The sequence below is a fragment of the Orbicella faveolata genome, unplaced genomic scaffold, assembly GCF_042242905.1.
Source record: "Orbicella faveolata isolate gen_17 unplaced genomic scaffold, um_ofav_v1 contig_12, whole genome shotgun sequence".
Taxonomy (NCBI): domain Eukaryota; kingdom Metazoa; phylum Cnidaria; class Anthozoa; order Scleractinia; family Merulinidae; genus Orbicella; species Orbicella faveolata.
The window spans coordinates 26,309,674-26,555,000 of NW_028301539.1; the positions used below are offsets into that span (position 1 = coordinate 26,309,674).

General features: G+C 40.1%; 22 protein-coding genes, 2 long non-coding RNA genes, 2 other non-coding genes and 1 pseudogene across 31 annotated transcripts in view; 15 read left to right on the top strand and 12 right to left on the bottom strand.

Moving 5' to 3' along the window:
- Window positions 1-1,130, top strand: part of LOC110061597 (alanine--glyoxylate aminotransferase-like) — a 10,153-nt gene extending 9,023 nt beyond the window's left edge. Inside the window, exons 9-10 of the mRNA XM_020768431.2 lie at window positions 306-351; window positions 840-1,130. Of these exons, the coding sequence (XP_020624090.1) occupies window positions 306-351; window positions 840-956 (163 nt within the window). The 3' untranslated portion in view covers window positions 957-1,130. The remainder of the gene's footprint in view (window positions 1-305; window positions 352-839) is intronic.
- Trnas-uga (transfer RNA serine (anticodon UGA)) lies at window positions 153-225 on the bottom strand. The gene has a single exon. It is a non-coding gene; the product is annotated as a tRNA-Ser (tRNA).
- A 2,107-nt stretch (window positions 1,131-3,237) lies between the features above and the next one.
- Window positions 3,238-4,577, bottom strand: LOC110061580 (uncharacterized). Its single transcript, XM_020768415.2, has one exon. It carries the CDS (start codon window positions 4,242-4,244, stop codon window positions 3,699-3,701), a length of 546 nt encoding a protein of 181 aa, XP_020624074.2. The 5' UTR covers window positions 4,245-4,577; the 3' UTR covers window positions 3,238-3,698.
- A 12,042-nt stretch (window positions 4,578-16,619) lies between these two features.
- Window positions 16,620-18,053, bottom strand: LOC110061592 (scavenger receptor cysteine-rich domain-containing protein DMBT1-like). The gene has a single exon (XM_089283026.1). The coding sequence runs from the start codon at window positions 18,051-18,053 to the stop codon at window positions 17,031-17,033; it is 1,023 nt and encodes a 340-aa protein (XP_089139152.1). The 3' UTR covers window positions 16,620-17,030.
- Window positions 16,620-39,922, bottom strand: LOC110061593 (uncharacterized). The gene is made up of 7 exons (XM_089283027.1): window positions 39,467-39,922; window positions 37,518-38,177; window positions 35,372-35,914; window positions 25,543-26,082; window positions 23,569-24,108; window positions 21,540-22,079; window positions 16,620-20,968 (listed from the first exon to the last, which is right to left on the bottom strand). The coding sequence occupies exons 1-7, from the start codon at window positions 39,678-39,680 to the stop codon at window positions 18,336-18,338; spliced, it is 5,670 nt and encodes a 1,889-aa protein (XP_089139153.1). The 5' UTR covers window positions 39,681-39,922; the 3' UTR covers window positions 16,620-18,335.
- LOC149117374 (uncharacterized) lies at window positions 27,224-28,952 on the bottom strand (annotated as a pseudogene).
- A 2,640-nt stretch (window positions 39,923-42,562) lies between the features above and the next one.
- LOC149117375 (peroxidasin homolog) lies at window positions 42,563-53,254 on the bottom strand. 3 transcript variants are annotated; one of them, XM_089283034.1, is made up of 4 exons: window positions 52,946-53,254; window positions 45,379-46,053; window positions 44,294-44,836; window positions 42,563-43,693 (listed from the first exon to the last, which is right to left on the bottom strand). In XM_089283034.1, exons 1-4 carry the CDS (start codon window positions 53,145-53,147, stop codon window positions 43,395-43,397), a joined length of 1,719 nt encoding a protein of 572 aa, XP_089139160.1. In that variant the 5' UTR covers window positions 53,148-53,254; the 3' UTR covers window positions 42,563-43,394. The 3 variants fall into 3 exon arrangements, with proteins under 3 accessions (XP_089139160.1, XP_089139159.1, XP_089139161.1); XM_089283033.1 differs by having other exon boundaries at window positions 45,379-46,167; window positions 52,946-53,252; XM_089283035.1 differs by lacking the exon at window positions 52,946-53,254 and adding an exon at window positions 49,693-49,849 and having other exon boundaries at window positions 45,379-46,167.
- Window positions 53,255-54,358: 1,104 nt separating this feature from the next.
- Window positions 54,359-65,265, bottom strand: LOC110063998 (centrosomal protein of 85 kDa-like). The gene is made up of 16 exons (XM_089283029.1): window positions 65,094-65,265; window positions 63,905-64,279; window positions 62,970-63,207; window positions 61,874-62,098; window positions 61,097-61,187; window positions 60,821-60,897; window positions 60,122-60,197; window positions 59,723-59,818; window positions 59,383-59,441; window positions 58,873-58,987; window positions 58,285-58,377; window positions 57,748-57,825; window positions 57,316-57,378; window positions 56,858-56,914; window positions 56,509-56,608; window positions 54,359-55,984 (listed from the first exon to the last, which is right to left on the bottom strand). Exons 1-16 carry the CDS (start codon window positions 65,263-65,265, stop codon window positions 55,812-55,814), a joined length of 2,088 nt encoding a protein of 695 aa, XP_089139155.1. The 3' UTR covers window positions 54,359-55,811.
- Window positions 61,257-61,877, top strand: LOC149117376 (uncharacterized). The gene is made up of 2 exons (XR_016205635.1): window positions 61,257-61,337; window positions 61,736-61,877. It is a non-coding gene; the product is annotated as an uncharacterized LOC149117376 (long non-coding RNA).
- Window positions 63,202-66,073, top strand: LOC149117377 (uncharacterized). The gene is made up of 2 exons (XR_016205634.1): window positions 63,202-63,758; window positions 65,090-66,073. It is a non-coding gene; the product is annotated as an uncharacterized LOC149117377 (long non-coding RNA).
- A 6,937-nt stretch (window positions 66,074-73,010) lies between these two features.
- On the top strand, window positions 73,011-81,580 carry LOC149117378 (uncharacterized). Its single transcript, XM_089283038.1, has one exon. It carries the CDS (start codon window positions 75,984-75,986, stop codon window positions 76,635-76,637), a length of 654 nt encoding a protein of 217 aa, XP_089139164.1. The 5' UTR covers window positions 73,011-75,983; the 3' UTR covers window positions 76,638-81,580.
- On the bottom strand, window positions 81,232-87,847 carry LOC110063914 (centrosomal protein of 57 kDa-like). Of its 2 annotated transcripts, none has more exons than XM_089283037.1 (9): window positions 87,721-87,847; window positions 87,048-87,222; window positions 86,217-86,396; window positions 85,324-85,565; window positions 85,147-85,224; window positions 83,815-83,898; window positions 83,608-83,703; window positions 82,705-82,913; window positions 81,232-82,172 (listed from the first exon to the last, which is right to left on the bottom strand). In XM_089283037.1, exons 1-9 carry the CDS (start codon window positions 87,739-87,741, stop codon window positions 81,800-81,802), a joined length of 1,458 nt encoding a protein of 485 aa, XP_089139163.1. In that variant the 5' UTR covers window positions 87,742-87,847; the 3' UTR covers window positions 81,232-81,799. The 2 variants fall into 2 exon arrangements, with proteins under 2 accessions (XP_089139163.1, XP_089139162.1); XM_089283036.1 differs by having other exon boundaries at window positions 85,144-85,224.
- Window positions 87,848-87,961: 114 nt separating this feature from the next.
- LOC110063850 (presequence protease, mitochondrial-like) lies at window positions 87,962-111,229 on the top strand. Its single transcript, XM_089283028.1, has 31 exons — window positions 87,962-88,112; window positions 88,984-89,051; window positions 89,165-89,211; window positions 89,843-89,949; window positions 90,381-90,532; window positions 90,999-91,113; window positions 91,495-91,591; window positions 92,334-92,441; window positions 93,081-93,133; window positions 93,556-93,682; window positions 94,315-94,403; window positions 96,426-96,554; window positions 96,784-96,897; window positions 98,141-98,237; window positions 98,697-98,774; window positions 99,103-99,195; window positions 99,656-99,755; window positions 99,971-100,039; window positions 100,189-100,236; window positions 100,837-100,966; window positions 102,923-103,043; window positions 103,433-103,509; window positions 103,599-103,764; window positions 104,484-104,584; window positions 104,850-104,958; window positions 105,703-105,815; window positions 106,292-106,345; window positions 107,155-107,223; window positions 107,729-107,843; window positions 108,955-109,088; window positions 109,164-111,229. The coding sequence occupies exons 1-31, from the start codon at window positions 88,048-88,050 to the stop codon at window positions 109,270-109,272; spliced, it is 3,054 nt and encodes a 1,017-aa protein (XP_089139154.1). The 5' UTR covers window positions 87,962-88,047; the 3' UTR covers window positions 109,273-111,229.
- Window positions 111,230-112,018: 789 nt separating this feature from the next.
- Window positions 112,019-120,263, bottom strand: LOC110063902 (uncharacterized). Its single transcript, XM_020770902.2, has 3 exons — window positions 119,919-120,263; window positions 115,017-115,373; window positions 112,019-114,391 (listed from the first exon to the last, which is right to left on the bottom strand). The coding sequence occupies exons 1-3, from the start codon at window positions 120,211-120,213 to the stop codon at window positions 112,455-112,457; spliced, it is 2,589 nt and encodes an 862-aa protein (XP_020626561.2). The 5' UTR covers window positions 120,214-120,263; the 3' UTR covers window positions 112,019-112,454.
- A 37-nt stretch (window positions 120,264-120,300) lies between these two features.
- Window positions 120,301-141,398, top strand: LOC110063892 (uncharacterized). The gene is made up of 9 exons (XM_020770891.2): window positions 120,301-120,963; window positions 125,681-125,823; window positions 126,288-126,437; window positions 128,211-128,266; window positions 129,166-129,316; window positions 130,081-130,208; window positions 131,140-131,371; window positions 132,875-133,691; window positions 139,785-141,398. The coding sequence occupies exons 1-9, from the start codon at window positions 120,742-120,744 to the stop codon at window positions 140,727-140,729; spliced, it is 2,844 nt and encodes a 947-aa protein (XP_020626550.2). The 5' UTR covers window positions 120,301-120,741; the 3' UTR covers window positions 140,730-141,398.
- LOC149117379 (kelch-like protein 28) lies at window positions 134,584-137,933 on the top strand. The gene has a single exon (XM_089283031.1). The coding sequence runs from the start codon at window positions 135,721-135,723 to the stop codon at window positions 137,611-137,613; it is 1,893 nt and encodes a 630-aa protein (XP_089139157.1). The 5' UTR covers window positions 134,584-135,720; the 3' UTR covers window positions 137,614-137,933.
- Window positions 141,399-141,461: 63 nt separating the features above from the next.
- LOC149117380 (kelch-like protein 28) lies at window positions 141,462-145,781 on the top strand. Its single transcript, XM_089283030.1, has one exon. It carries the CDS (start codon window positions 143,232-143,234, stop codon window positions 145,170-145,172), a length of 1,941 nt encoding a protein of 646 aa, XP_089139156.1. The 5' UTR covers window positions 141,462-143,231; the 3' UTR covers window positions 145,173-145,781.
- Window positions 145,782-146,521: 740 nt separating this feature from the next.
- LOC149117381 (kelch-like protein 28) lies at window positions 146,522-149,492 on the top strand. Its single transcript, XM_089283039.1, has one exon. It carries the CDS (start codon window positions 147,183-147,185, stop codon window positions 149,052-149,054), a length of 1,872 nt encoding a protein of 623 aa, XP_089139165.1. The 5' UTR covers window positions 146,522-147,182; the 3' UTR covers window positions 149,055-149,492.
- A 740-nt stretch (window positions 149,493-150,232) lies between these two features.
- LOC110063861 (kelch-like protein 32) lies at window positions 150,233-152,863 on the top strand. The gene has a single exon (XM_089283043.1). It carries the CDS (start codon window positions 150,288-150,290, stop codon window positions 151,386-151,388), a length of 1,101 nt encoding a protein of 366 aa, XP_089139169.1. The 5' UTR covers window positions 150,233-150,287; the 3' UTR covers window positions 151,389-152,863.
- A 795-nt stretch (window positions 152,864-153,658) lies between these two features.
- LOC149117382 (kelch-like protein 11) lies at window positions 153,659-156,225 on the top strand. Its single transcript, XM_089283040.1, has one exon. The coding sequence runs from the start codon at window positions 153,929-153,931 to the stop codon at window positions 155,861-155,863; it is 1,935 nt and encodes a 644-aa protein (XP_089139166.1). The 5' UTR covers window positions 153,659-153,928; the 3' UTR covers window positions 155,864-156,225.
- Window positions 156,226-159,772: 3,547 nt separating this feature from the next.
- LOC149117383 (kelch-like protein 40) lies at window positions 159,773-164,266 on the top strand. The gene has a single exon (XM_089283041.1). The coding sequence runs from the start codon at window positions 160,722-160,724 to the stop codon at window positions 162,636-162,638; it is 1,917 nt and encodes a 638-aa protein (XP_089139167.1). The 5' UTR covers window positions 159,773-160,721; the 3' UTR covers window positions 162,639-164,266.
- A 1,625-nt stretch (window positions 164,267-165,891) lies between these two features.
- Window positions 165,892-176,871, top strand: LOC149117384 (WD repeat and coiled-coil-containing protein-like). The gene is made up of 6 exons (XM_089283042.1): window positions 165,892-169,501; window positions 171,017-171,548; window positions 172,532-173,078; window positions 173,685-173,855; window positions 174,489-174,623; window positions 176,056-176,871. Exons 1-6 carry the CDS (start codon window positions 168,831-168,833, stop codon window positions 176,154-176,156), a joined length of 2,157 nt encoding a protein of 718 aa, XP_089139168.1. The 5' UTR covers window positions 165,892-168,830; the 3' UTR covers window positions 176,157-176,871.
- Window positions 176,872-178,428: 1,557 nt separating this feature from the next.
- On the top strand, window positions 178,429-201,874 carry LOC110063969 (inositol polyphosphate 5-phosphatase OCRL-like). Its single transcript, XM_020770970.2, has 25 exons — window positions 178,429-178,600; window positions 180,016-180,095; window positions 180,646-180,752; window positions 181,494-181,526; window positions 181,978-182,088; window positions 182,604-182,699; window positions 183,271-183,330; window positions 183,778-184,030; window positions 184,944-185,045; window positions 186,112-186,226; window positions 186,450-186,566; window positions 187,696-187,803; window positions 189,358-189,428; window positions 189,888-190,109; window positions 190,760-190,895; window positions 191,839-191,949; window positions 192,123-192,191; window positions 192,602-192,698; window positions 192,929-193,053; window positions 193,708-193,818; window positions 197,383-197,493; window positions 197,572-197,656; window positions 198,192-198,319; window positions 199,209-199,320; window positions 199,585-201,874. The coding sequence occupies exons 1-25, from the start codon at window positions 178,544-178,546 to the stop codon at window positions 199,722-199,724; spliced, it is 2,757 nt and encodes a 918-aa protein (XP_020626629.2). The 5' UTR covers window positions 178,429-178,543; the 3' UTR covers window positions 199,725-201,874.
- Window positions 201,875-202,731: 857 nt separating this feature from the next.
- Trnay-gua (transfer RNA tyrosine (anticodon GUA)) lies at window positions 202,732-202,818 on the top strand. The gene is given in 2 exon segments: window positions 202,732-202,768; window positions 202,783-202,818. It is a non-coding gene; the product is annotated as a tRNA-Tyr (tRNA).
- A 2,090-nt stretch (window positions 202,819-204,908) lies between these two features.
- LOC110063839 (melatonin receptor type 1A-like) lies at window positions 204,909-206,043 on the bottom strand. The gene has a single exon (XM_020770839.2). The coding sequence runs from the start codon at window positions 206,041-206,043 to the stop codon at window positions 204,952-204,954; it is 1,092 nt and encodes a 363-aa protein (XP_020626498.2). The 3' UTR covers window positions 204,909-204,951.
- A 4,383-nt stretch (window positions 206,044-210,426) lies between these two features.
- On the bottom strand, window positions 210,427-221,167 carry LOC110064015 (zinc metalloproteinase nas-4-like). The gene is made up of 6 exons (XM_020771021.2): window positions 220,133-221,167; window positions 219,703-219,876; window positions 218,661-218,781; window positions 214,553-214,746; window positions 213,814-214,044; window positions 210,427-213,249 (listed from the first exon to the last, which is right to left on the bottom strand). Exons 1-6 carry the CDS (start codon window positions 220,296-220,298, stop codon window positions 212,954-212,956), a joined length of 1,182 nt encoding a protein of 393 aa, XP_020626680.1. The 5' UTR covers window positions 220,299-221,167; the 3' UTR covers window positions 210,427-212,953.
- Window positions 221,168-235,024: 13,857 nt separating this feature from the next.
- On the bottom strand, window positions 235,025-241,224 carry LOC110063816 (cytosolic Fe-S cluster assembly factor NUBP2 homolog). Of its 3 annotated transcripts, none has more exons than XM_089283046.1 (8): window positions 240,962-241,224; window positions 240,519-240,687; window positions 238,641-238,735; window positions 238,023-238,137; window positions 237,449-237,516; window positions 236,942-237,028; window positions 236,734-236,810; window positions 235,025-236,127 (listed from the first exon to the last, which is right to left on the bottom strand). In XM_089283046.1, exons 6-8 carry the CDS (start codon window positions 236,968-236,970, stop codon window positions 235,982-235,984), a joined length of 252 nt encoding a protein of 83 aa, XP_089139172.1. In that variant the 5' UTR covers window positions 236,971-237,028; window positions 237,449-237,516; window positions 238,023-238,137; window positions 238,641-238,735; window positions 240,519-240,687; window positions 240,962-241,224; the 3' UTR covers window positions 235,025-235,981. The 3 variants fall into 3 exon arrangements, with proteins under 3 accessions (XP_089139172.1, XP_089139170.1, XP_089139171.1); XM_089283044.1 differs by having other exon boundaries at window positions 237,449-237,530; XM_089283045.1 differs by lacking the exon at window positions 240,962-241,224 and having other exon boundaries at window positions 237,449-237,530; window positions 240,519-240,947.
- Window positions 241,225-245,327: the final 4,103 nt, after the last annotated feature.

Here is a 245,327-nt window from a genome sequence, read left to right on the forward strand (position 1 = left end):
ACAGGCATGCCACTTAAACTGAAAGAAACAAATATATCAACTAAACATAATAGGCTTAAAAATCCCAACTGGCGGGAGGCAGACCATTTGGCTATTTACAAGCATGACCGAGAAGCTTAACAAGGGTCTACCGAGAAACAACTCCAGCTTAGTGGTCAGAGCGGGACTTGAACCCGCGACCTCCGGATTTCAAGTCCGGCGCCCTAGCCACTCGGCCACGCTGCCTCCTATATTTCTGGTAATTCCTTTTTTTTTTCTTGAGCAAGTGAACAAAAAGGTAAAGGCGTGGTGTTTTTATTCACTAGGCACAAGGTTGAACTTGTAGGAGGTATTGGTCCTACAGTTGGAAAGGTGATGTACTTAGATATGATTGATATATGGATCGGATGCAGAATATATGAAGTATTCAGTTTACCCAGTGCATACTCTGCATTTCTGCTACACACATGCCGCTTAAGTGAGCACTGAGACCAATTCTTAGCTATGAAAATAACCGATGCGATTTAGCGCCCTCCTTCCAGTAAGTGCTCCTATTCCAAGAAGCGCCCTCCTTCAAATTGACGCCCAGGCTATTCCAATAAGTGCTACTTTGATCAGATTTCTACCCCTTGCAGTTGTATGGGTATCAGAGGAAATTCCACGGTCGCTACTTTACTAGTTGTGAAGTTTGATTGCGAAAATAATCCAAGAGATATCTTCAAGTACCGCTTCAAACCCGTGCTGGCGTATTTTCCGAGTTCTGGGCCAAAGCATTATACCCCGTATGATGTCGGCAAAAGGTAGCTATTCCTAATGGAGGGGGTATTGTAGTTACTAACCTGCTTTCTCTCACTCCTCAGGTATGGCGAGTAGGATTCATGGGACACAACTCGCACCCGGAGAATGTGGACATGTTCTTGCGACTTTTCAAAGAAGCGCTAGAAGTCGTGAAAGGCCTTCCAAAGTCCCAGCTTTGACAATAATGCCAGTTAACTTTTGAATTTCCCTTAATGTAACCCAGACATCAAGAAAGATATTTTAGAGAGGAAGCAAACGAGAGATTTTAAGTTATTTATGAGCCTCGCCAGAGAATGTTCACCTAGTGAAAACATGAAATACATTCGTTAGAAACTGGTCTGTCCCACTTTCAATTCCACTGTTTGTCTTCATTTGACTCATATAATTTATTTCAGATATACATTCAATCAATGGGCCTAATGAGATTAGAAACGGGGTCTAAGCCATGGCCAGGGTGACAGTTAATTTTTTAGGCGCATCACTTCGGTGCATGGCTAGCACGGGCCTTGTGTCCTTGAAAATGAGGTAAGGTAGCTTATCGCCTTGAACGGTCCTAGAATTTTAACAGCAGTCCTTGAATTTTGTTGGCAAGGGAGAAGGGTTGGTGTTAACCCGTGGTGAATTCGTGTGGCGACACTTCTATCCTTCTTTATGAATGGCTCGTTCATACATCCTTTGGAAATAAATGCGTACATAACGAGGTCAAGGCCCGGCCTACGTAACGACAACCCTTTCAGTGCTTCTTTCTAGTCAAATATATAAATAGATGCCGGTAAATTGTTACGCAAATCAGTGTGGTTCGGGGATCCATATAGCCATAGCAAAAGCCTAAGTTTCGGAAGTCAAACATTTCGGAACATGTTAAGTAATTGAAGCTTGTTTAGAACCTTCGCTTGTTTGAGCTCTAGATAATAGCTGGGAACACTGGTACAATACGAAGAACACTTTGTTCAGATTCAGTTTTTTGTTTCAAACTGGTCAATAATTCATCTTACTATATGGCAAACTCCGCGAGCGGGCAAGATGAATCAAATCCTGCGCTGTGATTAGCTACCCGAGCGGGCAAGATTGAGCTATCTTGCCCGCTCGGGACTACCCGCCGTGTCCCGCAAGAAAAATTTTCCCGAAAGCCATATAATAAATCCTTTATTGACCAGGCTTGTTCGGTCAAGATGGCTGGATATTGGTCTCGTTCTTTTTTGCGAGTTTATGGACCTCGACTCCGTCTCGGTCCATAAACTCGCAAAAAAAGAACTTGGCCAATATCCAGCCATCTTGACCGAACAAGCTTAGTCAATAACCCATATTTGTTGAAACAAAGGAAATTGTAACAATGGCAGGGATGTATAATTATTCCTCCTTTTCCTTGCTTAGTTTCGACAGAGGAGGTTTGTCAAAACTGTCGCAGCAGTCTCAAAATAAAATCGAATTTAGTCAACAATAGTCCCCTGCCCGACATATTTTGAACTCTCTTCTCGCTGTTAAGAATACAATGGAACACTCTCACGTGTCTGAGACATTGTTGTGGACGAGAATAATGAACAATTTAAACATGATCTCAGGCCCATTCTCACGCTAAAATGTCCAGAAATTCAGATTCAGCCTAAAACTGTTTGAGGAAAACTCTGTCAGCCGGGGAAATCACGTGATTATCATGACACCATCGCTCTCGAACAGCTCCGTTTTCAAAATGTTTTCCGTCCACGCTAAAACGAAAAAGCCAGCGTTTTCAAATTCCTCGGGTTGGAAGAGCGTTTTCGAAAAGCAACGTTTTCGTGACGGATTATTGTGGACGATAGGCCTAGCCGTAGAATTAAAGCAACGTGTTCAAGTGTGGACGCTGCCTTAATTGCAACAACGTTTTTCCTGATATATCGTGATACGTGAAGCCTTTGAAGTATCAGTTTATTGTCGAGATTCGAGACTCACGCACAATACACTCGATTAGTTTTTCTCTGGGCTTTGTCCTCAATTTATTAATCGTTATTCATGATCATCTTCGCTTACGGTAGTGATTTTCTTCAATTAACATATTATCTTGATGACGGACGAAAGTTTTCATGCATTATTTAACTTTTGTCCCAAATCACAGTGCTCTAAGTCACGAAGAATGCATTTATCAATGAGTTTCTTTTGTTCTGCATCCCCAAGTGATCATCACAAATTCTAATATCTGACGTTCTCATGTAAATTGAACAATTAAATCAGTCTGTGTTCAGAAAATTTACTACAAAAAATCTTTTCGTGTCTTTTTTGACTTCACTGATCAAGATCAAGCTCAAAAAGGGTTCTGATTCTCTCAGTTTCCTTTTTGGGGGAGGAAAATTATACAATTTCTGAAGAGAGTTGAATATTATATGCAACTTGTCTCGTTTGCTTCCCGATGGTTGATACATATAAAGAAACAACTGCGACAGATGTCTTGTGATTGAGAAACGTGTCGCATTAATTTGTGATCAGTTCTTTTTTTTTTTTTTTTTAATTCCTCCGTCATTCCAGATTCGTCCGTAGAACTCTCCCTCTGCTTTTTTTTATCCATAGTGATAAGAAAAAACGTTCAAGTATTCTTGAAAGATTTGTCTTAATCGTCTTCCTTCTGAATATACATGAAGTCAGTTCACCCCCTTTATTCCACATCTTTTATTTAATCAGAATACGTCATATCAGCTGCAGATAACCCAGTGAAAGGTATTGATTGACATGTGGATGCAAGCTGCCATAGATATTTCAAATTTAGAAGTTTCAGATTTTGTGTAAATTTATCAGTGGAAGAAGCAAACAACGTTATCGCAGTTTTTTCCCATCATCTTTGGTCGTCCCTGTGGCAGAAGCCTAAATATGCAGTATTTTCTATTCCTCGTTTTTCAACACTGCGTCGAACACAGACTGTTTTCAGAATAAAGCGTGTTTTCACTCCACGTTCATATCAGAAATCTATCCTTAAGTGTTTCCTGTATCACCATTGCCTTGCGCATCTTGTGCAGGCTGATTCCTCCCTGGAAGATCTCCTTTTCGAGCTCTTCACAAATACTTCCCCTTCGTGGCGTCTCAGAGTACGCCTCGAGACAAATCTCTTCGGGCAAGGTATCCAATTCTGGACTTTCTTGAATCGCAGAAGAGCTTTCGCAATAATGCGAACCACCTCGCTTTTCCTTTAAAAACGCAGCGTCATCCAGGGACTTTTCCGACTTCAAAACTCTGTTTTTCCTAGACGGTTTTTCGTGGCTCATACTTACCCATCTGGTTTTTGACAGCTTAAGGCTCCCGTTAAACAGTTTTCTTCTTTGGTTAGCCGGTATGAAAGAAGATGGTGCCACTCTCTCAGTCAAGTCGTTACTCGATTTTTCGCTGTTAACGACATAAGATGAAGTCTCCGATCTGTCGTCTTGTCTCCCCTTCATTGAAGTGCAGTTTCGAGGTTTAAGGTCAGGGTGTTTTTCTCCTCGAGATTGAATGCCTCTATCCATAGTTTTATGAAAACATTTCAAGTAGTCATGAGTGAGTTTTCTGGGTCCTCCGACTTCGTCTTGACTTCCATTCGTCTAACCAGTGTTCAGAATTTACAAGTTGTTCGCATTCGCCCGGTGACATAGTCATTATTAAAACTAATTACAAGGAAAAAAATGGTCGGTGTAAATTACTTCGAAATCTCCCACTTGTCACGCTGCGACAACAAGACGCTTTTTTTCCTAATTTATTGAACAGTTCGTGGTCGGCTCGTTGAAATATCCGCGGTCGACTTGCAATGAATAAAGTGAGTAAAATGAATGAAAATGCTATTTGAAAAGTTTTGATATCATCTGCTGCATTAATTCAAATGAAAAGCTGATTGCCTAAAAGCATTTTAATCACCACAAGACTGAATAGCTATCAGTCAAGTTTGCCAGTGTGTGCGCGCTATTAGAACTAACCAGTCATTTCAACACAGGGGTTCGTTTGTAGACAGGAATAAGCGTCAACACATTTCACGCACAGATAAGCAAAGCGCGATACATGACAGTCTGCATGGATTTGAAATTCTATCAATTTGTTTCAAACCTTGGAGTCTTTCCATGTGTTTTTATCGCGCTTTTGTGATCTTTTTTTGGCAATTTTCAGTCACGTGGTCCTGTTAAAGGTGGATTTGAAGTCGACTCCAGCCGCCATTTTCTTCTCTTTCGGTGACGTGATACAAATGTCTACTTTTTGGAAGATTTTCCACCAGGTTGACCCAGATTTTTTTCACTGGGCGTCTCCCCCGACGAGCAGTCATTTTGAAACTCGTGGCGGAGAAGACGATGGACCTCCCGGTCGAATCCTAAAGAGGGGCCACCTCGTCCCCAGGGTTTTCTCCTTGACGATTTTCAAAAGCTATGGCGGCTGTATCCATTTGAACACTTTGGGAGGGGAGGGAGGGGGAAGACACCATGAACGCAATTTAGTTGTCTTGATCGAGCACACAATGGCCCTGACCAGAGCTCGAACCTGTATGAGCGCTCAAACCGTTTGTCCACTTCCCCTCTCGTTCAATGCGAATTATCTTTGCATCAAACGTCATTTTTGAACCCTTTTATTTCTTATCTGGTTCTTACAGAGTACAGTTGTAGGAAGTCGCAACACCTTGTAGAGTTTCCTAAGGGGAGGAGACATGGGGAGACAGGGAACAGTCGTCCACGGCGACGCTTAAAATATCCCGTTCTGTAATTTCCTAACCTTTTACTGACCTTGTACTCTAACCAAAGCGTCTGTAGAAGAGACAGACTCGGAAGATTCAGTTAGTTAGCTTATTACATCTTACTATACTATTATATCCAGAAGCTTATCAAGGTGATATGCTTCTGTTATCATATGGCTAGCTCCGCGAGCGGGCAATATGAAGCAAATCCTGCGCTGTGATTGGCTACCCGAGCGGGCAAGATGGAGCTATCTTGCCCGCTCGGGACTACCCGCCGTGTCCCGCAAGAAAAGTTTTCCCGAAAGCCATATAATAAATCCTTTATTGACCAAGCTTGTTCGGTCAAGATGGCTGGATATTGGCCTCGTTCTTTTTTGGCGAGTTTATGGACCTCGACTCCGTCTCGGTCCATAAACTCGCAAAAAAAGAACTTGGCCAATATCCAGCCATCTTGACCTCACACTTGGTCAATAACCCATATTTATATCCTATTTTAGTTTCTACAGCATGATTTACACTACAAACGGGGGCGATAACTTGGCTAGTTCTTTAATCGTTTCCTTTGTTCTTTTATATAGGTAATTAAGGTACAGTAACATTGCGTTGTAGTTCGTCAAACTACACATTAACCCTTTGAGTCCCAATTACGCATATATATATATATGCGTAATTAATGTCGAGTTCTTTGTACCACTTGTGACGTCATCAGTGTTAATTTTATCAGATATTCTTGATAAGCAGATAGTAGTACTAGGCTAGGCCTTTCCCTACAATGGTCAGGTTTAGATATCGACGACATTCCGACGTCGCAAATCGAAAAACAACGTTATCAGTTTTGGTGCAAAAACGGTGGTAAAATCGTCCACTATGCCTATGATTGATCAAGGTCCATTTCTAGGCTTCGCCCATAATTGACATCCAACTTTTCACGGCAGCCAGAAAGAACATGCAACGCAAAAAGAAGCCAGAGTAAAAGGGCCGAGAAAAAAAAAGAAAGGAAAGGGGCAACAAACAAAATTGAGAACGGTTAATGGCAAAAGAAGTCCAAATTTTGGGTTATGTGCATGCCCAGCATTGAAATATTGCTCAATTTTGTACATAATCCTCGAAAAATCTCTCCTTGTGGTAAAAGAAAAAGGCTTTCTTAGCAAAACTTAGGCTTATTTAGCGTCATGGCAGCCAAAACACCTTACTAAACGGTTAAAAACGGTATTTTTTGGCGAAAATTTGGTATTCAAAGGGTTAATACACATGAGCTGCAGACGTCATGGTTGTACAATGTTTTCAACTAGAGCATCAATATGCAAAGGAAAAATTTGTATACTGAGTGTAACTAACCAAATAGAATGAAAGTAATTTCCGTAGGCCGAGTCCAATTTGCCAATCTGAGGAATTTCCACTCGTCGACTTGAACTTGAGATAGCGAAGGGCTACAGTGCTTCAAACATCGGACCAATCTCAATATTCTCAAGTACTATCCGGAACAACGTTTTGGACTGCGCAACAGTTCGCTTTTTTTCGCGCGTGGTATACGGATTGTTTTATACTGTCTTGGCTTGGCGAGCGTTTGGCTAGGCCTCAATCAATCTACTAACGAAGTTATACTTTTCGAAAAAATATTATGGAACAAAAAGATCTCAAAATAGATACAAAGTAGAAACTAAATGTGAAACCTATAATTATATTCATATAAATTTACATTAATATAAACGAATAACTGCTTCCTTACAATTTTCAGTCAATAGACGGATTCGACCTTACAATTGTGCAAATTGCCACACGCAACTGATTGCATTGTAGTATGTACAAACAGGACAATTGTAACCTCCCATATGTATCGTCACATGACCTAAATCGACTGGCAACAACACGTTATCTAAATCCATCTAAGATGTCACTGAACGGAACTCATCTAAGTGCAAAGTCCAACTTTTAGCAACAAAATATATAAAAGCCACTGATGTATCCCATAATGCTGCCGTTTACTTTTGGCGCGAAGTCTTGACATTTTGACCGTTTTGATACTTACTTGATATACCTTTAGGCTCCTCGTGGCGCAAAGGCGCGCTGTCCACAATGCTTCGCCAACGGACTCCGTTTGTTGCCGTTTTGATAAAAGGCGCATATTTTATGTGAGAGCGGCAACCGAGTGTCTTTGAGAGAAAAGAAAGATCTTTTTATCCAATGTTTGTACGCTTAGTTTTGTCCACCCAGAGTATATGCATGCATATGGATCGCCCCTTCATTTACATGTAAAGCTTCAAACCGTATCATCATTTACTCAGTATCCACGCCATAGCGTTTTTGCATCATTGTTGTACGCGCCTGCTCCTTCTAGAGAAGATGCCAGTTCGTTAAATTGACCGCAACTATAAGGTCCCTTCTCAAAGACCTCAACGTCGCACCCTTTTGCAAGATGCACTTTTCGATCTCATCGCAAATTGCTTTTCGTCGCTTGCTTGGCGCGCACGGATTGTAGATGTACTCATCGCCGCTTACAAACACAGCTGCAAGACGTTCTTCTTCGATGATTTCCTCCCTCGCTGTACTGTTTGTGCTGCAGCCAGTCACTACAGTTCTGTGCTTAAAGCTCTCCGAGAAGGAGCGTCGTATCCCCTGTGTTTTGGACGCTATTAATTTTTTCACCGAGTCATTTCTTTGTAGCACTGGTCTCGCGCCTTTGCCAACTTTGCTGAACTCGCTTTTCAAAGAACCGTTGCTTGTTTGTTTTATCGATGTAGCTGTTGCTTGGAAAGGCAACCAAGATATTGACTTATCAAGCCACGCAAATTTTAAATCGTGGTTTTTGAAAGGATTTGTTACCGATGCAGGTAAATGGTATTCTTTGCATTCTGATACCGCTTTTCGTGAAAGCTGTTCTCCCTTCATCTTTGGTGTTCGGTTGCAAATCGCTTTAAATGACCCCAAATGATATTGGTCTGATTGGATCTTTCCACTTCTAAAGATTATTTATATTGAGTACATTTGTCTGTGAAACACTAATGACATCTGTTCTTAAATTAAATTTGAATTTCAATTAACGGCATTTCCTTGATAAAAAATGCAATCAATATTTAGAAAAAAGGAAATAAGGTTTTATTCTTCCAACCACTGTGCACATCTGAACTAAGTTATTGAATTCAGATGGGACAGATACTGTTTTATGAAGCACTAGTCTCAGTAAGTTTCTAAATTCATATCTTGTTATGTTACAGCGGCTCAGGCTTCTATCAATAAGCGGACATACACGTATATTGCTCTCAAAATCCTTCCATGATGTTTAGATTATTGATTTATTGCATGGCTGGAAGCGACGATTAGCTTTGTGAAGTCGGATCGCACAATTTGGCACGTTTTGAAATTTCTATCGACTTCTGTTCAAGGAATATAAAAGGAATTTATTTTGGGATATGATCTGAGTAGTGATTTAGCAGCAGTGGGTGTTGTGGTTGAAGACAATAATCGGAAAAAAGAAACTGCTTTTTATATCTTCTCGGTGATTTCCTTTTTTAATTGCTCACGCATCAGAAGAAAACAATGCTTAATGTACTTCAAACACAAAGTTAAGTATGTTGCAAACAGCAATGAGGCTTAAAACTACTGAAATAAATCGCACTTTCTAGCTATCTACTAAGTAAACACCTCAAGCGATGTTCTTTTTCTCGGCACGTTTTCACAAGAGGCGATATATTTGCTGTGATTGGATAAATTTGGTTTCATATCTCGGTAATTTTACGGCCCTTAAGCGACTTTACAAACGATTGTATTCCGCCAAGATATGAAATTGCCGCTCGACTCACAGCAAAAACACCTGACTTTTTCCCTTACACTGTGGAAATCTTTGACCTTTCTACAGTAATGGTTTGCTTTCTGATATAACCACAATAATGCCAAAAGCATTATTCCGTAGAAGTTTTTTCCTTAAATACCTGATTTAACAATAAACTTGCAGTCGCACTTTTGGAGATTCGCACTTTTGGAAGTTTGCAAGCATGAAAAATACGTGCGAACGCGTCACAATTGGTTTTGGTTGTACTTCTGATTGGATGAAAAAGTGGCGCGAGTTTTTTAAGCCAATAATCGTGTGGCGTAGAAAGTGCAAAACCAATTACTTTTCGACACACCGCTCTAAGAGAAAGTAAGCGTTCTAATTACTGGGTTGCCGTAGGCGAACCCAGTCCTAAAATGCGAACGGGGCTGTCTCCTACGTGGGAAAATGGCTAAATTGCGCAATCACTACCCAGAAGACATTGCGTATGTGCTTTGTTTCCCTCGCGCCTTTCGAACGACAGAAGAATCTATTCTTGGTCGATCAGAAGACTGTTTGTGCTGCCAGTTTTTAGAGTGGAAACTTCTGGTTCACTTAAGGTATCATGGTAGGTGAATTTTTACGAAAAATGCGAAAAATATTTTTTTTTGCTGTTCAAATTGAGAAGACTGAGATAAATATTTTGCAAAAAGAATGGTAAGAAAAGCTTTGTTACTTTTTTGCGATAAAGAGAAAAACTATTTTTGAATCTCATTAACCCCTTACGGCGCGTTGACACTTCTAAATAAAATTCACCGCCAGTTGTCACATGTAAAGCGAACTACGGTGTGATATTTCATTTGTGCCGCACTCGAACTGCTCTCGATCTGGTTCTTGCATCACAAGAATCAGGACGAAAACCCAAGAAAACGTCTTGCCCATTTTCGTCTTTGAAGAGGCCGGAGAGGCGAAAATCTGGTGGAACCCACAGGTTCAGCATCGAACAAGATCCGTTGGCTCTGAGCGACCCACAGTCAAAAAGAATGGTTGAAGGAACTCGAGGACACTAGTCCCACCAATGAAGCTGAAGGACAAACTACAACAAGTGCTAGTCGCACGGAATTGCTGGAGAATTAGAACGGACGCGATTCCGAAACTTCCACAGCAAGAGAGTCAAGCGCACATGTAGACGTCGAGATTTCCTCTTTTGGCTTACGTGTAGACATGTAATCATCAATCCAGGAAAACAGGTCACCTGATATACCAATGGCTTTTTGCTTTTCTAGTAGGATGGTATGATTCACAATGTCAAAAGCTTTCCGAAAGTCAATGAAAAGCACGCCCACTTTCAGGCCCGTGTCCAGTGCATTTTCTATGTTTCTGTTACTTAACGGCCACCCTCCGAGGGGAAAACATGGCTTTGGATGAGACACTTCTCCAAATAACGCGCGAATGAAAAACCGCACAGAGCTGTCACCCCATCAAAAATAAAAATCGTAACCATTCAATAAATTTACTCGAGAATCTGGGATATGATAGAAGATTGATGTATAAACAACCTCGTCAAGATTGAGGTCTACGTGGTTTTTCATTCGCGCGTTATTTGTAGAGGTTCTTACACCCAAATTTGTAGAGCTTTGTATGGAGACGTCATGTTCGTACCCTCCGGCCGTAAAGTAACAGAAACATCTGTCATTGAGTTTTGCTATTTAAATGAAAAGTTATTACTCTAGAGCTCCGACACAATGATATTTATACTTCTTCTAGAGCAAGAACGGTCCAACTGCAGTTAGCAAAAACTTACGCGATGAATCATCTTTTGACCTTTGCAAGAGCCTTCTCGGGCCGCATAAACGCAGCTGGAAATTCGAAAGCACCCTCTGTTATAAAATGAAGAACACTGTCGAGCTTAAACGTTGTAAAACGCCAAGTTATTAGAAAGTCTTACATTTGATGAAACTAAATTTTCAGTAGGATTAGTAATTTTCAATTTTGAAAATAATGACGTCACATGAAAACCGGCAATAAGCAGATGTACAACCCGGGTGAAAATAGTCCGTGACGTGAAAAAAATTGAAAGTTGTCAGGAAACGTAGGTGAAAAAGGCGTTTTATTATGACCTCACTAGTGCCTTTTTAACGCATAATGAGCTCAAATTAACAAACAATTGATTATTCTATTTTTTCGACGTTTAAGCAACATTTATAACATTGCTCACACATACCAAAATATAGAGCAGGGATATACATTTTCAACAATTTGTGGAACCATTTGTCACTGCGGATGAGTAATAACAAATTTTCCCCCTAATAGACGACAGGACCTCAGATCATACCATCGTTATCCAGGAAATGTGTGATTTGACATGAGATGACCTGACGTGGACAACGTTAAAGTCACGCGTCACGCCACTTGCACTTTCGTAACAGAGATGGACACTGCTTTCTTTTGATGTACACCCTTTTCTTTCTTTGAGAGATCGTTGGCTCATGGTTAGCATCTACATTTGTGGAAAAGTAATCCTTATCATGTCATTTTTGGTTTGTGCCATCCTCAATGACGGGGATGCTCGTCAGGGGCTTCCCCGCGCCTTTTTCCCTGATAAGCCGTCCTTCGAGAAATGCAAGTATCTCGGCGGGGTGTGGTTTTGCGACCACCTCACCTCTCTCCTCCTCCATTTTTTGGCTAAACTACAGAATACAGGGCCACTTTTAATCATCCACCAGACGAGCCGGCTTGTTTGGCTCGTTTGCTCCTTTGCCATTCACTGCCGAGTAAAACGAGCCAAACGAGCCAAACGAGCCACTAAATATATATACCTAGGACGTAACGAATATATAGATTATTCCGCGTTCTTTTATGCACTGTCGAGCCAAACCAGCCACTAAATATATAGACTAGACCTAGGACTTGACGCGAAAATAGATTATTCCTCGTTCTTTTAGCTTCTTTTATCCACTACTGAGCCAAACTTATGCACCTTCAAAAGTGGCCCTGTATTGTGTAGCTAATTTCATTTTTTTTTTTTTTTTTGTTAGTTTTATTTGCTATTTTTAATATTTGTATTTTTTATTAGTTCTCTCAAACTTTATCTCGAATTCCAACTCGAACTCGAACTCGAATCTAAACTCGATGGTTCGGGATTCCCATAATTCACGCGCGGATGCGAACCAGTTTAAGTGAAGCAGCGTTTCTGGGTATTTCTTTTAATTTCACTGCGACAGTAACTTTTTGTTGTCATTTTTCCATACATTTGTCTGTAAAACCGACTCGCAGTTCGCGGGAAAATTTAGTGACATTTGTATGAAAAATCAAAAGTGAATTCCTCGCCTCACAGTGTATCTATGTTCTTCAAATTTGACCAAAAACATCAGATCATAAAATAATCAGAAAGTCAATCACTCTCAACTTAATGGGCATTGAACTTTAAACTTTTCCCATTCGCTTATTGCAATCTTTGCTGTGTTTGCCCCCCGAGCAAGATGGCGTCACAAACCGTGAAAAGATCTATTGGCAATGCAAGCGGGTGAGCGCTAGTTTCCAACGCTACATTACTAAACACTCTTTTGAAGACCAGATGGTGCCAATAATAAGCCAAATCTCTCATTCTGATGACAATAGTTTACGGCGTAAGTATTTATATCGAGTACCATTTGTCTGTGAAACAATAATCTTCTGTTGTTAAATTATTGGGTTTTCTTTTTGTTTGTTTTTTTTTCAGTTAACAACATTTCCGTGATGAAAAATGCGCACAGGATGTTAAAAATAAAAAAAGGTTCACATTTGGTGTCCAAGCACTGTTGCCTGAACACCAGCACAATATAGGGTTGTGTTCAGACACTGGGTACTTGAAGTACTCAAGTACCCGCTTAGTGCCCGAGGACAGGGTCGAGATTTTGTAAACAACGGACACTGTGCCCTAATTCTGGTGCGAGAACTTGGAAAAAAGGTGTGTTCACATTACTATCCAGTGACAATCGTACTCGGACACCAAGTGCGAACATAGTCTTAAAGGTCGGCAAACACGAGAGGACCAGTTCCTGCGACTAGTCCCTGCAACAAGTCGCGGGGACAAGTCCCATCGTGTGAACTGGCCATTTTTGCTCCAAAATCTAGCAGAAGGGACCAAAGGTTGGTCCCTGCGACTAGTCCCACGAATTCAAACCACTTTGAATTTTTGGGACAAGTCTCTACGACTTGCTCCTCGAAACGTTTCGTGTGAACTGTTCGTGGAACAAGTCCCAGCGACCAGTCCTCTTCGTGTAAACTCTTCAGGGGACTAGTTGCAGGGACCAGTCGCAGGGACAAGTCCCCCCGTGTGTGCCGACCTTAAGGGTTTCATTCTTTGAATCATTGTGCACGTCTGACGTGTGTTATGGAATACAGAAAGAGGAAAGGAGTACATTATGTTTTATAAAATAACTGAGCTACTACGCGCGCTCTCATTGGTCGATAGGTGTGTTTAGAAGAGAGTATGTAAACACGGTTGTGATGTTTTAGATTCACGCGTATTTTTGAGGATTGTTTTATAACAGTAATACAGCACTTTTTCCGTGTCTACATAGCCTCATCTAAACACTCGGGGTTCTGAGAGGATTCTCGAAAGTTATGCTACCTCTCGGGTTTGCATAACTGTCTCGAATTCTCCCAACCCTCCTCCTGTTTAGATGAGGCTATGTAAATACGGAAAAAGTGCTCTATTGCTTAAATATAAATCGCTAGTGTCAAAAGGATTTTTAAACTCATATATTTATGTTGTAGGACTAATGTTTCTGTGAATAAAGCGGACACTCGCACACAGCTTTCTGGAAGTCACCTTGTCTATATAGTCGAGTGAATCCTTTCTTAATGTTTAGACAATTGATTTATTTCATTGCTGGAGGCGACAATTAGCTTTGTACAGTTGGATCGCACACTGTGGGACGTTTTTAAGATACCATCATCTTCCGTTAATGGAATATAAAACGAATTTATTTTGCGTTGTGATCTGTCTGGTTGTTTAGCAGCAGTGGGTGTTGTGGCTGAAGACAATTATCCGAGAAAAGAAACTGCTTTTTATATCCTCTCGGTAATTTCCCTTTAATTGTTCACGAAGCAGATGTAAACAATGCTTGATGTACTTGAAACACAAAGCTGAGTATTCTGCAAACACCATTAAAGCTAAAAGAGGGGGTCAACTATGGTGTTATACAGCTATGGTTGTATCTCGCCAGAGATGAAATAGCCGCTCCACTCACAGCAAAAACACCTGACCCTTTCCCTTGCACTGTGGATATCTTCGACCTTCCTACAGTGAATGTTTTGCTTTCTGATAAAACTGTTAAGGTGACCGCGTGGAAGTATCGCGCCCTTCGGGGAACTAGCTCATTGAGCGAGGTACTCCGTGTCGACGACAGCCAACAATTTAACAATAAGATTTTATTTAAGTAATCATACTTTTAACTCTTGCATTTTCTTTCTTCTATTGTTTTATCTTTTCTCTGGAAAGTCGTCTCTACTGGTTTCACGTTCAATTTCTCTTCTTCAAAATCCTCTCTCTACGATTACTACCGTAAATCCTCTGTTAAGTTCGGGAGGAGCTTATCTAGTTTAAGTACTTTTGAGAGGGGGGCTTATGAGATAGGGGAGCTTATTTTGTTTCTAGCGAAACGCATTACTGGTATCAAAAAAGAGGAAGAAACAGACTAGGGTTACGCTTACCTGGTTCTTGTTTTGGACCAGGGCAATGACTGTCTAATATGGAGTTTTGAGTGATATTATACGTATACAAGTTATTTTTAACATTTCTGTTTACTTGTGGGAACCTTGAAATTTACGAAGTACAAAAAATACAAAAAAAAAATACAAAAAAAATACATCATAAATACAGGCTATCATTTATGAACTTGATTGTGTGGAATAAGGGTAGAGGGGAGGGGGGGGGGTTAAAAGAGAGCGGGGGCTTAATAATTTTCTTCCTCGGAAAAAGGGGGACTTATTATAAAGTGAGAGGCTTATTAGAGAAGGAGAGGCTTATATTAATCGAGGATTTACGATAGTTATATGTGTTTTCGAATACTTAATTGCTTACACATACACCAATTATCTTAACCTAACAAGTACTTGCTAAAAAGATTGTTATCATAATTGTTTCTCACGCAATTTCTGTTGCTAACCAAAGTTTTACTGTAAGGCTAAACCTATACTTAAAAACATACAATACAGCTTTCACTAGAATGTAATAACGCTAGGTGTTACTAGAAACTATTTACCGGTGAGAAATCTAAGTTTAATCGAAAAAAAACACATAGTTAAATCCTGGACAAATTCTTAGCTGTTCTACGAAACTGTCAACAAGAGGCAGCGCCCAAGTGAAGATAAAAATCCTGAACTAAAAGTGGGTTGATAGATCTAAAGGATATATCGAACTTTGTTTCCTTCAGTTATTTAGGTAATGGATTTCATGGGATTGGGAAAATGATCTATAAGCATATTCGTAGTATAAATGTCAAAGCGGAGTTACTATGCCCCACACATGGATGGGGCAAAATAAGTCCATTCCATTATCAGTAAATACTGGAACCTCGTAACAACTTTTTCCCAAGACCTAAAACTCATCTAAAGTAACTAGAAACACAAATAGGCGCTGTCTATGTCTCAGTCGAGTAGACACAGAAATATTGTTTTTATCTATACTAAGTATTACTTAAGATATATATTTAATTAGTAATGATTCATTTTTATGGAAGCGATTTGATATTTAACAATAATAACAGTTTCTAGAAGTTTTTATAGGCAGTTTTTATGGCTAGTTGCCTTTAAATCTTATAAAATAATTTCATACTTTTCATGTAATTAAGTGGAAGTCATCTTGTGACCATAATAATGGCAAGAAGAATTTTTCGTAGAATTGCTTTTGTATTTTTGATTTACCTATAAACTTACTGTCGAGCCCCTATTCATCGGCCACCCTTGGGGAAATGGGAGGGGGCCGCTTAGTAGCCTAATAACAGGGTCCTCCGTTGAATTTTTGACAAGCGGCCAATAAAGCATCACAGGCGGCGTAAAGCGAGGCCCTAGCCAACCTTCGGGGTACGGGAGCGTTCCCCCCGGGAAAATTTTAAAATTGTAGGTTGCCAAAAATGCGATTTCGTGCATTTTACGGGGTCAAAGTGTTGCATTTAAGCACTTAACGAGCTTACGGAAAATGTGCCTGAGTTTTAAATACGGTTTTCTTCCTCAAACGTCTCAGTCTGTAAGTCTTAATTGACTGTTATATGTGAGCAAATTTTAATAACCAGAACATGCGGCTAAGTTGGTCTTTACAGCCGGAAGAATCCCGCTGGCTGCCGGCTTCCACTGAGAACCCTGGTGAGGGGTTTCCCGCTTGATAGAAGTTCGTCAAAATTAGCACGAGGCTTAGAAGAAACGTCAATTAATTCAAATGCAAACACCAATCAATCAATCAATCAATCAATCAATCATTTATTTACCCGCGTATCGTCTAAGTGAACTAAAGGCAACATGGAATCACCTGAAGACAATAATAAGCGTGTATTTGAATGTTTTTATCAATGGTCACTCTCTATTTCTCAGTTCTTGTACGCATCGCCTTTTCCAAAACATAGCCAAACTACGTCTATTTAATTTTGAATACTTGCTACAGAAAAAAAATAGGACTTTTAGAAAGTCTATATAATTCTTACAAAAATAGAGATCTTTATTTCATTTTTTGTTCGAACAACTTTGAACTTTCTACCATTATTCTATGAATAACAAACGTGTCAGTTTCAAATAAGTAGTGTCGATTGGTATTGCAAAAAAAATCTACATGATAACTCACAATCAAAACTTTACAATTCTGTAATGGTTTTACTCGCACTCCACACTTGCATCCTCGCTATGACTACAGTTCTCATTCCCCATTCCATTATGAGCACAGAGTAGTAGCGATGCCTCTCCTCCGTGACACTTGACGTCATCCATCCAGATAGTACCAGACCCCTGACCATATTTTGCACTTCCCGGAGCCCCGGATGCACGAGAGAAGCCGAGCTCACGACATACCACATTAGCATCATTGATATCCCAGTGATCATCACACACTGTCCCCCATTCCCTACTATAATAAACCTCGACACGGCCATAAGATGCTCCGCCATTGGCTAAACGAACCATTACTTCACACTCAACACTTGCATCGTCGCTATGACTACAGTCAGATGTATCTACGTCATGGGTACACTGTTGAAGAAATGCCTCTCTTCCTTGACAACGGACTTTATCCATCAAGATAGTACCAGACCCCTCACCGTACTTTGCTCCAGTAGAAGCTCCGGATGCACGAGAATAGCCCAGCTCACGACACACCACATTAGCATCATTGATATCCCAGCCATCATCACACACTGTGCCCCATCGCCCACTATGATAAACCTCAACACGTCCATAAAATTCTCCGCCATTGACTAAACGAACTCCCTCACACTCCACACTTGCATCCTTGTTATGACTACAGTCATATGTTCCTAATCTTCCACGAGGACACTGCTGTAGCGATGCCTCTCCTCCTTGACAAGCGACTCTATTCATCCAGATTGTACCAAACCCCTGACCATACTTTGCTCCCCTGGGAGCTCCGGATGCACGACGGAAGCCCAGTTGATGACAGACAACATTAGCATCATTGATATCCCAGGAATTATCACACACTGTGCCCCACTGCCTACTGTAATAAACCTCAACACGGCCATAAGATCCGCCACCATTGACTAAACGAACCATTACTTCACACTCAACACTCGCATCCTCGCTATGACTGCAGTCAGATGTATCCGCGTCATAGGTACACTCTCGTAGCGATGCTTCTTCTCCTTGACAATTGACGCCATCCATCCAGATAGTACCAGACCCCTGACCGTATTTTGCTTGACGAGGAGCCCCGGATGCTCGGGAGAAGCCCAGCTCACGACATACCACATTAGCATCATTGATATCCCAGTGATTATCACACACTGTTCCCCATTGTCCACTGTAATAAACCTCAACGCGGCCATATAATGCTCCGCCATTGACTAAGCGAACTGCTGAACACTCCACACTTGCATCCTTGCTATGACTACAGCCAGATGTTCTCCATCTATTATGAGGACACTCTTGTAGCGATGCCTCATCTCCTTAACAAGCGACTCTATCCATCCAGATAGTACCAGACCCCTGATCGTACTTTACTCCCCTGGGAGCCCCGGATGCACGAAAGAAGCCCAGCTGACGACATACCACATTAGCATCATTGATACCCCAATAATTATCACACACTGTGCCCCACTGCCCACTGTAATAAACCTCAACACGGCCATAAGATGCTCCACCATTGACTAAACGAACCATTGCTTCACACTCAACACTCGCATCCTCGCTATGACTGCAGTCAGATGTATCCGCGCCATAGGTACACTCTCGTAGCGATGCTTCACCTCCTTGACAATTGACGCCATCCATCCAGATAGTACCAGACCCCTGACCGTATTTTGCTTGACGAGGAGCCCCGGATGCTCGGGAGAAGCCCAGCTCACGACATACCACATTAGCATCATTGATATCCCAGTGATTATCACACACTGTTCCCCATTCCCCACTGTAATAAACCTCAACACGGCCATATAATGCTCCGCCATTGACTAAGCGAACTGCTGAACACTCCACACTTGCATCCTTGCTATGACTACAGCCAGATGTTCTCCATCTATTATGAGGACACTCTTGTAGCGATGCCTCATCTCCTCGACAAAGGACTCTATCCATCCAGATAGTACCAGACCCCTGACCGTACGTTGCTCCCCTGGGAGCCCCGGATGCACGAAAGAAGCCCAGCTGACGACATACCACATTAGCATCATTGATATCCCAATAATTATCACACACTGTGCCCCACTGCCCACTGTAATAAACCTCAACACGGCCATAAGATGCTCCACCATTGACCAAACGAACCATTGCTTCACACTCAACATTCGCATCGTCGCTATGACTGCAGTCAGATGTATCCGTGCCATAGGTACACTCTCGTAGCGATGCTTCACCTCCTTGACAATTGACGCCATCCATCCAGATAGTACCAGACCCCTGACCGTATTTTGCTTGACGAGGAGCCCCGGATGCTCGGGAGAAGCTCAGCTCACGACATACCACATTAGCATCATTGATATCCCAGTGATTATCACACACTGTTCCCCATTGTCCACTGTAATAAACCTCAACACGGCCATATAATGCTCCGCCATTGACTAAGCGAACTGCTGAACACTCCACACTTGCATCCTTGCTATGAATACAGTCAGCTGTTCCCAGTCTTCCACGACTACACTGCTGTAGCGATGCCTCTCCTCCTTGACAAGCGACTCTATTCATCCAGACTGTACCAGATCCCTGACCGTACTTTGCTCTCCTGGGAGCCCCGGATGCACGAAAGAAGCCAAGCTGACGACATACCACATTAGCATCATTGATATCCCAGGAATTATCACAAACTGTGCCCCATTGCCCTCTGTAATAAACCTCAACACGGCCATAAGATGCTCCACCATTGACCAAACGAACCATTACTTCACACTCAACACTTGCATCGTCGCTATGACTACAATCAGATGTATCTAATTCATAGGGGCACTCTAGTAGCGATGCCTCATCTCCTTGACAATTGATGCCATCCATCCAGATAGTACCAGACCCCTGACCGTATTTTGCTTCACGAGGTGCACTGGAAGCTCGGGAGAAGCCCAGCTCACGACATACCACATTAGCATCATTGATATCCCAGTCATCATCACACACTGTGCCCCATTGTCCACTGTGATAAACCTCAACACGGCCATAAAAATGTCCACCACTGACTAAGCGAACTGCTGAACACTCCACACTTGCATCCTTGCTATGACTACAGCCAGATGTTCTCCATCTATTATGAGGACACTCTTGTAGCGATGCCTCATCTCCTCGACAAAGGACTCTATCCATCCAGATAGTACCAGACCCCTGACCGTACGTTGCTCCCCTGGGAGCCCCGGATGCACGAAAGAAGCCCAGCTGACGACATACCACATTAGCATCATTGATATCCCAATAATTATCACACACTGTGCCCCACTGCCCACTGTAATAAACCTCAACACGGCCATAAGATGCTCTGCCATTGACTAAACGAACCATTGCTTCACACTCAACATTCGCATCCTCGCTATGACTGCAGTCAGATGTATCCGCGCCATAGGTACACTCTCGTAGCGATGCTTCACCTCCTTGACAATTGACGCCATCCATCCAGATAGTACCAGACCCCTGACCGTATTTTGCTTGACGAGGAGCCCCGGATGCTCGGGAGAAGCCCAGCTCACGACATACCACATTAGCATCATTGATATCCCAGCCATCATCACACACTGTGCCCCATTGTCCACTGAAATAAACCTCAACTCGGCCGTATAACGTTCCGCCATTGACTAAACGAACTACTTCGCACTCCACACTTGCATCCTCGCTATGACCACAGTTCTCAGATCCCCATCCATTGTGAGTGCAGAGTAGTAGGGATGCCTCTCCTCCTTGACATCTGACGTCATCCATCCAGGTTGTGCCAGACCCCTGACCGTACTCTGCTAGGATAGGAGCCCTGGATGCACGAAAGAAGCCAAGCTGACGACATACCACATTAGCATCATTGATATCCCAGCTATCATCGCAGACTGTGCCCCATGATCCATTGTAATAAACCTCAACACGGCCAAAGGATGCTCCGCCATTGACAAGACGAACTAGTACAGATATAAAATCAAATTAAAAATGATAGGTGTTTTAGACGCATTGCGTGATATCAGCTTCACAAATGTAGTTCCCCAGCTAAGAAATGGTCATAGGCTGTTTTTCACTGACGCACAGGCATAACCACATTCAACATACACAGACGCAGTTAAGTGCTGCTAAGTCGCGCCTCTTTGTTAGGAGATTTTATCTAATTATCAATATCTTACTCCCTCTGCGTAGTCTGCGTATGTCGGCTTATGCTTGTGCGCTAGTGAAAACCAGCCTTATAACATAGCGCGCGCGCTGGTCCTACCTGATTCCTAATGTCCCACCATGGTAAAAATCTCTGCATCTTCACTCCGTAACTTAATGAAACCTCAAACACAGAATTTTACAAAGCCTATCTTTATCAGACAACCTTTTATCAGTCATCACATATAAACAACTAAAAAATGCAATAAAAGAAATTTGAAAAAAATGGTAAAATTGATTTCAAGTCCGTGCTTATATTTCTTTGATTTATTCGAATCATGCAGTATGCAGAAATGTCTCCTTCAAATATTCTCGTAAAACGGAACTAACCTGGTTCGACCACTACTCGACTTCTATGCTGAACGCTGGACACTCCTGCACTTGTAGCCACACAGGAGTATTTCCCAGCATCCTCCAGCTTTACACTGTTAATGATCAGCGCTTCTTTTGACACGTGACTTCGCCGAACTGGCAATTTCACTCCTTGTCTTTTCCAGCTGATGACAGGTTGTGGATCACCGGTGGCGCTACATTTCAGCGTCAAATTGTTGCCAAGAGAGGCAACCACCTTCACAGACGGTTTTAAAGTGAAACGAGGAGGAGGAACAACGACCAAAAGAGTTTTTCTTTCATCACTTCCTACCAGGTTGACGGCTGAGCAGAGATACGTATCAGAGTCGCTTTTACGGACATCTGAGATTTGTAAAGCACTGTTGTTATACTGCATCCTCCCCTGGGGTAACTTACCCGATGATTTCCTCCAGGTGACAACTGGGACTGGGTCGCCAGTCACGTGACAGGCTGGAAAACTGAAATTACTTCCTTCAGCGATGTAGTGAGGTCCCGGATGAAGAGCAACACCAGGCTGAACTATAAACAACACAAGTTAATACTTCGTAAACTGGACGTTGTCACTGTATAAATTCACAAGAGCTGTTTTGAACACTTAAATGGGGCATAAACCTTTCGTTGAGCAAAACACGATACCAATTTGGGAATTAATTTTTGTGGGCTGGTATTGACTCACGCACTGAAATGAGTAGGCCTGGACTGAAATAGTTCGTTTATAGAGCTGCTTTCTGGCCCAGATTGTTATTGGCCAAGAATCAGACGTCGCGAGGGCTAAATTGGCATTTTAGGGCCCTAAGAGATCTTTTGAATTTACAGTGTAGATAGACGAGGTTTAATGTTATTGAAATATTGCCGTGCATAAAGCATAATTTAGAGGTTATTACAGACTGGGAACTTCCAGCTTTGCTTCTCTTTCCATTCTTAAATGCGATGTGATTGGCTTGAAAACCCGCGCTACTTTGTCGTTTTATCACAGGGAAACCTCACATCCATTTAGTATATGAATAAAAGATTAACTTACCTTAATCGCGCGTGTTTTGTGTTTTGTGTTTTGTAGCGGCCATTTTGAATTTTTAATATGCGGTCTGCTAGTGCGAAGTCTGGGACCGAAATTACGGAAGTCTGGGATGGGCATGAAAATTCGCAAATTCTCGGAGGATCCGATCGCTCACCGAGGATGATAAAGTCATTATCTTAGACCTCTGACCAGGCTCCAAGGGATTTTCGTAATTTCGGTTCCAGACCTCGCACTAGCAGACCGCGCGTATTAAAAATTTAAAATGGCCGCCACAAAACACAAAACACGCGCGACAAAGGAAGGTTAATCTTTTATTTATATTCTAAACGGGTGTGAGGGCTCCCTGTGGTTCAATCGGAATTTTTAATCGTGTATAAATAAAGGTTGTGTACGTACGTATTTAATTATGACAGTAAAACCAAAATTAATCGTGACTCGCTTGTCTGCGTCCTTTGTGATTGGCTAGAGTAATTATTTTCTTTTTTGAGTTTTACTGAATATCAATTTAAGCCCGCTTTCTGACAGAAACTTACCGTTTACTGTAAATCGAACCACTTTCCGTGAGTCACCCATTATCTTTGTTGCTGCACACTGATGCATGCATGTCTGAGTCAGTTTTGTTCACCTGAATTATCAACGTCTTACTGGCGTGTCTGCGTATGTCGGCTTATGTTTATGCACCAGTAAAAACCAAAGCACGCACGCTGGTCCTACCTAATTTCGATTGAGCCATCATAGCAAATGTCTCTATATACTCATTCAGTACCCAAATGATAACCTCAAACACAGAATTTTATAAAGGCTGCCTTTATCACACAACCTTTGCTCAGACAACACAAAAAACTAAAAACTGCAAACGAAAAATAAATTGAAAACATCAAATTAATTTCAAGTTTGTCGTCGAGTTGTATTAATTTTGATTTATGCGAACTATTTAGTATTAATGTACAGAAGTATTTTCTTCAAATATTCTCGTACAACTAAACTAACCTTTCTTTATCACTACTCGACTTCTGTGCTCAACGCTGGACACTCCTGCACTTGTAGCCACACAGGTGTAGTTCCCAGCATCCTCCAGCTTTACACTGTTAATGATCAGCGCTTCTCTTGACACGTGACTCCGCCCAACTGGCAATTGTGCTCCTTGTCTTTTCCAGTTGATGACAGGTTGTGGATCACCGGTGGCGCTACATTTCAGCGTCAAATTGTTGCCAAGAGAGGCAAAAACCTTCACAGACGGCTTTAAAATGAAACGAGGAAGAGGAACAACGACCAAAAGAGTTTTTCTTTCATCACGTCCTGCCAAGTTGACAGCTGAACAGAGGTACGTATCAGAGTCGCTTTTACGGACATCTGAGATTTGTAAAGCACTGTTGTTATACTGCATCCTCCCCTGGGGTAACTTACCCGATGATTTCCTCCAGGTGACAACTGGGACTGGGTCGCCAGTCACGTGACAGGCTGGAAAACTGAAATTACTTCCTTCAGCGATGTAGTGAGGTCCCGGATGAAGAGCAACACCAGGCTGAACTATAAACAACACAAGTTAATACTTCGTAAACTGGACGATGTCACTGTATAAATTCACAAGAGCTGTTTTGAACACTTAAATGGGGCATAAACCTTTCGGTGAGTAAAACACGGTACCAATTTGGGAATTAATTTTTATGGGCTGATATGCACTCACGCACTGAAATGAGTAGGCCTGGACTGAAATAGTTCGTTTATAGAGCTGCTTTCTGGCCCAGATTGTTATTGGCCAAGAATCAGACGTCGCGAGGGCTAAATTGGCATTTTAGGGCCCTAAGAGATCTTTTGAATTTACAGTGTAGATAGACGAGGTTTAATGTTATTGAAATATTGCCGTGCATAAAGCATAATTTAGAGGTTATTACAGACTGGGAACTTCCAGCTTTGCTTCTCTTTCCATTCTTAAATGCGATGTGATTGGCTTGAAAACCCGCGCTACTTTGTCGTTTTATCACAGGGAAACCTCACATCCATTTAGTATATGAATAAAAGATTAACTTACCTTAATCGCGCGTGCTTTGTGTTTTGTGTTTTGTAGCGACCATTTTGTCTGGGATGGGCAGGAAAATTCGCAAATTCTCGGAGGATCCGATCGCTCACCGAGGATAATAAAGTCATTATCTTATTCCTTCGAGCAGGCTCCGAGCGATTTCCGTAATTTCGGTTCCAGACCTCGCACTAGCAGACCGCGCGTATTAAAAATTCAAAATGGCCGCCATAAAACACAAAACCCGCGCGACAAAGGAAGGTTAATCTTTTATTCATATTCAGTCTAAACGGATGTGAGGGCTCCCTGTGGTTCAATCAGAATTTTTAATCGTGTATAAATAAAGGTTATGTATGTACGTATTTAATTATGACAGTAAAACCAAAACTAATCGTGACTCGCTTGCCTGCATCCTTTGTGATTGGCTGGAGTAATTACTTTCGTTTTGGCTTTACTGAATATCAATTTAAGCCCGCTTTCTGACAGAAACTTACCGTTTACTGTAAATCGAACCACTTTCCGTGAGTCACCAATAATGTTTGTTACTGCACACTGCCTGAGCATGCCTGAGTCAGTTTTGGTCACCTGATTATCAACGTCTTACTGGCGTGTCTGCGTATGTCGGCTTATGCGTGTGCGCCAGTGGAAACCAAAGCACGCACTCTGGTTCTATCTAATTTCGATTGAACCATCATAGCAAATGTCTCTATATACTCATTCAGTTCCTCCTCAAACACAGAATTTTATAAAGCTTATCTTTATCAGACAACCCTTGCTCAGTCGACACATATAAAAAACTAAAAATTGCAAACAAAAAGTAAATTGAAACCATGGTGAAATTAACTTCAAGTTTGTCGTCGAGTCATATTAATTTTGATTTATGCGAACTATTTAGTATTAATGAACAGAAGTATTTCCTTCAAATATTCTCGTACAACTAAACTAACCTTTCTTTATCACTACTCGACTTCTATGCTCAATGCTGGACACTCCTGCACTTGTAGCCACGCAGGTGTAGTTCCCAGCATCCTCCAGCTTTACACTGCTAATGATCAGCGCGTCTTTTGACACCCGACTCCTCCCAACTGGCAATTGCGCTCCTTGTCTTTTCCAGCTGATGACAGGTTGTGGATCACCGGTGGCGCTACATTTCAGCGTCAAACTGCTGCCAAGAGAGGCAAAAACCTTCATAGACGGTTTTAAAGTGAAGCGAGGAGGAGGAACAACGACCAAAAGAGTTTTTCTTTCATCATGTCCTGCCAAATTGACAGCTGAGCAGAAATACGTATCAGAGTCGCTTTTACGGACATCTGCGATCTGTAAAGCACTGTTGTTATACTGCACCCTCCCCTTGGGTAACTGACCCGATGATTTCCTCCAGGTGACAAATGGGGCTGGGTCGCCAGTCACGTGACAAGCTGGAAGACTGAAATTACTTCCTTCAGCGGTGTAGTGAGGTCCCGGATGAAGAGCAACACTAGGATGAACTAAAAACAATACAAGTTAATACTTCGTAACCTGGACGTTGTCACTGTATAAATTTGCAAGAGCTATTTTAAGAGCGTAAATCCGAAAAAATCGCGAATCGGCCGACAGAAGCGAAATAACGAATTTTTTCTTATTTGACCAAAAGAACCCTTTTGGCTAACTAGTTTCGGAAATGACATCAAAAGGTTCGATTTCCTTTTCCTTTCTTCGAAATTTGCAAAACTTGAAAATTCGGCCACAGAGTCTTCAGCGGCGGCCACGAGGCTTGGAATTTGGCGCATGTTCAACATGCTCGAATGGACGTACCAAACGTTGTCTTAACATGTCCTTCACACAGTTTGTGGGGCATCTCTTAAAATTTACTCGGAGCTAAATTTTGTTTAAAAATGTTGTTTTTTACAAAATAGACAACACTCGGAAGCTGAACCATTTACGGACCTAAAGTGACAAGGCTAATATTAGCAAACTTTGAACTTGTCAAATGCTATCTGTTATATTTCAGACAAGTAAATAAATATAACCAAATAAAAGTAGGTTCTCTATTCTACTTGCCTGAAAAAAATTACAGGTGGCCCGTAAAAACTGCTCCGTTGGGAGAATTTTCCGTAAGGTCACTTTGACGCATAACGCATATCTTACTTTTAATTTTTTATTGCGCAATTGCTATTGTCTATTTTATACATTCCCACTAAATCTTTTAAGGTAAAGAATTGAAATAAATCCAAGATAAGAAGTTCAAACAAGTTTTTACAACTCAGCTTATCAATACACCAATCTGTTTGATTTTTTAATAGCACCAGTACTTTGTCAAGAGTCACGCAAACTATTTCACACGGTAGCGAACGTAACCAGCTGGTTAAAAAAACAAAAGAAAAAAAAAAGGCAAAATTATACATGGCTAGATTGATCCTTTTTGTCGCCGATTTTATGCAGTGTGACTAAAGGGTCTGTCTACTTTCCGTCTAGAAAATAACGCTGGTGGCCCGTAAAAGTAGTTCCGTTGAGAGAATTTTTCAGGAAGGCTCCTTTACAGCGCATCGTATCAGAGTTCACCTACTTAAGTGAACAAGTAATGCGATATTGATGATTTGATTTCTATAGTCTCTACAAATTAACATAATAACAAAGGATCACAAATTCTTCAAGTAAATACCTTTGCGCGAATCGAATCTGTTTGCACGTTTAGGGATGGTTTAAGTTTTCTTATAAAAAGCATCTCCTTAATTAGGCAATCAAATTTGTTAGTACATTTGGCAAGCACGTGAAATTGTTCTGAAAGACAAGGTGGTACGTTCGAATTATGTTCGCTAAAGTAATGTTTACAAATTGACGATGATTTTTGTTTGTGTCCATCAACGCGTTCGTGGAGGTGGCCGCGAGTGTAACCAACATATCCTGTATCACACAGGTTACATTGAAATTTATAAACTACTCATTGTTGGTTAACAGTGACTGGCTTGACTTCTCGAACTTTAAGGTCTTGGTTGAGTTTTCCGCTGACGAACACGGGCTGAATGGTGGTCTTGATTTTTGAGCTAAGGTCTGTGAGACGTTTTTTCACTACATTAGCGGAGACCTGATCTTTAAATGGTATGATGATTCGGATGGGGGGTGTAGTCGTGTCGGTTGATGGAATGTGCTGCTGGTCTGCTACCTTGGAATCTACGAATCGCTTGACAGCCAGATTGAATAAGTGGTTCGGGTACTTAAGCTTTAAGAAAACCGTCTCAAGTCGATCGCATTCTTGTGAGAAGTACGACCAGTCGGACGATATGCGGTAAGCACGACCTAACATGGTGGTAATTAGACTGCGCTTGTACCGAATGTCCACGTGGCTCTGGTAGTGGAGTAAAAGGCCCGTGTTGGTTGGTTTTACGTGGACCTTGGTCTTGATTCTGGGGGCTGAGTTTAATAGTTGAACACCGATGAAAGGAAGCGAGGCACTCCGTTCCACCTCCATAGTAAACTTTGCTGATGGGTGGCAATGGTTTAAGGTGTCAAGATAAATTTCGGCTGATGCTATGTCAGGCATGATGGTAAAGGTGTCATCAACATATCGTCGATAATAGGGGGGCAATTTGCAATCTTGATGAAGTTTGTCTTCAATGGAGCACATAAAAACATTGGCGAGCAGAGGACCAAGAGGGGATCCCATTGAGACCCCATCTGTTTGCTCATAGAGATTTCCATTGTAGTGAAATAGTTGATTCTTAGTGGCTGCCGTTGAGTAGTTCAATTAACTGGTCTCTTGATAGGTTCAGTTCATGGGTCTTGTTGAACCAGGCATCACTGAAAGCTTTGTCAGCTAAAATCTGGATAGTTTCATCCAGTGGTACATTGGTAAATAAAGAGGTGACATCGTAGGATACTAGGATGTCACCTCTGTTGATCTCAAGGCTTTGTGCTTCGTTGACAAACTCAAAGGTGTCTGTAACTGTGTACTGATTGCGTGAGAGTGGTTTCAATTTTTCATCCAGCCATTTAGCCAACGCGTAGTTATACGTATGAGTAGCGGAGAGAATTGGGCGTATAGCAAGTTGTGCCTTATGCGTCTTCGGTAGGCCATATAAGTGTGCGAGTCTAGAACCTTTGGGACGGATGGAGTCGGCAATGGGCTTGGGTAGTGCTTTAGATATGGCAGCACAAATTTGCTTTTCCCGTTGTAAAGCGGATGATAATATTTCACTGGCCTTCCTCTTGGTTTGGGTCTCTGTGTATCAACTAGTCTGAATTTGCTGGTGTCATTGATGGAGGCTTCAGATAGCAGACGCAGATATTCGGATTTGTCCATTACAACAACACCGGAACCCTTGTCTGGCTTTGTAACGACTATGTCATCTCGATTCCTCAGCTCATCGATGGCCTCCAAAAGGGTTTCTGGAGGTCTAGGCCCCTTCTGGTTGATGTAGTCCAATGCCACAGATCGTAGAGTCGTAGCAGTTAGCTCTTTCATCTCGTCACTTGCAAGGTGGGGCTCGATATTCCAGTATGCTTTTTTAAAGGTCGCCAAGACACCAGTAGGAGATACTTTCTGGGGAAGTGCAAACTTCAAACCTCGACAAAGGACCAGTTTAGCTTGTTTATGCTTTAAGAAATCTTTATTGATCACAAAAATTAAATGAAATATGGCATTTTTAAATATGAAAAATAACTCTACAAAATATGGGGTCCCCCCCTTGAGAAAAATCCCCAAATTGGAGCCGTAATTTTGTTCCAGCAAATACAGCTATGTTGCATATGTGATGTGCCACATGGCTAAAGCAAAAATAAAGAAAATCGGAATAAAAAATTATCCCTCTAGTGTTATTGCGTTAAAATTAGTTTTGTTACGTCATAACCTGTGACGTCACCCGTTTTTTTACTGTTAATACCATCCTAACAAAGCCGAAAATCAAATTTCTAAAACCATACAATTTTTGACAACATCAAGCTTTCTATTTTTCAGTAGATTAGCCTTCCTAGAAAAAAAAAAACTGAAAAAATAAACCAGAGAGACTGACTTAAGAAGGACAGTATGGTTAAGCAAATTCCGGGGGGGACAGCAAAAAAATATCTAATTTACCATATCTGAAAAAATTATCATCATAGCAAAAAACGGTTTCCGGCATTTTACTTCTCAAGTCAAGGCCTTTCCAATGACATAATCTTTACATCAGATTTTACAAAAAATTATAGCACGTTTTGGTGACGTCATCAATTATGACGTCATAATCTGACATTTTGTCACAACTTTTAAATTAAAATAAACTGGAGAACAAAGAAAGCTCATCTGCCAAACTTGGTTCAGAAATACATAAACCAAGCAAATATAGCCTTCATGAAACGTTAGGGGGGTGGTTTGGCCCCTACGTGCATATTGATCATATAATCGGCTAGTGTGATCTATGTTCACGTAACACAACGTATTTATTACGGCTTCACAGCTTTACACAGCACTTCGTTTTCACGGATTTCGACATGCCTCGTTTTACAACTCTTGCAAAGAAACACGAAGGAACAACGCGAGTCACGTGACGCTATAAATACTATTGCGGGGTACCCACGGGGTACCATTGCAAGTCAAGTCTGTTCGGTTTCTTACTTAGTCTACCCGTGCGAGTGTAACGGGCTGTAACAATCTAATCTACCCACAATTCAGCAGAAATTGCTTATAGGATATACTTATGTCGTTTCCAGTTTTCCCTTATTAAATTGTCGGCGATACGGAATTACTTTAACATCGCATGGACCTGTACTGGAATGTAAGCATTCGTGTAGATGTTTACTTAGGTCTCTTTATTGACAGTCAGTAATGTTTAAGCGACAACCAAACTTTAACTCGATAAATATTTACTACTTTGAGTGGCGTACTCAGTTTTAAACTTGATGCGTTCAACCCTGATTTGCTTTTAGTGTGTGTAACACGTCCTTTGCGTACTGCTACTTTTCTACTGAAATTGATGAGCCTATTGTAGATCTAAAACCTACATAAACGGCGATTCTCATTTGAAGACGGTTTAGCTTGCTAAGTAAAGTTCTGCATTCTACAAAGCTAATGCAAAAAGCTCAACCTGTATTGTGAACCGTCAAACAGTTTTACCATTTCAGGGTTGTTACGTGACAATGGACACGCACGTATACTCATCAACGACAGGAGACTAACAAAAGAAAAATTTGGAATTGAGAGGCACTAAAGCATCACTACCTTTCTTATTTCCTTCGTCCTTTCTCCTAGCAGATTTTTGAGGTCACGCAAAGCAAGAGTGCCCTGTAACGCAGCACACTATTTTCTCAGTACCGACGCCATATCCTCACAAAAAACAAATATAGCGGAAAGCGGCGGACTGCAGGTTAAAGGATGGATTGAAAGAACATAAAAAATTGGCATCTAATAGAACAGGCCTCTTAATATTTTAAGAGAGGCAATGATATCTAAGGCAAATCAATTGCTGATCACATTGTCACGCAACACAATTTAGGGGTGTGATTGAGGAACAAGTATTTTCACTGGCCTGAAAATCGTATCTTCATCAAGGTAAACTTTATGGAAAAAGTAGCAATGCGATGAAGATCCAAAGTGACCAGCCTATTGAGAATTCCAAAGCTAGGAATGAATCTGTTAATTTACGTTTTCAAGGATTTCCGTTTAATTTAATAATGTCTACTCAGTTTATTACGAAGCTCGAGTGAAATATTTAATCATAAAGTAAGAAACATAAATAACGTCTTACTAATTCACACCGATTCTGGAATATCCCATATCTCAAACTTTTTCGTGAATGGAAATTTTGCATATGAAAATACTACAGCAAAGCAGGCAAGTGTTTACTAGTGGTAGTGATACTGTAAAGTTTAACGCGACGTTCCTAGTTTAATTTAATTATAGTTGTTGTCTATGTTTTAAAGATATCCCTTTCACGTTTCACGAATTTTGTATTTCCATTGCTTGAGTGGCTATCTGTACTCGTTATAACAAAAGTATTAGCTACAAGATCCATGTCAAAAAGGATCCATCGAAGCCATAGTCAAGTTCGCTACCGTGTGAAATAGTTTGCGTGACTCTTGTTAAAGTACTTGTCCTATTGAAAAAACAAACAGATTGGTGTATTGATAAGCTGAGTTGTAAAAACTTGTTTGAGCTTCTTTACCTTAGAAGATTTAGTGGAAATGTATAAAATGAAAAAAATAGTCGGAACAATAGCAATTGCGCATTAATTAACAATTGAATAATTAAGTCAGATATGCGTCAAAGTGACTTCACGGAAAATTCTCTCAACGGAACAGTTTTTACGGGCCACCTATAATTTTTTCCAGGCAAGTAGAATAAAGAACCTGCTTTTATTTGGTTATATTTATTTACTTGATTGTAATATAACAGATAGCATTTGACAAGTTCAAAGTTTGCTAATATTAGCCTTGTCACTTTAGGTCTGTAAATGGTTCAGCTTCCGAGGGTTATCTATTTTGTAAAAAACAACATTTTTAAACAAAATTTAGCCCCGAGTAAATTTTAAGAGATGCCCCCCAAACTATTTGAAGGACATGTTAAGACAACGTTTGGTACGCCTATACGAGCAAGTTAAACATGTGCCAAATTTCAAGCCTCATGGCCGCCGCTGAAGGCTCTGTGGCCGAATTTTCAAGTTTTGCAAATTTCGAAGAAAAGAAAAGGAAATCGAACCTTTTGATGTCATTTCCGAAAATAGTTAGCCAAATGGGTTCTTTTGGTCAAATAAGAAAAAATTCGTTATTTCGCTTCTGTCGGCCGATTCTCGATATTTTCGGATTTACGCTCTTAAACACTTAAATGGGGCATAAACCTGTCAATGACTAAAACACGGTACCAATTAGGGAACTAATTTTTATGGACTGATACGGACCTACTCACTGAAATGAGTAGGACTGAGCTGAAATAGTTCTTTTTTTGTAGGTGCTGTCTGGCCCAGATTATTATTGGCCAAGAATCAGACGTCGCGAGGGCTAAATTTGCATTTTAGGGCCGTAAGAGATCTTTTGAATTTACAGTGTAGATAAAGGAGGTTTATTGGTTATTGGAATATTGTAAAGCATATAATTTAGAGGTTATTACAGACTGGGCACTTCCAGCTTTGCTTCTTTTTCCATTCTTAAATGCGATGTGATTGACTTGAAAACCCGCGCTACTTTATCGTTCAATTAGGATTTTTAGTAGTGTACAAATAAAGGTGATGTATGTACGTTTGTATGACAGTAAAACCAAAACGGACGGTTTGCCAGCTGAATTTTACAAAGTATTTTTGCAATGATATAGACACCATCCTTATTAGAGCACTGAACTACGCTTATGAAACTGGACAACTCTCAGTAACTCAGAGAAGAGGAATTATCACACTCATTCCTAAGAAAGACGCAGAACCTTTCTTTATCAAAAACTGGGGACCTCTAACCCTCCTGAACTGCGACTACAAAATAGCGGCAAAGTCAATTGCTAATCGCTTGAAACCTTCTCTTCCTAATCTCATCAATTATATCCACACTGGTTTTATAAAGGAGTTAATTGGAGAAAACATTCGCCTTATCGAAAGTGTCATTTGCTATGCCAAAGAGCAAAACGTTCCAGGATTACTCTTGTTTTTGGGTTTTGAAAACGCTTTTGACACGATAGAATGGTCTTTCATTAGAAAAACCTTTCAATTTTTTCGTTTTGGTACATGTAGTTGCATCTTTTGCCGCCCAGACTGAAAGCTGTGTTTTGAACAACGATGGGGCGAGTGATTTCTATGAAATTCAAAGCTAAAAGGTCTAAGAAAAGGTTGTCCTCTCTTTCCTGATTACTTGCTTGTTTTGTCAGTTGAAGTGCTAGCCAAGGCAATTCGGGAAAACAAAAGTATTAAAGGTATCTTCGTGAACAGTAAGGAAATTAAATTAACTCAGTACGCAGACGATACAACACTCATACTAAACGGTACAAAGAAATCCCTAAGGGCCTCTCTTAGTCTCTTAAAACGCTGGATGATTTTTATGAAGTGTCTACAGTGAAACCTGTATTAAGCGGACACCCTTGGGACCCTCACTACTGTCCGCTTGAGTGGGTGTCCGCTCTAAACAGATTCTAATACATTGTGTAATAATAGTTAATTATTAGCTCTTTTGTAACACAGCGTAACATACACAATGTAAGATCAAAGACTGCTCATAGTACAATTTCCAGTCAGTCAATGCATCAATCTACTTAGCTTTGAAAGGATATCACTGAACAATGTTAAAGGAGTCTGAGCTGAACTTTCAGAAGTAAAAAGCCCTTGAAGTGTCCGCTTATTGCAGGTTTTATGCAACAAAATGGCTTAATATTGGTGACCGCGTCCGCGTAACAGGGGTGTCCGAATGCAGGTTTATTTCACAGTAAATGTAGGAAGAAAATTTTGGGACTAAGGCTGATGTCTACTTAATAGAGGGTGTCCGCATAATATGGGGTTCGCTTAATACAGGTTTCACTGTATTTTAAAACTTAATGATAAAATATGCAGAAGCCCTTTGGATTGGATTAAATAGTGGGAACGATGGAATAAACTCCTGGAAGTAATTTTAAATGGCCTATATACAAAGTTAAAGCTTTCGGCGTCTGGTTCTCAATTGATTCAGACGCAACAGCAACCTTAAATTGTAATGAAAAACTGGATAAGGTTCGAAACGTTTCTGTAATAAACCTCAACACGGCCAAAAGGTGCTCCGCCATTCTGCATAATTAAATTAATGATAGGCGGTTTAGACGTGTTGCATCATATCAGTGTTAAAATCTTGAATAGAAACAATCTTAGACGGAAACAGTTCTAAAAAGCTAAGACAGCTAAAAACGTAAGAACGCTACTAGACAGGGATGAGTATGAACGGAAGTAGTACTCAATTAATGGATCCGAACTCTGAGAAGACTGAGAACGACAACAAATGCAATGCCCAAGTTCGATCTGCAAATAAACCTTGTGCAAATCTAAACTTGTTCATAGGTACGATAACTCTATTTTATCACCTAGCGTCCTCTCGATCAGAGCCACACAACGAAACTAAAAACTGCATGGAATCAATAATTCGAAAAAAATCGTAATAGCTTCAAGTCTACCTTTAATTATTAAAAACTGGATCATTGGTAAATGCAATTCGAGAGTTTTCATTGGCTTAGCCATCATAAGTTATCAGCCCTTGTAACATGTTCTACAAATGTTGCAAGCGTACGCGTGATTTTTTGAGTGTTTTTATTTTTATTTTAGTTTAGTTTTCTATATTTTGGGGGCATTTTTAAGAACACAATTACTCCACTCGCGCTTGTTAGATATGAGATGATTACAGCCAACTCAGCGCTACGCGCTTCGTTGGCTAGCTATCTATTATTATCCAACGCGCGCTCGCGCAATAATTGCTAATGAACAGAAAATGGTCAAGGATAAAACAGATCTCAGCGTGTTTTCGCGCCAAATGGAGGCTATTGTGTTTATTATCCTCCAGATATATTTCTAAACGCGTCACATGACTGAATATATCCCAGCTAAAACTAGATGATATCCGAGATATATACATTCCCCAATTTCCGAAAAAAACCGCGTGTTGCAAAAAATATTTCAAAGATAACAAAGTTAACAGCCTCCATTTGGCTGGATAGTTGCCCTTGAACATTAGCTGTTCTTCAAACCTCACGAACCTGTTAGCTTCTCGGAAAAGATAATGTCCCCGGAGAAATAGCCGAGCATATTTTTTCGCCAAATGGAGGCTATTGTTCATAAATTTGGTTTGTTTTATTCGAAGTAGTAAAGACTATTTTCGTAATACTAAACCAACCTGGCTTCGTGACTTCAATGTAACTTGTATGCTCAACGCTGGACACTCCTGCACTTGTGGCCACGCAGGTGTAGTTCCCAGCATCCTCCAGCTTTACACTGTTAATGATCAACGCTTCTTTTGACACAAGACTCCGCCCAACTGGCAATTGTGCTCCTTGTCTTTTCCAGCTGATGACAGGTTTTGGATCACCAGCAGCAAGACAAGTTAGCGTCAAATTGCCGCCCAGAAAGGCAACAACCTTCACAGATGCTTTTGAGGTGAACCGAGGAGGAGAAACAACGACCAAGTGAGTTTTTCTTTCATCACTCCCTAACAGGTTGACAGCTGAACAGACGTACGTGTCGGAGTCACTTTTACGGACATCTGAGATCTGTAAAGCAGTGTTATTATAGTGTACCCTCCCCTGAGGTAAATGACCCGATGACTTCCTCCAGGTGACCACCGGGGCCGGATGCCCAGTCACGTGACAGACTGGAAAATTGAAATGACTTCCTTCAGGGGTGTAGTGAGGTCCCGGATGAAGAGCAACTCCAGGATGAACTGAAGACAAAACAGAAGTTAACAATTTCATAAAGTGGAAGTAAATTCAAAGGACCCATTTAATTGGTGAGTAAAATAAAGTACATATTTAAGAATTAAGGACTGTGCCTACTAAATACAAAGGTTTTTGCGCCAGGTTAGGACCTTGCGGAAAAATTAGATCTTTGCAAGGGCTATCGGAATCCACAAAGAAAAAAGGGGGTAGCCACGCATTTTTTCGAGATAATTAGCCTTGAATCTCAAGAAAAATGCTGACATCAGCGCTAGCATTTTTCTGAAAAAAGGAGAGGATATTTCTTCACAGCTTTCTTTAGAATTCGCCTTTACATACAGAAAAGCAAACACCCTTGATCTCTCGGTCGCCAAAAATGGCAGCAAGCAAGTTAACAGCACAAACTTTGGTTTTTTGATGGTTAAGCTGACGTATGTGTCGTTGCCATGGCAACATGAATAAAAATAAACAGGCCTTTAAAATCGGTTTTGTTTATTTGTAGAAAATCTAGTCATTAGATTTTCTTTATAATTTGCATGTACCAAGCTTGTAAAGATTATAACAAGTTAAGAACATTTTGCTAATAATTTAACAGAGAGATCTTTAATTATCCCTTATTGAAGGTTTACTGGAATATCTAGAGTTTCCTTTATTAAAGTTCAATTATTTTCAATACTCCAGTTACGTATTTCCTAAAGTATTTTCGTGCCAAATTTCGTGAAATTCTAATGAGTGGTTCTCGAGAAATAGGCGTATTTCCGTGAGTGCAAATTTTCATTCAATCGCAATTTTTTGACCTACTACGCATGCGCTGCATTTAACTGGGTTCTTTCGGTATCAAAGAAAAAGCTGAGAATTGCTGAGTTCTTTACATCTTCACCTTTTCTAACATATATTTATGATAAAAGACTAAAGCCATCAATACACTACGTTCAATTATAGAGAAAGATAGCACAGATAGTGCGGGTGTTGAGTAAATAAAATGATCGCTCTATTGAGGGCATGTTTGTTTTTTGCAATCCTTGTGCGCGCGCTGAATTGCATCAGCAAAAGCGGGCGCGAAAACTGTGTTCGGTCACCTTAAACCATGCCTTACGTGATGTGCAGACCGTGTGGGCACTAACGAAAGTAGGCACCGTTCTTAATTATGCTATCTAAATTATTGCCAAAGTGGTATAATTTTCAAAGGCTGATAACAATTAATGCAAACATTCCCTTTGCAGTGCCTGTTCATAGTATCTGCTTATTCAGAAACTGTACTATCGAGTTAACATAACGAGTTTTTAGCTTAGCTTCGAAGCGTTTTAGCACAACTTGATATGGTGGTACGGACATTTTACTACCTGTAGTAGTCGCACTTACACAGATAAACGAATACTTCACGAAACGTCTATTTCTACTCAGTATTTAAGCACTTCCACTACAGTATTTACAACCATGCTTCATTTAATATATATGTTCTACGCAGTAGCAAACTGGTCCAGTTTGCTCATCAAAGTATAACTCTGTGGCTCTTCTGAAAGACTTTTCTGACCCATTTGTTAGCGTAGCTTGTACGCTTCGGAAAAGAAATTATCGTTGAGAAATTGAGTACCTGTGACAGACACTTACCATTTACTGTTAATCGCACCACTTTCCGTGAATGCCCCAGGATGTTTGTTGCTGAACACTGATACACGCCTGAGTCATTTCCGGTCACCTTCTTTAACTCCAACTTTCCTCCTGAAACCGCTGACTGAATGATTTCTGACCGATTCTCAAGTTTACTCCACCCTACTGCAGGCCCAGGGTTACCGCGGGCTGAACACTGAAACGAGGCTGATCCACCTTCGTTCACTGTCAACATCTCAGGAGAAACGACAACAGTAGGAGATGATATTGATTCGCCAGGTTCACCTTTCGTTCCCGGCATGCCTGCGGGTCCTATTTCTCCTTTCTCACCCTTGGCTCCAGGCTCTCCCTTTAACCCCACAGGCCCCATAATGCCTTGCTTGCCGCTCTTTCCTGGCAATCCCATAATGCCTTGATCTCCCTTGTTTCCAGTCCTTCCTTTCTTTCCCCTTTCTCCCCGAGTTCCTTTTGTCCCAGGTGGGCCGGGAGGGCCTGGGGGACCTGATGAGCACGTGACACCCTTTGATTGACACAGATGTGCTCTCCATTCTGATAAAAGACGCTGACTGATTTTGATGGTGGTTTGCGCGTTGCCTTTCGTTTCCGTTGCGTTCTTAGTTGAGTCAACCTGACGCTTGTTTATAGGGAGTTTTTGACTTTCTATCAACAAAAGAAAAAAGTATTTAAATGAACAGACTTGTATTTACAGAAGCGAAGGAAAAACAACTTAGTGTCGTTTTCAAATTGCCGCCGCTTTCTCGAGTCCGGTCTACGTTCCTCGGGCTCCTTTCCCGAACAGCGGCTGGTAATCGAGTGTACATTGAACTGAGAACTTCACCTGCTAATCAACGTTAGAAATAAGACCGAATATTTGAAACTTCGGGAATTAATGGGCTTTTGTCAGCTCTGGAAAACAGTTCAGCGTTTGTCTTCTCAAGAAGACAACCGATACAGATATCCGCAGAAAATTTCATATTTTATTTAGTTTCATTTAATTCGGGTAATGGCAACATCTGCAAGGGACACAAAGGGTCGATCCCCGGGGTACTTCCTTGTATGGGTTGTATAGGTATGTGCGGCCCCAAAAGGTAGGGTCTTTCAGCCGTTTTGGTCATACCGTATCGATTTTGGTCATTTTGGTCATACATAGAGTATGGTTTTTTAGAAAAAAAAACTACTTTTTCATCATTATCGAGAAGACCATCATCAAAAGCTCTTCATGAATTATTTTTAGGGCAACTTTGCCAGCCGCGACAATCATAAACAGGGTGTCGAATTTTTGGTTAGGTCAGAAATAGGGTGAGGACAATCGCAGATTTTGGTCATAAATAGCGTAAGGGCTTCAATTGGGAAGCGGGCCACACACTCATACCCAATTTTTCTGGTAATAGCCCTCCTCCCCTCCCCCGGGGGGGGGGGGGATCAACACACTAACAACATCTTCTCGTGCAAAGGACATACTGATATAAGGGGTATCGAATGGTCCCATTCAACTTAAAAGTGCTCGCAAAATTTGACCTGTGCTCGCTGCTCGCCATCTGTATTTTCTAAAGTGCTCACTGCTCGCAAGAAAAATTTGATTATTGCTCGCGTTCGCAAAAATAAACGCACTGCTCGCACTGCTCGCACTGCTCGATTTCCGCCGCTTTCACGAGTGCGGTCTGCAAATGCTTCCAAAGACCATTTGACATCCCTGATATAGACGCTGTGACAACTGGGACCAGCTGTTCATCATTGAACTTAGTCCGGAAATATTTGGTTAAAAGCAACTTCATTCGAATTATTCGTTTTTTTTCTTAAATTTGACCTCCTAACCCCCGAGTAGCTAGTTTGTCACGCGGCAAACGTAGAGCGGCGAGAACAAGCAAGCTAAAGACTTCCTTCAAACAAGCCGTGACTGTTAAAAGATTAGTTATTTCTGGCTTGTATCTTCTAAGACTCGGACTCACCTGGAGAATTCTTGGGTAGTTGAATGTTTGGGTTGTCTGGCTCTGGTGGATCTGACGGCGGGATGGCATTCACAACGCTTTCAAGCACATTTATTCTGTTCTTCTGCTCGTTCAGCTCCACCTCCAATCTTATAAACCCAATGCAGTAAAACACAATAGACAGAACAGAAGTTATTAAAGCAAAGGAAGGCGTACTTTGCTTTTGAACGGCCATTTTCTGATGTCAACAATCTGAAGTTCTAGCGGATTTGCTCGATATTCTGGTATCAACTTGTCAGGCGATACCAAGATTACAAGTATGGATGTACTCTGCCAACTTTTCTGCTATTTATACATCAAAAGCTCAAATTTGTTTTGGATTTGAAATCTTATTGGTTTTGAGTTTGACATGTGAGTATGTGTTGAAAGCCCGGTAATTATCTAGACTGACATAAAGTTGTCGGTGTTTCTGGATGCGATTGGGAAAACAAACACCACAAATATCAATAACAAATTGGATTGGTGACACTGGCTAGTCAAAGCAACCAAATGGTGTACTGTGCAATCATTTTTGTCTATTTTGGAACTATTTCTTTAAAATTCTCTTTTCTAGTTTAGACTCTGCCATTCATCATAAATGGGTATGATGAATGGCTGTATCAGTACACTTTTAAACACTTTTAATCAGGAACAGATTTAGCGCCGAATGGTGAATCAGTTAAGTCACTCATCAGGGTTACAAAGGTGAAGTCTGTCTTGGCACTGATACTGCCTCGCGATAGAAAAAGCCACATTTATCTATTCACTGCAGGATTCCGAAAAGTGTCTCTATTGGAGGCAATCACGACCGCGACGCCGACGAATACGTCGATAACGAATTGAATTTATATTTAACCCATAAGCTAACAAAATTGTCGGTATTTCAGGAATTCTGATTATTTCACCATCATATCCTTAATATATATCAGATGTTGCACTTTGCAAGTATCTTTCTCTCTTTTGGAACTACTAACTACAAGGGCGCGTACCTCTCTTTAAAAAGTGCTCCTTTCCAGTTTAAATTTAGGGAAATGGCTGTTCAGAACACAATTTTAAGTGAAACTAACTTTCGCCCAGAAATATATGCATGGTGATAGTTTTAGATCACTCATCGGGCCAAAAAAAAGGTGAAGGATGTCTTAGCAGTTGGCACATTCCTCGCGATAAAACAAGCCGCACCTACCTGGTCGATCTTATTTCAAGCCTCCCGTAAGAGAGCCTCCACCTTCCTCCTACCCCCACCCCCGCTTCCCTCCGAGAGTAACGCCCCCTGGAAATGTCGCCACTCCAAGAAGAAGTTGGTCATCACTGCTTATCACTGTAATTCCTTTCAAAGAAAGCCCAAAAAGGTAAAGATCACCGAAAACCACAACGGACACATAAGGAGTGAATAATTTTTACTAATCTTACGCGTAACTTGTTCATATTTCGGAATATTTAGCGTTGTAAATCGACCATATCATATTTCGTTTCCCATACAATTCCTTATAAAGCGCGTGCAAATTCTCAATGGTTCCCCGCGTAACCTTTCACCGCCGCGTCAGTTTAGACTCACCAGGGCTCTTTCCGCCCTGGACTCCCATAACGCGTGACGCTTTCATGAATGAATACGTACGTGTCCGAGAATTAATTTTTCGCTTTTTCCCAGACGTGAGCTTGGGACGCCTGTGGTCTAGATAATTGAATCATTGCATTGCTGGAGGCGACAATTAGCTTTGAGGAGTCGGATCGATCGCAAAATTTGACACGTTTTAAAATTACATAGTCTTCCGTTAAAGAAATATAAAAAGAATTTATTTTGGGTCATGATCTGAGTAGTGATTAAGCAGCAGTGGGTGTTGTGGCTGAATACAATGATCGGAAAAAAGAAACTGTACTTCTAATGTCCTTACTTTTAATATACTTCTAACACAAAGTTAAGTATTCTGCAAACAGCATTATAACCCGAGTGAGGCTTCAACTTTTGAGATGAAATGCATTTTCTAACCATCTACTAACAAAACACCTTAAGAAATTTTTTTTGTCGGCACGTTTTCTGGACGATTGATGATTCCTTGCTGTGACTCGAGCACTTCAATTTCATATCTCATCCATTTCAAGGATACTCACCAAGTTAACGTTTCAACGGCCTTCTTTCACAAACGACGTCAAATTGTGGATACGTAAGCTTTTCCACACGATTTCATATCACGAAAAGAGAAAACGGGTTGGACTCCCATGTGAAAAGGTCGGCGATCCTTGTCGACAAATGTGAATTAAACTCCTTAAAGCCCGGGGGGATATTCCCAGAAAAGTTGGGTGGGGGTGTGCGGCCCACTTCCCAAAACCCTTACCCTATCATTTTTGCTACCCTATTTATGGCCTGGCCAGAAATTTCATACCCTATTTACAACTGTTGCGGCTGGCACAGTTGCCCTAAACACAAGTTATGAAGGGATTTTGTTTGCGGCCTTTCTGATAATGATGAAAAAGTGGCTTCTTCTAAGAAACATACCCAACTCAAGACCAGAGTGCTAAACTGAAACCATACCCTATTTAAGACCAGTATGGCCAAATCGATACCCTATTTGTCACCAAAACGGCTGAAAACCCGTACCCTTTGGGGCCGCACGTACCTCTATAGCCCATATAAGGGAGTAGCCCCCCACCCACCCCCGGGCCTAAAAGAGAGCAGTCTGGGCGTGACTCGAGCTTTGTTTTGACGCTTAAAAGATACCACATTGAAACCGGACAGACAGCGCTTTTTTTATAACTATTTCTTTGAGTCAGCGTAATCCTAAAAGCTACTTTGAAGGTTAAATATAATGGCGTTTCGTCCTCAACACCCTTGGTCTGGATATACTAAAATTCTTGATTTACACCTTCTACCTTCTAAGCGAAACGAAGCTGAGCATCCCCGACCTTTTTCACACACTGCGTCCCCCCCCCCCCCCCAACCCACCTTGAATGAAATTGCCTCCCGACTTACAACATATACGCCTATCTCTTTCCCTTACACTGTGGATATCTCCAGGCTTTCTACAGTAATATTTGTTTCCCCTAATAACGTTACCACAATTGTAATAAGACGACAAACTGTTTTCGTAGATTGTTTTTCTATTAAACTGATTATATCACAAACCTACTAAATTATAACTGACACTGCTTCATCTCAATTCTCATGATTGTAGATCATTACTATCTTTGCTCGTTTAGCTTTGATTTTCTATGTTTAAATTGATTTGTATAATAAAGGTAAATCATTTATAATTAATGTCATTTTTGCACAGGAACAATAACTGATCTTTCTATCAAGCTTGATAAAAATTCAATCAAGTTTTATTTCATCCGATGGTAACCAAGCTTGATTACTCAGAAATGGAGCTGGATTAAGAGGTCGATATGTCACCTTGCTCGAATTGCTATTCCTATTGGATAACTAATAGTTAGGCTCGGCCCTCCGGATCATAGGCGTACGGGCACCTTCCGACTTGGAAGGGGGGCGGGCGAGCGGAGACCTTCTTGCCCGAAAAAATTAAGCAATGCCCGAATGTGTGAGTGTTGAAATCGGGATGCAAACGCACTCAAATTCATATTCTAGCCTGATGATGGTATAGTTCTTACCAAAATATAACCTTTAGTGTTGCCAATTGTTGCCTGAATTTCGACACAATTATGAACATTTTGATTGTCATTCATTCTCTATTTACTAATTATCAGCTGGGACAGGGTATCAATACTTGCTATAGAAACAAATAGGACTTAACAAAGTCTATATAATTCTCACAAAAATAGAGATCCTCATTTCAATTTTCGTTCGAACAGCTTTGAACTTCCTACCATCATTCCGAGGAGAATAAAGGTGCACAGCGTCCTGCTTTGTGAAATTTACATTATACAAAACCACAAGATCTACGATTCTGTAATGATTTTAAATGCACTCCACACTTGCATCCTCTCTATGATTGCAGTCAGATGCATCTGCTTCATAGGTACACTGTGCCAGCGATGCCTCTCCTCCTTGACACCTGACGTCATCCATCCAGATAATACCAGAACCCTCACCGTACTTTGCTCTACCAGGAGCCCCGGATGCACGAGAAAAGCCGAGCTGACGACATACCACATTAGCATCATTGATATCCCAGAGATCATCACACACTGTGCCCCATCGCCCGAAGTAATAAACCTCAACACGGCCATAAGATGCTCCGCCATTGACTAAACGAACTAGTGCATAAAAAATTAATTAATGATGGGTCCTTTAGGCGAATTTTATTGCTGGTGCAGCAAGCAGTTCTAAGACTCTCAAACGGTTGGAAAAGATAGACAACCGCTTGTAAGGGTTAGATCTGACTCCCAATTCACTTCTCCCTGAAAGAGGGTCGTGCAGTAATGATAAGAACTGGACCTCCGAAAGCGAATACTAGGCCGGGTAAAATGCAGACTGATCATGACGCGGGGAAAAAGCAGATTGCAGACCGCAGAGTGCAGACCTTTTAGGTATATATGTGTTAGCATTCCGTTATCGAGAGCTGACCGTAAACAGAATAACCGACGTCTCCAACGTGGAAATAAATTCAATGCGTACAAATTTTCCACTAAGTATTCAATTCATGAAGAGAGAGAGAGAGAGGGGGGGGGGGAGTCTTTCCTCTGATGAGGGAGGGATAGTCTTATCATTTCTCTGATGGTTTTGTTGGCACTTTTATTGAAAGGACAGCGAAATAATTTAGTTCCATTTTGAGCTTTCCCCAATTTAACTGTCTGAAAGGTATTATACACGAGAAACAAATTACAGAAAGTTTCTGAGTATACGCCCTAACTTACCTTCAAGTGTAACATCGACGTAAGTCACAGTTTCGACATCGAACACTCCAGCACTTGCGGCAACACAACTGTAATTTCCCCTGTCATTCGTTTTAATGTCTCTAATTTCCAACACTCCATTGATTTGCAGGTTTGTTCCAACGGGTAGTTGAGCTCCTTGTCTTTTCCAGCTGATGACAGGTTGTGGATCACCGGTAGCACTGCAGTTTAACCTCAAAGTCTCGCCATGAACTGCAATAACTCTTGCAGGTGGTTTAACACTGAACTGCGGCAGGGTGGCCACGACTAAGACAGTTCTCTTTACGACAGTTCCTAAGAAGTTCCTGGCGGTACAGAGGTAGTTGTCTGAGTCAGCTCTACGGATGTCAAGGAGTCTCACGACACTGTTGTTAATCTGCAACCTCTCATGGGGTAACTGACCAAACGACTTTGTCCACGTGACCACAGGTTGCGGATGACCAGTCACGTGACAATTAGGAAGAGTGACATTTCTTCCTTCAACAGCATATACTGGTCCCGAATCAAGGGAAATACGCGGACTAACTGTAACAAAGTAAATGTACTTTAGTAAAGCATAATCCTTTTTCAATCAGGGCGCTTTTGACGTATCTTGAGACAAGAAGAATTATTGAAAAGGAAAATAGTTCCTAGATCGCATTTTCACTCAGTGAGGCCAGGCAGTGCAATTACTCAGGTGTGTTGTAAGTAGTTTACCTCTGTCTCGTTCCCACGCTTCAGATATAAAAGCTGTGGACATTTACTCAAATTTTGGGTCATTTATAAAAAGTACAACCATTAACTCCCAGTCCCTTTGTCATGAAGCCGCTAGGAGTATTATTTAAGGTTGCTCCAAAAAATCGCAGATACCCATTTGTACGCCTGTCTGGACAGGGCTCGAATCCGAAACGCTTGATGCAGAGTCTAACGCTCTAAATCTCAGGTAACCAATAAGAAAAAAATAGTATTTTTTAAATCTTATTCAGAACGGGCTTTTTTGTGATTTATCCTCCACGTTACGAATTTGGTTTGTTAGTATTCTTGGAGCTCGGAAGAAAGTTTTATTCAAGATGACAAAACATCCTTACCATTAACCACTAACTGAACTGAAGCGTGATTCCTCCCCAGGATGTTTATTCCTAAACACTTATACATGCCCGCGTCATTTCCGGTCACATTCTCTAACTGTAACATTCCTCCTGAAACCGCTGACTGAGCAATTTCTGACTGATTGCCCAGTTTAATCCACTCTACTGTAGGCTCAGGATTACCGCTGGCCGAGCACTGAAACGAGGCTGATTGAGTTTCGTTTACTGTCAGCGTCACAGGAGATACAACAACAGTAGGAACTGATAACGATTCGCCGGGCTCGCCTTTAGTTCCCGGCATGCCTGCAGCACCCATGTCTCCTTTCTCGCCTTTGATTCCATTGGCTCCAGGCTCTCCCTTTAACCCCACAGGTCCCATAATGCCTTGCTTACCGTGCCTTCCTGGCAATCCCATAATGCCATGATCTCCCTTGTCTCCAGTCTTTCCTTTCGCTCCAGGCTCTCCCTTTAACCCCACAGCTCCCATAATGCCTTGCTTACCGTGCCTTCCTGGCAATCCCGTAATGCCATGATCTCCCTTGTCTCCAGTCTTTCCTTTCTGTCCCCTTCGTCCCCGAGCTCCTCTTTTTCCTATCGGTCCAGGTGGACCGGGAGGGCCGGGAGGACCACTCGAGCACCGGTCGTCGTTTGATTGACAGAGTTGTAGTCTCCCCTCTGAAAGTAATTTGTTAATTTTAAACATTGTGTTTTCTGTACTTTGGACTTCCGTTTTGTTTTTGATTGTATGTGTTTGGCGCTTGTCCCTGTGAAGTGTGTAGGCCTGAAAATCTACGAACAACGGAAAAGAAAATTAAGAGAAGGAAAACTGATTTAATTTATCCGCTTAACGCTGATCGTGAAAAGATGAAACAACGGAAAACAAGAATGATGATACACGTACACGTGCAAGCATTAGGTATTAGGATTAGATGTAAAATTTAGGTTTTCACTTTGTTTCATCATCATCATCATCACATCATCATCACCATCATTACCATCATCATCATCATCATCATTATGTTATTTAGTTATGCAGTACAAAATTGGTAGCCAACGAGACTGACGTGGACCTACAATTAACTAATAAAATGTAATATAATAAATATAATAGTTTACCCTGTGGAATTGAAATATACAGTTGATCAAAACGAAAATAAATAACTAAAGTATCATATTAATAAAACAAAGTACATTGACAAAATAAAATGTCATGTTGACCTAGAAACTTTGGTACACGTAATAAGTATCTAATGATAAGCGAAATCACTGTCCTTATAATTTATCATAATAGCTTCCTTTTCGAAGGAAAAATGATGGATATGAAATCAGGCACATTTTCCGGCTCGAGATACCTTTAAAGAATTTGTGCTAACTCCAGACAGCTTAACTTTGGTGTTTATAAAGTTCCATATAGGAGGTCCTCTGTACTGGAGAGAATGTCTACCAGCTTCTGATTGAACCCTCTCAATGACCATCTGGTTTGGTGCGTGTATTGATCTAGTGCCGACTTTCTTTGTTTCGATTGTGATATTGTCAGCGACACTTCAGTGTTACTAATTAACAAAATCACAATTATAACTTATTTTCAGTGCCCTATTAAAGCTTATTAAAAGCCACCTTGTGTGATATAGGGCATCTGTTTAACGATTTGTATTGTTGTTGTTGTTGTTATAAACTTCCTGCCCCCAAAATTTTTTTTCGCTAAAACGAATCTCCTTGTTATTTGAAATAGTTCTGCGAAAAAATTTTTGGATTCCGTTAAATCCTCGATTTTCTGTGCCCCGACGAAATCTCGAAAATAGCTCCAAAACACCGCCATTTTGTTTCACGACCGAGTTTGAGGAGAATGGGTCTAGCGGCTCTTGTGACGTCTTCCCAGGAAGGTTGGATATCTCACGTCCTCTCATTTCCTTCAGGATGGTGCAATACACATTCGAAAAGTGCGCAGAAACGCCTTCCAGAGGTGCTATCGGCTGTTGCAGCAATATTCCAGATTTAAAGAAAGATATACTGTACAATTAACTGACGATGACCGGCTAATGGTGCAACAAAGACGTAAACGATGGTTGATTTTGTCGAACCGAAACAAGCGAACTGAATCTGTGAGAACCATTGAAGAACTCTCACTGGAATTTGTTCCGCAGACTTTCGAACGCTATTTTCATAAATTTTCTGCTTAAAGCTAACCAGCAATTTGTAGAAATACTACCTACAACCTATATCTTCCAATCCCGCAGTATTTATAACATACAAAGTTGTGTGATCCGATCATGATCAAGAAGCGTTATACTGATATGTAAATAGATCGCAACTGTACGCCGCTAATCAACACTTATTTCTCTTTCGATTTAGATGAAAGTCGAAGATTAATCCTTTAGAATTACATGATAACAAAATTGTTAGACTCACAGAGTTTTTCGAAGGTTTGGAAATCAGCAGTGCGACAAAGATTCTGTGATATAGCGTCGAAAATACGACCGCGTAACATGTGCGGACCCCTTAGGGAACACATCCTTTTCGCTTATCCGACGAATTTCGCTGCAAACTTTGAGAACAATTTACATTGGTTATTTGGAGTTACGACTTAACACGTGTGAAAATGTGAAATCGGTAATTGTATGAAATGTTTCCTTCCGCCTTGCTTCCCGCAGCTTCAAAAATACAGGTCCAAACAATACGATTTTCAATCGATCGAAGCCAATGTTTTGGAGGTCATCAAGTCTCGAAAACTGCGACACGTACGTCGCTCTTATAAACATGAAGCATTCAACTGAAAGTAAAACACAAGCTGGATTTAACAGAACAATCACACCTTGATAAAATACATTCTCGCTAAGGACAAATGTAAACGGGCTATAAACATGCGTGGGAATCTTATGTTTAGTTGACGAAATTACCATCCAAAGCAGTCCTTGAGTTTTCTTTCCTGCTTTTCGTTTGCCTGCTCCTCCACTTCGTATCTAGCTTTCCATTCCTAATATACAAGCAACTCGTCCGCAAAGAAGTCTTCCCCTTCGTCGCTTGAAATATTGTAAATTGCTCTCAAAGCTCTAAGCAGTGAGTTCACAGTTGTCGAACGTGCTCGATCGAAGTTTATTTCGGAGTCTTCCGAATCGAAACTTAACTCTGACTCCAGTGACGAAAAAGAAATGATTCTGAGACAAAACTTGGACGTTTTAGTCCCAAAATACATCGGAACGATTAGTTTTGTGTTCCATTTTCTCGAGCAAATACAGAGAGTTGACTGAGGCGCCATTGTGTTTGGTTCCTGGGTAGACGTCATCAGGTACCGCCGCCCCAGACTCCCTAAAACGCGGTCGTGAAACCTTCAAGCGCGACTTTGAAAGGGCATAGAAAATCGAGGATTCAACCAAATTCAAAAATTTCTTCGCCCAAATGCTTCGAATAAAGTCTAGATTCGTTTTAGCGAAAAAAAAAATTGGGGGGTTAGGTGCACTTTAAACTGGCTCACTTCAAACAAAACCGACACATGGTATTCATAGTATACTTGACTTGTTATGGACTTTTAAAAGCCACGAAACTGACCAATAGCCGTTTGTGAGATTTACACTTAATAACAGCCAGCTCGGCAAATATCAAGAACAAAAGACTTGAGGTTAGCGACTGCAGTGAGAAATCCTCTCAAATAAAGAAAGCTTAGTAAAAGTACAGTAGTAACAGACCAAACTCATCTAACACCATCCACTGCCGAACACTGTTCAATTGAACGTTGAAAATGACTTCAACTCAGGTTATCGAAACATCAATCAAAAACAAAAGTTCATTCTTTCACCCAGACAATCACACTAGACGTACGAACTAAAGCTGAAAAACGCGAACGAACCACTAACGATATCTTATTCAAATGATGAAGGTGGAAACAAAGTCTGAAGACATGATCAGGTAAAAATAGGAAACGTTCAATGATACGAATATTTCAATTTTATCGACTAGGAGTACCTACATTTATTGATTTTGGCGCGATGTCCTTGAGTAAATTCTTTGGAGTTAACTGAAACATTTTTTATTGTTTTTATCGGTACAGTGTGTGTTACAGATTAAAAACTATATTACAATTTAAGTTCTCAAACACTGAAAACTGCTTGACAATCATGTACTGATCTTATTCTTTTACTGTGTGGAACTGAAAATTTGACACATTCGACATTATATGTGTAAAACGTGCCTGGAAGTTCCTATAATGTTTTGTAAACTGTCTTAACCGGAAACATTATGTTCCCGCCTGCCCCAGTCAACTGGCAATCAATTCTGCTCCTATGGCAGTTATAACGTGGGGATCAGAACATAATCTACCGTCTGAACACAAGCATTGTCGGGGTTACCGGTCACCTCGCCACCAGGAAGTCTCGCCACCAACAAACTCGCCGCCAAGTGAAGTCCCCTCGCCACCAGTAACGATCTAACAACATGAAACCACAAGCCGAAGAGACTGAAATTCGTTTTACTTTGTTTAAAAAAAATAAAGAAGCCTCGACTGTGCTCTGTTCTGTTGTAAAACACTTAGGAAGCGGTAGAGCACGAAAGAGGTGTAGGTGCACTTCTTGAGTGCCCTACCGCTTCCTAAGTGCTTTACAACAGAACAGTGCACAGTCGAGGCTTCTTTATTTGTTTACGATAAAGAATCCAATAATTTCCCCACGCATTCGGCTGAATTTTCAAACCAAACTTTATTTTCCAAACGAGTAAAAGTGGCATCAGCCGTGCTCTGTTCTCTGATAAAGCACGCTAACATAAGGCAATCACAATCTTTGTTAGAATTGTTCAAATAATTTGATTGGCTAACGAAGCGACAGCTGTCAATCACAAACTGGACTTCAGCTAAGCTTTCAGTTTCGAGTGGGTTCGAGCGGCTTTCGAGAGAAGAACGATGCCTTCAAAGTTCGCTTTTCAGTTAATTTTCAAATAAGAATCTAAAGGCAGGTAAAGGTTTGTAGTCCGAAGGAATCCGGCCGTATTGTGGCTCATGAAAACGTGCACTTTTCCGATGAAAATTACGGAACCAGGAGCTCAAGGCTTGGGGATGAAAATGCGAAATGCTGAGTTGAATTTGAAGGGAGCTAGAGTTATTTAAGCTTACGGCTTGCAGCCGCTTGCAGCCGCTTGCAGCAAGATTGCCCGAACTAGCGTAAAAGTTAAACAGACTAAACTGCTCCCACTGGTTCTACACCGATCACAGAGGAGAATATCTAGAGCAAGCGTTGAGTTGACCACACGTCGGTTCACTTCGCTGAGAGGACCAGAGAACGAGCGAACGTTACTACACTGCATGTAAGTGTTGTTTTGAGCAATTGAGCATTTTTACAAAAATAAAGCTTCTCATTATAAACAGAGACAGCTAAATTGTTGTTTGCTGTAGTTGTTTTACTTCTCAAGTATAATTTCCGCCTTCGTAACAAACAATGTCTTTTATCGAAGCACTGTTTAGGTTGAGAATTTGTTTATTTCTCTACGTGGTTTGTCGGCGGGAATCTAGCAAAACTTGTCATTTTAGTACAGTTTTCACACTACTATTGCTAACAATGGTCTCCGTGAGCCATATTTACTGCAAACATAGAGCTCGTTTCCATTGCGTTTGTCTGAGTCACAGGGGATGTTTAATTTGCGTCAAATTTGTCAAAATTCCGAAGCAAAAATTTGAAAGCCACCTTACTGTCATCAACCCGTGCTCTGTTTTCTGATAAAGCACGCTGTTTCAGCCAATCAGAGCGCGCGTTACATGGAAACTTTATTATAATTAGTTGTATAACTCACACAGCTCGCGTAAGGTTGAAGTTGTTTGATCGTTTAGCTGAAGCCTTCTATGAAACACTGAGCAATAACAACGCAGTCAGTTCTCAAAGAAATATACATGTAGTTGAATTCTAGAAAGCTATGGTTTCTCGTTCGACAACGGAACACATATCGTATCACGTCACCGACAACATGTTGACATCGAACTTTGCAAACAGACAAGCTAACAAACTTACGAGTCGATTGACATTGTAGTCGCTCGAACACCTAATATACCTCGACTACTTTACTCAAGTTTATCTCAGTCTTGGTGTTTGGTGGCGAAGTGGTTTCTTGGTGGCGAGTTCGTTGGTGGCGAAATTCCCTAGTGGTGAGGTGACCGGATACCTACCATTGTCGGTCGAAGCATAGATCTTTCTTGTTTTGAGTGTACAAGGGTCACGAGCCGAGACAGACCGAATGCCATTCACTGCATGTGTTTTATTGTAAATAAATGAACTGTGGAAAGCATCTATTGACAAAACATCTGCAAATAGATTTAGGTTTTCAAGCTTGCTGAATAAAGATGTTTTTCTTCAATACTGGGTCAGCCAAAGTTGCAGCAAAACGTGTTTCTGCTGAATCTGTTTCAACTTCCGAGTTCTCTTCCTTCTGTTTAGCAGACAGAAAGAGGAAAAACAGGTAGAGTCTAGGTACCGTTTGCATCTAGTTAACGCTACCTTGAGCTTTTGCTCTTTCCTTGGGACTTTTTTTGAAGATATTGTTGTGAACTTTGATATGAATTTCTTGACTTTTGTGCAGGATTTAGCTTCGTGCGTGGCTCGTTGATTTTTGATTGTTTGTAATCATAACATTGCGTTGAGTCTTATTGTGATTCAAGGCCCCCCAAGGCCGCGTGAATAGTTCAGTTTGTCCTTGACCGTTTATAGATTTAATTTAAACCCCCGAAAGATGTTGGGTCTGTCTACTGACCTCCACTAAACTTCTTGTTTTGGCGCTGGTTCAACTCACTGAAATACAAGCCCTTCGATAATATTACTGGTCACTGCCCAACTAGAGCGGTTTTCAATTGAGCGTCGAACGTAAATCAGACATAAATATATGATTGATCTTGGCAGTTATACACACAGCTTAAGCAGTTGTGAAATTAAAGCCTGAAGAAAACTTCAGGAATAAACAGGATTCGAGCCCATGACCTCTGCGATACCGTACTCTACCAACTGAGCTATCAAGCCAACTGGGAGCTGTTGTTTGGGTTTCTTTCTCCGCAGTTCAAATATATGGTCTTTCATATATTCACTTGTGTAAATCAGACAATTGCTTTGGTTTTGGTTTTACTACTGTTTGAGATTGACTGAGTGAGTAATTGGTTTTGGTTTTGGTTTTACGACACTCAATTGAAAACCGCTCTTTAGTAACGCCATTGTAATTCGCAGCTTATATTTTCCCAAGTGCCGGACAATTGGCGGATACTTTCCTAAATTTAAACTCTGCAGGAGCATCATTCCTCACTTAGTTAATGCCAAGGCTATTAGTTCGTTTACAGATTCACCAGTGGCTATTAAGGTATCAGTATAACTCAATTGACCGCCTCACGTTTGCGCGCGTTTCCGCGCGGAGGCCAGCTTTGGAAATAAGCCCCCCAAAAAGTATTCATTTCCTTAAAGCTTGACAAAGTTTATAATGGATAATGTCTAGTTTTGTTGCTCCTCTTAGTATTTAACTCATGAGAAAGAAAAAAAAAATGCTCGTATTACACGTAAACATGTTCATTTGCCTGATCCTGTAGCTTGTATCTGCCTCAACATAAACTTACCAGGAGCGTTCTTGATTAATTTCATGTCTGGGTGGTCTGATGGCGGCGTGGTCGGCTCCACAACTCTTTCAAGAACGTTTATTCTGTTTTTCTGCTCGTGTAGCTCCAGTTCCAATCTTATAAACCCAACACAGTAAAACACAATAGACAGAACGGAAGTTATCAAAGCAAAGGATGGCGTGCTTTGCTTCTGAACGGCCATTTTGTGATGTCAACAGTCTGAAGTTCTAGCGGATTTGCTCGATACTCAAGGTTCGGCAACAAGATCACGCGTATGGGATGTACCTTTCCAACCTTTATGCTATTTATGCATCCGTCAAAAGCTCAAATTCATTTTGGATTTGAAATCTTATTGGTTTTGGGTTTGACGTGTGAGTACGTGTTGAAAGCCTGGCAATAATCTAGACTGACATAAAGTTGTCGGTGTTTCTGGATGCCATTGGGAAAACAAACACCACAAATATAGGTAACAAATATCAACCAAACGGTGTACTGTGCAAGTATTTTTCGCTATTTTGCAACTATTTCTTTAAAATTCTCTTTTGTAGTTAAGATAAATAGCTGAATCAGTACTCTTTTACACGCTGTTAATCATGAACAGATTTAGCGCCGAATGGCGAATCAGCTAAGTCACTCATCAGGGTTACAAAGGTGAAGTCTGTCTAGGCACACACTACCTCGTGATACAACAAGCCACATTTATTTATCCAATCTTTTTTTTTTTTTTTTGATAATCCACTTCAACCTTCCACTGCAGGATTCTGAAAACGTACCTCCATCTATAGGAAACAACCACGACCGCAAGGCTGAGGAGTACGTCGATAACGAATCGAATTTATATTTAACCTGAAAATCTCGCGCTAATCTAGATTCATCCAGCTTATCACTGTCAGGGCTGTCTCAAAACTTGATCTGTAGGACAGCGTTAAATGGAAATATACATCTTGAATCAGTTTTTGGTAATTATGTGCTGCTTTTTGAAGAGCAGGGCGCTATTAAGGAATAGCCTACGGTTTATTTCCCGAAATTTGATTCTCTTTGACGCTCTAAAAGGGACATTGACCGACTTTACAACGACTGTCAATCAGGCTCCCACATGGCCATCTTGAGAAACAGCGTAGTTATAGTTAAGCCTATATTTTTATTATGTGTCACTGAAAATTTGAGTATTTAAATAAATAAAGTATGTATCAGTGTATATAAGGGAACACCATTGAAATGTACCGAGATTTACAACGTACGTGCAGAGCCATTGTACTGCTCATTGAATCGTCGTTAAACGATGTTCACTTTACCGTTGCCGTTTACATTGTGAAGGAAGAGGCGGCAAGAAGAGGTGATGACAGGAGATGGGTGGGTGTTGTTCTTGTTTTTTTTTTTTTATGGGTGGGTGTTGTGATAAAACAAACCACATTTCTCCTATTGATTTTATTAAACGTTTTAGTCTCCTTTCCAGAGATACGAATTTACTAGTCATGTAAACGGCTATTTAAAGAACACCCAAAACAATAAATTATTGATTCAATTATAAACAATGCAATTTTTATCATATTTTGTTATACAGCTAACCCAATATTTCAATAAGAGAGGGGAGGGGAAGTACCAGCACATTCGCGCGTCACGCATTAAGTGTACTTCATTTCACACGCCCAGCTTGCCTACATCAGGCGTCACACAATCTCCTTTAGCATTAATACCCTACTTCTCACAAGCATCACTCCTGAATCTTTCAAAGGCTAGATTTCCGTCGCTCTCTCGGGTCCGGTCGCGTTCCTCAGGGCAGGAGCGCGGGCTCCTTTTCCGAACAGCGGCTAGTAATCGAGCTTGGGAAATTACTTCATTTGAGAACTCACATGTAACACTGATGCAACAAAACGAATACAACTAACAACAAAACGTAGATGAATTCTGAGCTTTTAGCGAAAAGCATGGTCAGTTGACAGTGTGGATGATAAAAAATTGATCTCTCAGGCCACGTTGTCGGAAAATTTAATGAATTTTTTTGATATTTTCCTCACCTATCAGTAATCTATTTCTCAAGAGCCACTAGAAATCATACCCTGAGTGCCAGGAAAATCATTTCCAAGGTCCAAGAGAACGCCGCTTCGGCGGCGATTCTTCGCTATTGCGGCGTTCTCGTGGTCTTGGAAAAAAACACAAACGTCACTGGCACCCAGGGTATAGAAAGTAAGGGGCTGATACGAAAATCTCCAAAAGAATCCTATTCTCTCAACCGTCCTAGCACTATAAAAAATGTTAGTACAAAATTTTCCGAGTTTCTTAGCTGCTCAAGAAACAAAATAAATCAGTTACAAATTCCCAGTATTGGGTTATGCTATCTCCTCAAAGCGGACACCTCTCTAACATCTGCTAAGGCGAACAGTTAGCACTGGGCACAAACTGGTGTATGTCCTAATCTTTCCCTTGATTTGCTCCTGCTGAAGGGTTCGAGTTGACCGTGTTGACTTTTTGACGAGAAATTAGTACTAATGTTTGTTCTAGGTCCAGGTTATCGAAGCGGAGCTAAGCACAAAAATGGGCATCCACATTCTTGTCCCCCGAGACCAAAGGATAACCATCTCTTGCCGGTTTTTTTGACCACGCGTAAAGTCGATACATGTCCCACAGTCAGCCAACCAGATCTGAGAGAAAGTCCGTTAATCATACTTACAAACTGGAATTGGCCAGAGATCGCTATCCATTCCATGCAGACACTGAAAATACAAGGAGCGCTATAGCGTGTGTTTCCGAGCATTTGTGTGAAGTCTTGTTCTTGGGTTGCTAAAGAAACTGTGCTTTGGGCTGGACGAGTTTTAACTCAACCTTGGTAACTAATAAATTTGGAGCGCGTTATAACCCCGTGTCATCATTGCATTCTGCAGTTGTTGCCAATGTCCTCAGCATATTGATCGCAGATGAACTTTCTTAGATCTTCCACGTCTAACCGCAGCTGCTGGACTCCATTTATCTTGGATTTTATAACGTCTACATCATCCGATGAATCTTTACTGTCGGCTTCTTCTTCGTCGGTAGTGGTTGCTAGACAACAACGGAAGAAATAGTATTAAAGAAAGTATTGCAAGTGAGAACTATTGCTGCTATTTTATATATCACTGGTCACACAATACCATCGTTTTTAAAACAGACCTAAAGTTTAGCAGCACCTTGTAAAGCAAGAACCGGCTCTACCACATCAGAGAGCTGCTCAATAGCTTTCATCTCATTATGAATGATCATACTGGGGTGTCATCCATAAAACCATCTTGCACAGCATAATAAAAACAGTACAATAGGAACAGAAAGTACAGCTCAATAGCTTTCACTTGAATGGTCACACACTGGGGGTTTCATCCATAAACCTAAAAACCTAAAACCTCGTTCAGTTCTACAGTGTACCGAACAATATCACATAAAAAATAGCTTTCATTCGAATGGTCATGCACACACCAGTAAATCATCCACGAACGTAATCCTCACGACTAGATGACTGATGCGTCTTCTCGGATAAAAAAAAAAATGTAGTAATAACAAACAACTGAACAACAAGATCAATGTGAACTCACATCTGAGACCAAGTAGGATAGACATGTCAGGATCTTTCCCTTGTTTTCTTTCTCGACAAACTTGTACAACTGACTTAAGTTCCGCCGTGCATTCGGACAACTGTAAACAAAACAAAGCCAAGTGCTTAGTTTCATAGCAAACAACATTTACAATAACTGAAATTAAACAACCGTTAGAAAATAAAGCTGAACTTCATCCTCCCACTAAGGAAACTAGGAAATGTTTCGTAGTTGCTTTCTTTCAGAGAAGTTAGTGTTAACGTTCGTCCCGTATTTGTAGATGTCCAACCATCATCAAACTCGGTGCGACCAACTTACAGCTCGCGTTTAGGGGCTTCAATTATCTCACCTCCTTCCAAAGTTTTCTCTGAGATTCTAACTTCTCCTTTGAGCTGAGCTTTTGTAGCTACAACATAAAAATACAACGTATAAACTTGTATACTGAAAAGCCAACATATTTTACTTTCTAAACCATCTTGTTGAAGTCCAAGATTTCTTAACTTGTAGACTGCAAAACAGTCAGACAACTGCAGAGGCATTTTCTTCAGAGAGGCGTAGGAAGAGTCACCGACTATGTCCTACCAAAAGGGAAGAGGCACGAACTTATTCCGACGACAGTCGTGCCTTACTCGAATGACTCGGAAAAATGTAACGTCTATCGCAAAGTTCGAAAAGTAACGACATCAATTCAGTTACTTTCGAATTTGTCGGCTATTAAGCATGAAATTTTATTGCTACGGTCGGAAGAAGGTCGTAACCTTTGGTGAAGGGGGGAGGGTGAACTTGAAGGTAACGTAACTTCCTTACCTGCTCGTAGTGGCATTGAAGATTTAAGTTCTCTTCCAGTAGATCCTGGTTGTGGGAAGCGATCTGAATGAACGATATTAAAAAGCTTACAAATAAAATACATTGATGTATGATCAGGACACTCTTTGGTCACTGACTACCTTACAACAACTCACTACAGTAAGGCAACCCAATAAGTTCATCATAGTCTATTTAACATACGAATTCCTTTTACCGGTGACCGAACATTGGACTTGAAGTACGTATTGCATGAGATAGTTAGCTTGATGATCAATTATTGTCGCTGGGGTTGACAATTTAAGGATAAATTACACAGTAGTTGACAAAGGAGAATTTCGAAAGTGCCTTGATGATTCTCGAAGTTTTACCACAGACCCTAGACCACTGACAAACAGCTTTACATTTTATTGTGGAAATGTACATTGTACTCACATCCTTGACTGCTTTCTTGACTTCATCAAGTGAGTTGCCTTTGGTAACGAGTTCTTCTCGTAAAGCGTTCACCATTTCCTGAAAATTGAAGTAACAGAAGTACAAGACGTTAAGTAAGCGAAGTAGGCAAAAAACAAAGTAAATTATCATAAAACGGAAGCACGCGTTTCTCTTTCGTAAACACCGGGTCTATGCCATTTTAGTAGCCTATAAGAAGGCCCACCTTTTCGTCTCATGCGCGAGCTCTTACAGCCTCGCCGCTCACCCATGAGACCCGGGCCTAAAACTACAGCAGAAATGGCCACGACCATTGTAAAAGGCTTGACTATCATAGATGGCATCGCCCGTTTAAGGTGAGAAATCAAAAGCAGTGTCCTTGTTGCCAGGCTCAATTACCGCCGCTCTCTCGCGTACGGTCTTCATTAAGCTTTTGGTACTGGAGCCTACCTTATGGTAGAAATTAGCACCACTATACAACCTCGTTCCCAAGGGTTTTTCCTGAGAACGAGGTTGGCCATTACATCCTTTTTTGCCCACCTCTTCCTGTGCTAACCGCTCCTCCAAGTTCTTCTGTTCTTTCTGTGTTTGGTAGTGTAGCGCTTTCATTTTCTTGTGCTTGGCCTCTAACGCCTAAACATAGCAATTCCGTTAGAGACAAAAAACCAAAGGAAGCGAAGTTGGCCTTGACATTGACGTCGTCATTGCATTTGCTTTGCTTTCTTGGGCAAAAGCTTTTACTCTTATATTACCTCTAACGTAACAGGAACTAAAAAGACCGCCAGTGTTAGCGAAGAATTAGGTGAACTGTAGACCAGTGAGTATTCCTTTCTAACAACCTACTATAGTTTTAATAATAATTAAAAACACTGAAAAACAGCAAATCCTGTCCTTATTCAACCCGATTTTTGTAGTGCAATGCTGACTAGGGGAACTCAACTTCCTTCGAAAACGTATAAACTCGGGCTTGGCTTACATTTAATCGATTATGTTACCTGTCACGGAATGAGAGGTTATCAAACGGTCCTTTGATAAACGCTAACGCTAAAGAAAGATTACGTGACGAGCAAAGGGAACCTTCAATTCTTCAGTGAGCAATTCTTAATCCGCAAAGTTTATCATTTTTACCTTCTTTGTACGGTCAAGCTCTCCTTGTAACCGTTCATTTTCCATCTTGAGGTCTTCAAAGCTAATTAGCGATACTGGACCATCATTTGTTATTTTATCGAGGGAAACCTGCAGTCTAAAAACAACAAACGTTTACTTCAGTATACTGACATTGACACTTCAGTGACATTGAGCCACATCAGTCAACCTGTCAAAAAATGTTTGGATTGCCTCAAAGTTGTGAGTAGCTCTTAGCTCTCTTTCCAGCCTGCGCCCAGAGAAGGGGTAAACAAAACTCACCTCCTGTTCTTGGGAACCACTTTTGTTGGGATTTGTTCTTTTGCCCTTTTTGTTTTAAGTGGGGGGGGGGGGGGGGGGGAAGGGGGTGGAGAAGGTGGGAGGGGGAGAAGGAGGCTGTAGAAGGAGAGAGGGATGCCCTGGACAACATGACGCATCGTTACAGCTGACCCTGCTTAGCTAATTGAAAAAATTTACAGAAACTTCAAAACAAGCCGCACTTTTCACATTTACCTTTGCACGTTTTCTTTTAAAGTACTATTTTCCTCGGTTAATTTCTTTGCCTCGTCATCCTATATGGAACAGATAAGGACAAGTTAGAAGTTGTTGCCAGAGATGGATTGGCAGAAATAGCAACGAACAGCCTTTTGCGGAGAATCTAAAACACTGAGATCTGAATACGTTTGCGGTTATTAGTTAATGTTAGCTCAATGATTGTGCCGCAGCATAGGAGGAAAATTACTGTTCTATTTGCTTTCCATCATAAATTTCCGCGAATTTTTGTTTAGCTCTTGAAAACCCTCGTACAAAGAGACGATAAGAAAAGTCCAAGTGAATTAATTTAATACTTCACCTTATTTCCAAAAGCTTTGTTCATGCGTGCTAACTTCTTGTCTTTTGAGGAAATTGTGTCTCTGAGCTTTTCACATTCATCACGGACCTCTTTAAGGTGAAAATTGTTAAAGACAATAACCACTGACATATTACCATATTTTACGTTTACAGCTTCCAGTGATCGTGAACTTGTACCACCTTCTGACAGATGCTCTTTGGGTTCGTCACTCGTTTATCCCAAACAAAAGATTGCGTGACGAGTCAAAAAACTGTCTGCTACACGTGGTATAACTGAGTTTGCAGGTACGTTAAAAGACTTTCAGCCTCTTAAAAAAAACCCAATATTTAACAAACATCGTCTAGTTTTTTTAATGATATCAAAGAAATTGAGATGAAATTTTCAAAGTTTCAAGGATATAGTTTTATTTAACTTCTGATGTTCTTCAACAGTTGGTACTTCCTTTAAATACCGCTCCAAACTCTGCTTCTCTCGCCTAGTGAAAAAGGCAAAAAAAAAAGCAATATGCCATCAGTTACCACGAATCACTGGAGATGACTGGGAATTGAGCTTGTAAAGATTGACTTTCTTTTCCAAGGTCTCTCCTTAATTGAATATTCAGCGATACTGCGCATTGTTCACGTTTGTCACAGTCGTCACATGGACCATCACGCAATGCCTCTATCCCACAGTGGGGAGAAATGTTGCGTGACGGCATAAATAACGGCTTCGAAGGAGAATAAGGAAAAGAGTAATGAAATTGCCGGTTACGAATGTCACAGGCTCTATAAATGCGCAGAACTATAAAAAGGAACAGGGTACAGAAACTTGGTAACTCTCTTGCTCGTTTATTTACCCTCTACTGTCGCACGCGGGTCAATTTCAACTCGTTTGGTCACGATCTAAGTATAGGTTGTAATTTCGGGAAACTGATAAAAACCGGACACAAAAACTGAATAGTTTGCTCTATCCTTATACTAGCGATTAACAAACAATTGCAAATACACCCCGGTCTTGAAGAAGTCAAGCGTGCCTTCTGGCGCGTGAAGGATAGACCCTTGACGGTTTTTGGCGCCATCTGGTCACATTAAGGCAGGGTTTGTACGAGTCACGACTTACTTCAGCTTTAGCTTTTCTTCTTCCAACTGCTCCAGCTTACTGGTCAGCTCTGTTTTCGATTTTTCCTGTTTTGTAAACTAGCGAATAAAGGAGAAAAATAACACTTATCATCATATTAAAACTTCAGAAGATCTTCGATGTACACCTCTACAGCAAGTTAACGTTCGAAATTAAAATTTTTAACCTTTACAGTGTTTAAAGTGTTCTGAAACTCTGTGTATTCAGATTTGGTCCTTGCTACAAGCAAGTGCTATGGATTTGAGTTAATTGCCTTACCTTTTGCTGTAGTTGTTCCAATTCTTGTCTACTTGAGGCAGCAGAATCTTTCACACTGGCCTCCATGTTTTGTAACAGATACTCCGTCTCTCTGCAGTGTCAGACGCAATATCATTATGTCAGCAGTCTGCCAACAAAGTCAAGGTTCACTTCGTGTAACGTGATGAGATAATGTACATGTACAAGCTATAGCGTTTTGAGGGTTTCCGAGGTTTTCGAAACAAGCTACAAATCCCAACTGGTAAGCTCTGATCAATGTGCTTTTAAACTTTAAATTAATACGTTTTGCTTTCTAAAATCTATATAATTAAAGTTTTCAAATGCTTCAATCAAAACAAATCATGACTGATATGATCTACAAATGTTAAAGTTCCAGGGGCAGTGTGTAATATCGACAGAAATGAAGAAAGCACCACCAAAACAACAAAAATTTTTTGCCAACTTGGGCTACAACTTTAAATATCGACTTCCCATGTCTACCTGCTGTACCAACATCCTCATTTTAGCATTACAGCCTCATGAACTATGCACCATGGCCCTATAGATGTTCATTGAATGTAATGTCTCAACATTTTATAAAGTGGAGAAAACTAACATGTTAGCCTGAAAACCCAGATTGATTTTCACATGTTATTTCAGATAGTCACCAAAGTTAGGACGAAACAACATGCTGTTGGTAATCCATAAGTGTTTGTAGTTTGTTTGTTTTTTTGTTAGTTTGTTTTTTTAGAGCAAGTTCCTCTATTTAGACAATAAACACTTAAATCATTCTCTCACCCAAGTTTCTTCTGAAGTTTATCAAGTGATGAGTCTTTCTCTGCAAGATGTGCTCTTAGTTGAGCATTCTCGTACTGACATTCCTGTAGCTTCAAAGATAGCGAGTTACTTTCCCCTGTACTCTGTGAACGGCTAATATGGTAATGTGTTGGCACGGCTTGCTGCATAGCTGTGTTTGTTTGAAGCAACAACTGCTGCTGGAGTTGAAATATGCTTTGTTTTTGCCTAAAAAATAAGATGGAATTACCAAAAAAATAACATAAGCAAATCTGTTACTCAAAATAATGTTGGATTGCAATAATGTGCTTCAAGGCAATAGGATAATTGACTATGTACGCTCATTCTTGACCTTGGTGTGTAAACAAACGAAAAATTATTCTTGTCACAAGGTCTGAAAAATCGTAAGCAAAGCTTTCGAAGCAGTCGACAGCTTTGCTTACAATTTTTCAGACCTTGTGACAAGAATAATTTTTTGTTTAATAGGATAATTGCATTCATTTCATATATTAAGAGGCCAAAGTCATGTACGTTACATGGTAAAGAATGGCAGACATTTAAGAACTTGCAATGAGACACTGTGGAATATGCATGTTGTGGTTAAGTGCGTTCTAAATTTCTTAATTAACCAAAGAGTTTGAGCATTCATGTAGTTAACAAATTACTAACTTTTTCATCAGGGCCTCATTGTTCAAAGGATGAATAACACTGATCTAATGGGTAGCTGGGTAACACCAGATTAACACCACAACCCAAGATTAAAAGTTAAATGAGGTATTAATTTTTCATGTAAAAAAAAAATGTTCCTTACTGATAATGTTTTGTGAACAGATTGAGATTATACAAGTTACTCAAAACTGAAAGACAAACAAAATTACCAGCATATATTTAACAGCAGACTTCACCAAAAAGGGACAAAACTGAGTTCAAAGTTCTGGCTTAAATTGGGCTTTGAACAACCCGTTTCTTGAGGACAGCATTATCCACCCTTTAAAAAGCCACGATAATCACTCAAGATAATTCTCTCTCCAGTCTATAGATATGATAGCAATATTTGTTAACGTCCGTTAAAGTATATGGACACTGACTAGGGTTCTACCTATCAATAATCTGATCTTTTTGCCCAATGAGCTCATCCTTTGCTCTCAAATACGAACTCCATTTGTCACTGTCATCACTTGAAGGGCTAATTGATCTAGAAGTTTGTCCTGAGGTGTAACCCTCCACCAGGACATTGAGGGGGCTGTTTCGAAGAGCAGTTGTACCATCTGTGACATGACTGCGAGGTGCAGAATACCCTGCTGAAGTTGTTGGCATTGTTGAGGAAGCTGTCATCCCTGGAATCAAAAAAAAAAAACTAGCCTGATCAGTGTTTTCTAACATTTTCCTCAGGTGAAAATGTTAATTAAGAATATTTCCAATCTGACCAACACTTTCTCTTATCTGAAAGTGCCAGGTATGTCATTCTGACTTGTGACTGGTACGACGTACAGACTTGAGGTCTGTAATTTTTCATAACATGCTTGTAACAAAATGCTGTATAAAACCATGCCATCCCTCATTATTTTTCTAAACACATGATGCTTGTGTCATTGCTGATCCAAGCAGTAGGGAAGATGAATGCCACATACGAACCTAGTAAATGGCCTTGCTCACGATTCTGAGATTCACAAGTCCAAGACTTCACAGCGTAGTGGTTAGAGTGGCCTCCTGGTGTCTGGGAGGTTCATTTTTTCGTTTGTCTCACAGTCCCAACATGTATTGAGGAATGTTTCATCTTTTCCAGTCAAATATACTTCTTGACACATACAACTTTATATATAGTATGTTCTTATCATAGGATGTTTGGAAAACCTGAACAGCACATTATAGCACTGGCTCAACAGCGGTAAGCCCTAAAATAATAAAAGTCACTCCTCACAATTATTGTTTAGTCAGTGCATGCTGTTTTAAACAAACTGGAGTGCTATCTTCTGTTCACTGTTCTGGTTTTCCAGACACCCCTATCATATCACAAACTTTTATTATTATTACCAGTATGCATAGCTTGAGTAGGAATGCCTTGGCTTGAAACACTGTACGCAATGTTGGCTGGGTTTAACATCCCATTATTTAATGCCATTTGCTCCTTGTATCTAGTGCTAAGTCCATTGGTAATTGTATTTGTCTGTACATGGAGTTCATTTAGCCTTGAACTTGATCCCCATTGCCGTTGTGCTCCGACATTGAGGTCTTGCATGCTGCGTAATTGTCGCTCTTGGTGTTCTGCCAGAAGTTCTGCTAGCTCGGTTCCCTCACTATATTGTCTTGTGAGTGAGAAGTGCTTTTGTCTTGTGTTGGATGAACTGTTCTGTACTGCATGATTTTTCTCTGCAAGTCTTTGAGCTTCAATGTGTTCTGTGTTTGAAACTTGGTATAAAATAGAAATAGAAGTGCTATTACAAATATCTACAGTAGTAGAAATTAAAAGTGCATCAATGTTGACTTTGATTAATTGAAATACAGTCACAAGATTGCCCTCTTAAGTAGACAGGATGGTAGGGTAGGTAAAGTCTGCATAACCAGCCAAGTGACCCATCAGGCCAGAGCTCATCCTGGTTTCTGTAGCATGAAGTGACTAGGAATATTTCTACTCTCCCTGAATGGAATGCTATTCCATTGTAGAGTTACCCCCAGCATTAAATTTGCCGGTACCCAATTTTACACCTGGTTGGGGAGAGGCACTGTGAGAGTAAAGTGTCTTGCCCAAGAACACAACACTATGTTCCCAGCCAGGGCTTGAACCTGGACTGCTCGATCTGGAGGCCATCATGCCTCTACACTATATACACAGGATATCCTTGTTTTAATGGGTGGGCTAAACAGAGCGGCTTTCAATTGAGTGTTGTAAAACCAAAACCAAAGTAATCACTCTGGCCAATCACAAAGGACACAGACAACCCAGTGAACCAATCAAAACTCAAAGTAATTACATGAAGCTGACGCAAAGTGTGGCAAAATGCGTACAAGGGAGTTACAATTGGTTTTGGTTTTACTCCTGATTGGATAAAAAGTGGTGCGAGTTTTTTAAACCAATCAGGTGGTGTAGTAAGTGTAAAACCAATTACTTTTCGACACTTAAATCAAACCACTCTATGCCTAATTTATAATTTGAAATTTATTTATTTATGTGAAATTTATGTGAAATTTTTTCCTGACTTTTGTGACATTCAAATGTAGGTACCTTTGTGCCAGAGCTGTGGAGATGAAGGCTCACTCACAGACTTGCCACGTGCGGTTGGTAATGAACCTCCCACATTATGGTTGAGATCAAGGTTTACAGCCTTTATAGGTATTTTCAGTCTTGGTGAAGACCAGTAGTTACTCTCCGTAGGGTTGAACCGGGATGTAGACATTGGCTCTAGTAAACAAAACACAATAATAACTCAATTCTGTTTGGAATCTCAGACTACTTTAAGCTTGAGTGACTTTTGTAGTTAGATTGCTGTATAAACTGGTTGACTGACTAAATGACCTATAGGATAAATGATTTATTGACTGTTAATACACAGACGGACAGACAGACAGACAAACAAACAAATAGAAAGACAGACAAAGAATGGCAACACAAACAAAGAGCTGCACAGACAGTCAGACAGAGAGACACAAAGGTAGACAAACAGGCTAAGAAACAACTACATGTACATAAAAATATACACAGTAATTATATATTTCTCTTTCAATGCTGGCATAAAAACATCCGGTAACAATAAATGTCGTCTGATCAAGAGGTGGATTGATCACATTCTCTATCAAACAAATTCAATATCCAGTGAATAACTTTCAATTAAGCAAACCAAACAGCTCATTTCTATTACTAGAGGGTAATAGACCATACTCGTATTCTCGGTTACTATTAGACTGGAACTACTGTAGCTTACAATGGAGGCTCATATGGGGAATATCATTAAAAAGAAATAAATGTCATTTGCATTATTTGAAAAGACTCCTCACATTAGCCTCAGTTGCAAGCTTGTTCCAATGGAATATCAAGAAGACGAATATGGCCTACTGTCTGGACAGTGCATAGCATTGTCCATCCATTTAAACAACCACAACCTGGAGCTCCTAAAGTAAGGAACTTAAAGTTGGATTCAGCATGTAATATCTGATGCCATTTTATGACTAATGTGATAAGTATTAAATAAATCCTATCAAATTTGATCATTGAAGTGCACAATGGATCATAGTTAGAACCAAGAAATGGTTAGGAAATCCAAAAGTTAGTTCTTTGTTGTATGTTTTTTATCACTGTTTTGGCCCTGACCATGTACAAGACACAACAGTTGATTACATCTGACTGAGGAACTAAGCAATAGAAATGTTTTATTTACACAGTTCAGGCAGAACTGCAGCAGAACTTTAAAATATAAATATTTTACAACAGGTATCATCATTTCCAATTTCTCAGACAGGAACCTGTCCATTTCCCATATGTGGCCAAAAACAACACAACCAAGATTTGTCTAGTAACTCAGCACCTCGCACCAGTAGACAGGCCACTGTGGGTTTAATTTGAAAAGACTTTGCAAACAATAATTTATTATTTCCTACTAAAGAAGGTTTTGTTGAGCAAAATTAATGTATGGTTTGAGACTTATGTTTACAACCTATTAGAGAGTGGTTCTCAACTGAGTGTCATAAAACCAGAACAAAACCAAAAATTAGTTACCAATTCGACTACCCAGCCAATCTTGAACCATAGTAAATCCAAAACCAAAACCAAAGTAATTGCCTGATTACGTTCGACACTAAAATTGAAAACTGCTCTTTATTTTAAAACTACTATTTCATCAATCACTATAAGTAAAAGTTATGGCAAATTTGCAGACATCTTGGGATAGAATGAAACCCTATGAAGTATACACAGCAGGAAACATGTGGTATGTTAATTACCAGCACTTAATTTTCATCTTTTGTGGCAGTCAGAAGTTTCCCAATAAATTAACTTATGTGATTTATGTTGACAGTTAATTTTTTTAAGAAAACATTAACAGATCATTATCATTAGTTGCACAGAACACAACAGACGACGTAACATGTACCATCTAGCCTGTCGTGCTGCATAAATTGTTTTATTGCCAGCACAGATATTTGATTGCATGCTGAGTGTAACGATATTATGTAATACGGCCTGGTCGCCCAGCGCTTTAGTCAGAATCGACCACGAGTTAAATTGTGTTGACCTGTTGAGCCAGGAATTACAGAGCCTTTACAAAGCTGTCGTCCTTGTTATTTAAACCTTAAAGTTCATTACATGGTGTCAGAAGAGTGGTTACCTTGGATTTACACACAAAGATTCGCGTGAACTCGTGAACGCCACGAACTAACAAACCCGAACAAGCTTACCTAGAAAACCAACATGGCCGCCGCTTCATTTGGTTTGCCTCCACCGGAGCCTCTACAACTCCAGCAAGGGAACACAGCCCAGAAGTGGAAGAAATTCAGACAGAAATGGAGCAATTATGAAATAGCAACCGGCGTAGCACAGAAAGATGAACCAACACGTGTCGCGACTCTACTTACCGTAATCGGCGAAGAGGCTGTCGATGTTTACAACACGCTCACGTGGGATGAAGAAGGCGACGAGCTCAAAATTGAAAAAGTCTTGGAGAAGTTCGAGCTGTTTTGCAACCCGAGGAAGAACACTATCTATGAACGCTATGTTTTTTTCTCGAGAAATCAAGACAGTGGTGAGTCCATCGACCACTACGTGACTGTATTGAAGAACCTAGCGGACACTTGTGAATTTGGAGCACTCAAAGAGTCGCTTATCCGCGATCGGATCGTTTTTGGAATACGAGACTCCTCAGTAAGAGAACGACTCCTGAGAGATGCAAAGCTAACCTTGGAAAGTGCAACCGAGAAAGTCAGGTCAGCCGAGCTCACTCAAATCCAACTGAAGCAAATGGCAACAGACAAAACAACCGATGAATCAATTAGTGCCATTAACACTGAGAAACCGCCTGAAAAACAGCCTAGTAAATTACCTGTGATTGATTGCAAATTTTGTGGCAGAAGACATCCAAGAAACAAGAATCTTTGCCCTGCATATGGTTCAAAGTGCCAGAAGTGTGGTCTAGCAAACCATTTTGCAATAAAGTGCAAAACAAGGGAAACAAGACCACCAAAAACAGGCAAACGACTCCACCTGGTTGAAATAGAAGATGATACTGAAGACGAATTCGCTATCGACATGGTCACTCACAAAATCGGAGCACTGCACACCGAGAGTAATGATAAAGTTGCAAGTCAGTTGTTTGTGACGATGATGGTAAACGACAATGCATATGTCAAATTCCAGCTTGACTGTGGAGCAACCTGTAACCTTCTACCACTGAAGGACTATGCAAAAGTTATGGGAGATCCTGATGACCTCTATATGGAGAAAAGCAAGGCCAAGTTAACCATGTACAACGGAGCCGTTATGTACCCAGTGGGGAAGTGCAAGCTCAAGTGCACGAGACATGGCTCGTCCCATGTCCTTGAGTTCCAAGTTGTTGACGGAGATGTGAGACCACTTCTGAGTGCAGAAACATGCCAAAGGTTGAATTTCTTAAAAGTGCTGGTGAAAGACTCCTTCCATCATGTGGATACAGTGACTCAAGACAGCCAGTTCACACCATCAACGTTGAAGACAGTCATTGATGATGACCTCTTGACAGAGTATGCAGACGTTTTTGAAGGCCTTGGATGCCTCGCAGACCCTTACCACATAGAGATCGACCCAACAGCACAACCAGTGATACACCCACCCCGCAAGGTACCTGTTACCCTAAGAGAGCCATTAAGACTGGAATTGGAAAGAATGGTAAATGAGAACATCCTGGCCCCAGTGAGCGAAGCAACAGATTGGGTATCAAGTATGGTTACAGTGGTCAAGCCCAACAAGCTCAGAATATGTATCGATCCTAAAGATTTAAACAGAGCCATCAAGCGGCCTCACTACCCTCTCCCTACTGTTGAAGAAGTTGCCACCAGTCTAAGCAAAGCAAAGGTGTTCTCTGTACTTGATGCCAAAAGTGGGTTCTGGCAGGTGCCGCTAGATGACGCTTCCAGCAGACTTACGACCTTTAATACCCCATTTGGTCGGTACCGCTGGTTGCGCATGCCCTTTGGCATCTCCTCAGCACCCGAGGAATTCCAGAAAAGGATGAATGATACCTTTGGAGATATTAAAGGCACTGCAGTGATTGCTGATGACCTTTTAGTGTACGGAGAAGGTGACGACATGGAGACTGCCACCTCAGATCATGACAAGAACCTAAGGATCGTCCTTGAAAGAGCCAGAGAGAGAAATCTCACCCTCAACAAAGACAAAGTTCGCTTGAGACTTACTGAAGTACCTTACATCGGCCATTTGCTTACAGCCGATGGACTGAAACCAGACCCAAAGAAAGTAGAGGCAATCCTGATGATGCCAAAGCCCACTGATGTAAAGTCAGTAAAGAGGTTCCTGGGAATGGCAAATTACCTCTCAAAGTTCTTGCTGCATTTGTCCACAGTCACGGAACCACTGAGGCGACTAGAAGACAAACATGTTGAATGGCACTGGAATGAAGTCCACGAAAGAGCCTTCACAGACGTAAAGCAACTCATCACTAATCATCCCGTGCTACGCTACTATGATGTGTCAAAAGAGGTCACCCTGCAGTGCGACGCATCTCAATCAGGTCTTGGGGCCGCTCTGTTGCAGGAGGGCCAGCCAGTAGCTTTCGCATCAAGGGCGCTAACAACCTCAGAGAGAAATTATGCTCAGATTGAGAAGGAACTTCTCGCGATTGTACACGCGTGCGAGCGGTTTGATCAGTACCTGTTCGGCCGAGAGGTCACCGTCGAGACTGACCACAAGCCCCTGGAGGCTATACTAAAGAAACCACTACTCACAGCCCCAAAGAGACTCCAGCGAATGATGATGCGCTTGCAGAACTACCAGCTTAAAGTTGTCTACAAAAAAGGCCAAGAGATGTACATCGCAGACACCTTGAGCAGGGCATACCTACCCTTACCAAGCCATATCTCACAAAACGAACTAGAATTCATTCGATCTGTAGAGGAAGTCGACATGACCAAACATCTTGCTGTGACCAGAGAGCGTCTCGCAGAATTTCAACAGAAAACAAAGGATGATGCAGTCCTGCAGCAGCTGAAGCAGACTATTGAGCTGGGGTGGCCAGAGAGAAGAGAAGCAGTCCCTTCAGAAATCCGTGCATATTACTCTTACCGAGATGAACTGACAGTACAAGATGAAATACTCTTCAGAGGGAACAGAGTCGTAGTGCCAGCAGCTATGAGATCTGAGATGCTAAAGAAAATCCATGCAAGCCACATTGGCATTGAGGGCTGCCTTCGGCGAGCAAGGGAAATCCTGTATTGGCCTGGAATGACTTCAGCCATCAAGGACTGTGTCTCTTCCTGCGGGACATGCAATTCACTTCGCATGGAACAACCCAAAGAGCCCCTCATGCCACAGAAAGTACCCGACAGGCCCTGGTCAAAGGTTGCGGTGGATCTGTTTACACTGGATAAGACAGAGTATGTCATTATAGTGGATGACTACTCCAACTTCTTTGAGTTACGAGCCCTGTCCGATACGAGAGCTTCGTCAGTAATTACAAGTCTGAAATCGCAGTTTGCCAGGCACGGCATCCCCAACACAGTCAGAAGTGATAATGGTCCTCAATTCTCCTCATCAGATTTCAAAACATTTTCTCAAGAATGGGACTTCGAGCATATCACTTCCTCTCCATACCATGCTCGATCAAACGGCAAAGTCGAGAATGCAGTTAACACGGCCAAACGAATCCTCAAGAAAGCAAAGCTAGACCACAAAGATCCCTACCTGGCTCTTCTCGACTGGAGGAACACTCCAACCGAAGGGCTCGATTCCTCCCCAGTACAGAGGCTGATGGGAAGGAGAACCAAGACTCTCCTCCCAACTTCAGCAAGATTATTGAAACCCAAACTTCCAAAGCCTGTCAAGAAACTCATAACAAAGAAAAGGCAGAAACAAGCACATTACTACAACAGAGGGGCCAAACTACTAAAAGAGCTCAAACCTGGAGATATAGTAAGAATGAAGCCAGATCCAAAAGATCGCACAAAGCTGTGGAAGAAAGCAACATGTCTCCAGGAAGTTGCGCCAAGATCCTATGAAGTAGTCATCGAAGGGAAGAGATACAGGAGAAACAGAAAGGATTTGATAGCGACACAAGAGAGTCCTGCAATTGATAGCCACGTAGAGGAACCAGATGTGCCACTCCCGTCGGACGACCAGTCCCAGAGAGTCATTGACCCAGTTCAGCCAGGCACGCCTTTACCTGCCCACACAACTCCAGAGCGACCAGGGACCCCTCAAAGGCCGCCAGAGATCCCACAGCCATCTGAAAGAAGATCCACCAGAGGGCGTTTAATTAGGACCCCAATCCGTTTCAAAGACTACTGCCCACCCTGAGGGGTGCAGTCAAGCAGAACTGTAACTTTGTTGTGTTTTCCATTTGAACTATGTTAGGATGGACTTTGTGCAGGGCATTTAAATTTGCCTTTGTGGACATCTTTCATTCTTTATTTTACAGACTTAATCGTGATATTGTTTTATTTGTTGCCACTTGGAGTTTGTGTCATGTTGTATTTAAGAAAGAGGAGGATGTAACGATATTATGTAATACGGCCTGGTCGCCCAGCGCTTTAGTCAGAATCGACCACGAGTTAAATTGTGTTGACCTGTTGAGCCAGGAATTACAGAGCCTTTACAAAGCTGTCGTCCTTGTTATTTAAACCTTAAAGTTCATTACACTGAGCAGCTATACCCTTTTCAAAATTAAGAATTGACTAAAAGCACGTTTTTCATTTTTTAAAAAAATAAAAAACCGATCAGGTACATTTAATTCTGTAAAATCATAAATGCCACAATGATCTTTTAATCCAAAACGTTTTACTTCAAATGTTTTTGGCCATGTCCAGAATTTTGACTAACAGAGGTTTAATGGAGAGTTTAACAATGAAAACACGCAGTGAATTCGTAATTAACCTTACCGTCTGCGCACTCCATGTCAATGCGGAAATAATCAAACATGCTTATAAAAGCTTAGTTCTACTTTCCAACAAAATATCGTTTTCAAGCCAGTTTTAGAAAAATGATGCTTAAACTTAATTCTACAGCTTAACATGTGTTGTGGCGAAGTGATGCTCTTTTAAATTTCGTACAAGCTTCTTTCACGGAACCACACGCTCACCACAGGAAAAACATGACCTTTTATTTTCACAACAGCAGGCAGAGCTTACAAAACACTTCAAACGACAGCAATTGAAGAACAAGGATGAATTTACAGGAAAGGAAGGATGAAACATGGCCTCGGCTAGACAACCACACGCATATTTTTTAGAGGAAGGCCTTAATCATTGAGAAACACTACAGATCACAGTGAAAAATCGACGTTAAGTGCTTACTTCGGCATGGTAACCACAAGAACAAAGCAATATTAGCACACAAACTTTACAGTATTAGTTTTGTACGAACAAGAAGGACCTTGTTGATACTACGGGAAAGAAAATAAAACATCCACACACTGGAACAGTTTCTAAATAAGTTCTTTCTTTAGCTACATCTTTTTGAGAATTCACTAAAATAAATTAAAGCTTACGAGTAATCAAACGGCCGAGAAGAATTTAACACGAGGATCGAAACTGGATATCCCGGCTTCATCAACTGATCGATACAAAGCTGATATTGAAACCACTTACCGACTGACGAAGCTAAATCTCAGACCTTTTTCAATCTTCGGTACAGTTTGAACGAGAAGAATAAGCAATTCCCAGAGAAGGCAAATTCAATGGCGTGTAACTTTCAAATAAACCGCTGCAAACAAAGCGAACAAATAATGACGGTGACGCGATCGATGAACCACAAAAGTCGCAACGAAAACAAGACTTGAATAGACTTGTAAACAAACTTCTCGATATCAATATACCGTTTACAAGCGAGATCTGACATTTAAATAGCTCACAAGCGTACTCACCGCTGTGATACTTCCAGCAACAGAGAAATTTCTTCCGTCTTTTTGTCATTAAAAATTTATGTGAATTGACAACCATTTAGCAGTTTGCCGCTTGAACAGCGGTGCGTGACGTCACGCACGACGGGCACACTGAATTGATGCACGCTGTTGAAAACAGTGGGTAGGGAGGGTGCAGGGTCTTGCAGGGACCACATTTTTGGGCCATGTAGTTGTTTTGAGCTCTTTTTATTAGGAAATCCTTCATAGTTTTATTATCAGTTCAAATCTCAAGGGAAACTTCACTTAAACTTAAGCTATTGAAAACCACTCATTATTTTTTTTCTCGGAAACCAGTGAAAAATAGCCTCCGGCTGGAAGGGTCTGACCGCAGTTACAAGGGCCGTGAAGGAACTGGGTGTGCGGCCCATTTCCCAAAATTTGCGAATTTTGAAACCTTATTTATGACCTGGTCAAAAATTGGATATCCTATTTATGACCGTTGCAGCTGGCAAAGTTGCCCTAAATGTAAGTTATGAAGGGCTTTTGTTGGTGGTTTATTGGTAATGATGAAAAAGTGGCTTCTTCAAAGAAACGCAAGACTAGAGTGCTAACACCATACCCTACATCTTCCTGCTTTCTCTTTGCTCCATCCTCGACTAGAGAGCCTGTTCACGGGCTAACGAAGAACTGAAGCTCCTCTGTAGTGCATCACTGGAAAGTTTATATAAATCATGTCGGACTGACTGTTCTTAAAATCCGGCTAAGGAACAAAACGACAAGCGAAAAGAAAAGAACTTTTGAAAAAAGTCCTTTTGTTTTTGCCTGTTTTCAAAACTTCGTCTCTTTTTGTCTGTTGGGTGAAAAAGCTGCACATGTGTCACCCCCAAACTTTGTCGTGCCAACGGGAGTGGCGAGTGTGAAAATATAGCGGACAATGAAAACAAACTAAGTTATCGAGAAGTTATGATTAGGGCAATCCTGACCGAAGAGGTTTTCTTTCTTCCCTCCTTTTCTTTTGAGATCAACTGAAATTGAGCTCAGTGTACTAAGGCCGAGTGCCGCTGAATTTCTCGGTAGGCAAAACGAAAAACAAATGTGTCCGCAATCAATGTTATAAATTTCGTAATTGAAGGGTTTTGGGGTGCAGGCTTATAGCAATTTAATAGCGATCAAAACAGCCCTTGGAAATGAGCTGTTATATTAATTAAGCCACGATCGCGACTCTGATTAAGGTATCAGTATAACCCATTTGACTATCCGCGCGCGGTCCGCTCTAGCGTTCGTGGCTTCAACAAAAACCCATATAAACCGTATATTTACTGGAAGCTTAATAACTACAGATTATGACCTGACCTGTTTAAAACGGTAAAAATTTACCGTGTTTCGAAAATGTGAATACATTTACAAAGCTTCACGAACCCATAAATCAAGGTATACGCCCGCTAAATTTAGGTCGGAGAAAACGATTAACATGGCATCCGTTTCTTCACACATTGACCTCAAAAACCGTGTCTCAGATTTTTGGCACATGCGTTTGTTATTATTTTACAAGAGGATAAAGTTAGAAAAAGGAAAAAAATAGGACTGCCCGCGAAAAAAAGACAACTTTTTAATGAAAAGAGTAATCAGAATTCGCAGACACGGTTTTGTCGGCGTTCGTTCTGACAACATTCTCTCCGAATTTCAGCCAATTTGGTCCAGGGGCTGCCGACCTGGAACTCGAAATGCACGTACAACTCGCCTATTTTTTACTTTCGAGAAACAGAGAAAAAATAAAATTCGGCGGCATCCAAGTGTTATGAGATTATCACACCAAGGGAGACACCGCAGAGGAATCAACTTTCTGTATAACAATAGGACTGTGAGAGTTAACATGGAACAGGTACAAATTTCCGCGACGGCGCGCGGTAAATTATTCACCAGTGAATAAACCGCTTTTTCATGTGTGAAGTCAGAATTCCAAAGTTAGCAAACGTGAAATTATCTTTTGATTTACTATATTAGCGTTCGAAATTTTACGTATCGGTTGACTAATCTTCAAAATTATGACCATGTCACTGTTAACATGCCGAAGGCCCGTAGAAGGTTCCCCGAGAAAATGCAAGCGCACAAAGGGAAACGCTGGAGAAGACGCCGTAAACGGGACTACATCGACTGATGTTGATGCAAAGGCAAAGATACTGGAAGAAATGACAATAGCTGGGTAAGAAAAAAAAAATGTTGCACTGCTGATTCTAATTTTGTACAATCGATCTGCCTTTCAATTTCGTCCACTTCTCTTCGTCAATCTCCTCTGCTTCGACAGTTTCTTGCAACAGTATTTTAGCGCGGCTTGCGCTCATTTCCGCTTGCTCGCTGGCTTCGTGATCGCGATCGTTGTCGCGTTCATCCAGCAATTTTTCTTGATTGTAAAACGAACCCTTTGCCGCTTTCCGCTAATTTAGCGGCCCACTCTTTGTTGAAAGTGTTTTTCGCCTTCTTTGGCCTTCCTTTAGCCGATGAAAACGGGCAAGATCGCTCTGTCTTCTTCGAAGACATCCGGCACTGATTATGGCGCGTGAATCGCGTGTCAACTCAGCATGATCTTGATAGCATGTGACTTCTTGCCTCGATAATTAATTTATTTGACAGAACTTGTCAACTCTCAATTAAGTAATTAATATGCAAAACAATCTTTCTCGCGCAATAACTAGCGGCAGATATAAGATTTTTTTCGTGGAGTTTTTTTTATCTAAAAGATTACTTTAAGATTTATCCAACCGCTTAAAAAAGTAAAATTATGCAAAATTGCAAATTTTCCCCTTACTGATACCTTAAACGTTTTGTTTTGCAAACATATTTCTTGTTCTTTGTTCATTTCTTTCCATTAGCTTGATCGATATACCGTGTTCGTTGAGGTCAATGGGGGAAGTTCTTACATAAGTAGTAGAGACCTTACGCAACAGGACGGTTCGATGTGGACGGCGACCTCAGATCGCGCGAGGACTGGGCTGAGCACGCGAGCAATGATGTTGCCGTCCTAAACGTAAACAAACCTTACGCAACACAACACGACATGGAGATGACTTGAAGCTAAAATGGCTACATTTAGGGAAGCAAGAGAAGCACTTTTACTCGCTAATGACCTGAATTTGATTGATGACGAAGAACTACTGTTGCTTTACGATGTGAACACTTCGAAGAACCTCGAAATCCCGTACTGGAAATACGACAAATTTGATCTTGACAGTCTTTCCGACGACGAGTGCAAAAGCGAATTTCGCTTTTTGAAACATGACATATACGCTTTAGTCGATGTGTTTAATCTTCCGGACAAAATCACTTGCCCAAATCGTTTTTCCGTGTACAGCGATGAAGCACTGTGTATGCTTTTACGTCGATTTGCGTATCCGTGTAGATACGAAGACCTTGTACCGCGTTTCGGAAGACCTGTTCCCCAGTTGAGCATGGTGGTGGGAGAAGCGATGGATTTGCTTCATGTGCAGTTTGGACGTTTACTCTCACGTCTGAACCAACCGTGGCTGTCTCAAGCACAACTGGCTCAATTCTCTGAAGCAATCTACCGGAAAGGAGCGGCCCTTGACAACTGTTGGGGATTTATAGATGGGACGGTTCGACCAGTCTGTAGGCCTGGCGAAAATCAAAGAGTACTTTACAATGGGCACAAAAGAGTCCACGCAATTAAGTTTCAGAGTGTTGTTGGGGGACGGGGCTTAAAACCGAAATATTAATAACCGAAATAAGACAAACAGCCATATAACTGGGGGGTTGACTAACATGGGTTTTGCAGCATTCCGTAATTCTTGCTGTTTGTACCTTGTTTAGCTCCCCCAAAAGAACTCTACCTTACTTCAAGAGTCTCAATTTATTATAACCGGCTCAATGAAAATTAGTGTGCCGTCGTATAGCCAAAACTTATGTAAATGCTAGTTTTAATATTATAAAACTGGTATGAAGTAATATGACAAGCTGGAAGAATGGAAGAAATAAAGTTGTTGTTTTCTTCCTTTTTAGCCATGCGATAGGCATCCTGACGTGTGCCGTCATGAGGGAATATCCCTACGGTTATTTCCAATAATTACATAATGAAGTGCCGTTAGACAAGTATACAGGTCATTTGTTATCATTGCTGGACAAGAAACTGTGGACTTGTGTTTGAAAACTATTATTCTCAACGTTTATGGGCGGCTCTGATTGAGAGCCAAGGATCAAAATTAATTCTGCTGGGATCTGGGACTTAGGCGACATTCATGCAACCAGTCAACTGTTTTCCATTACAAAGATGTTTACAGCCGTGTGTGAACAGAGAAGGTGAACAGAGAAAAGCCCCACTTCTATTAAACCTAAAAATTATGTAATCAGCTCACCATCCAAAGAAAAAAAACTACAGCACACTCACTGTATAAAAACAAAACACCAAATACCAAGACTGACTACATTGTTGATCGGTACTGAGTGAACGAACAGAAAATGGGCTTAATTTGACCGACAGTTGGTCTTAGAAGCTCGGTTCTACACTGGACGATTACGTACTTAGAGCAAACAACTCTGATTATAATCAATAAAAGACCCTGTAATGCGTCAGATGATATGACACTGGCTATGAAGAAACTCACCCACTGTTGTGATACGGTACCATTTTTCCACTGTGCTTGCTGGACGCTCGAACATGATCAGTCACTCGTTAAAACCTGGCTTCAGACCGGCTTTGAACCATTACTAAGCCAGAAAACCTCCACTATAAACCGATAGATACACTGGTCAGATATAACCCAGTAGCTGTTATGTCTATACACATTGTTTGTTGTCTTTCGCTCTTTCAAATCTTCAAACACGCTTTTTTCTAGTTTGTGATTGCATGTTATCCACAATGACAACGTATTCAATCTGTTCGTCTGTGTGTACGTTGAACATTGCCGCTGTGTCGTGCGTGTTTCGCATTGTGTCCAGGATATCTGGGTTCTTTTGTCAAAGGCTTAAATGGGTTTGAATATGTTTGACCAGCCTTGATAAAGAGCTCAAATATTTAAATAACAATTCACCAAGACAAAGAAGTTCGCGTTTATTTTCTTTGAAAAGTGAAGTGCTCAATTGCACTTCTGGTACTTTTATATATTGCTGGGGATTGCGAAGTTATTCAAGGCACGATATTTATAATGCGTTGTCTTGTCAAGTTTTCTCATCAGTTACTTATCAAGTTCTTGGTTTATCTACGGCCTGACTCCATTTTGAAAAAGTCAGATTTCTCATGATCAACACCACGTCAATTAATTAGGAAATTTAATTAGTTCAGTTTCATTGAGATATACCGGCACACAAGCATTCCTTTCGCGAAGTCGCACCATTTTCATTTAGACCCTACAAACAAGCACGTCGCTACAAGCCACCTTTGGTATTACTCGCGCGAAAGCCCACGCCAAAATCCAATTAAAACCACACTTCTATTTCGTACTCGAGCGAAAGCACAAGTGAAATTCTATTCCGGCTCCCGCAAAAACCCACGCGAAGGCCCAAAAGAAGAGAACAGCACGAAACCCAAACTCCAGAGACTCTTCTGGCTAAAAGAAAGACGGAAAATATCGTTGATTTCTTAATATGTTAATCAATCACAGTCAAGGCCATCACCATTTTTCTCTCTGTTTAGCGTCGTCCGACCGACCCAGATTTTCGCGTTTTCAAAAAAAAAAAAGTTACACAGAAGGCAATGACACATTATTTCAAACAATTATCACTTCAATCTAAAACATAAGCAATTTTTTGCCTTACATATTTTTAGTTTTTCCCTGTTCTCGTTTGATTTTAACAACGACGTCGACTTCTTCCTTCCTCCATTACCGCGATGTTGACTTTGTAACCACACCTTTATTTTTGTTTTTTCTCCTTTTCCGACCCATCGACCCAAAATCAGAAAACGCATTCGACAATAAACGAAAAAAAAAGGGGGGATGGCCCAATCAATCCATCGTTTATTTATCGTCTATGAGTAGGCAAGGGAAGGGCGGCAGTTGTCCGTTTCGTAAACGGTCAATGCCAATTTCGCGACACTTAGAAATTTTTTAACTATCAACGAATAATTCTCTACGAAATTAAAGAAAAAAGAAAATCTTTAAGTAACCACCAAGTATCGAACCCGAAACCTCTGTATCCTAAAATCTCTCTTCTACCACTACACTAAAAAGGTTGATCCGCCAAATTTCCGCAAAATTTAATTATAAAACGTGATTTTCTTAAATATGATAGAGTTGCCCCAACCATCAAATAAAAGCTAACCGCAAGCAAACCGGTGTGAATATGAACAATCAAGCATTTGACGAGTGCATTTTACTCAATCAAAAAATTTAAGCCAGTTTCTACCCTGTCCTGGCCTATGCTCAAGCAGATATGGCATCGTCCATTCTGAAAGGCTTGGTTACCAATGATGGCATCGACCGTTAAAAATGCCATCGACCGTTTACGAAACGGGAATCAGCGGAGGCCGGGTGGCCTTAGGGTCCCTCAGGGTTAGTGCGCTCGCCGGTTCGGGTTCGAGCCCCGTGGCCCGTTTCTCAAAGGTCCCAAAAAGTTTTCCCACCCGGAAAGCCGTAGCAAAATCTCAAACCTTATGATTACAGAGCTTTGTTATTCACATCTTTTTAGTATGAACAGAGGTTCTCTTCATACAAGAATGTTCAGGCGTATACACCTCTCTGTTTTCAGAAAAATAGAAACTAAAAATGGCTTTGCTGGCCCGAAAAGTTTCCGGGCCTCACGAGAAACAGACCCCTGGCCGGGGACATTGCATTGTGTTCTTGTGGAAGACACTTTACTCTCACGGTGCCTGTCTCCACCCAGGTGTATAAATGAGTACCGGTGGATTCAATGCTGGGGGTGTCCCTGCGATGGACCAGTATCCCATACGTACAGGGGGAAGTAGAAATAATCCAAGTCGCTTCATCCTACAGAAACTGAGATAAGCTCCGGCCTGATGGGCCACTTGGTTCGTATGCAGACTTAAGATGGGAGTGAGTAAGGGCTCACATACAGTAAATTCTTTTGTCCCGAGGCCATTGTAGCTCATTGTGATGGGTTATAATTTGGTCGTAAATCCACTTATGGTTAATTACTCCTTTCTTTATTCAGTGGTCACTGATCTACTCCTGAGTGTATGGGTGATATTGCATCAGTGTGACTTTTCCGGACCCAGTGTTTAGAAGCCTTGTCTACTGTCCTGTTATCCTGCGATATCACATTTATTAACCTGCCGCCCATCACCAGATTTTAGCCAATTTGGGTGCAGTAAATACCTGGTGGGCTTGTGGGGCGTCAGATCAAGTTCGTTTGGTAGAGTCATTAGTACTAAATTTGACAGCAAACGCAGTTGAGCCAAAATACCCATGGCGAGACCAATTGAAATGCAATAAATGACTCTGACATGATTTATGTGGCCGAAACGTACCAGAGGTAAGATTTACCGTACCCAAATCTGGCCAAAAATTAAATCTGGCCATATCAGGTCAGTGACTTGATATGGCAAGATGTCAGCACTGTGAACAATGCTTATCATTGGTTAAATGTGAATTTGGGTTCAGTAATGAAAGAAAAAAAAATGTAGTTAATTATTTGTAATTATGGTATCGTCGTTGGAAAAAGGTTTAGAATTAATTTTTCGAAGGTTTATTCCTTGCAAAAGCTTGTGTTATAATAAAAGCAAAAAAAATTTAGATCAAATGTTTAAATGTTTTTTCTTTGCTTGTTGCAACAGATTTATGAGAACTTTTATCCGCTCTACTACTAAGAAAATATCAGACCGGCAATAAGGCATCTTGGTTGACTGTCTTTCAGTCGTGCAGCAAATATTCCTACAGTAATCTTTCGATGGTCTTTCTGTAGCATTTTTAAAATAACTACACAAAAGTTCAAATGAGGCTTGAAACCCCTGTTAGAATAGACCAATTTCGATATATTAGAATTCAGCCTAAAACGATAGACCCCAGTGCGAGGCTCTGGGGAATAACTACAGAGTTTGTGGGGTTTATTCCCCAGAGCCTCGTGCTGAGGTCTATTGTGTTAGGCTGAATTTTGATATATCGAAATTGGTCTATTGAAGATTAAAATTTCAGCTTTCGCCGATCTTCAGCATGATTAGGAATAAGAAAAATACGCGGAATAATATTCACGCGGGAACTTTTTTCCCGAAAGCGTGGATTTTAACCTTCAACTTTAATTAACAGCAGTTTCAGAGCTCATTTGAACTTTTGTATTGTTACTAGCACAGTACTGTAAAAAGCGTAAAGACCAGTGAAAAGAAATAACATACGTGTTGGCATTAAGTTTATAAACCAACAAGAGTGTCTTGTGTACATTTATTAATATGTCCATAACGCTTGTTCATTTACATAATTATATAGAAGGGTTATTTCACAGCTTTAGAGAGGGGAAACACTACATTGTAAGCCGGAATAAATTAATTTCGTGAGTTAGAATTTGATATTAATACTTGTCATTCAGAGAGATGTCGAGAAGCATGTCGCGTGTGTGTTAAATTTTGGTACAAGGAAGTTTTGTGAATAAAGTTCAATCTGGAGATTGTATTACTGTAATAATTCTCTTTGTTGATTGCCACGCATTCTTTAAAACGTCAGTGGTGGATCATCCAGATTACTAGATTATCGTTACCTCCCTGGTTGACAATGTACCGATAAAGTATGGAGAAAAAAAGATTTTATCACTATTAAGACTAAAGGATTTAAACAATTTTCTACGTCAAGTTCTTGCATTGTAATACAAGGTCAATATAATTGTTCCTTGAGTTACAGGACGGCTGTAAAACCTACTCGCCCACCCTTCCCCCATGAGCAACTTGATTTCACAGTCACTCATCCACCCCCTTCTTAACCTAAAAGCAAAACCGATGTCAGTCCCAATGATATTGATTCTTTCCTAACGAATTTTGAAGTGTCTTCATTCCTTTTAAGGCGGTTAATGTAGTCTTCGCTCCCTCTCCCGGGCGGGTAGTTTTTGCTGCTTTTGTTTTAACAGTCGTTATCACTTGAACTTCTCCGCCACTCGCCGGGAGAACAGCGCTTGCGCTATTGGGTCTCGCCGCTGTTCTAGTCTTTTGTTGCTTGCGCTGTCTTTTGACTTTTTGTTGTTGCCGTCGAACCATTGCTATTTGTTCTCCTTTCGCCTCCATGCGAGCTTCTAAGTTTTCTAATTCTCGTCTGAGGTCTTCTTGGATTCTGGGATCATCTGACTCTTGTATTTGACGAGAAAGTTCGCGATGCTCGCTGTAAATAGACATATACGAAAAGGAATAAGAGGAATTTCTATTTGAAAATGCAGACTTTGCGTTTTAGTGTGGACAGAAAACATTTTGAAATCGAAGCTTTTCGAAAACGATGGCATCACGATTATCATCCGATTTCCTTGCCAGTCTTCCTCAAGCATGACCGGTGATTGTTGCGTTTCAAATTTCTCCGGCGTAGTGTGGACGGAAAACATTTGATGGGTTTTCAGAATGAAAACTCGATTTTCACATTTCTCCGGCGGAGTGTGGAGGGAGCCTTAATAGATGTTTCTTTTCCATATCAGATTCATTTTCATCCTTATGTTGCCTAAAATGCAAGCGTATTTCAGCAAGCGAGCGCATTTTGTTTTGGGCGAGCGCCAATTTGGGAAACAGGGGATGGCCGCCACATAAGCAAGAAAAAATTATTCAGCGCTCACTCAGAAAAAAACGCCTGCATTGCAGGATAAAGAGGCATGATTTATCAAAACTTAACAGACGATACCCTAACAACTACAGTACTTAGTACATACAAAGTGATGTGTCCAAACTCATCCTGAAGCCCTAGAAGTAACTCATCAAAAGCATTATCTGAATCGCTGGTGCTTGCTGAGCCCGCGCTTTGCGTGTGTCGCTTCTGAGCCCGACGTGCGGCAGCGTTACACAGCGCAGGGTTGTGAGCCTTCATTAAAGACAGCACGGTCTGTACATTAGCGCCAAGCGAGTGTGACTTCGTGGTTGACTGAAAAGAAAAAAAAAGTAAACGACTTTTGACTCTCATAGTGCCTAAAGGTGTATAAATGGATTCCGCCGACTTTAATGCCACAGGCAGCTTTGCTATGCCGAATCAGCTGGCATTACATCCGGTTTAGTCTACTGGCTATATTAATCAGTTTCAGTCTGTCTTTCTCATTCAGACGCACATCCCGCAAATGGACTGAGCAGTTTTCGTCAAATAGCAACAACTACAAGGCGCATTCTTATCGCGCCAGACACGCGAGTGTTCACACGACTGCATTTGTGTGCTGTGAAGGCTGGTTTCCATATGATCGCTACGACTGCACGCTGCAAAAAAGAGTTGAGCGATCGTTGCGGTCATATAAAAACCACTCTCGAGCGACCGGTAGTCGTATAAAGGATTGTCAACGCTTTTTGTAGTGATCGAAGCCATCGTAGCGATCAAAAAGAAAAAGCTTTAACGAAGAACTAAAACACCCGACACTTGAGAATATCACAGTTGTTCTAGCTACCTCGCTTTCGGTCCAAAACGCAAGAATAACACTGGCAGAACCCCAACAGGTTAGTCTCTGTGACTCCGTTATTTTCTTGTCACGCACCAGACACTCTCCTAGCGCGTTGCGTGACGCCAAAACTGTGGACCGACTTTCAAGGGGGATAGGTAGAAGATATGAAATCAGGAGAGCATTGATACCTACCTGGCCGACAACAAATGGGATATTTCCTAAGTTTAAGCGATAATGATCTGAAGGTTTAGTGGGTTGGATTGATTTTCTAGGCTTGGGTCTTGGAGGCTGAAAAAATTAATTAAAAAGAAGTCACATTATTGTTTTATTCAATAGCCTACATGTAGAGCCTGTATGAACTGCAAGGTGGAAACGGGAACAGTCATCATAGTTAAGTACCTTTCGTTTCTTCTTCTTTGCCTTTACTGGAAGAGGAGAAGCCATATCCATGAGTATTCTGTTAGTCTGTGCAACTGATTCCAACTACGAGAAAGGACAACAAGTTATTAGACATGTTATTGCAGACATTTGGAGGGGCACTTTGATCATTTAGAATGATTTGAAAAGCTAAAAAAATACCTACAGTAGACATAACACAGTATGTAGTTTACATTGCGTTAATTTTGTAAGACCACTGTGCCCAAATGATGCAAACCAAGAATGAATTCATAAAGTACAACAATGTTAACAGTGCCAGATCCAAATGTGCTCAAAGGAGTGGAGCGAAGATGTAAATTTCCTTGCATACAAAAAGTGATAGAGCCCGGGGCAGAAATGTGGCTCTAAGTCTAATCAAGCCTTCTTTTCATGGCCAGGTTCCCTTAGGCTCCTTCTTAGACCTGTCAAGTACTGGTTCAGAGTACTCCTACTAAGCAATTTCAATCACCTATGAACAGGCTCAGGTCTGGGATAGATTCAGGAGAAAAGCCAGTGACTGAAGAGAGAAGAAATGTAGCAGGGAAGAGAAGACTACTCCTTGCCTTCTACCAACACCCACTGGCACTCCCCGATCGGCTTTCTTTCCTTGCTGCCCACTGTTTGAGGCCTGCCCATTTTGCCCTATCCCCCACTAACAAATGCAGTTCACAGGCTACTATTTTTGAGACACTTCCCCAGTTAGCAAAAGAACCTTAAATTATCTTCTACAAAGCATGCAGCTGTGAAAGTCACCTACAAATATTATATTCTGAAATATGACTTTAAATTTCTTAAATAATAATAATAGGCCTCTTGTATAACACTGTCGTGTGAACTTTGCAATGAAATAAAATGGATGTCAGGAATCAAAAGGGTGTTATGATATTTGTAACACTGCCAATTTTGAGACTATTGGAAAAAAAATGTTTAATTGCCAGAGTTTATGGAGGCAGAAAGTTGGAAAAATTTTAAAGAATTTGTGTGCTGGATGGCATAGTTCCAATCCAACCAGTTTTCCTCCACAGATCTTAGACCACGAGTAGTCTCTCTTTAGCTTAGTCCCTTGAGCATGACGTCAAAACAAGTACAAGAAAAAAATGGCTGTGGAAATCTGTGGGTGTGCGAAGTCTCGCCCCCAGATTTTGCACAGCCAACTTTCAAACTGCTGTAAAAATATACCAATCTTTAAGACATCAATGGCCCCTAAGTTGGCAATATTCCTGACCAAAAAAACAGACTTAGTAAATTATGTGGCTTTTTGATAATTGAAAAGATCATGCGACAGGGTTATGCAAAGGGCCTATTACGAACAACCTCGGCAGTCTTGTCCTGCACTAGTTTTCTTTGATGAGCCTCTTCTCTTAGTCTATCTTCCAATTCTCTGATTTTACTCTGCAAAAAAATATCAGGGAGATTACAAATCACCACATGACATTACAGGGATAATTACGATAATGAGATTGGTCAATACACTGAACAATTGAAACTCACTTCAGCAATAGAATGTGATGCTGTTAATTTCATGTGATCTCTTTCAAGTCCGGATAGTTTTTCCAGCTGTCCTCTAATCTCATCTGATGTCTGCTGAGCGGCTTGTTTAGCCACCATTGCCGACCTCTGTATCGCCGTGTCTCGATCTGTTTCAGCTGTTTGAACCATCTTACGCATGTAATCCAACTGTTTTTCTAATAAATTGCATCGAGCCTCAGCACCTTGAAGATCCTCTTCTAAATCTAAAAGCGACATAAGGATACATGTACGCATGTGAACAAAGAGTGATTCCATTTATGTCTGACAAATTCATCTTCCATTTGGAATTAGTCCCAATTTAAAAGCTCCACAATGTGCAAGTCAAGACTTAGTAAGCCAAATCATGTTTTACTTCATTGTGGTTGGGGCTTTTCTCAGGTTTCAAAACTTTCAATAAAACGGTTTCCTTCAAACTAGTGACAATATATCATGATATGTATGCCACTACACTGTCCATACCGTACAAATTAACTTAAGTTGGCTTAATGGTCAAACTCAGGCCAAACTGGCACACACTGTCAAAGATTAACCCAAGTTCCAGAGGATGAAGCAGCCTCTGGTTACTCCCCCCCCCCCCCCCCCTGGATAAGAATTTCACAGGCAATTCCCCCTCTCCTCCCACTCCACCGCTTTTTCATTAACATTGTGTCCAGGTGTCCCATCAGTTCAATGGTACCCTGTTATACACCTGGGTGGAGAGGTACTGTGAGAGTTAATTATAATTTGTATAATTACTGTCTCACCCAAGATCAAAATTCAATGAATCTTCACAGCACTAAAACCAAGACCACTCTGCCACAAAATCTCCACCCAAACAATAAAACAAAACTGTAACTTTTAAATTTATTTAATACCTTTGTTTTGCTTTGCAATAACTCCTTGAGTAGATTCTCGCACAGTTAACTCCTTTTGTAGTGCGTCTTTGTAATGTCTGGACTCAGTAGCCAATTTTTTCAAGTTGTCCTCTGCATCTGCTCTCTCCAACTCAAGTTTGCGAATTTTTTCCTGCAGTCCCTTTAGAGCTGACACCACAGCTAAACAAACAGATAATGAGTAACGACAATTTAAGTGCATATACATAAGGCTAAAAGAATAATGTAAAACCTCATGAGATGGCAATCATCAAAGAAATTAAAGGATTACATTTTCCTTGTCACATTACTACATTTGTAGCAAAGACAAGTAGTTTACTGTTGTCTGCTTACGAAATGTTGCATTATTTATTTATCAATCAAACGATTATTGAGGATGGGAAAAGTAGTTACGTGAAATTTCCCGCACAAAGTCCAACAGAGTTGACATTATTTTATCAAGTTGTGAAAATGTTTTCAACAAGTAACAGAAACCAGGAGGTCCCTACAAAAAGAATATCAGTCTTTGAAGATCCCTCTGCATTTCAAATAAGTGATGACAAATCATTAAACTTTTGATACCCAGTTATAGAACATTTTTTCATGACGTGTTTACACTTAAGTGCAAACAGTGGTAATGCAATAATCTCTGCTGGGTACATTTCCTATGTTCTGGATGTCTGAGTGCAACATTATTCATCATCACTCATGGTCTTTATGACAGTTACATGTATGTTCAAAAATTATGAAGCTGAACTGATATCTAATCAATTTGTCCAAGGTCAGAAGGCTTTTCTGTACCGACTCATATTAGCTTAATGAGACAAAATTCACCTCTACTGTTAGTTTGAGGAACAGTTCCTCTTGGAGATGGTTGAAGATTGTCGTGAAATGAAGACACTGATCCACTTGCACCAGGAAAGGATGACGAAGAACGGATGCTAGCCCTGTGTGGTGAGTCTACGCCATATCGATATCCTCTGTAACCAGACAAGTATGGAGAAGTGGTCTATAAAGAAGAGAGGTACAGTTCTAAACAAATCTGACAAACAGTCAAAAGAAGAAAGGTTACTTTTTGATTACGTGTAGCAAAGTTGATATTGTGTTCAAGCAGGTATTTAGACCTATATTATGTATTTGAAACAGTCTTCCGGTTTCGCCATCATTACACGATGAAGATCGCTAAATTTTCTTCATGATTTCCCAAATTTTTCAAGGAGAGATCGGGCGTGACAAACAGACCCTGGAAACATACAAATGGTCATGGATGTATAAACCCAGACGTACAGTACAGTCCTTGTATCAAATGTTCCATTTTAAGCGTTGTTATAGTAACAGAAACGTTTTCATATCTAAAACCCGTTTAGTAACTACTATATAAGCCCTCTGAACAGAATTTTTTAGCAACGGATGTACTTAAAGTAAACAAACATTCGAAGCCAACAGCCAAGGTCTTGAAGACGCTGATCGGTTACAGAGAGATCTATATACCTACAAAATGTCTTACCGCGCCATCCCTGTGATCCATGCTTCCTCAAGAAGATAACTGCAGAGAGGAAACTTTCTCACCAAGAGGAAAGAAGCCTTTTGAAGACCAAATCTAACTCATTTTCTTTGTCACTCGACTAAACGCCATTGTGCTTTTCTTGTGTCCGTTGTCAAAAGCGAGAAACTGCTGTGCAATTGATTGATCGTGGGCTCAAATGTCAATTTTTCACCAGGCTTGGATACCAAGTCAGTTTCCGCCATGTTGGTTGTACAGCTACAGAAAATGAAGTGAAAAAAAAAAATTTACGAACTTTCCTGTGACTGCTGGGATCTGCAATTTTGAAGAATGTGGAGAGCCAGCCGTTGGTTCCTTTCACCGCAGTGGAGTCCTCTTTCAAGGCATTGCAAACTGTAAGTGAAGAAACACAAATATTCGTCCCATGATCTTGCATCATTCACGCAACTCGTCCATTATTCTTGATTTGACTTGAAGACCTTGAACTAATTTGCTGGCGTCCAACGTGGGTATTGAAAATAACTAGTCATGAAGTGGGTTCGATGAAGTTAACTGTTAAGGGTGCTGTTGTCAAGTCAAGGCTAGTTGCAGGTTTTTAGCGAAATAACGTGTATGCGAAAATATCAATACCTACCCATGGAAGGTCATTGGAACTTTTTAAGATGTGAGAGGTTCAAAACAAAAATCCTTTCTTACGGGTTTGAGTATATGGGTATTTTCTGGAACAGCACATCTGAAAAACGGAATAATTTGTCGAGAAGGAAACATTTTTGTAACTTTACAAATTCAAATTGTACAAGCACAGGTCTCGCAAGCGGTGAACATTTAATATATAACAATCAGTTGCATAGCACAGTGTAGGAGTTTGTATGGGAGTGAAAATTAAGATCAATCATTACAATTCAAAATATGGAAAACATATTTGATCAAAGTAGCATTTTTCAATTCTTCTGTATTCTTGTTATGTTTCTGTGACATTTTGGGGCTGTTTCAAAAGGTCCCAGTGACCCTGATGGAGCTTGGGATTCCTGTGGTATGACCAGTGTGCAAAGAAAGTCTTGTCCAACAGTCGGGGGCTAGGTGATTTCCCAGTTGGGTTAGTGGATTGTGCCTGTGGCCAAGTGAAATTTCCTGGGAAAATTTTGGAGGAAATTCAAATACTTATTTTGAGCAGTGCCTTCATTTGACTTTCTCTTCTCACAAAGATTAGGGAATATTGATTTGGTTCTGTAAATTAATTCACATCTATTTGCGATACAATGGCAGGTCTGTTCTTAAACGTGGCCTTTGTGTGTTGAAGGAAGAAAACAAGTTCAATTCTTTAGAAGCTGCGAGTAAGTTTTGGGAATTCATGGTCATTATTTTGTTACGATATCATTGTTCATGAAACCTTAAACCATTGCAACTCTGTGAATAAACTTTTATCGTTATTTACGTTTTTGAACAGATCATTTAAAACCAGGTGATAGAATCCATGGATATACAGTTGATAAGGTACATATGCACTGTACAGTGTATGTCAAGTCTAACAAGAATACTAGGCTATTTGCCAGCATTTGAAAAGTGGGTGTCCAAAATATGCTATAAGGTCTGTTCAAATGAACAAATTGTTAAGCAACATGCAAAAAATAAAACAATTTTCTATAACAAAAAGGATCTCCACAAGACACCTGGACAACCATCTGGCTAGAAACCTGATAAGGGCCATTGAGCAAGTACGTAGGGTTCAGAGCCACTTTAAAGTTTTATGGTGGCTCTAAACCCTATGTACAGAATTTTTTTAAACTTAGCTAAAAGTTGTGTCTTATCATATTTATCAAAATTTGATAATAATTATGAAAAAGTTTCACCCTGCAGTTTTTGAATTTAAGCCCCTAAAGCTTTAAATTAAGGGTGTTTTTGGCAGGTCATACTATTGCTATGGTGACCTATTGTGTCACAAAAATGATAACTTGTTTATCAATGATTGGACAGTTTTCTGATACCATGATTGTAGCATCAAGTGATAAAGAGTGCTTATAATGACCCATCAAAATCTAAGTGCTTGAAACTGTTTTGAGCCACCTTAAAGAAAGATGTTTAATGCTAACTATGTACTGAGTGTATGTCACCATTTTTGTCACAGGTGGTGTCTGTTCCTGAATTGTTCCTGGTTTCTGTACAGCTGACACATGACAAAACAGGTGCTCAGCATTTGCACATTGCCAGAGATGATTCTAACAATGTTTTCAGGTACAAGTTATATGCCATTTATTTTGTTTCATTCAAGCTGTTTAGGACATGTATTTCAATCTGTAGTTCAAAGTTCTCCCAGCAGGAAACAACCCCATTTCTTTCTGAAATAAGAAATTATTGATAGTACATGTTATGTAAAAGGCCAGGTAATAAGATTGACTATTAAAGAAAAGGTTGGAGCTAAAAAATATGGCAAGTATTAAAATATCATAGTATTTCAAAGGTACACTTCTTATCAGTAGTTTAAACACTTAAGGTCTAATCGATAAGAAACACTGCAGTTTGCAGTCACACTTGTCTATAAAAGTCGGCATTTGGCATCCTGGCCTACCAGGCCAGAGCTGATTTATGGTTTCCATTGTACAAAACAACTAGGATTAGCTCTGAGAGTAAAGTGTACTTGTCTATGTCTTTGTTTTCTACTTCAGTGTAGGATTCAGGACTACTCCAATGGACAGTACAGGAGTTTCCCATATTCTGGAACACACTGCTCTGTGTGGCTCACAGAGGTATCCTGTTAGAGATCCATTCTTTAAGATGCTCAACCGATCTCTTTCTACCTTCATGAATGCTTTTACAGGTATGGGGTGTCAGTGGTTTTGTTGTTAATATATAGTTTATAGTCTGATGCTTTTGAGTGTTGTGTCTCATTCAATCTCAAGTTGCCACTTCAGTCTAAAAGGGATAGTACACATGAACAGCTTTAATTGACTCAGGATTAGATTCATTGTGCATAAGCTATGCAAGATACTTTGCTACAGTGTACTTTGTAACAATGTTTTGTCTTTGGAAACCTCAATTTTCATTATTTGTATTTAATTTATTATTTACGTCTTCCTTTAATTTCTTGGTTACTGTTACTGCTGTCAACTTTCACGGTTCCCAGAACCTCGAATGAAAAGGGTTTCATACTCTGAAGCCAACTTTGAAAGTTGGACTGTCAGTTAAAAAATCAAATGGCTGTGATTTCGGTTTTTATGAGATTGTTGTTTTGTTTGTTTTTTCCTCACCTCTCTGATAGACATTGCTTTGAATCTTTTTTGCAGCCAGTGATTTCACCATGTATCCTTTCTCAACACAAAACTCCAAAGACTTTGAAAACTTGCTGTCTGTTTATCTGGATGCAGCCTTCTTTCCACACCTTCGAGAACAGGACTTTTGGTGAGTTTAATAGCATTTTTGGCAGAGTCAGAGTCATGTACAAATGTATCTCAAACTGCATGCATGTCAACCTGCAGGCTTGTTGTGAACCAGTAATTTTTCATTTCGAACTCCTAATAACTTTATTACTTGTACATGTATTAATGTCCTCCACAGCGTGGCAACCAATAAAACTTTTAATTTAATTTAATAATAATTTGATTTAATTTATTATAAGAAAATTGCACCATAGGATTAAGTTTTGGGTTACATCTTAATTTGCCCTGGCACAGTTTATATACTTTAGCCATATCATGAACTCAAGACACTTCTTATTATTTCTACAAATATGTTTCTATTGTAACCTATCTACATATAAATTACCTGTATTTCTTGTACTAGGCAGGAAGGCTGGCGATTGGAACCTGAAGATTTGTCCGATCCTGATTCACCAATGATTTTTAAGGGAGTGGTGTTCAATGAAATGAAAGGTGCTATGGTAAGTCCATTTTCAAAACTAAAATCATAATTGTGTTGTTTTGGTGAACAATATTGTTTCTTAAATCTCTAACTGAAGCTTGAATTAAAGATCTTTGATCAGGTTCCATCATTCTCAACTTTTGATTAACTGGACTCATAATTTTTGAGACTTCTATGATTTATTCTTAATTCTGCACATAAATTTGATGGCTACTTATAATATACAAAAACAATTTCATCCAACATATATTTTTCTTTAAAATAGTCAGTCTGACATATAGGACAAAATAGGATTACAAGTTTAATATCAAACAACAGTGAGACCTTTTGTTAGGACCATGGTTAAGATTGTGAACGGGATCAACTGTTTGAACCGCAACCAGTTTGGGTTGTCACAGCTGACGTTTCTCAATAGAACAGTTTTTTAACCGTTTTCATTTGAAACTTGGTAACTCCTGGTTATAGTCCTTATGCATGCTACAATCACCCGCCATAATCACGCAAATACGTTTTCAACACTATCAACCTGGTTTGAAGCCGGTTTAAAGGTTGATCAACCAAACCTACTGAAAACGGCTTTTCCCCAATAGACCACAAAAAACTCAACCAACGAGAAACAGTTGATCCTAACAGAACACAACCTAATTGTCTGCTTATGGGGAATGCCCACCTATGGAAGGTATCTACTCACAGGAATTACAGGCTCCAATTACAGTCGTCTAGTAAGTAATTAGATTACATGTTTTATGTTGCTTCCTCAGTCAACACCAGAGTCACTATTTCTGCATCATGCCCAGATGAACTTGTTACCCAGTCACACATACAGCAACAACAGTGGAGGTGACCCTCTCTGTATTCCAGACCTTACAGTAAGTGCATGCATAATGAATTTGTTTTTGGTATTTAATATGCATAATGCATGGTGCAAGCTGTTGCTGATGGCAATATTTCCTGTGGTCAATTTGGTTTTCGCATTTAAATATGCACAATGCATGGTGCAAGCTGTTGCTGATGGTATAATTTACTCTAAGTTAGTTCATGTCAGGCAAAAATTAAAAAGTTCACATAAAGTTTTGTAACTTGTGACTGGCATTTAGAAATTAGGGTACGTTTAAATATTCCCAAATTTCCTCAGATGTTTGCACTGGGTTATGTGGACAAGAAACAGTCACTCTTTTTCTTAAGTTTAACTTGAATGCAATGATCAGTACTTAGATCTAAATCATGACTGCATTTAGAATGTGGCCTCCTGCGAAATTCAGCTGATAAGAGCACTTGTTACATAAAAAATATCTACCTGTATTTTGCCTGCAACACTTTCATGCCCTAAGCCTTTGTAATTGTGTCTACCTAGCTTTTCATTCACCTCTTGCACACTTGGGAAGGAAACAATTGGTTAACAGGCTAATACCTACCCAGTAATTTTGACCTCAAACATTTTAAAATTTCTCTTAATATACTGGCTCATGCAGCAGCTCTAATACTTAACATTTTATTTGTTCTTTTAGTGGCAGCAGTTAAAGGATTTCCATGCTTCACATTATCATCCCAGTAATTCAAGGTATGTCCAATAATTTGGAACTGTTACATTATGCTTCCCTACAGTTCTTGAAAGTGTACATCTTGATGAAATATGATTTTTAAAATGACTCTTATTAAATGAAGCTTGAGATTAACAGTTTTCCTCTGGTAATTCATGGTCACATGCTGCACACATGGGCCAAAAGTGAGAATTCAGTAGCAAAAAAACGGCAAGTCAAGCATGTGGGGAGTGGACTGTACTGTAAAACATGGTCCGTAAAATTGGTCAGTCATAACATGCTTGCTATACAGTATGTAAGTTGTGGAGGTGCGGTGGCCTCATGGTTAGTGCACTTGCCTCTGGATCGAGTGGTCCGGGTTCGAACCCTGGCCAGTGAAATTGTGTTGTGCTCTTGCACAAGACACTTTGCATTTCTTAGTAACCATGAGGATTTCTTCTAGGTTCTATACTTATGGAGATTTACCCCTGGAAAGTCATTTAGAGTACATTGAGAATAAAGTTCTCTGTCACTTTAACAAGATTTCTGTAACAACAGATATTCCTCATGAGCCCCGGTGGACAGAACCAGTAAGTATAAATTAAAATGATCAATTTATAGTATTGTTATTTGGAAAGAAGAACTACATGCACATAATGTATTTGGGCATCAAACTGTGGAACAATGCATATTTTTTGTTAATTTTGTAATTAACTTTCTCAAACTCATTAACAATTCATCAAGTTTAGACAAAGGAAATCAAGAGCGTGAAGGTGTTTGGATAGCTGATCTTAATTAGTATACTAAATATTTACGATTTTATTTGACTGCATTTTCTCCTTACTTTTATTTTCGATTGAGAAAGATATTAAAACACTTAAAACAGTGTTTGATCACATTTCAAAACACCTGGAAGTTTGTCAAAAATACTTTGCTGCATGTTTTATTCTCAACTCTTTTAGAACTCAGTGTTTGGAAATGTGCTCAAACATGGTCTTTCATGTTAAATACATGTATATTGCGTAAATGGTATTGGTACGTGTGAATACAAGAGAATGGTTAAAGGTAAATACATGTACACCTCTCTGTACATCCAAGGGTACAAAGTGATATCTGCAACAGACACATAATAACACTCTACTGATCATCTATTTTTGAGCTGTTTTTTTAACCCCAGAAGCTCTGTTTTATAACAGTTTTGTGAACTTTGTGTTTCTATTAGCGAGAAAAGCATGTGACCTGCCCTGCTGATCCAATGGCGGCAAATCCAGACAAGCAAACTACAGTGGGACTGCATTACTTAACAGGAAGGTTCGTGAATTTCTCTCATTTAAAAAACTTTGTTTCAGTGGACTGCTAAACTCAGTACCAATCCAGATTGGCTTCTTCTGATATTTGAGTGCTGTCAAGAACAACTTGCCAAAAAAAAAAATACAAAATGTAACAAACTAATTTATTGGCTTATTAAATTATTAGGGGAGCAGGGATGGCGTAGTGGTGAGAGTGCTTGTCTCCCACCAATGTGGCCCTGGTTCAATTCTGGCCTGGTGCCGTATGTGGGTTGAATTTGGTTCTCACCTTGCTCAGAGGATTTTCTTCCCTCCACAAAAAAAACAACACCCAAATTGCAATTTGACCATGAAGGAGGACCTGCATGAAAACCAGCTAAGGCTGATGTGTCTTCCTCTCTAACTAAAATAAACATAGGCACGCAAGGCGTGCAAGAGTTATTTTTTTGTATGAAGTGGTGGAGATAGAAGCATTCATGGTACAGTAATGATTTGGTTAATTTGACAAGCCTTATTGCTTGCGATGTTACATCAGTCATGGTAAGATAGCTAAATAGTAAGCCATAAAATGTTTGACTGAACAAACTACAGTAATCTGACCCGTCTCCAGATTAATGTAGATACCATCTTATTTTCTAACAGGCAATTTGATGCGTTCTTTGATACAACCTGCGCTGTGATTGGTGTGACACGTGCACAGGCATAACTCCCTCACTCGCATATCACATAACCCTTCCAACCCCCAAGAGGAATTTCTGTTCAAAAATACTCAAGTTAATTTAGAGACTTTTTTGCATTTTATACGAGTCGTAAGTTTACCTTTTTACACAACACAACAAAACACAACTTCACCGAAAATAGAAAGAAAGAGAAAAAAACCTCTGACACGTTGAAAGTCTGATTTAATTAAATTGCACTTTAACTTGGTGCCATGCAGTCTTCAAAAAACATTTGAACAGTTTTCATACTTTTTACCTTTAAAAATATCGGACTGAAATGAATGTCATCAAATAAAACTATTAAACTGCTACTGCAGAGACGTAAAAATCGTCCAGAAACAAAAGCTTCTTTTTTGTTTAATATCCTGGAAACAATAGCCGATAACTTGTCAGCTCTAATTGAATTTACTCCCATATAAAAAACAAAAGTGTTAAGTTACCATTTGTTACTAAAGATAGCAAACATCTCGTGGGAAAGAGTGGTGACGATTCGTCTGCTTTAATTGAATTTACTCCCTTGTGAAAAACGAGAGTGTCAAATTACACTTTGTAACTAAAAAACAAAAATATCTCGTTATATTTGCATGCAACAAGAACAAAACAATCGTTACCCGCACTTACTATTGTAAACGTTAGAACTGTTTCAAATCTTAAGTCTCGTCCCCTCTAAAACATGTCCTAAGAACTAGACGCGACGATTCGTGACCTAATTGAATTTACTCCTTGTGAAAAACAAAAGTATCAAGTTACCTTTGTAACTAAAAATAAAAATATCTCGTTGCATTTGCATACTGCTAACTCACGAACTGTTTCAAACCTCAAGGCTCATCTCGTTCATTTAACTAAAATCCTCAGCCTAACCCACAGAAAATGTCGAAGTAAACCCAATATATGAAAACTTCCTCCTCTTTTATAGAAGAATAAATATGGCCGTTCTGAACTGTACCGGGATCAAATCTTCTCACATACCATTTACCTTTACAACAAGAAATTTGATTGGCTGTTTATAGTAGATCCAATCTGATTGGTGTGACATACATACCCGACGTGCCGACTAAGAGGTATTTTTTTTACACAAAAATAACTCAATGATAAATATAATTTTTAAACCTGATTAGTTGAAAACGTCACTACAAGCCCAGTTTTATTTGATTACCCCCAAATCGCAGGTTCTGCCATTTCTTTAGCACCTATGTAAATAGACTTATTAATACATGTATATTTATGATGGATTGTAAATGATTTAGCATAGTTTAGGTCTATTTACACTTTTACACTTTTAACTCAGGGCAATTCTGAATGGAAATTATTTATCTTACCTACAGTACCACAGATGCATTTGAGAACTTTGCTATGGTGATTTTGTCATCGCTCTTAGTCAGGGGTCCAAACTCACCATTCTACCAATCTCTTATTGCACCAAATATTGGTTCAGACTACTCTCCAGGAGTGGGGTGAGTATTATTATTAGATCTTGTTTGATTTTAATCTTGGTTAAAGCAAGATTGATTTTTGTTTCTCATAGTCATCTACTAAAATCTTCATCGGGAAAAAAAAAAAGAAAAAAAAAACATTAATAGAAGTTTAAAGGCAATGGTTGTTAACACAATTTCATCCTGTCTTTCACTTAATTAATGTTTTAATTTTATTTTGATTTGTGCACATGTATCATCTTTGTTACAGGTATGATAATGGTACAAGAGATGCTTCATATTCCATTGGTCTTCAAGGAATTAAGAGAGATGACTACCCAATGGTTGTGGAAACCATTCACAAGACATTTGACAAGGTTATTGAGTAAGTGCATCTTCAGCTACAAGAACAGATGGAACTCCCTCTCTGCACCAGTTATAAACAAATAAATTCTCCAATTCAAGAGCTACTTGTCTCAGGCAGTGTGTGACTTGTACGGCAGGAGGTTGGACTCCTATGTAAAAAGGACAGCCCTGGGTGCTCATTGTACCTTTTACGGGTTAAAAAAGTGGATTTGATATCTCTTGGAGTGTTCAGCCCCAAGAGGCCTAGCTCCACAACAGGAGCTTTTGCAGTACCTTTTAGGGTATTGAGTCAAAAAAACATGACAGGAGATAATGAGTTGTTTTTGAAATGGTACCTCTTAGGGGTGAAAAACATTTCAAGCCATGCCACAAAACAGGATCTTGGTACATGTACTTCTTAGGGATTCTTTTCAAAATTTCCGACGATCACCCCTGTCCTTTTTATATGGGCTCAGTCACCGCCCCCACCCTCCCACCCCCGGGCTTGTACGTCGATCACATGCCAGTGATGACAAATTGTTGCCACTGAAAATTGTAACAATTAGCTGTCCTTTGCCGTAAATATGAAGTTAATTATTAATTTCCTTATTTAGTTCTTCATAATACAGATGTAGGGATGGGGAATGGTACCTCAAAAATCTTTATTTTGAAGAACTGTGATTTGATATCTAAGTCATTTAGAGTTTGCAATGGCTGGGTCCTAAAGAGAGAGTGTTGAGTTAAATATGGCCTGCTGACCTGCTATGTACATTGTGTTGTGGATATGAGAAAGATTAGGAACCTTATGCACGTACAACGGCGATGACAAGAACAACGCCCATTAAAGAGTGTCTTCGTATTTTACTTTGGAATTTTGCATTTACTTAGATCTACAATCATGTATTGAGTGTGCTTGTCAGTATTAAAACTTTCCCCTGCTGAATATGCTACGAATGCATTCAGTTCAATATAGAAATATGAAAAGTTAGCAGTAGTGGGTCCCATTGTCAAAAAACTGAAAAAAACAGTGGTCATTTCACATTGTTGATTTGCAGAGGACAGCAAAGAAATGTACCATGAATTATAACGCATGTGCAAAGCCATTGTTCTCCTCATTAAACCTTTTATTGGTGACATTCTTGTTGCCGTTGCCGTCGTGTTTTGCGTAAGGTCCCTATTAACACTGTTTTACTCCTGCCAACATTTTACTGAGTAGTTGTGGTTTAAGGGCAAAATTTGAAGCCTTATCAGTTATCAGAATTTTTTCCTGTGTATTATTGCAGTGAAGGCTTTCCATCTGAGAGGATTGAAGCAGCACTGCACAAAGTGGAGCTGGCTACAAAACATCAGAGTAGCAACTTTGGACTTGGATTAATTACAGTATGTTTTTCTCAAACACTGGCCTTCTTGAGCATTTGTTTAGTTTATTTTGTCTAGCTGACTAATCTCTCAGATCACAATAGTTTTACATAATGTTTTCCACCTTACATCTTAATTTTAAGATGCTATATATTTTTCTGAGTTACACTTGACTTGAAGTTTAGGGAATGATCATTGCCATGACAAATATTTGTCACAACCCCAGTGGAATACATATTGTTTACATAGATTGGGGCTGTTACATGTCTAAAATTTCTTCCCAATGTACTCAATAATTTGCAATAGGTTATTTCATTTCTGTCATCAGGAACTATGCAATGTTGCGGCACAATAGTCCAATATTGATTGACAGTTTGTTCAATGCTGCTTGGCCGACTGTCAATCCAATTTATTTGCTCAGTTCTTCCTTTGAACATCTGGTGTGACTGCATTTAGGTTTTATTTCAATGTTCATTTCAGGGTCTAATGTCAGCTTGGAATCACGGAGCAGATCCTTCAGATTATCTCCTTATTAATGACCGTGTGCAGCTTTTTAAGGTGTGACAACATGACTGAGGCTTTCCTTGATTTAATGAGATTGCAGTTATTTGTGTATTGTGCAAGCAGAGCTGGTCTGAGTTTTTACCTTACAATGACATGAAATAATTACAGCCTTGATGGTGATCGGAAAAGGCAGGAAGAATTAGTTAAGGGCTATAAAATAAGGAAGATAAATTATATGTTAACTGAAATGTACATTTGGTATGCCTATCAGGGCTTCGTGTTAGGATATTGTATGGCTATGACATGAATTTCTACTATATACAAGAACCATTTCAGTGGAAGAGCGCAGCAATGAGGATTTTCTTTTTTCCTTTGTTTTCAGGAAAAACTTGCAAGTGGACCATTTCTTCAGGATAAAGTGAAAGAGTGTTTCAAAGACAACCCTCATTGCCTTACTCTTGTCATGAATCCTGATGTATGTGTGTTGTGTAATATGTCTTATTCATGCAGTTGGAGCCTGGCAGAAAACATTTCCCACTGGATAAATTAATAGGGATCCACTTGCCAGTGAATAAGTCTTAACAAAACTCACTAGGCTAGCCACTGGATATTGACTTAGGCAGTGCTACTTCTGTTACTTCTCGGCAGTTGTCTCTCTTGCAATCTGCACTCGCTTTCCCATGCTTACTGCTCCCTTTCATGACAGTTGAGTAGCGCTGTGAACAGACTACTTTTTTGTCCCCTTCGACAGTATTGAAAAATTTCAAATGGACTTTTCCTATAGATTTCGATGTTAGAAATTCAATCATTTGATGAACTGTATATAAGAAAAACTGACCAGTAAGTGGTGATCAAGCATCGCAAGTGCATGATTAGAAGTCGAATTTGTCTCTGTAGCACCTCCCTTATCTTTATGTTTTTCTCTCTTTCAACAGCCGGAGTACGAGACAGAACTAAACAGGAAAGAACAGGAAAAGTTAAAGAGCAAAGTTAGCTGTCTGTCTGAAGAAGACAAAAACTATATTTATCAAAAAGGTAAGTCACATTTTACAACTCTAGCTGTTTTAGGCAGTTTATAGCAGTGCATATTTAGTAAAGTGTTTCCAGTTTCTATTATCCAGTCAAAACAATACAATATAATAGTTATAAGTTTTATCATGATCTCCGAGAGGATCTTTATACCTAACTAACAAAAACATTGTCTCTCAAAATGTACATGTAAGTCTTTTTTTTTTTTCTCACCTCCTCAGATATCGAACTGGCAGAACAACAGAACGCCATAGAAGATGTGTCTTGTCTTCCAAAGATGGTGATGTCTGGTGAGCGATAACTGAATTCTCAATTCCTTGAACTTCCAAATATATGCTTTGTAGTCTAACGAAGCAAAAACACGTCCGTAAGCCCTGGAGACTTCTTAGTATTCGTTTTAAAGCTGAAAATACCTTTTCTTCCATGTATTTTTTCCTAGATATTGATCCGAGCATCAAGCCTGTTGCCCTGGAACACTACGTTTCTGGTAGGTTGCAAACAATTTGAACATGATTGATTACAAGCTGTAAGGTGAAATGAACGCAAACAATTTTTTGAATTGCCCCACGTATTAAAAGGTACAGTGTAGATGAACTGTGCTTGTTTTACATTACGCCGTTACGATGCTAGATAACCAATGAACGTGTAAGTTCAAAGTTCACAACAAAAGAATACAAAAACATTGTAAGACAAACAGCACCACTTGAAAGTATTGCTCAGTAGCTTTCATTTGAATGGTCGCACATTTGGGTTTTATCCAAAGACGTAAAGTTAGAACCACCTTGTACAGCATAATAAACAGTACAAAGTGAAAGCACTGTTCAATATATTTCGCTTAAACAGTAGCACTCTAGGTTTTTCATATGAACAGTCACACACCAGGGTTTAATCCAGAGATGTGAAAGTTAGAATTGCTCTGTACATATTAAACAGGACCACGAGAAAGAACGATAATAGCTTTTTATGAAATGGTTGCACAGTCGAATTTCTTTCACAGTCGAATTTCTTTCACAGTGTCCAAAAGAGTGAACCACAGTAATTGTTTAAATCAATGTTTGATTGACTGTGAACTATGTTTTACCAACAGCTGGTGTCCCTGTGCAGTATTGTGAACAGCCCACCAATGGGATCACATACTTCCGTGCCATTTCCAGTATTAGTGACATACCTGATGACTTGAGGGAATACCTGCCTCTCTTCTGCTTTATCCTAACCAAGTAGGTTTCTTCTGCATTTTCTGTCACCAGCTTCAGGGAAAAATGATGGTGAAGAAGCTGTTACGCGGTTGTTTTGCCGAAAAATCATGTACGTAACACAATTGAGTTCCTTTAACGTTTCGGTGACAGACTAATTGGATCTTGCTACTGTCCCCACATGTCACGCTAATGCGTCTCATTCGAATAGTTCGCGGAGCTCTTTTATACGCAAATAGGTGGGTCCTCTATGCAAATATGCGGGTCCTCTATATTGGTCGAGTTGGAATTTGGAGATGTTGCTTTTTGTGGAGGAAGAAAACCCGGAGCAACGACTAACTCAACGCACACCTGCACACCGCACACCTGGCCGGAATCGAACCTGGGCCAAATTAATGGGAGGCGAGGGTTCTCACTACTGTCCCATCCCTACTCACCAAGAGTAGTATATCAAACACGAGAGACCGTGTATTACCACACTTCCAAACACCTAGAAGAGAGTTGAAAATACGGTTCATGCATCGATGGGTATCGTGTTTTTTGACGAACTTTGAGGTGTTTGGAATTGTGGTAAACACTGTTCTGAGTAGTTCGTATAGTGTGATCGTCCGGGTGAGAGTAGTTCTGAAAAGAACTGTTGTTGTTGTTGATGACTGACGTTTCGACAACCTGAGCGGAAGTCATCTTGAGTCAAGTGAATAGTTTTTGTCAGTCGATGATGTTATAAGTCTGGTCCGTTGAACATGATTGGTCAGTTTAACCATGGTGGTATTGGCTGAGAGACTCGTGTAAAGTTTGTCATCAGTCATTGGTGGGTTTCGATCCGTCTATTGTTAGTCAAATTAGTCGGTTTTTGGTCCGTCTATTGTTAGTCAAATTAAGTCGGTCTGTTGGAAGTCCGTTTGTCGGTTTCGTTTCCGTATGGATAAGTCGTTTGTAAGGCGCTGGTAGTTGTTGACATCTGTTAAGTGGCGTTTGGTCTAGGTTAGTGTACCAGCTTTCCAGAGTCAGTCGTTGAAAATAGTTTGTACTGTGGGTTATGCACTGAGCAGCGTCCCAGTCCATGCTGTGGTTTGTCAGTTGATGATGTACAGCAATGTGATCGTCGGTATCACCATTTCTCGTGGCTCGTTTGTGTTCAGTCAGTCTCGTGTTAAGGTTTCTGCCAGTCTCACCTTTGTAGGAAGCCTGGCAGTCGGAGCATTTGATCTTGTAAACTGCTCCCTGTCTGTTGTTAGGTTCGTCCCTGTCTTTCACGTTGGTCAGTAAGTGTCGTAGCGTAGTTGTAGGTTTGTGGGCTACACGGATGTTGTAGGGCTGTAGGATCCGTGAGATGGTCTCAGAAGTACCCGTAATGTAAGGAATAGTCACTGTAGTAACAGGCGTTGGGTTCCTGTTTCGTTGAATCAGCTTCAGTGGGTCTGTAAATGTTTCGTCTAGTAAAGTCTGCGTTGTAGTTGTTTTTGTGAAAAACACTTTCAAGGTATCTGTGTTCGTCAAGTAAGCTGTCCGGTGTGTCACAAACTAATTGTGCTCGTCTCGTCAAAGTCTTTATAGTCTTGGCTTTGTGTGAAGTCGGGTTGTAGGATGATTCGTCAAGTAATCTGTCGGTATGCGTCGGTTTTCTGTATACTGTCGTTCGCAGTTCGTTGTTGTCGCGGCTTACCACTTACTGACCAATGTGAAAACGTCAGTCACCAACAACAGTTCTTTTCAGAACTACCCTCACCCGGACGACCACACTATACGAACTACTGATACTCCTGGGTTCAAGCCATTTACTATGTATTCTGAGTGTTCGATATATCTCCCTAACCTTTCTCGCCTGATCGAGATCAGTTAGGTTCTTACTCCTTACCCTAGTGCGACTCAATTTAAAGAAGCAGCCCTGCCACCGGTCAACCTGCGTGTCTATTTGGACCAGCCAACGCAAAGTTATTGCAATGTCGTACTCTAAAGCGTCTATGTGTCGTGTTGTAGGATGGGCGCCGGTAACCTGAATTATCGCGAGTTGTCCCAAATGATGGAGATGCGAACAGGTGGCATGGCACTATCAACACACATCTCTACCCACCACAGTAGCATGAACGCGTTTGAACAGGTGAGGGTGGGGTGATGACAACTCAACATGTGGAGAGGGGTAGAATGCTACTACCAATCCATCCAAGGATAGTAAGGGTAGAGCAGGGTTCGTAGGTTACCCTGCAAGGGGTGAGGGTGGTTTTTTTCTTCTTACGAACCACACTACTGGCTCGCTGAACAATAGAAAACAATAACCGTGATATTTGGGGGACAGATGTGAAGGATAATTAAGGATATGGAGATGACTGCACAATCGCAAGTCGCGCAGTCTTAGTATCTTATATTCGCGATCTTAAGATACTCCTAGATAACGGTTTGCCAGTTTGGAAAACCTAAACGAGTTGAAATTAAACCTTAAACAAAACCAAACCATTGTTGATATCTTAAGATGAGTTTCTGTTTTTTCAGGGTCTTGAATTTTCCTCTCACTGTCTCGACAAGAATCTTCCTCACATGTTCTACTTGTGGGGAGAAATATTTGCCAGGTAGGTGCCTTCAATTAGAGCATTCTTACGTCAGTCTCCCTCGGAGGGTGGAAGCAAACAGTATTAACTTTGTTAAACACGTATTGCAGACCTACACTGAACGACACCGAGCGTCTGCGCACGCTCATCAACATGCTCGCCTCAGACCTAGCAATGTCTGTCTCCCACTCGGGACACTTATTCGCGATGGCACTGGCGGCCAGTTCCCTGTCTCCCGCGGCGCATCTCAGTGAGCAGTTTGGTGGACTCTCTCAGGTATTGCCCACACGAATACTCCCACAGGCAAACATTTTGAAATCCAAATGTTGTCAAGTTGAGTTAGATGTAGCTTTAACACGCTCTTGTTCCGTGAGTTACTGGATCAATCAATCAATCATCTTATTTCTTTAAGAGTTACACTTTACAGTTGGACTGGCCCGCGGATAGCTAGTGCTAGTCTAGGGGGGCCAGTTTAGCAATAGTTACAAATGTTTTTTTGAAATAATAAATAGAAAAATAGAAAGTTACGAAAAAGTGAATAAAATTAAACAAGAAAAGTGGGAAAAGAATGAGAAAAGAAGTGATGGATTATTAGATTAAATAGATAACTATTTTTTTATTTTTTTGGATAAAAAGGTTAAGTCTGCATGCGAGCCAAGGGGCTCATTAGGCCGGCGCTTATCCCACATTTCTGTAGCATGAAGTAACTAGGAGTATTTCTACTACCCCTGGATGGGATGCTAGTCCATCGCAGAATTACCCCTAGAATTAAATTCGCCGTTACCCAGTTTCACTCCTGGATGGAGAGAGGCTTTGTGAGTCAAGTGTCTTGCCCAAGAACACAACACAATGACCCTAACCAGGGCTCGAACCCGGACTGCGCGATCCTGTGTTAAGCGCATTAACCTCGGGAACACCGCGCCTCCAAAGTTCGTTTTTTTTTTCGCTAAGCCACGATCGTGTACACTCAAGTGGCATTTTCCATCTCGTTTTAGGTCCTGTTTATGAAAAATATTGCTGAATTGGAAGACTTGACTCCAGTTATCAAAAAATTTGGCACTATAGCAGTTAATGTGTTGGAGGGGACCCAGTTCAGGTAAAATACCTTTTGGTCGTTTGTTGTTGTTGTTGTTGTTGTTATTGTTTTGGTCTAACTGCCTTGTCTCGCTCTCTTGACTATAGGTAATATTAATTTTGTGATATCTGAAAACTGGTCGTTTAACCCCTTGACAATTCTGCTGGCGAAATGTTCCCAAATTCGGTTTTACATCGGGTCTGGTGAGTTTGTTTGTGCGCCCACGTTGGCGGGCAACACGAATGGTTCTCTTGTGTCCTTTTTGCTGACCGGGATTTCATTGCAGGTGTGCTGTTAACACAACAGCTGAAAGTCGAGAGACCATGCAAAAGGCTTTAGAAGGCTTCTGCGATTCGCTCCCAAGCAGCATATACGAAGAGTCATCCCATGTTAAGGTATTATCGCACATCGTAAACTAGGGCAAGGTGTTGCACTTCAGGCGATTCTTTCATATTCGAGCTGGCTTTAAAATGGACTATAGTATTAAGAAAATAATGTTGTCAAACGATTAAACGATACGAGAAATGTTAGGATGCACTTCAGATGTAGATATGTTTAAAACCGGACAAGACTATTGACTGAAAAAATGGCTCACAATTGTTGGTCTTGTACTGCGAACATCTAGGTTTAAGCCCTCTATCTTGTGGCTTCCACCTTCTTCTCCTCGATCGGTCTAGTTTTGTTAGTCAGTTGAGTCTGTTGTTTATGTTATATTTATGTGAAAGTATTTCTTTTCTTTCTCTAAGTGACTTACCGATAAACTAACTTCAGTTGAAGCTAAGTGCATGTCCCTATCACCATACATTTAGGTTTCGGTTTTCATTTCGTGAGTCCAACGTAAATCAAGGACAGATTCTCTTGTAACTAAACGCATTGACCACTACATATAAAACACAACATTTAAACAGATTATTGGACTTTGACTTGAACAAGGAGAGACTATCGCCTGCCTCTCGCAACGTGGCCTACGGATGTGGTTCGGTTAGTGTAACTCTGGATGTGCTTTTCTCTTAAAAGTAAAAAATACTTCTTCGGAGTGGACTTTTGTGACTTTGGGTGGTCACATAACGCGCCTCTCGGAAGCGTTACGTGACGATTGAAGTGTTGGCTTTGAGCTTATCAAACTTTTCTGTTGTTAGAGCCCAGACTATCAGCCGAGTGGGTTAAAGACCCATTATGAGATGCCTTTCCCAGTCAATTACATCAGCAGGTGCCTCCCTATAGTGCCTTATACTCACGAGGACTTCCCTAAGTAAGTCTTGAACCTAAATAGAATCGGATTTGAAATTGCGCAAGCCCATAGAAGAATGTAATTTGACGAGTTTTAAAAGATCATAACCGACCATTAATTCAGAATTACGCGAGTATTTTCGGCAATTTTTTAAGGTAGTACTAAAATAAGATAAAGTAAAATGCATAAGTTATTTATGAAGCGGAAAATTGTGTTAATCGTGGCTCGTAAAATGCGTTTCGCTGAGCAACCTTGCCTATTATCACTGAAGATGGTTTATTGTATGATATATTGTGTTCGTCATTTGTATTGCGACTCGCTTGTAACAAACAGATAAACAGGAAACATGCGATACAATAGCAATGCTTAACGCAAGATTGACATTCTAACAAGTTCTCTTCACGTCGCCCTTTTACGATCTTTCGTTCACGCTAAACGCCCAAATTATTTCCTTTTGTCATTGTAACTGTTAATTTTGCGTCTTTTTCTGTTTTTAGATTGAGAATTTTAGCCAAACTGCTTTCTGCGAAGTTTCTACACCGCGAAATAAGGTACGATTAGAAAAACATGTCATTGAGGTAAACAAGCCATGTTTAAAGGAGCTCACTCACGGTATTTTGAGTTATTTTGGCCACGTGCAAATTTTAAAGAAACCTACTGAAAAATAGTAGGTTACTTAGATAGAAAAACACAAGAGAGACAATAGTAAACCATAAAGGAACAAGGATGGTTAAGGATGGAAAAGATTGACACGGATTGCAAACGATGAAGTGAAAAATTTAAGCTTAACTTTTCAAGAAGCGCAAACTGTGGCGTAGCTCCTTTAAAGACTCTTTAAAAATGGAGGAGAATTGTTCAAGCCTTCTTGCTTAATACATGTTAATCGTTTTTTTTTGGGGGGGGGGGGGGAATTCTGCAATTCACAAAATTTGTGCAATAGCACTTCAGAAGAGGAGATTTGCTCTACCGCCTTTCGTAAAACTAACAACAATTTGTGGAAATGTGTCAGAAGAGGCTCTTGCTTGTTGACTATTATTGAACCTTAAACTAAACCTATGCTAACCTCACAAGAAACCCGTTGAAGGGTTTTTTGCTAGTTTAATCAGCAGATATGTGGACGATCTACCATGAAAGCATGCTTTCGTTCGTTCGTTCGTTCGCTCGCTCGCTCGTTCGTTCGTTCGTTCGCTCGTTCGTGTGTACGTGCATGTGTGCGTGTTTACATGCGTACGTGCGTGAAAGTTTTTCTTGAGGTCATTCCGTCGTTCCGTCGTTCGTTTTTCGTTTTCGCGTTCCTTGCGCTTTTGCCTTCTCCGTTTCGTTTGTTCCTTTTCGTTGAAAGAAAATATTTTCGTTGCAGGGAAAAGGGCGGAGCATATGGCAGCGGTGCGAAGATTGGAGGTGGCATTTTCTCCTTTTTCTCTTACAGGTAAAAAAAGCTGGTGATAAGAATGAAGAACCTTATCATCTTAGTAAACATTCTCGTCTTAAATTAAAGCTTGATTCTTCCAAGGAGAGGCCGTGTTATGCCACATTTCCATAGACCGAGAAGAGAGGTGATACGACGTACGGCCGAGTATTTTTGAAGAACTTCGAGATGTTTGGAAAGGTAGTAAAAGACGGTATCTCGTTTTTGATATTTCCTCTCAATCAAAACTAAAACTAAGATGAAAACGGAGAAAGAAATGCGTAAAAATCTAAGATATCTAAACAGCGTCACCGTAACGACTTCAATTGTTTAGAACTTAAAGAACTATTAATAAGTCTGAGAAAGTTTTTAAGGAAAACGACCAATTTTTTAAATTTACAAGACATGTTTCGACAGAACTTCTGTCATCTTCAGTTGAATGATAACAAAGCAAGTTGAATAATAAGTTGGTTCTAAATTTCACTTAGGTCATCACTGACGGTTAGATCTTTCATAATTTTTTCAGAGATCCTAATTTCGAGGGTACGCTTTCAGCGTTTGAGAACTCCGTCCAGTGGGCGCTTGACGGGAAGTTTTCAGATCAAGATATCGAGGAAGCTAAACTATCCGTCTTTGCAGAGGTAAGTCTTATGTGCTACATTTAAATAAACTGCAACCTTCCCCTCTGTCTTGTGAAATAAGGAGCAAAATTAATCCATGACAACGAAGCGATATCACCCGTTTCTTCTCATGGTCTCAAGATATATAAATATTATATAACTAACTGCAGACAGTACTGTTTCGGCCTTCTGGGCCTCATCAGTGCAGTGCTGACGCTAGGATGGAGGAGAAGCCATATGGTCTCCCCAAACGATCCCACCCTTGTGGTATCGTCTAAGCCATGCCAGAGTGCTCAAACTAGTATTATATTATATATTATATAATTATATACAAATTTTTATTTCCGGAATCAAAACCTTCCACCTGTGGAAGTGGATAGACAGGACAAGTTTTAAATTTCTCGCCAGAAAATGTTCCTGTGAATATCCCGCACCTCCTAATTCCTAATTATGAAACACTCTGTTGTATGGCTATGGTGTTAGCGCACTGGAATCCGGAGCAAGCAGTGCGGGTCGGGGTCTCGAGTTGTGTTCTTGGGCCAGACACTTGACTGTCAACAGCAAGTGTCCTCTTTCTCTATACGAGAATATAATTAGTGGGTAAAAACTAACTGTTAAGGAACCTGCAGGGGAGGGGTAAACCTACGATGGGCAAGCGTCCCATCCAAGGAGAGCAGCAATACACCAAGTTGCTCCATGCTAGACGATAGTTAGGTTAAGGTAAAGTTCTGCTTAGGCCAGGAGGCCCGTCAGGCTGGCACTTATCTCCGGTTTCTGTAGCATGAAGCGACTAGAAGTGTTTCTACTCCTCCCTGGATGGGATGCTAGTCCATCGCAGGGTTACCACCAGCGTTAAAATCGCCGTTACCCATTTATACACTTGGGTGGAGAGAGGCACTGCGAAAGTCAAGTGTCTTGCCCAAGAACACTACACAATGTCCCCGGCCAGGACTCGAACCCGGACCGCTCGATCCGGAGACGAGAGCACTAATCATGAGGCCACCGTCTCTAAACGGTAACTGAAGTTAGTTGTTGGAGTTAACTGTTGTTGACTGCGCGCTTCAGTTAGACCATGCCTTAAAAATGTTAATGATTGACTGATCTTCTGCATGTTGCTGATGTCTTTTCCTAGGTTGACAAACCAATTTCACCAAGTAACCGTGGTATGAGCTACTTCACTCAAGGCGTGACAGATGACATGCGCCAAACCAACAGAGATGGATTATTCAGCGTGACTAGGGATGACATCATTCACGTCGCTCGCACGTGAGTATCTTCTATTTTGATTCGTTTCCACCTTGAGCCTTTACTTTTCGATGACGATACGTGTTTTTTGTTTAGGTACCTGGCCTCCCAAGACGTTCCCAACTCGATAGCCGTGCTAGGACCTGCGAACGACCTAACGTCCAATGACAGTTCTTGGACTATAAGAAGAGAGAGCCTGGGGTGACTCTGAAAGCTTTGGTTATGTTGAACACCCGCCAGCGTCTTCGCAAGCCAATCACGAAAAGCGCCGTCCCAACTTGAAGCTCATCAGACAGTCACTGTCACTTGTTCAGTTATAGAGCTCAAGCAAAACTTCATCGTTGCCGATGGTTGAATAGGCCCTTTGCACAATCCGGTCACATGGTACGGAATTAATTGTGCTGGGACGCAAGTTACGGCAACGATGAAGTGGGACTTTCAAAACAAAGGAAAGTCGGGCTGGACTGGTACGCGTTCCTTTATTTTGGAAGTCCCATTGTGTAACGTGCGTCCCAGCATAATTAATTCCGTACCATGTGACCGGATCGTGCAAAGGGCCTATTAATAGGCGAATCTTTGCTGATTCCATTGTCTACATTTCTCCTCATTAATATACGACTTTCGGCAGAGAAGGCATTGTGCTAGATACGAAATGACAACAAACATTTAAAGAACTTGTAAAACTTAGTAATTGGTAAAATTTGTGGCTCTCTGGTTGTAATACTCAAGGAGAAAAAAGCTTTCAAAACCTAGGAAATGTCTGGGTGGCGAAAGCGCTAATGAGCTCCCACATTCTTTGTAAAATTTTGAATTTTTAAAACTCGTGGCGAACAACAAGTAGGACATACATGAGGCTCAAATTCCTTGGAACAGTTAATCGTGCTGTGCCCTTTCAACTGTTAGAACTGATACTTTTGTAGCTAGATCAGAAACTGAGAGGCACTTATGCTAATGAGGAAAATATTGTAAACAAAGATTCCCCTACACTTTGAATCAATGAAGCTGCCCAGACATCAATCGCGACAGAGCTGCTAGAGAGTCCATCTTGGAAGTGAATCCTCTTCAAAAGATCGTCGAAATTTAATTAAGAACTACGTGATCAGATCATCCGCTTCTCATGAATTTAACAGACGCGTTGCCAGGTCGATCAAACAAAAGGTTGTGCGCCACTTTTGGTTCTCGAAATTAAATAAATTTGTATTAGGACAGTTTAACTTTTATGCTCAAGGCCAATAAAAATGGTAACGGTTACTACACAGTGCGACCACTTGAACCAACTTGGACGAAAACTGGCCAATCAAAACGTTAACTAAGAACAATGGTTCACCAACTTTTTCGTGAACGGACCCATGACGCTGAAGTATCCAGGCCATAGTTTGACACAATGGGGAATTATCGGTAGTTAGTCTATTTATATTCTTAGAAAAAATTCAGCTTCAAAACACATTTTGTGACAGCCAAACTGAAACCGTCTGAACACTACTCTAAATTTAGGATCGAAATTAACCAGTCAAAATCTGGCCAAATTTCGCAAGGTTGATTAATACAAACAACAATTTGGTCGAGAGAGCAGCAAATAATTAAAAAAAGAAAAAGAAAAACGTCTTGATCTTTTTTGAAAAGCAACACTCATCTTGTAACTTGTCGCAACAACAACAGTGCTGCACTGCAAGTTTAAAAGTGTCATTGCGCGTATTGCCTTGAAGGAGCCCTGCTTTGTGCAACATGTTTCCGCAACTTGCAACACGGATGGTGATAACGCAAAAACACTTTGTAACTTAATTGGAATACAACTTTCCTGCACTGCTGCATAAGTTGCCTGAAAATGTTGCCCTATAAGTTCGCCTTCAGGCCTTCGTAACACGCTGCTACTTTGCTGGGTTTCAATTTTTTTTTGCATAGTAAGAACTATTACTTGTATTTTTCAGCGTTATTGGTTCATTTACGAGAAAGATCACCATCCTTTGTTTTCGATTAACGTTTTCATCTGTTACTTTGTTCCATGTGGCCCGGCCACATGGAAGAAAGTAGCCGCCTTATAAGGTAAGTAGTTGCTCTGTCAGGTACAAACCGAACTTGACCCGTTGCCATATGTTGAGGGACAGTGGTATAGCTAATGAAAGTCTATCAAATGCTGAATTAAAAGCAAGTTTCTCACAGAATGTCTTGAAAACTCGTTCGAGCGGGATGAAGACAGATCCTGGGAAGGAAATTAAGTTTTCACTAGGTTGCATGGGCCGTAAATTGTAAATGGCTTCTGTTCAATATCTGGCAAATAACAAAATCAGTTACTATCACATGAGTTTTCTCAAACAAAGTGAAAGATAAGGTAAGGTTTCGTCAATTTAAGGAAAACTGCAAATTGCCCTCACCCTACGAACTCGTACAAGCTTCTAAGGCTTTGCAAAATTTATCCGTGTTTGTTTCTAATTACTCGAAATCATGTGACTGAGTTTTGAACCTGCTATCATCCTGACAAGTACGTTAACACTGATGCTAACATTCAGGCATGTCATAACAAGTTAACGCTGATTGTTGCACGTTAATATGCACGCGTGTTCACAAGTGAACATCAGAATAAACGTGTCACCATATTAACAGGATGACTAGCTGACATGTCTACACTTGTTAACGAGTTATGACATGTTAACGCTAACGTTAACACGTTTTAAAACATGCACGCGTGTTCACTAGTGAACATCAGAAAAAACATGTCACCATGTTAACATGATAACTTGTTGACACGTCTACACTGATGTTAACTTGAGTTGACATCATTGTTGACAAGTGATGTTGACAGGCCAGTCGTTAACATAACGTGTTCTGATGAAGTGGGAGCGTCATCACGTTAGCTACAATACAGTCGAGCGTCTCCTTTCGGGTACGCCTAACTTTTGCGAACGCTATCTAGTGCGGACAACGGACAATAAATCGCGGCTCCGGAGAGCAAATTGATATCAACTTAGGCTCTTTATTACGGACAAGCCACTGATACTTTCGTGTTCAATACAATTTACTGTGTAGTTTAGATCAAACTTAATCAATTGTTCATTTTGTTGCATTATGAAAGCGGAATATCTGTGATTCGAGACTTCTGAAAAAAAAACTGAAAAAACTTCCGAGCCTTCTTTTGGTTAGGCAACGTTCACTTTATCTAAACTACTCGATATCCAAACGCCAAACGTCGTTACGTTCATACAAAAATAGATAGTTTTGAAGACGTTTATATTCCCATACATATTTAACTTAACATTTCTAACTTTTAAAAAGTTCCGAGAAAGGATTTGTACATAGATACGTTTTGTTGGAAATATATAATATGCTATGTTTGTCTGCCGTATAATATGACATCGGATACCGTTTCCAGAGTCGAAGCAAGACATTTTCTCACTCTTCCAGTACCTTTAAGCCCTCGGCCAATCCTCCCTTGGATGGATGTGCGCAGCCAAGCATTTTCCTGTCACTGTCGAGGGTGACAGCCACCCCAGTTCCCGCTACTTCTTCTGCCGTCTGTGGGTCCACTTCTGTCAATTGCTGTCCAATTTCATTCATATCTTGCAAGACATTTTCGTCGATAGTATATTTTTCCACCTGAATGTCCTGCTGGAAAGAATGAGGGCTTGCAGCGAGGAATGTTGGAGCTTCCAGGGCCGCTTTAGGGTTCATTCCACTGTCTAAGATATTCGTTAAGTACTGTGGGATAACAAGTGGATGGGAAGGACCGTTGCATGCAAGAGCCAATACTGGCACCAAGCCGGCACGGAACATTAACTCGTCTACATCATTCATCATAGTGCCCGACTTCCAAGTGTCAGGAATTCCCAGATGTGGAAATTCTTTGGACTCGTCTTTATCGATGGCTTCCTCTTTTTGTCGTTCTTCTCCTTCCGTTGGTTCTTCTGTTTCTATGGTTTCCTCTTCAAATTCATTTTCATTTTCTTCCTCTTCCTCTCTTTCTTGTTTTTCATTCGAAGGAATGGTGTTGACATCAGGGTGTTCCGCTTCGGGTGGTTGATTGCGGGTTGTCTTCAGGGGAAATGGATCAGTAGGGTGCAGTTCTTCAACTTCTTCAAGCGTCTCCGTAGGTGGCATGGATTGTTCACGGTGAATTGATAACTTCTTTGTGGTTTTAGTCTCCTGGAGCATCTCTGTCCTTTCTCTTCTTTGGGTCCGTCGAGAAAATGTCAATTCTCCTGGAAAATCAGATAGACCGTAATCCGGGTGTTCCTTTTCTGCAAGCTCGGCAAGTTTTTTCAAGTGTTCAAGCTGGCGGTGTTCTTTTTGCTTTTCTTGCTCATATGCCTGTGCGCGCGATTCATCTAACAGTTCCGATCTGACCCTGTTCTGCGTTCGGAGAACCACCAATTTTTGAGGTACTTCCATCCTGGTGTATCCATGATTTGAAAATCCTTTCTTCTTGACCGAAAGCCGGTTTTTGTCCTTTTTTGCAATAGAGACGTCCCGTCTGAATCTGCGACCGAATCCATCAAATTCTCGAGGTTCTTCTTTGAAGATAATTACAGGCTGGAGCCCTGAGGGTACTCGTTTGCCACTTTTGGTCTCTGTTATTAAGGATTTCAAAGCGATTCCAGCACCTGGAAGACTTACTCCCTGCACGAAAAGGCTTGTTCCCCAAATTCCGCTGTTTGTGCCATGCACCAAGGAGCACATGTTTCCAGCACTATCCACTGCGACTACGCCAGACGAGCTGTGCAAATGTTGTTCCATGTCCATCTCAACACTTGCCAACATCTCTCGCATGATTTCGTTTACGTCCCTCATCTTCTCTGGAGAGGCAATTTTGTCCCACAGCTCCTCGGCAGCGTCCTTTGTTTTCCGATACGAGTTGTCAGCATCCACGCCAAGTTGCTCCTTGAGAAGCTGCTTTCCATCTGGGACAGCGTGTGTGAAAAACGAAATGAAAGAACTAAGACGTGTTATGGAAGCGAGCCAGAAAAGCTTTGTGGCATTTGTCAAGTAAGAGTCAGTGGATTCCCCGATTCCCGCCAATTCCATCAAGTTTAACTTCTCCACCAGTTCAGCACCACCCCATTCCCCACCTGACGTCAACACGTGATACCTCTGGTATAAGGTACTGGCGGGTTCGGGTGACGTCACATGATACTCAGTCATGTCTTCCATTGTGACGTATCCTTCATGGCTTTGAATAGTCTCAACCATGTCCTCGGCCCAGTGACCACGGTAGAAATAGTCCTTTCCGTATTTGGACAGACGTTTGAGGAATTTTCCTAATTTAGGTTGCCTGAATCGCTCTCCAGCTTTGTAGAGTTTCCTTGTTTTGGGGTTGGTGAAAATCTGCTTTCCTATGAACAAAGATATCAAAACAGGTACATACTAAAGCTTTGAAGGTCGAACGGATTTATAAACAAAATGAGGGGAAATCCTTGACCAAAGGACTCTTGCCAAGTATTTAATTACAATTTACACTAACTGTATGAAAAAGGGTCCATCCAAATTGGGGAGGATTATAAATGGCAATTGCAAAACCTCGGTGATCCTCAATTGATATGAGTTCCTTGAACTTGTCAGCTGCCAGTTTCTTTGGTGAAATATAGACATAATTTACCCGTTCTCCCTTTTTCTCGCTTAAAATGGGAGCCGCTCTAGCGTTTCACATATAGACACACTGGTTTTCGATCAATTTGGATAAGTGAAGCAGAAATGACACATTTTATAGTGCGCTTTAATGTTTCAGAATTTTGTCAACTGACATGCAGTTCAAACTCTGAGGGCGTACTTGTTAGAAATGAGGTTGAATGGCCAGATGAGGATTCAGTCCGTCACTTCCACTCTTAGTCTTATAAGACCTCCAAATGCTTCGGGAAACTTAATAGTATGTAATCTCGAGGAGTGTTCTATATTCTTATCTGGTATAGCCGATAACCAAAACTGAGCTGTTCCAGTACAAGTAAAAAACGTCAACCATACCTTCCTTAGTGCGAAGAAGGCCTCTCGGGTTATAGTGTTTTCTTATATTTTCCGCTAAATCAGGTGGAAGTTTAAATCCTTTCATGGCAAAGTATTGCGCGGGCTCCAGCAGCTTTGAAAAGGGTAGCAAGCCATACTTCTCTGAAGCCATAGATACTCCTGCTATGAACCCTGGGACTAGCACTGTGGCCCCATTGCCAAGTTCTGAGTGATGTTCAGGGATCTGGGCCGGGTCTATATAGTAGGGCTTGTTCCAGCCAGCGTCCAAGTTGTAGGTGTCCACAGTAGAACTGTCATAGTACAAAATGTTGGCTGCTCCTGCATATGACACGTGAGAACCAGCTGCCAGGACTATCTCTGTAAGACCAAAAAATATATGTTGAAAGAAGTCAGAAGAACCTCTGGGTATCTCGTGGAATCATGAGGTCGTGTTACGTCTGCGTCGTTTGGACATTGTTACAGCACAAGGAAGAGCAAGCACCAGTCATAAGTAAAAAAACGTATGCAATATAAACTTAGACTTAACTTTGAATTGCACCTCGAATTGCGGAAATTTTCCGTTCTTAGCTTTAACTCGAATAAACTTGTCCTCGAAATTAGAGTTCCCTTTAAAACCAAATGACGTCCTGGAGTTGGACTATTTTGAACGCTCGGTTATCAGTTTGCTTTGGTTTGTTTCTTTGCATGTAAAATAATTAAGGTCAACTGAGTGCCCTTTAAATCAAAACAGACGGAGGAGATCATTTTGGTCCTGATTACATAAGCTGGCTGACTTGCTTGGCCGAGTTCCCAGCACATGCACGTCTGTTGAACACGGGGACAATGGTTGTTAGCGATTATATTCAAGGCTAGACTAGGGTGCATTCGTATATTGCTCAAAAATTACATCACCTGGCTACCCTAGGCCTATATCTATTGGTAATACGCGCATGTCAAATAGAAAATCACAACATTTTACGCTTATAAGTTGGAAAGGTTACACCTGCATATTTGTTCAAATTTTAGTCTTAAGAATTCCATTTAATGTATGTGTCAGAGTTTATCTAAAATACGAAATTTATCAATAGCGAGTGATAAAAAACCACCCGTCTTAGTTTCAGATAAAATTCAGCCTTGCATGGATCATGGATCCACCTGTTTTGGTATATCATCTGAACTTGCGTTCCTCGATGCCTTAGAAGATAGCTGCAATACTCAGTCTGGTAAGAGTGCTTCACATGAATCGAAGGCTTTGGCAAAGTTTGCAGCCACTAGCAGCTGTTACTGGTTGAAACGCCGGCAGTCCATGCAGTTTCCCTGTGTCCTATGCATAATCCTTCTCGAAATCTTCACACTCATCCTGGGTGGCAGACAAGGCTCCAGTGCATAGAAATCAAAACCGACAATTTAGTAGGGTTTTGGTAATTTGAAGAATGTAAAGTGGAAAGTAAAACGCTCTCGAAATCTGTTCCTGAACAACTGAACAACCTATTGTTGTTCAAGTAGTAATATCCACGACGGAAATTTTCTCAATATCTCATTGCAGGAAATACTCGCCCGTTTTATGAAGTACAACTCTTAGCTGTTATCTGGCATAGTAAAAAGCATTCATCTGACAAGTGACAAACCTGATTTCGCTTCTGTCTCCAATATTTTTGTTGTGTGTTGTCCTTGTTGGTGTTTTTGGAGGATTTTGATGGCTTTACGAGATCGTGTTTTGTGCCAGTATAATTTGGAACGATAACAGTTGTTTTAACTGTTATAGTTAGCTTAAAAGCTGTCGAGTACATCGACACTTACGTTTTAATTAGAAAATCTGTGCTGTAATCTAGACCTTCTTTAATTACATCCAAGGTTTCCTAGGCGGAGATTTCTTTAGCATTTTTTGAAGGTTTTTGTCTCGGTCTTAGTCCACAAATATCGCACGATTGACGCTTAAAATCATTGTGGAGAACAAAAAGAAAAGCCTTTACATCCCATAACCATTATTTCCAAAATTGAACAACCCATGTTCCTACAATGTACTACAATACTAATACAATGTCCCTGAAACTGTACTCTCTACCCAAATGGGAACATACAGTAGTTTGAACCCTTGCTTATGTAACTATTCAACAGTATTTGCGTGCTACAGCGTAGTAACCAGGCACTTCGATAAGTTTACCGACAAACTGTTTTCCAAAACAGTATTTTCAAACCTGTCATCGACAAATTGTATGTCTCTTTATTTAGTGGAAGAAATTGAACGATCAAAACAAGATCTCATAGAAATCTCTCTTTTTTACACATTTAAGTCTTCTTAATGGACTAAAAAGAAACCTCGATGGCATTCCGCATACAAGAATCAAAGATCGATCAGTGATTTCGCTCTTTTTGATCTGTTTTAAATCTAACTGATAACTATAATTGTTTCGTGATTAGCAAGAATGCGTCATCAAATCGAAGTGGCCGGGGAAGCAATATCACAGATAAGCATGGAACCTGTAATGTCATATCATTAGAAATCACTTTTCGTACGCTTCTTGACAGAGTAACCGGAAATAGAATAAAATCGCATCAAGAAGTTGTCAGAACAAGCTTAAGAATTTGTGTTCCTTGTACAAAACTGATTTTTTTTTTTACTAGCCAATCTGTTATGAAAAACAAACGGCTGAAAACTTCATGGAGATGACTTTTCAGGGTCAGTTGAGTGCTTTTACGCCGTTCAAATTTGTATAGTGTGTTTTAAAGACAAATTTAACGTACCTTTATCATTACCGAATAAGTCGTTGTTCTCAAAGTTTTGCGTGACTGAGAAATGATATAACGAGGGTACTGACCGCCTCACGCTGTGCCACTCCCAAAGAAAAGACACGGGTTCATGAGCCAAAGTTCGACATTATTCTTAAAACAAGATAAATCCATCATCATTGACAAACAATACTATCAAAACATTCAGGTGGCTTCCCGGGGGGCATTAAATGCTTTAAGGTAACTTCCGTTCTCCACTAACGAACTGACGCATTCTCTGGGTCCCACAGAAAACCTCAAAACGATACCGACTATATGCAAGACGATTAAGAGAAATAAGAGAAATAGCTAAGACTAAAGGTATTTCACTGTAAAGACAACAATGCGAAGCCTCTTTCTTGCCGTTAAGAAAACAGTAGTTATCACGCAAGCCCGGGATGATGAAAGATTCTGGAACCATTTTGTACCATGTTGCAGAATGATGGCATGACTAATGAACGAGACATCTGTTAAAAGATTGCCCCACGTTGTTAGGATCAGTGGAAAATCAATGTATCACCGAAACGTTTTCACAAACGATCTGTGAACGAGCATGAACGAATTGTGCTGCAGAAACTGAAGAATTCTTGATCTTCTATCTGGTCGGCTCATTACAAAAAACACGAGAACTCAGATTATTCGATCACTTCGTCTAGCCTGTTTTCCGGATAAGAAGACACGATACCTTAAAGAGGGTGATCCTAGAGAGAATTCAACAACTATTTTCTCCTGATAGAACCATTTCTTGGTCAAGGGGATATTATGTCAGTTATGAGAATGTAGTTAAACATCAACATGACTAGGTAGAACATTGTCTTGACAAACCACAATATTCTCAAAGACTGCATAAAACGAAATGCATGGCTTTCGGTAAGGCGATTTCAAATTTCGATCATGGCACTTTTGGAATGAGTCGGGTTAAGCACGCCCAAGTACAACGGTATTGTATAACTAGCGCAAAGCACAGAAACTGATAACTGATCGCAATTATATAATATGCCAACAAAAACGTGCCTTTGGTTGAAAACCGCCGCAGGGTGGGCCGAAAAGGTTGTAATAAAATCTTGCGATGTCTGCTAAGTTATAATTACCCAATGCCCCGGAAATCACGACAACGCTTATATTGGCATGTCAGACAGTTCCTTCGTCAATGTTTTTTCTAATATCGAAAAAGAAGCAATATTTACTTAAATGATACGCTTGTATATCTTATGGTGCATTCCAATGTGTTCTCAGAAACTTAAGAGAAAAAATACTCAAATGTTTCAAAGTTTGCCAATGAAAAACACGTAAACTTGGCATTGATACTCTTTTTTCTTCATTTTTCTAAGTCGAATATCTCATGCGATTTGCGTCGTGCTGTGTTAAAGTGGTAGACTGTATCTATTTGCGACCGTGAAAAGAACAAAGAACAAAAAGTATCGAAGTCTGTTCAGATTTGAAAGACGCGGCAGTCTGCTTAGAGAAGAGGTGATTTATCACTAAGGTTAGCATGAAATTGTATGTTAGAAAGTTTATAACTGATCTTGATTAAAAAGTAAAATGGGAAACTAAACATGCTTTTGACCCATATCCACTTGTCTGCAATTTTAAGCCGTCGATCAACTCTGTCAAATTCTTATCTAAAATATTTCTCAAATTCAACAACTCTGTTTTGCTAATCGAGAGATCAAAACATGAAACGGCAGACACTGCAGTCTTTAAATGTTCCTGATCACGAACTCTGTCAAACGACGACAATTTGTCTCACTATGTGAGTGAAAAATTGAAGACAGATGGAATAGCAACTAGCCCTATTAAACACAGACAAAAAGTACTGATGATCTAGTCCAGGGGATCGAGCAGCTGAGAACAATCCCTATAAGAGCATGTCTGAAGATGACGAAGAAATGTTTTCTAGTTTAAAACTTTGTTTTAAACTCTATCTTCGAAGAAAACCAGATTACAAATCTCGAAATCTTTTTAGCGTTACCGCTCTGCCAGTTTAATTGAATAGACGGAAACCTCAACTGATTATCTGTAATCGTAGCAGGAAACGAATTTTTCTAAAGGACGTAAAGTACGTGATTGAAGTAAGGAAGTTTAAACTGGAGACAGGTCTTAACAGTTTTACTGTTTAGAAGTGCTTCGTCGATTCGCGAACAGACTTCGTACCTGTAAGAGCCGTTGTTAGGCATGCATCCATTGCATTGCCTCCTTTCTTTAGCGCCTCTGTCCCCGCATGTACAGCCAGCGAACTACTGGCTCCCGCCACCATGCCTTTCCCATCGCTGAACGCTAGTGGTTTGGGACGCCGTTGCGCGCTCTGAAAAGAAAGCGCTTCTAACCTCTGAAGATCTCGTGGGAACCATGTTTTAGGAGAGAATGAGACAGCGTCGGGGTGGAGAAATGCGAACGCTCCACACACCAAGGACAAGAAAACCAAGGCCACAAAAATCAGCCGATTCATGGCGTTGAACCGTGCGCGCCCTTGGGTTCCCAAAAGATAATCAGAACACGCAACAATGATGTTTGGTTTTATATCAAAAAGAGGTAATTTAATAGTTCTTGATTGTTTCTCTGCCTTACGGAAACTTAATAGCACTGGAATGTGACACTTCGCCAAGTTAAAATTACATAACTCTATATTGATGTTTCAGTTCGAGATTGCGCGCGCGCGAACTTCCGAGATCAGAAAGATTGAACGACACGGCATGCCACAAAGCCGCTTGATCAGATTTCAATTAATAATGGCTTGTTTAATAAGAGCAAATTAACCTGGAGAGATCGACGAATCATCTGGAGTATTTGAAATTTTTCGCATGTCAGGTTTTGACAGTGAGCAAACAACAACTTGAGCTCATTTTACATGTTCTGCTTGCGCTCGTGAAATCCATGATACACGAGGCACTGTTTCGTTGAAGAGACACTTCCAAGTATTTATGAAGCATGCTCGTCGTTAGCGTTTGTTTTTAACGGTGGCTGATAACGGAATGTGATGGTTGTACGTGATATGCCGCCGACAGAAAGTAAAGACATGGATGATTCTCGCGAACAAATTAACGGCTTTCTTCCCGCGGGAGTCGCTGAAGTCCCGAAAGAAGAACTGCAAAGATATCTGAAATGCAAGCGTATTGGAAACTACCTTCTCGGCAAAACCATCGGCGAAGGATCGTTTGCCAGAGTAAAGCAAGGATTTCACGTGTTGACTGGAGAAAAGGTAGGAAATTAGGACGTCAGCAACATAATTTATCCACGACCTTAAGTCTAAACTAAGCTTGTGTTGCCGTAAACTTGCGATTACCGGTATACACGTCTCGCTTTGTAATAGCCTGCAATCGCAACAATAGCAGGCTCCAACAAGACCGCAAATTTCATTAGTCGAACATGATGTACCTTTTAAGGTTAATTGCTGTGTTTTCATTCGGCTGCCTGTTGAAAATCAAACGAAGCTCTTCAAATTTGGCAGCGAAACCCTGACGCAAAGCTGGCAAACAAACGAGGATTACTTTGTAAAGTGTCGCCTACATTAATTAGGATAAAGGATTTAAAGGTATTAGTAGTAAGCCATTTTTTTAGTGACCATTTTCATGCGTGCTTTTAAATCGGGCTTTCATGTACGGCACGACACGTTGGTCGGCGAGAATATTTGTACGCAAGACTCGAGAGTGTATTAGAAAACGAAGTGAGTGTTTGACCTTATGCAAATTTATCAAATGATTGGATTGATCTGTGCCTAGTCTCGCATGCCCTCAGTCAGTTGTTTACAGCTTTTGGCAATGTTTTTCTTCACCTAAAAGAAAAGCACAAAAATTGCGTTTTGTTTTGGTTGCAAATTTTGAAATCCATCCTATGAATTTCACAGTCAATGGATTTATAATTCACCGCAAGACCCATATGAGGTCCAATAACACCAGCGTGTTTTTATGCTGATGTCTCACACCAAGTTACCAGTCTTTTTTATTTTGTGTTCTCCGCTTTTTTGGCATATATTAGTACAGTTGAAACCTGTAAAAACACTCTAAGTCTTCGTGGAAATTAATTAATTTAGTCTGATTTAGTGCCTCTGTGGAACAGACACGGCAGAGTCGAGTTCATGACAGGAATATTAGGAATTTCACACTCTGTAATGAAGTAAATTTTTTAGAGGGAAAAGAAAAAAAACTCATCCTTCATCGCCTTTTATGATATTGCACATTGCTGCGACAGCGACATGTTGAAACCAAGTAGCTATATTTACGGTTTAGATTTCTCACGCTCCAATCATGTTTTATCGTTTCCGTTTTATTGTTTCGCTAGCTGTGCGGATCTTTCGCCAAACGAAAGACATAATCTGACTTGTGTACATAGACAAGGAACAAAAACAAACTTGTGTTGCGATTTAGTAAAGCCGTTAGCGCCGACATGTGCGTGTTGTGTTGTTATTTCTAGTGTCACTGGAATACGTGTCTCAAAATATTGCTGTTTTATTGATTTGAGCAGTATAAGGTATCAATTAGACCTCAATAATGGTTTATATTGGTTCATTTATGCCCGGCAAAGAAAGATACATTTGTTAGAGAAAAGAAAATTTAAATTAATGAATGATTATTAAATATTGAATGCCACTGGTGCTCGAAATGTTAATTTCCCATATCAAATTTTCCGTATTGGACCGTATTTTTCTAAATTTCAAGATATCACTCAAGGAATTTTATCTTTTCGGTAGATAATCGCTAAATAATTGATCAGAATTGATGTAGCGAACTGACATGTGGTGAGAAAATGTGTTACATACTTGAAAATGTGTAGAGTGCAAATACACCTTTGGCGTTCTGTGGACTGTATTTTGAATTGTATGCTGCAATTGACCTCTGAACTGATTTGAGTATAGCTCAAGAAAAAGTCCATATGGCTGGAAAGATTAGCAAGATGTCGCGTGGATTATGACGTTTTCTGTGTTTCGAGCTCCATACGGAAAATTAAGCTCTAAGGAATGTGATGCTGTCAAGCTGTGCGTATGCAGAAAATTCCTCCCCCAAGCAAGGGGTGATATAAGTATCTACACTGGAGATAAAGTTTGTATTAAGTACATACAACAATGTATAGAAATCCCGTCATTTCCAGAGTTCTAAGGGACAGTTGGATTGATGAGATGAGCGAAATTAAAAAAATATAAGATTTTGTTAATTTTTTTCAGGTCTCTCAGGGGATTTATATTTACTATTTTAAAAATACTTCAGCTCGCTCAAAATAAAGACTATAACACGAATTTTAAGCAACTGATTTACACACTTTCAGAGCATTTCCTTGAGAGGATTATAAAAAAAAAAAAAGAAAAAGAAAAAAATATGCCACGATGGAAGCATTATGAACAACTAATTTATTGTCCTATCCTAAAATCCTTTAGAACAATATGCCCTCTGAAGATAAGCAAGATGGTGTTGATTTTACAATAATTTGCTATTAATGTATTATAGTATAAATCCAATTCTTCAATTCTTTTTACTTTCGTTTCCCGGCCATAAAACAGCTAAACACGAGCTGCATGGAGGTCGTGGATAGGACCGAAACTGAAAACCTTATTATTTGGCATTAAAAAAAAAAAGAAACTAAAGCGATTTTTTCAATTGAACATTAAGTAATGACAAGACTATCGAAGATGAATGACAACTTGAAAGGGTATTTGTTGCAGTCGGGATTCTTGGCGCACCGGAGTCTACAATTCAAAATTTGTTCTCAAAAGCTGTTGGCAATTCAGGACCAGATGTGTGTCACCGTCACGTTGTTACCATTGTTTGTGAGCCTTGCAGATTGAATTCATTTTGGATTAGTTATAGACTGTGCTTTCTATGCCTTGCCAAATCACAAAGTGGTGATCTATTCCAACCGCGAACACGCCGTCTATGATAGTACTCAAACTCAACATGTATTATTCTGGCGCGCGCGCGGACCTGGTCATTTTCTTTGCTCGCGCGCACGTTCCACGAGACTACTCTTTAGGCTTTTTTCAAATGAAAAAGTTGGCTAAAGTTTTGACACATTGATTCTAAACGTTGTACTAATGTTAAACTGTCCGGAAACTATATTGACACTATTCGATGTAACTCACTTGCAACTGGCACGAAAAATGGTAAGCAAAGCCACTGGGCCGTTGTTGTGTTTTGTCGACTTTAGTATCACTTTGCGTGCTCGATCAACTATTCGTCCTCCCGGGACAGAGGAAAAAAAAATGAGTCCGTTAGTGGCGTTCTTGACAAAACAAAGAAGTTGGTTGAATTTCTGTAACTTAAAGAACATGGACAAACAAAAGCAGCAGAGGGGAGGGGAAGAAAAGAAAAAAATTCATTATTTCTGAGTGCGTTCTTTACGTTATTTGTAGCATTCGGTACGCCAACGTATAATATTCCCAGTTAGTCAATCAGACGTCCAGAATTTGAACATTGAATGTCATCCAGCTACAAGATTTGTTTAAAGTTCCAGTTGGATTACGATTATTAACTGGATTGAGATATATTTCCAAGAGGATAGGTCATCAGAGGTAACTGCTCAATTCAGCTATATGTGTTCGCATCTATCCCGTGTCTATTGTTGACTGCTAAAGCTCTTTTCTTGCTGAAATTCTCGACCCTTGAACTTCAAGTTCTCCCTCGAGTTACTGTGAACATCCATTTACGACCACAAATATTTTATCAAATTTGATTAGTGAATGAAAATAAAAGTCGTGATTGTAGATTAAATATCTGAACTTATATTTCCTTCATTTCTTGCATTTTTCTTCTCCCCAACTGGGCTCTGAGAAATAAACGAAACTCATAAAATATCCGAGCGCATGCTTTGTTAAACCGATACTTTTTGTTCCCAGTTGCCATTTTCCTTGCAAACCTCTCCTCTAAACAATCAACGAGCATGAAGACACGACCGATCATCTCAGTTATACAGAACTTCAGCAGTTGTGAAATTAAGTCTAAGCAAAATTCAGACTTGAACGGGATTCCATGACTTCTGCGACACCTGAGTGCAGTGTTCTACCAGCTGCTCTACCAGCTCTAACAACTGCTTAAGTTGTGTGTATAACTGCGATGATCAGTTCAAATATTTGATATTTCATATATTCACTTTTATAATCCATCAAATATTTTCGCTCGCGCGCGATTGGTCTAAACACGTCACGTGACCGAGACAATTTTCAAAACTGCTCGCGTTGCGAAAAAGATTTGAAGAATAATAAACACAATAGCCTCCATTTTGGGCGAAAATATGCTCGGATATTTGTCCTCGGACATTATTTGTTCCTCGAAGCTCACAGTTTTCCTCGAGCTACGTTCTCGGAAAACTGTTCACTTATCGGAACAAATAATGTCCGCGGACAAATATCCGAGCATATTTTCGCGCCAAATGGAGACTATTGTTTATGTATTCTTCACTATGCATCTACGCCGGTGTATATTACGAACTTGTAAGGTGACCAGTTCCCAGTTAGCTCGATAGCTCAGTTGGTAGAGCACTGCTCTGGTATCGCAGAGGTCATGGGTTCGGATGCCGTTAAGGCCTGAATTTCTTTTTTTCTTTTTCTTTCTTTCTTTCTTTCTTTTTTTTTTTGAGGCTTAATTTCACAACTGCTTAATTTTGAGGCTTAATTTCACAACTGCTTAAGTTGTGTCTAACAGGGATGATCAGCCATGTCTTCATATCTTCCTCAAATATATGATATTTCATATATTCAATAATATAATTATATAATAAACAAGTATGTTATATGAGACAAATTTCTGTCAATTCTATGTAGTAACCGTCACTGATTAAAAAGCTACCATAGCAAATTTTCTCTTGTCCTTACTTAATTTGAAACTCTTTCCCGACGTTGTTTCGGTTCTTTTATTTAACCTGTTAATTACACTGCATGGACATGCTGTTTTGTTGTTATTGTTGTTAATTCTTTTTCACGTTCGCCGCAGGTCGCTGTGAAGATAATAGACAAGAAGCAAGCTCATCAAGATAAATATGTCGCTAAAAATATGCGGCGAGAGGCGAAAATCATGCAGATGATACGACATCCTAATATTGTTCAACTACTGGAGGTGGTGGAAACAGAGCACAGGTAATGTGTGTAACCTGGTAAGCTCCGCTGGTAAATGTGTACCACTCTTTAGAGCGGAAAGTCTGGACTCGAATTTTTGCCATTCAAACCGGCGCATCCTCAAAATTTTGCCCCGTAATCCTTCTTAGTTTTCTCTAATGTTACTGTCATCCTTGATTCTTTTTGGTTTACTGCTCTTTGGTGCTTTTCTCCTAAGTAAATAATTATTTTAAGCCCTGCTGTGTTTGAAATCCATGGAAACATGTCACTAACATGGCAATCCTGGTTGCGGTTTGATTGGGTGCATGCTTTTTTAACCGCTGTGATTAAACCTCCCTGGCTTACCTTTTAATTTCGCCCAGAAGTCTCGATTCTTGGTGCCGACCAAACGTTTTGCGGCCATGGGAAAGAGTTTTTGTCAACGTTAAAGGATATTAAGCACGCGCATTGAGACTTACTTAATGCATTTGTACAATTACACTCAGGTATTACTTGATCACAGAACTTGCAGCAGGAGGGGATCTCATGGATTACATCTGTTACCGAAGAAAACTTGGCGAGGTAGAAGTCAGGAAGTTTATTCGACAAACTGTGTCCGCTGTGCATTACCTTCACCAGGGAGGGATTCTCCACAGGTATGGACGAAATACACAACGGAGGTCTATAGACTTCTAGCAATAAATGACCCTATTAACTTATAGTGACGCAGTTCGATTTACACGCCAAATAAAAAAAGAGTTGGATTTCTAACTGTCGTGAACTGTGGTTAGTATGGCAACATGATCTTATAAAGTGACACTATTTGTCACGCTCGCCACCCCGGTTATACTAGTTCCCAGTCAGTTTTCAGTCGATTGAGGTAGCAGGAAAGAGCCAAACATTGGCTATGAAACATTTGGCTTATCCTATTTATACGATAGTGGAAGCCTTAGTAATACGAATAGTAATAAAAAAAATTTACACAAAACGGATTAGCTTTAATTCTGTGAACTACCTTTAGAAGGAGACTCCCACGGGAAACGCTATTTATTATAATTATGAAAACTGAATAATTGGATAACGCAATTCGAGAGTTTTCTTTGACTTAGTCATCCTAGTATATGAGCCATTATATAATAATCAAATGAATGCGCGCGCTCTGATTGGTCAATCAGCTATGGTTTATTGTGCGAGTAAACTCATAAAAATTTTGCGTGTCCTCTGAATTATTATATAAAAGCAATAGACCACAAGTTTCTATGGTTTAAAAGCATGGTAAACCACTTGGGATGTTGGCAGAACACTCGAAGAATTCTAAATCACTCGCCTGCGGCTCGTGATTTACGAATTCTTCGAGTGTTCTGCCAACATCCCGCGTGGTTTATACCACGCATTATACCATGTAGGCATGATTATTTCGGGCATTTTTACCTTTATTGTAGTTTACAATATAAATAGAACCCTGGGCGCGCTCTGATTGGTCAAAAACCCATGTTTTATCAGAGTATAAAACCAGAAAAAGCCGTTTTATTGTTTTTCGCCATATTTCCTCTAGTCAACATTTTTGTTAGAGATGGCGAAAAACATTTTCTTTGAAGAAATTTGTGATGGAGTTCTCTGCGAAGCAGCAGAAAGTTTTGAAGACGAGGTTAACTTAACAAATAAAGAAGAAGAAGCGAAAACAGTCGAGAAGTCGCGTTTTGTCGAGCAGTCGGAAATCTACCTCACAAAGCAAATGGAGAAGCCTAAGCCGTGTATTACACTGTGATAGAACACTCCAGACATTTGAGAAATGTAGAAAACACTCGCCTGCGGTTCATACTTTCCCTCATGTTCTCAAATGCCCGTCGAGTTTTATGACAGTGTAATACGCGGCTTAGGCTTCTATATTTGTTAATTAGTTTTCCTCATTTGGGGAGCGTTTTTAATAAATCAATTATTCCCCCCGCGCTTGTTGGATTTGAGATGATTATAGCCAACTCAGCGCTACGCGCCCAGTTGGCTATTTACCATCTCGTACATCCAACGCGCGCTTTTGCAATAATTGTTAAATATTCATGAGCGAATTAGCCAGGGCCGAATTATCTGTTTGAATGAGTATTTAATCCCGTAACATCTTAAAGCTGTGTTATACCAGAAGGATAACTAGCATCGAAACGTGTCTAAAATTAAATTTAAACAGCAAAATAGGAAGATGACCTTTATTGTTATTTTGAACTCGAAACAGACGGGATTTGTATCTGCCTGAGATTTATAGGCGTGTTTTATTTATTTTACCGCTCATCTGCTTCATTATCCATCAAAATCCCTCTCCAATCTTCTATCCACTTACCTGTCTAACGGATATGCGTATTGCCGCGGATTACTTATGAAGACCCATCATCACGAAAACAGAAAGCCTTAACACGTAGCCTCGTTTGTTCCTACAGGGACTTGAAAGTTGAAAATCTTCTTTTAGACGATGATTACAACATCAAGATTATAGGTAGGATAGAGTTCTGGCGCGTCTTCGTGCTAATCGAGTTATTCCTGAGCTCAGAATAACTCATATTATGGGCAGCGTCCGCACTAAGCCGGAGTAATTTGAAAACGGAGCTTTATTTCCACGGTTAACGTCACCGTCCCCACTAATCCTTCACAAAAACGGAGCTTTTCGAAAACGTTCTTCAAACAGGATGCATTTGAGAGCGCCGTCTTTGCGTTTAAGTGTGGACGGAAAACATTTTGAAAACGGAGTTTTTTGAAAAAGACGACGTCACGATTTCCCTGCCTGACTTTTTCTCAAATACAAATCTAAAATGACCGGTTATTGTTGCTTTTTCAAATTTCTGCGGCGTAGAGTGGACGGGGCCTTGTCGTCATGTTTGGTTTTGCGGTTACCATATCCACGGAGGTGGTTATAAACAGACGGAGTGAGTACCGGGGCCAGGGGATTCCCTGTGTACTGGGGAATATCTACAGGGAAGCTAAGCTTATTTATGGGGTTGAACGTTTTTCGTCTATTAAACAATTAGATTATGAGCTCGAGATTTCTATTTAAACAATAGAGTGTTTCTGCCAGGGAACTATCGGCTGATAGTTGCCCCGCGGAAATTTGATGTTCTTGAAACAAATATCTGCCCGAGAAGCGAAGGGTGTTAACAAGGACATGTTACTACGCTACTCACTGTCTATCACAGAATAGATAGTGAGTAGCGAAGCCAATCAGAGAACGGCATTCGTGATAGAACGCTAGTAGATTTATACTAATAAGAGATAGCTACGTTCCTTCGTTTGTTTAACGTGTGGGTAAAAGTCGAGGTGTTCTCGCGAGTTATTGCTCGTTTTCGCTTTTACCTGCTTTTAATGATTCTCATTTACATTTTTCGCATTTATCTGCTCTAGATTTTGGACTCAGCAACACTCTTTTTGTCTCTTCGCCGGACGGACAATCTACCAGGGAGCATCTCAAGACCCAATGCGGGTCCCCAGCGTATGCGGCCCCAGAGATCCTGGGACACAAACCGTACGGGCCTGAGGTGGACGTGTGGAGCATGTACGTGGAAGTGAATTTTTTATACTCTCCATCTTTTCACTAGGGGCTATAGCTAGCAGATTATCTCTTCTTGTCTTTGTGCCCTCAGTTTTTTCATCACTCGTGAAATGTCCAAGATACGAACCCATCCGAACCCATCCTAATCTATTCTGATGACGTAGACGTACCGAGATTCCATTGGATGTAAGTAGCAAGCGGAAATTCAACTTGACCAATCATGGACCCTATACATGGGCCTCGGTAGCCTCAGTAGACTTTTATCTATTGTATCTAACACAAAACGATGTGGTCCCTTTAAAACCAGAACTACAGGGAATCAGTTAAGTGAAATTATGTTTTGCGTTTATTGCTATAACTTTCATTCCCACAGAGTTGTCAACAAGTCAGCAGTACTAACGCATCTGCATACGGGCCAAATGGCCATCACGCCAGAGCTTATCTCTGGTTTCTCAGTGTAGCATGAAGCAACTAGGAGTATTTCTACTCCCCCCTAGATGGGATGCTAGTCCTTAGCAGGCTTACTCCGCGGCATTAAATTCGCCGGTACTCATTTATACTCCTGGGTGGAGAGAGACTATGTGAGATTAAAGTCTTACCCACGAACACAACACAACGTCCGACCGCGGCCAGGACTCGAACCCGGGCCGCTCGATCCGGAGTCGAGCGTACTTACCATGACCCTACCGCGCCTCTTACCTTATACAAATCCACTTTACAATATTTGTATTTTCTACATATTGACAATGTCCTTTTTTTCTTTGCAGTGGGGTCAACATGTATGCAATGCTGACCGGAAAACTTCCCTACACCGCCGAACCTTTCCACATCACTACTCTCTACAACAAAATGAAAAGAAATGAAATGAATCCTATTCCGGATCACCTGTCATCCTGTAGGTTGATTTGCGTAACTTGTCTATGTGTTTCTGTCTTTACCCAATTTATATATAATTCAACCGAACCGTTTCTATTGACTTTCTTCCTCTCCCCCCCCCTCCCCCCCCCCCCACCCTTCTCTATCGCTAAACAAACCGCCATTTTGAATACGTGGTGCGCGAGGGAGAAGTGGGAAAGGAGTTGTATCCCCAGATATGCCCTATTAGGGATTTTCGGGATATGGGGTATTTAGGTAGAAAATTAACGGGATGTGGGATAATTGGGGGAAAATTGGTGAGGTATGGGATACTTAGATCAGATAAAACGGGATATAGAGAAGGAAAATCGTTTATTTTTGAAATTAGAATAAAAAGGATATAGGATATCAGGATGGCTCCTGAGGATATTTAGGTCAAAAATTAATCGGGCTTGGGATACTCATTCCCCCCCCCCCCCCCCCCTCCCCGCTAATGGGGTGTCACATATATAAGACGAAAATCAGTTTGACGGCTTGGCGAGGAAATGTGCCAAAATTAAGAGATCGAACAGTCAGTAATAAATGGAGCTAAATGATTCCTGCATTCTGTCATTACAACTTGACAATTACTCTTCGCTATTTTGTGGGATTTCTTGTGTTGAATGACAATGGTCTTTCTTCCCTTTCCTTGGGGCAGTCTACGGCGGCCGTGTTCGATTTGACAATCCCTTTCGAGCAATGATACAATGACCAAGTTCATGGACGCTATTCCCTTCACGATTACGCACGATTTTGTTGTTGGTGGTGGTGGTGATGATGCTGTTGTTGTTACTTGGCTTGTCTGTTTTCCCCGTATATAGAAGTTCTAGGGTCTAAATCTTGACCAACGATTTCCATACCTTGTTATGTGTTTTTTATACTCTCGTGTGTCCTCCAACAAATTTTATCGCATTAATTTTTATTTCTAATAGCATGTAAAGACCTCATCCAGCGTTTTCTCACGTTTGACCGAGAGGAACGAATAACACTCGAAGATGCGCTCGGACACGAGTGGCTGCAAAAGGGATTCGACGGTCCCGTGATCCCGATCATGTTCCCGAATTATCCGCGGGATGAAGAGCTGGACAAAAATATACTGCGGCACATGGTGGACAAGATGGATTTAAAGCACCAGGAAATAGTTGAAGCTGTGACACAAAACCGGTAATTAAAATTCTTATCTGCCTCAAGAAGATGAGAAATTCCGCACGGAGACGAGTGAATCGTTTAACCTTCTTATTACAGTGTGGCTATAGCTGGAACAATTATTCACTTAATGTACAAGACATCTGCTGCTAGAAGGTTCAAAATCCAATATCGAATAAACGCTTCCTTGCCACAAAATAGACCCTTTGCATAAATGGCGCCTCAAATTGAATAACAATACAGTGGAACCTCGTTAATCCGTTCACCAACGGGCCACAAAAAAACACTGGCCGTATTAACGGGGTAGCCGTATTAAATTAAAGGGGTTCTTTAAATAAGAAAATAACTGACTAAGCTTTGTTCGGACCAGAATAAAGTGGCCGTAATAACGCGGTGGCCGTATTAACGGGGTGGCCGTAAGGGGGGGGGGGGGTTCCACTGTACTTTGTACATCCTTAGCTTCGTATTTATGTTTCCATACAAAGGATATTTCACATGATTGTGAGGCTTAGGATGTATAAGTATTGTTATTCAAATTTGGGCGCCATTTAAGCAAAGGGTCTATGCATTATCGTATTGGCCTCAGTATCTGCTGCACGCTGAGGACAGATGCGCCAAGACGAGGCTGAGCCTCGATTTGATGCCTAAGTTACTTTTAGGTCGGTGCCCCCGCAACCAGGCTAGAATTAAAATGTCGAAAGTAACCTTTCAGAGTCGCTGGATTATATATGTGAACCAGTTCCATTATCTAATGAATTGCAATGCAGATTATCACATTAGGGGAGAAATTTGGTCGGATTTGGGAAAGCAGTGAAGATTTCAATTTCCCGGTTCTAATCCTTACCCCTTTTTAATTAATCCCAATAATTGAGTAAGGCCCAGTTCAGACGCCGAACTTTTCTTGAGCCGAATTTAATTCGAATTTGGACCGACTCAAATTATCAAAAGTACACCTATTGATTCTGACGTCGAACTTAATTCGCCGAACTTTACCGGACTTAATTAAACCAAATCACATCGAAATGTCAGCGACTTTCAGGCAAAGTGAAAACTGCTTGTAAAATACGTCATAATAATTTATGCATTAGGTTCGGCTCATAAAAAGTTCTACGTCTGAATCAAAGCCGTTCCAAAGCCGAAATTTCCAGCTGAGCTAGGGGGGAAGAACGGCTGGGCCCTTCCAAATTCAAATAGCCATTCTTAATTGATTCAAACGCCGAACTTTTCATGCATGTACTTAATTCAATGTATTTGGTTCGGCTCATGGAAAGTTCGGCGTCTGAACTGGGCCTAATTCTTAGTTTTTATGGGAAACGAAAAGCTTTAACCCTGGCTCACAGGATAAAGACAGGATTTCTATGATCCTTTTATAATCGCATGTTCTTTGATCAAAATTGTCAATCGTGTCGGCAAATATTACCAAATCAATGCATGTCCTTAAGCTTTAACGTTAAGTTGCACCTAAAACGGAAGTATTCTCTAACACTGTCCTTTCGTATTGCGTCTATTCCCTTATCACAGGTCCACCGCGACATCAACTGTGTACCATCTTCTACAAAGGAAACTAAGACGGTACTACATCAAGCATCCTAGAAAAGCTGAACGCACCATGAACGACGTAACGCGCAATTCCGAGTTCGAGACGAACAATTCCGAGTCCGTTCGGAACTCGCGAGGTGCTTCACAAGATAAGGAAAATAAAAATGCGATTAAAAAGAGAGCTGAATGCAAAGTTGCGACAGTAAAGGCGTGTGATTTTAACGATAAACAGGAAAGTACTTCGAATGAATCAGGTTTGGAGACGAAGAACTTAACGGTTCCCGCTGGTCGGAAAGAGCTTCATTCTCTAAGCCAAGAAAATTTGTCCAAACTTGACGGGGATCTTTTAGAAAATGCCCGCAATATTCAAGGAGATATGATATCCGAGAAGTTAGAAAGCGAAACCGATAGAGATGCTTCTGGCGAGCAAAAAGACCGAACTTGTAGCGTTTTAAGTGACGCGGGCATTGAAATTTCCCGAAAGACGTCTTGCAACTATTCTTCAGTGGAAGTTGCGGGGGTGAATGGTCGGAAGTTATCCATGAACCTGTCGCATATTTTGATCGAAAGCAAAGCTACGGTCGACAAAGAATCCACTGAGCAAAATGAACAGGAAAGGAAGGAAAATACGGTAAACACCCGCGTAGGGTCTCCTCGACGTGTTATTGAGACGAAACACGCCGGGTCCTCGCCCAGACATTCACGAGCCAACACGCCATCGATAGGCAAAGTGTCTCTCATAAATGCAAAGATCATTTCCATCCCGTTACAGCAAATGAAACTGGATTCACCCGACAAGGTAATTACAAAGAATGTATTTGTTGTTCGCTTCAGATGAACCCTGTTGTAGTCTTTTGTCTTCAGAGAAGTTTAATTTCCAGGTAGTGAAGATAGGTGAAAATTAAGCGCGCGAAAATTAATCGCGTAAAATTGTAAACAATTCTTGGATGAGGTTTTTGTGATATCCGGAATGATCAAGGTCGAGGTAAGTGTTATCGGCCGAAGCCGAAGGCTGAGACTGATAACACTGACCGAGACCTTGATTATTTCGGATATCACAAAAACCGAATCTCATAATTGTTTTGTTATACATTGTATCAGAAAATAACGACAAACGCATTATCGCACCGAACGCAGTTTATTTTCGACAAGCCATGTTCTTATGTGAACTTGACATTGCTCTCGGAAATCATGCATTGCGCGCGCAACCTACGGATTACTCACTAATCTGTAGGTTGCGCTGTTTCCCAGCATTAAATATAGGCTTTTAGCCAATGAGAAGACAGATGGTGACTACAATGTATAATGATAAACAATTGTTAGATTTGGTTTTTGTGATATCCAGAATAATCAAGGTCGAGGTAGGGGCTATCAGCCGAAGTCGAAGGCTTCGGCTGATGAGGTTGATAACCCTTACCGAGACCTCGATAATTCTGGATATCACAAAAACCGAGTCTAATAATAGGCCCTTTGCAGCTGGGGTCACGTGACCAAATTTTTCCTAAAATTTTTTTGTATTATGGGCTATAACTAAAAGAATGCCAGAAATGGAAAGAACGCATCGAAAATACCAAAATGGCCCAAGTTTGAGGCCCCAGGAAAAAACGAGTAAGTTTATACCATAGTTTGAATTTTCGGAAAATTTACAGGATTCGTATGGAAAATGTTGCTGGAGAGCAAGGTCTTGCTCTCCAGCAACATTTTTCCATACAAATTTTCTTATTCTTTCAAAAATTCAGACCATCATAAAATCTCATTCTCTGATGATGGGGGCCTCAAACTTGGCCATTTTGATATTTTCGACATGCTTTTTCCATTTCTGGCATTCGTTAAGTTATAGCCCATAATTTTATGAAAAGTAGGTCACGTGACGGCTTAGCTGCAAAGGGCCTATTGTTTTATTACTGATACTTATAACGAAAAAAAAAAATGGAAGTCATGTTTTTGCTTCTTCACTGACGGCAAGCAACACAAAGCGCGCGAACTTGACATGATTACCCTTAGGAATCATGCACCGCAGTCATACATGACCTGATTACCCGTGACCTTGAGTGTCCTTGACATGATTATTGTATAATCTACAGCTAGATGACGTCACAGGCGCTGATTTCGAAAATTCACTGTACGCTTTCGGCCAATCAGAATAGAGATAGTGAGCTCAGTGTATAATAATCCTTATTATTTTCGCATCCCCAAATTATGTCCGTTTCGAAAGCTTTCTCGCGAATTCCTGAAGGCGACTTTTTCCTTGCCACTTGTTACGCAACAATGTTGCATTACAAGTTGCAAAGCCCTGTTGCACGTCTTACCACTCGCGTTGTGACAAGCCGAGCAGAAACGTCATTTAATTTGCATTGTTATATTATTCCGTGACAAATTGCGAAAAAATAGTGTTGGCTTTATAATCTTTTAGCTTATAGGGTCCTTGTGCTCAGGCGTGACAACTCGCGCATCTGTTGGTCACGCGAGCAGGGTTGAAAACGCTTTCGAACCGCTGCCTTCGACTTCCGCTTGTGCCATGAGCCATGTTCAAACATCTGTTCGTGTTTCCCGTTTGCCACGCATTCTACTGATAAGAAAGCGCCAGTTCAGTAAATCTACAAAAAGTTTATGGCCGTAGTCTCGTTTTTAAAGATAAAGCAAACCATCCAAGTGTCCAAACGGAATGAAAAACGAATGAAAGAGTATACGAACCGTCGGTTGTTTCCGAACCGAGAGAGAGCCGAGAGAACTAAAGTGAACGAGGACTGAAACGACAAGCGGAAACGAAATCCTTCGCAATCTAGCGTCCTTAAAACTAAGCTTCTTCCATCTTGCTCCGTTGAACGATGGCAGCCTTAACTTCAAGTCGAAGGAATTATGAAGTGTTTATGCCAAAAGAGACGCCCGATCAGCGATGCGACGTCATTTTGGTGGTCGAAGATGGCAAAGAATTCAAAGCTCATAAGCAAGTTCTTTCAGAGGCAAGTCCCTTCTTTGAAAAACTACTAAACAGCGACATGAAGGAGTCCAGAGAAGGAATTGTTCGTTTGGAGATGTTTTCCGAGTCTGCTATGAGAAATACACTGCAGTTTATTTACACGGGTGATGTTCAGATATTAGCTGAAGACAATGCCCGAGACCTTGTCTTTTCAGCCGATTACTTACTTCTTCCAAACTTGAAAACGCTCGCTGAGGCAGCTTTAGTAAAAATGTTGAATACTTCAAACTGTATTTCCGGTTACTATTTTTCGCAAAGATATCAATGCGAAGAACTTTTGGCCAAGAGCGAAAATTACATCTATGCAAATTTCACCGCGGTGTACGAAACGAACCGTGAGGAGGTTCTTAATATGTCGTGCAAAGAAATGGAAATGTGGCTTTCAAGTGATGAAATAAATGTTGGCGCCGAAGAAGACGTGTTTAAGATTATTCTAGCATGGATTGATCACGACAGAAACAAACGACAGAAATATTTCGCCGAGTTATTTAGTCACGTTCGACTTGTTTTTGCATCGCGTGACTTTCTATCCAGTGATATTCTAAAGAATGATTTGGTGAAAGACAATGAATGCTGTCTGAATCGTGTGGTGGAAGCTATAAATTTAATTGACTCACAAAACTATGGTAATTTGTCCATTTCACCTAGAAAGTCGCTCGAAACCTCTGTTATAGTTGTCACTAGCTTAGTCACCCACAAACTCAATTGTCAACCCATTTTGTGTTATTTTCCTGGTGAGGGTAGGTGGTGTAAGCTAGGTGAAATGCCTCGTGAATATTCAGGGGAGGGAGAATTTGTCTTTTATCGAGGTAAACTATATAGTAAGGTAATGAATTCATACTGGCTATGGTCTGAACTGACATGCTATAATCCATACTCGAACTGTTGGACAAGGTTACCATACATAGATTTCGACAGGTGGCCATTACGGGAAATATTTGTTAGTAATGACAATGGAATGTACGCTCTGATGTCTGAAATGCGAGCTGTGGAATACAGAAGAGACCGCTGGTCCAGGGAGGTCAGCATTGACAGGGAAAAATGCGTCTCCTCTATCAGAAAGTACAAAGTGGAATCAAATTCATGGGAAGATGTAACTTCATTTGATCATTTGGATAGAAGAGAAGATTTCTGCATTGTAGCCAAAGATGATTTTGTGTATTTTATTGGCGGTGAAGAAAGACTTAAAAGGAATGGCAAAGAGTTGTTAAAGTGCTACACTGATGTTTACAGGTACAATCTTAGTAGAAAGCAATGGGACAAGGTGGCTGATATTCAACAACCGAAAAAGTTCCTCAGCGGAGCTACGTGTAACGGAAGAATTTTCATTACTGGAAAGGTTGATCCTGGGTATCACGGAAGATGTCAATGTGAAGTATACTGTGAAACAACGAATGAATGGCAGTCTATTGCAAGCTTGAACATCAGACCGGGGGTACGTCCCAAGCTTTTGTCAGTAGATGAACAACTGTATGCTCTTGGCAGCTGCATGCGGAATGAAGGCGACTCGCCAGCTGGTACACGAGTAGAATGTTATGATCCTGACAAGAATGAATGGATCTTGAAAACGGAAATACCCATCCGAACACGTTCGAATACTACAAGAACTGTGAACGCTTATTCGGCGAGAATATTCAAAGGCTTCCTCAGCAATCATCAATTGAAAAGCCACAATCCCAGGGGATTTGTTCCTGCTGCCTGGTCAGCGGAAGCGGGTGATGGCAAATGTGTCATTATGTAATCGAAGAGCCTGACGGGTAATAATTCAATTACCATCCGCCATATTGCTGAGCTTGAGCTGCCATTGTTAACGAACATTATGTAACAACATGTACACCACGCGGACCTATTTTTCCAGGTTAACACATACGTGGCCACAATCGAGCTACACTGTTAATCATTGAAATCCTGGTAACTAGTGAAACGATGAGTGCTCCAAACTGAGCTACTTTCAGTTGTTGATATTTAAACTAAGATATTGTGGGGAAACTTTGGACTTACAACTTGTCAACCCAAATTTTGTCTTCCCCAAATACATAAAACCCCATCCAGCTTTCAACAGCCACTGTGTCGCGGTTAACTGCCAAACATTTTGTCTGATGATAACCCTTTAAAGATAATGTCTGCTTTTGCATCCAGATGATCTTTTCGTTTCTTTTCTTTTTGCTTCTGGTATTTGACGGAGTAGGCGTCTGCTGTTTTATGCGTCTGGTGTAAAACGCTCTGAGTTCTCAATTCGACGTTCAAGATGTACAAAGGTGGATAGTTCGTGTCAACGAATTAACCGTCCTCTGCCTGACTTTATACTGACACGCATTGCCATTGAGACGCACGCAGACAGATAATCCGTCTTAGCGTTGGAATCCATTTCATCCGGCTTAAATCTATTGATTGTGCGCATGTTTTCATTTTAGTGCTAACCTCGAGAGGTATTTTAGAATTTTGCTAAAAGAGTCTGCTTTGCTAACCACAGAGAAGAGAATTTCTCTCGGGACATTACAGCTAACCCATTTGCGCCTTAAACAATTGTTCCTATTGGGAAACGAAACCAAAACGGCCGCCTCTAAAACTCTAATAGCCGAGCTCCGGCTGCCCGAAGACCCGCTAAGCGGAGCACCATGCCCATACAGGAAAGAAAAGGAAACCCATGAATTGATTTTCTCATGGTAATCATGGCTAGCGGTATTTCTTGAGGGCGAGCACGCACGACCGCGACGACGGCGTTGCGCAACATGATTGACCGAGACACGCGGCCTTAGAGTCTTGGTTTATAGCGTACGTCTCTGATTTTGGACATCCATTTTAAGGTTAATTGACACCTGTCAAAACGAGCTATCCGTTACCATATCGCCGTTCCAAATTACAAGCTTATCAAGGTCACATGTTTTTCTAAATGTGACCGCTGACCAAGTGCGGGTTTTCGATTGGATCGCGGGCTCGAGCCATGTTAACTTGCCGTAATCAGGACCGAGTTGTTCGGAAGGCGGTTAACACCGACTCATCATTGACAGTTAACCGAAGTATAAATTTTTCCTCTATAAAAATGCTTTTCACTGCTTATGTTTTATTTAGTTTCAAAACAATAAGCCAAACAATATAAACATAAAACCTCATCGCAGATTTACAAAACTCCAATCATAATTCTCGCTTGTCCTTGGTTAGCGGGGCTTTGAAGAAACCGCACAGGCGTTAATTCCGCTTTTAGGATTGGCTAAATCTATATACAGTTGAACCTCTATTAAGCGGCCACTCTCGGGGACGAGACAACTGGCCGCTTAATAGAGGTGGCCGTTTAATAGAGGTTCACCCGAAAACAACGTTGGGCGTGGTCCAGCTTTCAGTTTATCAAATAAAAGTACAAACAAAAGCAAGTGGAGAAAAAGTAGAACAATGATGGTTATAATACGGTCCATAACATTAACAAAAGCCAAAGAAACAATGATGTGCATGGACGCGACGTGTCTGTCAACCCAACACTGGCTCGTCTGCTATACAAACAAACTGTTGTGATTGTTTTAATTAAATAGTGCTGAAAATGTGTTTTAACAGTATTCCACATTGTCATTCTTTTACCTTCATCTGGCTGAAAACGGCCAACTTCAAATCTTCCTGGCCGTTTAAAAGAGGTATAAAATAAAACAAAAGCACCCTTGGGAAGGCAAGAAGCTGGCCGCCGCTGCCCGTTGAATAGAAGTTTTAATTACATTGCATAGCTGAAAATTTTTCCGCGACTTTGCCCGCTGGCCGCCAAATAAAGGATGGTCGCTTAATAGGGGGGCAGTTAATAGAGGTTCGACTGTATAAGGGTTGGCAGTTTTGCAAGTAAACATGTTTACTCGCCATACTCAGCCATAACCTTACTCACGGAGGGATATCGTTTATGCCTGCTAACGCGATCATTTTTATTTCCAGGTCAATTTTAACCACAGAAGATTTTCTCTTCCGCATTCCTACTTTCCGTCTAGGAGCCCGGGAGCAAATCAGCCCAGACAACCGGTTCCCAGACCATTCCATTTCAACACGCCCTCTTCCTATACGGAGGCAAAGCGAAAGACCAAAGATCCACCTTCACTGCCCCCCTACGGGCTATGTTGCCAATTAACAGCGATAAAGGCTCAAGACGAGAAAGACGAACTAATGTTACGTGCTAATGAAGACCGATCACGTGATCATGCTCAGTACAATGCACCAGATACTAGGCATGCGCAAACCTGGAGGAATGTTTATTGCTCGCCGTCCGCCGACAAACGGCTTCCTAGTCAACGGCATTCAATTGCTACAACGGGAGGCAAAGAACTACTCAAGAGTATAAACAATACTTTGGGTCGGCTTGTGGAAATACAAGATAAGGCGGAGCTCTCCAAGACCCCTGAAAGTTTGTTGTTGAGATCTCGCTTGCCACCTGCGACACTAAATTCCCCTCTGAAACATGACGCGTCGATGGAAGGCGTCAAATTATCTTTGATACAGGAACACGGAGAACGTGTCAAGGAAAGGCAAAACTCTGCTCTGAAGATAAGTTGTAGCGTGAAGGACACTCAGTCGCCTAAGCCTCCATCTCGATCATCTTCAACTGGAGTTTTAAACCTTGAATCGAGCTCCACAAAAGAGCAAGCTAATAGAGAGAAGCAGACCAAAGGAGGGAAAGTAGAAAAAGGAGCTAGAAGGCGAAGGCGAAGGACATTAGAAATCAAGATCCCGCCAGAAACAAACGACAACATTTCACCGTCAAAGCACGAGGAGAGCACGTGTTCAAAACGTGGACATTTACGTGACAATAGGAATGACCCTGTGCACGATAGGAATGATGCGCACAGTGGGCGTGGATCACGTGATTCCTTAGAAGAGGTCATTTGAAAGTCGACTTGTTCAAGACTTGAAACACGTGACTATCCAATAGTAATATGCGACCATAGATAATGTTTATCTTCATTCATATTCCTTGGCTTCCCGAGATATCCTCTAACTATAAGATAAACACATGGAGTGTCTAAGGCTTGTCTTACTGTTGTTGTCAGGTTAGACACACGCACTTTACCAGTCCGTCAAGACTCCATTATGTATTGCGTAATTAAAACGTAACACATGCTTTTGTGAGTTTCGAAGCTGAGCGCGAGGCGCGCGCGCGAGACGAGTGCAAGTTACACGCAGTGGGGAGATATAACTCACCGCCCGCGTTTTCCATTCCTTTAACATAGCAGGATAAGATGTCAGCAACAATATTTTATTACACAGAGACAAGATTTTCTATATTTATAACGAGAGTAAGAAAAGCCTCTAGTTAGTGTGCCGTTTTGTTAAATATGAATTAATAAATAAGTAAATACGTATAATATTAAGAAATAATTAGAAATTTTATCACCTGAATATCAAGTAATTTCAATATGAGAACTATCAATAATTTAATTAATAATGTATCATAAAAAATGTATTTTTCTCACACATTCTTATCTTAGCCTTTTTGCACATTGCTGTCTTGTCTATTCCCAAGACTAATGCACATAGAATACAGGCAATTAAAAACCAGGAGGTGTTGAGTACATGTACAAACAAATTTTCTAAACGTAAAATCTTCGTGTTTATATCTGTTTTGATGACCGCTCTCCTTCACAAGCTCGTTTCCTTTTATTTATCAAGAAATTGCGGCAAATTCTTTGTGAGACATTTCTCCGACACGTAGTGATACTGAAGAAGTCATTGTAGAATGAACGCGCTTCACTCGATCGCGTGCGCTCAAGACGTATTCTGTGGTACAATCTTATAACTGAAAGGTCACTGTTTTGGAAATCCTCACCGTCTTTCATTGAGGGGTGGATTATTTGCAACCAGCACGAGAGAAAACAATGTTTATGTTTTCTGTTTCTGTCTGTTACTCTTTCTGTTGACCGATACTGTGGTCTGGGTGGAAATGTGAGACTGGTCACACAAACAGCGAAACAAGCGGATGTGGAATATTTCTGAATCTCGTTCGAGCAGTGAAAATTTGAACCAAATCAGTGGCGTTATCATGCAACTTCCTGCGAAGAGTTTCCATGGGACTTTATCTTGCAAGTTGAAAGGAGAACCTCAAAATCCCGCCAAAGAAAAATTAAAGCCGAGAAAAATAGCAGCTGCTAGATTCTACATAGAAATCATGACAACAGCATGCCAACTGCGAGAACATTGTTTGAAACAGAGCAAAACTGGTGGTCGATGAAGTATTCTGGATTTCAACATCTCAATGCAAGTGGAATAAAATACCAGTTTATACTTGTCTTCTTTATTTCCCCAATCCGTGAACAACGATCGTGGTGTTTAATTTTGCAGCATGCTGACTGTGTAGGTTCGCGAACGTTTGATATCAGAAAGGTGAGCTTTGATTCAGTCGCTTGCGATGATTAACTTTTTCAATACACGTCCTGGTAGGTTTGCCTTTCGCCATTATTTATGCACGGTGTAATTTTCAACAAACAACTGAGGGAGCATATTTAGCTAATGGCAGTTTGTTAGTCGTTTTTACTTTTAATATCATTAACAGTCTAAGGCTTGAAATATCAGAACAACATCGGAAGCGTATTTCTTTTATTTCCTTTTTGCCCGGTACGGAATAGGACGACTCCTGTCAATACGATAGGAGACATCCCCCCCACCAGGAGTGGTGCCAGGGTTTCAAGGGTGGCAAATGTAGCGAGGTTGGGGAGGGTGGCCAAGGTGACCAGGATTGGGAGGGTACCCATGGTGAAACTGATCGCGCAATAACGTTGTTAAAAGTTTAAAACTAAATTGCGCGTGTTACCACCAGCTCTGCAACTTGCGAGAACATCATTTTACTTGCTTTGCTACATTACTGTGTACAAAGTCGACAGAAAACTAACCTTGGTTGTATTTCTTCGTTGTTAGGGTATCGTTGGATCCAATTTCGCACATATTCTAGTTGCGCGCGCAAGGTGCATCATTCTCGTCCCCAGAGCCCCGTTTCTTTTAGTCGCGTGGTCGGCGAAACGGGGGGGCTTCTCGTGAACGACATTTAAGACGAGTAGCACAGTGGATGACAATGACGCTGCATTCGAAATTGCGCTGTGCCGTGAACCATGCGCGAACATATCGTGTTTTCCGCTTCCTACCGATCGAGAGGAGGGACCAAGTGGTTTTCTTAACCTTCGTCCCGAATTGGTTGTAACACAAAGAACACTATTAAACGGTCTACGAACACAGATGAGTTTTCCGATCGTCATTTCCGAAAGAACAAATTAATGAAACCGAAATAGAGCCGACAGAACTGAAGTGAAACGGCACTGAAACGACAAGCGGAAAGTCAAGAATCCTTCGCAGTCTAACGTCTTTAAAACCAAAGCGTCTGCTATTTTGGTAAGCTAAGAGATGGCCGCCTTATTTCAGCCTGAATATACTTCTGAGCGCGTTACTTCAAGTCCAAGGAAAGAAAATGAACTCTTTATGCCAAAAGAGACGCCTGATCAGCGATGCGATGTTATTTTGGTGGTCAAAGATGACAAAGAATTCAAAGCTCATAAACAAATTCTCTCAGACGCAAGTCCTTTCTTCGAAAAACTACTAAACAGCGACATGAAGGAGTCCAGAGAAGGAATTGTTCGTTTGGAGATGTTTTCCGAGTCTGCTATGAGAAATACACTGCAGTTTATTTACACGGGTGATGTTCAGATATTGGCTGAAGAGAATGCCCGAGACCTTGTCGTTTTAGCCGATTATTTTTTTCTTCCGTACTTAAAAAGGTTCGCTGAGGCAGCTTTAGGAGAGATGTTGACTATTTCAAACTGTATTTCACTTTACATTTTTTCCCAAAGATATCACTGCGAAGAACTTTTTGCGAAGACCGAAAAATACTTCTTTACAAATTTCACCGCCGTGTACGAAACGAACCGTGAAGAGGTTCTTAATATGTCGAGCAAAGAAATGGAAATGTGGCTTTCAAGTGATGAAATAAATGTTGGCGCCGAAGAAGACGTGTTTAAGATTATTCTAGCATGGATTGATCACGACAGAAAGGAACGACAGAAATATTTCGCCGAGTTATTTGGTCACGTTCGACTTGTTTTTGTATCGCGTGACTTTCTCTCCAATGATATTCTAAAGAATGATTTGGTGAAAGACAATGAATGCTGTTTGAATCGTGTGGTGGACGCTATAAATTTAATTGACTCACACAAGTATGATAATTTGTCCATTGCACCTAGAAAGTCGCTCGAGACCTCTGTTATGGTTGTCACTAGCGCAGTAACCCCGAATAACAGCTGTAAGCAGAATGGTCAACCTATTTTGTGTTATTTTCCTGGTGAGGGTAGATGGTGTAAGCTAGGTGAAATGCCTCGTAATTATCCAGAGAAGGGAGGATTGATCTTTTGTCGAGGTAAACTGCATTCACTTCAACATAGGTCTTTAGATACGCTTGGATTTGTAAGCTATGATCTATATTCGAACTCGGTGTCTGTTAGCGGGTTACCAGACATAGATTTTGGCGTGGTATTAGAAGAAATATTTGTCGTCAATGACGATGAAATATACGCTCTGGTGTGTGGAAGGCGAGATGTGGACTACAAAGTACGACGGGATGTTAGAAGCGAAGAAAGGAAGAAATGTATTTCCTCCATAATAAAATACAAACAGGATTCAAATTCGTGGGAAGATGTAACTTCATTTGATCATTTGGACGCAAGAAAAAATGTTTGCATCGTAGCCAAAGATGATTTTGTCTATTTCATTGGCGGTGAAGAATGGATTGCTGCAGAAACAGATGAGTATGAGGAGCTTACACTCTACACTGATGTTTACAGGTACAATATTAGCAGAAACCAATGGGACAAGGTAGCTGACATTCAACGACCGAAAGTGGGTCTGAGCGGAGCTGCATGTAACGGAAAAATATTCATCACTGGAAAGGTTGAACTGGGATATCGTTTAGTAACATGTCAATGTGAAGTGTACAGTGAAACAACAAATGAGTGGCAGTTTATTGCAAGCTTCTACATCAGACCGGGAGTTTGTCCCAAGCTTTTGTCAGTTGATGACCAACTGTATGCTCTTGGCTGCTGGATGTTTTATAGACCCGCTTCACCACTAGATACAAGAGTAGAATGTTATGATCCTGACAAGAATGAATGGATCTGGAAAACTGACATACCCATCCGAACGCGTTCGAATACCACGAGAGCTGTGAACGCTTATTCGGCGAGAATATTCAAAGGTCTCCTCAGCAATCAGCAACTGAAAAGCATCAATTCCGGGAGATATTTTCATCCTGCCTCGTCAACGAAAGTAAGGGAAGGCAAATGCGTCATCGTGTGATCGAAAAGCCATCCATTACATAGCTGCACTCAAACTGTTATTGTTAACGGATTTTACACTAAAAAAATTTGTACACCACGCGGACCTACTTTTTCTTAGTTTTTCATACGTGGCTACAATCAAGCTACATTGTAATTCATTGAAATTCTGGAAACTAGTGAAACGATAGCTATTCCAAACTGGGCTTTTTTGACATTTAAGAAAACATTTTGCGGAAGCTTTGTACGAACTTGTTAAATCCTGTTCTTGTCATCGATCCTAAAGTCATAAAACTTCCTCCAGCTTCTAACAGCCACTGTATTGTTAACTGCTGAACATTCCATCAGATGATAATCTAATAAAGACAATGTTTGTTCGTGTATTCAAATGTTTTCCACTTTTTGTTTGTTTTCTTTCTGCGCCTGGTGTTTGCCGTATTGGGCGTCTGTTGTTTCATACGTCTGGTGTAAAAACGCTCTGAGTTTTCAATTCGTCGTTCAAGATGTACAAAGGCGGATTAACCGTCCTATGCTTATGCCTGACTTTATACTGACATGTATTGCCATTCAGACGCACGCAGAAAAATCATTCCTCTCGGCGTTTGAACCCATTACATCCGGCTTAAATCTATTGATTGTGTGTATGTTTTCATTTTAGTGTTAGCCTCGAGAACTCTTTCAGAATTTTGTTTCAAGAGTCTGCTATTATAACCACAGAGAAGAGACTTTCTCTCCCGGGTGGGGAGGGTACTCTCAGAAAAATTGGGTGGGGTTGTGCGGCCCCCTTTCCAAAACCCTAACCCTATTTATGACCAATATATGCGATGTTCTCTACCCTATTTATGACCTGACCGAAAATTCGAAACCCTATTTATGACCTGACCCTTAAATCCAAACCCTGTTTAAGACCTGCGTTATAATTAGTTCCCAAGTTCAGACCAATGTTAAATTACCGTAAACATAATTTGTGAAGGGCTTTTGTTGACTTTCTTTTCGATAATGATGGAAAAGTGCTTCTTCTTCAAAACATACCATATTAAGGCTAGAGTGCAAAAACCATACCCTATTTATGACCAAAATTCCCAAAATCAGCTAAAATCGATAGCCTATTTACGCCTGAAAAACCATACCCTTTGGGGCCACACATACCTATATAGCCCATATAAGGGAATACCCGGGATTTCTCTTAGGACCTTACAGCTTACCCATTTCCGCATTAAACAATTGTTCTCTTTGACAGAGATGACAGTAACAGTGAGCTCGGATTTATGATCTTAGAAAATTCTTAAAGATAAAACTCCGAAATCAGAACTGCCGCCTCTAAAACTCTTACAAGATTAGAACTTTGGCAATTGAGCATGTTTACTCGCCATACTCAGCCTTGACCTTACTCACTCGGCTCAGGGTGGGATTTTGTCACTTATCCCAACTCACGCGCACTGGCGCGATCGCTTCTATTTCCAGGTGGTTTTCTCTGCCTCATTGCTAACCTGAGAGCTAAACGGTTTCGAACAAGTGCTGTTTCCGAACTTCTGGTGTGCCATGAACCACGTATGAACATTTCGTGTTTTCCGTTTTCGTAACCTCGTCCCAAATAGAGCATTTTACAGCTGTCTTCTCGGTGAACTGGCCTTTGAATGGCAGCGAGGCTGGAGGTGACCTTTCTTTGATACAGACCTCTCTGCTCTTGTCATGTAAATGCACCTAATTAGCGTTAGAACGACTAGAACAAAAGCAGTGAGGTCTGTATCAAAACGAGATCACCTCCAACCTCGATGCCATTCAAAGGCCATGTTACTGAGCAGACAACTGTAAAATGGTCCACTGGTTGTTCAGAAATCGAATCTATTAGACGGTCTACGAACACAGATGAGATTTCTGATCGTTATTTCCAAAAGAACAAAGGGAAACGAAATAGAGCCGAGATAACAGAAGTAAAACAGCATCGAAACGACAAGCGGAACGTCAAACGAAATCCTTCGCAGTCTAGCGTCTTTAAAACCAAGCATCTTGTATTTTGGTAAGTTAAAAGATGGCAGCCTCATCTCTGACTGGAGATAATTCTGCGCATCTGTCCTCAGATCTAAGGAAAGAAAATTTCCATGAAGTGTTTATGCCAAAAGAGACGCCCGATCAGCGATGCGATGTTATTTTGGTGGTCGAAGATGGCAAAGAATTCAAAGCTCATAAACAAGTTCTTTCAGAGGCAAGTCCCTTCTTTGAAAAACTGTTAAACAGCGACATGAAGGAGTCCAGAGAAGGAATTATTCGTTTGGAGATGTTTTCCGAGTCTGCTATGAGAAATACACTGCAGTTTATCTACACGGGTGATATTCAGATATTGGCTGAAAACAATGCCCGAGACCTTGTCGTTTCAGCCGATTATTTCTTCCTTCCGTACTTAAAAAGGCTCGCTGAGGCAGCTTTAGTAAAAATGTTGAATACTTCAAACTGTATTTCACTTTACAATTTTTCCGAAAGATATCACTGCGAAGAACTTTTTGCGAAGACCGAAAAATACTTCTTTACAAATTTCACCGCCGTTTACGAAACGAACCGTGAAGAGGTTCTTAATATGTCGAGCAAAGAAATGCAAATGTGGCTTTCAAGTGATGAAATAAATGTTGGCGCCGAAGAAGACGTGTTTAAGATTATTCTAGCATGGATTGATCACGACAGAAAGGAACGACAGAAATATTTCGCCGAGTTATTTGGTCACGTTCGAGTTGTTTTTGTATCGCGTGACTTTCTATCCAGTGATATTCTAAAGAATGATTTGGTGAAAGACAATGAATGCTGTCTGAATCGTGTGGTGGAGGCTATAAATTTAATTGACTCACACAAGTATGGTAATTTGTCCATTGCACCTAGAAAGTCGCTCGAGACCTCTGTTATGGTTATTGTTGTCACTAGCGCAGTAACCCCGAATAACAGCTGTAAGCAGAATGGTCAACCTATTTTGTGTTATTTTCCTGGTGAGGGTAGATGGTGTAAGCTAGGTGAAATGCCTCGTAATTACCCAGAGAGGGGAGGATTGATCTTTTGTCGAGGTAAACTGCATTCACTTCAACATAGGTCTTTAGATACGCTTGGATTTGTAAGCTATGATCTATATTCAAACTCAGTGTCTGTTGGCGGGTTACCAGACATAGATTTTGCCATGGTATTAGAAGAAATATTTGTCGTCCATGACGATGAAATATACGCTCTGGCGTGTGGAAGGCGAGATGTGGACTACAGAGTACGCCAGGATGTTAGAAGCGAAGAAAGGAAGAAATGTATTTCCTCCATAATAAAACACAAACAGGCTTCAAACTCGTGGGAAGAAGTAACTTCATTTGATCATTTGGACGCAAGAGAAAATGTTTGCATCGTAGCCAAAGATGATTTTGTCTATTTCATTGGCGATGAAGAATGGATTGCTGCAGAAACGGTTGAGTATGACGAGCTTACACTCTACACTGATGTTTACAGGTACAATATTAGCAGAAACCAATGGGACAAGGTAGCTGACATTCAACGACCGAAAGTGGGCCTGAGCGGAGCTGCATGTAACGGAAAAATATTCATCACTGGAAAGGTTGAACTGGGATATCGTTTAGTAACATGTCAATGTGAAGTGTACAGTGAAACAACAAATGAGTGGCAGTTTATTGCAAGCTTGAACATCAGACCAGGAGAATATCCCAAGCTTTTGTCAGTTGATGAGCAATTGTATGCTCTAGGGTGCAGGATGTTTTATAGACCCGCTTCACCACTAGATACAAGAGTAGAATGTTATGATCCTGACAAGAATGAATGGATCTGGAAAACTGACATACCCATCCGAACGCGTTCGAATACCACGAGAGCTGTGAATGCTTATTCGGCGAGAATATTCAAAGGTTTTCTCAGCAATAAGTAACTGAAAAGCATCAATTCCGGGAGATATTTCCATCCTGCCTCGTCAACGAAAGTAAGGGAAGGCAAATGCGTCATCGCGTAATCGAAAGGCCATTGACTACATAGCTGCACTCAAACTGTTAATGTTCGCCGATTTTACATTAACAATATGTACACCACGCGGACCTACGTTTTCTTAGTTTCTGATACGTGGCCACAATCAAGCTACATTGTAATTCATTGAAATTCTGGTAACTAGTGAAACAATAGCTATTCCAAACTGGGCTTTTTTGATAGTTAAGAAAAGATTTTGTGGGAAACTTTGTACGAACTTGTTAAATCCTGTTCTTGTCGTCCCTAAAGTCATAAAACTTCCTCCAGCTTCTAACAGCCACTGTATTGTTAACTGCTGAACATTCCATCAGATGATAATCTAATAAAGACAATGTTTGTTTGTGTATTCAAATGTTTCCCACTTTTTGTTTGTTTTCTTTCTGCGCCTGGTGTTTGCCGTATTGGGCGTCTGTTGTTTCATACGTCTGGTGTAAAAACGCTGTGAGTTCTCAATTCGTCACTCAAGGTGTACAAAAGCGGATTAACCGTCCTCCGCCTGACCTTATACTGACATGCATTGTCATTCAGACGCACGCAGACAAATCATTCGTCTTGGCGTTGGAAACCATTACATCCGGCTTAAATATAGTGACTGTGCGCATGTTTTCATTTCAGTGTTAGCATCGAGAACTATTTCAGAATTTTGTTTCAAGAGTCTGTTATGCTAACCACAGAGAAGAGACCTTCTCTCCCGGGTGGGGAGGGTACTCTCAGAAAAATTGGATGGGGTTGTGTGGCCTGCTTCCCAAAACCCTTACCCTATTTATGGCCAAAATGTGCAATGTTCTCTACCCTATTTATGACCTGACCAAAAATTCGAAACCCTATTTATGACCTGACTCTTAAATCAAAACCCTGTTTCAGACCTGCGTTATAATTAGTTCCCAAGTTCAGACCAATGTTAAATTACCGTAAAGATAATTTGTGAAGAGCTTTTGTTGTTTTGTTATTTGGTCACGTTCGACTTGTTTTTGTATCGCGTGACTTTCTATCCAATGATATTCTAAAGAATGATTTGGTGAAAGACAATGAATGGTAGACGCTATAAATTTAATTGACGCACAAAACTATGGTACAATGTAATTTGTCCATTTCACCCAGAAAGTCGCTCGAGACCTTTGTTATAGTTGTCACTAGCGCGATGCGCAAGGACATCAGCCCTAACTGGGAACTGAGTGCTCAACCTATTTTGTGTTATTTTCCTGGTGAGGGTAGGTGGTGTAAGCTAGGTGAAATGCCTAGTGAATATTCAGGGACGGGAGAATTTGTCTTTTATCGAAGTAAACTATATAGTAAGGTACTGGATTCATTCCGGCAATGGTCTGAACTGAGGCGTGCACTTGCATGCTATAATCCATACTCGAACTGTTGGACAAGATTACCATACATAGATGTTAACAGGGGGGCATTACGGGAAATATTTGTTAGTAATGACAATGAAATGTACGCTCTGGTGTCTGAAATGCGAGCTGTGGAATACAGAAGAGACCGCTGGTCCAGAGAGGTTAACAATGACAGGGGAAAATGTGTTTCCTCTATCAGGAAGTACAAAGTGGAATCAAATTCATGGGAAGATGTAACTTCATTTGATCATTTGAACAGAAGAGAACATTTCTGCATTGTAGCCAAAGACAATTTTGTGTATTTTATTGGCGGTGAAGAAATACTTGAAAGGAATGGCAAAGAGTTGTTAAAGTGCTACACTGATGTTTACAGGTACAATCTTAGTAGAAACCAATGGGACAAGGTAGCGGACTTTCGACGACCAAAAAAGTTCGTTAGCGGAGCTGCGTGCAACGGGAGAGTTTTCATCACTGGAGGGTTGCAACTGGTAAGTGCAGGAGTAACTGTGATGTCCCCGAGATGTGAATGTGACGTATACAGTGAAACAACGAATGAATGGCAGTCTATTGCAATCTTGAACATCAGACCGGAGGCACGTCCCAAGTTTTGTCCAGTTGGTGAACAACTGTATGCTCTTGGTAGCTACATGTCGAATGTTGAGTCCTTGCCATCTCATACAAGAGTAGAATGTTATGACCCTGACAAGGATGAATGGATCTTGAAAACTGAACTACCCTTCCGAACGCGTTCGAATGTCGAAAGAACTGTGAACTCTTATTCGGCGAGAATATTCAAAGGCTTCCTCAGCAATCAGCAATCGAAAAGCCACAATCCCTGGAGATTTTTTCGTCCTGTCCAGTCATTGGAAGCGAGTGAAGGCAAATTTGTCATCATGTAATCCAAAAGCCTGACCGGTAATAATTCCATTACCATCCACCTCATTGCTGCACTCGAACTGTCATTGTTCACAGACTATGCATTAACAATGTGTACACCACGCAGACCTATTTTTTTCTAGGTTTCTCATACGTGGCCGTAGTTGAGCTTCATTGTAAATCATTGAAGAAGTGTTTAAATCCTTGTAACCAGTGAAACGATAGATATTTAAGATTAGTATTGTTGTTAAATCGATCAATCAATCAACCTTTATTTAAAGAGGGTTACACGTAATAGTTATACAACTAATCGTATCTATAACAAAATTCTCGATCGTGATAAGTTCTCCGCGCGCCTATTTGTCACGTACTGAGTTGCCGCGCAATCACGTGGGTGCCTAACTTCTTGTAGTTGGATACCCGTGATTCCCACGCAATTCCGGGTGTTTTAATGGCTTCCTTCTTAGTGTTCCCTACAGCTTTTAAAACTTGTGGAAAGCGTTACTGACTTTTTCGCTCAAAAGAAGTTCCCCAAAGACTTTTTCTTATTTCGAAATTTGTCATAAATACGATTAATTAGTAATTGGACCTCACACAGTAAATGGTTTCAACCCAGGAGTATCAGTAGTTGGTATAGTGTGATCGTCCGGATGAGTGTAGTTCTGAAAAGAACTGTTGTTGGTGACTGACGTTTCGACAACCTGAGCGGAAGTCATCTTCAGAGTCAAGTGAATAGTGTTTGTCTGTCGATGATGTTATAAGTCTGGTCCGTTGAACGTGATTGGTCAGTATAGCCATGATGGTATTGGCTAAAAGACTCGTGTAAAGTTTGTCATCAGTCATTGGTGGGTTTCGATCCGTCTATTGTTAGTCAAGTAGGTCGGTTTTTGGTCCGTGTATTGTTAAGTCGGTCTGTTAGAAGTCCGTTTGTCGGTTTCGTTTCTGTCGTGGATAAGTCGTTTGTAAGGCGCCGGTAGTTGTTGACATCTGTTAAGAGGCGTTTGTTCTAGGTTAGTGTACCAGCTTTCCAGAGTCAGTCGTCGAAAATAGTTTGTACTGTAGGTTAAGCACTGAGCAGAGTCTCAGTCAATGTTGTGGTTTGTCAGTTGATGATGTACAGCAATGTGATTGTTGGCATCACCATTTCTCGTGGCTCGTTTGTGTTCAGTCAGTCTCGTGTTAAGGTTTCTGCCAGTCTCACCAATGTAGGAAGCCTGGCAGTCGGAGCATTTGATCTTGTAAACTGCTCCCTGTCTGTCGTTAGGTTCGTCTCTGTCTTTCACGTTGGTCAGTAAGTGTCGTAACGTAGTTGTAGGTTTGTGGGCTACACGAATGTTGTAGGGCTGTAGGATCCGTGAGATGGTCTCAGAAGTGCCCTTAATGTAAGGTATAGTCACTGTAGTGACAGGTGTAGGGTTCCTGTTCGTAGCGTCAGCTTCAGTAGGTCGGTAAATGTTTCGTCTAATAAAGTCAGCGTTGTAGTTGTTTTTGTGAAAAACACGTTCAAGGTATCTGTTTTCGTCACGTAAGCTGTCCGGTGTGTCCTTTAAGTATAATAGAAATCTGTTCTATTCGACTGAGAAACGAAATAGAATAGAATGCTGAACATTTTGTCAGATGATAATCCAGTGAAGGCAGCCTTATGTCTGCTCGTGTATTCAGATGTTGTTGAGAGAACATTATTTTACTGGCATTGCTGCATTGCTGCGCGACAAAATTGCGAGAAAATTAGTGTTGACCGTAAATTACTCAGCTGTTAGGGTATCTCTTAAACGTTCGATTCATTGCCAGTTCCCAGGAGTAAATTCTCGCACATTTCTTAGTCGCGCACGTAGCTGACGTAGGACTGTAAACCCTTTCCAACAAGCCGCTGCGCGCTGTCGAATTTCCGCGTGTGCCGTGAATGCGCCAGCATTCTACATATAACAAAAATAAATCTATTAAATATATTAAATAAACTATTTAAATCCACTACTTTCTAATCTTTGCTAACGGCCGTGGTGCCAGTTGAAAATAATGTTGACTGCTCAAGCGGTTTTCGATCTCTTCTCTCAGTGACTGGTTGCAAACGCAATGAACACTTCAGAATTCAGAAATCTAATCTAAAAATAGCCTTTGAATACAGACGAATTTTTCGTCCATTGTTTCCCAAAGAACAAAAGGAACCGAAAGAGAGCCGAAAGAAGTGAAGTGAAACCGCACTGGAATGACAAGCGGAAACGAAATCCTTCACTGGCTAGCGTAAAACCAAACGTCTTCTATTTTGGTATATTGAAACGGCCGTGGTGTCGGTTGAAAATAATGTTAACTGCTCAAGCGGTTTTCGATCTCTTCTCTCAGTGACTGGTTGCAAACGCAATGAACACTTCAGAATTCAGAAATCTAATCTAAAAATAGCCTTTGAATACAGACGAATTTTTCGTCCATTGTTTCCCAAAGAACAAAAGGAACCGAAAGAGAGCCGAAAGACGTGAAGTGAAACCGCACTGGAATGACAAGCGGAAACGAAATCCTTCACTGGCTAGCGTAAAACCAAACGTCTTCTATTTTGGTTTATTGAAAGATGGCAGCCTTATCGCAGCCTGAAGATAATTCTGATTGTGTTACCTCAAGTCCAAGGAAAGAGAATGAACTCTATCTGCCAAAAAAGACGCCCGATCAGCGATGCGATGTTATTTTGGTGGTCAAAGATGGCAAAGAATTCAAAGCTCATAAGCAAGTTCTTTCAGAGGCAAGTCCTTTCTTTGAAAAACTACTAAACAGCGACATGAAGGAGTCCAGAGAAGGAATTGTTCGTTTGGAGATGTTTTCCGAGTCTGCTATGAGAAATACACTGCAGTTTATCTACACCGGTGATGTTCAGATATTAGCGGAAGAGAATGCCCGAGACCTTGTCATTTCGGCCGATTATTTATTTCTTCCGAACTTAAAAACGCTCGCTGAGGCAGCTTTAGGAGAGATGTTGAATACTTCAAATTGTATTTCAGTTTACAATTTTTCCCAAAGCTATCATTGCCAAGAACTTTTGGCGAAGACCGAAAAATGCATCCTTGCAAATTTCACCGCCGTGTACGAAACGAACCGTGAAGAAGTTCTTAATATGTCAAGCAAAGAAATGGAAATGTGGCTTTCAAGTGATGAAATAAATGTTGGCGCCGAAGAAGACGTGTTTAAGATCATTCTAGCATGGATTGATCACAACAGAAGCAAACGGCAGAAATACTTCGTCGAGTTATTTCGTCACGTTCGACTTGTTTTTGCATCGCGTGACTTTCTATCCAGTGATATTCTAATGAATGATTTGGTGAAAGACAATGAAAGCTGTCTGAATCGTGTGGTAGACGCTATAAATTTAATTGACTCACACAAGTATGGTAATTTGTCCATTTCACCCAGAAAGTCGCTCGAGACCTCTGTTATAGTTGTCACTAGCGCAGTAACCCCGGATAACAGCCGTGAGCAGAATGGTCAACCTATTTTGTGTTATTTTCCTGGTGAGGGTAGGTGGTGTAAGCTAGGTGAAATGCCTGGTGTATTTTCGGGGAAGGGACAATTTTTCTTTTTTCGAGGTAAACTACCGGTATATAGCAAAGTACTGGATTCATTTCAGCCATGGTGTCAACTGATCCGTCCACTCATATGCTATAATCCATACTCTAACTCTTGGTATGGCGGGTCACCAGAGAGAGATTGTAACAAGGCCCGGGTATTACGGGAAATATTTGCCGTCAATGATGATGAAATATACGCTATGGTGTCTGAAAGACAAGCTGTGGACTACAGCGTACGCGAAGAAAGGAGGAAACGTATTTCCTTCATTAGAAAATACAAAGAGGAATCAAACTCGTGGGAAGATGTAACTTCATTTGATTTTTTGGACGCAAGACAAGATGTTTGCATTTTAGCCAAAGAAGATTTTGTCTATTTTATTGGCGGTGAAGAAAGGCTTGTAGAAAGCCATAACGGAGAGGCGTTAAAGTGCTACACTGATGTTTACAGGTACAGTCTTTGCAGAAATCAGTGGGATAAGATGGCTGACTTTCTACAACCGAAAATGGACCTGAGCGGAGTTGCATGTAACGGGAGAATTTTCATTGCTGGGGGGGCTATACTAGAGAGGGGGAGGTCCTCAAGGTGTCAATGTGAAGTATACAGTGAAACAACAAATGAGTGGCAGTTCATTGCAAGCTTAAACATCAGTCCGTTGCTTTGTCCCAAGCTTTTGTCAGTTGATGAGAAACTGTATGCTCTTGCAATTGGCTGCATCTCGATGTGTTGTGAACGCGACTCGCCACCTGATAAACAAGTAGAATGTTATGATCCTGACAAGAATGAATGGATCTGGAAAACTGAAATACCTATCCGAACGCTCGAAGTTGTGAACGCTTATTCGGCGAAAATATTCAAAGGATTTCGCAGCAATCATCAACTGAGAAGCATCGATTTTCCTGCTGCTTCGTCAACGGAAGCGAGTGAAGGCAAATGTGTCATCATCTAATGATAAGGCATCCACTACGTTGTTGCACTCGGACTGTCATTGATAGCGGCTGCACTAACAATATGTACACTATGCGGACCTATTTTTTCCACTTTTCTCATATGTGGCCAAAATCGAGCTTAGGGTTAGGGTTTAGTCAAATCCTTGTCACAAGTGAAACGATATTTATGTGCAAATTGGGCTTTTTGTTGACTTTTAAGATAAGATATATAGGGGAACTTTTGAGTGACTCGTTAAACCCCATTCTTGTCTTCGCTAAATTCCGTAAATCCTCATCATCAATCTTCTAACAGCCACTGTATTGTTAACTGCTGAAGATTTTGTCAGATGATAATCCAATAAAGACAATGTCTGCTCATGTATTCAAATGTTTTCCTCTTTTCGTATCGTTTCTTTTTGCGCCTGGTATTTGCTGGATTAGGCGTCTGCTGTTTCATGCGTCTAGCGTAAAAACGCTCTGGGCTCTCAATTCGTCGTTCAAGATGTACAAGGGCGGATAGCTCGTGTCAACGAATTAACCGTCCTCTGCCCGACTTGACACGCATTGCCATTCAGACGCGTGCAGACAATCTTTTGGTCTCAGCGTTGGAATCCATTACATCATTGACTGTGCGCATGTTTTCATTTCAGTGTTAGCCTCGAGAGGTTTAGTTTAAAATTTTTTTTAAAGTGTCTGCCATGGTGACCACAAAGAAGAGAACTTTTCTCAGGAAATTACAGCTAACGTATTTCCGCCTTAAACAATTGTTCACTTTAAGTGAAAATGAAATCAAAACGGCCGGCTCAAAAACTGTTGTAGAATTAGCAGTTTGGCAAATGAACATGTTTACTTGCCATACTCAGCCATGGCCATATTCTGAGCGCGATTTAGTTTATGCCTGTTAACGCGATCATTTCTATTTCAGGTCAGTTTTAACCACAGAAGGTTTTCTCTTCCGCACTCCTACATTCCGAGCTAATCAGCCCAGCCGGACAACCGGTTCCCAGTCTCTTCCATTGCAACACTCCCTCTTTCTATACGGAGGCAAAACTAAAGACCAAAGATTCACGTTCACTGCCTCCTTACGGGCTATGTTACCAATCAACAGCGATAAGGGCTGAAGACGAGAAATAGGAATTTAAGTCACGTGCTAATAAAGACCGATTGCGTGCTATTTATAGGTCGGCTTTTGGGAATATAAGATAAAGCAGAGCTCTCCAAGACGTCAGAAAGTTTGTTGCTGAGATCTCGTTTGCCGCCGGCAACGCTAAATTCCCCTGTGAAACATGAGGCCTCAATGGAAAGCGCCAAATTATCTTTGATACAGGAACACGGAGAACGTGTCAAGGAAAGGCGCAACTCTGCTATGAAGATAAGTTGTAGCGTGAAGGACACTCACTCGCCTAAGCCTCCATCTCGATCATCTTCATCTGGAGTTTTAAACCTTGAATCGAGCTCGGCAAAAGAGCAGGGTAATAGAGAGAAACAAACCAAAGGAGGGCAAGTAGAAAGAGGAGCTAGAAGGCGAAGACGAAGGACATTAGAAACCAAGATCCCGCCAGAAAAAAAAGACAGCATTTTATCGTCAAAGCACGAGGAGAGCACGAGTTGAAGACGTGTTCAAGATACGTGTTCACGTGATAATAGGAATGACCCTGCGCACGATGGGCATGATGCGCACAGTGGACGTCGATCACGTGATTCGTTAGAAGAGGTGATTTGAAAAGTCGACTTACTGAAGATTTGAGACACCTGGCTATACAGTAGGAATATGGGACCATGGATATTTGTTGCCATCAGGGGATATCCTATAACTAAAAGGTAAATAAGGCCGGCTTGTCTTACTGTTGGTGTCAGGTTTATCTGGGTCCAGTCTGTGCGCAAAATTATGAGAAAGATGTAATTAAGCCGGCGCTACGTAAGTCAGAATAGACTGAACTGCCTTCTTCAGAGAACGAACTACAGCTTACCTTATGTTGAAAGAGTTGTTTTCATTTCGGGATAAAAGTAATCCAAGGGGCCTCCAAAATATCTTTAGGTTGTGTTGGATGAAAGAGAGTAATAGTACTATACACACGCACCTGGCTAGTCCGTTAATATGTATTTGTGTTGTAATGCATATCGTAATTAACCAGTAAGATGTACTTTTGTGAAGTTCGAAGTTAAGCGCGCGGCGAGCGCGCGTGGCGAGTGCGAGTTACACGCAGTGGGGAGACATAACTCATCGCCCGCTTTTTCCTTGCATTCACTGTAGTAGGATAAGATGTCAACAACAATATAAGGAGACAAGATTTTCTATATTTATAAAGAAAGCAGGAGAAGCCACTAGTCAGTGTGCCGTTTTGTTAAATAACTTAATAAATAATTACGTATGATATTACGAAATAATTAGAAATTTTATTACCTGAATATCAAATAATTTCAATGAGAGAACTATAAATAATTTAATTGATAATATATCATAAAAAAAAATGTATTTTTCTAACATGCTCTTATCTTTAACTGTGTAGAAATAAAATTGTTAATTTGTTGGCCTTTTTGCACATTGCTGTCTTGTCTATTCCCAAGATTAATACACATGGAATAGAGGGAATTAAAAACCAGGAGGTGTACAAACAAATTTTCTAAACGTAAAATCTTTGTGTTTATATCTGTTTTCATGACTGCTCTCCTTCACAAGCTCGTTTCTTTCTCTTCATCAAGAAATTGTGGCCAATACTTTGTAAGGAACAGGGATGTCAAAATCTCATCGGACATTTCTCCGACACGTAGTGATACTGAAGTCATTGTAGAATGAACGCGCTTCTCTCGATCGCGTGCGCTCAATACGTATTCTGTGGTACAATCTTATAACTGAACGGTCACTGTTTTGGAAATCCTCATCTTTTTCATTGAGGGGTGGATTATTTGCAATCAGCACGAGAGAAAACAGTGTTTATGTTTTCTGTTTCTGTCTGTGACTCTTTCTGTTGACTGATACGGTGGTCTGCGTGGAAGAAATGTGAGACTGATTACATAAACAGGGAAACAAGCGGACGTGGAATATTTTTGATCTTTTTTCGCGGAGTGAAAATTTGAACCAAATCAGTGGCGTTATAATGTAACTTCCAGCGAGCAGTTTCCATGGGACTTACTCTTGCAAGTTGAAAGGAGGACCTGAAAATTCCGCAATGAGAAATTAAAACCGAGAAAAATAGTAGCTTCTAGGTTTTACAAGGAAATCACGAAAAAAACGAACCAACTGCGAGAACATTGTGTGGACTCCAACATCTGAACGCATGTGGAATAAAGTACCAGTTTATATACCTGTTTCTTTATTTCCCCAATCCGTGAACAACTCAGGGTATTTTTGCAGCATGCCGACTGTGTAGGTTCGGGTATACGTTTGACTCAATAAGGTGAACTTTGATTTAGTCGCTTACGATGATTAACGTTTTCAATATACGTCCTGGTAGAGTTGCCCTTCGCCCAGTATCTATATACACTCTGTCATTTTGAACAAACAACCGAGAGAGAGCCTTTTTAGCCATTAATGGCAATTTTTCAGTCATTTTTGCTTTCAATATCATTGACAGTCTAAGGCTTGAAATATCAGAACCGCATCGGGACCGATAAAAGACATCACCCCCGCCAGGAGTGGAGCTAGGCTTTCAAGGGTGGCAAATGTGGCGAGGGTGGGGAGGATGGCCAGGATTGGGAGGGTAGCCATAGTGCAACTCATCGCGCAAAAATATTGCAATTAAAGTTGAAAAACCAATTGCGCGTGTTGCCACCAGCTATGCAAATTGTGTGATCATTATTTTACTTGCATTGCTACATTGCTGTGCGACAAAATTGACAGAGAACTAGCGTTGGCTGTATTTCTTAGTTGTTAGGGTATCGTTGGATCCAATTTGCTCAGGCGCGACATGTCGCATACATTTTAGTTGCGCGTGCGGGGCTGTAAACGTTTTCTAACAACGGGTGTCTGGAAAACCCGAATAGCGAATAGCGAATAGTCGCGAATAGCGAACAGCGAATAGTCCCGTATAGCGAATAGCGAATAGCACGAATAGTGCGAATAGTGGCGAACAGTCTCGAATAGTGGCGAATAGTGGCAAATAGTGGCAAATAGTAGCAAATAGGGTACCCAGTATCTCACAGTTAACCTCGTAGCAACTTAGGATGGATTTTTACGCTAAAAAGCACAGACGCTTAGCAGGACAAAAGGTGTTTCTAAATGTAATTTCTTCTGTTTTAAGCGCTGCAAAAGCGTAAATACGTCTTTATTAGGTTATCCTTGTGTTTTCTGTTTTCTTAATGTCGGCGATGGACAGCTTACTAGCCTGAGTCCGGAGAAGAAAAGGTAATAAATTCACTGAAATTCTGTTGCTTATTTGGATAATTAATTAATGCTGGATATTAGATCTAAAGCGGTGATTGACGACTATTCGTCACTATTCGTCACTTTTCGCGACTGTTCGCCACTATTCGTACTATTCGAGACTATTCGCACTATTCGGGACTATTCGCTATTCGCTATTCGGGTTTTTCAGACACCCTTCTAACAACCGCTGTATTCAATATTCCGCGCTGCCGTAAACCATGCGCGAACATATCGTGTATTCCCCTTGCTACCGATCGAGAGGAGGGACCAAGTGCTTTTTCCTAACCTTCGTTTGGGTGCAATGCATCACAAAGAACATTCAAAAATCGGATCTACGAAGGTCTACGAACAGTCTGCGAACACGGATGAGTTTTCCGATCGTTATTTCCGGAAGAACAAACGGAACCGAAATAGAGCCGAGATACCGGAAACGACAAGAGGAAAGTCAAACGAAATCCTTCGCAGTCTAACGTCTTTCAAACTAAGTCTTCTATTTTGGTGAGCCGCAAGAAATGGCAGCCTTATCTCAGTCTGAAGATAATTCTGATTGTGTTACTTCAAGTCCAAGGAAAGAAAATGAACTCTTTATGCCAAAAGAGACGCCTGATCAGCGATGCGATGTTATTTTGGTGGTCGAAGATGGCAAAGAATTCAAAGCTCATAAACAAGTTCTTTCAGAGGCAAGTCCCTTCTTTGAAAAACTGCTAAACAGCGACATGAAGGAGTCCAGAGAAGGAATTGTTCGTTTGGAGATGTTTTCCGAGTCTGCTATGAGAAATACACTGCAGTTTATTTACACGGGTGATGTTCCGATATTGGCTGAAGAGAATGCCCGAGACCTTGTCGTTTCAGCCGATTATTTATTTCTTCCGGGCTTAAAAACGGTCGCTGAGGCAGCTTTAGGAGAGATGTTGAATACTTCAAATTGTATTTCAGTTTACCATGGTTCCCAGAGATATCAATGCGAAGAACTTTTGGCCAAGAGCAAAAAGTACATCCTTGCAAATTTCAACGCCGTATACGAAACGAACCGTGAAGAGCTTCTTAATATGTCGAGCAAAGAAATGGAAATGTGGCTTTCAAGTGATGAAATAAATGTTGGCGCCGAAGAAGACGTGTTTAAGATCATTCTGGCATGGATTGATCACGACAGAGAAAAACGAAAGAAATATTTCGCCGAGTTATTTCGTCACGTTCGACTTGTTTTTGCATCGCGTGACTTTCTAACCAATGACATTCGAAAGAATGATTTGGTGAAAGATAATGAAAGCTGTCTGAACTGTGTGGTGGAGGCTGTAAATTTAATTGACTCACAAAACTACGGTAATTTGTCCATTTTACCTAGAAAGTCGCTCGAGACCTCTGTTATAGTTGTCACTAGTGCGGTGCGCAACATCAACTGGGAACTGAGTGGTCAACCTATTTTGTGTTATTTTCCTGGTGAGGATAGGTGGTGTAAGCTAGGTGAAATGCCTCGTGAATGTTCAGGGAAGGGAGAATTTGTCTTTTATCGAGGTAAACTATATAGTAAGGTACTGGATTCATTCCGGCAATGGTCTGATCTGAGGTGTCCACTTGCATGCTATAATCCATACTCGAACTGTTGGACAAGATTACCATACATAGATTTTGACAGATGGGCATTACGGGAAATATTTGTTTGTAAAGACAATGAAATGTATGCTCTGGTGTCTGAAATGCGAGCTGTGGAAAACAGAGATCGCTGGTCCAGAGAGATCAACAATGACAGGGAAAAATGCATTTCCTCTATCAGAAAGTACAAAGTGCAATCAAATTCATGGGAAGATGTAACTTCATTTGATCATTTGGATAGAAGAAAAGATTTTTGCATTGTAGCCAAAGATGATTTTGTCTATTTTATTGGTGGTGAAGAAAGACTTGAAAGGAATGTGTTAAAGCTCTGCACTGATGTTTACAGGTACAATCTTTGCAGAAACCATTGGGATAAGGTAGCTGACATTCTACGACCGAAAAAGTTCCCCAGCGGAGCTGTGTGTAACGGGAGAATTTTCATCACTGGAGGGTGTCAATGTGAAGTATACAGTGAAACAACAAATGAGTGGCAGTCTATTGCAAGCTTGAAATTCAGACGGGAGGTACATCCCCAGCTTTTGTCAGTAGATGACCAGCTGTATGCTGTTGGCAGCTACATGAACATTCGAAATTTTGAGGCCTCACCATCTGATACAAGAGTAGAACGTTATGATCCAGACAAGAATGAATGGATCTGGAGAACTGACATACCCATCCAAGTGCATTCGTATACCAGAACAGTTGTGAACGCTCATTCGGCGAGAATATTCAAAGGCTTCCTCAGCAATCATCAACTGAAAAGCATCAATTCCGGGAGATATTTTCCTTCTGCCTCATCAACGAAAGTAAGTGAAGGCAAATGTGTCATCACCTAATATATCGAAAAGCCTGATGGGTAATAATTCCGTTTCCATCCACCATATTACTGCACTGGAACTGTCATTGTTAATGGACTTAAGGTAATTCCATCGAAATAGAACTCACAAATATAGATTTTCTTTCAAACTTTGCCTGTTAGCTGCTTCCATCAAGAGAACTGAAATTTGGAAATAAAACAGGGGGGTCCCAGTATTCATTTAAGAGCAGGAGGACGTTCAATAAACCCCATAATTCCTAATAAATTATCTGCTTTCTGAAGCGTCCATATTTGAACCATTCACCTTACGCTTTGTGAGAGCGGAAAAATAGGGAGAAAGTTAAGTGAGAAATACAACAATGGATGTATTGCATCAATGTTAAGGAGCAATTTGATGTACGTATTGTGATAAAGGCACCCCTATTTAGTTGACAGGGATTCAATACATTCCAAGCAAGCAGTGTTCTTGACCCGGCACATATTATCTTTTACGAGTGGTAGCTCTGCTCTCATTTTCAGTGATAATATTATCTCCTCAGAGCTTTATTATCTAGCTCTCTGCACGCACTGCAGGCCTATGATGCTCCCTCAAAATTATTTTGTACTCTGCAGTAGAAATTGGTCTATATTTACTGTGTAGAAAGGAGGTGATCTCTGCATTCAAACTAAATGAAAACATAGGCACGCAAGGCGTGCAAGAGTTATTTTTTTTGTGAACTATAAGTCTCGGAGATAGGCACATTCATGGAACTGTTTACAGTAATGATTTGGTTGATTTGACAAGTTTTTTTGGTTGCGATGTACAGCAAGAAAGAAACTGGGAGTTTATGATGTACATAAGATGTTACATCGGTAATGGTAAGATAACTAAATAGTAAGCCATAAAATGTTTGACTGAACAAACTACAGTAATCTGACACGTCTCCAGATTAATGTAGATACCATCTTATTTTCTAACAGGCAATTTTATTCGTTCTTTGATACAACCCACACTGTGATTGGTCTGACACGCGCACATGCATGACTCCCTCACTCACCGATCACGTAGCCCTTCCCCCCGGGGGGGGGGAACTCCCTTATATGGGCTATATAGGTCTGTGCGGCCCCGAAGGGTATGGTTTTTCAGCCGTTTTGGTCATAAATAGGGTATCGATTTTGGCTGATTTTGGCCATTTTGGTCATAAATAGGGTACGGTTTTTGCACTCTAGCCTTGATATGGGTATGCTTTAAGGAGAAGCCACTTTTTCATCATTATCGAAAAGAAAATCAACAAAAGCCCTTCACAAATTTATACGTTTACGGTAATTTAACATTGGTTTGAACTAGGGAGCTAATTATAACGCAGTTCTGAAACAGGGTTTTGATTTGAGGGTAAGGTCGTAAATAGGGTTTCGAATTTTTGGTCAGGTCATAAATAGGGTAAGGAATATCGCAGATTTTGGTCATAAATAGGGTAAGGGTTTTGGGAAGCGGGCCGCACACCCCCAACCAATTTTTCTGGGAGTACCCCCTCGGGAGCCCTTCCAGCCCCCAAGAGGAATTTTTGCTCAAAAATACTCAAGTTAAGAGAACTTTTCGCATTTTATACGAGTAGTAAGTTTACTCTTTTTACACAACACAACGCAACAACACTACTTCACCGAAAATTTAAAGAAAGAGAAAAAGACCTCTCTGACACGTTCAAAGTCTGATTTAATTAAATTGCACTTTAACTTGGTGCCACACAGTCTTCAAAGAACATTTGAACAGTTTTCATACTTTTTACCTTTAAAAATATCGGACTGAAAAGAATGTCATAAAATGCTCATCAAATAAAAATATTAAACTGCTACTGCAGAGACGTAAAAACACTCTAGAAAGGAAAGCTTCTTTTTTGTTTAATATCCTGGGAACAATAGCCGATAACTTGTAAGCTCTAATTGAATTTACTCCCATATGAAAAACAAAAGTGTCGAGTTACCATTTGTAACTAAAAATAGCAAACATCTCGTGGGAACAAGTGGCGACGATTCGTCAGCTCTAATTGAATTTACTACCTTGTGAAAAACAAGAGTGTCAAATTACCCATTGTAACTAAAAAATAAAAATATCTCGTCATATTTGCATGCAATAAGAACAAAACAATCGTTACCTGCACTTACTATTGTAAACGTTAGAGCTGCTTCAAATCTGAATAGTCTCGTCTCCTCTAAAACATGTCCTAAGAACTAAAAGCGACGATTCGTGACCTCTAATTGAATTAACTCCTTGTGAAAAACAGAAGTATCAAGTTACCCTTTGTAATTAAAAATAAAAATATCTCGTGCCATTTGCCTACTACTATGAACTGCTTCAAAACTCAAGACTCATCTCGTTCATAACTAGCCACCATTTCACTGAAAATTATGCACTCTAAAACAGCCCAATGTACGTATGTAACCGTCACACTCTCCTCCAAACCGGACTAAAAATCACAAACCGACAACATACACGTCACTCTTTATTTTTCAATTACCAAAGTCCTTGTGTTTACACTTACCTTGTGTTTCTCACGTACCATTTACCTTTACAACAAGAAATTTGATTGGCTGTTCATAGTAGATCCAATCTGATTGGTGTGACATACATACATCTCTCACTCACTCACTCACTCACTCACTCACCCATTGACCCGTCCATAACATACCCGACGCGCCGACTAAGAGGTATTTTTTTTACAAAAAAATAACTCAAAAAATTGTTAGGCTCCAGTACTTGCTTCCAAGGAAAAAACCATGATTTGTCTCTTGCAAACTAGACTGTATGCATTGTGTTTGTTTGCTAATGACGCAAAAATCATGCATAGAGGGATGTGCAATGCAATTCTGAGGAATGACCCTAAAGCATTAACAATGCTATGTGCACACCACGTGGACCTATTTTTTTTTAGGTTTCTCATACATGGCGACAATTGAGTCGAAAATCGAGTCTTTAAATCCTTGTAACCAGTGAAATGATAGCTTTGTTTAAACCGGGCTTTTTGTAGATATTGTTGTGAGCGTAAGCGTTACTAATGTTAAAAGGTAATTTCTCTTCCCTAAATTTAAAAAATTGCATTCAACTTTTAAAACTACCAGTGATGCATTCATTTTTTCTCCGAGAACGCGTGAGGCGTGAAATAGAGTAGTTATCAAAATTTAGATGAAGGTATGAGAAATGTTATAACTTTAGACTTATATCCGGAATAATATCTTTGTTAGCAAAGAGAAGGACTTATATCCAGGGAGGGGGGGGGGGGGGGGGGTGAGGGGCTAACAACTGAGGAAGCTTTAAAGTGGGATTTTACGGTATATAGATTTAACCAAGCCTAAAAGTGGAGCTCCTGGGCAGGGCAGTTCAAAGCCCGATTAAGCTAATCCAGGATAAGCGAGTTTTGTAACTGCTATGTGTATTGTTCGTCCTTCTGTTTTGAGTTAGAATAGTCTCAAACTATACCAAACAAAAGCAGTGAAAAACATGTGTAGAAACATGTGGACACATCCGGACGTGATTCTAAGTTTACCTTACATTATGAGTCCGAGATCCAATTGAAAACTAGTAGTTGGCCAGCGGTCAACTTGAAAAAAACGTGTCCTCAATGAGCTCTAAACCTGAGCCCACAATATGGTCTTGATACTGGTCAGCGGATACCTTTTTTTTGACCATCACAGAGATTTCCAATATATATGTGTTATTTGCCAGCCTTGGTCAGTCTGTATATTGGGAAAAACTGTGCCCTAGGTCAAGACCAAGGGCTCAGTTTTTCCCAGTATATGGACTAACCAAGACCTGCAAATAACGTGTTTGTTTTTTTCCCTCTATGATTAAAGATTATTTCCAGTGCGTACTGTGCAGTCTCAACACCCTTAAATGTTTATAAACATAAGTCTCACTCGATGGAATTCGAATCAATGTTATTTCTTACGAACCACATACCTCATTTTGAGACCTTTCAAATTCTTTTTTCCAGTGACGGATCCAGACCCTGAGCTAAGGGGGGGAAGGGGGGGGGGTGTTTGCCTGCCTTACCGGTTTTTCTTCCTTCTGTGATTTCTTCTTTTTTACCCCTTCCCTAGATCCGCCACTGTTTTCCAACAGCTTCATTGATTTTAACAGCTGCAAAGTTGTTTCATCATGAGAAAAAATGAAGCATAAGCTTCGCATCTATAACGGCAGTTGAATGAAACATCGAATCTGCTTCAGTAAGTTAAGTTGTGAAATGTTTACATTTTGTGATGTCCTACATGAAACAAAGCAAAAAACGTAAACGAACTCTTGAGAGTGCGCAGTTAGTCGGACTGGAAATCATCTTTAATTACTTTGAAGGCAACTTTGGTGTTGAATTTTAACTTTAAAGCCTTCCAGTTCAAATCTTGCGTAGGTGTGAGTTTCGGGCACAAAAAAGCGGTACTAATAGTTTGCAGAATTTACATGTGACACTGTGAAGAGAAATATTACGTTTAACAAGGTTCGCTTTTGACCTACAATGTTTGTTATGTGGCAAAAATTGTTGCCAGTGAAAAACTGAAATGCACGTACGGTTTAAAATACACTTAAGTAAATTGAGCTTTAAATCAAAGCGACACCCATTCACGGAAATTGCGTCATTTACTGCTTTGTTACACTCTGTATTGAATATTTACATTTCACGCTGTTTTACGGTGCGACAAAATGCTTGAAAAGTTGCTAAAAGTTGGAAAATTTCATTGCGGTCCGTTACCGGAGTACGGATGGGAAAATCCGGAGCGAGAGGAAATAAAGTATATGTGTGTATGTATGTATGTGTGTATGTGTGCGCGGTCACCCCAAAACGCAGACCATGCAGACTGCAGACTGCAGACCGCAGACCGTGCAGACCATGCAGACTGTGCAGACTGTGCAGACTGAGTACTTTTTTTTTTCTTATTCTTGTTTTCGCATTTACTTTTGACTCATATTTTTTGGTTCTGTTCAATCATATATCGGAATGTTTGTCATCCACAGGCTGTGCAAACTCGGTGCTATGTGACTGTTGATGTGTTATAGATTTTGCAAGGGAAACTACTTTTTGGCCTTAATATGCTTAAGTAAAGCTATTTTAAAATGTAGAAATAAACTTCAGTTGTAATGTAATGTCACACGTAACACGTGCATTTTCTATTCTTCGTGTACAAAGTGCAATTCCAAATGGCTGTTGGAGTGTGACTGCGATCAAGCCAAAAAAGCCTAGCGCATGGAAAGATCGATCACAAAAAACCGAATAGCATTTGAAATTCTCAGCGCAGTACGGTTGCCGTGATGAGTTGATGCGATGGTTAATTTATCTGTCCTTATGGCAGTTGTGTTTTTATGGCGATTTCGACTATGAGTGGTCTCTCTTTCGCTTAGTCCATCGTGCGTGACACATAACCTCGAGGAAAAAATTTCATGCGAGCATTTTTCTTCCTCGAGGTTTACTTACAGTCATGTTCAACTAAGCGAAAGAGGGAATCAAATACTCCTAGTCTAATGGCGATTCTGTGCTTTGTGAAGCAAAAGGGTTTTGTGGGATGAGGTCGCTTAGAGTCACCGTCTTTGCTTTGTTTTATGAACCAGTTAAGATGAGAGCGAAGACTAAAAAAATCGAAAAAAGAAAACACAACAGCAAATTGGACAAAATAAATAAAACCACAAACTCGTCGAAAATTGACGCAATTTGCGCCCAGAATGTATGGAAGTTTATTTTTATGCTTGATTTTAGTATATTTAGGACCAGTAAAGGGAATTTCCCATGGAAAGTCTATTAAACGTGTGAATCAACAGTCGGATGTTGAGTTTGTGCCGCCTGTATGGAGCGCGCACTATTACCCAATCGGATTCATTAGGGCTAGAAATCCACCAGACCGCTGAGAAGCTGGAAGATAAAATAAATCTTTGGTAGGCTGTAAACCAAGGCTGCATGACTCAGTACTAGCTGGAGTATATGGCCGCCATGTTGCACGACATCGTTGTAAGGCACACACGCCCGCGATCCATATCGCTACCCATTTTCCATTTCTTGGCATGCATGTAGTTCTGTTCAGTTCTGTTCCTATAGTTATGGCGCTCCGCTTGGCAGCCCTTCGGGCGGTTGGAGCTCCCCTATCAGATAGAAGTCTCTAATGAGCGTGACCTAAATTTTAGCCAGTTTCCAAAAGAGTAGCAGTTTATTTTCACAGAAACACATTTTTCCGATAGCCTTTTACGCTGTTATCAATGTCCAATTTAGTTAAAAATGTTATCTACACGCAAATTGGAGTCTCGCAAAGGCCAATGAAAATCTTCAATCAGAAATATTTCCCGCCAAATTTTGTGGTCAACTTTTGGCTGCTGGAGGCCTGGGTCAAAGGTTCAGTAACTGCAAGACATGCTGGGAATTTCAATATGGCGGCAGACTTTGAGCTTGGAATCTGCAAGTTGTTATGGTCAAACATCAATTATTTACACCAAAGCCTCCAAATATTAGGCAAAAATGTTGAAAACGTTGAGTCAGGCGAGTTTGTCTGGACTGATGGAGAAAATGTGTGGCTATCGTCCGTAAATTTCAAATCCAACGACGGTAAAACGATTTTTACTTCGAAGGAACGTTTTTTAGTTGGAAAATTCGAAAACTTCGTGTTTGGAATATCAAGCAGTGTGTTAACGAAGGGATCCAGCGGATATTTTATTGCTATTGTTTTGAAAGAGAAAGTCGTGGTTTTGTGGAGGACAATTGGAGAAACCGTGGTGAAGCTTGTGAAGGAGTACTCTACAGCATGCTTGCCCCAAGGTTGTGTGTGGCACCCCACTGTTCCATTGTTAACAGTGATGTCGAAAACGTCGGCCGCGCTGTTATGTTTTACCGAGGAATTTGAGTGTAATGTGATCTCGATACAAACTTCTCATAGGTGAGTTGTAATTAATGCCCCTTAAATTAATAATAATTACTAGCACTGTCTCAAAGCTGAAATTATAATTGGAGGAGTTCTCCTGCAAGCAGTTGGTTCCTCTTATGCTGAACTCTAGGTCTTGAGCAAGGTGTAGGGGAAACTAACTTCTTGTAGGATAGAGGAGTGTCAGGTGTGGAACATAATTTGGTATCTGTTGCACAGTGGGGATGTGGACAAAATCCCCGGGGGGGGGGGGGGGCGGGGGGGGGGGCACTGCCATATATGGGCTATATAGGTATGTGCCACTGTGAAGGGTATGTTTTTCAAGCAGTTTACTCTAGGATAGGATATATAAATCGGAGCATTTGGGTCTAGAATAGGGTATAATTTTTCACAAAACTGAGTAGTTGGTTGAAGATTTTATCTAGACTAAGGAAACCGGGAATTGCAACACAAAAATATAAAAGAATCAAATCGCCAAGTTTAAATTTACGCAAATCAGCCTCAACAGTGTTGATAGATGGGGGGATTTGGGGAGTTTACTCTAGTATAGGGTAGCAAAATTCAGCTGACCTAACTCTGGTATAGGCTAAGGGTTCCATGTTCCCAGTGGCACATCGCCACCCAGAAATTCCCAAAGTACCCCCCCCCCCCCCAGGGACAAAACATTGGGTAGGGCCATGGTGTAGGCCGTGGCCTACCTTGTGGCCTACCCTATACTCATTTGACTCTTACTGATGTTTTGTTTATGTTTTTTAAAAATCTGAACACTGGTAGGCCATAGGGTAGGCCACAGGGTAGGTCATGGCCTACATCATGGTCTAGGCCATTCATCTAGGTCATTGCCTACCCCACATTTTGTCCACACCCACACAATGGGTATCTCAAAAACTCGGACCTCAGACCCTTGAAAAACTCAGACTGTCAGGTGTCTCAAAAATTCAGACCCTTGAAACTCTCAGATTGCTGGTTGTATCAGGCCATTACATTCTGAGTCACCTGTTGCTTTGATTTCCACACCCATGACAAACTTGCTGCTTAGTGGATGAGCATATATTGACAACAGGCATGTTCAACTGTAACATCAAGGGCTTATCAAGCATACTCAACTGTTACAGGTTACAGTCCTTTATGACAGATCACTCAAGCGCTGCCACCCAGCTACATGTATACAAATGTCTGTTATGATGGTGACATATCCAGGGGCATAGTCAGGATTTTTCAAAGGGGGGGGGGGGGGTCACACTGTGTCAAAGTGAGGGTACTCACCAGATTGTTAAGTCGACCTCCACACCTGTTGTAGGTTGTTTGTTTAAAAAAGGCTTACAAAAGGGGGGTTACAGGCACCCCGGGACCCCCCTAGCTATGCCGTTGAAATCATTTATAAACATACCTGTAGCAACATATACAGATAAATTTTGGGCTGTACATTTGCTTGGAGAAAATGCACATTACACTACATGTACATGTATGTACTGTAAACTAAACAAGGCTAGACCTTACTTGTAACTTTGGATTTTCATTTGTGAACAGAAATTTGCAAACTTGTGCATGGAGCAACGATGGAAAACGTCTTGCAAGTGCAGTAGAGGACAGTTTATGTATATTTTCATGGACTGACATGACCAAACCAAATAACTTCACTTTTGCTCATTGGAACAGTCTTGAGATGACTGGGAAAATCAACTGTATTGCTCCATGGCAAACATCATCATTCATCATTGTGACAGAACTCCCTTTGGACAAGCTCTGTGGTAACCACAAATTTGAAAATGATGCTGATGTTTTTGAGGTCCAAAAAGGCTGTGATTCTAGCAATGAGGGCACAGGAAAGGAATCTAATTCTTCTACAGTTCTTACACAGGATACTGATTTTTCTATTCTCACTCCAAGTGCGGATCAAGATTTAAATTCACTGTTAAAATTGAAGCTACGAACACCACAATTTGAAGCCTCAGAAACCTTAGCACAGATTATTGCAATATGCTGTGAGGATTTGAAGCCAAGAGAGGTCTGCAGATCAAGCATAAAAGGACTCATTTCTCCTGATTTGCTGGTATTCCAGGTTTGTATTATGACATGTCAACGTTTCATATCTGGCTGTACTGTAGTACAAGTATGCATATGTGCAATTAAATAAATGAATAAAGCTTTTGAAGCCCAACTGGCTCATACATAGCATACAGCTGTAGACAGATTTGTAGACACTTCCCTTGCATGAACCAGCTAGGACCATTGCTATTCCCGTAGATGGATGCTAATCCATCGTATGTAGCATATTTACCCCAACAATGAAGAGGGAAATGTTTTCAACTAGTTTATGTTTTTTTTTATGCTTGTCTCATATACATTTGTAATTGTATCTACAATCTGTGACAAAGGAGGTCAAAAACAATCTGGATTTAATTTTTGGTTCTTGTGCAAATGTCATACAGTTGTATACAGCTAAAGCTAAAAAGCAAGCACTAAATTTTAGTAATAAATTTAATTATTAATTGTAATTATTAGAATTTACATGTAATGTAATTTGATTCTCTAGATTTTTAGTACTCTGGGTTTATTTAACAAATAAAGAAACCTAAGCTGTGTATTACACTGTGATAAAACACAACAGGCATTTGAGAACATGAGGGAAATGTAGAAAACGCAAGCCACAGGCAAGTGTTGTCTACATTTCTCAAGTGTTCTCAAATGTCTGGAGTGTTTTATCACAATGTAACACACGGCTTAGGCTTCTTCATTTGCTTTATGATATAGGGGAAATGTGGCGAAAAACAATAAAACACGCTTTTCCTATGTTTTATACTCTGATAAAACATGGTTTTTGAAAAATCAAAGTGTGCACAGGGTCCAAGCTATATTATAAAGTTTTGTACGATCAATTGTTGTACATTTTTAGTTTTAATTTTTAGAACATACTAGGGCCGTGGATACCTGTAAACTAGCTGATTAGCTAAGCGTAAACCCAATATTAAATAAAGTATCATCGTCGTTATCGTTATTGAAGTAGGAATGATTTGACAGTCTTTGTTTTTTCTCTCGATACAGCCTGCTACAAGTACAGTCATAGTGGGAAGCCATTGTTGCAGCAGGCTTCATATCTTCACTCTTCGTCAATCCAACATGAATGGCAAAACAGAGTTTGCGACAAGCAATAATCTACTGGAACTGGACCCAGCTACAAAACCCAAAGGAATATGTCTTATTCCTGGACACACCAACAGCTTCCTTGCTTTGCTTGGAAAAGCAAAAGACATCTCCAACATGATGGCTTTCCCACCTTCTGCTGTTTGTGAACAGTATGAAGTGAGCGTAAGGTGTTTAAATGTGTTCCTAGATGAAGGTGAAGACCACAGAAGAAAGAACAGGCAAAGGATGAGTCAGAAAGATGTTGTTACTTTAACAAATGGAGGAAATGTTACATGTGCTGTAGTTACAAACAGTGAATGTTCACCATCCTTAAGGCTTCCAGATGGAAGCATTTTTAAAGGAAGTGTTGAGGCAATGGGGAGTAACAAGACCTCTTTAATATCTGAACTGACATTGAATGAAGTTCCTGAACTGCTTGGTGACTACTCCAAAAACATTCTTCAAGGTAAGATATGCACCTATGTATTGACAATCAAAGGAAAATGTTATTGGCCTGAGTGTCAAGACTGCCTAATAAGAAGCATAATTATTGTTTTATAATGGCCCTTGTGGAAATGACACTACTGTTTTTCATCATGACCAATTTAGATGATAGTGAATGCTGGATTGGGATACAATGTAGCTCCATTCAGCTGTTAAGCATTGTATTTGTAATTAACCATTGTAATGAGCATGGTGGTTTTAGTTGCTTGATTTTAGGTAACCTGCGAATGCAGACGCATCTTGGTTCTGCCATTATTTTTGGCAGAACCAAATGACAGGCGGAAATATGTCTGCACTCGCAGGCTACACTCAGGCTGTAGTAACTGCAACACAATTTCTGTGACATAATTTTAAGCACTTTGTTGAATTACATGTAACTGTGTAACAAAAAATTGCAAAAAATGCATGCCATTTTCATTTCCCTGATGCTGTCATAAGCATCCACACACTGGACAGCATTTCTTGTTGCAAGTAACAGCAAGAAGAGTTTACTGTGTCCTCATCAAGCTTTAATCTTCTAAGACGTTTCTAGACATATAGTATTACATGTATTTAAATTCTATTGCAGGGGCTCAAAGCAGTTCGTTCAAACACATTCAAGATATGGAGGCAACAATGGCAACATTTGTTTCAGAGATAAATGACAGACTGTCCATGTTGGAGAAGAGAATGGATGAAATTGATCCAAATTCGTTTGTTGAGAACAAACATACCCGCTATCCATTACCAGAAAATGCAGGTACTTTAGTTAGTTTATGATTAAGGTGTCAGAAGTGAATCAATTGAGTATAATTATTTGTCTATGCGTAACCTCTTCCTCAAAACAAAGCATGATTTAGTAAGAATTGTACTAAAACAATTAGATTATTCTATGAGTTGAAGTATCACCTCATAGAAATCTCGGGCTCATAATCTGATTTTTAAATATAAATTATGACTTTAAATTCACTAGCGTTCTATCACAAATGGTGTTCCCTTATAGTCTTATTGGCTATGCTGCTCACTATCTATTCTACTGTAGATAGTGAGTAGCCCAGAAGTGTGTGGTTGTTGACAAACTGGCGTCCACTTCTTTGTTTTTTTCAAGGTGTCTTTGGACAGGATTTAGACAAAGTTTTGAACTAGTAGAACGATTAGATTATTCGCTCTCGATTTCCATGCGTAATAGTTAACTCTGGCGCGCCCTCGTCAACTTTCACATGATCGAAATCTCAAGCTCATAATCTAATTGCTGAATAGTTTATCACACAGGTTTATAGTGTATGACATGTTTTTCACCTTCTAAAGTGAAATATTGTAGTATGACAAGTGAAGAACATCAGTGAATTCACTTTGTTAAAATGGCTTGATCTGATTTGTTGTTTTTAATCAGAATTTGTTTGTGTGGTGTGGACTGATGAACTAACTGGAGCTGTGGAACAAGAGAACTTCCTTCTTGACAAGGGACGACTGAAACTGAAGACAATCCAGCAGGCGTTTAGTGCTTCACTTGTCAGGATGTGCATCGGTAATTTCTGGATATTAAAAAGTGTATTTTTTTTTTTAATAAACATAAACACTACACCTTTGATAGATTCTATTTTGACCACACTGACACGAGACATTTAATGTGAATAGTTTAATGAACATGCGTCAGCCAGTCATCTGATATAGATGTATCCTAACGTATTGATCAGTCATTCATCCGATACAGATGTACTCTGTCTTACAACATATTCTGTATCGCTGCAAATTACAACTACTGGGTCTAACAATTAGAATCTGTGCTACGCCAGATACGAAAACCACTAAAAAAAAACACCCTTTAGATGTGGCCAAAAAATACGTGGAAATGTGTTCCTTATCTAACGCAGCAGCACGAGATCTCGAGGAAATGGAACAAAATCAATAAGCTAGAACATTTTACAATTATACATACAATCTGTTATAATGATAGCTTAATAATTATAAAAAGAGGACGAACACGAAGACTGACTAAGCTAGAATGACCTAAATCTCCCGCCAAAAGCCTGAATAGTCCATAAACGTCCCATGACACCCTGTGAGCCTCTCTATCGTGCCGTCAGAATTGTAATTTCTGCCTAATTCGTCCTTCAATCGTCAGAAATTACATTGTTTGATAGACTTGCACAATGATAAAATCTCTGGAAATATCAAGGGACCGCAACCGGGATAAAACATGGTAAAAATTTAAAAACGATCTCTGGCTGGAACGATTAAAAAATTACAAGCTTAATTTTTTTCAGCCAGAGTTTACCTTGATACAATCCCTGTTAATAAATTCTTCAATCAGAGTCTTCATTGTCAGACTGAGTAAAAACGATTTGCATCAGGAAAATCACTCTAGCTGGAAATAGGAACTTTCAACTGATAAGTTTGTATTCATCTTCACTGGTTTTCATTATATATTGTTTTTAGTCGTATCTGTAATTAAATTCTTGATCAATTGGTTCTCTGCGCGCCTATTTGTCACCCACGCCATTCGCACGTCAATTACGCGCCCTCTCAATGTTTCCTAGAGCTTTTAAAACCTATGGAAAGTACTACAAACTTTTTCGCTCAAAAGAAGTTATCAAAAGACTTTCTTAGTTTCGAAATTTGTTATAGATACGATTAATTAGTAATTGGACATCGTGTCGTACAATTGAGGGAGTAATCGTGCTCGTAATTTGAAATCGGCCTCGCACTTCGCGCTCGTCCGATTTTGAAATTACTCAACCGATATACTCCCTGAATTGTACTCCACTCGGTCCAACTACTTATCCCTAAACCAGTGTGGCTTAATAGAGAGTGTAAGAATTGTCCGTTTTTACAAAGATCAATTATATACTCAATAACAAAAATACACACTTTTGAATTTTTTCCTCTAGGTACAAGAAGGGGACCCGGAAACCTGAAGATAGAGTTTAATGTTTTATCCAATTCTATTCTTGTTGTAGGTGATGTGCCTTGTATTGTGTCATCTGGAGAAAGTGGCTTCATTCCAGTGAGATTTCTGAGTGGCTCTACTATTCATATGTCAGGACACTCAAAACTTTAGTTAATTAACGCAGAAATCAGACTGGATACTGTCAACACTCATGCATCGTTGCATATGGAGTGAACATTTGTCCAGCAGGTTATGTCGAGCAAAGTCTTTGTTATGAGGACGCCCTCAATTGTAACAGCATTTAAAGGGAATGATGTTTACCAGAGAGGAAGCTTTCGTCTTCAGAAATAAGTAACAAGAGCTTGTCTCGTTCTCGTTTCCCCATCACATTGTCGAAAGCTTAAGGAATGACGATGGCTCCCCCGAGGACAACGCCTCGTAAAAAATGAATCTATGTTATACCTTAGAATTTTGGAATTGTCTAATCTGTTTAGTGCACTATTGGTCTCAGAACTTGTTCAAGCTCAGTATGTAACGCCAGTGTTCAAATGCCAAGTGAAAATACGAAAAATTAGCCGCTGTCGTTCGCGTTCTCCAAAATACGCAGAACTTTAGTCATTTCACGTTGATGTTTTGCAGAGGACGGCAGATAAATATACAAAAATTTATAACGCACTTACACAGCAGTTCTACTTATTAATATTGGTGGTGTACTCGTTGTCGTTGCCATCGTGGTTTGCTTAAGCTCTCTTATTTTTCCCGAGTGGTGAGCCTTCATGTACCTTCTTGCATGTCTTCCAGAAGTGTCCATTCTAACAAGACGTTCTGTGGTAGAGTTAACTGAGGTCAAGTCAAGCGACTTTGAAAATAAACAATATTTTCCCAGTGTGTGGCCTAAAGTGAAATCGCTCCATTAATTAACTGGCCTATTGATGGTTTACAATTAAATTCTGAGCCCTGGATTCGAGGGTTAAAAGGTTAGGCAGTCCAGCAATTCCAATCCATTATTGGAGAGGCCAAAAAGTGAATTGCTCAGCAGTTAGGCTTTTGCTAATTGTTTTAGGGAACTTTAAGGCAATGTTTAGTGTCCGGTTAAATATTCTTTGGAACAAACAACTTCTACCTTAAGCATAATTTTAGACGCCATCGGTGTGGTTGTCGAGTGCCACAGGCACAAGCTTCTACGGGCCCTTGCCCGCCCTTGGAAAATGTTTCCGATTTTACCCGTTAAAACACCATTTCCAGCATTCCTGACACTTTATATAAAAATCAGGAGTTTCCCTTTCCAAGGAAACCAAAATAATAATGCAGTCGCGAAATGTACATTGTCTTTTCCTACCTTGACAATCAAGACAACGACTATTTTTCTTTCAGTTTTTTTTTTTTTTTTTTGGGGGGGGGGGGGGGGGTGGAGAAACAGTGACTGCTTTTCTATTCGACCCAGGGGCACCCAACGGATCCTTTCGGTAAATTATCTGTTCGGAAGGCCTTTAATCCCCTCTGATTTTCTGAAGAGAATTGTCGCCTCGAACTTTCGTGGTATGAGAAATTCAATGTCTGTTGTTCTCAGATTGTTAAAAATGTCGTTTTGGGTACCGAAAAAAGGTCAGCTATCATTTTCGGAAAGGTGATAAGACCTAGGGTTTTCAGGGAATGGACAAAAAAGCCCTAATAAATTCGAGAATACTCAAGTTACCCTAGAATAACCGAACAGATAAAATTCTTTTGGCGCAACCTAAAATTAACCTACAGAGCTTTAAAAGTACTCCAGATAGCCTAAAACAGCGGTAAAGAGCATTTGAGAGAAAACGGTTGTTGGGTGCCCCTGTGTCGACCTACCAATGTTGACAAACTTGCCATTAACGAGAGTATTCCTAGACTCTAGGCGCAACGACTGTAGTTTTGAAAGAACATCTGCGGCAATTGTGAGCTTTTATTCAACTATAGAGACTCTAGAAGATCCCCGGGAGAAAATCACGATCTCATTGGTTGAGTTTCCTTTACTTAAATTGCTTTCTAGAGATTGGTTAGCCATTAGTTGAGAGTACTTTGCCAATGTTAGTAGCTCCCTTAAGTCATAGCCTGTGTGACACAGTCTTAGTCATGGTGCCAACGCTGTTCTTCTCCTGAAACTAAGAAACCTGTTGTTTCATGCAGGCAGCCGAAAAAACGCCGTGCTGGATGGCTAGCCCAGAAACAATCTCCATGACGGAAAAACCTAGCCTGCGAAAACAGCCGTCCTTCTTGGCGGGAGAAGGGGCGGGCCGGGCGGCCGTAAACAAATCTGGAAAAAAAATGAAGTGTCGAAAGTTTACAAGTAAGGCGCCTTACTTGTAAACTTTTGGCCTTTTCCCGGCCGCCTCACTTGTAAACTTTTCCTCCCGGGCCGGGATGCCCGTGCCTTGCCCGTGGCTTAGCCCGTGACCGGGAGTTATGTAGAACTTAGTCTCCTAGCTGCTAACTAGGAAAACAAACATGGCGGATGACAAGTAGTTTTGGCGGTGACAAGCCGAGGGAACGTAGCCACTGAATCCAGCTTAGTCTTCGAGCACTTAACCATGGATCTTGTAGGACGAGTGCAGAAAGAACTCAAAAGTGAGGAGAAGTGCATAAAAATATCCTTTTCGTCATATTTTATTTCTAATTTAGTATTGCTTCAACGGCTTCAGCTGCGAAATAATTCGATAGCTTGGGACTGTTATGTTAGAGAAACTGCGCTTGTATTTAAAGTTATTTTTATTATTCTCTGTGAAGAAAATTCCATAACATCGCAGAACTCAGTGTATTGATTTTGTTGAGGTGACACTGGGATCAGCTATCATTAGAACTCCGTGGATAACTTAAATTACTGTTCAACACCGACAACAGCGCTCGCTTGCTCGATGATATATGGCCAATTTGAAGGCGGAACAATTTTGCGTCCGGCAGGAAATATGGTGTTATTGCTCACTAAGCGAGATTTGACAGGGAAACGATTGTTGGCATATCAGATGATACCATGAAAAACACAGCTGAAATTTGCGCACAATTATTGCAAGATGCGCAGCTACTCAGATCAATTCAAAACTTTTAGTGTCTAATTTTGTTCCTGTTTGTCATTTCTGACCAATTTATAATTTATAATATATAATAAAGTACGACAGCCTGTGGATACTGATATTGAGTTAGTTTTTGTCTCTGTTTTTCCTGTAAAAGACATTTTAATATATATTCCCGTAGTGAGTGAACAGAAGGGAGACATCTATAATTAATATGTTGCAAATTCTTCAGTTAAATAAATTATTTATTTAATACCATATACAGGGCTCAATGCCAAATTGTTAAATTTTCATGAAGTATTGGTTTTTATATGATAAGTCAAATTATTCTCACATGTTGATTGGTTCTTACTTATGATCTATTGGTGGACTGACACATAGACAAGGCCATTAACCTTTGTTTTTTGTTTCTGGGTATTATTATAAAACCAGGTCAAGTAGATTCCATGTTGCCTTGCTTCTTTTCACTAATAGATCACAGAAGGTTATTAAAATGTGGTAAGAACAGCAGTGATACACTCAGCTGTCGCCTCCAAGCCATTCTGTTCTTACCTAGTTGTTTATAATGACATCATCTGTGATCTACAGTATTACTGAACAACATGGAATCTATTTGTTACATGTAAGTAGCTTTGTAATTGAAGGCTGTCCACTTTTATGATGATTTATTTATGCATGAATGCAGGACTGGGAATTAAATGAAAATTATTTTCATTAAATATTATTGAGTCGGTTAGTACTTTTTCTTTACTTTAGGGATCAGGAACATTTTTTGACCTGATACAGTTTTAAATAATAAGGCCATCCCCCTCTTTTTCTCCATCCAAAAACCAGCAAAGTAAGAAGGAGAGAAAGAACCCAAAAAAAGCAAAGAGAAAGAGTAAATATAAGGCCAAGGTTTATAGTGTTACTCTCCAAAGTTTGCCTTTGAGATATATACTTGTGGGCAAAATAGTTTTGTATTGCTTATTTATTTCCTTAACGGTTCATACTGCACTACAGGAGTTCTGTTGAAGGATCACAACAAAGTTGGCTGCCTCATTTCTCTCATAACAAGAACTCTGGATACTGGGTACTTAATTTTTGGTGTATACAAGACTTTAAGCTTATGTTTAATTGAACAATACAACAGCAGGGCACAGTGCCATCTGGACATTTGGGACAAGTAGATTTTCCTTCTTGGCAAGTACATGTAACATTTCATTCCCAGGGATCAGGCAAATCTTGTGTCAACTAAACTACTAGAAGAGCAAACTAAGACTTGCTAAGGGCAAGCAAAATTTGAGAGCTGCTTGTCCCAAGGGCAAGCTGGAATTCAAGTTCTTTTCAAACCCTGACAACGTTGATTAATTTTAAGACTAAAGTATCTTTCAGATTGCTTGTTTGTAAATAATTCAAGAACTTAGTATATGGTGTGTAAAAATATTCCCTGGAAAAAACATTTTCAATTTAATTCTGAGAAAATCATTGTTATAAAATACATATTAATTAATTAAAAATTGACCTAATTACCTTTTGTATCCAATGCAATGTATATATTTCCCCATCCATTCATCAGTTACCACATGTAAATTCTGATCTGCATTTAATAAAATTCACACACTCACCACTTATTTTAACAGGTTGATCATCTTTCAGTGGATGGGTGAATCATCTTTTCAAGAAAAGTATTTAGAGGTCCTGTATGTTTTGGCCATCCGTGGACCTTTTTCGTATGCAACTGTGGCTGGTATGTGTTCACGTTTATTTTATTTTGAGGTCATGTAGTGTCCACATTTCTTTTAAAATCTTTCGAGTTAGTTGGTACTTAACTTCAATTTTGTACACTTGGCAGAGAAATGTTAGTAACAACATATTTTGACAATCATATACAAGTCATGTGTTTGAGATATTTGTTTGTGTATAAAAAAGTATAATATAATAATGTGCAATATAATGTAAGAGGGAAGGTGATCGGCTGGCTCTCAGTGCACCTCTTCCAGGTCAAGTCATCCTTGTTTGATCCCTGGCTGAGGTCAAAGTGTGACAGTGTGACAGTTTGTTGTGTTGCTAGGTGACACACACATGTTTACTCTCATGTTGTCACTCATTTCAGTAACAAATCCTCCAATCTGATTGTTTCTTACGGCAGTTCAGATTTTCCTATCTCTGACCATGGTTTAACGGTAACGCATAGGCACATTGTGTTGTGGAAAAGGTCAACAATTAGAAAAAGATTTGAGAGAGAGGAAAAAATAAATAAGTTATTTACCAGCTTAGGGTCAGTCTGTAAAGTGAAAAACTGCGACCTTGGACTTGAAAATGCTGTCCTTGGCTTGCAGCCTTGGGCAGCATTTCCAAGACCTTCCAAGGTCACGGTTTCTCACTATATGGGCTTCCCAGCCAGAAAGTAACATTAAAATAATAGGTTGTAGTCTATCTTACTAATATTCAAATGTTTTGGTTTTTTTAATATTTTTTGTATGTAAAGATCAACCAGCTGATGAAAGTAACGACAAAGAGGGTAAACAATGAATTGACAGTCAATAGTTTTAAAAAAATTATTATTACAATTATCATTTTTTTCTTGTTAACTAGTAATACTTGGCATGTTGCAACATCCTATATCAATTAATATGCTGTTCATGTAAATTTTTTAAAGAAACTTATTGCACGGACATTTCTGAACGAGTTCTGTGAACTCCTTGGTGCTCCGTGGGTAAACAAATTACATTTACATTTTACATTTACATTTACGTTAAATTAAATATCATCATAGCATTGTCCATAAACTCACCCAAGATATGTATAATTTTTATTAGCTGCAATACAAAAATCTTAATTAGAAAGATACACTGATAATTGCAGCAATATTGGAATGCAAAATCAGCAGTTATGCAAATTGAGTCATATCATGCACAATAAAAATTTGCTTTTAAAATAAAGTGACTGTATAATATGCATTTCTATTATAGGTGTAGTACGGTTTCAAATCCTGACTGACGACCAGACAAAGCTTGTCTTTGAGTTGAAGAAGGATACTCAAGGAAAGAATTTCTTGGCTGAATTGAATAAAGCCATTGGAGGTGATGCCACTTCTTTCAATATTATTATTAGCATTTGAACTGGTTTGAATTTCTTATTAATAGTGACAGATATTTAGCTACAACAATTCCAGAGTAAGGGGTTTCAATACCCTGGTTGTGGTTTCAATAAGGTGATTGATTTGTCCCTCAGCTTCAGCTGGAGCATACTTAAGGCCATTGACCACATCTGTTCTCCATCGGCTTCTGTCCTGGGCAAGCCTTCCTAGTATGGTCCAGGTGTGGCCCCACTTCTTCATTTCAGACTCCACACCCCTTCTCCAGGAGTTCCTTAGGTGATCCTTCTTCCTCTTACCCAGAGGGTTCCATTTTAGTGCCTGTTGGGTGATGTTGTTAGCCTGTTTCCTTAAGATGTGACCTTACCACCTCCACTTTCTCCTTAAAATCTGAGTCTCAATTGGTTCCTCGCCTTTTCTTTCTCACCACATTCCTTTTGTAACCCTGTCTGTTTTAATAGGTTATTACTGATAAAAGTTTTTGTTTATTTACCTGTAAAGCTTATCGACAAAGGGCTCACATGGTTGGTGTGCCTGAATTCAAGTGGCTAGAAAAATATCAGCAGTTGATTGGAAGAAAAAGTTTCATAAGCGTAGGTAAGTATCACTGTAAGGTGTACTCTGAGTCTTAAAAGGTCCTCCCTAGCCAAGACAAGGATCTTACTACAAAGACGTCAACCAATGTCCTTGAGTACTTTGGTCCAGAAAATTTTGAAGACTCAAGTAACAATTTCTGAAAGATTGAGATTTCTGCATGGATCTTACCAAGATTCTCCATATCCTCAAGATGGTGCTCAAATGTCCTTTAAAGTTTGAAGATCCTGGAAAAATGTTCACTAGGGCTAATGAGTGTTGCAGTCCCACAACATCTGAGGTCAATAAGTTTTTTTATCACTAAAATGTCTAGCTCAGTGAGCAGGCAAGGTGAACTGAATCCGGTGCTTCGATTGGCTACCCAAGCGAGCAAAATTGCGCTATCTTGCCAGCTTTGGATTACCCACTGTGTCCCGCAAGAAAACAGTGTTGACTGAACTTGTTCAGCTGGATATGGATTTACAGACCTTGACTCCATCTCGGTCCATAAACACACCATATCCAACCATCTTGACCTCACGCTAGGTCAATAACCCATATAACTAACTAATTACTCAGTCACTGATTCAAACAGATGGCTGGCCTTGGGATCACCTAGAAGTAGCAAGCTCAAGTGGATCAGAAGTTGTAACAGGTAAAATATACAAAGAGGAATTTTGAACTTAGTAAATAAAAAGTTAGAAATAGCAAACTTAGTGGAACACCTCTTCCTCTGCCCTTTACTGCATAAAATTTGGAGTTGGATTATTTGCAATGCTAGCAATTATAATAATTATTATCTCTAAGAAAGTCCAACAAATTGAGCTTGTTTCATGTAGTACATAAAAAGCATGAAGGGCAGTGAGAGTTGAAAATGCAATGTCCAGCAAAGCATTTAAATTTGAGGAATGAAATCAAAATCTCTGCCACATGACAATTTGAAACTACCAGAATATATCAGTTGAGGAAATCTCCATCTGATGATGATGATGGTGATGGTTATGATTTCCTTGTTTAAGAAATTTAAGAAATTTGATGTCTTTTGGGAATGGCTGTGTGTGGTAGCATCGACATGTTGTTATTTGAATTATTGTTTTACTAGCCTCAGAATCCAAACCAGACGATGCATCATTAGATGTCTTTGGAATGCCAGGGTTTTCTCCTTCACCCACCATACACCCATCACTGTCGTCAGCGAGTCTAACCGCCTCTGATGAAGTAGATAAGGGAAGCACTGACTCACCTGCACTACCCAGGAGGTCTATCCTGCCAACAAGCGTTAGTGCCAGGGATGGATTTATTAAACTGCACATGGCTACAAGAGAATCGGAATACACTCATATCAAAAAGCTGAAGTGAGTTACATCCGGGGGGGGGGGGGAGTGGGGGAGGGGGGGGTGGTGACACCCATATAAAAAGGATAGGGGTGCTTGTAATACCTTTTAAGGGTACATATTCAGCCTCAAAAGGTTGACAGTGGGAGTGTTTGTGGTGCCTTTTGGGTATTGAGCCAAAAGAAAAAACTCAACAGGAGGTTATGTGTTGCTTTAGAATTGGTACCCTTAGGGTTTAAAAAAAATGCAAGCCATGCCTACGAAACTGGATCTTGGTACCGCTTAGGGGTTCTTTTCAAAATTTCCAACGAGCACATTGTCCATTTTATATGGGGGTTCCCCCAGGGGTCATCTGTCCAGTGTAACAAGTTTCTAAACACAAACTAAAGTAACAAATATCTTGAAGGCAAAGCAACTGTAAGGTATACCTACATGTACACAGTAACAGACAAGTCATGTCAGAATGAGCACATTTGACAATGCAGGAGCTAAAGTGTTGAGTTGTAAAACATGTGGAGAGAAATTCTTTCATCCAAAATGAATTTTTCCTGATAAAAGACATTCTTGCCTTGTTGGCACTGTGCAAAAAGTGGTTAGTAACATTTGTGCAAGCAAAACATACTACAGTGTAGATGAAAGAAAAAGAATAAGTCAGACTATTTATACAGACACAACTTCATATCTTGTGGCTAGATATATCGTTTCTCAGAAAACTACCAACTAACAAACAGCAAGAACAAGGAAGGCATAAGTATTCAATATGTGTTCAATGTACAAGGGTTATGTTCACAGAGAAGGCTGTTTAACTGTAGACCTTTACAAGTACACATTGAGAGCTTAGTGTGACTCTAGGTTATAAATTATTCCACAGTCAACCATATATGGCTATTGACAACTTGCCTCATGTTATAATTAAATGTGTGTATTAATGTAGAATCTTTGTTGGAACATGGAATGTCAATGGCCAGACTCCTGCAGAGAATGTGGCACCTTGGCTTGCTGTTGATCAAGATCCACCTGATGTGTTCAGTCTGGGGTGAGACATTTTCTTTTCATAAGCCACTTGGAGCCAAAGGGCCATGAAAATTTGGCCATATTAATGCCATATTAATGCCACATTCATGCCATATTAATGGGGTGGTCCTATTAAGGACCTAGGGTCAAATTTCATGACTGGTCTAAATTGAGTAAATATTATCACAATTGTACTTCTATGCAACTGTTCTTTAATAAGCATCGGGAATGTGGAAATAATTTAAAGAAAAATTGAACCATCAAGTTCAATCAATACATACTTACAATATATTATTAACAGTAGACCCTTTGCATAAATGGTGCCTATATTTGAATAACAATACGTATATACCCTTAGCCTCACATTCATGTGAAAAAATCCTTTGTCTTGAAACACGAGTATGAGGCTAAGGATGTATAAATTATTGTTATTCAAATTTAGACGCCATTTATGCAAAGGATCTATGGAAAGAGTAACATGACTGGTTAGAGTGCCATATACGTAAACAGGGTAAAATAATAATATACAGGTTGGGATTTCAGAATGTGGCCATTGGAGTGTTAAGGAGGTGGCTGCATTAACAGGATTTTCTTACAAGAAAATTTTGGGTGTTTTGCCAGAACAAAGAAGTAGCCATAATAAAAAGGTGACCTACCATAAGGTGGGGTTCTACTTTACAAGACAACTTACAGAAGGGTGTTTTGCAGTGCTGGAAACTAAATTTTGACAGCACTCGCCATTCGGGTGAGTGACTCTCAAACTGCACTCACCCAGTGTTACTTTCACTCGCCCAGAAAGATGCGTCACTGCAAGGAAGCCATATTTCATTTTGTCTATTATGTTATGAAACACTAAGTTGTGTTTTATTATTGGCAAATTAGTTGAGCATCTAAAAAGATAAAAAAGGTGAAAAAAGCACCTGGAAGTTTTGGTTTAGAGATAAAATGGAAAATAAAAGGAGTGTTATCAGTATTATGTACTCGCCAAACGGGCGAGTGGTCAATAATTTGTACTCACCCGACACTCTTCGCACTCACATTGGTGAGCGGGCAAGCGCTAATTTCCAACACTGGTTTTGTTTATTTAGTTTTCAGGAGCTTGACCTCAGTGCTGAGACATTGCTGAAAAATGTTACTCCAAAAGAAGATGAGTGGCTAAAGATTGCTGAGCGAGGACTCCACCCTAAAGCCCAGTACACTAAGGTTATGGCAAAAGTACTTTTTTAAGGGGCACGGCGTTGTCTATTTTGTTTTGAGGTTAAGAAGCTACAAAGTAATGTAGACAACATAGAGAAACCCAACGACAATGTTTAATGACTGTTCACATCAGATTCTCTAAATTAAAGTTTGTATTCCCCCCCCCCCCCCCCCCCACCCCTTTGGCTTTCATGTGTTGAAAATTTGTCATTTGTTTGCACTTCTCCAGGTGAAGACCATTCGTCTGGTGGGCATCTTATTGATGGTTTTTGTCAAGAGCCAGTATCAGCATTATGTCACTGAAGTTGATGCTGAAACTGTAGCTACTGGCATCATGGGTCTTATGGTAAGGATCTGAGGAGTTTTTATGTGCAAGTCTTGCATTTTATTTATCCTGATGACATATTGTAACACTTGATAAATTATTTAACAATTATTACACAAGCATGCATTGGACACGAGTTAACTATTAACCATCTCATATTCAACAAGCACATGTGGAATAAGAATTATGATACCATAACTGTTTTATTAAAAGTGCCCCCAAATATAGAAAACTGAATAGAAGTAAAATAAATTAAAGTTAAAACACCTAAAAGAGTTACAATTACACTTCCCATATTTGCAAAGCATGGTATAATGGCTCATACACCATGAAGGCTAAGCCAATGAAAACCATTGAATTCCCTCATTTATCTGCATTGATCCAGTTTTTAATATTAGTATCTTTATAAATGAATAAAGAAAATAAGAGTGGGAATGTACAGCTGTACAAATATGTGCATAAACCAGACAGGTCAGTCTCTACTATTAATAGTAAAGTTGCAAGTTTGTTAATTAAATTATTATACAATGTAAAAATTGAAAAGAAATTAGTAGATTTCACATTATTAAGTACTAAAAATTAATATATCATTGGACTTTGCATCAGAGTTTCTATGCTGATGGCAAACAGCCAATGATTTTGCTTGGTTCCAGGCCTGAACAGTGCATTGTCGGGTACAGAAAACCTTTGCAAGATTATATAGTAATGTATTATCTAGATCTTAGGGCCTGTTTACAAGGAGAGAGGGTTACCCTCACAAGCGGGTTACCCTAGCACTCACACATTTCCTCATTTTTTCTTTGTCATGTTTACAAAGCGGCCAGGGTTACCTGGGTAGGCAAGTTACCCTATCTGTGTGCCAGAGCTACCCTGGCAGGCGGGTTAACTTTTTCTCTTGTAAACAGTCCAGGTAGGGTTAACCCGCTTACCCGAGTTAACAGTTTACTTTCTACTTATTTCCAGACCCTTTGAGTGTAACTGCGCATTAAGTTGTCCTGGGTTGTAGGGTTACCCAACCTGTGAAAATTTGCTTGTAAGCCCAGGCTATCTTTTGCCCTCCAGCTAGGGTTAACCCGTTTGCTAGGGTAACCCTCCCTGTAAACAGGCCCTTAATTGTTGTGTTCATTAGCTACACTTTGGTTCTAAACAGGGTAACAAAGGAGGTGTGGCCATCAGAATGCAGATTCACAACACAAGTATTTGTTTTGTAAACTCCCATCTTGCAGCTCATACAGAGGAGTTTGAGAGGAGAAACCAGGTATAGTGATGCTAAGTATAATATTTAAGAAATTGAAAATGTATGCCGTGTTTCAGTATTGAGCTATAGAAACACAAGTGGAAGTTAATTGGGAGAACGAGAAATGCTGTGAGAACATGATTAAACAGGCAAGTGTTTCCACAGTGTTTTCAAATTCTCTCAAACTTCCACAAGTGTTTCTATTACACAATTCGATTATGAGCTCAGACAAGATTTCTATCATGTGATAGTTGACGAGGGCACAGCTCGAGTCAACTATCACACATAGAAATCGAGAGGCAATAATTTAATTGTTTTAGTATAAATCTACTAGTTATTCAAAACTTTATCTAAATCCTCTTCACAGACACTTCGAAAATGTCAAGAAGCAGACATCATTTTGTTAACAAGGGCACACTGCCACACTACTCACTATCTATCACAGAATAGATAACAAGTAGCGTAACCAATCAGAGAACGGCAGTTGTGATAGAACGCTAGTAGATTTATACCAAAACTCGATATTAGAAACACGGAAAACAAGTTTTTCAGTTCTTTATGAAAATTCTGTGACAAAAAAAGAAAACAGCTTGTTTACTTTGATCATCAAACTGTAAATTCTCCTTACTAGGGCCATCTTAACTCAACAGCTTGTGCTAGTTCTGTTTCTATCGAGTTAAGGATGTATGATTTTTAAACCCATCAGTGCATGTATTTTCTTTGGGCTATTTTCTAAAGAATTATTGCACTTAGATGTCAATAGATTTCCCACACACCTGGTTGCTCTTGAAGCTTCATAGACACATCTCATCTCATTACACACAGCTGTCTAACCACATGATTTTGGAGGATGTGGGTAAATTTGGTTATTGATTGCCAGCTGAGACTAGTACTGTCGGTATTAATTATAATTATTACTGGCAGCTACAAACTTGGTCACAAGGGTTGGAAAAAAATCAATCTATACACATTTTGCCGCTTCCCAACCCTGTGCAATGTTGACAAAACACTTTCATCTGACACAAGTTTGCATTTAACCATTTTCCAACATTGGAAGGGGGAATGGGGGTGTCAACATGTATTCTGTAGGCATTACAATTATGATTTCATGTTTTTGGCCTTTTCCAACACAATTTGTCCATGATTGTAGATGAGACCACATGTGAAAGTAAAGTCTGCATGTGCGTCAACTGGCCTATCAGGCTGGTGCTTATCTCTGGTTTCTATAGCATGAAGTACTAGGAGTGTTACTCCTCCTTGGATGGAATGGTAGTCCATCACAGGGTTACTCCCCAGAATTAATTAAAATCCGCCACTACCCATTTAAACACTTGGGTTGGGAGGGGCACTGTGAGAGTTAAGTGTCTTGCCCAAGAACACAATGCAGTTTCTCTGGCCAGGCCTCAAATCCAGACTGCTCAATCTGGAAGTAAGTGCCCTTCCTATGAGTCTACCGTCGCTCAACAATCATAATGACTGGGTATTACTAGATTTGGATTTCTTAACTGAAAGATATTAGGGGTATATCTTTATCTTGAATAAAAATCAATGACGATAATTTGTTCCAACCAACAGGACTACAGAGATATTCTAAGCAAGCTGGAGTTTAATGGGTCCTATGGTTCATTTTCAATCACTGATCACGAGTAAGTTATATGTAATATTAAACTGATGAATCGCCAATTGATGAGCTTGGGAAAGGTGGAGCCGAGATATGAGCCTCAAGTAGAGCACGCAGGTATCCATGGCAACTCTGAGAGTGGCAACCACCAGGCGCTGTCACACTGATAGATTCAGTGGAGATACTTACCACCCCATATACATACCATCGCCAGCGAAAGGGAGGGAGGGGAGGGAGCAAAAGCAGGCTACAAGCACAAATGGCACTCAAGACAAACAGCTGGCAAGAAAAACACATAATCCCTGCAAAACTCCGTATAAGACCCCACAGAGCATGGTCACCCTGTGAGACTGCTGGCCAGCATTGGTTCGACTCAAACTGTGCCTAAATTACATTTAGCCACATTTCATGAATATATGTATTTTGTTAAACACATAGCTTGTCTCCAGGGTTTCACATAATCAAAACATCCTCTCTCTGTCAGGGCTGTGTTCTGGTTAGGAGACTTAAATTACAGGATCAGTGGCATGGATACAGATCTCGTGAGAAGATTGGCAGATAAAGGGCAGTATGAAGAACTCCTAGCCAATGATCAACTCATCAAAGAACAAAAAGAAAAGAAATGCTTTAAAGGTTTTAAAGAAGGCAGCATCAAGTTCAAACCAACTTACAAATACGATCCAGGAACAGATAATTGGGACACAAGGTGATTTTATTATTAACATGACAGGGTTGTGCATAGATGACGTCGCTTTTTAATAACAAGCAGCAAATAAAACTTTAACCTAAGAATGTTGAGTCAACTCAGTGATTACTTTACTATTGGATTTGATCAGTACAAGGTTGTCTAACACGCATGTAGAGGAAATTAGCTCAGTGTGGTTTTGCTTTATGCACTTTCAAAGTGTAAGAGAGCCACTCAGAATATTGCTCATTTACGTTTTAACCATATAAGCACAAGATTGTATGGACAAGAGAGTTCTTATGGAAGCAGTATAAAACTTGTTTAATACAGATCGAACTAGGCCTGAAAGTTTTCATCTGTTCAGTGTTTAGGACTTTTTTTTTGTGGTATTAAATTTGTGAGTGCAAGTGAAAAGCAATCATTGACTCTTCATGGACCTCTATAGTCCTTAATCATCAGGTGGAATTTTTCAGATTGAATCATTCTTGGATGTTCCTCTAGTTGAGGAAGGACTGAATACACAAAGGGAGAGATTGTTTATTACTGCTAGAAATGTGCCAGCAATGTTTAATGAATGTAGATTTCATTTCAGTCACAATGAAAGCAGGTCTGGATCACTGAGTACTATATTGAGACTATTTTGAATTTTTTTGAATTTTTTTTATTTTTAGCGAAAAAGGTCGGGCCCCTGCCTGGTGTGATCGTATTTTATGGACAGGATCTCAAGTCAACCAGCTGGAATATCGTAGCCATAATAAACTAAAAATAAGTGACCATAAACCTGTCAGCGCCTTGTTTGAAGTTGGGGTAAGTGTAACCCAGACACCAGACGAGTATTAAAACCTGCCTCCCTTCATGCACTCCCTTCTAGATGCATTGTAAAGAGGCATTCCCAATTTTGTGGGATATAGAGGGTGGGGACCTTTCAAAGTCTAAAAGTGATACACAAGGCTCTATTCTACTGTCACAAGCATTGATAATGCTTTAACTCAACAAATAATGTTTTATTTGCTTTCAAGTCTGTAAAACAAGACAGTGCATTTTGATCCATGTATGATAGGCATGGGATAATTACATTAAAGATATTTTATATTTTACGTACAAGGTTGCCAAAAGCTTTCTTAACAAGTAAAAACGAATTGTGAGATAGCATTTTTACGATTTCATGCTTTTATGTCTCATTAAGTGTCAGAAGTGGATTCAATGTGTGGCCTCAAAATCCTAGACAGGATAAAAAAATAATAATTTAGAACCTCAAGATATGTTACCCTACTTTCTTTTTTCCCTTGTTTTCTATTCAAAGGCATTTTTATTCAGTTTTAACTACTTATTAAGCAAGAGTCAGGACTGGGAAAATCTCAAACCAAGACCTTGCCATTTTACAGCAAGACTGAGGTTTAAGATTTTCCTGTAAAGACCAAATGTTCGAGGTTAAGAAGTAGTTTATTATATGGCGTTCTGCTTTGTTCTTGCAGGCTCGTAATCAGCTGATGGGCATTACAGATAATAATGCCCTAGAGTTAGCCAATCAGAGTGTGCTTTATTTATAGCGACTACAAACACAATCCATATAATAATGTTGGTTACACCAGATACAGAGTGGAGCCCAGAATAGGCTATAAGAATAAAAGTCACAGTGTCTACAACTACTGTACATTGAGGAATAAGCCACCACCATATGTTTATTAGAAGTGTCTTTGCGTGCATGTGATTTTACTGCTCACCTCCAAGAACTGCTACTTATTGACAGGTCAGAGTTGTAAATGTGGAGCAAGAAAGACAAGTTATGGAAGATGTCATACGAAAACTTGACAGAAAAGAAAATGAAAACCTGCCCCAAGTCCAACTGGGTACCACAGAGGTATTGTACATATAGTGGATTGGAAACTTGTCAACCTTTATTATTTCAAGCTCAACATGTTGATTCTCATTCCACATTACAACACAATTATTTGAATTTTAGCTCTAAGAGCTTGGTTGAACATCACAACTCCATCCCCAAGTTTGTGATTATTTTTTTCTTGTTCTATGTAGATTATTTTTAAAGATGTCCAGTTTCTTGAAAAACAGACAGCCACTTTGGAAATTGTAAACACTGGTCAGGTGAGTATTTTGGTTTGAACTGGATATCAGCACTTACCTCTTTGTTTGGACCAATTCTAATTTGTAAATACAGTTCTTACGTTACTCTTACCCTCCATCCGTTCTTTCTCTCTCTTCCCAACATCTCGTAAAGGCTATTATCATGCTTTCATTTACTGCGAAACTCAGTAAACGTATTCAGGGCTGCTTTTTACTAAAACAAACATTTCACCAGAAAAGGGCGAGGGGGGTGGACCCTTAGGGAACACCCCCCTCTGGCTACGCCCCTGCCTGATACTCGATTATGGGATGACTGTGCAAATAGTCATAGGTACTCTACTAAGGTTTATTTTTTGTCTTTTTACCATTTTCTGTGTATTTTGAAACTTGGGTTTGGTTATGTGATTGATGACTGTTTGATTGATTGACAGGTGCCAGCTCGGTTTGCTTTCGTAGCTAAATTAGATGATACTGAATACTGTAAGCCTTGGTTGACTGTCAAACCATGTATGGGGATTATAACAACAGGTAACATATCCAGGGTAGTAATTGTAAGGATTACCACCCGGGATAAAGATTGCAGTTGGACGCACATGATTGTGTCAATTTACTTAATTATCGTCTCTTTTCATGAACAATGGAAATAAGAGATTGAAGTTAAAGCTGTAGTCTACAGCTTGGATTCGAAAGGAATAGGTTAGAAGTGTCGTGATCTTGTTTTTGAGTAGTTTTACAGTCTTTGTTCTTTGTCCTGGCAGGAGGCACCAAACATGTTCGTCTTACTGTGTACGTTGATAAAGAATCGTCAAGAACCATGAATTCTGGAGACGAGAAACTTGAAGATATTCTCGTTCTTCACTTGGAGGGTGGAAAAGACTTTTTTATATCCTTGGAATTCACAAATCTATAAGCTCCTTCGCTGACCCTTTTTGGAGTAGTCACATGTTCTGTAGGAAAGACCTAGAAGTGTCTTCCTACGTTGCTACATAGTCTACTTATTAATTTTATTTAGTTTTTTTTTTTTCACTGCATGTCTTGCATTACCTATAGTTCATTACTAACATTGCAATACTTATAACTTACAACAAATTACGAATATTGAGTCTGCTGTCTTCAAGATGAGCACTTCGATACTGAAAACGCAGCCCTATGGAAGATCACAGACTAATTCTCTATGGAATCATCACTGTCGAATTTCCAAGAGCTGGGTGCGCGACAAAAAACATTAATTTTTTGCAGGTACAGTTACTTTCTGTGATAATCAGCGGTTTCATTAACGTTTTCAGCAGGAGGGAACTTCTTTTCACACATGGGCAAAACTATTAGAACTGAACTTCTTTATAAGAAAAACCTTCCGCTAGATGGTCAAACCAGAGGGGCACTGAAAATCATCCTCACGGTCAGGCAGTTTGCCCGGTGCCCGGCCCTTAATGAAACCCCTGAGAGGTATTTATATTATATTACTTCCAGTGGTAATATTGTGCTAAGTGAAAATAGCTCCCTTCAATATTGCAGTAATTTTCTTAACGGTAGACAGGTGTCGGTCAGCGGTAACTATCTCCCAAGTGTTTTCGGTTCATCTATTGAAGCGTTGGTACGCATGTACGGACCTATCAGAGAAGTTCCTGTTGCAACTCTTGTAAACTTGGTGAGTTTGGTTTCCATTTGACTATTATTACCTAATTGTACCTTTTTGGTATGCTTCGGCGGCATATCAGGCGAATTTGATCGAGCCATGATTCGTATTTTAGCGAGACGTAGTCGAGTCAAAATGCCCATGGTGATACCAAACTCGCCTGATATGCCAGCTCCGAAGCGTACCAAAAAAGGTATTTACCGTGCCCAAATTGGACCAAGTGAGCATGATATCTAGCGATATCAGATCAATTACTTGATATCGCAGGATATCAGGACGGCTTCTGATTGACTACTTGCGAATTTGGGTGCGGTAAATTGCCTTATTATCCAACTGCACCGAATACCGTCCAAATAACAGTACAAATATACAGCGATATTGTACAGTAGAAAACCTGTTTGTCATATTTGTCCAGTAGAAAACCTGTTTGCCGTACAGGTCGGCGCGCGCACGCTAAACTGTCACACTCTCCCTCTTTCATTGATAAATTTATTGAATACAGCAGTTGGATAATAAATCTCTTATTGCATGTTTTGGTGTGCAGCATCCCTGTGTATTTTTACTCGTTGTTTGTATTTTGACTCGCCCTACGGGCTCGTCAAAGTACGGCACAACTCGTAAAAATATACAGCGATACTACACACTAAAACATCTAATAAAATATATATATATATATATATATATATATATATATATATATATATATATATATATATATATATATATATATATATATATATATATATATATAAAAGTTAAGATGCTTCGAGCCAACAGGGATGCCACGCGCCAGAAGGATCCAAAAGGATTCGTAGTCCAAACCTCGAGTAATGAAATTTGTAGGCAATTGTGGAAAACGAGGACGGACAACTTCGAGCGAAAAAAATATATATACAGTAAAAAATCTAAGAAATCTAAAAAAAAAAAAAAGAGTTTAAAAATTTAATAAAAATAAACGTTTCGGTCAAAGACCTTCATCAGTTGCAGTGCAAGTGAATAATAAATTACAATAACCTTAAATAAGTTTACAGTATAAAAAATGACATAATATTACAAAGATGATTACATAACAGGGCGTGGTAACACATGAAAACGAAAAAATTAACCAATGATAAACAATCGGTAATTACTAAGCGAGATACTATGACAATGCGGTACAAAACTCAAAAGACACAAACCAAATAAGAATAAATAATCAAATATAATACAAATAAGATTAATATAAAAAAAGTAACGCGATTCGTCGAGTCAGCCGAAAGTGTGAAGGGACCCGCGTGTAAAATATTCAATGTTCAAAAAAGGCGGTCCCAAAATCCCCAAACAAAGCCCTTGAAGCTATGCCGCGGCAAGGCACAACAGGCGCCCTAAACAGGGCCCTTAAACAACAATAATGTAATAAATTCCCCGATGGGGGCCCCTGAGAAAACCCAGCGCTAACAAAGCTAACAAGAGCCGTCTTTACCTTATTATCCAACTGCACCGAATACCAGGTTATTATCCAACTGCTGTATTCAATAAATTTATCAATGAAAGAGGGAGAGTGTGACAGTTTAGCGTGCGCGCGCCGACCTCTACGGCAAACAGGTTTTCTACTGGACAAATATGGCAAACAGGTTTTCACCATAAAGCCGACTTTATGGTGGCGATACCGTGACGATGTTTTTGATCTCTGGCAACAAGGCCTTCCTGCACTGCATGAGTTTACTGACTTTATAAATTCCCTATATCCTACCATTAAATTTGAATTAGTTTTTTCTGAACGCGAGCTTCACGTGCTAGATTTAACTTTACATCTCATCGGGGGTTTCATCCAGACAGACGTTTATTCAAAGCCAACTGAGAGCCACTTGTATCTTCCACCATCAAGTGCTCACCCCAAACACGTTTTCAAGGCTATCCCTTATGGCATAGCAACTAGGTTACAGAGAAACTGCTCTGAACAAGTATTTCTTGCCGAGAGAACAACTGAATACAAGGGTTATCTAGTCAATCAGGGTTATCCCACAAAACTAGTGGAAGATCAATTTTCTAAAGCCTTAACTACATCTAGAACTGACTTACTTAGAACTCGTGCCAAAGCTGAGAAGAAATTGTTTCCATTTGTAACAACATTTAATCCAAATTTACCTGATGTTGGTCGCATCATCAGAAAACACCTAGGTATTTTGGAATCCAACCCCAAATTAAAAGAATTTTTTCCGCCAAATTCCATCATAGCCTCTTTTCGAAGATCTAAAAACCTTAAGGAGTTGTTAGCGCCATCTCGTTATGGCTCTAACACTAAGGTTGAAGAGGTTGTTGAGGTTAAGGGTTGCTTTAAATGCAAAAGAACAAGATGTGATCTCTGTCGCAACTACTTTGTTGAATCAAATTCTTTCCAAAGTTTTCAAACAGGCAAGAGCTATAAGATACGATTGAAACTTTCCTGTGATTCAAAAAATATCATTTATTTGGCTTCGTGTAAGAAATGTAACTTACAATACATTGGCTCTACAACAACAGATTTTAGAGTTAGATTTCGCAACCACAAGTCTGCTATGCTGACCAAGAAAAAGACTTGTGAGGTAGCGGTGCATTTCAACAGAACACCGCACGACTTAAACGACTTTTCTTTCCAGTGTATTGATCAAGTGCAGATAAATGCAAACAATACAAGTAACATCGAAAAGCTTTTAATCACTAAAGAGGCATATTGGAGTGCACAGTTGTTCTCTCTGGCACCTTTTGGCTTGAACAAACGTCAGGAATTCCACTCGAAAAAAAGAATAAACTACAATTAGCGCAAAAATAACTTGCAAATTTGGCGGTTATCTTAGTTCAGGTGTTCAAAGGCCCTGACCTTGGATCTTGTTAGCTTTGTTAGCGCTAGGTTTTCTCAGGGGCCCCCATCGGGGAATTTATTACATTATTGTTGTTTAAGGGCCCTGTTTAGGGCGCCTGTTGTGCCTTGCCGCGGCATAGCTTCAAGGGCTTTGTTTGGGGATTTTGGGACCGCCTTTTTTGAACATTGAATATTTTACACGCGGGTCCCTTCACACTTTCGGCTGACTCGACGAATCGCGTTACTTTTTTTATATTAATCTTATTTGTATTATATTTGATTATTTATTCTTATTTGGTTTGTGTCTTTTGAGTTTTGTACCGCATTGTCATAGTATCTCGCTTAGTAATTACCGATTGTTTATCATTGGTTAATTTTTTCGTTTTCATGTGTTACCACGCCCTGTTATGTAATCATCTTTGTAATATTATGTCATTTTTTATACTGTAAACTTATTTAAGGTTATTGTAATTTATTATTCACTTGCACTGCAACTGATGAAGGTCTTTGACCGAAACGTTTATTTTTATTAAATTTTTAAACTCTTTTTTTTTTTTTTAGATTTCTTAGATTTTTTACTGTATATATATTTTTTTCGCTCGAAGTTGTCCGTCCTCGTTTTCCACAATTGCCTATTATATATATATATATATATATATATATATATATATATATATATATATATATATATATATATTACTATAGTTGCATTTCTCAGAAAGAAACCTTAATTTGTCTTCTTTCCCTTCTATTAGGAGCATATCGACTCATCAAATCCCTCAGCTTCACCAGATTCCCATCCACTGGAAATTCCCAAAGAGCTGTGGCTTCTAACAGATCACTTATTCAACTTTGGCATGCGCCAGGTGAGACAAATCGTGAGTGCTACACGATGGAGCACGTAAGACAATCTTGCTAACATACTACTCTTGGTTTCCCTTCAGGAGAACATTCTCAGGCAGTCTGGATTTGAGAGAGATTTGGAAGCGATCAGAACACATTTAGATTGTTGCCGTGGTGGTAAACTGCGTATCCTTCTGGTGTTTTTACTTGTAATTTTATGCCCACTTTTTCCAATTGTTTTATCTTGTTTCAGGAATGTCACATTCAGTATGTCTTGATTCTACCAAACACAATTAACTACAAACATTTGAAGGCTAATGTAAGGAAGCAATCTTTATTCTCGTTCCTCAATTTACATTTTTTTAATTAGACTGGCCCGCGGATAGCTAGTGCTAGTGTAGGCGGGCCAGTGGCAGAGGAGGGGCTACAAGTGCACCGCCTTAGCCACTAGGCCTCGCAGGTCACGTCGCATTATTAAAAGAATCGAAAATTTGTATTACCGTCTGTTTTGCCGGGTTTTGTACTCCTCCCCATATTTTTTTTTTTCTGTAGCAAGTTCCAGTCTTAACGCCCCTTCTGTGGTATTATTTAGTGGCTTCCTTTGATTTGAGGGTAATTCTAAATATCCCCAAAAATGATCATATAACCACAAAGCCATTTTGCCATCCACGTTTTATTGCACCTAGCATGATGTGGTTATAGTTCCTTGACGTGTTCCAAGCTGGCAGTATTTACTCCGTAGCAGAAGCTTTACTTATTTTTCTAGAAGCCTTACCTGAACCCGTGATTCCTTATGCATTTTACCAGAGAGCTCTTGAGTGCTGTAATAACTACATGCTTTGCAAACAGGTAAGATTTGACATGACTCGGCATTTCACTAGGGTTCCTAGTTTTTTATTGGACGAGTTTCGTCTCCTGCGAGATGTTCCTTACCAGACTGCCCTCAACTGGCTAATCGCTGGCCGATTTTGTTGTTGTTGTGGTTATTGTTTTTTTTTTTGTCAGCCCCATACCCCACTCGAAGTGATTTCACCAACTTAATCTTCAGAGCGGCTTCCAATTGCGTGTGGTAAGACCAAAACCAAAATAAGAAGTAAATTAAATGCTTGTACTTGACGCGAAGCGCAGGAAGACGTGTGCGAGCAAGTCCGATGGGCTTTGGTTTTTACTTCTGATTGGATGAAAAAGCAGCGTGTCTTTTAAGCCAATTGTGTAGTGCAGTAAGGCGAAACAAATTACTTCTCGAAACAAATGTATGAACAAGAAATTTGTTCTTTAAAAGGTATATATGCAGGAGCCATGCATTATGGCTTGTGTAAAGAAGATTCAAGGGCTGAATGACAAAGGAGATGAAACTGACTTAGAATTCCTACTTATTGTAACTAGGGTTAAACCTGCACTAGCGACCACCTCTCTACAACAGCCACTTTTTTGTCCCGGCGGAAGGCCCATACACTCACTTCTATTTTAACCTCTCCACAACGGCATTGGCCACTAAAGCGCGCCCCAACTGCTAAAATAACCCCTCGACAGCGGCCAGTTGATCAATGGTCACTTTTTCGTCCCCAAGGTGGCCGTTGTGAACAGGTTCGACTGTACTGCTTTTGGCCGTGTGGCCTCTCTTGTTGTCAAAACATTGTCTGATATTGCATGTTGTTGGTGGGTGTTCAGGTAGTTTCTTTAAAGTTGGTACAGACAAGTTTCTGTCATTTTCTCATGTATGTATTTTCACTTGCAGTTGATATTCCAGATGCCTCAAAGCCACCAGAATGTGTTTACGTATATTAGTTCATTCCTGAGAGAGCTGTTACTGCACTCTAACGATAATAAACTGGACGCCAAAACTCTGGGTAAGTCGAATCATTTTCATCAGTCTACAAATCGTTCTACTTGCTCGCAGGCACGCGCTCTCGCGCGCACCTATACTCCCTCCCATGCATAAACCCACTTATTCATTACCTTGCTTCTCCTCAGAGCCCTCAATGACTGTGCTTTATTAACCTAACTGGAAAATCGACGTTATTCCCATTGTTACCCACAGAGGAATTGTATGACCATTAAGTATCCAAGGTCAATCATGTTTTATCTCTAACAAGCTGTTTTATTGACTGCAGCCACCTTATTTGGTACCCTGTTCTTGAGAGCGCCGAAAAAGAAGGAGGCAGGCCTTAGCAAGAGAAATGTCAATCAGCTGACCCAGAAGAAAGCACGTTTCATGTATCATTTCCTCGTCAACGAATTTGGACCTGACTAAGCCTACGATTATTATGATGATCACTGGCAGCTAGTATTTTTATATAGAGTATCCCATAGCCTTTTAGTAATTTAAGTTTTGCATCGAGGAAAGGATTGGGTTGGACCATGAATTTATCTGGCCAGTGAGGTTTAAACATGAAGTCAAAAGCCTGTGCTTTACTCAATTGTTAAATACAGTCCGACCCCGCTAATTCGAACTCGGTTATTCTTTAATTCCCCGTTATTTCGAACTCAACTTTTCATTTCCCCTGGATATACCCTTCAGTCGGTAAACTATCGGCTGTTTCGAATTCTCGCTATTTCGGACTATAGTTCGACCCCGCAAATTCAAACTTGGCTATTTTTAATTCTCTGTTATTTCGAACTCAATTTCATTTCCCTTAAATTCGCCATTCAGTCAGTTTACTATCGGCTATTTCGAACTACTGTGCTTTTCGTTTTCCCTAAGAATTCGAAATAGCGGTATTCAACTGTATTGGGAAGTTTTAACTGTAGTTTTAATTCGTCTTTATTTGCTTAGTGTATAAAATACTTTTATTAGTTAATGACGTCATCATTCTTTTTACGTTGTTTCAGTTCGTATGAGTTTGTAATATCAGCACAATGACTAACAGTGGTTGTCTATATTTTAAGCGCACGTGAGTTAAGTCTTGGTATTACAGAAAACTGTTACTATCAACAGGTTGGTAGTAAATAACAGTCATAAGTCTCTTGGTTAACACAAGGCCGTTCTGCGTTTCCCTTCGTTTCTTGGTTCGTTTTTGATTCACTACCACCGTTATGTCCAAAAAAGTACTACAGTAGTAGTAGTTGAGTACTGTTCAGCGTATTCGATACATATGTGCATCATGTAGTCTTGTGTGTATTTACCCATGCATCCTTGCGTGTTGTTATTTTTTAGCTTCCTACTTCTCTAGCTCCGCTTAGTGGTGGCATTTGTCACCTATAAACTGATTGACACTAACTCAGTTCTCAAGTTCGCGTGTCGTCGTCAGCCTTTAGAATTCAACCTGCGTTCCCGCGTTCACTTTGAGATCGTGATTTAGAATTGCTATGGGAGGGGTAGAATGGGTTAGGAATATCTCGTTCTGACAATTTTATTTATTTCCAGGAATGAAAAAAAACAAAAAACATATGCAACAAGACAGGTGTAAAAAGCACCATATAGGATAAGCAAAATTTGACTTTTGCTACTTGCTGTTTAGGATTCACGCATACATTATCTAAACGTTAAGAAGAGGAAACAATCTCTCTTGGGTCTTACTAAGATAAGTGGATATTTGGGAGACAGTAACTAATAAATAACTAATAACCAATAAAAGCTTCATCAGTCCACATCTCCCAAAATTTCAAGAGTTTCCATAATTTCTCTGAGGCAAGGAAAGTAATATTGTAGTTTCTGTATGAAGTAGTTATTCTCTTTTAATCAGTCACGGCGGATGCATTATCTTGTTTATTTCTTAACTACATGTAACGCGATCTAGGACTCGGAAGGAAATTATATTTTATCACGTAAACCAAGGCCAAAGGCTTCGTAGGTATTACAATTTTTAGGCTTCGGTAAAAATGTTTGACATAGCTTTAAAAAGGAAATTACTGTAAGACATACGAGGAAATTATTTTCTTAGGGGGCACGCATCTCTCGGAAAGCTTTGCAGGATTGGCTGAGAAAACAGTAGCGCAAACAACAATGAATCTAGCCCTTAGCGAACGAAATTACAGGTTCTGAAGAGGTGCGTAGCTCTGTTAATTTTTTTTATTTAAAGTCGATCATTTTGTAATTTATATCATATGCACTGTTCGTTTAAACGTCTTTCGAGGTGGAACACGTAGCTGGTTTTATAATTTTTCATTTAAAAAGTGAATTTAAATAATACGTAATGTTATGCTAATACGCTTGAAAATATAAAAAGAAAAGCTTTTACAATATTCTGCAGTCTGATCCGCCACAGCAAAGTCTGTAAATTGCATCTTAGTCAGCATGTTCCTGTGGTAAATTATTTTCCCGTTTTCGTGAAAAAAATAAGGTAAAAGAATTTTCACGGCGCAATTTCATTTCAGTTTAGAGGAAAGAAAAAAGAAAACGTATGGGACCAGGGCATCAACATGTTTCATCAATATAGTAGAATAAAAAGATTTTACGATCTATTCATATCTGCAATTATTTCAAAAGAAATCCCTAAACATTCTGACATAAATGGCCTCTGTTAAGAAATGCGTGACACTAATATCTCACGCAATATTTTACTAAACAATGGTTCGTTTTTACTGTCACGCAACAAAAAAAAAATCGAAAACCATCTAGTGGAAAAAGCAAAGAAGTTGTGATGTCATAGAAGATAACTAAATAAGACACTTCTCCAAGTTTTAGGTCTGTGTACCTCCCCAAACTTCAGATATGTTTAGCAGAAATGTTTAGCAGAAATTTACGGACCGCAGTATGAAAACGCCATGTTGGTGTACATCGTGGTACACCAACATGGCGGCCGGAAACTAGTGTAAACACCTGGAACTTACTTTGGCTGTCTCGGTGACTGATTATCAGTATTGAACAAGCAAACATTTACTTAACCACGTTTCTCACTTCTAAAAAGGCTCAAAATCATGAGATAAGTATATATTTTTCAACAAACTCGATCGTAGCCTTGTGTCACGCACCTCCATAACCCTGAAATTCAAAACGCTCTGGTTTCCAAACGAAGCACGCTATGGACCTGTAAAATTGTTAACAGATATAAATATACCGCCTCATATGCCTGATGAGGATAAAAACTTTGGTAGCCCTTCAAGTTTGGATTTTAGAAAGTGATGACGTCACGTGAAAACGATCTATTACCGCTCGCTTCTGCCGATATTTTAAACAGAAGATTGTTTACTTATAACTTCAGCTTTGATCTTTACATGAACGTATTTAACAACAAAGAGTTATTGTGGTGCGTTAAATACAAAAAGGTGTCATGAAAATATATTTAAATATATAAATTTTCCCTCGTGGAGGTATGGATCCTTCGATAGCTCAGTTGGTAGAGCGGAGGACTGTAGAGGAACTGTCTGTCATCCTTAGGTCGCTGGTTCGAATCCGGCTCGAAGGAAATCTTTTTTTCTTCTTTTCTTCCTTTTTTTTTCCGATTAATCTTATTTTCTCTTTTTTACCAGAATTTTATTCCTGCCTTCTTGTTAAAATATACAGGAATTATTTCAGTAAGAAGAAAAGTTATTCCAGCATTTTTATTCCGCTTGCGACAGGACTCGAGAAAGCGGCGGAAATCGAGCCGAAGTGCGACTTGATCTTTTAGTCTTTTAGTCAGATTTTTAATCTACGCAGAAGCTTAAGTCGAAAGTAGAACGAAACAGAGTGGAGATGGGATGTCATATGAATACCACTGAGTGAATGAAATAGCTTGAAATATCAAGGAGTGTCAGAAGTGTATTAAACATTTACTCGACTCGCCGCCATATTGAATAAATTAAAATCTTTGCATGACATACATTGAAAGCGATTCGGCTGGAGAATTTCATTTAACTTGTAGTAGCGACAGGGATATATACATTTCGTGGCTAAGAGTACATTCTGTGCCTTGCTTTATTTGTCTGAGGGCAGCAAAGGTCCAAAACGCCAATTTTAAATTTCACAGAAACTTGAACAGTAACACAGGAGGGCCTAGGCATGGCAGAGTATAATTAACGTGCCAAGCCAATTAATAAATATGACTAGGAACTTGCTGTTAACCTGCTTTTAATATTGCAAAACAGCAAAAGCTGAGAGGCGTAAAGCAGAGAAATACCACTCACTCACCCACACACCCCCACCCCCTCTGAAAAAAATTAATTACTAACATTAAAAATTACGCAAAACTCTTTCGCTTGGAGAAAAAAAAATTCACCACAAAGGCAATTTCGAATTCTTGACATCTTGCCACAAAATCAAGCCGTAAACCACTTCCATTTTTTGTCATCCTTAACTTCTTCCCTAAACTACACCTTTTTTCTACTTGTATATTTGGTCGCATTTGGCTATCATGCTGATATGGCACAATTAGGAAAGAGAACTTTTGACACTGACCTATTGAAGAGGGGACGGGACGGGACGGTTTAGAATGAGCATTGCATTGAGGTAAGCACCTCGATCTTCGACATCTTTTGACAGTGATCAGAATACAATAAGACCTCAACCCTGAGGAGTATTCCAATTTGACAGGAGCGGGGATTTCTAGGGTTCATTGTGAAGTTTAAATCAAAATTTTCGCTTCACTTTTCAATGTATGGGTTTTAGTAAACGTGGCGAAATACCACCATACTATAAAATATGTGGTTAATTAATATTGAGACATGAAATCTTTAAAAAAAGAACAGCTTGAAAATATTCATGTGCGTGTATGTGTTCCAATGAGATTTGCGAATTAGGAAACACAGAGACAAGTGACATGAGGAAAAGTTCATATAGCTACGATAACGTTTATTTTCGCGTATTTTCCTTTTTTTTCCTCCTTGGCTGCAAATAAATGTTATGGTTAAGCTTAACATGGTCTTGTCCTACAAGCGTGGCCGTCTTCAGCTTTATCATAAGGCCAAATGCTCTTTTTTGCATTCAATGCATCATTTCTAACATTACTTATAATATGCAGTGTATATAAATCCTCTACCATTATTTAGAACATTATATAAATCTCTACCATTAATTATATTAGAACATAGGTTCATCTCCACCATTCAGTATGAAGAGATATATACATCTCTACCATTAATTAGAACAGAAATCATAAGCATCTCTACCATAATTTAGAACAAATATATACATCTCTACCTTTAAATAGAATAACAAAGTATACATCTCTACCATTATTTAGAACCCACATACATCTTCACATAGATCTCCCGGTGATCGCTCCATGAGAATTCAACAATTCAACTTAAAACTGATATCTGTATGTACACTAAAGCGTGTCACCCAGTTATTCAAAACTTCACTGAGACAAAGCCCATGTCTCAATTTGAAAATTTGAAGCATCTAATCCATTTGAAATATTTTTAAACCATTCTCGAGAAACCTTATCAGTGCTGAAATCAAAAGTTGCAAGCACATTACATTGGCTAGGTGCTACCTAAATAAGAAAATTCAGAAATTAAATGCAAAGGCATTACTGAGCCCTGCTCAAAATTAAAATTATACGAACGGCAGTTTCAATTAATTTCATTATACACCTCAGAAGACGTAGCAAAGAAGTTTACATTTTCAGTGGGTTCTTTTTTTGCGGAATGTCTTTTTGTTGTGGTCTTGGATGTACGCGCGGTTGTCTTCCGTTAGCGCCAGCCACGCTGGGTTGGTTTGCTTGGCTGGCTCTCCCACCACACACTCTGTGATACGCAGTAACCAGAATCTCCTTGTAGCGCTCTCGGTAATTGCTGTTGCTCAACCCATAGATAACTGGATTGACGCAACTGGCGACAAACGTGAGCAGTGCGGTCGCGTGGTGTACCTCGGAATCCAACTCTACTTTTCCCGCCAATGCAAACACCCAGAGGATTTGGTTTGGCGCGTAACAAATGATTAGAGTGCAACAGACAACTCCCACTATCCGCGTCATTCTCGAGCGCAGTTTAACTTTGCTTGCCGCTGACGCAGCCGCGGACATCTTCACTGTATAAATCATGTGGATGTACAGGCCTATCATAGTGGCGCAAGGGAAAACCATTTTCACCACAGATTGAAAGACCCCTATCACGACACGCAGAACGGATCCTCCAGCGATAAACTGGAACTCGCAGATTTTGTTGGGTGAGGCTCTGTACACTGTTTCAATCATTCCTGAACCTGCCGATAAAAACGCACATACCCAAGAAGAGAAGATGTAGCAGGTAATCTTTTTTCTGCTGAAGACGTCGTTGTACTTATGAGGCTTAACTACAGCAAACCATCGCTCCGCCGTCAGCGCTAAGCATATGTAGACGGAGAATACCACCAACTGGAAGAGAATCGCCCGGCTCCATATGAGTCGGCAGAAAAGCTCGCCCAGGACAGGACCAGTTGGATAAGGAAAAGAGTCAACTAGAACAAAAGCCGGGTTTGTAATCAAGCTCATGGCTGTCAGAACATCAGCGATAGCCAGGGAAAAGATTAACGTGTTGTAGGATTTCTTTAAAAGCTTCTTATCAAAGATGAAGACAAGAATAACAAGCGTGTTTCCAAGTAATGCCACAAGGGAAACTATGGAGTAGATGACTTGACTGGCAGTGGTACTTCCAGAAACTGTTTGGCTGACGGCAGAGCTTGGAGACCTTGCTTCCTCTGAAGAATTGTTCGGCCAGGAAGAATTCATCGTTACTTCGCTTTGTTTTAGATAAAACACAAAACTTTTGCCGCTCTTAATTTATCCATGAGTTGATGCTCTGATTCTCGTCTCCCTTTTCTGAAACGACAAAGAACTGAACTGAACTTTAAGATGAGAGCAAGAATTTGGTCGTACTTTCCCCACTACATAAGCGGTCAAAGATTTTTGTACAAAATGTGCCACCTACGTTAAACGGCCCTAGTCAGCCACATCTTTGTTTCTGTTTACATACGAGAATTGGCTATTACATTTTATTCGGTACTGGTCGAAACGAAGGAAATCACTGTAAAACTTCTTAAGATAATAAACATACTTACAGTAAAGCAATCAGATTTCGCTTCACTATGCAATATCAATAATTTCGATGATATCGAAAATGGCAGATCCTGACTAGAGCCATAATCGCATTTCAAAACATATATATTATCAATTTGACCTAAGGAAAAGATAATACCGTAAAAGTATTAACTATGTCAACAAATTGTTTACTACTGAGCGGTCGGTTTTACAGACAAACCTATTAACAAGTGAAAACTTGTCAAGTACGTCTGAAATTTGATACAGTAGTACTAAAAACGTTCTCAGACATTTACTTTTACACGCTGAAAATGTTCAAAGATAACCAATCTTGTTATCAGCATTATTATTTTAAGATCGCTGTTATCTGGTTAGATGTCCCTTTTTCTTCTAAATGAAAATTATTTCAGTACATCATTCTTAAACTGTTCTCAATAATTCTTCAAACTAAGATTTAAATGAATCAATTTCCACACATACCTACTTGATGAAAGTAGTCCAGAAACTCTAGTTTGGGATGTAATGCTTCCATCATAATACACGATTGCAAAGTTTTTATCGTCTATTAATCTCAGTGGGAAACCCTTTACTTATGAAAAGGATTGTCAAACTGCCTAAGATTTGACGAGTAATTACCGTAAACTGTCGTTTATAAGCACCCCCTCTTATAAGCCCCTCCAGGTACAGGCCCATATAACTGTAAAGCAAAAAATACATCCGGTTATAAGCCCCCCGGATATAATGCCCCGTCTAACTTTCCTTGTTTTGGATTCGTTTTATTACCATGTTTTAAAGCTTAGAAAAACCAGTAAATGAAAAACCTTTGATCAACACCGCCATAGCTCGTCTCGAAACGGCTTTGTAATCCGGACTATGAGCCTACTCGGATATAAGCCCCTCTGTTTATAAGCCCATCTAAAAGCCCTTACGAAGTTGTAGAAGCCCAGGGCTTGTAAGCGGCAATTTACTTTAGTCGGCAAATTAAACAAATAGTTTATTTTCGAGATTAATCTGCTAGAGTGAAAACGGCGAGCTTTATAGTCAATAACTGAACCATTTCATATGTATTATTTAAGCAATAGACCACAAGCTTTTATGGTTTATAGGCTGATAAACCACGCGGGATGTTGGAAGAACACGAGAAGAATTCGTAGATCACTCGCCTGCGGCTCGTGATTTACGAATTCTTCGAGTGTTCTTCCTACTCCCAAATGGTTTATCATGCCTTTAAACCGTAAAAACTTGTGGTCTATTGCTTTTATATTTTAATTCAGAAGACACGCGAAATTTCCACGAGTTTACTGGCACAATAAACCATAGCTGATTGACCAATCAGAGAGCGCGCATCCATTTAAATAATCATGTAATGGATTATGATAGATGTTCGCCTGAGAAGCTTTCCCCAATATTATTAATTTTCAAACATTAGACACGCATTTTCAGTTTTATTTAAGTATGGATCGAGTAAACCTGCACGAAAGCTACAAACGGTGCTCATTTTTACTGATATTCAACTTCAGTTTCTCGTTTAATATCATAGTTTATCAGACTTTATACCATGCCATAGAAAATACAGCCAATCAGAATACAGGAAAGCCGTTGTATATTCACGGTATTACACCCAACCTTCCCATCGTGCACTGCAGTGATTGTGTTGGTCACTGTATTTTCTATGGCACGGTATAAAATAGTTATCCAACACCCTCTCGTGGTATACAATGGGATATCACACTTGTCACTATTGTTTTGCTGGTATACACACTCGCCTCAGGGTTCGTGGGATATTCCATAGTACATCACTTGAAAGCGTTGTATAACTCGTATATATAATTGATTTCAATTTATTTTAGTTTGTCGTACAGCTGCAACATTTACGTACCTTAAACCTCATTGCTTTCAAATTGACTTGTTGAGAATATTACTTTAAATTAATGGCCTTCTATTGGTGTTTATAACACTACATGCAGTTCATTTTTGGTATTTAATTTACCTAAACACGAATGAAAACGGTTTATCTACTTTTCACTGCGCCGGATCTCTGAGCGATTTTTAAATTTGGTTTATCGTATAGCATGAATTTTAATCCAGTTATTATCCAGGACGTAACATGTCGATCAAAGTCGATCATCGAAAACGTAGTCGATAAGTCGATAGTACTCGATATTTGTCGATAATTGTCAATCGACAAGTTAAGTTTGTCGATAAAAGTCGATAATCACAAGGTTTTCAACTGATTATCGATTTTATCGACAAAAATGCAGACAAATGTTTCAATCAGTTACAAAATTCAAGTAACCAAACCAATAATAGCTCCAATGACTTTTTTTATGCCGAGTGTAAACAGCTCTAAAGTAAATCTGTATGACAATAAACTTGAACAAAAACCTGAACAACCAAGTGGTCTGTTATTCATTACAGAATAGAATGTTTAAATTACCTCGAGAAATGATCGATTAACAGTTTCAGCTGAACTAAATCGTGATCTATAACATAACTCGAACCAACCTAGTTCCCAGAGTCTCTCTAGGCGGGGGAGATGAGAGATCAGGGAACTCGAAGTCGTGTTTCTTCGGGGGGACAGAACGGGCCAAAGTTTAGACTAGACGCGGGAAAAAATCGAGGCCAGCAAAGTAATTAAGAAGTAACGTAAATTAAATTGACATTTTATTTCATCAGTGTTTTTGTTCAGTTCAACATTTGACAAATACAAGCTACTACGACTCTCCTCCCTCTCCGCTACGTGTGCTGTATTCGCTGGGTTTGTATGCACCTTGCTTCTCCTTGCACCTGTGACTGTTGTATCAGTACGCAACCTACGTATGCCTACGCCATACATCGTTTTTTGTATTTCCGATACTTGTCGATTGAAATCGATCAAAATCGATCAAAGTCAATCATAGTCGAACAAAGCCGATAATCACAATAAATTGTGTGATCGACTTTTATCGATTTCCGATATTTGTCGATTAATTAGTATCGACAACGATCGACAGTGATCGATTTTTATCGACTATCGAAATAATCGACATGTTACGTCCTGATTATCGTATCGTCAAAACAGGACTATCTGAAGTGACATGAGTCGGCAAAGTATAAACGGTTTCTTATAGTGACTCGATTATAATTTTAAATTTTGTTCTGTTTTTGACTTGAACCAAACGTTATCATTCACCGACTTTTATTTTTCCGATAACTTGTCTTGACCAGTTTCTCGTGAGAGTTAAATAAACAAACAAGCAAGAAAGCTCGAAACATGCACTATTTAATTTCCGATTAAATCATTGCGTGCAAGCAAATTACTCTTCAGGTTTTACAACTGAGAAGCTTTGCTGTCTTATTCTCCAACGGATTAGCTGCATTTCGCTGCTTTCCAATTGGTTTCACTCTGATAATTTTATTTCCCTTTCACTGATTGATTTTTAGCCTGGATTTCTTTGTAATTCGAATTCCGTGCGACAAACACACGCGCCGCACGACAAATGTAACTTCGAAGGTAGTTTATTTTTGAGGCTAGTGCTTTGGTTTTTAGCATGAACTCGCTGGGCGAGGTTTTCCGATGGGTTATCGCTACAACCTTCGATCAGGGGTTATAAGAACAACTGGTAACGGGTTCTTTTTGCTGTAATATCATGGGTGACAAATTACTCCTTAATTTTGGCGCAAAATTTCAGCGTTGCCAGGGTAACGTTTGGCGCGAAATTTCTCGATACAGTAAGCAAGCCAAAAGCTCACGATTCTAAGTGTAATTTGTCACCCATGACATTAAAAAGTAATCAAATAGTATACTCGTGTAATTACAAAATAATTTCCCTTGCCTTGTTAAAATTTTGACAAAACGCCCGTAAAATTATTTCCTAATTTCACTGATCATCATTTGATTACCCATACTAATCGTCATAAAACATTTCAGTGCTCTATACATTTGCTATATTTACCCCCAGTCATTGGCAGCCCAACCTAAGGTTCGTTTCGATCCTCTGTTATATGCGCCCACTGATTTTGAGGCTGTATAAGGAAAGCGTCCTGTGCAATCTCTGGGAGTGATTTTATTTAACGAGACAATGAATACCATCGTTCCTAAATGAGTGGAAATTTTAATACTCAGACAGGTTATCTTACAGCTCTTAAGTTAATTTGTGAAGTTTCTTGAATCCTTGAACTTCCAAACAATACAACGCATGGTTTAAGTACAATTTTATGGGTTAGAACGTTCTGAAGCTCAAGAACTGTTGTGTGAAGGTATTGCATCTTTTTAGAAAACCGAGTTGCTAAAGCAAAAGGAAAAAAATTCAAGTAAAAGTTGAGGGACCAAATGAATATTAACTTTAAAATGGATCACTTTATAAAACCAAAACCCTTACAGTGGTGCCATTTCTTTAAAACTAAGGCCACCTGTCAAATTCTGCGTAGATTGAAAGAAAGCAAACTTTGGGAGATAAAAATAAATCTTGCGACAAATTAGTGCCAGTTTTTTGCATTGTTTCAACACTCAAACACCACTGAACAGTTCGGAGAGATTTTCCATGGGTGACCTTATTTAAAGTAATCGCACTCTTACAAGACTTGAGATACTTTTTTTTGATGAGCTGGTGAGAAATCTTTGAACTAACACAAACAACATGGGTTGCTTTTCCTAAAAGATAAATAATACCATATCGTATTGACCGGTTTAAAGAGAACAAAGCGAAACATACTTCATGATTGCTTTTTCTTAGCTGTTATTATAGAAGTAAATTATCCCTTAAAATTCATATACACTTTCAAACATTTACAATAATTATAAGGAAAAGAATTTAATATTGTACATTTTACTCTATAAACCACGAGTGAGTTAAATTAATTAAAACATATATTATAAACAACATTCTCTTTCCATGCTTGTATCCATACAATAAACTAAACTATTTTTGTTTCTAAATTTCTAATCTCGCTCGATAGTGGATCACGTGTTCACTTAACGAATTTGGCGTTTACACCAACACAACCAGTGTTTTCAGTCTTTGTGATAAGGGTTTTGTTGATCTATGACACTCGCTGTTGATTTTACGCGAACTATTAACATTGTAACAAAACAACTTATTGATATTGCAACATCAAACGCGAGTCTGTTATAATTCTTTGGGCATAATTTCACGGCTGAGACGATTTCCCTCTAATATGGGAACGTTTTCCAGTCCTTCCACACTGTCTTTGTCCACAGTATGGCCAGCGCCTGGCCAGTATTTTCAATTTTTGTCATTTTGGAGGCTAGACCGTTTTGGACAAGATCAGTTTTCGGTCACGACTGCAATCGGTTAAACTACATGGGACAAATAGATGCGTTTTAAATTTGTCCGGATAAGTGTGGATGGGGCGTCAAACGTTTGCGACACTTGTTCATGACAATTTTCCATAATGGAAATGAATAAAGATACTTTGTGCAATAAACAGGGATATTAAATGGTATTTGACTCATTATATTCCGACGAAACTAGATAGGAGCTATTCGAGTATCATCAGTCAGCGGCAGTACGCAAATTGAGATTGTATGTTATGTAATAAAGAAGACATTCAACAAAGTCGCCCTTAGACAGGTGAGAGTTTGAAGACAGATAGTCATACCTTCTCTAATAAATCCAAATATAGTAATTGCCAGTTAAAGCTAGCCAAAGAATGTGTCGAAAAAACAATTCTCGCAGCGTACGTGATGGCTTTTAAAATATTCCTCAGCCGGAAAATTCCTAAACAAAACCCTTTATTATATACCGCCCACAATTCATAAATTGGTCCAAGAAAACAACAAACCTCTAAACAATAGCTTACGCTGGGTGGAGCAAGCTAGGAGGTCAGTGAAAACCACAAGATGAAACAACGTGAATCATTAAATATTAAGTAAGAATAGAGCTATTGCCACGTATTTCGTTGGATGATTTAAAACTTGCAGTTTTATGCCTAATTTACCGGCTGAATCGATCGCTAATACCCAGTCTACGTTACTTTCAGTTTTGGCGTCTCGCTTGCCTAAATGAGGAAAGTGGCGACTCATTAGGGAAAACTCAGGAAATTAATGTTATAAGAACTCAAAAGTTTTTGTAACGCGTCCTTACTAAAGAAGTTGTTAAAATTCCCGGAAACAAACTGCAGTGATTTCTTCCTCCCATTGCTAAAAGACCAAGTTCAGCGAGAACACATGCAGGGCATTTGCTAAGCCAAACCGCAGCTTAATCCATAAACGTGCGTTCATGGTGTTCACTTCCACACACTGTGCTTTCCTCCATAAATTGATGTTAAATATAACTTTGTCTCTTTAAGTTTATAAATTGTTTTCTTTGACGTCAATGGAGTTCTCCCTATTTTCTGTACATACCGATAAGACTTTATAGCAGATTTTGCATTCGAAGACTGAGTGAGCGCCTTTTCCGAAGGGTGCTTTCATACCAACGGTGTGGCTTCCTTTTCCTTGTCGTATAACGTATTCCCGTTCATTTTTACGTTGTTCAGAATGAAGAATCCACATGAGATAACGAGGAACCATGGTTAACAAGGACCCATGCTGTGTGAGCAAGGTGCTTTTAAAACGCTCGCGCACAATTTACCATCTCAGCCGTCGACGGCGTATGTTTCAGGTGTCTTCTTCACCAATTTTTAATGTTTGATTGCATACCACAATGTCACAGTACTGCCATACAGGCCTCTTTAGAGTCGTGTAACACCAAGGACGCGCGCGTTTACCACGCGGATTACGGCAATAATTATGTTTGCCCAGTCCCTCTCTCGTAGGATTTCTCAATTTCTTTGTCTCCTCTGGATCATGCGGCCATCGTTCATTCCATGGTTGGCACATCACGCCTTTCTCAGTGTAGTTTAATTGCCCTCGATACTCCCGTCCATCTCCTGTTGTACTGTTGATGCAGATTTCTGGGACGAAGAAAAAGTCAGCTTTAGGATATGTTTAAACCAAGAGTCAGTTTGGAGAAAAATAATGGCCTCTTAGTCTTGTAGCAAATACATTGAAGTTAAATTTAGACACTGGTTCTTATCAAAATGATAAATATAATTTCTTATTATACTTAAAACAACTCAATTTTTCATTTGCCTAGTCTGTCCCCGTTAAGCGAAGATGTTCCTGCTTTTCATAAAATAAAATTTAAGGTAAAGTCTGTATGGGAGCCAAGTGGTCTATCAGGCCGGAGCTTATTCCGGTTTCTGCAGCATGGGAGGCGACTAAGAATATTTGTACTCCTCCCTTTGATAAGATGCTAGTCCACTGCAGGGTTACCCCCCAGCATTAAATTTTCCAGTAACTATTTGTACACCTGGGTGGAGAGAGGTACTGTGAGAGTAAAGTGTCTTGCCCAGGAATGCAACGCAATGTCCCCGGCCGGGGCTCGAACCCGGACCGCTCGATCTGGAGTCGAGCGCACTAACCATGAGGTTACCGCGACTCATAAGATAATCTCAAACTTATTCCAGTCAACTTACTTGATTCCTCTGAAGGAATTTTATTACAGTTGTACATGGCATGGACCTGTGCAACATCAATCCAAGATAGACTCTTGCGCTGACCAATCTGGGCTCCGATCTTTTTCCCTTTCTTGCGAATTTTAATGGTTGCTTTGCCGTTTGAACTGAAAAACTTCGTCCCGTAATGCATAATAGAGAAATAGTCATATTCATAGCCCATGGAATCCATCACTTTTCTCGGCATCTTATCTGTAAAGAGTTGCATCATTTCGTGATGAACTTAAGGTATCTATAAACATTACGCCAAGAAATAGTATAATTGGTAGTTCTCGTTTTCGTTATCATCTAAGCAATGTTGCTGCAAATGTTGCTTAACTTTTAAAGTGGTACATACGCTTAGCTACAACTATAGCTAGTTCTCAGGCATGCCACTTAAACTGAAAGAAAAAAGTATTTCAAATAAACGTAAAAGGCTTAAAAATCCCAAATAGGCCTAACAGTAGGCAGACCAGTTGGCTATTTACAACCAGGACTGAGAAGTTGAACCAGGGTTACCCGAGAAACAACTCCAGCTTAGTGGTCATAGCAGAACTTGAACCCACGAGTTGTCGACCTCCGGATATCAAGCCCCGCGCCCTAACCACTCGGCCACCATGCTGCCTCCATGTTGTGAGAGAAATCAAATCCTGCTCACTCTTAGGAATACCCTTACTTTTACTGCTCTTGCTGTTAAGATAACAAGTGTGTAGATACTTACTGAACTGGTCAACTGCGTTAGTTTGGATATTTTCCTTGAGTATCCGAATATAGTGATCGCGATCCTGTCTGCTCTGCTCGTGCCAAAAACCAACAGCATGACCAATCTCGTGGATTATGGTTCCCATGAACTCACATCCAGGACCTATTGAAACCTTCTGCTCACTTCCTGCTCGACCGACATACGACCAACATCTGCGAATAATGGAGTCGTTGCTTTTAATCCAATGGCTTCAACAACTGATAAACTACTAACATAAACTTCTAATAAGGGCAAACATAACTGATGATTGTAGTTATCTAACAACTGCTCTGAGAAGACCTGAGCAGAATGTAATGTAAAGCAAACCCCCTAACGACGAGAAAAGGCAACGAGAACGCCATCAAACAAAACATTTAATGAGCAGTACGATGGCTGTGCACGTGCTTTATAAGTCCTTGTGTATTTCATAGCCGTCCTCTGCAAAACAACGACGTTAAATAACCAAGTTCTGGGTATTTTGCAGAGCGTGAGCGACGACGACTAGTTTTTCGTATTTTGTTTTGGTTTGATCGCTGGCGTTACACATTTAGTTTGAAATGTAAATCCATTTTTTACTAGGCGTCGTCCAGGGCGTCTTCGTCCTCATTGCTTGAGCTCCCTATCGCTTATCGGCCAAACATTAACTCGACCTTGTCTAAAAGACATTTTTACGCTTTGATACGCTTACTTAACATTTAGAAAGTTTGATACTTTGCTAACTCCCTGAGAAAACAAGCAGTGTTAAGAGTTAATCCGCCTGAGCAGCAGTTACATCTGATAGTCCGGGATTACTTACTCTTGTTTGAGGAGCAGCAGAAAAGTAAGTAAGTAAGAAAAACTTAATTTAGCCAGGGTGGCCCATTCAGCACGATAAAAAAAGATATTAATCGGTCTGAAAAGAGATTATCAGAGTTGATCTTATACAGAGAACTTCAAACCTTTTAAAATAAAGCCATCTATGAAGAAGGTCAGTTTTCTATTTATAGTCCTTGTTTTCTTTATAGAAAATTGAGGCAAGGCAATGTTTTAGCAAGGTCTAAATCTGCGGAGTGCTATTCCTTGGATCAGTTACTATCGTCTCTGCGTCTGATGTAAAAGAAAGGCTTTAAAATTCCGCGCGACATGTGTGGCGTTTTCAGGGCCTTAACCAATATGAGGCAAACCGAGGCACTTGCCTCAATCATTTTTTTCGTTTTTGTGGTTTCTTTTTTGAAGGGGGAAAGTAAAAAAAACTACTAAATACCTACAGGAAGAGAATTTAACCATGAACATTCCCTCTGTCATAATATTTTTTGGTTACAGCCCTGTTTTTCACTGTCCTCCTAAGCTATCGACGTCATCAATGTGAAAGTGCATTAGCACACATATAGCCGTCACGGAAAACAAGCAATTAAATTACACAAACCAAATCTTTTACAGGCGAAAAACACTATGAGTGAGAAACAGGATTGAAATTTCCAGAGTTCAGTCAGCGTGGATTATGAATAAAACGTATCTTTTGTATCGTAACGTATCATTTTTACCCGCGTAACGTACCGTTTGCGTACGTTCACCACCAGCTTATCAAGTTCATTCAGTTGTGCTCATCCAGTCAATTATAATTTCAAATTATTATCAAAAAAAAAAATGGACGTCTGCCTGTTCTTCTGTCTTTATGTCAAAACATGTCTACAGACACCACGAGGCGACATCTTCGTGTATTCGCAGCTGCTTCCACTTGTAAGAAAATAGACAAACAAACTAATTTCTTCATTTCAAGTCGATGTGTAATGCTTGGCACCGAAAAAAAAAATTGTAATTTTATGCGGAAAATAACTGAGAAGACCTGCTATGCATATATCATGAAATTAATTAGATGTATAGGTTTAGGTCTCATTGGGAAAAATGTTTTCCAAACTGCCTTACTTTGATATTGGAGGCTTCAACGGCTTCATGCAGTTAAAAGTAGCTGAACTTTGGAACTCAGCACTGAATAGGTCCGTCAGCAAATGACAAGTAGAACAGTATCTACCCGTAAAGCACAACGTGACGTATTACCCAAGTTATTTTTTCACCGCTTCAAGTTATATAATACTTTCATCATGTTAAACATCGTGATTACTTTGCCAGCCGTGTGATCACGGGGACTATTAACAACTAGTGTAGATCGTAAGTAAGATTCTAAGGAGGTTGCCATGTTTTATGCATTAATTTGCACTCTGTCGAGTGAAGTTTTGTAATAGCTAAATAAAGATACTTATTCATCAGTCAAGAAAAGGAAACTCATGCCTAAGAATGTAGATCTTTCTGTTTGATATCATCTGAATAGGTGTAACTTTATCAGCCGTGTAATGCCAAGTTGTTTTACATAACCTTCTGTCAAAACAGATAAAAAGGCACGCGGTTGAGACAATAGTAATATTTTCGTCCCCTTTGGAGTCCAGCCAATCGAATAACTTCCTCGGAGCTGGAAATCATATGAAAAATTTCCACATATGCTTCAAGGCTTTGATTAACTTGATGAAAGTAATTAGATATGGTTTCAAAGTGGTCAACTAAAACACTTCGTTTTGCTGCTCGAAATGGTAAAAACAATTCATGAATTATTGAAACACTTAACGATGCTTTCACGAAAAAAGTTCTAGAACCCTCACTACCACTTTGAAACGATAAAAATCAGCTAGCGTTCATTACCTTACATTGTATCTAAAAAAAGCCAAGAGAGGATCATTCGATGTTCGTGACATTAGACGCGTAACAGCTCATGTTTTTGGCAAGAGAAACTGTTGACAAAACATAAGTGGTCATCAGTCTTGCTGGCGACTCCACGTGAACAACGATTTCTCCACGTGTCCACCAGACAAGAGTACACCACAAGCTCTGTTTGAGGTCAATGATTGGTTCAGTGGACATTTCAAGGAAGTGGGGCACAAAGTTGTTTACAAAGTAGCATTTGACGAACGACGTTTTTTTTTTTTTGTAGTAATGCCTATTTGCCATAATCGGTGTTTTACTCAAAAATGAAGGCTAGATTGGTGCAAAAATACCGAAGAGGTCACGGGAACTGGCTACCTCTTTCACTTGTGTATACGAATTTGTTGAACATTTCAAGACTAATGAAGCTACTTTGTAAATTGCTTTCATTCCTTGCTTGATTTCAATTAGTCGTCGTTTTGAAGTCCGTTATCGGCATTGGTGGCTAAGTTGCAGTTTAGCGGTGTCTTAAAGTTCGTTAACACTTCTTATTATCCGTTTTGCTAAGGGAGAAAACCTAATTGGGGGTTCATACTCGCAAAAGACAACGAAAATATCATTCACAAGTCGCTCTTGAGCGGTCGCTAAATGTCACAAGGTAATTTTAAGTCCTGATAAAACTTTTCATTATTATTGACATTTGTAAACAATAGAAAAACTGTCAAATGTTTGTTTGTAGTTAATTCCACACCCCAGCAGCAAATCACGGCCGTTCGCCATTCAAAGTTGGTTTTATCGTCTGGGCAATTAATCAAACCATTTCTTTATCTTGCTGTCTCTTCTAATGTTCGGCCATTGTAAGTTGCTATTCATGTTTTCTCTTTTTATGTTTGCTTTCAAAGCAAGAAGGAAAACTAAAACAACACTACAATCAATACTTTTCCGGTGTGTGCAGCGCTTTGCCAGTTACGACGCTTATTGCTGACCACACTTGAATGAGTTAATTAACGATATAAATGTCATCGAGTTTCCGGACTCTATCGTTTTCTTCTTGTCACCGAGAAGATGTGTTAATGAGTTGGCAAATTAGAGTGTAAACCATTGAAATATTTTAGCTTTTTGTGTGGTCCGCTCCTCGATAATGTCGTTTGCGAGTAGACCGTGAACAACGTTTACCAAAGTCCAACCATATTTAAAACGAAATCAAGGATAAAAGAGCACGCTAAGAGCTTGCTGAAAGGAGTAATTACCCTTGGCATAGCAAACTTCCTCACCCTTGCAGCTTTTACAATACCCTTTTTGATGGTAACATTTAGTGGATAGCTTCCCATTGTGCAAGTATTTAGAGTAACCGGAAAGCAAGGAATACTTCATGAATATTTCAGTCAAAATAAGGGACACTAATAATCCTTACCCAGGTTCGTAAACAAAGCGAATATAATCTACATCGCTGTCTCTCTTGTGCCGGAAATGCAGACACGTCTTTTTCTTCCAGTGTCTCAGGGCTTTTCTGATTTCTTTCTTCGTTTTCATGGCTACAAGAAAGCGGCAACAAAGACAAGGTGAAACACGGTATATTGAGTAGTTTTATATCGTAATTAAATTAAAATTGACGGCAATGGGGTCATTGTTGATAGAGAAGAATACAGCATCAATTACTGTTCCACGTAGCTCCGCCTTCATGCATACACACACTCAATGAAATTGGAAACTGTGTGCTCTGCCGTGGGTTCCCACTCATCCTATCGACCCTGTTATCGCTATCGCTTAAAATATTCAATGTCAGCACAAACTTCATTGGAAATTAAGCAGCACAATGACAGGCTATTGTCTCAACTCTAACCTTCTCTACTTCGACATCCTAATGACTACATTACGTCGTGTGATTAATTGCTCAAGTCACATATATCCACTACACATATTTACAGAGAAATGCATTCTGAGTTCTTTTGATAGCAAAAATTTCAACCGTTTGCACTTTTTCGTGACGTTAGCGCTTGTAAAAAGTTTTTAGAGCGCTCAAACTGGATAGGACCGAGAGTCTTGAAGCTAAAAGAGCTTCGGCCCGACTTGACGGTCGAAAGAGGGTCGCAATTTACGATGGAACATTCCCATAAGTCTTTTGTACATAAATTGTCGCGTGGGTTGAGGTAGTCCAGTCAACTCATGGAGAGTAGTAAAAATACAGCCATAATACTGCAACCCTATTCGCTCTGAGACTTGAGGTTTATTTGCGGTGGATTAAAATACTTCATTTGCACTAAAAATCCTAATAACATGGCAAAATTGCTTTCTTACGCTAGTGACACTTGGCTCGGATTGTTGTTTACTATCAAGCGAGAGAGCGTTACTTTTCTACAGTCAACTCTTCGGTTCTCGCGAGCTTTAGCGCAATGCAGGAGAAAAGAATTTGGTCGGAAAAAGTTCTGTGAACTCGGACATAGTTTTCAGCTTACCTAAGTCTCTGTCTACGACGTAAGGAATCTCTCCGTTTGGCCATCGCGAGCTCTGTAATTTTTTAACGGCTCGCTTTCTTCGGAGATGTCCTCCACGGATCAGAAGGCGTGTTCTCATGTCTAAAACGATGTCTCCCTCGTAAAGAGTCCAACCGTCAAAAGACGCCGCCTCACCTGCAAAGATGTCCATTTGTTAGATGTTACAAGGTTAATTATGCCCAGGGGAAAAAACCAGCTAAAAAGGATAGATCCCGCTCTTTTTCAAAAGCCGTCAACTTGGCCAAAACGTATTCCGCGGCGCTTGACACGGTCTGCGTGCGATTTACTTTTGCGGTTAATATGCAAGAGGACAAGCGGCAAATCAAAGGATTTTATGCAAGTACGGAGACATAAGCACAGTGATTCAAAGGACGACAGAAGTCGTGCACACCTTTACGGTCAATCAATTCTTGATTCACTTCCCAGGGCTCGAGAGGTTCCGAGTTAGCGGCAAGTACAGGAGTTCTCTTTTTGTCGTCGACTGGGAAAACAGGTATGGCGGAAAGGTAGACAACGTGAACGAGCATAAAACCAAGAGAGATTCGGTGAACAAACATGGCTCCTGTGCCTTACGGTAGCATATGGTACGATTTCAAATCAATGAGAAAGGTTTGCGCCGTATTCAAGATTCAGTTTGCGTAGTGGCGTCACAGGCATTCCATTTAAATAGCCTCTATATATGAATCGGATGATGTGGGCGGTATTACTAGTTAAACAGAAACACCAATGTCAGTCATTTCAAGCTGTGACTTACAAACAACCTAATTTGACAGTCAATTACAATTTACACTCGGCTCGGCTGGTGTTGGCCGACATGGAATTATGGCTTAGTTTTGTCGCACTGCTTTTCGCTGCTTTCGTGTAGGTTGGCGATAAGAAAATCGGCAAAACGTCCCGGAAACGTTGAACTGGAGTCTTGGGCTTCAAAAAGATCTCTGGCATGCGATGGAAGTGATTTAACTCATTTCCTTGTGGGATTACGAGAAGCCGATAACGTCCTGTGGCGCTGAACAGTAGAAGGCCATTATCACTGCATAATACCAGCCGCGTGAAGTTCTTGTTTTGCCAGCACGGTTTGTACTCCTGTGAGAGCAAAGCGGTTAGGATGTGCTCATTTTGGTTTTGCCTTCGTCAGCCACGCTGGGGCTTAAGGACAACCGCAAAACGGACGTACGACTGTACGGGCACGGAACAATCTGGGAAATATCAAAAGATTTAAATCGGCGGCCTCAAGAGCTAGCGGCAGTGATTCTTTTAAGGCTTGAAATCGGTCAATTGGGTAACATTTACCGTGACCACCAGAGTGTGGAGAGTTAAAGTAGTGCAGCAGTGAGGACACAATAGCAGTAATTTTAAGATGACCTCGGTGTTTATATACTGCAGTGACAGTTGGACGACTAATAAAACACGCAAACCAATGGGCATTGTCAACAGCAATTACAGTTTATCTTCGCTTGTATCGCAGCATCGTGCACACTATTCGAGCAGTTTGCGTCACTTTGGTGACTTAAAACCCCGAGGGAACAGTGCAACGACAACAGTAAAGGGAAAACGAAGATAACGTGAGAGCTCACACGTGGTTTTAATTCCACATTTTCACGCTGTTAACTCCAGTACAGCCCCCCGCGTTAACAAACTTTGAGTCCCCTTCAAACGCGTATCGGGCGACTCCAACAGGAGAGGAATTTTGCCTAATCTCACGAAACGATCCAAGGGCGTAATTTTGCTTTTAAGCGCGTTTGCCGTTGCGTATTCCGACGAAAGTTTTCCACAGCAGTTTAATTTACATTTACGTGCTGGAGGAATGTAGCTAACGCTTTTGTTTGACTAGGTCTTCTTTACACGGGTAGCGCGCTGTTCAGGTGCGAAATAAAACGTTTGTTAAGCTAGTCACGTAGACTCGTGTTCCTCACGTACCTTAACGAGGTAGAAGGTTCGAGAATTTGTGTAAAACTAAACTACAGAGAGTCAGGCACATTACAACGGAACATTATCTGAAATTAGTGATCAGTGCTTTTGTTGTGTGGTCTTCACGTTCTTGCTGATTGACTTAAGTATGTGATAAATTACTAAAGTGTTGAGCTGTTAATGGATATGTAATCATCTTTCTTATAAGCGCGAGCTTAAATGTTCTTCAACTTGCCTATTTTTCAACAATCATCGTAATTTTTCTTCTGTTTAAATCTTAATTTTCAAACTAATATTCGATTCGCTCATGTAGAAAACACATTCTGAATTTCCTAAGAAACTAATGTAAACGCGTGCATTGCATTGCATAAATACTTAACGTGTTATGACTTCACTTTACGAAATCAGTTCAGCGGGTAAAATAACTGGCAAGATTAAGACTTAAGATAATGAGCTGAATGAGTCACGGAAATCCGAAATCCTTCAAGCCTAAGAAGCTTTACATTTTTTCTATCCTTTCACGCCGAGCGTAATTTTAAAAGATTTTTGAAATGGCACTGTTTCCCGTTGTCTTTTAAAATGTCTTCAAAACATCATCCTACTTAGATGTGTCTTTCTCATTAACATTGCATTGCGTAATTCGTATTTATTTTTCAGTGCTTACTGTGCTTAAGGTAGCAATAAAACTGATACGGTCTTGCCTTTAAGTGAAGTTAACATCGCTAGTGTGTTAGCTTTGGGGGATGTGAAACTAGCAGATGGCCTCCACTTTTGTAGATAACAAGACCCTGATCTGGAGGCGATAAAACCCTTGTGAAAACATATGGCCAGTTAGTCTAGGGGCCTTTGTATGTTTTACTACCTTAACTTGTAATTGTCATGTCAAGAAAGTATATTTTGGGTGGATTAGCCCTGTAGTCGCTTGGCAGGGATTCCTTTTGTAAATATCAATTATTGAGCTATAAATGTCATCCAATGAGATGCGTGCCTCCCAATTCGCTAGAAATCCTGTTTGAATAAGTTCTGTCTTTCTAATGTGCCTAAGGTCCGACTTATTTGGTAGAACTGATAAAGTCGAAGCTATGGCTAACTGGAGCTTCAGTGGAAAGATGTTACAGGAAAATGTTTTTCCACGTGGTAATAGCTTGCTTTCGTATCTTATCGAAATAAACAAATTTAATTTCCTGCTGAGTATTGTATGTTAGTTTACCTCATGAAAGAATAGCTGAGAATTAAGTTCACAGTTCATGACCAAAGGTAAACTTTTTCACTCCTCGTAAAGACAAGGAGTTATTTTCCGTGCAGGGGAACAATAGAAATATATTAAAAACGGGCGTTGATCAATCTCTTTTTGTTTCCTGGGCTGTCAGGTTTGTGATGCAACAGGTCTTACGGGATGCGGGATTTTAAGCTTGTTAGTGATGTTGACAAAGGTCTGCCTTTCTGATCGAACTGGGGCACACTGACCCGCACAGCCACAGTTCAAGGTTTCCGGCCGCAGCGGGAAACAACCAGAAGCAGCAGTGTCACATTTTTGAATTCCATTTTTTAAAAAAAGAAAACCCTTTAGCAACTTCTGCTTCTACTTCTACTTCTGCTCTAAATGCAACTTTACAATGCACCCACTTTTATGCTAACTCTAGCTATGCCCGGGACTCAAGCCAAGGGTAAATCGGGCGTAATTAGTGCAGGGGCTTTGTCACCAATCTACATGATACATGGCCAGTTCTATGTTGCGTCTTCTGATTTTTCGAATACTCGATCACAGTTTTTCGAAGCTCCCTATTCTTCGCACCATAAGACGTTTCCCTCTACTCAGTCCAACGCTAAGTTTATCCCCTATTTCTCGACTCTCAGAAACACACCTTATTTAAGAACGAAAGGGCTCAAAACGCATTACCCCTGGGGGAAACACATACTTGATATAGCTTACGTAACTTAAAAGGGAGTAACCCCTTCTCCCACGAATGAGCGCTTTCTACTGTTTAAAAATAAAGACAAATAAATTTACAATATCTAGAGAGGAAGCCACATCAGCCTTATCTTTTTTTCATGGTCGAATTAGAATTTGGAGATATTGGTTTTTGCGGAGGACGGAAAACCGTAGAACCCGGAGAAAAACCCTCGGAGCAAGGCGAGAACCAACAACAAACTCAGCCCACACTTTGGCACCGGGCCGGAATCGAACCCGGACTACATTGGTGTATGGGAGGCGAGCGCTCTCAATTTTGCACCATGCCTGTTTCCAATCCTATTTGAGTGACAAACCTCTATCAATCGATTTTTATACACACCGAGCACAGGAAACCCTGGAAGAAGGCAATACGAGACGCATGCTAACATCCTATTGACTTCTTAACAAAAATAAATATCGAGTTGTCAGAATGCGTGCTACTCAGTTCACTAATGCACAGCAGAGACCGACGGGCTTTCTGTTTGTTGTCAAACATTTTAGATACGATCACTAGCTCTTCAGTTTTATCAGGGTCAGAAATGTTCATAAATAATATCTTAAGTGCAGCCATCAGATTATGCTGATAATCTGTTTAAATTCCTAAGATTTTTAGTTGTAAGTGCGCTTGAACCTGCATCGTTTCGGGTTAAGAGTGGCACGCCGTAGATGGGAGAAAGTTTAAATGCAATTGTGTGGGCCAAATGGACTCAACTTTAATTAAAGCAAATCGTTTGATTAAAAGCTGTAAGATGCTAATTCAACACAAATATACTGGTGACATCCTACAAATTTTGTTGGGTTTTTGTTGCCTGTGTCATGTAGCAGAGATATCTAAGAAGGTATCAACTAAACAAACTTTCGTAAGTACCTATAAAGAGCAAACGTTCCGACCAAAGACCTTGCAACATTTACGCCTGGTTTTACATCGTGCAATTGTGTTGTACTGTAACGGAATACACATGCGCAGTCTTCCACCATGGGCTCCCTGTGCATCTCACTGTCTACAGAAGCGCGAATCTACAATGACGCTATATCTGCAGCACACCTAAGTAGCCTTGAGATCGCCGTAATACTATATCAGCTAAGCTTTCTGCTGATGTATTTAGCAACCAAGATCACAATCTACTTTACCTTTTACCCGGCTCCGCCGAGTACGTGTGCTAAGAATTTTCAGTGTGTGGCTTCCTCCCTAAATATTATAATTAATTTTATTTTAATTTCATTGCCTATATGTATTAAAAACGAAGAGAATGCGGAACTATACACAGATAGCTATTGTAAATAAGACGATGGTTGATTTGATTTCTGTGTGCTGGATATGTTTTTCTTTATCCATATATGTTTAGCCTTTGTAAATAAGACGTCGGTACGTTGTTTCAGTTTAGTTTGATATATTTTCCTTATGTATGATTATCTTTTGTAAAGCTTTCACATAATTCATTCTTGCACAGCAAGAGTTGGAACTCGGTAAAGCATCTTTCGTTTTCGTTTTTTGTTAGTACTTTTTGGCCTTTTTTCAGTGTTTTAGAAGCACACAAAGAAATGTTGAAGCGGTAGTCAGTTACAATGGATCTAATTAAATTAGAAAAACTCAGAAACCATCTTGGTGTGTGTGCATGAATCGAACTGGGCGACCAGGCGCTAGACGCAAGAAATGTATAAGCCAGGCTCTAGTCGGTGAAAGTACTGCAATGAAGAAAAAACGTGACTGGAATTATGGAATGTTTTGGATTTTACTTTGAGTGTTGCCGAGGGATTAACTAGTGCCTAACAACTTATTGTGGATATTTTCACGGCACCGTGTTAGAACGGAATGTCGAAATATCAAATGAAAACCCACGATCTAACTGGACACGTCTTTTGCCAGTAGTACTTAACTCTAGTTTATTCTTCTTTGTAACGAAATAATCTTTTTCACAACAAGGAGAGAACAACGAATACAAAGAGGTTAGAGATTCGATAGAGGCAGAGAGAGAGAATTCGAAGGGTTCAATCCGGTTATGGTTTTAGGACTTCATCCGCCTGCCCGGAGTTGGTTTGTTTTAAAATCGTCTTAAAATACTACTTGTAAGAACGCTTCTTGATGTTGTGGAACGCAAATATCCCTTACCAGAATAGTCGCGCTTATTTTTATCACACGAAACTTATCCTTGAATAAATAGAGTCCCAAACTCAGCAATGTCAGTTTAAACAAGGGATTACTAGTGATATTTTAATATACCACGAAACTAGACAGCCCTGTCAGTTTAATCCATGAATGCATCATTGTTGTGGTTGGCTTATTATTCGAGTAATTTTAGTTTTACCCCGATGGCGTCCAAGACCATTGTTTTCTGGGCTATCCACATGTCGGAGCTCCGCGTTTTCAACAGCTACAGAGTTTGGAAAAACGAACAACCCAGTCTTATAAAATCTGGGATATTTTCTCGGCGCGGGCTGCCTAAGTGGGTAATAATACTTTCATGCGAGAGGTCACATGCTTGATATGCAACACAGCCTATGGAGAAAGAAAGCAGTATCATATCGGTTGCTTATGGTACAAATTCAATTCCATTCATATATGCGCATGCGTAGAAGCTTACATTTTGTTTTTTGAATGAACAATTTTCAAAGGAAAATCCTAAAGTAGACAATAACTAGTTACTCTGAAAAGCAGCCTTTTGGTTTCTATTCTGTCAAACAGTAGTGGAAAGGGTAACATGCAATGGACTAAACCCATTCGGTGCTGGAAGTGCCGGCCCTTTTGTTAAACATTAGGACGGTAAGCCAAAACACGGTTCTGTTTACACGAGAGCTCAAATCTCAGATGAACGTGAATGGTGCTAAATGCTTGAAGTGGATAAGGCACGCTGCTACCCTCTTGCAGGTCTACTGATGCTGCAAATGAATCGTCGAAACGGCCGCCGTTTTAGCTTTAATTGCCTCATCAAAATGTCTTGCTTGGTTGAATGTAGAACTTTCGGCGAAAGTTCTACGGCCGGAAAAAATACTCGAAACTGACGTCATTTAGGATTAATTAATTTAGTTGATTTGTTTTCCATAACGTTGTGTTTTTTCCTTGTCTCAGTGAATGTCGCGCCTCAATAATATCTCCCATCTTCGGCCGCATATTTACATCATAACCGATCAAAATAGCAAAAATGGTTAATTGCTATCATTTTTAAAATTCCTAAGATTTCTTTACTTATAAGTGTAAGTGGATTCTATTTGTTTAAAATCATTTTATTTTGATTTATCTTGCCGCGCACGGCAAGTGAGCAAACATAATCACGACACCGACGTGCTCCATAAAGAACTTCTTATGAAATAACCGCACGCTGATATAGCCAAGGTTCTTCTCAAGAGAAAATTTTCTCTTGTTCTTCTACATTATTTTTGCCACATTATAACGGTGCGTTGAATTTTTTTAGCGATTTGTTTGTAGCTGTTCTCCCTTATTCCGGCTAATAGCACCAAGTTAACGACTGGATTTTTCAGTGTCATGATTTTTTGACTTTGAGCTGGTTACTCTGTAATATTCAAATGGAAGCGGCGTTCTTTGGAGTCAGCTAACGAGCAGAGATACTTAATTATCTAATTTGTTATTGAAAAAAGATCAATCTTTGTGGTGAATTTTAAGCTATGCAGGCAGCCTGACGGCTGGGTTGTTTTCCTTCCTTGTTGGTATGCCGGGATATAATGGATCGATTACACAGTTGTTCTATTCTGAGACACCTTTGAGCTAGGAAGGCTAGGAAATCTTACTGGGACAAGGTCTAAATTTCAATAATATTTCTTTTTTTTTTTTCACGCCGGTTAACTTGAAGTTCTGTTTTTCAATGGACTCTTGGAAGTAGTTGCACTCGGCTTTCTTTAATGTTACCTTTCGAGAATTCAAGATGCAAGGAACGCTTCCGAGTTATTACATGGATGATTGGTTATAGGAAAAAGGTAAAGTTCTCCGCGGAATTTGTGTAGACGCGGGACCAGCCGATCGTCTGTTTTGCTTCGTTATCTCCCGCCTGAAGCTTCCTTCCTCTTGACTTCACATCTAAAACGGTTCAAGTTTCTTTTACATGCCCATATTTGGTCTGACATATTAGGAAATATCTGTAAGCAGCAAATTCTTGAACGACTAAAGTTTGATCTATGAAGGAGTAAAGTGTGAGTGGAAGAAACAAGCCGCTAATTTTCGTGGTCGATGGTCGAGGCTCTTGCGAGATTTATGCCCGTACGCCTTATCTCTCTAGACCGCCCGTTTTTTTCCTATTCCTAGGTAAAAGTAGGATTGTAGGAGGCGGTACTCTCGCCTGCATGGACCTGCATGTAGTTTCACCAGAGGCGTTAAAACTGTCTATTATCAGAGGTTTATGATTAATTCGAGGCGGCGTGTTTGAACGCCATTGACTTGTGAGTGAAAGCAATTCTTTGCGAGGCAATTCTTTGCAAATTCTTAGCGAGGTCTAGCCTTTTAAAGATTTCTTTCCGAATAAAGCTAGAAGAAATCTGCCGCTACGGAACAGCATCTATAAGCGCCAGTCCGGCTCGCTTAACTAAAGTTTGCGGCTAAAAACGTTCATTCTTATTGCTTAGCAAGAAGCCGGGACTGGCTTTCAACCAACGTTTTGATGAAGTTTTTGTCTGCATTCTCTCAGTAAATTCAAAAGAACAAAATACGGTATACGGTAACGAAAACTGGCTTAGGTCGGTAGCCCTCTGAAGCCGAGTTGAGGGAACGCTTAGAAGTAAAACTACAAGCCTTAATATAATACTTTTCATCAACCGCTTCTTCTGGATAAGCTTAAGTCTAAATTATTTGAATGACCCTCGCGTCGTTCAGTAGATATTGTCAAACCATTTTTAAAATAAAACTTGTCTTCTAACCATCGCATTTTTGGGGTTCTGTTTGTGTTAATGTGCCGAATAAATCTTATTCAAAAAGTGTCAATGTTTTAATGAAAGAAGAAACTATGAAACCCCTAATTAATAGGCTTGTAATAACTTCTTTCATGCTGCCAGCAGAGCCTTTTCTTACGGTACATATAAAAAAGAGATAAAGTAGAAAGAGATAAAAAAAGGGCTCTGCTCGCAATCTCAGTATGAAAATGATGTGAGCAAGTCGCTGGTTTACGACAATTACCTTCCCGATTATTGTAATAGTGATATCCTTCCGCCATTTTCGTCTTGCAAAATTGTTAAAATTCTGGTTTTCAGTTTTCAGCTAACCACTTTTCTATTTATTTTAAAGCAGATCTAATAATGCTATATCAGTCAAGCTAGTTTGTCCGAAGTCTGTCGAAGTTTTGGCGGGAAACCCGGCCACCGCCTGCCGTACACTCTGTTTTGATCTGCTTTTCCCGCCAAAACTGGCTTTTCATTGCCACGCAGAAAACGTTATTTTAGATTATTACGATTTTCAATTTTTATTAACAACGGCATCAAGAACTTTATTTGTACCCCGCATTCACAATTTCAGTTTAGCTGGTAATAATTTACAAAAAATAGAGAGAGTGCTGGTCGGTGATAGTTTTATACAGCTCTCTCAAGAGAGAACTGGATAAAAAAAAGTGCGGTACACTTAGTTCTGAATCACTGTAATACTTAGTAAGTAATCATTGTACAAAACTTTGAAGTTTTCTTTCGCGGACAGACAATCAAAACAAGGCACCACGTGGGGCTACTGTTACAACTAAACTCGCCGATAGGAAACTGATTATAACAATCAAGTCGGTAGGAAATGATCAATCTCTGTCTATGATTGCCTTGGTGATACAGTGATTCCAAGTTTCGAAGCGCGTCGCTATGAGAATGAGTTTAACTTTAACGCAAGCACGCCGATAAGTCGAGCTTTTTTTGCTTGAAAAATTCTTTGCTAATGCACGGTAGGAATATCGGAAGATATTTTTCGCAAAATATTGAACTATAGCTGCTGCCGGAATTAAGTTTCATGTTATATACACAGGTCTCCATTTAAAAAGTAACGCGTCGTTAAATTTAATAAAAGAACAGGTTGTTTTCTTCACTGTTTCATTACAAGGAGTCCCTGTATGGCTTCTACCTTCAAAATGGATTAAAAATTAATTCCAAAAAAATGCCAAAAAACTTGACATGACTTGGCATTACTTAATCGTTTAAGTGTTCTTAACAAGGCAAAACGAAACAATTTTTATTCACAAAAAAACTGCACCATCTGCTTGGCTCCCAATATCCCACTGCTTCAGCTGTTTTGAAATCCTTTATTTGCAAGTGCATCTTATTTTAGGCATGCGAATCTTGGTGGTATGCCAAGGCAATTTAGCGTCATAATAAGCCTTTGTCACTATTTAAAGCACAAAAGATTATCTTTTCATGGATAACTCATGTTGTGTGGCCGAATCCAACACGCGGAAGCGCGCGTGAGTTCCCTCCAGTTTACATGCAGGCTTCGAAAACAATTTTTTTCCGATGGGAAGTGGTCTATTTTTTTTGCGGATTATTTTCCATTCCCTGTAGTGAGCACGATCTATGTATACGCAATTGACTTCATTATTTCCTCTAGCAGCTTTCCGTCTTTGCTGAGGTAGAAAATGTCACTTCAAATAGAAGTAGGCATTTTTTTTCTAAAACCAGAAGTTTTTGACAAACTTGTTCGTTGAATAAAACTCGTTCGCAAAATACACAGAATTTATTTTCATACTGGTTAGCTCAGAGAGCGCACAGCACGACCAGAAACGAGAAACGAACCCCTTTGAGAATTAACGAATCAAGTCTAGCCAAAAGAAAAAAACAAAAATAAAACAAAACCAATTCTAACTTGTCAGAGTTATTCATAGTTTTCAGCAGTTACAGTAATTCATAGAGTTCGGTATTCAGTGAAAAATTCGCGGGACGTGCTATTTTGCTGTTACTGAGCGTGAATAAAATATACATGTAGTGCAATCAGTGGAAAAGAGTTCAACTTCGCAAGATACTACTTCATCCGATCGACTGACAAGGCAGCTTATGGAAATGTTTGACATTGACGCTTACATATGCTCGCGCTCAACATCTTTGTTGGTTTTGTTTAGTTTTAAGTAAGGAAGACCTTTTTATCCTAGGCAAGTTTTACAAGTGAATCGTGAAGTAGTCTGTTCCAGGCTCTCGGTCAGTGAAGACGATTGAAAAAGCGGGCCTGCGACGAGCCGAGACTCCGCTCGTCGCTCGTCGCTCGTCGCTCGTCGCTCGTCGCTCGTCGCTCGTCGCTCGTCGCTCGTCGCTCGTCGCTCGTCGCTCGTCGCTCGTCGCTCGTCGCTCGTCGCTCGTCGCTCGTCGCTCGTCGCTCGTCGCTCGTCGCTCGTCGCTCGTCGCTCGTCGCCCGCCCGCTTTTTTCGATAGTTCCCATTGACCGAGAGCCTCAGGAATAGGCTAATCGTGAGGCGAGTCTACACGATAACCAGCTATAATACCACCCTTTCGTCCCGTCTGTTGTAGGGCACGTGGTTCCCGTTGTTTTGGTTTGGCCTTGCCTCAAGGCTTGGTGTTTCACATAGGGTTAAACTCATATTGCGACTTACATGAAACGCATTGCAACGTCTCCGATTTCGCCTTTATTGCTTTTCCCTACACTGCATACAGTCCACACACAGTTCTCTGGCTTGACCAAGACTGAGTTCAATGCCCTATTCTCATGCCCAGACTCACAGGGTAGAGACGCAAAGTCTAGTCTACTGACAACAACAACAACAACAACTAGCCTTATCATTCGGTGCATTTTTTTGCTGCAAATAATAAGGCAGTTCGCTTCCCTGAGCTATCAGAGAATGATTTATATATAAAAACAAACTCGGTGATCGAACGAATGATAAAACAATTATTGGACTCAGTTATCGCAAAATATCGTGATTTGTCAATGTCTCGCTGATCAATTATTTGCCTCAATCAATGATTGTTCAAAATTTGGAACGATCCTTTCTATTTTTCCCTAGAGTATTTAATGCAAATACATAAGAAAGTGAGATTCATCTTCAATTTTAGTGATAAGACTCACAAAAGGGGCATGGACAGATTCTATCTAGCTGTTTCAATCACACGGGGGACCCGAACACTGTATCAGCAATAACATACAATGGTCCATAATCATTTAAAACAAATGTACTGTTATTTACCTGTGTTCCTGTGTCTTTTTGAGTATTTAGAAGGGATTTGAAGAGGAACGAAGGCGGTTCGAATCTTGTCTGCCGCTTTGTGACTGTGATGCTCCAGTTACGTTTCAAGTTTCCATTATCGTCGTTAACTATTAACTCTCATGAAACCTGAAAATCTCTCCCCAGATGTAAGCGAAATGTAAACCACCTTCGCTTTTATTCAAATCCCTTCTAAGCGAGTCAAAAAGACAGGAGTGCGGGTAAATGACAGCACATTTAACAAATTGACGCCAGTTTTTTAATGCGTCTGTCCTCTTATTGATGATGAATTGTGTCATAACATTGTCAAAGTGGCTGTGGAACCACGAGCCGCAGGCCAGTTGTTCCGCAGTAAACTCTTCGCGAGCTCATTGGCTAATTTTCATCGTCAATATGCGGACAGACACATAAATTTATAATCTAAGAGATGCGTTACGTCAGTTTTTTCATGCGTCTGTCATGTTATTGATCATGAATTTCGTCATAACATTGTCAAAGTAGCTGTGGATCCACAAGACGATAGCCGAGTGGATCCGCAGACTACTTTGACAATGTTATGACGAAATTCATTGTCAATAACAGAGCAGAGGCATGGAAAACTGACGTATGAAGAAGCCTAAGCCGAGTATTACACTGTGATAAAACACGAAGAGCATTTGAGAACACGAGGGAAATGTAGAAAACATGTACACGAGCCGCAGGCGAGTGTTTTTCAAATGTGGGGAGTGTTTTTTCACAGTGTAATATACGGCCTTAGACTTCTTCATTTGCTTTTATAATACAGAGGTAATGTGGTGAAAAACAATAATAGACGCTTTTTCTATATTTTATACTCTAATAAAGCATGGGTTTTTGACCAATCAGAGCGCGTGCAGGGTCCTATCTATATTATAAACTCTGATAAAGCATGGGTTTTTGACAAATCAGAGCGCGCGCAGGGTCCTATCTATAGCATAAACTCTAATAAAACATGGGTTTTTGACCAATTAGAGCGCGCAAAAAGGCCTAGGTACTAGTTTTAGCCCTACAGTGTTAGGCAGGACATGTAGGCAGCAATTTTCTCTGTAAGGTCGCGTAGGAGATGACAACAGTAGACGAAGGTAAACTATTCATTCTTTTCATTCCTTTATTAACTCTCTTCCTACTCAATAAGATTGTGTGCTCCCTATGGAAATACCTAACTTCGACACTGTTTTACTTCACTCAAATTGGAGCAGCTTGCAACGAAACTATTCGAGGGAAATTCCACCAGACATAAACGTATTGAGTTGTGGGCCAAAAGCATAAAAAAGTTCCGGAATTGCGGACGCCATTTCCCCCGCACTACCGGCCGCAAACATCCTCGCAACATGTACGCGCGTGTACTTAACGCGTGTGCCGCGTGGGATGGCGCAAATTGTTCTTAAAATAGCAAAATTGTCCCATCTCATATGGACAGCCCTAATACTAGAAATAGCGCGCGCTTACGGTCTCCGTCCCCGATTATGGCTCCTGATTAGACCTTGAGGCAACACAGTGGTTCTTTCGTTTTGAAACAAATTCATTGCGCGTTTCAAAGAGGTAGACTTACGTCTCTCATTAAGTGACAAAACGTTTTCTGTAACTGACGTTTATTGATCGTGACTAAAACACCACACGAGTACATACGAGTACATACGAGTAACATACGAGTACATACGAATAACAAACGAGTGACAAACGAATAACATACCACACCCACGAATGCGTGCGTACCACACCCATGAATGTGTGCCACATACATACGTCCGCCATACGCGCACCACACACGCAAAAACAAACCTGGGCGCTAATGTGATATGATGTGACGTTGCGGCGTCAAATAAACGCAGAAGATTACGATGATTGCACACAGGATTTAGCGCGCGCAAATGTCTCATAGAATTAGTTTATTCGAAGTAATAGCATAGTAAAAGCTTCGGGGTGTGTGGGGTGCTGTTTAATGAATTGAACCCCTCTCCCTTTCCTCAAAAAAAAAGGGTGAAACAGTCTAACTTTCTTTCATATTTGCAAACTTTGGTTATTCCCTTAAAAATTAGAAATCCATGTATATTTTAATCCAGATCAAATTTACTGGTTATGTACAATAATGTACTCTTTCATAGTGGAAGTCAGAAAACGGTTCAATAACGGCTGGAAACAATAATATTACTTTGAAATGAATTTTCCACTTCACAAAGTATTAATCAATGTATATCGAAAATTGGCAATAACATATAAATTCGTTAGGCGAGTAACTGTAAACAGACATATTCAAGAACTGCAATAAACCATAGCGCTATGAAAACAAAAGATAATGACAGGCCTACACGGACTACCCTCGTGAATTGTGATAGCGATGTATTTTACTCGTATGTACTTGTATGTTACTCGTATGTTACTCGTATGTACTTTTATGTTACTCGTATGTACTCGTAAGTACCCGTGTGGTGTTTTAGTCAGGATCACGTTGTCAACAAAAAGGCTCTCAGGTGTTGGGAAGGGTAATGTGACAAGGAAACTTGCCAAACTCTGCAGATTTCATGGTTTTTCATGTGTTTGGTTGTTTCAAGTCTCAAGTTAGGTAATGCTGTTTACTTCCAATAATGTGTTCTTGTTTAGATGGGTTTTGGAACTGATATTAATTTGAAGTGGTTTGTGGATTTTTTTGGGGGGTGGAATATCAAAACCGAGAAAAACTATGATCATTACTGGCAACAGAATAAGACCATGCTATTGCATGATGATGTCATAATTAAATTGGTTCTTGTTATAAAATGAATCAGAAAACTTATCCAGAATCAAGTTCAGTCAACACAAATCTGCTGTTTACCGTTAGCTACTATTACAGACTGCATAATGTTTAGCTGTCTTGCTGGGAACAGTTCCATGTAGTTCTAATAAACAAAGTCATTGATCAACTGTTAAAATCAAACCTTGATAAAAGTAGGCTTGATATCACATTTCCCAAGGTAAAACAAATTCTTTTTTCGCTGCACATCGTAACCAGACAAACTTGTCGGATTAACCTTATCATTTAACTGTTAAGAGTCCACTGAGTGCTGCTACCTCCAGGGACTTTTAATTCACGCTTGCGCACTAACCTACTAAATTATAAATTAAAAAATGGAATGGGAAATCTGGCGTCCCCTGTTAATTTCTCTTAAAAACATAAAAGTAACTCAAAAGTTGGTTATTCACATGAACCCATTGTCATCCTCTCCTTCCACTCCATATCATCTTTCCAGGACGCGCCGGAAAAACGACTAGTTTATGCAATTCTAACAATCACAAAATACCAGGCTGAGGCAGTACCATTTGTATTTATTTCCTTTTTTTTTCATTGACCTTTCAGCTGCAACATTTAATGAGTTTCTGAACAAAGAATCTTAGGTATATTACTGGTCATGTAAAATTATGATTTGTAACTATCTGGATTAGGAAAGACCTCATTTAAATTATTTTTTTGAATAGAGATCATTTCTGCAACAGTCTGCTTGTCAAATCACTAAAGTGTAATCACTCAACATCATCTTGCTAGGGAAAAACTGCAGTTACACTAATGTATACAACTACAAACTAGTTTCTTTTATGACCCCTTAATTTGGTCCCCACAACAGATTTAAATCCAAGGTAACTTCATGTAACCATGCATAAAATATAAACCTTGATACCACATGCTAAACTAATGATTTTTATTTTTATTTCTACTTATTTATTTATTTGCTGGTTTAATTCTATCTTATTATTATTGTTTCTATCTGGTTATATTATTGTCAATTGTTATTATTCTGTATCAAGTAATATTTTTCATGCATGGTTACATGAAGTCATCCCAAATTCAAATCTTTACTGGCGACCAACTGAAGAGGTCACAGACAAAGCAAGTCTTGAAGTCGCATACACTATGTAACTGTGTATCGAAGGAAAATTCAAATGAAGCTTTTCCCAAAACAAGATGCTGTTCAGTAATCATACTTTCTTGCTTTAACAAGTAGAACTTTGCGAAGGAGGCTATTGTGCGTGGTTTATATGCTCCAACAACAATGCAATGCTTGGTTTAAGTGAGTTTAAGTGGGTGAAGCCATATTTTTCTATGTTTTCTTCCCTGATGACTAGAGCCGGGCTTGAAAAAAGTGCCATCCAGTTGTCCACGACAAGTAGATTTTGCTACTGGGCAAGTTACTTTTCATTCTCACTCAGCCAATGGGCAAGGGCTCAGGCAAGTCGTCCTCCAACTAAGTAACACTTGTTCCTTCAATCACTGATCACCATTGCCTTCCATTTGTAACAGTTTGGAAGTGATTACATTTACTGCACTTAGTGTTGGCGAGTTAGGAAACAAGTCAATAAAGGCTTGGCCATCTTCTAAGGATTGCATTAGACTGGGATCCAGTAGAATAGAACCTACAAAGAAGGAAATAATTATTCTTTCAAGATCTAAAAGCAAGATATAGCTAGAAGACTGTGCTATGTGGAAACTGACTGATTTCAATGTCATATTGAACGCATCACATCAGTGAGAATTCTCCTAGACTAGTTCACAAACAATCTGTTAATCTGCTATGTGATAAACTTGACACAAAAAAGAATTTGGTTGACATTCCTTAAGCTTCCAGCAAACAAGACCTTTACATTTCCAGACAACATAGTTCGCTGCTTTTTTTATCTAACAAATTAAGAAGCTCAAGCTGTGTATTACACTGTGATAAAACGTGACGGGCATTTTGAGAACACGAGGGAAATGTAGAAAACACAAGCCGCAGGCGAATGATATACAGGTAATGTGGTGAAAAACAATAAAACACGGTTTTTCTATGTTTTATACTCTGATAAAGCATGGGGTTTTAAAAAATCAGAGCATGTTCAAGGTCCTATCTATAAGATAAATACTAATGTAGACAAGTGCAATAAATGGTAAAAAGACCATTTTCCATGAAACATGATCTAGATTGCCCCTAACCCCCCTATCCCCCTTCCTGTGTAGTCACTGATGTTAATAAATATTATTACCTAAAAATGGCTGAACATCGCAGCTCGTTGCCAAGGCTTCACCTCCTGCTTTTGAAAATGCATAATTTGCGCATTCCCTAAAGAAAGAGAGTGGAATATTATTACATACTATGAAGATAAAGAAGTAAACTTTCCAAGATCCAAATAAGGCTTCTTAATAATCGACAGCAATAATTTAGAAATCTTATAATAAATACTTTATGCATACCTGAGGAGTAGTGACAAGAATTGCTTCATCTGGATTATAATGTTGCAGATTTTCTACTAAGTACTGTAATGTGGTCGTCAGATGTCCCTGGATTGAACAAAACCAATCTTAGAACAGAGCAATAATGATAGCATTGCACTGCATACTGCAAAATGAGATGTGCACAATTGCACTAGCAGCAAAGTTAACAATAAAGAGTATATCTACTCTGATCAAAAGAGGTCAAAACCAGTCTCCTAGTGTGAAGTATTGTTCCCTCCCCCTTAATCTCCTTAACATCCCCATCTTTTTGCAGTTCAGGTTGCCCAACAACTTGTTAGTACTCATTTCTCCTCCTATGTGATGAGGTATTGCAAGTCAAGTCTCTCACCTAAGAATGCAGTACAGAGACCCATGGAATCCAGGCCTATTGATCTAGAGTGTACGACATTAACCACTTGTCTGTTTTACCTCACACATGGGTACATCACAAGTCTCTGAAAATTATATTTTATATTGTTGTCATACCTGGCCATGGAGGTGTATCCATAATCTGGCAATCCAGACCTGTCACCCCAACACACATCTGATAGAAGCTGCTTGATTGTTGCTAAAAAAAAAAACATACCGGTAACTGTCACATGAGAACTCAAGGAAGTCTGCTGGAACATCAATTTGAAAATGTTTGTAGCACTCTACAGAATTTGCTCCATTTTTAATTTTCCTTTTCATTCAAAAGCCCAGAAAAGCCACAATGTAATCAAAATAATTTGCATAACTTTTGTACAAATTGTTACACTGTAGATCCAGTGGTGACCAGCTGTGGTATTGCACACTATCGTTTACTCGCTATCAACAAAGCCTAGTTATAGCTACCTTAAGTTAGAAAATATATTTTTGAGGTTTCCTACATTTTAAACTAAGGTAATTTTGTGCATTACAAAAAATAACTCAATATGTGGTGGCATATGCAGATCCTTGAAGTGATTTCAGGACAGTTTCACTAATGATGAGACACTCAGATCTAGCTTTGATTAACAAGCTTGAGCAGGTCAAGGTAAGTCAAAAACTATATAAGTAAAGAGCATAAAGGAATAAATACCATTCTTTCTTAGATCCTCTCCACACAACGACATCATCTCAGTCTGTTATTAAACAAGAAACCAATTGACACAACAGCCACTCATTTGTCCTTGTCTGTGTAAACCGGAACCCAACTAAAAAGAAAGGTTCAGGTGATCTTTAGAAAATACCTGTAAACACCTTCCGCAGCGAACATAGGCAAGCTTTCAGATGTTAATAACACATCAGCTGATCTTATAAATATAGAAGGTGAGGTATGTATATGAAATGTACGATAATTAATACACAGGAGCATTATTTTATACTGCAAATAATATAAATTTTGTGAATTAAAGAAGTTCCCAAGATCAAGCAAGTTCACAAAAGTTCCAAGGAAGTGGAGTAATGGCCCTTGACACACCAGCATTCCATGCAGGAGAAGCTGCAATACTTCAAGTCAGTTTCTTGCTATCACACTGGAGATAAGGAATTCTCCTGTAATGAACCACTAAAGTTCATTACTGTTACATAATTATCTACATGTACACAAGTATGAGTGTTATTACACAATGTAAGTTTAAGTATATGCATGATTTAGTGAATGGCTCCCACATAAGAATGGCTTCAGAAGACGATCCTTTATTATGTTATGACTTACCCAGCAGAACACTGGTGTACATCTTTTCCCTCTAAATTTATCATCCTTGGAATACTTGGTCTACATAATTCACCATCCTGATCCTGTGTGCCAACCTTGAAGATAAAGAGATAACACAAAGATAAGCCATTTATTGTGATCAAGGTAGTGCTGCTGTAACAATACATTCTTGAAGACACTTCTCTGTTAGGCCGGGACTAAAAGTGGAACAGGGACTTGGGGACTGGGACATGGGACGTGGGACGCGGGGACACAGGGACGCGGGGACGCGGGGACGCGGGGACGCGGGGACGCAGGGACGCGGGGATGTGGGACGTGAGTGCGCGCGGGGACTTGAGGATGCAGGACGAAGGGACTGGAGGACATGACAAACAAACGTCACCTGATTTTTGCACTGAATTTGTAAAATACAATTTTCGGCGGTCAAGTGAAAAGTAATAGGGACCTTAAGCACCGATGATGAATGAGACGACGATGATGAGTAAAACTTCTGTAAGACTGGGTCAAGGACATCATTCACGGCGTGAAAACCAAGTGCAAGTACATGTAAATAGAGCTGAGTCCTTGCAAACATCAACCTAAAACTATCGAAAAATTTTGTCATGTCTTCCTTTCACAAGCTCCATGACCAGTTTCGCTTGAGCTACGAAAATGGTACTATCGATGACAACAAACTTTCAGTCCTACATGAGGAATTTATGTCGAAAAATCTCGATTTCTCATAGGATGAACATAACAGGTTTTCACTCAGAGAGATTAACTAACCCGAATTTTCGGGCCGATATAATCTAAAATGACTTTAACAGTATAAAATTTTATCCTAAAAACATAAGCGAGAGCCTACATGTAGACAGGAACCAGAAGAAAATGAAAGAAAGAGTCATTTTTCAATTTTTGAATTCATTTAATTTTCTACTTTCGCTGACAAGCAAATTTCACTATGGACAAATCGATAAACCCAAAATAATGTTATTACCAACGATTTCTACATCAAACTCGCCGTAAAATCTAGTTAATACAAAGCTAAGAGGTTAAATAAATAACCAAATTTCATTTCAATAGTTTGATATAAATTTCTGGCTGAAACACTGTGTAAATAGATTAATACATACTCATGTTCACTCAGGACGGTAAACCTGACGTTTTGACGTCCTGAACTTCACATGGAGGAAGAGTTGAGCACGCATAGTAACATGGTAAGGGGAAATTCTACTTCCGGTCATTGTCCTCTGGGTTCGTCGTCGTTGGTGCTGGTCCTTAATATATGCTGGGGATCATCAGCTTCTGGTCTGCCGACAAACTCTCCAGCATATTAGATTACTTTTCACTTGACCGCCAAAAATTGTATTTTACAAATTCAGCGCAAAAATCAGGTGTTGTTTGTTTATCACGTCCTTAAGTCCCTACGTCCCACGTCCTCGAGTCCCCACGCATGCGCGCGTCCCATGTCCCTGAGTCCCTGTGTCCCCACGTCCCCGCGTCCCCATGTCCCCGAGTCCCCACGTCCACGCGTCCCACATCCCAGTCCCCAAGTCCCCGTCCCACCTTTAGTCACAGCCTCCCTGTTACCACTGTGGCAGATCCACAGATTTTCATCAGGATGACTCTGGGGTAGGGGGGAGAAAGACAGAAGGTGCTAGGGGGAAGGCAAAGTGAACATTTTGAATCCAAGACGGAATTTTTCCCTAAGTGACACCAGTTCACACATCATGTGGTCAGTACTGTAAATATTCTGATAACAATTAACCCAAACGTAAAACACGAAAACAAGACCAATCCCAAACATAGAAAATCGCCTGATAAAGCTTCTCCCTCCCCCCAACCCTCCTACTGCGTATGATCATGAATCAATGACTGAACGCAAAGATTTCAGCTTACCTTCTTTCCTTTGTTGTAAAGAGTCCATGCTATCTGTGTCGTAAACAGCACTTTTACCAACTCCTCCGATCCTACATGTATACCGCACAAAACTAGAATCACGTGCTTGATGGAGTTTGCTCCGAGAGAATTTCAGTCAGCGCCTTTGCTGTACTTGCCTACTTGGACTCTAGAGAGAGAGGACAGTTCCAACAATGTCGCTAAGCATGCAAATAACAAATTAAGTCTTAGTTTGTCTTTAACCTTCAGAGAGAAGGAAGTACCGGTGTACCGTGACTGGGTACATTTTCCAGCCCTTTTCCGTGAAGGAAGCTGGAATTTTATTCGAAAAAATAACATAAAGGGACTCAAACTTCGGCCTAGTTTTACTTTAAAGACAAAAAGAATAAATACACCCTTTGTGCAAACAGAACAACAACATTCGTTGCACGACGGTTACTCACCGTCCGCCATCTTGAATTTGAGAAGGAAACTGCTGGTCATCCTCTCGTACAGTCGGCTCAAGTGGCTTTCCGCTGCTCGCGCTTGGAACCTGTGGCTGAAACGTCATCCTCGGAAACCCAGGGGCAGTTAGACTTAGGGTGCGTTCCTTTGGGGTGATCTGGATCAGGATCAGTGATCCAAGATCACTCGGATCATAGTTCATCAAAGGAACCGATGAATCCGTGACCACAGTGGATTTATTGGTTCCTTTGATGCACCATGATCCGAGTGATCTTGGATCACTGATCCTGATCCAGATCACCCCAAAGGAACGTACCTTAATCGTGACGACGCGGTATTTTCGGTCGACGCGATATTTTCTAACTGCCCCTGGGTCTCCGAGGATGCTGAAAGGTTGCCCTGAATTGTCAGTCATCTTCCGCCTTCAGCCTAATCGCCAGGGGATTAAGCTGAGGGTGGGAGATGACCGGCATTTCAGGCTACTGAAAGATATGTACAAAACCACAAATGAAGTCAGGGACCGCGGAGGGGGAGGAAGGGCTACAGCGCTACCAGTTACTTGCTTGAGTTGAGTTCTTTAGGGCTCCAAATGACATGGACAATGTGCGAATTTTGCTTCCGGAAAGTAACAAAACAGTTGAACAGTGACCCCTTATGGAATAATTATATTCCACGAGACACAATTTTTTTGGTTTAAACACAAGCCTATAGGCGAGTGTGTATACCACGAAGATACAGGTGTCTCGTGGGATATTCCATGGTATATATACCACTCGATCGAAAGCGACAGACAGTGCTCGACTTGCCAGTCAGTCGATTGTGTTATAAGTCGATCTGGTCCGTTGAAAGTGATTGGTCAGTTTAGCCATGATGGTATTGGCTGAAAGACTCTTGTTAAGGTTACCGAAGATGTTTCATTTGCCAAATAAGTCGAATTTCTTTGGGAGTACTCGATTTTTTCGAATTACTCTGATTTTCGCGGAGGTTATCGAAGGTTACCGAAGATGTTCTAATTGTCGAATTAGTCGGATTTCCAAATATTGACTTCTTCGATGATGTTCGATTTGCTGGATAAGTCGTATTTCTGAAGATATTCTTCGCATGCTTTGACAGTGCTCGATTTGCCGAATTACTCGGATGACCGAAGATGTTCGACCACGTTTCCATTTTTTCTCGGAGGTTACCCAAGATGTTCGAAGTTTTCCGAAGGTCACAAAATATCAGACCTTTAAATGGATGAATGATACCGTGAGTGCAATTCCTGTCTTCATTTCCAGTTCTACAATGCGTTTAGGCACAGTTCGGAGTATTCAAACACCCATAACAAGGCTTCGATTGAGTCTGGAATAAACGTGGTATAAGCCCAATCAAAAGTTAGAAATAGTCATAGAAAGCTATTTTTCACGCTAATTTCACGCTTGAGCATGACACAGCCACACATAGGCCTATATAGCTCTACATAACAATACATTTTCATACAATTGAGCTGTAGTAGCCCAACCGAGAGCTCTTATAACGTCTTCCTGACAACACAAAGCTGTTAGTAAACTCATATAACCATATATAACCAAAACTTTAAGCTTGGTTACATTCCAGAAATAAATTTAAAGTACATTGTCATTCAAAACCTTACAAAGTCCTACGTATACAGGACCATACATGATTAGATATTCCCCATTGTTTTGCATAGTCCAACATAGCATTACATATAGGTTATTGAATAAAGGGTAAGGTCAAGAGAGTTGGATATTAGCCAAGTTCTTTGTTCGTTGAGGTCGGGAAATCGCACAGGCTTCACTCGTAGAGAACATCCTGAGGATACAGCAAGAAACTTTTTCCTGTCGTTTGTAATTCATAACAAGTCATGCGATAAACTGTTTAGAAACAACAAAAGAAAACAATTAGTAACTTAACTACAAACCCACAAATTTTAGCGTATTCAGCACCATCCATAAATTTTCTTTTCATGAAGAAGTTCTTCCAATTCTCGATAACCGGCAGTAACCCAATAACTAAATATTTCTTCTTTATGCAGAAAAGAGAAAGACAACATGCAAACGCTGCTTGAGCACACCAGTCCACTTTGACGTAAGAAAGACTCCAAGCCAGTCTTAATCCATGTCATGCATTAGGTCAGTGAAGTATTAATCAGTTCGACATAAAAACTACTCTTGACCTTGTCAGTGCTTCTAGAGGCAAAAAATATAACATCAATTCATTATAGCCAATGGCATTATTGCTATATATGAACATTAATAAATTTACTGATCCAATTCGCTGTTGATCATACAATCCGCGGATATTGTGTCGACATTTCTTCCTTCCTCCAAGTTACTGAGACTGAAGTACAACTAGCTCTCGAAAAACCCAGATCAAATGCTTATTCATTACAATTTTGACAACAACAGAAACGACAACCTGCAACCCCAGCTTGAATACAGACACAGTCCTCGGGGGGTCCATATGAGCCAGAAGCGCTGAGGCAGTACAGGAACGGTCAGAAATCAGCCACCCTATTCCGACACTCCATCCGGACTCATGTTTCCAGTGGATTGTCGCATGGTACTCATGGTACCTGCGTGCTGTGTCCAACAGGATAGGTTTCCAACTTGCGAGCACGGAATGACTAGTCGACTTCTCGACTGCAACCACACCTCTGGACGTGAAAGTAAAACAAGCACTGAGAGGAGCGCGCGAAACTCTCCACCCAGCTTAGAAATGCGTGATTGCCGTCTGCGATCATTCCGATTTCAAAATGGACGTTTTATTAGCTCGTTTTAGGTCTTTTAGCGCTGATCTCGGGTTCTTCTAAGAAACAAGTCGATTCCTATGTCCTTAATTACTTATTATCCTATCGTTACCAGAATTGTTCACAGCCAGGTACATTGTTCTCAGGAAAGACTTTTCCACTTGCCATCCCACTTGAAGGTTTTCTCAAATTTCCTGTTTCCTTGGCCAGGAATCACTCCAGTTTTTCCATTGTATGGATCCTTATAAGCCACAGCTAAACCAGGCTTATGATCAGTAGACTGTTGCGACACCGATATGCATGTGATGTACGTACTGCATAGTAATCAGTGCGCCAAGGACTAATCTGGAGAAAAAAATAGGTGTTTAGGTTAATAATTCACAAAGGAAAACTAAGTTTAAACGTTTTATAATTTCATGTTGTCTTTCGTGTCTAATCACATTTTATGAATGAAACTTATTTACGATGAGTGTAAGGGTAAATGTGTGAGAGCCATCTATCTCCTCGGATTAAGTAACTGCTTTCCATACACTCGATTTCCAACTCAAGCATTTTAATATAATTTTCAGGTCATTGTTCCACGGTACTGGTGTTGAAGCTTTTCTAGGAAAATTAAACATCGAGTTTTTGCTGTTGTTGAGCCCGAAAGTCACCTAGAGCTATTTTCTTAAAAGATTGTTTGGCCTTTTAAAATATCATATGACCAGTAAAATGTCCAGAAATGCTACTGGCCAGATAATTATCATGTTCAATCTATTTGCTGATTACATAGAATGAAGAACTCTTACCTAACCCCTAAGAGGGCTTTTTCCATTGCCTTGCCTCTCTTATCTGTCTCTGCATACTTCAACATGGTGACTGTATCTAAATGTCTCACCGGTGAAGAAGGAATTAAGGTGGACTACATCGTTCAGCACCGTTTATCCTGTTTGTCGGTTGCCACTAAAGATTAGTACAGTACAGTTCTGAAATGTCTTAAGTGGTGAGAACCACAGAGCCCAGCAATGCTTGAATCAAACCGTTTGAAGGAACGTTGCCATCTTGTCAAGCGACCTGTCAGTCTCGTGGTTTCAAGAAACTTGTTCACGTGAAATGGCAATCTTGTTCAATGTTTAAACAAACCTCGCTGTATCCTTTTGAAGCTTCGCTCGCATTAGTAAAAATCAGCAAACCTGACGCGAAGTGGATACAGCGCTAGCTCAAACTGAACTAAACGTCGGTTGGGAAATTTGAAAATGAAATTTGGCTAAAGTGCGCATGGACAAAGGAAACTGCGTCGTTAATTTTGAATTTCATTATCAAATGTGTGAATTTCTCGCGTATAGCAAGGAATTAAAAAGTATCAAATCAGCGCATTTAAGTTTTCATTGCATCATTTACATAACAGGCAAAGTAATACTTCAGAGACCACTGATTGCCTCTTAATTCCCTTGGCGTTAGTTTCTAAATATACTGGTGCATTTTTTTTATCTCACTTTTGACTGCACCACATTACGTTGAATTTCCCACGCTTAAAAACGCGGGAAAACGGGAGATGAAGCCGTGGCGTTGCCACAAATGTTAAACTCACGTGCACGTATTCCAGCGAATGAAGATCCACGAAGGCCCCAAAATCA

Coding starts and splice junctions, on each gene's coding strand:
- LOC110061580 (XM_020768415.2), bottom strand. CDS start 4,244: ATGGATAGAGGCATTCAATCTCGAGGAGAAAAACACCCTGACCTTAAA.
- LOC149117375 (XM_089283033.1), bottom strand. CDS start 53,147: ATGGCCGTTCAGAAGCAAAGCACGCCATCCTTTGCTTTGATAACTTCC. Junction 46,168..52,945: donor ATTAATCAAGAACGCTCCTG/GTAAGTTTATGT, acceptor CGTTGTTCGTAG/ATTTTCAGGCCTACACACTT. Junction 43,694..44,293: donor CGTCGATGTTACACTTGAAG/GTAAGTTAGGGC, acceptor TTTATGCACTAG/TTCGTTTAGTCAATGGCGGA.
- LOC110061592 (XM_089283026.1), bottom strand. CDS start 18,053: ATGGATGGCGTCAATTGTCAAGGAGAAGAAGCATCGCTACGAGAGTGT.
- LOC110063892 (XM_020770891.2), top strand. CDS start 120,742: ATGGTTGTACGTGATATGCCGCCGACAGAAAGTAAAGACATGGATGAT. Junction 125,824..126,287: donor GTGGTGGAAACAGAGCACAG/GTAATGTGTGTA, acceptor AATTACACTCAG/GTATTACTTGATCACAGAAC. Junction 126,438..128,210: donor CAGGGAGGGATTCTCCACAG/GTATGGACGAAA, acceptor TTGTTCCTACAG/GGACTTGAAAGTTGAAAATC.
- LOC149117382 (XM_089283040.1), top strand. CDS start 153,929: ATGGCAGCCTTATCGCAGCCTGAAGATAATTCTGATTGTGTTACCTCA.
- LOC110063998 (XM_089283029.1), bottom strand. CDS start 65,265: ATGTCTACATCCCGGTTCAACCCTACGGAGAGTAACTACTGGTCTTCA. Junction 59,442..59,722: donor ACAAAGCTTTTGGAAATAAG/GTGAAGTATTAA, acceptor TGTTCCATATAG/GATGACGAGGCAAAGAAATT. Junction 56,915..57,315: donor TTCAATGCCACTACGAGCAG/GTAAGGAAGTTA, acceptor TTTATGTTGTAG/CTACAAAAGCTCAGCTCAAA.
- LOC110063914 (XM_089283036.1), bottom strand. CDS start 87,741: ATGGATCACAGGGATGGCGCG. Junction 85,225..85,323: donor CATCACATTCTATTGCTGAA/GTGAGTTTCAAT, acceptor ATTTTTTTGCAG/AGTAAAATCAGAGAATTGGA. Junction 83,899..85,143: donor AGGACAAGACTGCCGAGGTT/GTTCGTAATAGG, acceptor CCTTTCTCGTAG/TTGGAATCAGTTGCACAGAC.
- LOC110063969 (XM_020770970.2), top strand. CDS start 178,544: ATGGATCTTGTAGGACGAGTGCAGAAAGAACTCAAAAGTGAGGAGAAG. Junction 185,046..186,111: donor CCTGATGTGTTCAGTCTGGG/GTGAGACATTTT, acceptor TTGTTTATTTAG/TTTTCAGGAGCTTGACCTCA. Junction 191,950..192,122: donor TCCAACTGGGTACCACAGAG/GTATTGTACATA, acceptor TGTTCTATGTAG/ATTATTTTTAAAGATGTCCA.
- LOC110061593 (XM_089283027.1), bottom strand. CDS start 39,680: ATGGCCGTTCAAAAGCAAAGTACGCCTTCCTTTGCTTTAATAACTTCT. Junction 38,178..39,466: donor ACTACCCAAGAATTCTCCAG/GTGAGTCCGAGT, acceptor TTTTGTTGATAG/AAAGTCAAAAACTCCCTATA. Junction 24,109..25,542: donor TCGAGTAGTGATAAAGAAAG/GTTAGTTTAGTT, acceptor TGTTGTTTATAG/TTCAGCCTGGTGTTGCTCTT.
- LOC149117379 (XM_089283031.1), top strand. CDS start 135,721: ATGGCAGCCTTAACTTCAAGTCGAAGGAATTATGAAGTGTTTATGCCA.
- LOC110063861 (XM_089283043.1), top strand. CDS start 150,288: ATGCGCAAGGACATCAGCCCTAACTGGGAACTGAGTGCTCAACCTATT.
- LOC110064015 (XM_020771021.2), bottom strand. CDS start 220,298: ATGTTTGTTCACCGAATCTCTCTTGGTTTTATGCTCGTTCACGTTGTC. Junction 219,877..220,132: donor AGAATTGATTGACCGTAAAG/GTGTGCACGACT, acceptor ACATCTTTGCAG/GTGAGGCGGCGTCTTTTGAC. Junction 214,747..218,660: donor CGCTTTGTTTACGAACCTGG/GTAAGGATTATT, acceptor CATTATTCGCAG/ATGTTGGTCGTATGTCGGTC.
- LOC149117378 (XM_089283038.1), top strand. CDS start 75,984: ATGGCTACATTTAGGGAAGCAAGAGAAGCACTTTTACTCGCTAATGAC.
- LOC110063816 (XM_089283046.1), bottom strand. CDS start 236,970: ATGAAGCAATTCTTGTCACTACTCCTCAG. Junction 236,811..236,941: donor TTCTTGTCACTACTCCTCAG/GTATGCATAAAG, acceptor CTCTTTCTTTAG/GGAATGCGCAAATTATGCAT. Junction 236,128..236,733: donor CGATGTTCAGCCATTTTTAG/GTAATAATATTT, acceptor CCTTCTTTGTAG/GTTCTATTCTACTGGATCCC.
- LOC110063839 (XM_020770839.2), bottom strand. CDS start 206,043: ATGAATTCTTCCTGGCCGAACAATTCTTCAGAGGAAGCAAGGTCTCCA.
- LOC110063902 (XM_020770902.2), bottom strand. CDS start 120,213: ATGAATCGGCTGATTTTTGTGGCCTTGGTTTTCTTGTCCTTGGTGTGT. Junction 115,374..119,918: donor CCTAACAACGGCTCTTACAG/GTACGAAGTCTG, acceptor TTGGTCTTACAG/AGATAGTCCTGGCAGCTGGT. Junction 114,392..115,016: donor CCTTCTTCGCACTAAGGAAG/GTATGGTTGACG, acceptor CTTTGTTCATAG/GAAAGCAGATTTTCACCAAC.
- LOC110063850 (XM_089283028.1), top strand. CDS start 88,048: ATGTGGAGAGCCAGCCGTTGGTTCCTTTCACCGCAGTGGAGTCCTCTT. Junction 88,113..88,983: donor CTTTCAAGGCATTGCAAACT/GTAAGTGAAGAA, acceptor ATACAATGGCAG/GTCTGTTCTTAAACGTGGCC. Junction 96,898..98,140: donor ACATTTGACAAGGTTATTGA/GTAAGTGCATCT, acceptor GTATTATTGCAG/TGAAGGCTTTCCATCTGAGA.
- LOC149117384 (XM_089283042.1), top strand. CDS start 168,831: ATGTCCAATTTAGTTAAAAATGTTATCTACACGCAAATTGGAGTCTCG. Junction 171,549..172,531: donor CTGATTTGCTGGTATTCCAG/GTTTGTATTATG, acceptor CTCTCGATACAG/CCTGCTACAAGTACAGTCAT. Junction 173,856..174,488: donor TCCATTACCAGAAAATGCAG/GTACTTTAGTTA, acceptor GTTTTTAATCAG/AATTTGTTTGTGTGGTGTGG.
- LOC149117380 (XM_089283030.1), top strand. CDS start 143,232: ATGGCCGCCTTATTTCAGCCTGAATATACTTCTGAGCGCGTTACTTCA.
- LOC149117381 (XM_089283039.1), top strand. CDS start 147,183: ATGGCAGCCTCATCTCTGACTGGAGATAATTCTGCGCATCTGTCCTCA.
- LOC149117383 (XM_089283041.1), top strand. CDS start 160,722: ATGGCAGCCTTATCTCAGTCTGAAGATAATTCTGATTGTGTTACTTCA.